This window comes from Parambassis ranga, chromosome 4 (genome assembly GCF_900634625.1).
Source record: "Parambassis ranga chromosome 4, fParRan2.1, whole genome shotgun sequence".
NCBI classification, from domain to species: Eukaryota; Metazoa; Chordata; class Actinopteri; family Ambassidae; genus Parambassis; species Parambassis ranga.
The window spans coordinates 9,124,121-9,387,116 of NC_041025.1; the positions used below are offsets into that span (position 1 = coordinate 9,124,121).

The 262,996-nt window shown below is 41.5% G+C and overlaps 4 protein-coding genes across 25 annotated transcripts; 3 read left to right on the plus strand and 1 right to left on the minus strand.

Moving 5' to 3' along the window:
* Positions 1–19,440: 19,440 nt before the first annotated feature.
* rgmd (RGM domain family, member D) lies at positions 19,441–31,095 on the plus strand. The gene is made up of 5 exons (XM_028404660.1): positions 19,441–19,530; positions 22,794–22,834; positions 24,525–24,673; positions 27,311–27,822; positions 29,517–31,095. Exons 2-5 carry the CDS (start codon positions 22,797–22,799, stop codon positions 30,213–30,215), a joined length of 1,398 nt encoding a protein of 465 aa, XP_028260461.1. The 5' UTR covers positions 19,441–19,530; positions 22,794–22,796; the 3' UTR covers positions 30,216–31,095.
* Positions 31,096–40,328: 9,233 nt separating this feature from the next.
* On the minus strand, positions 40,329–201,308 carry celf5a (cugbp, Elav-like family member 5a). 21 transcript variants are annotated; one of them, XM_028403046.1, is made up of 13 exons: positions 200,951–201,308; positions 187,090–187,172; positions 108,547–108,601; positions 75,281–75,292; positions 69,579–69,590; positions 68,459–68,584; positions 65,965–66,044; positions 58,156–58,299; positions 51,717–51,865; positions 44,348–44,553; positions 44,050–44,136; positions 42,819–42,902; positions 40,329–40,456 (listed from the first exon to the last, which is right to left on the minus strand). In XM_028403046.1, the coding sequence occupies exons 1-13, from the start codon at positions 201,306–201,308 to the stop codon at positions 40,329–40,331; spliced, it is 1,524 nt and encodes a 507-aa protein (XP_028258847.1). The 21 variants fall into 21 exon arrangements, with proteins under 21 accessions (XP_028258847.1, XP_028258843.1, XP_028258846.1 ...); XM_028403042.1 differs by having other exon boundaries at positions 58,153–58,299; XM_028403045.1 differs by having other exon boundaries at positions 68,459–68,587.
* A 16,412-nt stretch (positions 201,309–217,720) lies between these two features.
* On the plus strand, positions 217,721–224,556 carry creb3l3a (cAMP responsive element binding protein 3-like 3a). Of its 2 annotated transcripts, none has more exons than XM_028404548.1 (10): positions 217,721–217,991; positions 218,404–218,520; positions 218,706–218,952; positions 219,533–219,666; positions 220,517–220,627; positions 220,730–220,836; positions 221,703–221,771; positions 221,975–222,059; positions 223,123–223,216; positions 223,835–224,556. In XM_028404548.1, the coding sequence occupies exons 1-10, from the start codon at positions 217,971–217,973 to the stop codon at positions 224,149–224,151; spliced, it is 1,302 nt and encodes a 433-aa protein (XP_028260349.1). In that variant the 5' UTR covers positions 217,721–217,970; the 3' UTR covers positions 224,152–224,556. The 2 variants fall into 2 exon arrangements, with proteins under 2 accessions (XP_028260349.1, XP_028260351.1); XM_028404550.1 differs by having other exon boundaries at positions 217,725–217,991; positions 218,709–218,952.
* Positions 224,557–231,241: 6,685 nt separating this feature from the next.
* rxfp3.2b (relaxin family peptide receptor 3.2b) lies at positions 231,242–233,644 on the plus strand. The gene has a single exon (XM_028404551.1). The coding sequence runs from the start codon at positions 231,432–231,434 to the stop codon at positions 232,632–232,634; it is 1,203 nt and encodes a 400-aa protein (XP_028260352.1). The 5' UTR covers positions 231,242–231,431; the 3' UTR covers positions 232,635–233,644.
* Positions 233,645–262,996: the final 29,352 nt, after the last annotated feature.

Genomic DNA, 262,996 nt, shown 5'->3' on the forward strand with positions numbered 1-262,996 from the left:
CTGTCTGTAGTTTGGGATGGTGTGGAGGTAGGGGTGAATTGTAGGTCAGCCATGGAAATGCTTGCTTTATTGTCTGTCTCACAGAATGAAGGATAGAGGGAAGACTGCAGGGACGATAGGAGGTAAGGGCGGATGAGAGAGGAGGAAGGCTGGCAGCTGGGCAAAAGGGGGAAAAGGGAACCAGAAACTAGGACAGAGTGAGGAATTTCACATGTAAGCAAGGTTAAGCTGGGTTGTTTCTACATACTGATATTCAAATTAGGATTTATTGTCATTTCATATACTGTATATAAAGTGACATTTTAAAATAATAATAATAATATATTAGTATTACTATACATTAAAAATTTCATGTAATTTATCTTAATAGCTGACCCTGGAAATCTTTAGTTAGTAAACTAGCTAACAAACTTGTAGGTAACCTGTTTCGCTACAGCTCAGTTTCCCTATTTGTGAAGGAACAAGCCTGCAGTAAATGTAGATCCTAAAAGGGTCCTTCACTAGACTTAAAATACCATAAAAAGATCTTATTGATTTTGAAGATACGGTATCATAGTGATGTCAGAAAAAGCTGTGTGAATCAAACATTTGGTAAATTTAAGATTAATTTGACTGGTAGCTGGTCTTTATTGTTTCACATACGTTGCTATAATATTGTGAATTCTCTCTGCCATGACAGTCATATAGTAAAATAACTGGCCTTGTATAAGAGGTTGACACCACTCCACACACACGTCAGTCACCCTCAACTGTGATTTTCATCTTTTCCATATGGCAGAGTGAAAGACAGATTCCCGACAGCGGAATAGCTGTAAGGCACATGGCCGTCTTTAAAGCAGAGCCAAAACTCTTGACACGGTATTTGTATCAAACCGCAGATCAAAAGCAACTCTTCCAGTATGTATGTGCTCTACACTATAAGTAAAGGTCTCATGGAATTTATGCTGAGTGCACTTGACAGTTCTGAAATGCCCCACAGAATGGCACTGATATGGACGCACAATGGAGCGAATGGGAGCAGATTTGTAGAAATTTCTGGGTTATCAAATAAGATGATTTCTACCAGATTTTAGGTGTCAAAGTTCTCTGTGGAAAGTGATTGATGAGCGCTCAGTAATTGTCCATTGTGAGGAGATGTCAGAAGGAGACAGCGTGTCACCTCGCAGTGAGAGTAAAGGAGCCGGCAAATGGAAGTGATTACGTCTAATATTCTCCATCTGGGAGTGATTGCCTCAGAAGACGAGTTTCAAAGAGGAGCACGGCGGGGAGAAAAGAAAGAGGCAACAGTAATTTGCACAGGATTTACAAATCTTCTGAATCAAATTTGGGAATCTTTGTGCACATCTTGTTCTATTCCCTCAAGACAATCACTCATGAAATGCACACACACACACATAAACAGCTCCAGGCAAATAACACTATTCTATTTCTGTTGCTCAAACAGTCCCACAGAATGAAGCTGTAATATTCACTGCAGCAAGCTGGATTTTCAGGCTCACACATCAATACTCAATATATCTCGCTGTCTGTCTGTGAGCAATCACAAACCACCCAAGAAATAGTTGCCAGTGTGTCAGAGTTGAGCTGGAGCCAGGTCAGAAGTGATCAAAGACTGCTGAAGAGAGAGAGAGAGAGGTTTATCTGGTCCCAATTACATTCAATCATGGGAAATTGGCAAAGTGCAAAGCGAGAGAGATCTTCATGATGAGAGCAGGAGACCAGATGAGCCGAGGTGGTCTGCTGATGTTTCTGACTTCACGGAAAAAATGGGAATATTAAGTAGTAAAAGAAAAAACCCAATGTTTTTCTTTTTCTTTTACTTTTTTCTTTTCTATTATCTGCTATTATTTTAGCAGATATACAAACAAATAAAATGTTCCAGCCATCTTGTTGTTAAAAACAAAACTATTAGTCCTGTTGTGGTTTATGTGAATGTGTGCTTAGTAAATCTTCCAATTTAAACTGGGACCAAAGTTGGAGTTCCACAGACTGCAGTTTGCTGAATGGCCACTTGAGTTCAGTTCCCATAGAAAACCCCATTTTTAAAAAGCTTAGCTGTGCACCAGAAATAGGACCCGCCGCTTGGTCACCGTTGGATTATTCAGGAGTTAGGCAGACTCAGGCAGGGGTCCCGATGGCAACAGCTGGAGCTCCACATTGACATTCAAAACCTGTGAGTGGCGTAACAAATAGTTAAATCCTAACCAAACAGTGACTGAAAATCTAATTCCATCTCCTGGATTGGGATGAATCACAGTGGCACATGATGTGCATATTTGATGGAGAAGTATAAATCAAGCTAAAAGGGGAAATTAAAATCCTGATAACTCCTTCAATCCCTCCACCAAAGGGGCCATAATAAGTGAGATCAGGACTTTAAAGCTATTAGGGATCCAAGATTTAAATTGTTGATAATATGTGAGACAATGTAATGGTAAGTTAAGGAAACTTTAAAAGATGATCCAGCTCAAACAAAAGCTTTTCTTTGTATACAAAGGAGGTGAACAGACTTCATTTCCCCACCTAATGAATGCTGATAAAGAGAGAGGAGATAACCAAGCAGGCATAACAAAAGGGATTTCTCTTTTACTGAGGCTTTCTCTCTGATTCGTCAAGTGGCTCAGTCTCTTCTGTGATTGGTTGGAAGATCTCAACAAAGAATGCCAACAAAAAAGTGACCCTCCACTGAGCACCTCCCCTCCCTTCAGTCCCTCCACCAACACCCCCCTCACCTCATCCACCCCCCTTCCTTCCACCTCTCCCCTCTCTCTCTCTCTCTCTCTCTCTCTCATTCTCTCCCAGTTGCCTCACGGCTTGCTATGACCCATCTTGCACCTCCCGAAGCCCACAACAGACGCTTGGTGTGTGAAGAAGGTCAGGAGTTCAGGCTTGGCTGAGGCTCCATTCCTCCCTCTGCACAGAGGAGGCCTGCCCTGCGGGTTTATAATTATCTGCCGTTGGCATTCAGCACAGGTTCAAGCACAGTGCAAGTGCTGGCACCAGCGTGGGGGGATGCGCTTGGCTACACACTTGGTGATTAGTTGTCCCTAATTGTCAGTTCCTTGTTCCTTTTTACCTTTCTCTCTCCCCGTCTCTCTTCCTCTCAACAGTTACAACATCTTTACATAAAACTCAGTGCTCCGTGTTTTGTCCCCAAAATGCACTGGGCTGTGCTGGCATTCTGCTTCAGTGTTCTTCGGATTAGTCTTGCAACATTTTATAATTTCCCTCAAAAACAAACAAACAAACAGCTAAGGTGTTCTCTGTGGTGTCAGGACATGGAGTTCCTGCTCACACATTCATACATACATTAACTGTGATTTGAGTGTTTGGCAATGGCGTGCGGAGAATAAGCAGCGCTGGCCTGTCAATGCACTGCTGACTGACAGACACAGGTAAATTCAAAGAGCCCAAATGCCTTCGTTCCCGCTTCAGTGTGGATGAATAATGGATGTTGTTTTTTTGTGACATTGCTTTTCATGATGAATGCATAAGTGACTAATTCAAGGTTATCCACAGAGCTGATGACACATTGGAGACTAACGTTCTGTAAGCCTCGCTGATGGCACACCGTTAAATCCTTTCAAGACAAAAGCGCAGGTATCTGAGCGTGCACAGGCTCCACAGATGGTCTGTGTAGGCCACAGTCACTAGCATGAGAAACCCAGGTGTTGTATCCTTTTGTTTATGTCTTTTTATTCTTTCTGCACTCACCTTGAACTTGTAGTATTTCACTAAGCAGGAAGTTGAGTTTTGCTAACTTTAACGTCCTCCTGCACTTTGAATTTGTTTTCAACACAAATCCTTCTCTTTTCAGTGCTGTATACATACTTCATCTTTTAATTCAATACAGATTTTCTCTCCAGTTTTTGTGGAGTCAGTTCCACTCAAAGGTGAATGTATGCTTTCCATCAGGCATTTATATTGGCACTGACAGACAGTGTGATAAATGACACTGGATAAATCCATTCTTCAATGCCTTCAGAGATGTCTCCGCGCCATTAGTCACTCACACTAGAGATCTCTGCAAGAGTCCATCATTGCTGCTCTGAGAAACACATCTGCAGACCTTGAGACAGACCCTGAAATGGGCTGACAACTGAACCAATACTGTTGGGGGCTGTTGTGGGGGGGTGGGGGGAGGAACAGCAGTCAGACAGATGTGCGGCCTGGATGGCTGCCAGGCAGCGCCCCGTCATCCTACAGCAGACCCTTCATCTCAATGTGACTGAGGGAGAAAGAGAGAGGAAGAAGGAGGGAGAGATGTGGAAAACAGCAGGGAGCAGGAGGAGGAAAGGGGGGGGGGCATGGATGGATTTTGTATAAAGGCTATTCCTCCATCTGAGAACATCCTCCACAAAGTTCTTGGCATCATTACGCCGTGACTGCACACCTACAGTTCAGTCTGCAGTGCCAGCTGATGTTAAGAAGAAAAAACAAATTGAAGTTGAAATAATTTATTGTGCAAACACCTCGCCGAATGCAGCACCTTGAATGCCCTATTATTCTTTGACATTTTAGTGGAAAGTAGAACTGGTCCTTTGAGCCTTCTATAAAAATCTATATTTAACACATGCACAGATGGTTGGAATAAAAATCCACATTTGCCCCTCTTCCCTTCTGTTTTTTTTAGTGCAAGGAAGAAGTTGAGATTTTTGCCAATTTCCAAGAGCTGTGTGAGATGAGACATGGACTTCTGACAGGTGTTTGTTTGACTATCAAACAGAGCCACGGAGGCCTGCAGATGGCAGGCAGATTGCATTCCAGACAGGGGCTTCAGTCTGGGCCTGAGCAGAGGGGGAGAGCCCATCTCTGCTCTTCAATGGTTCTCCTGGGGGATGGATTCACAAACCTCTCGTCTGCATGACTGTCTTGATCATGGCCTTCACCGCTTCATGAGGCGTCTGTAGTCTGCCTACTCTGAAGCAACACAAGCTCTGTTTTTCATGACAGAGATGAGCTCAATGTGGTGTTTGCTTTATGTGTGCTGTGATTTTTGAACAAGTTTGAACAGGAGAATCTTATTTGAATGAGATAAAAGACACACAATATTAATGATAATGTGCTTGATAGTGTTGCGCTTCTGGCTTACCTCAGCCGGTTTGTGATGTGACTGGAGACAGTGTTTAATGACAGCCACATACAGGTTAGGATTCAATGTACACAGTTTACAGTATTTAAGAGCCAGCAAAGGGCAATGGTAAAATTCATTACTGTTTACACACTGACTTCCGGATTCAACTTTGACCTTCTGTATCCACCATACTCATATAGCCAATTAGACTGAACTTTACACTTATTCATTGAGAAACAGCAGGCACAATATGCAAAAAAAGCCTTTGACATCTCTACACAAATATGAGAAGAGTAGTGAGTAGGCTGCTCAGGATCTGTGGCAACCCTGTCATGAACTGGAAAATTATCAATGGAGACTTTTTATATAATATATTATAATATTTATATAATTTAGCAATTAAATATTCAGTCAAAGATTAAATGGAACCATCCATCCTGGTGCTGTTGAAACAAACACCAACTAGTGGACAGATTCAAACAGACACTGGACTTATTTTTTTAACATTTCACCTCTCACTGAAAAGCTTTCTTAAATTCAGTTCATAGTTTTCATTTGAAGCCAGCTGTAGGTGGTCCCCCCCAAAACTCACATGACTGTAGTGTAAGAGTGTGTTATGCACTATGACATTGCCACAAAGAATTTGGAGATCCAAAACAGGAAATTGCTGGCAAAGACGGCCTCTAGCGCTTTTGAAAACAGCAGTGACAGCGCTAGAAAATGCAGGACGGCCTTGGTATGGGCTCCATTCCTGTGTCCAGCTGTGTGCTTCAAGGACAGCAACACATATCACTCAAACAAACAGTGATGGCCATCCAAGACAGAACATTATTTATTTTACTTGTTAAAAATATACATGAGCAATACTAATCAATAGTTTCAGGGTCAGATATTCGGGTGTATGTTAAAGATCTTGTTTTTAGTCAATTAGTGAATTTCCCATCTGGTTCGTTGGCTGGCTGGTGGCCTTGTTAGCTGGCTAACTGACAGACTTGCTGGAGAAATTAAATGAGAGTGGGAGGAAGGTATGAATAGCTGGCAAGGTGAACTTTGGTGAGTCAACACACGCCGGTCACTGCCAGAAAAGGTCCATGTGGTGTGGTGCTAATGGAGAGGCAAGGAAACCTGTTGGTGTGCTCTGCTTATTGCCAATACATTTATTTCACAAATCCTGAGTGGGCTCTTATTAGGTTGTCATGTGCCTGCACAGTTTCAAGTCTTGTCAGTGGGAAGTGTCAGGCAGGGAGCACAATAGTGTGAAAAAATACTAAAGAAGGACAAGAGGCCTGGACTGGGAGCCGTTCCTGTAGACTGGCCCCACAGAACACAGCCAATGTCAACAAAAGCCAGGCCACAGCTCACAGCGCCTGCCCACTCATACATCACCTGTTTGGGTCTCATTACATAACCTCTGCAGAGAACAACTGGTCACTGTGGTTCTGTTACTTCTTCAGGTTTTTATTCTACAGTTGGAGCAGGGCAGCTGTAGCTGTGTTCACTTCTGTGCAAGTACAGGTCAAGGACAGATTCCCCAAAAGGAAAAGGAGGGTTCCAACTGTTAATATTATTTTTGAAGAATGGAGAGATTTTTAAAGGAATTCATGACCATCTGCACTTTGAAGAAAAAAGTCCACACAACATGTACCAGATGTGCTTTTAGGCTCCACGGCCAATTCTCCATCAGCAGCCGGCGCTCTCCTTCCCCCAAGGGTAGTAGGCCGGCAGCATGCATAATGCCTGAGCTGTTTCATGCAACAGGTAGCCTGGGTTTCCACATTCACCCCCACAGGTTTGTAGGGAATAAAGTAATTCTGCAGATTTCTCACTGTGAACAAACCCACAGAGGAGAAGAGAGTCTGTTCACCCCACTGTTCCATTGTGACCACCTCCTTGCTGCTCTTTACAGTAACAATGACCTGCAGATGAATACACCGCCTCCCGGCCCAGCCCCCACCATCTCCTGACCCCAACCAGCGGTGAGGGGTGAAGACACAAGGTTATTTTCTTAACCCTGATTGCAAGACAAATAGAACTCCCAGGGAAAGGATCCGGGGGCCAAATTTGTCATTTAATTCTAAAAAGATTGCCAAGGAGGGTACGCTGTCTGGAATGTTTGACTCCCATCTCTCCAAAAGTTGGGGAGGAGGGGGGTCAGACGCTAGTCAAGCAGAACCAACGATTTTTACTGGGAGGCTTCTCTCTTTAAGTCAGACAACTTCAATCAAAGTTCCTGAGAATTGTTCCTCCCATAAACATGGAACGTTTTCATTGTACTTTCACTCTGACAGAAACCACATGACACGGGTAATTGTTAAATGCCAATAAAATAGCCCACATGCTAATACTGGCCTGACATTATGACAACAGAATGTGACCACATGCTGTAAACTGACTGAAACAAGGGACTCCTGCCTCTCATCTGTAACACTGAGACTCTATCCAGTGATAGAAATCAAACCTCAAGTGTTCTGGTTTATGCTGTGTCCTGGTAGCGGTTGAACTTCACCCAGTCTGAAGCTGCTTAAGTCTTAAGTAAAAAAGAATTCAAGGTGAGGAAAGCCCCTCAAACAAACACAAACTCCGAACAAAGGAGGGATGGAAGAATCTGTGCTGAAAGAATGTGGCTCCTCTTTCAACTGCTGGTATGCTCGCGGCACCTCCTGTCAGGAGAAGAAAAATCCCAGGAAGAAACAAACTGAAGAAATGCAAAACAATGCCAACCTCCTGCTGCCTGCTGATTGATTGATTAGGACTTGTCACAGTGTTCTTTTCAAACTGCTGAACACACTGAAAGTGTGAACTTAAACCTCTGGGTTCATTCATATGATGACCTTTTACACTTTCATTTATGAAATTATTTTTAATTGTGGAAGTTTATCATTAAAAACGTGGCCTTCACAAAGAAATATGTGATTCACTGGAAAAACTTCATAAAACTTCATATAATCCCTCATATCCACTTTTAATGTCCATGATAATGATGTCAGCCTTGGTGTTTACTGTTCACTTGCCTACAAAAGAATCAGAGTTGTATTAAGTTACAAACATTTTCTACTACTGCTGCATTTCTACTTCAGTTCACCCCATGAAAGCATGTATTTATATACAGAAATTAGTGCGTATACACAGTATTTTCTACTGTCACAATAAATGTCACAAAGTAGTCACTGAAAAACACAGTTACCTAAACAGTGCAAGGCAGCGTGATGGTTAGGTGGTGACTTCAGTCTATTAAAAGGCTGAATGAATAATGTTTGACTAACACTAAAACAAAGATGGATCAAATTTGGAGTCACAGAAGTTATCGACAAAGGAGCAAAAGGGGAAGAAATCAGTGTCTATAGTCACAACACAACAATGTATTTATACAGTATCTTTCTTACAAGCTATCATAGTTGAGGAATATTTGACCAGAGCAGAGTAACAAAAATAGACAGTCTTAAGTTGATGTTGTTGTTGTTGTTGTTGAACTTCTAACACAGTAGCTGCTGGAGAAGTTTTTATTGTTGCCAAATCAACCACAACTTAAATGTCAAGGTAATGGTAATAGTAATTTCTGGCTATACGATTAGGGCGAAAGACAGGGTTACATAGTTCTTGATCGACATAAGAATACAGAAAGCAACATCCTGTTGTCAGTGATAGAAATGTCTGTCTTAAATAGTGTGCTTGTTAAAGACAGACAGGCAGCTTGCATTAAAAATAACTGCAGCAGGTTAGCATTACTGCTGTTTGCCATGCTCCATGTTTAGATCCCTGGAAGTTGTGCGCTAAAATAATAACTATTCCACAAATGATTACAAAATAAAACTTCTCTCAGCTTTGTTTGAACACAAGCAAATCTGAACACTATTTTCAAATTCCTTCATGAAGAAAAGAAAATCCCATCTGTGTCCCACACAAAGCCACTTGTTGGCTTGTTTGTACTCCTCTTGTTTTGTTTTCCCCTCCTCAAACTGCAAGTCTTTAGTCAGAGCTTTGCTTTGACAGGTGAAGATCAACTGGAGTCATCGCTATTGGCAACCATGTGGGACTGGGAGGGAGAGGTGGCCACGGGGTCAGCAGCAGCAGAGTTATCCTATACCTATGCAACAACACACCCGGCTGGGGCAGAGTTCACCACATGCCTTTATCCAAACTGCAAATTTCAGATTTTACTCCAAAGGCAACAACAAGAGAAATGTTCATATTCATCAGTAACCACGTGGATTCCCCTCTGCTGTCAACCCAGAAATGATAAATGGCGTCAATACATGAACCTGTGTTTACCAACCGTCCTGCATCCTGCATCCTGTTTTCTGATGAATGGTCAGAGAGAAGCCGTTCTTATTATTGACTTCCGCTGCAGACACTTAAAACGGTAAAACAGCGGTTGGAGCGATTAAGCAGCAATCACATTTGTAATTATGATAATGTCAATTGAGCTTGTCAAGGATGAATAATTTCAGGGGAGACAGTAAAATATACCTAACAAGGCTTTTCTCAGTGGTAAACACAGAGCTTTTAAAACTGTAATTAGCCCTTTAATGTCTAACACATGGCTTACAAGCCATCCATGGGCCCTACTTCCCTGCTCTCAACCACTTTCCCCTTCTCTCTGTAGGACACACTTTTCACATAGCGGGAAATCTAACCACACGAATAGGAAGCTCTCTCCGTGGGGTGAGACATAGGCAGTATTTTGGCAATTGTGGGACAAATTGTTATTTTCCTGTGCTTTAAATAGACACACAGAAAATGCAAAGTAACTTTTTACTGGGTTGTACCTTTAACTGCATGCAATAAATGTAATGGGACATATTTTTCAGACTGTTTTGGACTTTTTTTTTGTCTATCAGCAAGTCAAAACACATGTTGAAATTCTTCACTGTACTTCCTCTGGTAGGAAACTGACAAATGCACCACCACCAATGCACCCAAGTGCAGTCTCTCCCACAACTGCCCCTTATGGATCCTCTCTGTACACCCACCCAAAGTGTTCAAGAATTCCCCCTTTGAGAGACAGACGCAGATAATTGGTCACAGATTTTTGTTGGCAGGTCACAAAGGGACCTCCTATTCACCCCTGCACAGCTGTCTATTTTCCATTCTCCCATCTCTGTTCCCTGCTAGTTCCGTCCCCTCCAACAATTTCCCCCACCATGACCACCACCATCAGGCAAAAGCTGAATCGCTGCTCATCTCCAGAACACAGGCCCTTTCACCGCCACAAAAAAGCCATCGGCACACATGCCTCCCATGACCCTGACCTGGAGAGTGCCTCTCTGGTCTGCTCACGCCTCAAGGGTTCAGTAACATCTCAGGGACCTTTAAATCTGTTCTCTTTGATAGAGAAAAAAAACTCCCATTAATTAGGGATCGACATGTTTAATTGATGCACATGATGCATGAATGATTTTTTTAATGCCTGGAGGAGAATGGTATATCAAAAGTTTTTTTTTTTTTTAAAATATGATTTCCAAACCTAAGATGGCTGATCCATGTAGCAACAGCATGCAAAAATATTCACTTTAACAATTTTATACTTTTTCCTGATGTGTTGTAAAACTACAAATATGTGAATAAAATCACATCTCATGTGTACAGCCATGCTTTGGGAAGCCACAGAAAATATAAATGTGTTCATGCAGGAAACAGGGAAAAGCAGAGCAACACGTTGCACCCTCAGCTTCCTGTACTTTCTCCCTATTCTCCTCGGCATAATGGATTGCATGTGCGGAGCTGCTGTTGTCCTGAATACTAAGAAGACTAAAACAGATACAGGACAGGGAAAAAAGAGGCACAAATAAGAAATTACACGGTGGTGAAAGAAGAGAAAAGGAGAAAAGAAGAAGAGAGAGCGCTTAGTTCGGGGGGGGAGGAGGGAGAATAGGGTGATTACAATTCCAGTCACAACTAGCACAGCAGTTTGTGCAGCGATCCTAGATTTCTTGAGCAACCTCACAAAGCTGTTCCCAAGAGGCTCATGGGAAGGCAGAGGTCAACAACCCCTTTCCTGACTCACCACATGTTAAAGGAATTCAGCAGTGCATTGTGGGATATGACACCGGTAACCCCCGCAACTGAGTTTCCAAATTACTAACACATACACTCTCAAATCTGGCTGCCAATTCAGTGTTAGTGGAAAAATGACAAATGTTGATGCAAAATGGGAATGTGTAATGTCACACTAGTTAGAACATGTAGACACAACAAGGAAAACATATACATAACTGTTTTTATAAATATAATTATCTGAACAAAATAAGGCATCTAGTCATGACTCATTATTTTAATCTCATAGATAACCTGCAACAATCTCACTAATGACAAAACAGTATTAATATTTAACTAAATTCTTTATCTCAGAGCTATTGTTGCTATTTGTTTACCATATCTAGAGAGTAAGGACTATTGCAGAAGACAACAAAGATAAGACAGACAAATAAGATTGTTTTTCTGGAGGAGCAAATGTTTGTAATTCAGTTTAACATTAATTAATCACATTCTTTTCTCTTCTCTTCTCTTCTCTTCTCTTCTCTTCTCTTCTCTTCTCTTCTCTTCTCTTCTCTTCTCTTCTTATAGTTGTTTTATAAACATAAAACTTATGGGAAATTAAAATAGGGCGATAAAGAATGCCAACTGAGCTGTGTATTTTCTTACAGTCTGACACAGAATATTGCTATTAGTCACTGTTAGATGTGTTCTTGGGAAAGTCTCTGTTCACGTTCTGTAGTTTGAAGTTGAACTGAATACAATCTAGTGAGTAATTAGAAATAATGTGTGAAAATAAACATGTTCTGAGTGCTGATGGAAGGATTATGAGTTTATAATCCATGTCCTGATAATTGTGGTAACAAATGTGCTAGAAAAAAAGTGCCTTTCTAAACATCGTGTAAAGCCAGAATATGTGCGTCCATATATGCTTTTATAGAGCAGTTTCTTGCGTTACTGTGGGGTCTGAAGCTGTGTTAGAGAGGGAGCAAATGACGGAGCTGATGGACATCTGTCAGCCAGCCAACTGAAGAACAAACAAACCTGCAAAACTCTGGCATAAAGATGTGAAGAAAGAGGAGCATAAACAGCACTCTGATCACTTTGTAATGCATTTATTTTGCATTAGTGGACAAGAAAAAAAGGGAATGGTTTATGAGACAGACATAACACGTGGATCCAGCCTGTCTGCCATTGCCTCACCATCTCTGACATCCACAGGCTGAGTCCCTGTGAGCCCAGAGGGACTATTTGGAGCCACAACAGGCCTGAGGGAAGGCCCGGCCACAGGTGTCCAGCAGCTGCTATATACACAAACACACATAGCCTTCACTAATGCACATTCCCTGAACATAATCTGTTACACACATACACACACATGTCATCAAACTGTATTAGTGCATGCCAACATAATTGACATGGAGGTACATGTGAGAGCATGGCAGCAGCATGCACACATGCAAGACTTACAATATTAAATAAGGAAACATGTTTTTTTAATATAAATAAACAGTCAAACACAGATACTCAGCCAAATGATGCATACTGTACACACACTCTTACCGAAGGCAATTATTTTAAATATTCTGCCCACATCTGGTCTGCACACACCTCATGCAAAGTCTGCATGTCACTGAAACCTAGAAAAGATAAAAACTAAGAAGAAAAAAAAAACGACTTCCTCGTGGCACAATGCTATAAACATGCAAACATATGCAAACATGGCGCACGAGCGGGATCAACTACTGTCCTTGCACAATCACACACACACACTTGATGGTGAAAGGAAAATGGAAAAGAAAGCACACCTCTGTCATTAAAGTGTACGACACTGTATGCTCATGTGCAGCCATTCTCACACCCACACAGATTCCTGTGAGGAAACTCCAATGCTGCTGTCCATCTCACAGCTGTAATGCTAGACACACAAACGGAGGAGGGAAAACCCGCAACTTTACGGTTTCACTGCTGGACTCGACTCGATTGATGGCGAAATGACAAGCCCTCATGTGCAGGATTTTATGTTTAAACCAGAAACAGATCATTTCTACGCTCATTTCATTATATAGACATATTTCTATTTAGTAAGTACAACACATACAGTGTTTTTCAAATGTAATTATGAAGGAATATAGTGGTTTATTGTGACATTCCTTTTTCCATCAACCATAAGCAGAATTCACTCTCTTAAGTAATCAAAGAACAGCAACCTTGAGTAAATATGGTGAAAGCTCTCTAACTTTCCAAGCAGGCCTACCCTGTAAGCAAGATGAACAACGACGGCAATTTATCCTGGATTCCAGAGCAATGAGGCAACAAATTAAAACAGGCATTAGTGGTGAATCTGAGCTCTCTCAGGGAGTAACAAGACACATGACTGACAGAAACGTTATGCAAACCCTCCCACAATTGTCCCTTTCATTGGTCCCAGGACGCAGACTTGTTGCTTTCCAAACCTGTGACTCAACGCAAGGGAGAGAACGATGACAAGGTGGGTGGGATTCATTAAAAAAAGAATCCTTACTTACAGTAACTCCATAACAAAACAACTAAAAATTCACATGGCGCCACTTCCAACCACCTCTGCATGTTTGCCTATTAGCGTCCAAGAATGTCATGTGTCACGCCACTAAACAGAATCAGCACTAAAACCTGATGATCCTGGTTTGCTTGCAACTAGGCCTTTGTGACTGACATCCTGCGCCAAAAAAAAGATGGTCATACTTGCTTTACCTCTATCAGCAGACTGTCTGCTCGCATGCATTGGCATGCAGGGAACTATGTCTTCAGGATGTTCTGATGATGTAGAACAGGGCAAAACAACAGAGCAGGACCCTGGGGGGGCTGCCAGCTGGGTTCATGCGATTCTCCTCACAGGTGAGGCCCTGGGACTATGTTGTTTGTGGAGGTTGTAGAGATAGAGTGTAGTTGTACCTGCATCCTATACACGCAACACTTTATTGTCCCAGTCCGTTCATGCCACAATTCACAGCTGCCGTACAGACAAGACACTGCCCTTAATTTCCTGTGAGAGAGGCCTGTATGAGGTAGAGTACGGCAGGAAGATGAAGCAGGGCGAGAGAATGGTCTGAGGTGGTTGCATAACCTTGAGAGTGAATCAGTGATAATCAGAAAAACTTTTTTCTGTTTATCTCTTCCTTTGTTTTGGATATTCTGACCGAGTTAGGATGATGGATTTAGGGTGTGTGGATGTTGCCAGTGATTTTGACTCTACAAGCAGAGAGCAAATAAATGTGCTGCACAATCTGATTGGGAGATTCAGTAATGCTGATGCATGAAAGTGAGGTGGGTGGTTATTTGTCAATACTGCAGGCCTTGTCTTGCCCTGTTCAGATGTTATATTGTATATCTTTCATCGCGACTGCGCTGGAGGCCAAGTGAGCAGCGAGCATTTGTGGGAGCCTGTTGGAAATGAGTGTTGTGCTCCTTTAAGGTTTGTATTTGTCTTTCAGGAGACATGGATGGGGGAGGGAGTGAAGGATTGATGAGAAAGAGGTGGCGGTGGTGGTGGTGGGTGGAATAGGGGGGGGGGTTGCTGCTCTAAAATCTGACAAATTGCTGAAAATTGCCTTCACACAGTCATTCCTGTTTGGACACACTTGGCACATCTGGTTGTGATCTGGCAACAAAAGTGCCGTGGCGAAGTGCTCAGCTCTCAGAGTGGTGCCACATATTATTCCCACTCTTCTCCGCCTCCTCCTGTCTTCTGGTTTGCCCTGCAAACACAGTGATGATCACCACCCCCTCACCTCTCTCACTCTCCCTCTCTCTCTCTTTCTCTCTCTGTGGGGCAGTATAGGAGCTGTAAGGGTTGTGTAGTGATGCTTGGCTGTTGTCCCGTCAGAGCATTCCTGAGCACCTCTCTGACTTTAAGGGTATCAGTGGGTTGTAATTGAGGCGTCTGTGAAGATGAATGCAGCGCTGTGATGCTGCAAGCGGCGCACATTTTTTTCAAAGGGAAAAGCTGCTCACAATCTGGCAAATTTAAACACAGCCAATAAAAAAAATTAAAAGAGATAAATTATCTGAGTTTGGCACAATGTAGCACACATGCCTTGACACACACAAACACACACAATGATTAGTAGTTCAAAAACATGACAATCTGTGGAGATCTTTTTTTTTTGCGGGTGCATCATAAATCCTCTTATTGTTTCATTGTAGTCTTTACTAATCTCTGCTGGGAGTGTTTTCCATGTTAGCATTACTTGTTATGTCTCCATGGAAAAAAAAATAAGAACTACTCCACTGATGAAGTGATGCCAAGCATAACCAAAGAGCAATATCTGACTTGTAGTTGTCTTTTTTTCGTTAAAATAAATCAAACGTAAGCTAGAACTGATTGAAAGTTCTCACTCCTTTGTAACATTTGTGTCAAACAAACATGCAGTGTATTGTGAAGTAGAGGAGAGGTCATGGGTAAATACTTGCAGCATTGTCAGTCCTGCAGCTGTGTAGTTGGGAGAGGAAAACTGAGTGCACAGCTGCAGACTGAGGCCTCTACTTCTCAAATTGCTTCTTCCTCAGTTTCCTGCCCTTTTTTTTACAGACCAGGCCCTTATTAGACCCACCCCCACCTTAATAATCCATGATGTCACCTCAGCATCACTTTTTTGCTTTTCTTGATTTTTTTTTCATTCCCACTGCTGGTTCCCCCCGATTGTTTGTTAAACATTAACAGGTGTCAGAGAAGCAGGAGCAGGATGAGGAGACATGAATCTGAGGTTCTTCTCTCCATCTATATCTGTCCAAATAGTGCTATCACCACATCTGCTTCAGTTTTTACTTCCCCTGGTTTGTTTGTCCATCTGTATTTGTGTTCCTTCCCCCTCCTCCTCCTCCTCCTCCTCACCCCATTTCAGTGGAGGGAGGCTGAGGAATGATCAGTCAGGCTTTGATGCCGCTGGCCCCTGCCCTGGCTTTCCACAGCACATGAGCCCAGGCAATTACAAAAGCGCTCCTAGCTGCCTGCTATTACTCTGTAATGCTCCTGTCTGGAGCAAGAGGAAGAAGAAGAGGAGGACAAGGAGAAGTGAGATGAAGAGTGAGAAAAGGGATGATAAGGATGGAGTAAAGGAGAAAACCGAAGTGGGGGGGAAAAGGAAATGCATCACAACCTGTGTAATATTTTATTGCAGTACATCTTTCACTCAAACATATAAAGACTGAAGTGTGCTGTAGATGTCTGGATGCTGCAGCACACATGTGGCAGAAAGGAAGTATTTGTGTATGAGGAGGGGTGGGGTTGCAGGTGGGGGTGAGCAGGAAAGATGATGGCCCCTTTATCCCCAGTAATCATTAGACAAGACTGCAGAGGAAGTCAGAAATCAGCACACCATATGATCCATACTTCCTGTCTTCCCAGAACGTAGGATTTGTGCTTTTTAAAACTAGTCACGATATGTGTAGCCCACAGCTGGTTAAAGCCTGTCTGTCTGTGCACCATCTATTAGAAATAAATCATGTGGATCATTTGTTTGGAGGGGGACAATAACTGTATGCTGCACCCTGAGTGGTGTCTGCCAAGAACAATACACAGAGCGCTAGAAAAACAGCTAAAAAAGCGAACTTTGTATTCTATTTATATGGTACGAAAGGTAAAGAGAAAACAAGGTGTTTTACTTTTGTATATTTAGTATAGTGTCGTATATTTTACCACATTCTTTGTGGCAGATTCATGGCTTAATTCAAACATGCTTTTTATAAATGAAGTCTCTATAGGGGCCCACTGGAGGGGGTGGGATTCACTTCTCTGTACAGATCTTGAGTTTTGGACCTGCAGAAAGTAGTCCTCAAGAACATCAACAACATCAACCACATCATACTGTTAAAATCATGACCACTGTGCCCCCCTCTTCATCTCAGGGATGAGGCAGTAATCTGAGGGTGCAATCAGATTATATTCACATTCCTGGATAGGACAATGTTGTCCATCAGACAGTGATGACTTGATTTTTCAATCTTTTGAAACACAATTCTCTTTCTATAATAGGCCACAAACTTATCAATCAGACCTCATATCTGGAAACACCAAGAATGCCTAAAGAGGAGAAAAAACAATTGCTTCTTCATTCCACTTTCCATCACTGAACAACATTTCAATGCAACCAATTTGTAAAATAACATTCAATATATTCAATTTGACCATGATGCAAGATTTCTGCTCTTCATCCCAGCTTGACATTTGGCAGCCTGACACATCTGATTTGTTTAAATTCCTGCTGAAAGAGTTTGTCCTTTCACCCCGGTTCATCACTCTCATTGAGCTTTTACTCAAGCCAGGTTGGCACCATGTTGTGTAACAAGTAAGGCAAACAGTTACCACAATGAAACACAACACTTACAACATAAATCTGTCACATATGGCAAATCAAATTCAGTTGTGTTCCCTAAATGATGGCTTGTGTAGAAGCCAACGTGCCTGATCAAAGGCTTTATCCCATTACATTTTCCAAATCAGTTTCAAAAGAGGACACAGATTTGAAACAATGGAATAGCTGTTGTAAGTCCAGCCACCCCGCCCTGCTGGCACTATCACACTCCACCTCACACCTGCTGCATGCCGTGAGAGGAGGGAACAACTGGAGGCACGGACAATGTGTGCGTTTGGAAGAGAGAGAGGCACAACTGGGCACGCAAGCTCTTGTATGAATGTGTGTGTTTACGTGAGCATGGACATATAAGAATGCATCAGGGCTTGTGGGACAAGGCATGGCCTCAGCTCGATTTAACCCTCTGCTGAATGCCACTGCGACGCCAGTCAGACTTTGTGTGGCCGCATACCTCCACCGAAGAAGATATGGAAAAAATCTGTGGAGCAGTAAGTCTTGGAGATTACATGGCTCCTCTTGGTTCTGGCCTCAATAATGCCTCAAATCCAACATCACCATGTCATTGCAATTTGAGGCTTTTGTCTGTAGAAAAAAAAAGTGAATCTCCATTCCATCTCACGTCATTGGTCACTGACACTCAGCATGTATGTGTGGGTCTGAGAAAGAGCTGGTGTGTGTAGAAGAGGGGATTACATGTAGAAATAGCAATGGATCAACTAAAACACAACATTGGCTTGATTTTTTAATTGCTACAGTGAATAGCCGGTGCAGCTGTCTGTGTGAACAGCTGCTTGCCTAAAAAGATCGGGCTGAGGAGACTCTGAGAGGGAGGAAAAGAACAACGCGGCAAAGAATCATATGCAGACTCTGAGGCATTTTGCAATTTCACAACTCTGAAAAATGCATGCAGGATTAAGAATCTTTTTTTTATTATTGGAAATTCACATCTGTTTCAAGGCATATTTCCCAGGGATCTTGCAAAGATGCATTTTCTATGCTGTCTGTGCTGAGCAGACACAGCATGGTGTATTAGTACATAAAGTAAACTAAAGCAGACAGTGTTTTTTTTCTTCTTTCAGCTTTGTTAATGTGGAATTTGTGAGTTTACAAGTTGCGATTTACAACTGTGGCAGGACCAGGGGGTCTGAAAGATTTGATGGGGCAGTCTGTATGGATTTCCTGCGCAATATTTGTCAGACTTGAATTAAGTACTGTTGTTTTGCTCACTCCCTCTGTCTGCCTGAGCCTGAGGCCTATAGTGGCTGACTACTCCACATCTATAAATCACCAGGAACGCACGCTTGTATCCCGGAGCAAGCACGCTGAGTCAGTCTGGCAAGGTTAATCACATTCACATCTCCTCGGCCTGTTTGCAGCAGCCAACTGATAACCAAACACACATTACAGGGCATGATCCCTCTTGTTTGTGAATTCTGCTCATATCATGTTTGAAGAATGACGCCACATGAAAGAGCTGGATGTAGGTGAAGCTGCGTTTTGGTGAAGTGAGGAACAAAAATAAAGATTCAGTGTGAAAGAGCGGAGATAGATGTTGTGGGGTGGGGCTGGGATAGCAGTGGATGAGGACTGACAATAAGGGACAGAAGTCTTATTCATGCTGCACACATGCTCAGCTTACACTGGGGCCAATGGTCGGCTGCACTCATATCCTTCGGTCTGCTGTGTTTGATGGACTTTGGAGAATATGGGAAGCTTTCCAAGTCTGACACATGGCTTGAAGCCTATGAATATCTCTGAATATAGCTAGTATAAGTGTAATATCACTCTGGGTGTGTGTGTGTGCAAGTGTCCGGCATGTGATTGTGCTTTAATCTTTTTTTGTTCCGTTCAGTCCTTTTACTTTTTTTTTCTCTCTCTTCTCAGAAGTGCCCTACCCAGATATGTAGGAATTAGGCTGCATCGCTCACTACCATCCCGGCCTAATCAAAGTGCCAATTCTTGAAACAGACAGCTGTTGTCATGTGCCTTGATTCCAGTGGCTATCTGTCCCTGAAGCTGCCCGGGTTCTTAGTCGACCAGCTGAGGTTGTAGGGGAAACGAGGGTTAAACTCCAGTCAGAGCAGTGCTCCAGTTCACAACACAGCATATAGCCACACACATTCATCCAAGGTAAGCGTTTTTTTTGTCTTCTTCTCCCTCAGATTAATCAATGAAACTGCTAATCAAGATATCAACAACATGTATAGTTTGTTAAAATGAACTACTGTAGTACAACTGATGACTGAGTGGGAGTGTCAGTGTCTAACACTCATAAACACAGCAGGTGATTTTGGGTTGTGTCTCACATATGCATGAACTTATATAACCATATATGGGTTGGCTCATCCACAGAGTCAATGTAAGAAACATCTGCTGAAAAGAACAAAAAAACAGACATATCCATTTCTCAGCACTTCACACTAACATTTCCCCAACAGAACTGCGATCAGAGCATGAAGCAATGAGTAAATCAAGCTTTTTCTGTTTCTCTGCCTTTCACTGAAACAGAGGAAACAGTCTCTGAATGCTGCCTTCGCTAAAAGGTTTTATTTAGTTTCTCCTCAGCTATTGTCTATCCATCTATTCCTGGTTCAGGGCAGTTGTCTGGGAGGGTCGGGGCAGGAACAATACCAACTGTTGCAGACTAAAAGCTTTAACATGAATGCAGTTTGAGCTTCAGATGGAAGAGGCCTGAAAGCATGAGGCATTTTAAAAATAAGATTTGAAAAGGAGTTAAGACAAATCCGTCTGTGGCCTGTTTTCCATTCCTATATGATGTGAAAATCAAATATTACAGCCCTGTTCCAGTGCACGTGTCACAGTATTTGATTTTCACATCGTATATTGATGGAAAATGGAATCAATAGTCAAAGCCATCTTTAACTTTGACCACTGTGTCTGGACTCACCTGCTGCCTGACAAATGAGCAGAAGACACACATTGCTGTCAAGTATATTTCTGACAGCTCCAACAACGCAACAAAGACCCTAATGTAACATGAAAGAGATGAAAGTGGGAGAAGAGGTGTCCTCCAACACCTGCTTCCATTGGTGGGCCTCTGTGGAATGACTAGGGTGTCTATAACTGTCTGTTTTATAACCCCAAAATGATTTCCTGTAGTCACAAACTAGCAAATTACTGTCTTCTTCTTTTTTTAGGTTTCCCTGACCTATAATGTACAAAAAGAGAATGTAATGATTTACACATTATAATCATTTTAAATATGTTTATGCATATGTGTAAACATGATATCAATATATTACCATCAGTGCAGATATAACAATGCCAAAACACTGAAATGAGCTTCGTGGAGAACTGAAAAAAATATATATATTGAAGAATTGTAGATAAAACGGGATTTATCCCAGAACACACGCATACACAAACATAAGCCTGACTTGGGTCAGAGGTCAAATGGCCCTGAACTCTCTCTCTTTAGGCTGAGGACATCAGAGGGTCCCTCTGTGTGCTGCTCTCCATTTATTTTACCCATCATCCCTCAACAGGCCAGGATGACCCTGTGACCCCGGAGCTTGGGTTACCTGTCAGTTGACTGTCTATTCATGAGCAGGGAGCTTGATGCTGTGTCAACATTTGTTCTGTGAGAAAAGAGAGAGGGCGAAGACGAGATTCGGCTCAAAGACCAATGCGATGAATAAGAGACAATACTTTTTATATATCAGTGAATACAAATCTATCCTTCATTTGCTTTCACACACTAAGTTGAAACTTCAGGGTAGTGAAGGGACCTAACACACTCACCACACAGATGACATGTATGTGTGATAATTCCTGTTTACATAGAGACAAAGATCCAAAGGAACACTGCAAGCAGATGCCTACTGAGGGATGCCTAAAAAAACACTCCAAAGCCCCCTCCATGTGTGCTGTCAGCTATCAATCACAGTGCCGTAAGTGGGATCCTTGAGTGAAGATGCTATCAGCTCTGCCCCATATACACTCACACCACAGTTTCCCTTATCTCCGCAGAGATAAGAGATCCCCTCTCACAGCAAGAGGCCTGAACCAGACACACTCGCTTTCTGCATCTCTCTGTCACAGCTGTGCTATAGGCCACTTCATTTCAGACAGGGGCCCTCAGAAAAAAAAACGCACACACACATCAATTTGCCGTGGTTCCTGTTTAAAATTCAATAAGTGTGTCTCATATATTGCAGCCGCGTGGTGCTAGCAGAGGCTACAGAGGGCGCATGCTACTACTGATTCCAATCTCTGATGTTATCGGCCACTAGAAGAAACATGATACACGTCTCAGTTCACTGGCATGAAATTAAACAAAAATCAGAAGCATGACACGTTATCAATTTCCTGCAACCGCACTTTTTTATTATTTTGTAAACATTCCATTTCCGGAAAACTAAATTGTTTAAGGTTTACAGTCTCTGTTACAACCAAAGGGAACAGATGGTTCAGGGTGGTGCAGTCACAGGTTTAAAAAGGTGCAGTATGTGCCTGTATATCAGATTTGAATCCAAATGTTTCCAGTGTTTCGCAGCCTGCATGTTTACCAGGTTGAGCTACAGACACATCTTTTTTTTGTTTGGTTTAAGGACAGCGAGCTGTGGAGATGGTCCTGAGCTGGCTCTGTTTTTTGGGCTTCCACCAGACCACAGCACGTTGGGCCTAATAACAAAAACAAGCATCCTGGTGTGGAGCTGGTCCCACAGTGTGAGGACCTTAATGAGGAACATGTGGAGCTGCCCAGACACACTGTCAGAGGAAACCCAATCCCTCACTCCCTCTCTTTCTCTCCCTTCCTCCTCCCTTCCCCCTCTTCTTCTCCTATTCTTTCCTTCACTTTACTCTCTACGTTCTCCGTCAGTAACGTGCCGTGTATTAACCTGCTTCTCTCTGTTTAAACTTTTTAAATGTTGGCTCCTTCTTTCTCAAACTACCCCATTTTTTTCTATTGTAGCAGGACAAGTGACCCACTGTGAGCAGGAGAAATACTCTGGGCTTGTTTTTTTTTTTTTTTTTTTTTTTTTACCTGATATACGTCCTTGTCGTCCCCCCGCTCACTCTCTGCGACTTGTTTTAGTTGCTACATAAGTGCTGGGTCATGCAATGCAATACGCTCATAAGGAAAGAAAGAGGCCTTTCTCCACCCATCAAGCCTGACATGCGGTCTCCCAGTTTCTTTCATGTGCTGAATTCATCCTTACCATCCACCTGGATCAATTAACTGTCTGCTTCAGTGGTCATCAGCCCCACAGTGTGGAACCTAAGATCATGTCTTAGACAGGGGCTTATTGAGTATAAATAAGGCTTTGATTTTGATGTAACACATTCAGCTTGCTTTTACTAAACCTGGACATGTTGTGAATCTTCAGCTTTTATAAAATAAACTGTGTGTTTCTTTTTTTCTCATCCAGGAAATGTCCTCTCTCGCCTCTGAAGACACATGTTCTAACAGGTGAGATGGTTTTTACAGTCCGCACCATCGCAGCAGATCTCTCACCCACACTGCTGAAGCTGTCAGAGAGAATGTGAAGTGTAACCTGTTTGGTGTGTGTGTGTGCGCGTGTGTGTAAGGTAGGGATTTAAAATGTGACCATAAAGAACAGCCATAAAGTAGATCAACCAACCAAGCCTCCAAAATTAGCTGCACAAACAGAGTCAGGTAGATCCCTCTGGGGGGATAAACTTGGCACAGAGGATCCAGTGTGACAGAGGCCCTTCTGGCAGCTCAGAACAATCCAAACGTTCCACTTGGCTTCAACTGTCTTCTTCCTCCTCCCCCTTCCAACTCTACTCTATATATATATAAATATATATCTCAGCCCCACACCAACATGGGCTTGTGAAGACCTTTCACGGGACTGACAGGCCACCTGAATCACACAATTGTATGGCTGGAGGAGACCTGCATGTGTATAGAAAAACCAGTGATCCAATAACTGTCTGGGTTCACTTCTCCCTCATAAAGTCAGGAGGGAGGCGCAGAGGGAGACCCACACCTACAACCCCAAACCTTCCAGCTGCACCAAAACAAAAGCTTTCCATTTACTGGACAGAAATTACACAAACTTTTGGATTGTTGATTTTCTTAATACCGATGTTTTATTCAGTAATTGGATGGTGCATTAACATTCTTTATTTGCATGGCACAAAAACCACAGAGTGTGTTTTTGTGTGTGTGTGTTACAGGCAGAAAAAGGCTGAAATCTGGTGAGTGTGTGTGTGTGCCTTGCAGATGGTCCAGACTTACACAGCAGCTGTGCAAATGAAAGACAGAGTGTCGTTGAAGGAGCAAGAGAGAGAGAGAGAGAGATGGAAAGTTGGCTACAAAGGGGAAAAAAAGAGTAACATACAAGTTGTTAGCTGAAAATGTAATGGAAAAATTAATACTGCACTGTGATTTGCTGAGAGAAAATAATTGAGTTTTTTAAAGGTAAAAAACACACACACCCACACACACACAATGCCCATGTTTTTGGCATAAAGACAAAAACTTAATCTGCATTTTTTTTCAAATTAATGAATGACAGTTTTCAACTTCAAAATGAGACTGTCAGGTCCTGTATTTACTAGATAAACTATCTCTTAGTTTGCACTCACAGCTGCCTGTCGAACCCCATTATTTAAACTCTAGCCTGCACTGAGAAAACAACAGGTGATAAAATCCTGCCTGATGCTGAAAACACACAAACATTTGTTCTCCGAGGGGGGAGAAGGGGGAGGAAGAGGGGGACATTTGTCCCTCTGTAGTGCAAAGACATTGTTAAAAATAAACAATAAAAATAAATAAATTGAATAAATCTGCACTTCTGAATATTACAGTTGAACCTGTACCTTCTGTATATGAGTAAGTTGTGAAACTGCTATAACCACAAACATCTAATTATAATCAGGGCAATTATAACTTCACACCGCCCCACTGTTGGTGAAGGCACCTTTTTCCACTGTCCTCATCCCCAGTAATTGCCACTACATGTAAATATCAAGTGGTTAGTGAATAATTAGTCTTTCATTGGCCAGCCATCACCTCCGGGCCCCGTCTACACTGTTAGACCCCTCCCTCGTAGAGCCGCCCTGAAGACAGGGGCCCCTTTTGAATGACAGCGCTTGGGGAGGAAGACGAATTTTTGTCTGATTTCCCGCAGCCGCAGCGTCGATGAGAAGCAGTCGAGGAACTCCATTCTAACTGAATGGATTGGTATGGGGAGAAGCGGACCTCAAATCACGGCTAAGCGGCAGCTTTGGGACTGTGTAACGTTGACGATGGTTTTACTTTCGCTGCTCTTTCGACCAGGTAAGTGGAGCTTTTTCAATCCGTGCTCCCCCACTCCTGTCCCGCATGCAAAGCTGTGTCCCACCGCACTCCGCGGAATGGTGCTGGAGATAAAATTATAAACTTTCCCCTTTGTGCTGTGTGGCTAAAAACATACAATTAACTCATTTTAAGTATCTCTTCCATGTAATTTTGTTGAGTTTGAGTTGTTTTTGGTGTGAAACTTTGGAGAAAAGTCGCTGTTGTTTCAAACTATCCCGTCCGCTGCGGGGACAAAGTAATGTCCTTCTGCTGCCTCCAGCCTGCGCTGCTAGCCGAGCAACACGAGTTAACTCACTTTATGGACCCGTTTCTGCTCAGACTTATCGCTGTTCACACACCACACAGCGACGGCCGACACGGTACCACTAAGCGATAAAAGGTTTATTCCGTTTAGACTTCATACACGTGTTAGTGCAGCTAAATTTAAACCCATTTGTTGTGACGTTAGGTGTTAGCTTCCAGTTAGCATAGCTGAGTAGCAACTGGCGTCCAGCGCCCACAGTCAGTCCCAGCAGAAAACCACGGAGCTTTGTTTTTAACCCGAAAACACCGCAAAACAAACACCAAGCGGATACTTTCACTGTCCACCACATAGCTCCAACTTGTTCAACAGTGCTGCGTGTTTTTGTTGTCAGCGAGGCTAAGAGGACCGCGATATTTGCACCTTTTCATGCCTCATTTATTAACTTTGTTAGCTACCAAGCATGGGGGTCCAACTTTTTGGCCTCTGAGCGTGTTGTTCTCTCCTCTGCGGTACACTCAGGCGTGTTAAGTTTATTTAATCTCACGAAAAAGACATTTACTCTGTATACTTTTTTTTACTATTTTTTTTTACCAGTAGTTTTGTTTACGTTTTTTTATTTGATTTGATGAAAACTATTTTAACCAAGTTCAGATATGGCGTGTTTACTTACATGTTTTATCATTACATGCCCAAGAAGTTATCAGGATTTATTACCTAAGTGATTAAATAACTTCAAAAGAGACCAATCATTGCACAGTAAAATCACCTAATTGTTGTTGTCCAGTATCTTTTCTAAACATTCCTCTAAACCTGTAAACTCCACGTTCCTTTTTATTGTTTTGGTGCTTTGTTGTAATAAGCTAGTGGCTATTATTTAAGAGTGTGTAAGAATATATTTGTGTCTGTCTGGCTTTCCTACTCTTTGTGTGCTGGTTTCTTCCACTGACTGGCTTTGACTGGGGACAGCGAGGCACTCATACAAGTTGTGAATTTAACTGTTGTTTGGCTGCAGACTTGTCCTTCTATCTCTATATCTAACACAGAAAACTAATGAGAAAGCCTGTGTGGTCTTATGTTTTTCCATCTTCTCTCTCGTCGTGTGTCCCACATGGTTCTCAAACTTGTTGGTAGCTTACTAAGTACTATAACATAAAGAGCCTTTGGGGAGATGCAAGGCTGTTGACGGCTGTGCGGGCAGTTATTGTCAAAAACTGTCAATCACAGCAGATTTGTGTGACTTCACTGTGAGACGAGGGAGGCCTATTGGAATTCAGAAAAGGAGGATGCATGCATGCGCCCAGCCTGACCCTTCACACTCCATCTCGGATTTATCAGGGCTTTGTGTTGAAGTGCAGTGACTGTGAGATGCATTAATCATCAGTGCTGTGCCATCAGTGCATCAGACTTGTGTGAAAAGGAAAGAAAGGGTCCAAATGTATTCATATGCACTGGTGTGAAATCTCCATGCTTATCTTGTCTTCTTTCTTCAGGCTGTTAGGAGATTAGATGGAGTTTTGGAATAAACAGGAGATTATTCTGTTGCAATAGGAGAGTAGTCGTTTGCATCTGATCCCAGGCTTGCAGTAAAAAAAGTACGTATGTGTTGTAGTTTCCTGCTCAACCTGATCTGAGTTAATATCCCCATCAGCAACAAGGTGCACCCCACCCAAAATCAACACTAAGAAGGAGTTGTAGTTCTTTGTTTTCTTTGATAATTAATAATCTACTTGTGAGTCATAAGTTAACCGGAAGCCCAGAATTTAGGCTGGACCACCAAAATATCACATGCTGGGCTCCGCTGCCCCCTTCGCCCTCCAGCTTCCAGTTTGGGCCCTGAGTTGCTGAATAAGCTCGACTCTTGTGAGATTCCTCTTGCCATCTTCTTGAAGTTAGCTGTCCCCGTGCACCAATCCCTGCCACGCCATATAGTGTAGCTTAATGGACTTCTATTACTTCAGCAACAGCCAAACCACATTCAACACCCTCAGGCAAAACTAACACAGGTTGGTTTCCTCCTACAGTCAAAGCTACACAGTATTTCTGTGAGGGCTAGTTGGGGGAAATAAGTTTTGACTGACTCTGGAGCACAGTGTGGGATCAGGGCCTCGTGAGCTCCTGCATTTGGGTTTTAATAGCTCTCCTGATTGAGCTAAACTTGATAGTGGAAAAGTTCTGACTCTCCTGCCTCATGCACTGAGCTGAGGTAATGTGTCTTTAAGTCTCAGGAGGACTATTTTTAAAGAGATGGGATGTGATTGATTTAAAAAAAAAAAAAAAAAAAAAAAAAACACAGAGAAATCCCCATTTAGCACATGACCTCCGTAATACTGTAGTGCAAATATTTATTATCTTCCATTTGTTTTGTTTTTCAGCTCACTGTCAGCAGTGTCGAATCCAGCGCTGCAATGCTGAGTATGTGGCTTCTACCTCACCCTCTAGTGGTCTGCAGGAGGACGTGGCTATGGATGTGGACTACTGCATTGCCCTACGGGCTTACGCGTTGTGTACCCGGCGGCAGGCACGCAGCTGCAGAGGTGACCTGGTCTACCACTCAGCCGTCTTTCGCATTAAGGAGTTATTCTCTCAGCATAACTGCTCTAGTGATGGTCCCACCTCCTCGGCTAAAGTCCCCAGCACGTCTCGGCCGGCTGTGTCAGAGCTCTGCGACTATGAGAAGCGGGTCTTCGTGTCGGGCTTGGCCAGCCAGCAAAAGAAGTATGCCCACTGTGGATTATTCGGAGACCCGCACCTACGGACTTTCCGCGACGAGTTTCAGACCTGCAAAGTGGAGGGGGCGTGGCCTCTGATAGATAACCGCTTCCTGTCAGTGCAGGTGACCAATGTGCCTGTTGTCCTGGGCTCCAGTGCCACGGCAACCAGCAAGGTAAGAATAAGTTTAATCTTTGTGTCTTGTGACCTCTAAAAAAAGTTTATTTGCTTATGGTAGGAAGTTGAGTTGCTATGGAATTTTGCATAGGTGAACCACTAGGAAAAAGCCTTTTCTGACCTCAGACTGGTTGAGATTGTATAATGAAATCTCTGCACGCAATAAAATAGTGCACAACATATTCTGACTGAAAACATTCCTCTACAGCCACCTTTGTTTATCAGAAAGCATTAGTCATTAGTAAGCTTGAAACAAATGCTTTACACCAGTAGAGCTGTATTTTTTGACTGCTAGCTTGTGAGCTGAAGTATTGCCATAAAGTATCAAACATGTGAAGTTAATCGTCATTCCACGGTGCCTCTCGAGTCTCCAGCATTCCTCATGTCTTGGAGCTCTGTCAGATCTACGAGGGAAAGGGAGAGAGAGAGAGAGAGAGGAGGGAGTCCTTCAGTGGTGTTGAATCACAGACATGCTTGAGCGCTCTACCTTTAACACATGGGTGGTCATATGGTAGTGATTAACGCTCACTCAAACATTTTCCTCCACCACCACGATCTGGAATGTTTTTTCACCCCTCTGGTCAAATAATTAACTGGACGCTTTTTGTGTAAATATGGAATAATTTGGAAAAATAAAGGAATAATTGGCCAGCAGCAAGGACTTTTTTCAGATTCTTCTAATTAAATGGGGTGGTTTTCCTGGACTCCCTTATTTAAAATACTTGAAACTTCATGATAACTTTTCTTTCTTTTATACTGTATGCACCAATGAGTCCATTTTAAGTGACTTCACTTTGCTTTTTTAGACAACTGCTGAGCCACTAACTAAATTATACACACATTCCTAAATGCACGTTTAATTTTGAACCTAGCAAAGTATAATGCTGCAGTGACAATTTCCTTCCTGTAGTGCCTGCCTGATGTAAACCTGTAGTATGGGTGTATCTGTGCCATCACCCACATGTCCCATGATGCTTTTGGAGTTGTTTTCAACTGCCAAACTTAAGACAGGAAATCATCCATCAAATACGGTACTCCCTATGTGTAAATGTAACCACAGCCACTGCTTTGTCAAGATACTTAAAGGAAAGAGAGGTTAGGCCCAATTTTTTCAGGACTCAGCTGGAATACAAATCAGTCGCTCTCTGAGTAAACACAAGCAGTGCCAGTAGAGAGGAGGTGGAGATATTTGCAGTTACGAAACAGTGCTGTTTGATCCAGCATTCAGTGGCAATTAGTGGAGTTATTGTCATTATGTCTAGCATCACTTGTTTGTTTTTAGGTATGAAAGGGTAGGTGGGGATCAAACAACCATTTTCACTGTTTGATCGCATTAACCTGCTTGGTTATGAACAGTTTAGGGTGAATATCGCCAGTGCTGTGTGGTCTTCCTTGTTCTTTCTTATACAAGATTCAGTTTGTAATGCTGTTATGAATTAATTGATGTAAAATTACATCAGAGAGAAAATCAGTCACTCTTTATGGGGAAAAAGGCAGTGTGAACGCCCCACAATACCTTTAAAATATTTGGTTTCCTGCTGCCACCTTGTGGCTTTTTGTGGTACTGAACTCTTAATCAGGAAGCCCGTCATTATGTTTTATGGAATGAAGTGACTATAATGGTTATTTAGCGGTTGTTTGTGGTGTTGGCATTTTATGTCATAATTAATTTTAATTTCCCCCCTTTTTCAGATCACAGTGATCTTTAAGTCCTACCATGGTTGTACAGATCAGAAGGTTTACCAGGCCACCACTGAGGATCTGCCCCTGGCCTTTCAGGATGGGACTCGCACGGGTGGTGAAAGCGGCAGCCTGACCATCGCAGAGCGCGGTGGCTCCGGAGTGGGTCGGCAGGTGAAGATACAGGCCCGTTACATTGGCACCTCCATTATCATCCGCCGCGTGGGCAGTTATCTGACCTTCGCCATCCGCATGCCGGAAGACACCCTGGACTTTTCAGAGGACAATGGCGGTCTGCAGCTGTGCCTGCACGGCTGCCCACGCAACGAGCTCATCAAAGAGCACATGCTGGGCCGTCAGAGCCAGCAGCCCCACCTGCAGGGCACCAACACAGAGCTGGGGCCACTGCGGCCTCCTCACCAGACCTACACAGTGGAGCGAGCAACAGCCAAGTGTAGGGAGACTTTGCAAGTCGAGGATGTGTACTTTCAGTCCTGTGTGTTTGACTTGCTGACCACAGGTGACCCTGAGTTCTCTATGGCAGCCTATGGCGCTCTGGAGGATTTAAAGGCACTTCCACCCAGTAAACTAAAGCAAAATCCCCCAAGGACGACTCCTGTTTATAGCCGAGGGGTGTCGCAGACGCTGGCTGCAGCAGCAGCCAACAGCTCACTGCTCTCACTCCTACTCCTCATTGTGCTGCTTTTGTAAACAAAAAAATAAATATAAATGATTAAGAAACACGGACACAAACAGAACAAGGAAGCATTGCCAGCTTGAGGAAAGAGTGACTGGAGCGCAGACATATATTTGTACTTTTTTTTTTTAATTTGTGAATGTTTTTCTGTTGTGTCATTTGAAGGATTTCACATTTTCTCTGACATTGTTTTTCTGTGGATTCATACATGCATCACCTGAAAAGAAAAAAACCATAAATCACATGTTTACAACAGTCATTCAAAAAACTCATCTGTGTATGCTGACATGCAGGCAGCTAATCGCGATGCGTTTTATTGTAAATATTTTAAGTTTGCTCCACAGCCTCTAAACACTCCGTCACACATGGAGTTTAATGTCACTCAATACAACTTGTAAGCTGTTTTTTTTTATCTTTCTGTGGAGCCCCGTGGCTTCTAGATCCTGTACACTCCAATCAAATCAATAGCACTTAACGGTTTCATCAACACATTTTGTGTATTTAAATGTTATTTCTTTGATCTCTCTGCCTCTCATCTGTTAGGAATTGGCATGCTAAATACACAGGATCCAACAACTGTATGTAAAAACTACCTATCCATAATGCATGATGATTTCATTTTCTGTGAAACACTCCCTCTTCAAGCTGCTCAGCTTCCAGTTTTTAAAGGTTAAAAAACCCAACAAATCTTTATATAATAATATATTAAAAGAGTGTATATATGTGTTTTTATATTGTGTACATTTGCCTGTGTATAGATGTTTTAACTGTAATATGTTTTACATTTGGTTGTGTTTAGTAGGTTATTTTAAGTCATTGTAAGAAAAGTTAACTAATATGTGTTGTGCTGTATCTGGTGTTTTCTGTATTAAAGTGTTGGACACTCCAAACTAAGATCATTTGTTTTGTCACTTCTGTCACAAGTAGTTTCTGAAGCATTAATATGGAGACATATTTAATGTTTCTAGGCAGCACACAGGATGCAAAGAAGAGTGCCTGCAGTGCCGGTTGAAGCCTGGTGGTGTCCTCAGTCCACAAGGCCTGATGGCTCCTGGTGTAAAGACAGTTTTGACAAGCTGCCTGTGTAGCTGTAGGGATCCACAGTATGCTCTCAGTCCCCTGTGTAAATGTTACCTCTGAGTGCTGAGCTGGCTGCTGGCTTTGCTTTTGTCTGCCAGGGCGCTGCATGGCTCCAAATAGGATTTAGTCTGTGGTTAACACCAGGTTAGAGTCAACAACAACAGCACACGATGCTGATATTTGCTCTGCGTCTGAACAATGAGTGCTGCCATCAGTTTTTATTATTGCCATTAAAAATGCAATTAAGAAATCAGGAGACGTGGATGTAATTTATATCTCGGATTGAGTTAAAGGTAACCTGATCCTGATATTATTCTGAGTGACGGCATGTTTAATCACACATGCAATCATACCTCATCTCTCCACGTCCCATTTCTTTTAATAAGGACAATGCAAGAGTGAGCTGTGTGTGACGGGGTAGACGGCCGATGGAAAACGTGTCATCGTTTTTTACTCGTCCACATGTGAAGCACATTCCAGATGGCCTACATCAGGGTTTTCTCTGGTGAATTCTTAATATTAGGAGGAAGGGTGGTGCAAGGTGGAGTGAAAAAAATGATTACATAAAAACTGTCTTGGTGTGGAGACATATAACAACATAACCTAAGAATCTACAGTTCAATACCTCAAATGTAGATCTGACAGTTCAACTAACAAAAAGAACATAGTGTATCATCACAATATAAAAGTACAATGAGGGTAACTGATCGAAGATTGACTTTAACCATTTACTACCTTAACAATGTTAAACTAGTCATTAATTAATTTAATTGACTAAATAAGCCAAACCTCAGGAGTATCTGTGAATGCCTTTTAAATCATGAACACAGTTTCCTGCTTTCTCTAAGCCCCACCATTTAGCCACTTATTGTGAGCTCAGTCTTTATAATTGTTCTCCCTCTGACTTTTTTGAACCCAGTCTCTTTCACCTCACAAGGTAACCCATTCACAGCCCCAATCACCTTCCATCCACTACAGATGGCCTGAACTGGGAGGAATTTGGAAGCAGCTAATTAATTATTATCTTAATGATCTGCTCATGGTCTAAGCTCCATAAAATCTAAGCTTACGTGAATGTTTTCTTACTCTTCCTATTGCCCTCTCCAACTTTTTTTTTCAGTTCTTTATTTTTTTCATGTCTTTGTCTCATTTATTTTGTGATGCTTTGGTAGAGCCTGACCCCTCTGAACCATTGAAGAGCAGAAAAATGCTGCGCATACAGCAATGCACTGACAAGCACTTATTTGTTAATTTATATAGGAGTTTAAATCTTTGCTTCTCATAGAGTCCTTTTATTTTTATATTCATACATATTGGAACAATGATAAGTTTTTGGGCACATCTGGACAGATGTGATATGAGTGAAGCCCAGACTAGGCAGACTTTTTTTATACACACTTACTTATCATTGTTTATATGAACCTGACTGTGAGTAAAGCCTATAAATGCCTCTTTACCTCACAGTCTTCACATCCGTGCCCTCTGATTTCAGCTTAGTTGTGAAGTGATGGCTCCTTTGTGTGTCTTTCCATCGATTTGATCATTTTAAACAAAGCTTTTAGTCTGGTCGTGATTGCCGTCATCTGTTGAGATGCAGCCACCTGACAGCAGCACTGTCAGGCACTACCTTACATAATAACCCCAAGTGAGTGCACACTGTTGAAAGGCGCTGAGCTTCCTGACAACTTGTGAACATTTAAATTTGGGGTTTTCCATTTTTTTGTTGATTGACAGTGAAAGTGCACAGTTTTGGAACCAGAAGAAAAACTTTTGTCCACGCAGGAAGCAGCTGCTGCTGCGTGTGTGCAGGAAAACTTCTCAGGCCTGTAAAGATTGCTTGTCCACCCTCTTTGAGCCATTCTGCCTTGACTTTCCCCTGTAAACAAGGACAATTACCAAGCTAATGAGTTGAGAAAAAAACTGCTTGAATGATTGATACTCTCAATGGGGAAATTAATTTGATATTAATAGAGCACTTGGCAAGATAAATAGATAGTGGTGTGTGAGTCCTCTCCTTGATTGATAATGGATAGATTGATGGCTGTCTTAATACAAGATGGTCCTGAGACATGAATAAGGTGGCCTTGATGAGGAGAGATTTTTGTATCAAGTGTTCACGGGCAATACATTTACTTTGATATTTGATATTAAAGGTCTTTGATGCAATTTACCTGGCTTGGTTTAGTTTACTTAGAGTAGAGGACAAATAGATGAAAACATCTCACATCAGGTGCACGGTTTAGACTCGAGCTTGATTTATTGATGCCAAATGATGCATAAGATGTTGGTCAGCCATCACTGTAAACTCATACGGCTGCTCCCCTGAGATTGTGTTTCGCTCCTTAAAATGATCACCTCGCATCATCCCTGCAGCTCCATGATGACTCGCATAGCCCTAACCTTCTGTAGCTGAAGAGCGTTTTGCTTAATGATGCACTCACAGTCTGATTGCTGCACCGAGCAGAAGACGTCCAACATACACATACATTGCACCCTGTTACATGGGTCACCGCTGCAGAACAAAGAGCGAGACGTTACTCATTTCTCAGTGAGTTTATGTGTGTGTGTGTGTGTGTGTGTGTGTAGCGATCACACAGCTATCTCACACAGCCGGCTCTCATACCTGACCAACTCAGCCAGTTTATCAGCCAGCTCAGAACTCAGAGGTAACATTTAAACAGGGGACTGTGGATCCCTACAGCTACACAGGCAGCTTGTCAAAACTGTCTTTACACCAGGAGCCATCAGGCCTTGTGGACTGAGGACACCACCAGGACTCAACCGGCACTGCAGGCACTGCTGCTGTAAAACACTAGTTTGGAGAATCTTCTTTGCATCTTGTGTGCTTGTCTAAAAACATTAAACATGTCTCCATATTAATGCTTCAGAAATAGCTCATTGCCCTACATGTGACAGAAGACATAGAGCCAGCCCGCTCATACCTGACCAACTCAATCTTTCTGTGTCTCCTCAATAATCAGAGTGACAGCGAGCAACCAGACACATCTCACCCACTGGCTGACTGCAGAATGGGTATTGACCTACATATCAAATCATACACTCCTGGCTTATGTGATAGAGATGGGGGAGGAGCATGATTGGCAGTCCTACTTCAGTAAACATGTTGCATCCCTTGGGTTTGTGCCTCTTCACATATGGGTATCATCTAAGATGGTGCGAATCCCAGGATTCAGCAGCGCTTCCTCTTGCTACTGTAACAGTAGAGAACAGCTGAGAACACCTGGTTGTCTGAGTGTGTATTTTTATTAACGAGCCTATGTCACCAAACTTTTAACAAATGGCCCCCCAGCACCCTGACGCCCTGAAAAACCCAGCTCGGAAATTAAGCATCTGCATCATAAATCTTGGAAAGTTACAATAATTTGCAATTCACTCCCTCATCAAAGGCAATATTACCCTAATTTATTATCTCCCAGCACGAGGGGTGCGCAAAGGCCGTGGAGATAAGAGTTTATCAAGAGGGGGATTGATTTTCATTAACTGATTGTAATAAAGATGAACTGCCTGCCGTGCACACTGACCAAGAGCCACACTTTATTGTAATTGGGACAATTTATTTCATGAGCCAGTGGCTCTACTTTTTTTTTTTTGCCCCTCCCATTTTTTTCATATCTGTCGCTGCACTTCAAAATCTGAACGTGTCTTCAGCTGCCTCTTTTGTTGCTGCTGATATATGAAGATGATGATTACAAGATGCATGCGGAGAAGCGATTCAGCTGTCAGCAAATGTTGCGTCAGATTGAGCTCCTGGCATCACAGTGGCATAGCAGTTTTGTAATTTTGACTGATATTCAGTGTCTTCCTTATACCGATGCATTGCTTCCTGTTTGTGTGTTCCTTCTCCTCCTCCTCCTGCTCCTCGTCTTCCTCACACAGCCCTGTCATGGCTGACAAATGTCTGATGTTAATATGCGCTTTTATTTTTGTGTTCTGTTCCATTATATGACACGTCTCGGCTCTTCCCTGTGGGCAGAGCAGCATCAGGTGACCTCCTACCCAGTAAAGCTTTCAGTCTCCATGCTGACAGATAATCAAAATCATCCTATATCCTGCACCACTGAGTTTCCATATGAGTATTAAACGACTGCGTTTTAACCACTAAAGCTTTTCATGATGAATTCCACAGTCGACTCCGGCTTGCTGCTGCAGAAAATTGGCTCATGTCTTATGTCCCCAACACAAAATATGAAAAATAAAATCCTAAAAGGGATGTGAAGCAGTAATCCTGTTACCCTTTTAAAGGCCTATTACACAATCATCACAGCTCCATCACTAAAGGTGTCAGCACAGCTGACTCTGGAAAGAGGCTGCAACATCTGCATCTTCCTCCTTCCAGATGCGGGGAAGAGGAGACACTACGCTGGTGGTTTCAGCGCTGCTGCAAAATTCGATACAACCCGCGTGAGAAAGAAAACATCCAGTTTGAATTTTTATTGTAAAATTGGAAAAAAAAGGAGAGAAAGAGAGAAAAGCCCCGATAAGCATTTCTTTTTGATACATATCTTTATCTTACCATAACCATAAAATAAAGAAAAATAAAAGTGGCTAAAAATAAATAAATAAATACGTAAATAAATAAATAAATAAATAAATAAAACATCAAGTTACATACTTGACCCAATAATAAATTATAAAATTATTAAATCATCGGTCATTAATATGAAGTAATCCAAGCAGCAAGTATTAAGAAATTTGAACAGGGGAAAAAAATGTTTGGTTTCTCAGGCTAATACAGAACACATAGTCTTTTTTTTTCCAAAGTTTTTTTTGCTGTTGTTGTTGTTTTTATAAAAAGATACTGCTTTCCCTGTCAGTTAATCCATGCTGTACTGACGCTGCCACAAAAACAGGTGGCGCTCTCCTTAAAAAGGAAAAAAAAAAAAAAAACAAAGAAAGAAGAAAACAAAATGAAATACTACCTGTAAACAGCATTTTTCTCCTCCAGGTTTAAAGAATAGTACTGAGATTCCTCTTTTTGCGCCCTGTATGTCAGTAAAGTCTACTCCACAGACTCCATACTGCTGTTTCTATGTTTTTGTATGTTTTGTGCTGAGAAACCAGAAAGTTAACATCTTTATAAAGCGAAACCCTCCACCCCCCCACCCTCCAACCCCCACCCCCCTTTTTTTTTCAATCCCTAACCTATATATACGTACCCAAAGAAAGGTCCTGTGCTGATTTTTCCATAATATACAGTTTCATATTTATAATAAGCTACTATCCTTAGCATTCAACCCATAGTTAAAGAATCATATTATTAATACAAGTAGTACCATAATCTTCAACCCGCCCGGCCCCCACATAGAGCATGCTCAGAGATTGAAAGGGCACCATGGTAGCATGACGAAAAAAGGAAAAAAATACATGATAAAAATGGATGCAAGAGTGAAACCTATGTAAAAAAAGATCAACTTTAGCTCAACCACATGCTGCCTATAACACTACAGGGATCATTACGGTCACGTCCTTTCTTTTTTCATCTGAATCTTATCTTATAGATATGTACCTATAGGTCTAAGCGCCAGGTATAGCTATGACTGGAAACTCAGTTAGGTTGTAAAATGTCTCCATCCACAAACCTTCACTGCTTTCATTTTGTTCTGTCAAATTTCATTTTTCTTTTCTTGGGAGAATGAAATCTTTGCAAACTCATTACATTTCAGCCACAGCTGGCATTTTTAATTTGCATTACCCAAGCTGTTGTGAAGGCCAAATTTAATTTGAATTTTAATAATTAAAAAAAAAACCCATGAAGAAAATCCCATAAGCAAAGATTTTTTGACTGGGTTTATAAGGCCCAGTATGGCCTGGGGAAAGGAGGGCATATATCACAGCCTCCTAAAGCTGCTTGGCCCTGACAGCAAGAGCGAGAGAGAGAGAGAGAGAGAGAGAAAGAGAACTAACAGAACCCCGCCACAGGAAAGAAGCTGTCTTTTGGTGAATATATACGAAATCTAACCTTTTTACTGGAAAACTATACTGTATATCATTTACAGCCTGAACTGATCTACCTTATACAATGTTATACTCTATCACAAAATCAAATCACATATTCCTGCTCAACGTTTCTCTTAAAATGAATGTATCTGTAAGACTTAAAGACTTTTTTTAAGGTAAATCTGGCACATATTTAAAGTCTGATGAGGAACTGGAGTGGATATGCTTGCATAATTTTGGCAATTCATGATGAGAAAAGGCATTTTGAAACATTTCTTCTTATAGCAATGACACTAATAAAAAAGGACGGCTGAGCCAAAGCAACGTTAAATGAAGGTATACAGACATCAGGATCTGGAGAGTCGTTGTGGAGGAAACATTTGCTGACTACAGAGGCTTATAGTTGTGATTCCATTGTGATTGGATGACTGAAGCACTGACGTTTAGAGCGATGATCAGAGCACTGAGGTCTCACAGAGTCCTGAGGGGCAAGATGCTTCAGAGAGTCAATGACTGACACAAGATGAATAAACAAAATAATCACAATTACTAATAATAAATTAAAAAAAAGGATGAAACAGAGATTTCATCTCGGCTGTACTGTCTCTGGATGAGTTCAGTTAATTATACGTCGTGACCACACTGTATAGGAGCCATGTGTGACCGGCGCTAATGGTAAGCTGTCGTCTTGTTGCAGCAGCAGCTGCAGCAGCTACACTTACAGGCCTGCTGCTGTCTAATTGATGGATCATTTTGCTCTTAATTTGACCTCCTAAGGCTGGTAATGCCAGGGTGCTTCTCTCTGTGTACAAGCTCTCACTGTGCTATTATACCCTAAAAAAATACACAGCTGCTTCTTCACTGGAAAACTTGTACAATCGACTCTATACACTATGTACAGATTCCGCTGCAGCTAAACCCTGAAGTTTCATTGCCATAATGATGTAGATTCAGTGACTTCACAGTGTCCCACAGGACGGCGCTGTCGTTCTCAGACCTGAGTGATTGTGGATGATAGTTGAGAGGGGAAACGGACCCCAGTCCAACCGCCGAGAGAAAAATGAACTCTGTCACTCAGTCAATCCATTCAAAATGCCAATGTGTAATTGATTGTGCATCTCTTGCCCCGCGGTGTTGCTCCCCCATCTGATCAATATTATCATTATCCTAATTATGCTGTGGGTTAGCTTTGGGGCCCCCATGAACCGATGGTCCCTATTAAGAGAGAGATATACTGGCACTTGGAGGTGAGGGAAAAATAGAGAGGGAGGGAGGGGAGAGGAGGAGAAGGAGGGAGGGGTAGTCAGTCTGCTCTCGCCTGCTGAGAGCAGCTGGAGGAGCTTGGCAGTGGGAGAGGGCACGACCCGGCAGGGACCACTGTGACACACCGATGGAAATTTTTACAACTGCTGTCAGGCTCATTTGTGTATTTTTATTAAGCAGTTACAGATGCTGTGCTGTTTTACTGCTGCGCATCCAGCTCAGCCGGGTGGCACTTTTACCACAGTGCTTTATGGTCAGATTATCTGTACTATCAAGGCTTTAATGATGACATGGAATGATTCGCAATGACGATCAATTATGGAACTGCAACGCGCCGAGGACAGCAGCAGCGCTGGGCTGACACACACTGCAGCTGTTTGAGGAGGTGTTACTGTGTCACTTTTGGCACTGCTTGTTTTTTTTTCCGCAGACAGATCGCTCGCCCGAGATGAAAAGCTCTGATGCAGATGGAGGAATGAGTGGCAAAAGAACATATCTGAACATGCCCGGAACAATGTCTAGCCCATATATTCTACGCCACTAAAATAGTATAGCTTTTTTTTTTTTAATACATTTTTCTGTTTTGTTTTAATATTCTCAAACCCAGTATCTATAAATGTAAAAGGAAAAAGAAATCAAAAACCCTTTGCTCTTTTTTTTTCAACCTGAAGCTAGTATTTCTTCTTAAGTTTAACTTGTAATATTATTAGTAGTAGTTTGTAGTATTAGTATCATTAATACTATATATTACTGTTCAGAACAATAAAAATGTTTGGTCCTTTGGTCCCTTAGGGGTGAAAGATTTGCAGTTCTACTGTTGCTAATGGAAACCTCAGTGACCTCCAAGAGTCATATAGTTCTGCGCTTGCTGAGAGAGACGGTGAGAGAATAAGAGAAAGAGGGAAAGAGAAAGAAAGTCTGTCAGTGGACGTGTAGAATAGCTTCTTTTTTCCACTGTGGTTGTTTTTTTTTTTTTTTTTTGATCTTCAAGTTTTAACCCTCATTTGTCCAGTACAGTAAAAGCCACAAGCGCCTCTTTCCTTATATATATATGTGTGTATATAATATGTATATAGAAATCTATTTGTTGTTGCTGCTTTTTTGTTTGTTAGTTTGTTGCTTAATTAACAATTCAAGTCTCAACAAGAAAAAAAGTTCTGTTGTTCAGTCTCATCACATCTTTTTTCAGTTTTTTTTCTTCTTCTCGTCTTTCTTGCACTGTGCCATCTGTCACTGTTACGTCCCCGGTGAAGCGCCATCATCATCATCATCATCATCATCCTCCTCCTCTTCTTTCGCATCTTCTGTTTTTTTCTTCATAAGTAAATGCTGATATGTCTTCAAAAATTCCTTACGTGTTGATTTTTTTTAAACATGTTTTGCTTTCAAAGGAAAAAAAAGTTGAACTCCTCCCGAGACATCCTCACGTGTCCTCTAAAACCTGAAAAATAGAAGAAAAGGGCAATTTCAAATCTCACTGCTCATTAAACTGTCAATCTAAAGATCCATTTGTTGAAACTTCGGATAGTTCAATATGGCTCTATTATATCAGTGTAATGGTCTGGAGAGAGCTAACCCACACTGGCACACCAATCAATCTTTGTCAATCACAGTGATGACAAATTTTCCCTTAATTAATATGCCTGCTGTGCTGCATATGAAATCGAGCTCTTACAGTTTCCACATCTCTGCAGCAACTTTAGACAACCTTTAAGGTTATAAGCCTCACATCACTCAACATACAGCACGCCAAATACTTCAAGACATCATGAGGATCTGAGTGAGCTCACCTGTGCTGCTGCAATGAATACTGAAGGTAGGCTGTGTCAGTAAGGGCGGCTGGCATCCTTCGGTCTCTTTAGCTGGACTTTCAACCTCTTCATCCCGATCTGAAAGCCATTCATGGCTTGAATAGCTGCCTGTGCACTAGCAGGGTTGTCGAAGCTCACAAAACCTGTGACAGACAGAGAGAGAGAGAGAGAGAGAGAGAGAGAGAGAGGAACAAGCTCATTAGTTCTAATTTAAAAATTAAGTGGATACCTTAAATGAGGAATTTAAGCAAATATGCGGGGATGGTATTTACAGCAAATTATACAAGTGGCACTTAGACAGTGGTAAAGGTGTTACACACATAAACAAACATCTATTGACCATTATGTCCCGTCTACCTCTACATGGTGTTGTTCAGGCAGGAAGCATCCTCTCAGTGACAATACAGGCTACAAACTAAAGAGATGAACTGTTTTTTTCAGATAATATGTCCATATTGTTACCCAATCTGTAAGACCTGGATGAAACTGCTATGTTTAACAAAATAACAGACCCAGTGGGGCTGATGCTGACATCACTCTCCTTGTGTTGTCTCCTGGATGACTGTTTCTGTCTAGAAGAGATGTTATAACAAACCTCTCTATGGAGCCTAACAGAGGCATCTAAGAAGTCAGACATGTCCAGGATTTAGCAGGATGGGAGCAGCTGCTGATTTTGGATGGTGCAGTAAAAATAATGAAACAAGTTCTAATGTCAGGGGCTTGAATATTACTGCAGAGGCCAAATTTAATGATTGATTGATCACTGGTTTTGACTTTCCTCTGCCACCCCTGGAAAATCAAAGAATGAGTCACTGCACCATGCGGTTTGGTCAGAACAGGAGTAAACACAGTTCATTACCGGGAGACAAGCCACGCACCACACTCAGTGCACATCACCAAGATGCACCCCCTCCTCAAACCTATGCTGAACATCCTGTTTCTACCATGTGTAAAAATAAAGCCCTGAGAATCCAGTGACCAGAAACTGCAGCGGAGTGTGTCTCCGCTTGATGTGCTCCCCTGTGTCTGTGGTGTCATTAGGAACAGTTGATGACCCATGAAAAACAGCAGGAGCCTCTCCACGTCCACAGCCACCTGGGAGAGAGAGAGAGAGAGCGGGAGACAGCGAGATAGGCTGCCTGCCCTGCTTGGCTCGGGTTTGGCCCATTAGGGTGAAAGCTGGGCAGCGAGGAGGAGAACTGAATGGAAGGTCTGAAGAAAGTACAGAAGCAGGGAAAAGAGGTGACCTCCTAACCCACCATCAGGATAGCACATTTGGGGCTGGGAGCTGAGAGGAGATGGAGAGGAGATGGGAGCTGAGAGGAGATAGAGAGGAGATGGAGAGGAGATGCAGGCTTAGAGCTCTAAGCCCTCCCTTCAATCCTGTCAGATTACACGCGCTTCCTCTCTTTCTCTGTTTGCCTGTCTCCTGCACCTCATCAATCTAAGTTTATCCCCTCTTTCTCCTTCCCAGATTAATTACACCAGTGCATTCCCTCCTTCCCCAGGCCTAGCATTATGTTGTAAATGCATAGTGTGTAAGTCAATACTGCAAATAGCTCTTCTTTCATGAATTTATATGTTATTAAGTCCCCCCAGGGAGACAGGGCCGGTGATCAATTTTGCCCAGGGTTCTGTGTTCCCCCGAAGTGAAAACAAATGCTGATCCATAATTGTCCTTTGCCTTCCCCCATCCCCGGGATGGTGGAAGTTTTTTTTTTTTTTTTTTTTATAAGCCCCGGGGCTGCTCGGTGTGTGTAGGCTGACGGAGCTAAATGGAACAGGAGGCACGGAGGTGTGTGAATCAGCCTCAGCAGTGAGTGTATTGACAGATATTGGGGTTACAGAGCAGTGATGAGGATGCTGATACAGCACCTCGGGGTTTTCAGGTCACACAGCTGCCAAACAGAAACAAGGACATGGGGTCTGATCGACTGCATCATGGCTAGTTTGGCTACGATGTACTCAGCACAATTTTTTTTCTACATCCCTGATGCCAAAACACCACAGTCATCAAGATTCAAATTCAGGTCAATCTGTCAGGGGTAGGATCATTTCATCCACTGTGTCTTTGTTCTGTCAAATGTCATCTAAGTCAATAGCAAATGAGAAAATAAAGACTTTAATTCACCGTATATACAGTAAGAGGTTTGAAAAAATACACATTTGAATATTTATTCAAAGTAAAAACTACCCTCAAAAATGTTTTGTACAAGACTCTATACTTCTGCATTTATTTTATTCATTTTAAATGTATTATTTAAATATGGAGCTTCACATCCTCCTCATTACAGTTTGGAAATGAAAGCGGAGGATTGCGCATCTAGACTTACTTATTGTATCTTTTAGTGGCAAAGACAAACAATATGATCCTAATCTAAAATACACAAGTCAACAAAAAGCTGCACAAACATCCCTGTGTGTTAGCAGCTGTGAATAACTCACCAAAGCACTTGCTCTGGTTGGTTGCTCGGTCCATGAAGACCTTAGAGGAGATGACGGTACCGAAGGGCAAAAACATCTGCATGAGTTCATTGTCTCCAAACTCCTGTGGCAGGTGGTAGATGAAGAGGTTACAGCCTTCTGGACCTGAATACAGAGAGAGAGAGAAACAGCTGTGAATTTTTATCTAGGCAGCCCCATGTTGACTCATATGATAAGATGCGTGTAATGTCTTGTCTGGGACATATGTGACACAGAAGGTTGCCTTGTTTTCCTGATACATTTTAATGATCACAATACATTTAGAGTCAGTACAAATATCTGATCAACGAAATCAACTAAATATTTATTTACTTTCTGAAGTGTCTGAAAACAACACTTATAGTTTGTATCGACATACATTTAAACTGGCTACTTGAATCAGGAGTAGTCTACATTGTGTTATTGCCATACTAATTTACATATTAAATAATATTGTAAGAGAAATATGTCACATTTAAAGTGGGTCATATTCACTTTGAATCTATTATAATATATTAGAATGTACATTTAAATCCATGTATTTTGTGTGCTATAGTGAAATCCATTGAAAACATAACCCTGACAGCACTGCTCATTTTGTCCCCTCAGTAGTGTCTTCACTTCCTGTCTAACATACATATTTTTTTCTTCAACTGAAATCAACTCCAGTGCTTACTGAATGAAACTTGTTATTTAGTAAAAAAAAAGCAGAAGGTGTGAGTGGAAAAACATCACACTGTGAGGTACTTTGAACATCTTCAAACAAGCTGCCCCAGTTTTCCTGCAGTCAAACTTTCCACTTTTTCATTAATTTTGTCCATCTAGGTTGCAGTAGCACTATTCTCACAGCTCTGGATTTTATTACATAAGCTTTAATTATTCCCTATGAAAAAAATGCATGGGTCTGTGTTGATCATGTATAACCTATTTTCAAGACGTACAGTATATTACATTTGTATTAACACTGCTCTATCGTCCTCATGCTTTATATATCTATTACCTGAATTACATTGGGTGATTCAGTTTTCTCTGTTGTTCCACTCTATTTATCCATTACACACACACACACACACACACACACACACACATATATATATATATATATATATATATATATATATATATATATATGTGTGTGTGTGTGTGAAGTGAAGACACACACACATCTCTAAAACCAATACAGGTCCCTCCTGCTCATCTCCCCTTTTATATCCATTACAGGAGGATGGGATGTGTGTGGTGTGTAAAAGTAATAATGTTCTCTCACCCTCACCTTCTCTCTGCTGCTGCTGCTGGATGACCTGGGGTGGTTGGGGCAGTGTTTGGCCAATGGGAGTCAGCGTGGTGGCTGGGTAGATCGCTGCAGATGGTGGGAAGAGAAGAAGGAGAGACAAAGAGAGGCGGGCAAAAACCCAGAGAGAATGGTGTCAAGGATGCTTAAGGTCGATCACACAAGCCTAACGTGTGTAATCAAAGGCTCTCTGATGCTGTGTTCGAAGGTGCTGTCCTACACTGTCTGAATACACACAGTCCATTCCTTGCAGCTCATACTAGATTTTACCGCGTCCCACCTGTGTATTGCTGTACACCGGTGAAGGCTTGTTGGAGGGTGTCAGCAGCGGTGGGGCTCTGGGTGGAGTAGGGTGACAAACCGTTGGTGTACACAGTCTCCACGGCAGGGTGACCGTTGGGCTGATGAGGGATGCCAGTGAATCCGTTGACGATGGGCGTGACGATGCTGGGCACGGCGGAGGTGGTGATGTTGGCTGGTGGAGAACTGAGGCCTGTTTGAAAAAAACAAAAAACAAAAAGGGGTTCACTGTTAGTGGACCGCAGGACTCCATCCGTAAACTGTAAACTGGTTAATGATGTATTAAGACATACACATGCTTATGTACAAGAACAACATTCACACACATACACATTAAACACACGCCTGTGACCACAAGTCACACTGCATCTTCTCTCTAATGCAAGGACACGGGTGCGACGTGAGTCTGTCACGTTTCCGCCGTTAGTCGTGACACATTCTGCAGGATAGCTGGGAAGTCAACCTGTGAAAAATGAGCCTGTCTGTAGTGTTTGTGCGATACCCTGCTGGCTCCGACTGCTCAAGATGATGAAACCACTATGCAACTTCTGAGGAAAAAGGGGTAAAAAAAGGAAAAAAAAGATGTGGACTAGATAGAAGCAGATTACAGAGGGAGATTTGCTTGAATGAGCAGGTAGCACATACACATAGATGCTTCTTATTTTTATACATAATAAAAACAAGACAAAAGAAGAATAACAGTTGGCAGTTTGACAAATGGATGGGTCATAACATAGATTGTACATGCCTGAAAGGCAGCTGCAGAAAGGTTCATGAGTGGAATTGAAATTGGATGCTCCCTGTTCTGTTTCATTCAATGCATTTTAAAAGGACCCTCCTTTAGAAAACGCTTCCAATTATGCAGGGGACGTCAAAAGTACCCATTCTGAGCAGAATCTCACTTTGTGATGGTCTCTCTAAAAGGGCTCCTCCGTGGTGAAGCATCCAAGCTCGCTGAAGTACAGCTCCCCTGAGGACCACCTCTCAATCTGGAAACCCTCACTCTGATTGGATGGAAATCCCAGGTTGTCACGGAAACTCTTCAACATGCCATATCCCCACAATCTGGTACCTCAATAAGGAACACCAGATAGGGTAAACAATCACATCCTGTACACACTGAGATTTATGCTAATGCGGTGGTAAATATGCGGCACTTCACATTCTGAAACCACCCAGCCACCTTGTTTTTTTCTCATTCTATAGTCATGATTTCTCTTCTGTCCCCGTCCTTCCTTCTCTCCCTGTCTCAGCACTTAAGCCACAAGGAGGGCAGGCAACTGCAGTGACCAGGGGGATTGCCCTTGTCCGGCAGGAGCTGTTGTGTCTTTTGCGCTGGTTTGCCCCTTTTTTATGAAGCCTCCCCACAACTGCTTGTTTCCGGCGGAGCCGTGATGAATTAGACTGCAGCTTCAGCCCATTCTCCCACCAGGACCCTGGAGACTGCCGCTCCTATTCTGAGGGCTAGAGACAGCTAGTCTGCTCGGGCCACACGCACTCTACTGTACCACCAGATAATGCACCCACTCCATCATCAGGCAAATTCATTTTCCAAGGCTTAGCGGTGCTGTGGGAGAGCACATCTACTGTATGTATGTGCTGAAGATGTAGTGATAGCGGGAGTAGTAGCAGCAGTAGTAGTGGTAGTAGTAGGTGGTGGCGTATGGACTTCTTACAAGCAATTACATAGGTTCCAGGGTCAGCAGCTGAATGTGACATCTGTAGCGAAGGTGAACATATGACAAGAAAAACAGATTTCGGTCGCAGATCCCTGTCAGGTTATTATGTAGAAAATATCACAGTAGGGATGCGACATAAGAAAAACAAGAAATTGCAATAAAGGCCACATTGAAGCTGGGTTACTCATGTGTTGAGACATGCAGTGTGGCTGTGACATAGGGAACAGACAATAAGACTGTGCCCACTAAAAAAATGATTACATGGGAAAGCCATTTATGTAGCCCAGTCATCATCTTTAGCCTGACTGTCACAGCGGCACTATATCCAACACGAGCAGACCCTACAAATGTTCTCAGCTGAAATGGGGAAGTATTTCCTACAATCCGGAACCGGAAAATAACAAGACGTTTTTATTTTATACTTCAGTGGACATACTCTTCTTGCATTGTGGAAAATTGTATTCATAGCCTGTTTACGATTCACACACAAGAGTGCCGATATACATGTGGCTGTCGGGCTGTGTGGCGTGCATTGGCCTGTAATGATGACATGTTGTTCCTCACTCTGGCATGGCTGCATACAAAGCTATAGGGCAGTAGATTACATATTCCATACAGCTATGCTCTTAACTATCAATTCTCTGCTCTTTATTGCTGCACTGCTAAACAGCATGTTTGTGTGCATACCACATACATATATTTATGTTATAGAAACAACATAACATTCATATTCCTGCAGGCTTCTTCTTGGATGGTAAAAACTGTTGATTTGCTCCTTGCAATGATTGCCTTGCCTGCAAAAAGTCTTAACATATGATTGAAGTATTTTTTTATGCTAATTATACATTCAGATCAACCAAGGAATGCTATACCTATGCTGGAGAGTGCTGCCATTACAGGCACAGGGACTGTCTTTTGCTTGAGCAAGTAATAATCACTCAAAACAGATGCTTTCATCTAACTTTAAAATGTGATGCATTTAGGGTCGAACTGAAAACGTCTGATTTTAAAGTGTAAATTATGACTCTAGATATATGGGAAGGGCAGCTTTTCAAAGGCTAGTTGGCATATCAAGGAAAAATATAAAACACATAGCTTTAGATGTCATAAATGCTACTAAGGCCGATCCACTTTAATGTAAAGTGAATTTAATTCAAAGTCATGGAATTTCATTGAATTAAATATTTTTTTAATTCAGATGAAATAAAACAAAATACACATTTTAATGGACTACAGCACAAAACAATGCATGAAACAATCTCAATCTGAATGGCAGCTATGGTGCACTTATTAATCTGTTACATTTTCCCCACTTTGATCATTTGTGATCTTGTTAATTGCTGTGGAGTGTAAGTGTATGCTGATGACACAACTCTGTATAACCATATATGGCAACAATGCAACACAAAACAAAAGGTAAACAAATTATGCTCCAACAGTCTCATCGTATCTATTTCACTTAAAAACTTGCCTATGGGGATCCATGTCTAAGAACTCCCCTGCACATGAAAGGGTACATCTATGACATTCAGGAAGGCCAACATGTTGAGACAGCAATAAAACTGCAAAGATCCAAACATCTAATCAATATCTCCACCATGACAGGTAAGAACTGGGAGCTTTGAGGAGAGTGGCCACTAAACTGGACAAAATGAGTCAAGCCACAGGCTGTAGCACACCACTACTGTGTCTTTGAGTGTGCTTGACCTTGACAACATCTAGACAAAAAAGGCCTGAAAACAACAAGATCCTCTTACTTTGTCCTAGACACTGCAACACTCAGTGAGTTTGTTCCTCACTCTCTCCTTTGAGCTTCAACAACACCTTCAACAAAAGCCTCAATCCAAACTTTTCTTTTCAAACTGAAGTGCGCCTGACACGTCCAGTCCCTGCAGTCTTTTTCACTGCCTGTCACGTGAATGTATATGTAACATGTACTCTTAGTCGCCTCCTTTTCATATAGTGAATTGCATTTCTTAGAAGACATGATCCATCAACTATTAGGACTTAATACAGCAGCTTTCTTCTCTGCCTCTGAGGCTAATATGCATGCAAAGCAGTGACCATAGCAATGTGGCTGACTTTCAGATCCCTGAACAGACCGGTTGGGCAGCTTGTGAAGCTCCACTGCTTGTGAAAACCTCGGTTTTGCTCACACAGATCAGTTCTGTTCCAGGAAAAAGTGTCCGTGCTGTCTGAAAGCACATACAGGCAACAGGATAAGTGATGCCTTTCACCGTCACCAAGCTCCACTCTCAGGATTTGCCATGATTCTGATGCAATAGGCGTGGTTTAACCTGAAAGAGGTGACATGAGTATCTGGGGAACAGTGGCAACTTTTCTGCAACTGGACATGTTTCCAACATGAGACCGGAGCTATTGAATCTTAAAGAGTCTTAAAGCCGTGAGACTGAAAGTTGGAGGTCACAGACTGGAGGTGTTCATCTCTCCAGCTGTTTCATCTGGCTCGAAACCGACTACAGCACTGCGCTCCAAATGGCTCGGATGTAATGCATCACTAGCTGTGAATCATTAAGTGCAGGTTAGCTGGTATTTCATTGTAAATAAACATACAATTGTATGCATCCTTAGCATTTGTATTAGAATCAGTCTTTAATAATAAAGTGTGTCATGTAACTGCGAAGCAGTGCAGGACAGGTGGTATAAAGAGAGATCACGATGTCAAACAGCTCATTAGTTTCCTGGTGTTTGTCACCATGGAAGTGTTCTGCATCAGTGCTGTAACCATGTTTGAATCCAGCGGGGATGTTGTGGCACATCTAACCTGTGCCGTCTCTGGCTGTGGAGCATCTGCAGTATATTTTGTGTAATACGTACTTGTGCATGTACAGACTCAGCGCGGAGTGGCACCGTGCAACACAACATTAGAGTGACTTTGATTACACACATCTCACATCCTAACAAAGCATCCTTGACACTGCGTGCTCCTCACCACATATACCCAGCAGGATTCACAGCTCTCTTCCATTCCTTCCTGCCTTTATCATTTTTCCACTCCCCTCTCTTCCTGTTACTCCAGCTTTCTCTCTCTCTCTCTCTCTCTCTCTCTCCCTTGTTTTTTGTTTAACTTTTATTTCTTCTGCAGCACTCAGGGAGCGGCACTTGGTGAATATTATTTTCAAAAAGCATCATCATGCATCATTGTAAGGATACATGCGCTAATCAGCTGAACCATCTGGCAAACGGCTTATGCACCATCAAGCTTAAATGCTTTGCATCTGTTGATCAAATGGATGTCTCATTGTTTTCAGAGTAACACCCTTAACCTCTGAGCCTCTTTGGACTACAGCCTGCTGTCAAACATGATTTTTTTTTAATGTTGCAAAGGGTATGCTGCATCATTTAAATAAAAGAATAATGTCACACATTTACCTTGAGATCAGAACGATTTCTTTTCATCTATTACACCATTATTGGAGCTTTATGTTAATGCAGAGCACTAATCCAGACAGGCACTTGTGTGGCTACAGTTTAGGAAGGAAAAGGGACATTAACCTTTCTACCGTTTATACCTTTGTACACAGCTGCCAAATGTCAAAATTTATAGATTTGTTTTGAGCACTAATTTGGTTTATGAGACAACTTAATGCATAAATTAGGCCTCTGTCGAGGCTGAAAAGCTCCCTGCTTCCCAGACCCTAAAAACAGATTTTGATATTACAATGAATTATTCCACTGACTCGTGGCAGACATCCTGCAGTCTCTCAGTAGTGTCAGAGCCTCTTGGCCTACTTATACAGACAGCCATGCCAGTAATGTTATGTATTCCTTCAATGAACTCTAAATAAGTCATAGCCACAAGTGTAAAAAAGAAGAGAGAGAGAGAGAACTGCATACTGCATGTACCAACGCAGCAAGCTAGACCTCCACTCATGCAGCTACTGGCAGCTACACTCAAATTAATGAATGAAGGAAAGGGGAAATAAAACATTTAATATTTATGGCAGTCCTTGAAACTTCATGAAAACCATTCTTTCTCACAAGGATTAATAATGTATTACATTCAATAATAAAAGGTAATCAGTCAGTGGGGACGTTTACAGAGGCATGTCAGATTCACAGATATAAAATACTCTCTTTGTATTACACTCATAAACATAGTTATTTTAACAGATATCTAAGAAAAGGAAAAATGACCAAGTACCTTCCTTCAGATACACAGAAAGATACAAACATCACACACAATAAAACTGGACCACAGGACAGAGCCCCTCTCGCACAAACACACTACCTCACCCACATACTATACATATACGCAGGCTGAATTGCTTGCAATACTGTTGCACTATCTTTCATCAGCATTATTGTGTTGCAAAATACAGGTATGCATGCTGAACACAAGGATCTGAACCGCAGCACTGTCAGTGCAATGCCTGTCAAAATAAGAGCTTCTCAGCAAGACTGAGCACCACTTTTAATCACTGTCTCAGATTTATTACGCCTGCCGAAAAGTGCACACTTTGCACTGAAAACATCACTGTGAATATTTGACAAATAGATCTTGTCCCTAGATATATGGCCCGATGTTGAAAATGACATTGTGTGTGTGTGCACATACAGGATGTGTGTACGCACATTAACCACTTTGTGTACACATGCATCCCTTTGACCTTAGGCAGAGACGACGTAGATTTGAAGGGTTAATAGAGGTCCTTGAGTAGGTATTTCCACGCCTGCTCGGCCACGGGTCCTGTGCACTCTAATTCCACTGACTCAACTGTGTTAAGCACGACCAAACAGGATTTATACAATAAACTCTGGGCACAACACAACAGAATACCAGGTTAGGAGAATATTTTCCCCACAGAAACTACGCTTCAGCAGGAATTTGATAAAGTGCTGCAAGTTTGTAGAAACTGGATTCCTATGATGGCTATAAAGAAAATCTAAAAGCAGGCTGTGTTCTTGAACAGACGCTGGTTGTGTTTCTCTCTCACAATGATTGGTTTAAAGTTACCAAAGACATCACCTTAAAAAAAACTCAATACTGCACTGTTGACAAAGTAGGTGAGCAGAGCACAACAAAGAGCTGGATACTGTATTATTTATTTTGGTTTATGCTTTTGTTGAGGGGAGAATCTTAAGGTTTCCTCTGTCTCAAGAAAAAATGAAGCACTGCTGAATAAGCAAATGCTATGCAGTGGGTAGGTATTTTCAAAGTCCTTCCCTTTCCTCTGTAATGTATCTGCATAGGAGGTGTTTGTTATGGAAAACAAAAACCAACTGCATGCAGATCATGCACAAGCGCTTCAAAGCACAAGGTCACAATACTTCGGGGAAATTAGCGTCTTATCTGTAAACTTACTTATTGATATTCCTTATTCTTCTGCTACTACAGTAACCCCAAGTTTTTTCAGCACTCGCAAACAACATAAACATGCAAATCCTGCTGAATGTAGTTTTTCATCTAACTCTCCTTCTCTCCAGAGGAATAATTTTGGATTACCAGTAAGCAGGCACTCTTTCTTTTGGCTGTGATGCAGTTCTGCATTCTTATTCTCACTTTGCCCGCATTCACACACACACATATATATATATACACAGACACTATTAAAACACAAGCTGACCTCACTGTCATGGGACAAATAAATAAACACGCACAAAAGGAAAGGGAATGAAACTGAGTGCTCACCCAGGGTTTGATGAAACTCACCCGACACCGGGGTCATGGGGGTGGGTGGGAGGCTGTTGATGTTGAGCGCCCCCATCTGGTGGATCTGTGTGGTGGGGAAAGCCACGCTAGGCGTGAGGTATCCTCCGTGGCTTGCTGCCATGATGGCTGCCTGCTGCTGCATGAGCTAAAGAAGAGGGACACGGAGAGGTGGGTGGAGGAAAGGATGGTCAGATGGGGTGCGAGCAGGAAAAAGGGGTTGTGAGAAAGAGGTGAGGGGGAGGACAGATGGTAATGAAAAATATAGTAAGTTGTGAAAGAGTCAGACAAAGACGGGAGAAGGGGAGCAAGAGAGAAACATAGCAAGGGTAGAACAGAGGGAGGGATGTATGTTGAGGTTGATGGATGGATAGTGCATGGGAAGTACAGAGAAAGTAGAGCGGAATAAAGGAAAGAGAAGAAAAAAGAAGCCTGTCAACCTATGTTTAGTGAATCTGTCTATCCTCCCAGCAGGAGGCCTGTCACCAGCTGCAGAAACGATTTAATAGCTGTCTGTTGGGCTCATACAAATCAAGGCATTGACATGTGCACATTATCTCTGTGCTCAGGGAACAGGCAAAGTTTGCAGAGTTGTAGTGCTTTTTTCTTACAATTGTCAAACTTCACAATACTCTGTTTGGCCGCATAGAAATGCTGCAGACTTCTCCCACTCTTGCCTGTTTTTTACATGTCTCATTTTTTGTGATGTATTTGTGATGATTGCTGCTTGTAGCCTGATTCATCCAAAGTTTAAAATTACTTTGTTTTATAATTCAGACGGAAACCAGTAGGCCTCTCTTTGGGCTACTTTTTTTTTGCAAACAGAATAAATTTAGAGTTGGAACATCATTAAATGACCATTGAAAAGTTGGTTTAGAGACTTTTTTTTCCAAACAACATGTTCTTTTGCGGCCTGTCATTGAATCGGGACCCTGAGTCATTAAAACAACATTTTGAAAGTAGGTGTAGCAACTCAGATTCCAGACCATGTTGGTAATACAGTATGTTAGTCAGTAAATGGCAGTCGATTTTCACCCGCTGGACAATCCCACAAAGAGATAAAATCAATAGGCTTTCATTCACTCTGCATTTCTACTTAGCATGAAGTGAGAAGTGAGAGCAGAAACTATTTTCCATCAAATGCAGCCCACAGTGTTTATTCATATGCATAGGACATGCTCACATGCACCGCTGCCCTGCACTGCACTCGCACACAAAGACACACAAAGACACACACATACAACATGCATGAAGAGTGATAGAGACTATTTGAGCTTCTGCACTCAGCTTAAACTTTCCTTGTGCAAACCACATGCTGAATGCCTAATTCAGAAGAAAATCCATCATTGTACAATGGCTTTTGCTGCTCGTGAACTAGCAGGTTTATCTAGGGAATCAATAATCTTTTGCGGGGCTAGACCTGGAATGCAAACACAGCTGGACCAACCTCTTGCCGTCCATCTCTGCATCTGTTTAATACTGCATAGCTTGTATGTGTCAGGGGAGCTGCTGATGGCTGTGGCCTGAAACTGACTCGTATAAGCAGAAATCAAACTCCGGTGCCACTGGCACTAATGCTAATGATGACATTGTGAGACAGTGGAGCTATAGAATGCCACTCTGCTTGTATTTGCATGGGACCCTGCAACGGAAAAGCCAATTATTTTCCCTCAGTGCCCCTGTCAGGTAACCTGAACGCTGCTGTCCTGCTGTAGAATACCCAGGGCTGGCATCTCATCCATTAGCCACATGGCTTGCCACTGCTTATCTATTAACGCCTTTTGTGATTTGCATAATTTTATCAATGTGACAAATGGGGATCATCCATTCCTTTCCAAATAAGATGAATTGAGCATTTAAGGGGGATAGAGCTGAAAGAGACAGAAACAGAACAAAAATGGTGGCACGTAAACAAACAAAAAGGTCCTGAGGTTCTGGGGCTCCTTTTGCCTTGGAAATGCTGTGACTGCCCCCTCTATTAGGAAGTGAATGGGGTTGGACTTCAGCATGAAGGGTCTGACTGGGCTGGTATTACAGAATAAATACACTGTCATTGTTTCTTTGTCTTGTCTCAAGCTGCCTTCAGAGAGAACAGGGGGACTTCTGGGTTGATTCTAATAAGCTTGCAGGCTGTTTGTTGTGGGCTTTGTGACCTTATACAAACTGCAGGCCTGCTGGAGTAATAATGGAGCAGGAGTAAATACTAGCGTGTCCAGAATACCATCCTCTCCTCCTGACGCATGTCTCAGATAATGCGATCGTTAATGCCATCCGTCAGATTGTCATGGATAACAACTCTGGCATTCATTGATGCTTCGTTCCGAATTAAAATGTAGCAAATTGGAAACTAAAGCATGTAATTATGTTGGAATGCAGTGGTTAATACAAACAGGCTTTGATAAAATAAATAAATAAATAAAGAGCAGACAGCAGAGTTGTTATGTTGACAGAGATATCCAGAGTCATTCCATTTTACTTTTCATATGTATATGCTTTTTTTTTCCTTTTCAAAATTTCCAAGGCATTATATTCAAAAGCCATTCCCGCTCCTTTATTTATGCACTACCCAGCAGATAGCAAATGTCTCTGACACAGAATGAGCACAACTGAGTCTTCATCATCACAGACGCAACCTTTTCTTCCTTTTTTTTTCTTCCCTCTTCCAAGAGGGAAGAAAAGGCAGACAGAAACAAGGGGGACAAAAGAGAAGAGCATGAGATGAAAGGGAGCAAAGAAAGTTGCCCGGGCTCCAGCAGCATTCATTTAGTGTCAGACATCTGCTTTTTTATTGCAACCTGATGGCATTACTCTCCCCTGGTGCCAGCAGGCAATCACCTTTTTATCACATGGCAATTATCTCTGTAGCGCTGCTCTGTGACTCGCTGACTCTCAGCACTGTCACATGTGACCCCTTATAGCCCAAGCAGCCAGCGATGGAGGAAAGTGGAGGGAGAAGGGAGAGAGAGAGAGAGAGAGAGAGAGGGCGAAAAAGGCTGAGAAAATTAGAGAGAGACAGTGGGTCAATGAGGTGAACTAAAAGACTGAAGACTGAAGCTCAAGGGGCTCATTTGTTACCACTATGCTAGCAAACTGTGTTTCCACAGATAGATTATAATAGGTGTGTGTTTAGACATGTGCGGCGGCCATCAAAAGCTGGTCCTCACAAGTATAATAGAACAAAATCAGGTCACACATGTGCTGGTGTGTGTGTGTGTGTGTCTGTGGGCAGTCTACAGTACAGCCAAATGATGCAGTAATCTGTTACCATCATATCTCATGTGTGCTGTGCTGCAGTTTGAATATGGGTCCCTCCAACAGGGGGAGATGTTTCCTAATGTGAGTTTATAGCCATCATCCTCCGTCTCACCCACCCACGCACTGTCACTATTAGCACCAAGTTAAACCATTTTCTCCCCCTCTCATTTATCTATCTTACACTCGGCCTAATGCATCTTGTAGGTGAGGTGGGAGGGGGCACGCTGCGGCTCGAGGTCCCTTTAAATCTGAAAAACTTCCCCTCTTGTCCTCTGAATGTGGTCCTCCAAGCTAAAGACATCAAGGGAAGCTAAAATGGCTGGCTTCACAAAGAGACACCACTTTAGAAGATGAGGAAAGAAAAGTGACTTGAATTGAATCTTACTGTGTACAAATTTGATGTTTGTGTCTTGAAGGAAAAGGTAATAAAAGCTGGTTTTATTACTTGCATTCAGCGATTCCTGGGAGAACTATTATCACTCACCACTAACACTGGACTGAAACATGGGATCTCACTCTGTTGCTTTCTGTTGGCTTGTGTTTTATGAAATCACCTTTTTGCAAATAGGATGTCTCCTGTCAGAGCACACCAGTGTCTGTGTCTATCGTGAAAATGGCACATTTCTCATTTTTGGCATATGTTGTCAGTGTTGTACCCCCTCCAATTTGTGTTCAGAGCCCCCCTCCTTCTCCTGGTTTGACTAAAATCCAATTTACTGGCTGTCAGCTCAGCTCTATAATCCTATCCACTGCTGTAGTGGAGAGGTAGCTCTTTGAATTTACCATTTACTGTATTCGCTGGTTATAGCTATATATACCATCTTTCCCCACGTCTGTATCTTATACTGTGCCACCTCCTCTTCTCTTGGCCTGTGTATATGGAGAGTAGGCGAACATGCAGTGTGTCTTTGGAGATAAAGTCCTTTTTCTGTCACTGCAGGTTTTTCGTCTTGGGGGAATATGTGTAGTTTATCTTGCAGCAAAGAAACATTCATCGTATCACTTCAGCACATTCCCGGTGGCTGCAGAAGAATCAGGGCTGCACACCGCGCCTCCACAGCCAACCCCCATGACTCTAATGTAATCATAAGATATAATATATGCCTTTATTCCACATTATTACCTACCTAGCAGACCAAGCCGGTATTTAGATTCATTAAATAAGATATTAAAACAAAGGGCATGCTGATAATCCATCGCTGCCTCTTGTGCACTCATTATCAAAAGTTAGAGTGAGTTTATCTCCAAGGTTGCCTTACCTCAAAGTTTCTCCAACTTTTTTTCTTGGCCAATTCATTAAATGCAAGTACATGGCATCAACAGTCTCTGTGATTCATAATACTAACACAAGGAGAATTTCACCTTCACTAACATCATTCATGCTGCATAATCTTTCTGTTGAGAAACCACATACGTGCATTTTCTCCTTTAAATTTAATGGTAATTGATTCTCTCTAATGCTAAAGTATCTGCCGTGCCCTTGTTACTTTCACTCGGGACTCAATTTCCTACCGTCATCCCTGCTCTTATGTGTGTATAAGCAAGAAAAGGAAGAAGAGAAAGAGAGAGAGAGAGGAAGAGCATTTTGCTGTGAGGTGTGCGTGAGTGTGTAGGCTCTTGTGTGCGTCTGTATGAGCCGACACGGGTCTCTGCCACAGTAAATAAGAGTCATGGCCAACCTGAGCAGGGCACAATGGTCTCCCCGCAGACCACCACTGCCTTCACCACCCCTTAAACATTTGCATTTCTCCACATTTCCTGGGAAAGGGCTGCATTTCATGAATGGTAATGAAGGTGGGAGTTTTACTGGAGAGAGCACAAGAGATGGCCTCGCAATTACTCTGGGATGGTCAATTTGCACATTTCACAGTGGGTCCCATGGCTGTGATATGAAAATGAGGGAAATGGATAAGCCCCCAAGACCTGGCTAACGTCAACAATTAATCCTGGCATTTAGAAACAGGATATATATATATATATATATATATATATATATATATATATAAGTTTTATAGAACAGGAAGAGATGAATTTGTATTTCTCTTTCTCTGTAAATAAACTCTGTTTATGTGTATTTATGCAGTGTGTTGTGACAGAAGTGAAGGTTTTTATCTCCCAACTGGATGGAAAGCTTTTCTTAAAATTTTCTTTTCTTAAATTTGCAGTTTCCTTCAGGTATATGTGTGGGCTTGCTGTATGTTAGCATATGTATGCGTGAGAGAGCTTTTCCTCAGCAGGGAAGAAGTAAGTTTGTGTGCAGATAAGTTGCCTGTGGAATATTCTGAGTCAACTGTGGCCCCTGAAGCATCTCATAGGTCCAGAGGGAGGGGCAGTGGGAGGGAGAGGGGAAGGGTAGAGAAGCAGTGTGATAGAGGGAGGGGGGAGGCTGCATAGGCTGTCTGAACTCATCAAAGAGCCAATGGTCTGCTGTGTGTGTGTGTATGGTGCCATGCCCTGGAGGGGTTGGGTGGATGGTGGTAGTGGGGGCAGAGGAGAGCTGATGAAGGGTTTGGAGGGTACAAGCCAACTAAAAGAGCGCGTGCCTAAGTGCCGAGCGGAGCACAGGCCTATAGGTGTAATGGAATGGCAGCAGCGTTTAAGAGGAGAAAACTGAAAGTGGTGCTGATGGCAGGGATGATAGTTTGTCAAGCTATTTCCATGAACTAAAACAAGGAAAAAAGAGGCTCGCTCAGAACTTTTTCAGCAAAAAGCTGAATCCAGAGATATCTTAGCAAATTTTAAAAACAAAAGTGACATTTTTATCCATCTTTTGAGCGCCAAGTGGAAATATTTGATTTACTGATACAGTCACATCCCAGACAGAAAAATTTAGCCTCTTATCTAAACTATTTCAGACAATTTATAAACCATTTATTTGCTTCTCTGGCAAGAGTGAAGCAGCTCTGAACTGTCGTCAAGAACAATGTATAATAACTTCAAATGTCATATAATGGTCATAGATGGTAACTTTGTTTATCTGCTATTTGGTGCTGGCTAAGCTGAGTCATGTTTGAGCCACAGTGGCTGAAAACAATGCTGTGCTATGATTGGCAAAACATGACGGTAAAGCCTCTGCAATAAAAAAAAAACTGTACTTACTTTGAGTACCTAATTACATTCACAAATGCAATGCGAGTTTAATGTGTGTTCATTTACATTTGCATTGCTTATCCAACTCACCGCATGTGCGTAAGAGCTGTAGGTGCTGAAGGGAAGGGCGATGGCTGGGTTAAAGATGCCAAACTGCCCAACCATCTGCTGCATACGTCTGATGGTGCGCTCCTTATCTGTGTCGGCAAACTTGACCACCAGGCTGGAGGACGCACCCTGAGGGGGCAGAGAGAGAGAGAGAGAGAGATATATTATGTATTCAACAAACAAACACAGTTAATGTAGGTATTCCCCCAAAAGCTTTGAAACAGTTTGTATGTATGAGCAGTTTGATTAGCTACATATTTAGAGATTTAAAAAAAAAACGCCCACAGCGAATGCATTAAGAATGTTATTTCACTCAGCTATGGTCATTAACAACAACAACTGCTGTAACATCAATACTTTGTGAGCTCCTCTAATTGCATGTCAGAGATTTTACAGAATCCTTCTATAAACATCACTACACATCTGTATTACTGCAGATAAACGTCCCTGCTTGCTTTGTGTCCGGCCCACATTGACATGAAACCAACACAGACATGCAAGGAATAAGTTCTACTTATTGAGTAAACAGCTCTGTAGGCGGATATATGCCGAGACAAAGCCTTCAATCAGTGGAACATATATACAAAGTCACTGAGGGCAAAGCTGCCTCAGTGTGTATAGCGTACATAGTTTATATTCTTCCCCCATCTTTTCCCCTCTGGTACAGTACATATATATATGTAACCTCAGCACTACGTACTTCCCACAGCTGAGGTTAAAAGTTCTACAATGCACAGAGATTTGAAATAAGTGGCTCAATGGGCAGCGCTTCCTATTGACCTTGATGAAAGTGTTCTTCAAAGAAAATGTTTCCTTTTAGAGCAATTTCTCTCATTCCGTCCTTATTTTCTGTCAGCCTCCTCTTTCTCTGTGTGGATACGGCTCTCCATCCCTTTATTAGTACGATTACCTTTTTTTTTTTTTTTTTGCAAACCAGTAATGAAACCAGCAGGTGTGTTCGCCACACACCCTTCATTAAGAATCTTCAAATGATTTAGCGCTACAGTTGACCTTTTGTGTGCTCCGCCTCTCCTCCCCTCTGAGCCCCCAAACTGGCCAATCGATCCACATAAAAGGCCGAAATATTACTCTGATCTGACAGTGCAGAAAGGTTGTGTGTCAGTCATGATAAGAGGCCCCCACTGAAAGGAGTAATAAGAGGCCCCCACTGAAATTGATGCAAGATTGTCAATAACAGCGGTGGCTGGTGAAGACCCTGGATTGAAGGTTGGGGGCAATATAGTTGTTAAAGGGCTATTTCTGGGTTTATATGTGGGTAAGAGATGATTGGAGTGATGGATGTAAATAGCAGTCATAACTATAATTTATTACATAATAATTGAATTTTTTATTTAATTTTCTCTCCATTTCTTCTCACTGAGGTTTCTTGCTAATAAAGATATCTAAGGCAGCAAAAGATGTTCAAAGACAGGCACTGGACCTTTCGACTGTAGCATATGGATTTTGTGCTCTTCCTTTCCCTTTCTCCCCACCTTTCTCAATATTCCCTCTAGCCCTCTCCTCCAGGCCTGCACGCTGGTTGAATCGCAGGCATAAAAGACGGTATAGTACAGGTGGATGGCTAGTTGGTTATTTGGCTGTCTGACTAAATAACTGATAGTCTAGTTAGGTGAGTGACTAAATGACTGGCAGTCCAGCTGACCAACTGGCCGACAAACTAATTGTCTTGACTGTCAAGCTGAATGACATCTTCAGTAAATTCAGTAAATATGTTGCTTTTTATTTATGTGCCATATTAAAATATTACTTTCTCTGTTCATTGATGCCACTTGCTACACACGGTATTGTGTAATGGAGGATACGGCCTGCGGTGACCATCTGGAAACAGAGTTGCTGAGAGACAGCAGCTCGCAGCCTCTTTCAGATCATAGCATCATTAAAATCTGAAATTGCTCTCTGACGCTAACAAATACTGCCATGAATGAATAAAACCACCACATAAAAAGTGTTGACACTGTTAAAGGTTTGTCTTGTGTGTCTGTGCAGCACAGGTCTGTGCAGACCAAGGTACAGAAATGCACTAGTACATGTTCAATATTTTACCTCCCTTTTACAGAAAGAGTTATTAAACCTCTTTGCTAATGAGAGCTGCATGCTCCTGCTCTCCTTCTCTCATTTTTGGAAAGGCTGAGATTTATAATCTGGGAAGATTAAATTTGCAGCCAGCCTCTCTTTCCAGCTAAAAACAGACTGGAGAGTGCCTGCTTGAGTAATAGAAACAAGGTTTATTGTGAATTGACCTGTCTGCTTATATAAGAGCCTTGTGTCGGTCTCTTTCACCCTCTTGCATGTATGTTACACTCTCTGCAATGCTTTTCTCAAGGAGGCCTATACACTGAGCTCGCCCTCCCACTGGTTCTCCTCAGGACACCTAAATCTTATGGCTTGTCGGCTAAGCATCCATTGCCACATTTGTTTATCTCAGAGGTTTTCCCATTTAGGCCTGTCAGGATATCAGCAAGCAGGATCTCCATTGCTATAAAGAGAGAAGGATGAAGTGTGAAGTGAAAGTCTCATTAAATTTTTAAGCTGCCAAGTGTGAGCAGAATCCCCCTGCCGGGCGGCTCCCAGCTGCCTAGAGAGCCCACTGAAGGAAGGGGAGTTAAACAGGGAGGATAAAAAGGCACTACAGAGATTCAGAACCAAAAGGAAAGTCTGCCTCTTTATGGTTCCTTCTCATTGCCAAGGCGGGTTGTGTTGGTGTCTGTCCAAGCTGCACAGCCTCATGTGAATAAAGGAGATAAAGCTTCACACCTTGCTGTATATATTTCAAAACTTTAAACATACAGTATGTCTGCCTGGATTACGGCAGAAGTTATAAGGAGGACTGGTTCTTTGTCCCACAGGATTTACAGCAATATGAACAAGTGTGGACATATATATATATACTTATAGGAATTGTCTTTTTTGTTTGTTTATTTGATATCGTTGACATTAACAACATTTGATCCTTTTTGATGGAGAGAAATGTGGCACATATTAACACAACAACCAAGGGAATGTTGTATTTCAGAGAAATGTCAATAATTAATTCAACAAAATTATCAATATATGTAATTTTGGTGGAAAAAAGTAACTAAGTTAGTATTAATGGAAATAACTTTTGAAGGAGTTTTGCATAATTGTCCATCAGTCTCTGCTTGCTAAAATGTTTAACCACTCTTCATGCAAAATTCCTACAGTTGCATATTTTTTTCATTTGAACCTCATTGGCCATTCCACAACCTCACATTTCCTCCTTCAGAGCAGATTCTTGGATTTGTTCATGTCATTATGAAAACGTTGTTATATAAAACTGGTACATTTGCTTGACTAACAGCTTAGGTAACAGATAAGAGACATGGTTAGGTTTATGCTAACAAACACATGGACGTATTGCCCGACATCATCATCATCTTAACTCACTGTTAACTTTTGTTTTTGCTGTGGTTTTGTTTTTTAATCACGGCTTAATTTGGCACAAAAAACTACTGGTTAGTTAAGCTCAAGGACTAAAAAACAGGGTAAGAGGTTTGGTAAACATCATCTTAAAACGCACAAGTTTAAAACATTAAACACATTTTACAAGAAAAACTGCTCCCTTTGCACAGTTGCCATTTTCGGCTACCATCAGAACAACTCCCTGAGAAAAACCTGAGAAATAAACACACATCTTCCATTTTTAAGGACTGAAATATTGACCTCATGTTATGTTTTCCTTATGGGGATGGGCTGGTCATCCTGTTGAAAGGTCCTCTTTGGACCTTGTTTCATTATCAACGTGGTTCAAACAGGCGGCCATGAGGGAACTCAAAACAATAACATTTCCATAACCCTTACAACACTGATGAAAGAATGCAGGTATGTTCACTGGAAAAATGGACTGATTTTCTAAGATAATCCTTTACGTTCCTATGAATGGGTTTTCTTTAACCAAAGACAGATATGTTGATTGACAAAAACAAGTTGAATAAGTTTATAATGATAAAGCTCGTCCACAACATATGGCATCTAACTGCATTCACTGGGCTTGCCATAGATTACAAAAGCAATTTTATATTCAAGAAGTTACAACTTAATATTAAAAATTCATTTGAGCAAAGTGCTTCCCTGAAGAACATGAGAGTATTGCATGTCCTGCCCATCTGGACACCATTTTGTTTTGTTGTGCTGAGACAGAGAAACAAATCTCCCTCCGTCACGTTTGAAATTGCAAAATGATGAGTTCTATACTGTGTCGAGCCTCACACTGCGCTTATATGCTAGAGTGCACAGCATTTCATTTGTGTCATTTGTGAAATGTTGTTCCATGGTTATTGGTCTAATACGGCACTGTCACCCGTTCGCACCACCCCAGTTAGCCACACAGGCATAACCACAGTATACATGCACTTCAACTTGGCTACTAAAATAATAGATGAGTGTAATCTGTTACGTTATTAGAATGTAAATCGACTGGGTAGTAATATCACTTAGAAAAATGACAGACCTAAGGTAAAAATACAAATTCAGGCTGTTGTTTAATGAGAAGCAACACAAACATCTATCATCATTGTGAAAGACTGACATTAAAACTGACCATGGATGCACCATATGATTGTTACTGTTTGCATTAAAACTACATACCATGTATCCAAGCCTGGCCTTATGTGTGTGTGAAGTAACAGAGAAGATTCAGCAGCTGGTGAATTACATTTTTTAACCTTCTGTTTTCTTCTCTTCCCTCATCCAGCTCTCTCTTCTAAGCAAGCTTTACATCATTTGATTTCCTTTGTTATGTGCTTATCCCTCCATCATCCTGCTCTATCTCAGTCCCTGTGTCAGCTGAAAGTGCCTCAAACCTGGCTGATGTGGACACAGAATGAAAAAAAGCTCTACACAGCTCTACGGACTTGACCCACCCACCTCCTCCACTCCCCCCTCCTCTCGTCTCTGTGTAATTCTGTCCCGGGACTTACATCCTACATGGCCCTGCTGAATCCCAGCAATTTGCTCTACAGCTCTAGTGTTTAAATGTTTAATTGAGCCACTCATAGCCTGAACTGTGTGTCTGTGTGTGTGTGTGTGTCCATTTGATAGCCAGGGGATGATGTTGGAGGAATTTATGTCTGAAATATATGCATACATGAAGTGTATCTACACATGCACAGTCCTCACAGAGCCACACACTTGATGCAGATTTTCTCTTTCCTTTCCAATTCACACATAGACTTCGTACAAAATGCCCAGTCACCCTCTACATGAATAACACAAATGTATTCAGCTGAAGTCCTCCGAGCTGGAAAATAAGATCAGTCAGGGAGCCTTTGACCCCAGTCTGTGGCTGTACGAGCATGTGACAGTGAAATGTGTGTGTGTCTGCTCATGCGTGTTATCAATGAAGGGCTTCTGTTTGTAGATGTTTATGAATGCACAGACATCATATGTGTGTGTGTGTGTACTCATATACTCATATACTCAAGTGTAAGAAGCCTAGTGTTATGCTTTGGGGGATTGGCTGTGGATCTATCAAACAGCTGTGGTTAGCTGCAGTGTTCAGTGTGCTTCAACACTTCAGCCGCCACTGCTATTGCTAGGCCTTATTGTCCTTTTAACTCTGCCAATCAGCTGTACATTAGTGTGGCAGAACACTATTTTGTTAGGCTCAGACAATAATATAATGAGGCAGTTGCTTGGCAGTCAATAAAATCTGTTGCGGATGAACTTACTTTGAATGTTACCATACCAAGAAAAGACTATCAGCTGTTATCACTGATTCACATATGGCCTTCAGGTGCCATGTTCTACCTACTCATAGATTCAGTAGGTGCATTCTTATCCAGATTCATAAGCAGCCGTCTGTTTCTGTTTGGAGGGAGGTCTATTTGTAGTCACTGAGCTGTCACATATGAATGCCATTCACTGTTTTGTTTTCGCTCACCTTCAACAGTTTACATCTTTAGTTTATGCAATAAAACTTCTTGGTGAGGTTTCAGAAAAGATCATCATTCATATCCTGGGTGCCACAGAGTCAACCTTGCATGCTGATGTTTCAAAACCATTTGGTATGACTAATGAAAAGATCATGGTTAGCAGTAAAATCCTCCTTTTCAAAGAAAACTTCTTCATTTTCTGGTTTACCAGAGTCATAGGACCCAGTGGAGTGCCAGCATGCACTTACTCACACACAACAGCCTTCTTTAAACTTTCAATTAGTCACCCATCTGAATTTCTGTCCAGTGAGTAGGTAGGAGAGAACATTTCTGGGCTTAATTATAGCACTTATAGCAGCTGATAATGGCCATTTTATGGGCTTCTAACGTTTGAGTTTGCTGATGTAACCCAGCAGCTATCAATAGTGTTTATTCATTTGTTTTACTTTGTTGATTTTAATCCATTTTAATCCATGGGAAAATAAAGCTTGATTTTTATTTATCCATTCAGTCATCTTTGTTGTACAACTTCAATTTGCAGCTGGGAGCTAACAGCAATCAAAATGAACACACAGGATGTAGGGTCCATGGCTTTTTCCAGGATCTTTGCTACACTGATGAACACTTTGCTGCGAATAGCACTGTCCTGCTGAGGCATAATAGTTCACCGGTGGTCTGCTAATCTCAGCGAGGCAGGCACACTGTGCCCTCTCCTCCAGCAGCCACAGGATATGAGATGCTGATCAGATTTCTATAATCAATTTACCAGAGCAGGAGGTATAAATCCTGTCCATTGACTCATTCTCCCTGTGCCCCTCTCTCTCTCTCTCTCTCCAACTCTTCCTCCCCTCCCTTCGGCACCCTGCTTATAGTTAGATGAATAATTCAGCAGCCAATGTGGTGAAAGGTGGAGTAAACAAGTCTATTGCCTAATATCCCGAGAGGCTGCCAAAGAGAGACGAGCGAGGGCAGAGAGCTAGCAGAGATAGGGGGATGGAGCAACACAGAAGGAGGGTATCTATGGAGAATGGACATCCAGAGTCTTTCCTCATGACCTGCAGTCATTTGCACTTAGATTGACTCAGAGGTTGCACCAAAATGGCACAGCTGGCTTATAGTAGTTTTCTTTCCTTTTTCTCTCTTGAGCCACCCATTGGCAACCATTAATAATGAAATCATACGGTGAAACACAACACCTGTGAGATAGGGTGGGCAAAAGTTCAGCGTCCCTGTCTCTCTGAGACGAGAGTTCCCAAAACAAAAAAAGGAGGATGAAAGCAGAGAGTACTTCAGGTTATTGTATAATAAAAGACATAACTGTGTGTCCATGCGCTGAATGTCATGGACAATAACTCTATTCAGGTTTAGAGTGGGGAATAAGTAGCATTTATTTAGACACAATCAGGTATACGGGGACTATGTCTGAACATGAGGCACATACAAATGTGCATTTTTTGTGCACAGAGTAAATCTAATGCAGAGAGAATTCTGAGGACACAGTTTGCTTACATAACGAGCAAATGTAATCTGCACAGTGGAGTTATATTCACTGATTATGCAAGCAGAACTACTGATTGATGACTCAACCAAAATTCAATTATCACTCTAAACAGTTTTATCTCGAAATTAGATTAGGATTTTTTTTTAGAGCACCGTCTTAATTAAAGAGACAGAGAGCTATTTTTGGCTGTACTCTTTTTAAACCTGGTATATTTATGAGGGAAATTGATTAAAACCTGGAAGCTGGGGTAAGTTCAAAACTGAGGTTACAGCTCTACATAAAGACAGGTTGACTGTGCGTGTTGTGCATACTGTGAATGTTGTGTGTCTGTGTACGTCTGTGCAATCTTTATTTGTAGGAGAGAAAGAGAGCTGTACTCACTGGCATGGTCTGGCTGCCATGGAGGGCACTGATTGCAGACTGAGCCTCAGTGTGTGTGGAGAACTTAACGAAGGCGCAACCTGGAAGAGAGGACAGATGCACACCACACACAGACATGCACACACACACATGCATTGTGAATTACACACACAGTAAAAGTATTCAATTTAAAAGCGTATGGTATATTAATAAAGAATGCTGGATTATATTTGACACCACACAAATCACTGTGCAGTGAGGGGCTCTTGCTGCACAGCAGGCTGCCCCACTCCAGGCATTAGGCAGGCAGACAAGCAGGCAGAAGCTGCAGGCTAAAGATTGCACTGATGAGGCAGAAAAGCATGCTATTTAGCACCACATGCCTGTCTGTGCATATTAAATACTAGCTAAACTGGCTAAACTCAATACCATTTGAGAAACTATTGAGTGCAGCAGATTGTTTGCTTCCATCGATATCTGTGAAAATGGAAGAAATCTGCCCAAAAAACAGAAACCAACAAAAGTCACAGATCTGTTTCCACATTGTTTACTGTAAAAATGCAGGAAGCCAGGGAGGCAGCTTCATCCCAAAGGCTCTGTTTGCTTGGTCCAATTGGGACATAACAGTTTAAGAAAGCACTTCACCACTGAGTTCAGGATGTGTCGCTTTACTAATGCTTTATTTAAGATTACCTTTACACTTACAAAGTAACTTTGTTTGACAATGTTGGGCCAGATATTGGCATATAAGTGATGTATAGCACAGGAATTCTAATCTAACAACTTTGATTATATGGGAATGTATTCTAAGGATACAGAGATTTTCCTCTATACCACTTTTTCACTATAGTGTCCTATGCCTTAAAATTCCACTCTCACATGGTAATATCGATTACATAAGAAATGTTTGTTTTGTTTATTTAGGTTAAAATAAGAATATACCGCAGTTTTTAGGTTTTCTTAGATGTATCAAGTCGAAGCATCCTTTACAAAACCAATTGGTATACTCATGTGTCAGGGGAAATTTTATCAGTGGGCATTGAAAATAAAAACACATAATGCAAAGCACTGAGCAATAAATCTGGGTCTGTTGCAGTGAGGCAGCAGGACTGTCCAGTGAGCCGCTGTGTCCTCTTATAATTATACCTTATTTCACCTAATTTCATTTCATTTCCACTTTCCTTTTTATTATTTAATCTCTCATACTTTATTCTTCTTATCATCTGTCCTGCTTGACCCAGCTGCCCTGCCATTCTTCCTCTGTTAATGGGCTTACCCCTGTGGACACCAGCCGATCAAGATGCCCATTCAGCTGTCAAACCACTGCCCCCTATTGAGATATGGATAGAAAAGAGCTAGAGCTCACGATGACCTGAACAAGGACTTTGCTACAGTAGTACAAACTATATACCACTATAATTAGGCTTTTAACCCATAACATATTCTGTGATGTCCTGCAGTCATTTGAAATAAAACCAAAAAGATTTGTCAATATGTAACTGAAAGTATGCAACACAGAGAGTGAGCATGACATATTGAAGATTATAGTGATTAAAGTGTTGCACATAATTTTGTGTGGTGGTGTGGAAAACTTCAGATCTGCTTTTTGACAGTGACCGATAAGAATATTTTTTGGATAATATCACCTAATGTAATGTGAAAAAATGGGATAGTAATGTTTGGTGTGCAATGTTTCTGAATGTTTCAGTCTGACACTTGACTCAGATAGAGCACAAATAATTCTGAGCCACAAACAGGAAAAGCAACCTCCCTTGGCTGTCTGCATCCTCACAGTGGGGACACTTGAATTGTTTTGACATCCATCTTTCCCTTCTCTTCCTTTCAAACCACTGCAGAGTCGGAACACTTTGGCTTCAAACCCCCTTAGATATAATTCCACAACAATTTCCATAAGCACTGGCCGGGGAATAGGCTTTAGAGACATGAAATATCCACTAGTCCATTTGCTCTCCGCTGCACGTCAGAGGGAATTGATGTCTCCAAAAAAGTTTTGGCTATTTTAAAAAAAACCTGCAAGATGTCGACGCTGCAGTACTTGAGCTACAGTAAAGACCAGCAGCACATGCAGAGGGAATAAATACTTCAGATTAACATTGGAAAATAATAAAGACAGCGACAGGATGGCAGTCAGCGTTTTAAGCTGTAAATTAATGTTGTATGGTTTGCTTGGTTTTTAATCTGGTCTTTGGGACTTTATTATAGATCCGACCCCCAGAACAGTGCAGACAAGAGATAAGACTTAAATTTAAAGGTTAGATCCACAAAAATAAACTCAGCTCTTATAGTTCCTCACAGTTTGTGTCAGACTTCAATCAAGCTGTATTTGATCCAGTAGAAACTTGTTTTTTCACTGCTGCAAACAGTTTAGCGCAACTCTCAAGTGTTTCCAACTACATGCCACTTGACCTATATCTGATGCATATGTCAGGCATATTTTAGATAACCCTGCTGTCTGTGACCTAAATCACACTGTCAGCTGCAGCGTAGCTCCTACCTTTGCTGTTTCCATCGGGACCTCTTAGGACTGTGCACTCCTCGATGACTCCGTAGGGTTCAAAGAGGCGGTAGACGTCCTCCTCAGTCTGTTGTTTGTTCAGCATCCCAACAAACAACTTCCTGTCTTCTGGAACAAAAACAAAACAAAAGGTTATGTTATAACTTTGACCTCAATTATGAAACCAATTTGAGAACATGCGGTAGTGTCGCTGCTAGAGGAACATCACAAAAAAACAACAAAGGCAGATATATGTTCACAGAGCCTTGGTAGACTAGAGTAAGTGTCTACTTTATTTAGTGCAGTTTTGGTGCGAGTCACGTTGTATTATCTCTTTTCCAGAACCAATCATATTAAATCTCCAGTGTAAGCGGGTTCAGTCCCATATGGGCACATATACTGTAGCTGCTGGGGGTAAGTAAGTGGTCAGGGGCTGGAAAGAAGAAAGAGGAGAAACTAATGAAGAGGTTTCTCCCGTGCACACACACACACACACACACACACACACACACACACACTGGCACAGAGACCCAAGACAATGAGCAAGTCTTTGGTCCTATAAAAGCATGAGGGGCTCCAGGCAGCTCCAGCCTCCTACACACCACACTGTACTGGCTGCAAACTCAACTCCTCTCCTCCCCCTTTATTCATCTGTCTCTTCCCTCTCTCTTCTCTTTTTTCTCCCGCTGATTCTACATCCCCCCCCCCCTCCTCATTCTTTTTCAACTGCCCTCCTCCCTCCCTTCCTCTCTTTATCTCTCTCTTACTCTACTAATTGCTGCTGATCCAGTGTTTTTTGTGTAGCCAGAGAAATATTTCAGCACGCTCTTCAGTGAACAATGGCGTGTCTCTCCAGTGAGCAACGAAAGGCTGGGAGACATGCAATGAATAACGCTGACTTTTCAATAGCCTGTATGCTATTGAGTCCTGTTAAATGCTGTGGGATCTGATCTTTACCTTGACCTGACACACTGTGTTTACTGATGTACTCTAGCCTTGTATGATTAATGCTACAGGGAGGTGTGTCTCTGCTGGCAGCATAAGCACTAAAACCTTCCCTTTATACAGATGTTTTTCCAATTCTGACCTGTGAAGTCACAGTTTGGAGGGGGGGCAGGACGAGTGGCCGGTGCTGCCGTGAAGGCATCGAGAGCAGCCTGCCAGAGGTATTGCCTGGTGTCAGGGTGACCTGTGATGACTACAGAGTGTGTCGTGTTGTTGACGTTTTTCTGAACCAGACACAAGCCGATACCCACATTCCTGCAACGGGCACAGCAGAGAGTGCATGCGGATGTGGCACCCAGCTAGGGTTTCAGCACTCAGCGCCACCAATGATGCACCTTTAAAATAATCACCCATGTCAGAGCGTTGTCTAGGGAGGGGTGTCCCTGGTGCTGGCTCCTTATTGCAAGTGGCAGGATCAGAGGCTATGTATCAAAATGGAAGTGATGCAATGTGACATCTGTCAGGGTGGATTGGAGAGCATTTATCTGCAAAAAAAGGAAAGCCCTGAACTGGAAAATGAAAGGCCAAGATGGCCCTTCCTTTTGCTGGAGGGAGAATATAAATTCTGAGGTTGGATCAGGGAGATGAGTCAAGGGTGGGGGGTGGGGCTGGGCGGCACGAATTCCCCACATCTCACATCTACTGCTACAAAGAAGCACAAAGAATCATGCATGTGCCTGTTTGTGTTGCTACAGTATGCTGCATACTTTGGCTGTAACTTCAGTCTTTAAGGGGGGTCTGACGACTTCTGGATTAATGCATGACCTTTATCAATTTCGTACGAGCTGCACTCAGACGATCACACAGTTAACAGCTTACATGTGGCATGTCTTAAAATATGGCACCACATTCATCCTTCAAGCTTAAATATGGCTAACTGGCACCTCCAGCTGAATGGAATAATATTTATAGGACTTCAAGTATAAAGGGATCACTGGCCACTATATATCACATACCATGTGTAATAATGGTTTGCAGCCTTACACACACTGTGAAGCTTTACTGAGATTTTCAGTTTTTTTAATTAAATGTACTTTTTTCTGTTTTCTGTTTCTTACTGTATTTTTGTATATTTAACACTAGACACCAGATTCTGCATGGTATGGTCCATACATTTAATCACAACACAAACACTGGAATCATGTTCAATCGACTCTCTTGTTTGCATGAGGTATAACGAAGCACGTGCTCTGGATTTGATTTTTACTGTATTTAGTAGGGGTCCTTCATCTGTAGCTGACGGTGAGATGGAGCCCATGTTCTGGGATGTCAATGTGTTCAAAACAAGCTAACAATGCATGAAAACGGATCGTCTAGGAGATCTGTTCCACCGCCTTGTATTCTGCTCTGGCTGCTCTCAACTAAAATGCTCCATTGGGAATTCAGGTCTTGTGCTCATCGCCAATAGAAACATTATCTCATTTATCTACAACACGGCAGCACAGGCAGTGTGCAAACAGACACAAACAGAGTGCAAAACACCTACAGTCATTTACACATATCTGACAGGGAGAAGAGAAAAAAAGGTGTGAGTGAGGGACAAAAGGATTGTGGGTGTGTGGGGGTTGGTTGGGGGGAATCACTTGCAGCATACTCTTGCATGGCCTGATACAGAGGATTAGAGATGACAGCTCTCCCACCATGACCGCACACATAGTATACACGTGAGTGCATGCCCCACTGTTAACTATCTTGTAACTAAAGTGTATTGACTTTTTTTCTCTGTGACATCACCTTGAGTGCTGCTGGCTGCTATTGTTACAAACACAAACCTCACAGCACCCCAGGCTTTGTTATTTTATCTGTTTTACGCTACGCTGCTACTAATTGCTAAGCTGCTGCTTGCTGCAACTGTAGTTACTGCTAATCACTGGCTTAGTGCCCACCGCTGCATTATAAGCTGCACCACACCACAAATAATCCCACTTCTTTGCTTGCTGTTCCATTGCACTGCAAGGTTGCATACATATTAGTCTAAATTGAAGTTTGCTCTACCTTTTTTACACATACTAAATTCCGGAAATGTTATGAAAATTCATAATTCTAAACTCTCGTCAGTCCTGTGGCTCTAATTCAGGTGAACTGATCAGCAAACATAACAATGGCTCTCATAGTCTTTATGCTATGCTGAGGACAAGGCAACTTTAGCATCACACAGCCTATCCAGATCATCATGCAGGTGTTGGGACTATTTTCTATGATGAAATGTTTGAACACAAACATTTCAACATCTATGTGCCATAGAAATCAAAGAAAGTCTGGCTAAGAGACACACAAAAACAAAAACAAAAAAACAAAAGACCTCACTGACCCCTAAGACACTACTCTTCTGCAACAGATTGCACCTTGAAGCCACAGTTATGACATATTTCTCCCTGGAAAATGTTTTTATTGAACTGTCACCCACGCACAACCATGAAACATCCTGCAATGCAGGAAGGTTAAAACATGATTAGCAGCAGCTACTTTCTTTTCCTCTGCTTTAGAAAACTGTATTCCTTCAGTAGTAAAAGATAAATACAAAGTAAGACGTGCATTAGACTGGAGTCAATGTGAATATTCTGAGCTCTGCATTACAGCATTTAGGATGAATTATCCTCATTTACACTATTTACGGGTCCAATAACCACCAGCAACCTCACAGTGAAAACTGCTCTGCATGCTGGCATGAAGATGCATTTACAGCTCATGGTGGCAGAATGCTGTATGCAGCTTCATTGTGACACACAACTGGCTGTCCTGAAAATCATCCCCCAATCATGTTTAATTTACTCTGAGTTACTAAACAGATCCTTGTTTGGAATAAATTCATTGGAAATTAAACTCCAGAGTAATAGACTGGCCGTGTGCTGCCTGGTTATACATAGTGAAGATTTCTGGCTCCAGTTGAAGCCTTTCTAATCAATATCAGCTTTACAGTATAAGTGTGTTGGCCCTGTGTGAACTCTTAGACACACTGCACTAAACCAAATTATATCAGTAATATTTCATTCATCTCAATTCTCTATGCAGTGGTTTGACCATCACAGCATGTGCATGACAACCAATACACTAATGCCTTCTCTGTGCTCCAAATCTCACATCCTTTTGTTTGAATATTTTTACAGTTGATCCAGGACAGCTGACTTATTACAGTAAGTTTCATGATTACACTGCTGTGGATTTCGACAGTGAGCCGAGACTCCATGAATAGTAATGGAGCAGAGGGGTTTTGGGAGCTATGAAAGAAAAAGAGAGTATTGGAGGAAGCTGAGAGAGAATAAGCGAGAGAGTGGAGGAGAGAGTGAATGTGTGGGAGAGTGAGACTGATGCGCCCATACTGTAAGTTGCTGTGCATACAGTCCTGCAGTCCTTGATAAGCCAGGATGGATGAAAGAGGTACACCACTGGAGTTGGTAAATCATTGTCAGTGGTGGGGAGGGTGAGGAAAAGGGAAGAAAACTGAGAACTGGGAGGGAAGGAAATGGGGGTGAAAGGGTGGAAGGAAAGTGAAGCGACTGCTTTAGGTGCTCTCTGGTTTTCAAATTTCCCTTCTCTGCCTGTCTGTTTCTCAATCGCTGCAACAGCAAGGGAGTGGGGATGGGGGAGTGAGAGAGATATTGTGACAGAGGGAGAGCGTGTGCTATAGAGAAAAAGTACTTGTCAGAAGCATGGGGGAGGTTGCTATGACAACTACTTATACAGCAGGCTGTCAGTCATGTTTCATTGGAGTTTGGAGAGGAGGAGATGAATGAAGGGAGGAGAGGAGTTGGGGAAGGAGGGGTTGGAAAAGGGTCATTTCTCCATCTGTCTGCCGAGCCGGAGTGTAAATTTGACTGTCAGGCTTGCAGATAAGGACAAATTATGAACAATATTAGCTGGCCGATAAAAGGGAACAATAATGAATGGATAAATATATTAAAACCAAATGAGATAGCATCCACGCAGAAACAGGGGCCCCGAGAAGCCATCCAGGTTTTCTCATTTAGAGGGGAAGATAAGAGCTAGAGAGAGGCTGTGAAGGGGAAGGATCCACCATATTAGAGCTACTGTAGCGTACTTCCTTGTCAAAAGAAAGAAAGAGAGAATCAAAATCACTTTGTAGCAGGAATACCAAACATTGTGGCTTCCTCTCCCTCCTTCATGAGCCTATTATACTTCTCCAATGAGCAGGATGCCACACAATAACAGTGTCAGCATGTGTTCAAGCATAAAAAACACAGAGAGAATGGAATGAAATTAATTAACCCTAAGAGATCACAGTGCTTAGCCAGTGGAATTTAATCCAATTTATTACATATAGGGATCTAACTAGGGTTGTGTTCGCATTAATGAGATGGTGTGTATGGATGAGTACGTGTGTGTGTGTACAGTTGTGTATAGGTGTGCTGAGGGCATCCTTCCTAACCTGTATAAAGCATAAAGATCCGCGTGAGGAGTGACAGAGACCATCAACAGAGGGAGTCTGAGGTTTGGCACAGCTTTAGGGTGAGAAAGCTCTGCCAAATTAACTCCTGAATAATGAGCCTTGTATGTGCTGCGTTATCACCAGAGATGGCCACATATTTTGTCGTCACACCGGAGCCGCTTCAGACAGAACCCAGTTATCACGCATACCACCGGCACACCTTCAACACAGAAAGAAATGTGGGCTGATTGAATGGTTTGTTTACCAATTTCTAAAGTAAATTAGCACTCCGGTGCTTGCACAATGTTTCTGCAGCTGTCTTTTGAAGTTTGCATGCTAACCCACAGAGTTGACAGCACAACTGTAAGGCCTACCATGCACCCAGCCTAATGAGGTAGCTTATTAGTGCTGTTTCCCTCACAACTTCAGAGATGTTGCTTGGAAACAGCTCTGAAAGGGAAACAATACTGTAGTTCTCAACATAAAGCCATCAAACCCTGTGCCCCCTGATGCGCAGTTCCAACACTTTGAAAGATATATAAATGAATAAAGCCTGAAATATAGACTTGACTGACATGTTAATTACACAAGAACCTTAAACACACCATGTGTCGTTATAATGCATGCTTACTCATAAACTCTATGGTATAGAGTCAGCCTATAATTCAGCTCAAACCTTTTAAAGTTCTTTGATCAAAGAATATGTGGAATATAGGTCAATCAAAAAGAAACAGCAAAATCTGAGCCTAAATTGTTATAAAGACAGGGCAAAAATAAGAACTTAACTTTGTTTGATCTAAGATAGAGATAAAAAAAAATAAAGATATGATATTATACATCACTGAGCAACAAAAAATATAATTGTACCAAATGATGTGAGGCACTGTGCCTGATTTTGGACACATAATTTGTACTTTGTTTGTACTGCATGATGAAATACCAAATCTGTGGAGACTAAAATGTAAATACGTGATATAAGATGACATTTTTTTCTCTTTTATTTGTGTACATATAAAACATGAATAAATAAAGCAAATGTTAACGCTATATTTCTCTACCTGTAGTGATGACTGATTCCATAGTGGAGTGGGACTTTATACTGCAGTGAAAAATGAGCCTGCAGTGAGTAGAAAAATGTGACAGGAGCAAAAAGAAATTGCTTGGGGTTCAGAGCGTTAACAGACGCAGCAGCAAAAGATCTGCTTCTCCAGCTCCAGCAGCACCTTACAGTGACACTGGCTTGATTTCATGTCATAGTTTCATCATTTTGGTGTCAAGGCTGCTCATTGGCAGCTCAGCTGCAACCCATAAAAGCCATCAGTAAAAATGCCATATAGCAGTGCGTGCAAGGCCTTGATGCTGGAGATACATGTGCAGCCCTCACTAAGCGCTACACACATACATGTGAGTGTACGTGTAAACGCCGACACATCGCAAACATGCTGGACGCTACTCACAAATTATCTAATAATGCATCTTAACACCTTCACACAATAGGCTGTTGAAGAGAAATTGAGCAATTTTAAAATGTAGCAATCAAACGGCACTATGGTGTACATGCAAACAAATGGTTTCAAGAGGCAAGACATATTCTACAAACATGCCTGCAGTGAGTGGGAGGTTGTGGTTAGAAACTGTTGCATCATAAGCCCTATAGCATGTTAGTCAGGTCAAAGAGCTTAAGATCAAACTGTAATGTTACTGAACAGCAGCCTCACAGGAAGACAACTTCTGCATTCCATCCACACACATGTGCTCCGTGCGCACCAACCGAGTCGATTCCATCTCAGAGGGGATTTGGAGACCAGTGATCATGAATTCATTCTGTGCCGCTGGCAGAAGAGATGATGGATATTACATATGACACCTAAAAGACTCACCCACACATATATACGTTGCTCTCCCACGTGTGTGTGCGCACACACACAAACATATAAACACGCAAAATGCACAAACAGCACAAGAAGCACCCCCCTGTATGTCACTCAATATTCTCCAAAGAGTTCCACAGATTTTATGCATCACAGTGATCTAATGGCTGCTCTGTTCAGTGCTGCTGGCTAGGGGATTTCAGCTGCATCGTGGACCCCAATGGAAGCTCTGAACATACAATTACAGGCCTCTGACTTGGTTCTCCCGTCTCTAAGTGCTCCATGTAGAACCTCTGAGGTGTGTAAGTATAACTGCTGGCGTTTGTGTGTGCGCCTGCTTTCTGTGCAGTTACAGTCAGCTCATCGCCCAGCTGACAGCTTACACTCCCACCTCAAGAGCAGAGCAGAGCAGCTGAAGAATACTGTAGAAGGAGAAATTGCTTAAAATATTTTATCTCCATCGTATACGTCTCAGCAAATTTACACTCAATGTGATAACAAATGTGAAATATTACTCACAGCTTTGTGTCGACTTCAGTGCATTACCACTGTGGTCATAAATCCAGAAACTGCTGTGCAACATGCCTACGTAGCTACTGTAAATAAACATTTACAATATGGCGGTGCTATTTATATTGTCTCCCTTCATAATGCCATCTGAAGGGCATTTTGGCATCCGTTATGTTATGGATTTTCTCTCCCACATTTTCCCCTATCCCATTTATTGCCATTCTTCTTTCCTGTCCAGATTGTGTTTCTATACAGTAGAATGGGCCTTTTACCTTTGGCAGTATTTAACACAGCACTAGCCTGTTTCTTAATTATTTTCTCATCGCTCCACTGACACTGATTCATGAGGGTAACGTTGGACACACCCCCTGGGCCAACCCCCTCAACCAACCCCCACCTCCCATCCCCTACATGCAGCTACTCTCTCTCTTTCCTTCCTCTTCCTTACAGTAAACTCAGTTTTTATCATTTTTTTGTCTTTCTGTCCCCACTTCCTTCTGCCTCAATCTTTTTACTCTTTCTTTCATATCACATTGTGATTATCTTGGATGGTTAATGAGTTACCTTCATAGTAATTCAGTAGCCTTCATGGATCTTCTAAAGTAAAAACCTCTTTTATATAAATTTTACAATAAAAGCTCTAAAACTGTGGGATGTCTGCATATTTTTTGGACCTGGACTTTTTTTTGTTTTGTTTTAAACCAACCAAAACAAAGTGCTAATAAAACAGCAGTTCCTCAGATGGCCACAAGTGAATCAATCATCACACCCTCAACACTGGGGTTCCACTACATTTCCTTTGTTTTGACTAACTGAGTTCAAGGTGGACCCTGGTCTGTTAACTCTAATGCTTCTTAATGATCGGAGAGAGCAAAATGTAAATGCAAAGGTTTTGGCATTAAAAAAAAGAAAAGAAAAAAGAACAGAAAAAAACCCAATGGTGACAGAGATGATGTGAAAATGGTGCAGGAGTGTGTGGGCGAAAGAATTGAACAGAAGGAGGCTTAGGAGATAGGGAGCAAGGGGGCATACCCGCACCCAGCTCAAGAGAGTGAGGATGTACCAGAATATGAGCTATCTCTGTGAAGCTTTGTCTGCAAGAGGAACTGAGCTGGCAGATGACTCTGCTGCACATGGACAAAAGAGGCTTACAGGCCACCCTGCATGTCAGCTTTCCCGCAGCCAGAATTGCGAGGGCTGCAGGAGGAGAATATAGGGTGCACTCCAGCACTCACTTAGACTAGACCTACAGCGACCTTGGTGAAAGTGAATTCAGATTTGCTCCATGCATATATGACACCAGCCAGCAGCTTAAGTTTGCATAAACTCCAGTTCAGAGCAGAGCAATTCTTTACTCTAAAGAAAAAAAAACTGCAGTGTTAACAGTTACGAGAGGGGGGAGATGATGTATGAGGTAAAGTTGCAAATACATAAATAAACACATAAGCCCTAAAGCATGTCACTGCTGTGCTTTTATATTCTACCATTTCCATATTATTAGCTAGAGCTGATTCTTGATAGGAGGCAAGATGCTAAACTTAGAGCGTTCTCTTCTGTCGTGTGCTTTTTGTATGCACAGCCTCTGTAGTGCTGATGTGACTGCAGGGGGAGAGCCTAACCCTGTCAGTCACACTGACAGCCAAGCTGTCTTATCTGCTCTCTGCTGGTGATGGTGCACTTTAATTAGGGTAGAAGGTCAATCAGCACCTTTTTAGAGGATGTGATTGTAATAAAAGCATTTCATAATCCGTACTGTTTTGGGTGCCTAAGGCAAGCACATGTATGAGGCTCCCTTCTCCATTTTTTTATCCCTCTTATCCCCCTTGAATAATCACATCATCTTATATCTCATATTTTCAGAGCAATGCACTACTGTAGTAATGAAGTGCTGCAAGGATTCCACACACAGCATATTTTATAGAGTAAATGAGAGAAAAAAATGCGCATGGTGACTAATCTACCACTATCAATAGAAGGAAGGACGGGACAAACTGTGAGCTTTATGTGATATAAAAATCTGACCTGACCTGCTTGCTACTGAAAAAAAAAGTAGTAGCGCTAGCATTGCCTTTTCTTATCCACAGGAGACAAAAATGTTACAGGTTTGCCAGGAAAGATGTGTTGCCATCATCATTACAGCTAAAGCTACTGGGTGAAGCAACATCACATGTGGGAGCAGGCTGTTCTTTTGCAGCACACTTGTAAAAATATATCACTCTAGAGGAAAACAAGGTGCTAGCCTTCACATATTTACTTGCTTTCCTTCTCCATTTCTATTTTGTCTCCCTTTCACTGCATGAATAAATGTGCTTCAGGTTTGTTGTGCAAACTGTTACAAGAAATTCACTTTCTCAGTGCCATCACTGTCAAAATCTTCATCTTGGACATGAAGTATTATTCTGAACTGGTGGATAGAGCAGGTGTTGCATATCCACATTCCTGAATAGTAGCCCTTTGGGGGCTTAAGTTTTTTCCTAGTAGAATAGCTTCTTGAGATTTGTTTTAGCTTATAACAACATAAGTGTAGCAGGCACCTGTAACCATGTTACCTTTTTCCCTTTCTCCGTGTATCTCACTGATTTGCCTTTCTCACAGGCCAAAACCTCTGCATGTATTGACTGTTTAAGCATCACTACTAGTTTATTGTTTTGTCAATGGTCTTCTGTGGGTTGATGGTGACCTTCCAAGACAGGGGTCATCTTCCAGGTTTTCTCTGCCACATTTGAATTTAGCTTCCTACTTCTTCTCTCCTCCTGTGCTGCTACCATGTCCTCATGGACCTTGTTGGGTGATAAGCCTTTGAGACTGAGGTAGCAGATGACTGCACATGGGCCAATTTTCTCAGACACTGCTGACTTGCAATTTTACAATTACCCAAAATGAAAATACCACAAAAAAGTTATTAACAACTTCAAACTTTAGTGAGCATGTAATGGAGCTGGATAACTCAACTCCAGGCCGTGATCGTATCAATCAATGCTGAAGTGATTTGGAGAAACAGGTGCACAGACAGCTAGGAATAGACACGTGTTTGGAAAAAAAAAAACATACCCCACAGTGTTTGATATAACAACACACAAACAGCAGCTCTGCTTTGTCTCTCTTCAGCCCCACTCTGTTTGACAGCCCATTTGTTTTCCTTTACTTCACATCTAATGAAATAAACATCTATATATTGAGCAAATCATCAAGAAGGAGGGTGGAATCCTTCAGTGAGTGTCAGTTACATTTTTGATTTGCTGTTTTGCTTCATGCATCAGATTTAATGGATTTGCTTATTGTCATCACAGCAAATCATCTAATGTCCTGACAAGCCTAAGAATGTATTGCAAAGCCCACACTCTGTCTTGATGGAACCACTGAACTATATGGCTACCTTTAACATAAATCCCAATCACAATCAGTATTTTAAAATATCACAGATATGACGTGGTGTAGAAACTAGACTTGTCAATTAACATCCACAGATTCATTGGGCCAGTGCTACACCAAGGAAGGCCACCAGGGGAACCACCTGAACAGCAGCACCTCGAGACTCCGATTGAAGAGACAGGCGATAACTTCAATAATAAATGTTTGAGTTCAGCCAATTTATGTCATTTCTAATTATTACACTAATATTTAATCACATGGAGGGAAAAAACAGCAAACATATCATGGATAAATACATAAATAAGTTAAGAAGTATCATATATCGGCCATCGCCTGTGGAGTCAACATCAGCAAAGAAAAACCCATATCTGTCGGCGTCTAATTAGAATACTTTCACCAGCTTAAACTAAAGTATCAGGCAGATGGCCTTTTCCTCTAGCCCTCTATCTCTTCTTAGCTCTGTCTCTCTCTCGCTCACTGACAAACCTTACAGTAAGCATTTTAATTCCCCCTGACCTTTACTGATCTCACCCAGGCAGTTTTGCCCGTTGCTTTGGGCCAAAACAAAATGAAATTTGAATTTCAGCTCAGAATAATTTAAGATGATCCTTTCTATGCAACAATTTTGTAGTTTGGGCGCTGCCAACAGACTAAATGGACTTTCTATAAGACTTTCCCTCTCTATTCCTCTCCTGCCTATAGGGACTGTGGGATCCCATACAGTGTAATGTGAATGTGTGAGAAAAGACAGGGAGCAGTGAGTGAACATAACGTCCTCAATATTCACATTTATGCATGTCTGAGCACATGGGACACACACACAAACACAGATGTGCTCCAGCTCCAGTACACCGAGCACCAGAGGGCTTTGTGTGCAACGCTGAGAAATGCCATGTCAGCACGCACCACATGGAAGTTTAGAGGGAACGGAAAAGCTAAATAGTATTAAAAAAAAAAAGGCAACGTGTGATGAAAAATGCATGGAGGGACGAGGGGGGACAGTGGCTGTGTGTACACAGCTGTCTACTAGGAAGCTCCTGTGGATCTGTACACTCTTTATCCAGTCGCTGCTTCCCTGGCTGACCACACATCTCTAAACAGACGACAGATGCAGAGGCAAAGAAAATGACTCATATAAACACTCATACATGCAAAACACATGTATGAACAGGCTACCATGAGGAAAAGTAAAGGAGCTCTAAATAAATAATAAATAAATAAAACCTACATGAAGTAAAAATAAACAAACGATAGGTTAGAACACGATCAGCTGCTTCACATCTAATGCATTCATAAGGAAGTTTAAAGCAAAAAAACTATGAGGGTGTTGCTTCAAAGTGAGGCCACATGTAATATATGTTCAAAATATTTCTGGAGCACGTTTTTAGTTGAGTTGATTGCAAAAGCTGTAGGCTGTCAATCCCCAGCCTGGTGCTAGTTATAATCAAAGAAGCACTATTCTGCTCCATTCTCCCAGACAACCTTCACAAGGCTCCCTAATCACACTGTAGAGGTGATGTAAGGATAGAGAAACACAAGCAATTAGACACCTGCAGAACAGCTCAATTAATTTTAAGAAGCCAAACCACCTCATGCTATAGTGTTTTTTTTTTTTTTTGGTTTACTTTTTATTTTTACAGTGCACATGTCAGGTCGATCTGTCAGGAGTTTCTTTTTCTTGCTATGAAAACAGCATGTTGTCCTTTTCACTCACCATCCGTCTGACATTGTTAATCTGCAGGAGATGACCATGTTGACAGAACACATTATGGAGCTTTGGGGAGTGGGAGAAGGTTAGGCATCCACACAGAAACTGAATTTAAATTGGTAAGAGCAAAGGCACACAGATTTAACCCTGTCCTTGTAAATTCATTCATTGTATGCATGCAGGTAGCTTCGGTCAATGCATGATGTGTCACTTTGTATGTACATGATGTTGGCATGAAGAAGTGTGCTTGTCAGAGACAACGTAGAAGATGATTTTAATCTTCCCACAGCTCCATCTGCAGTTTATCAAACACGACCACCTTTTTTTTAAAGGTTAGGTCTTTAGTGAAATGACTGTAAGGTGTCATAGATGAGAGATGTCTGCATTTCAGATATCATTTGCCTCTGTCAGCACGGCCCTGCTGTGTTGAAGGATTATCTGAAATTAGTTCAGTTGATTCATCATTTTAAAGGGCAGTTGCTTTGACACTGATTAGTTATTGTACACAATTGTCAATTAAGTGTCCCTGGAGAGTTGGTCCCATGAGGACTGAAGCAGACATCAAATGTACACACAGAAGAAAAGAAAGGGAAGACAGCCTAGCAGTAATAAAGACAGGAGTGCAAGTAAAAACCAAACCATGACCTAAATTCTATACTGAACACGGTGTTGGGCAAAGTGAAATACTGAAATATACATTTAAAAAAAAGCCACAGTGTAGACTAAATAAAGGCGTTAAGTGTTTTCCTGTTTGCCTGTGGAGGTGGATGTTGTGGTTTTTTGATGTTGTGAATTAGAGGAATCAATGTGTGAGCCTTTGTACAAAGAGGCCAAGTAGAGGCTATCACATTGACCTCTCCACAGGTTTCTATCCCCATAGTTACGGTTGCTACGATACTGGGTTCAGCTCACCGTGATAAAAATGGCCAGACAGAGAAACCCTGGTCAAAACCTCATCAGAGACAAACAGTGGAGAGAAATGTACAGTATTGCACTTGTTTAAAGGTCAGCAGTGACTCATAATTTGGATTCCGCATCAGTGGAGTCTGTCTCTGTGACTAAAGGTGACTTTCTTTCATTTATTTACAATAGGTTTAAAAATAAATAAAAAGCATTTTTTAGTTCATTCTGCACTGAACAAGCACTTTTCTGTTTCCCATACCTGTGTGTGACAATGCACCACTTTTATTTAAGGGATATATTGTAAACCTGAAACACATTGCTGGAAAATGCAGTTAATCTGGGACAAACATAACATAAATACACTGAAATGTCTTAGGGAAGCAGGGACAGAGCTTCTTTATACTGTTGTTTGAAGAAAAAAAATTATATTGAACATCGTCTAGAATAATATGTGTTGAAGTGAACATATGAATTCTTTGTATTTTTCCTCAATACATACAGGCCAGAATAAATGAATTCCAAATGACCCTGAAGTCTCACCTTGGACAGGCAACCACAGGAAAGCACAAAGCCTCATAAACATGTGTCAATTGTCATAAATATTAAACAACTTTTGTCTATTTTAGGCCGACATATCTATATACACAATTCAGACACGTAGTCCTACTAGAGTAACCAGGGAGTTTTCCTGTGTTTTGTGCTTTAATCATGTAAAATATCTTCTGTGAAAATGAGCTATCCACACATTCTCCTGTGTATAAATGTGATATTTTATTAATGATAGAAAAAAAATAGAACAACGTGCCTGTCAGTCAGCAGTGAGCAGACATCCGAGACTGGGGCTTCACTCTGAATACTATATAATATGTAGACTGAATATTATATAATAACCATATAACAATTTTCAAAATGAATGACACTGTACAAGAAGTAAAACTTCTGAGTCTTTTTGATTCATTTCTAATGAAACAGTGTTTCCCCACTCACTTCAATTAGAGCCATTAAAAGGAAGTGGATCTGAAGGTTAGCTACACAGACGTCAAAGCTTGTGTGACATTAATGGAGCACTGAATATATTGTGTTACCGTGTCTACCTCTTCTATTCCAAACTGCGTTGCTCTGATACATCACCCCCTTTATCCAAATGTAAAATATCTCAACGAAACTCGACCCATTGTCCTCCCTGTAAAAGCAGGCTGGACCCTGTGTGCGCAGAGGGAGGGCAGACAGCAGAGAGAGAAAAAAGAGAAAGGGCTTTCATAAATGTAAACCAATGTGGCCTAAAACCACAGGGGTGAACATAACCTTTTTGCATCCGAGGACAGCGCTATTAGAGAAGCCAAAGTCAGAGCAATCATTTATCTGTCCTCACAGAAACTGCTCCTCCCATTAGTTTCAGTGCTGCCTTCTGAGAGGGGAGGTAAGAAAAACATATAAATGCCAGAAAATGAAATAATAGAGTGTTTCTACAATTTTCAATTCAATTTCCTCTCAGTGACCTGCAAGACAAATCAATGCAGATGGGAGTAAAACATTCAGAACTGCGGGATGGCAATAGCTTCCCTTTTTATTCTTGAAAAAACAAAAATCAAAACAAAGATCATCTTTGTCTGAAGGATCACTCAGGGAAAAATAAATCACTAAGGACTAATTCTGTGTGCTGAATCAGACACTTATGCACTCTCCTCCAAGTCCATGTCTTTTAAAATGGCATTAGTACATCACAGCTTTGTGAGAAGGTCAAGAGACATACAAATATTTCTCTGGATGAACAAAGACACTAATTACACTCAAATATTTCGGCAGACATACGCTAAAGCAGTGGACAAATGTCAATAATAAACAGTTTTATCGTCCTGCTTTATGTGCAAAAAGAGCAAAAAGTGAGAGATCTCTGCTTTGCCCTCTGCCTAAGGCAAAACCCATCCATCACTGGTGTTTCCAACGCAACAACGCGGCCTGTAGGATCACAGTGCGTACACCTTTTCCAGGTCTAAATTAAACCCTTGATCAGAGGTGTTACCTGGGATTAAATCAGGTGCCTTCATTGAACACAGGAGGCTCAGACAAGAAATCCAGCCCAGAATTAAAGCCGCAACTTCACTCTATAGGCATCAAAGACATCGGGATAATAGGGAAAAGAGAGGGAGGGAGAGAATAAGTACCGTCTCCATGGCAGCCAATGATGGAGGCCTCGCCCTCTGAGACCGATAGAGCATCACATCTGCTGTCATGAACCAGAGAGCAAGCCTTCAGCAACACTACATCTTAACTCATGAAAAAAATAAAATGACAGGTTTTAAAGTGAGTCAGGAAACCATAGTGAATGAGGAAGTATTCAGGTCTACACTACAGTAAAAGTACTAACACCACAACGTCTCACGCACAACTTCTGAAACACCATTTGAGCTCTTTTGCTTCTTACCTGAGAGTTGATGTGCTGCATTAAGACAAGAATAGAACAAACTGAACAACTGGTTCACTGTCAATGACGTGATTGCGCATCCATGCACAACACACATCAGCCAAGTTCACTAAGTCATTTTGTGATTATTTTTGTGAAATATGACTATTTTATCATGAATATGTCTGGGCCAATACAAAAAAATAAAAGGTTACTTTGGCCCCTGCGTTGTGGTGTTTATGGATGTTAGATGAATCATTAGGTTCAGCCCTACATGCTACAATTTATAGTAAAATGGGGCTGTGTCCATGTCTTCAACCAACATTTCTCTTCAAAACTGAGAGAGGAACCTTTGCTTGTGTCAGACAGAAAATGAAGGAATGTGACTGACTGGCCTAGAAAGAAAAAAAAGGCAAAATGACTGTTGAAGCGTGAAAGTCTGAAAATTTCCTTTTCCTTTTCCTCTTGGAGCAAAAGAAAGCTTTCAAGGTCCAGAGATTGTGAAATGTTATTTTTCATCTCCTTTTTTCTGAGGCACAAGGAAACCTGAAAAGCCATGGTTACAGCAGTTTAGTAACCATCCTATTTTAAAATGGAGGTATTTTCGGATGTTGTGTGCCATTCACACCTCTGCAGTGTGCTGTATGAGTCCCACCATGTCTGGATAAAACTGTGGAAAGCATTTTTTTGTACAGTTTTCCATCACGGTTTCTCTTCTTTACCAGCTATAGCTTATACCCTGGAACCATGCAGAGTGGCTATCTGGCTCTGCTTGACGTCTGATCTGTTCTCGTGTGAATACGGCTCCAGTCTGCCAGTCCATATTCTTTTATTTTTACATCCATAACTGCAGCTGTTCGGCTGATATTCTAAATGTCATTCCTCCATGCAAGATAATTTTATCTCTTGCATGTATTTGTATATCTTTCCGCAACTCTGTAGCTGAGGATGTTATGCTGCTCTGGTCCGTAATTTCTAAGCTCTGAGACATCAGTGCGTGTGCTGCTAGATTCCTTGTCTGCTGTGATAAATAAGTGTTGAGCAGGAACAACAACAGCAGATTGTCATGCAGAACAGAACCTTTAATGCAGTTGCAATACAGAATGAAATAGCTGTGAAGGGGCATGATGTTATAATTCACTCACTTAATTTGTTCCAGAACAGTTTTCTTTCATCATATTAGAGCTGTTAGAAGGATCGAGGACTGCACTGAGATGTTATGTCTTCCTATATAAAAACTCATCTTCTCATCAGAGAGGCCTCCCAAGACTATTGTCTTCACTCATCAGTGGATGAACAATAAACATCTGGTGCTCCACATATCCTTGATAGCCATCTTAAAAAAAAACGCCACTGGGATTACTACTGTCAGCAAGCGAGTGAAGTGTACATTATGGTAACGAAACCATCAGAAAAAATATTATATTTCTTGATTTTTACTTAACCCTCTTCCCCACCTCACCCATCTTCAGCTCCTAGAGACAATTTAGACTTGTCCTTGGCTCAAAGGCAGCACTGCTTGAAATGCCTTTAGATTTGGTGCACAGACACACATCAAAGAGACCAGGAGCTTATTTTCAAGTATTTTGTACCCTGAGGCTAGGAGCTACTTCTGAAGCTGCTGTATTCACTGTAAATAGTTTGGTGTTCTGTTCCACATACACAGATTCCAGCAAAGCACCATCTAACAGAGAGCTGTGGGCATGGGTCTCCATGCTTTCCTATCAGAGGTAAGATGGAAAAATCACTGTGCATAATAGTTCTGCTGATTGCTTTCCTAAGGTGTTGACAACAGCTACACTCAATCCAAGTCTGCCAGGGCAAAGGCATCCAGAGTCTGCTCTGCTTCTCGCCTTTAAAAGATCAAACTACTAGGTGTGCATTTGAGGGTGCTTCTCTGTGATGCACTACAAGTTTTCTGCTTTTACACTGTTGTCTTAGGAGGACGCAAACAACACATACTAATAGGGATAGTAAATAACACGTAGGATGCTGCTCTATATATATAAATAGAAAACAACTTAAAGGTCTTTGAGATAGAGTTGTATGAAGTACTTTGGCGCTCCCTGTATTTGGACAAGAAGTGCTAACAGATAGATAGATAGATGGTATCATCAGTTTGATGTACACTTTATTTTGAACATTATCATCCCTTCTCCTGACAACCTTTTCTAAATAGGAAGTGATACACTTGTGTGGTAACATTGTAGTTCAGGTCTGGTGTCACCAAAGTCTGAAGGCTTCAAAGAAAGCAATACAATGACTTTGGTTCCCTGTTGAATAGGTTGTCTGTAGTGATAATATTGTAAATAAATGTTTACATGGCTTAGTCTAATTGGGAACAGTGATTAAATAGCAGCAAGTGTCTTGTGTGCAACTAAAGCCTGCTCAAACGTGACTTCACGTCTTGTCCTGATTTTGTAGACTCATGCGTGTCTCCCTTGTTAAAATGCAGAGAGAATCGTAGTAAATGTTGGGATTCAGCTCAGCAGCTGAATGGAGTACAGTCACTAAAAAGAACAAAAAAATAGAACCAAGAACTGAATGTCAAAAACTCCTTCTTTCCTATCCCTTTCAATAGCATCAATCAGCATTAAAGATAATGATATCTTCACTCGGTAGTAGAAATGTGGCTTTAAAAGGGTTGTTTCAGTCTACTGTGCTTTGTCTAAGATCCTCCATCCCACAGTGATGCCCCTCTTCCCTGTAATGACTGCTGTCAGCCAACAATTTCAGTGCCTCGGAGTGAGCAGCGTCATTCATGAGCAGACGTCTTGCTGTGATTAGCCTCATGCCTTAAACCATATATGAACATTTATTTTAAATGTCCTTTAGAACCTATAAAGCATCCATATTGACTGGGAGCTGCCAAGCTGCAGGGTGCTGCTAATCAGTTTCCTCTATGGTCCATTTAGCCTGTGTGTCATTAAAGATAATACAAATAAAATAACGGTTAACATGGAGGCACAAAAAAAAAGAAAAGAAAAATCTCCCTCCTTCAGAAACTGTCAATAATTTGCACTAGCAGATTTCTTTAGTTTCCCACGCTCGCAGCGCATTTGTGCTGAACAAATTCCAGTTAATTACAAGGCAAATGGTACAAAATGTGCTCTGTGACCATTACAATCCTGTTTGCTATGCTCAGCAAGGATGCATCACTCATCACTCCCACACAAGCGCGTTGCACAAACAAATGAAAACGCACAGATAAACCCCAGTTAACACACACACACACACACACATATATATATATATATATATATATATATATATATACACTCATCTGTCTGATTAGACACATATACGTCACTTTAATCCCTCAGCTTCACGCAGATGCAAAATTTCAACACTTTGCTCTACCCTCTCTTGACTTTGACCAATATTGTGAGATAGTGGTATTCCAGCAATGGAACTTTAATGAAAGGTTTTGCAACGAGGCATAGACGCTTGGTTGATCTAATGAGATCCCTAACTGTTCCTGCCATCTGCCAGACCCAAGTCATGACATTAACTATGCAGCCATGCTAAGCTTCAAACCTTTTTTAGATGAAGCAGCCCTCATCTGCTCGCCGTACTCGTCTGCTGATGCACAAACAAATGTATATACTTCACACACAGTACAGAGTACTTTCAATAACATACAGCAGCTTTTGTATGCTCACAGAGAGAAATGCCTCTATGTAATGTTTTTTTTTGTGTTAGCAGTATTGATGCATCTGGCGTATAAGGCCTCGCTTTGAGTCATACTCATCTGCTGTTTTCGAGGGTGCCATTGTTCGCCCGGCTGGGGAGAGGTCACTGCAAGGGAGGAGAATAAATGTGAAGTGATTGACTAGTCTCTGTTGGAGAAATGAGTTCTCCATTCATTCCCGGGCTTCCAGAGGTGAAACGTCCTTCAGAAAAGTAAACACAATCTGACGGGGCACTACAACAGACTCAAAGACGCAGCATGGCACAGTCAGTAAGGACGGCACTTTGCTCCACACTCCTCTCCCCTCCCCTGTGTCCAGAATCCAATCTGTACAATGACCCACAATACATCCGATCTCATTGAGGGATCTGGACACTTTAGGGTTTAGGTTTTTCTCACTACTACAATGTTCATCCATTTCCATCTGAAATAAAAAAAATGAAACACGTGAATCTAGAGGGAAAGGGAGATTATTCCTTGAAGGGTATTAGTGCAGTGTTCTACCATCCCTGTTCCAAGCAGATTCCAACTCCCTCTTGGAAAGCAAATTGAAAACTAGAGCACCCATCAGAGACTAGATTAGGCTGTTCTCCCGACATGCTTAAACTGCAGAAATCTCACATGCAGATCACATCTGCAACTAATTGATGGATTTGCCAGAAGATCTTAGAGTGGTTAGGCTCAACAGTGAGCTCATGTTTATTTTGAGAATGCAGATGCTTTAACCCTTCCCTGGCAGAGAGCACCGCGGGCCAGTGAATCTTGGAGCTAGCAGCATGTCGTCATCATGTGTGACACAACTGTCCAGAGGCCAACCCTAACATTCACCCACAAAACTCTGCCTAATTAGAGAGAAAGATGTGCCTGGCTTTCTGTTATACATTGGTTTTGCATGAATAATTCAAAGCACATAAAGCTCATTGTTGTTCTTCGGGCCCTCATCTTACTATTCATGGTACAGTAGAAGCTCCAGCAGTGTCATAAGGCAGCTCACCATCCAGTCATGCAAATGTGGTTAGGAGCTCAGCGCAGCATTGTCACATACAGTATACTTATCTTAGCAATTTAACTTATAGCTATGTCCGCAGTCAGTCATGTAGACAGACATGCTTTACTCACAGAGAAACACACAAGACTTTTAGACAACAAAAACCCTAATTATGTTCTCAAATATGATGCATTCAAGACAGAGATTAAACTTCCTTTTGTAAGTGTAGGTATTTCAAATGTAAAAGGACACATGAGCATTGTATGTGTTTGGAGATGTGCTGTGTGTTGTGGTTGAGCCGAGCAATGATCTATCCTTTCCCATTATCCCACTGCATACGTGTGGTTCATTTACATTCATGGTTATCCAGATAATGAAGCTTTCAATCCGGGGGATCCTGTGGTGAGAACAATGAACCCAATTACCTCCTGCCGCCTGTGAGATGGGATGGCAGACTCTGAGACAGATGGGAGAGGCTGCACTCGGCCGGCAATCCAATCACATTCATCTCGCCTGCTTCCCGTTTCCCCTGTTCATGTGTTCTGCAGCAACTTATCAACAGGCAGGAGCCAGAGAACCTGGGATCATTACATCACACACAACAACACCGCATGTATACACACATGTGCACAAACAAATTCCCGGAGGTCCACACAAGGCCAACCCCCCACACCCCCACCACTGACACACATTTCAGTGTTCTCTCTTCCCCTTCAAACAACTTGCGATGATCTGAAGAGCTGGCATGCTTCTCCAGCTAGAGGTGGTAAGGAAAGGGTTTTGTGGGCGAGGTAATATCTACCTCAATCTTGATCTCCTTATCAGTGAGCCCGGGCCTGACTAAGAACATTCCCGATGAATTATGCAAGACACTCAAGTTTCCTTTTATTTCTGTTATATGCTCTGAGTGAAATCACTCAGTGAGATGCTCAGTGGAAGTTACAGGCTGCATTATCAGCGCCTGTTTGCAGTATGATGGAGGAAAATGTGTGGAAGCAGTGTTGATCAACAAAGTTAAACAAGCATGAGCGTCTTTTTTGATCTGAATGAGTGATGCAACCCTATGAAAGAACATGCATTTACTGCTTATTTATATGTATATGACTACACATGTGTCATCTAGTACATGAGGGATTAACATGAAGACTCCCACAGCAAAATGATAAAACTAATGATACAATAAGAAAACAAACAACGCAACATAAACAGTGCGAGTTCAAAGTCTCTCATGACTTTGACACAGTTTCTGCTCCTCTGCAACTATTAGCTGTGCGGCATCAAGGGATACTTTTTTATACATCTGGAAGTTTTGTAAGTAAGAAAAAGTATAATGTAGTTGCTCTAAGAGAGGACTTGACATTCAACAGTAGCCGATAATACTGAGTGTGCCTGGACTTAAATGGTGCTTGAGGGAATGTATTCCGCTACTAGATAATTAGCTGGTGATTGCGTGAAAGCTGATACTAATTCTGCATAATACTCCAATATTTACTGCATGTTGCATGCGGAATATACCCCTATCTCATATTTTCCTTTCCTTATGGCCCTTAATTTTGACACTGTGATCAATAGTAATTGACTTTGTGATCAATGTGTCTCTTGAAGTTTTCCATCAGTACTGCCACCCGTTATGTCCACACTATTGTAGGGCAGTATATGGTCTGCTAGTGGGGATCTGCATGTTAATGTTTATAGCTGCTCCCCTGAGTGGCAAATAGGTTTTTTTTATGTTAATGAATGTCAGGAGAGGAACTCTCCTTGGTCATTCCTGGGGACACACAGGTGTGTATGTATGTACACACGCTCAGCTGCCCAGCCATGCATGCAAGTTCCCTCACACACCCACACACACACACACAGAGAGAGAAAGAGAGAGAATGCACACCCACTGAACCCTTGGATGCATTATTGATAAGCTACTAATTACGCTTGTTGCAATTTCAGCTGACCTTTCCCGGGAACATCCCGGATCATTATAAGCTGAATTCTCTCTTGCAATTGCAAAGGTAATCTACAGTCCAGCTTCCTCATTCTGTTTCTAGCCCCAAACACCCCCTCTCCCCCACTCACTTGCTGTGATTCAGTGCTGGATAAAGACCACAAAACAGGAGAAAATGTTAAGAAATTATGTGGGGTTTTAAAGGTAGGCAGAAAATGCAGAGAAAGAAGAAAGATAGCAGAATAATGGGAACAGTTTAGTACAGAGCTGAGTAGACATTAAGTTTAATATCAGGTTTGCACTTTTATATGACGCAAAATGCAATGACTGAAATAAATATTTATAGTACTTAATTAAATTTTACAATTTGATGCTTAGTATATGATAAGGTTTAAATACCTCAATTTTAATTATACTAGTTTTCTCTGATGATACCTTTGTGTATAAGATATGCAAACATATCAGTATAAAAGTCATCTCTTCAAGTTGACTTCCTGATCAGCTGGTTTAAGCCAAACAGATACATTCTGGAGGATGTCTGGAGTAAAGATGGATTTCCTATGTATATTTTCTTTTTAATGCAAGAGCTGAAGAAGAAAACCCCAGTTTACTTTGCTGCCATGGCATGTCATAGTCAATTTGATGGTTGGCTCATTTGTGTAAATTTATTCTCATGATGATATAAAATGATAATGTAAATAGAGAAAAACATGGCTTTAGTAACACCGTAACAAAGCAGAAACTAAAGCACAGAGAGGGTCTGTCAGAAATGTCAAAGTCTGGCTCAGATGATAAAGCACGAGAAACAAAGAGCTGCAGTAAAGTGTTACTGACTATTTTCTGCTATTGTTGCTGATGAATAAATGCATACACTGCGCATCCTTGATAAATCATCTGAATACATATGATAATCCCCCTCCTACCTAAAAGATGCATAAATGCAGCAGGATATCACCCACAGAAAGTGTAGCCGTTACATAAAGCTTGAAACACCACATGTGGTGGCAAAAATGAAGAATAAAATTTAGCCAAGGTCAAACATCTCTCGCAGTTTTCCATCTATCAAGTATGGGCCTAGCGTGGACAACAGGCAAATCTCAAATATGTGCTTGTCTGTAAAACGTACTTGATGTAGACGGTGTCCACCAATCGTGGACTTTTAACTGGAGTTCTGCTCTCATTGCAGTACTTAGAGATCAAAGAGGGGCGTTTCAGCCGGTGCAAACTGTCTCTCGAATGTGGGCATATACAGTAAAATTTCAACATCCAGTGAGTGAACGTCATTCTTTTGATTCTCTGAAATCTCTCTGTGGGAGACATATTCTCTTATTACCAATCATGACTTATCTGTCCCAGATCACATGCATAGCATAATTGGATTCTGTTATGAGATAGGATATCACTTCAAGAAAAAAAAATAACACACATTTCCTCAAACCATTATGCGTTAATAAAGTTAGAGCAAAAAGCTTCAGTGTCACCCCAGAAGGTGTAAAAATGAAATTGTATGAAGGTCATGGTCAGAGTTTCAATCTCTTTTTTAACTTGATAGCTTTCATACTTCAAAATACAAGCAATATTTCTTTTCATGAGATTCTCCAGTCTATGTGTCTAAAGAGCTATTTAGCTCAGTTTTTTTTCTGGTGATGGGAGCAAAATGGGAACCAAAATAAATAGGTGGAATGGGAAAAGGGCTGGGAACAGCAGTTTGCTGGCAGCGCTGTGAACCAGGTGAGTCGGTGCAGGCAGGGACGACACCAGCCAAAGGATTAATGGTCTCAGGGGAAACCAAGGTAAGCCTGCTGCTCCTGCTTGACATCTTTGTACTTGTAAGAGCACAGAAATTAGCCAGGCAATGCTGTGAGTAATGGCCATGGTGCTTCCATCAGTCCCATTTAACAGCGCATGCAAAGCCAACAAAAGGAAAATGCAGAGAGAGAGAGAAAGTAAATGTGCTCTCTTGGGCATGTGTGCAGAGTTGGATGGAGCAGTTTATCACAGAAGGCCTAGTGCTGTTAATGCTACAGAAACATTACACTTATGCCCTGTCTGCTGAGCCACACACATTACATTTAGCCACATAGATCAGTGTTTGTACCTTAATGTCTTGTTGACCCTTGAATTCAGGCTTTACCTGTTCACAAATCTAGCTTATGTGACACACAAAATGCATTGAAAAAGTTGGTACAGTATAAAGCTTTTTGACATAAGTCATGATGCCACTTTTGAGCAAAGAATGATGTTTGAGCATTGAGATGCTTCTGGGCCTGGACAATGATGTACAATCATCTGCTGCATGACTCACAACACAAAGACAAAAAAAATACTCAGAAACTTCTAAAACTACTCCTGCAGCACAAAACACTTATCCACTGTCCATTTAACAACAAGTCAAGCTGACCTCAGTCAGTGCTGTTTGTAGAGGTTAGCCTGGGGCCAAATGTACAGGATAGACAAGAATACATTAATATAGGGATGCTGTGTAAGTGCAGGTTTTATTATTTTTTTTCTTGCATGACAAACTGTTCTTTTAATGTTTTCACATACTAAAGCAGCTAGTGGTTTGGTTGAGATGCCTGTTCCAGCATTTTCTTGCATTAACTGCACATGTACTGAAAAGAACCCACAACAGACATTGAATCGTGAAGAGATGCTGTGTGTAGAGGTGCATGATTATGTGCCCTTGAAACCATAAAAGAGAAAGAAATGTGTAAAGAGAAATTGACAGTGATACAATAAGAAAGTCAGTATATGCATAGTGTTTGTGGTCCAGTATGATGTAATATCTGTATAAATCTGTATAATTTGTGTCTCATTTTTTAAATAAAAGATTCAAATATTTAACTTAAAGCAGAGCTCATTGACATGTATCTGTTTCACCTCTAATAAACGTCACCATCCCAACACCATCATAAGTTACAATAGAAAGCTACAATAAAATTCCAGGTACAACACATCATGAGGAGTGTTGACAGCAGTCCAGACTTACAAGTTGCCTCGGCCCCTCCAGATGTTCCCATATTGTAGCACACAGATGCTGCCACGTTCTCTCCATTCTACTCAGCAGAGACTTGCATCTCAGCACACACCAAATGTCAGTGACTCATAAAGTCTGATGGCATCACAACATGCTTGAAATTGCACACACACCAGGAAAACATCACACTTTTGTGTTATTATTAAGATACAACATATACATCCTTACATGACTCACTCAATGCTTCTGTCACAATATCTATTTCTACCAAACTCTGCTCCTTCACAAAGGATCTATTCAGCAAACAATATTCTATCTGCAAAGACACTCAAACATGCTAGATATGAAACAATTTCAATTTTGGCACAAAGGTCACAATGCTGTGAAAATACATTGTATCCCATCATACTGTATGTACTGAAGAGAGTGGCATGTTGTACATCCAAAAGCTTGCAAGTATATCTTTGCATTTTATTCAAAACCTGCTCCTAAAAGGCAAAACCTGTCACTGCAACAGCTGTATAATAAAAAAAATCTGCTTTCCAAGTCTAACTTTTGCATTTTGATAATCACTGCTGTACAATTATGAATGTCTGACTTGACTTGAGGCACCTGTTGATATTGTACAATTGGCACATAGTCTTTCTTAATCATTGTGCAAGACATGGAGGTCCTGAATACATGATCCCTCTTGGCAGGGGTCGGGTGGAGGAATGAAGGGATGAGGGCTGATAGAGGTCTCCCAGCTGTCTAAGACTTAGGTTTGTCCCAGCACACTGGTTCCCACTAATGACCAGAGGTCCTGAATTCTTCCAGCTCTCTTGGGACAACAGCTGCTGCCATCCCCAGCTTCTCCACAGGCTTTGAAGGGAACATGGCAATAGTTGAGCTGGCTACACTCCTGCCAAGCAGAGCAGCAACTCAGGGATGGGGACAGACAGGCTTGTTGTGCCAGCAGGGTGGCTAAGCCTGCTGAAACCCTATCCAGCCAATTACTCCCTCCGAATGCCAAGCTATACCTCTCTAATGGAGAAACAGGGGACCACACACTGTTAGGTCCTCTCACAGGTTTACAGGTTTTACAGGTAGAGGCAATAACACCAGGTCAGGCTTTTTTTATCTCTGTACATTCTTACAGTTATGACTAAATGGGGAAAAAACTCAGTTTGATTCTCTCCAAACCAATTTGTTTAAAATGACAAATTCCTTTTAGAGCTCTTGTTTCTGTCTTCTATCCACTCACACATAGCCCCTGGTTAAGCTTACCCTTTAGACTATTTGCACGGAGAAAGAAACTGTTTTATGGAAAAGTAGTGAAAATGGCCAGGCTAGAGGGGGACGGGGGTGCCTATGGTTACACTAACTAATCATTCTGTCCACGTTCCCACTGTTCAGATAAGCAGCACAGTGCCTCCAGTGAGCCTTCTCTCCATCGACGGCATACATATACTTTAACACAGCTAATTTGTGCAAGTCTTGCACAGCATTTAGAGATACACTTCAGATTTCACTAGAGAACCAGCGGGCCGTATGGTAGGACGGAGGTCAGAATAAATAGCGCTGCTACAACCCAGGAGAAATACATTTTAAATATGGATTGTTTTGGTAGCTATTGTTCTTCGTCAAAGCTGGGGAAGTAGCAATCAACAATATTGTTTTTGCAAATGTTTTTAGCAGCTCTGTGTAAATACAGTAAAAGGGGAATCGTTTGGCAGCACCTCAGAAGCCAACAAAAGTTACATCTAATAAAGTTCTTTCATTTAATGTTAGAGAAGTATGTTCCTGTGGCAGCAGTAAGCTAGCAAATTGCATCAGAGAGAAATATATATAGAATAGCAGGGTTGAGAAAATTCATTTTATTACACGTGACAGCTTCTAGACTGTTCCTTTTTCCTCTGTGTTTACAAAACAATTTGTGAGAGTCCACTGAACCAGCTTTCCTCTAACAATGTGTTATCAGACAGAGAAAAACAAGAGAGAATCAATAGGACCTGTGGTCATGTATAATTTGCAGGGCCAGCACCTGGCTGCCAACCAATAAAGATTTTTTTCCCCTGCACGTTGCATTCAGGGATATTGGACAATTTTGTTGGGGGGGAGGTGACTATTTTCACCAAATCCTGGCTGCAGGTCAGCCGAAATGATTGAATCTCGGTAAGCTCTGTGGGTGCACACAGCACTGTCCCCATGTAAACAGGAGGCATGAGTGTGTTCTTTGCACGTCTTTGCGTGTTATGTTTATATCTATGCACACATTTGGCTGGGACACGCTGACAAATCGCACCTTGCAGAAGCCATAGCCAAACCACATTGGCTATAAAATAAATCTTTTTAATTGCACGGTGAGTACTGTGCGATTCTCAGCATTTTCTACCGTGCAAAATTCTCTTCTAGCCCTCTACTCATGCCCAGTGTGATCGTGTTTCTGTGTGTGTGTGTGTGTCAGGTTGCTTGGCAGGCTGCAAGACTGCCTTGGCTAGTCGGAGAACTCTTCTCCCTGAACCAGCTGGGCCCTCCTGCTTCCTTCCAAAGCAGTCAGTGCAGTCCACATGGTCTCACCCCACTCTGAAAGGTGCCATTCAGCCTCACACAGCTAGACACACACACTAACACTATAAGCTAACACCACCACTCATACAGTGTAACCCTGGACACGGACATATTCCAAGGAATACCTTCTGCTGTAACCTGTTTAGCATCCATTCATAATTATTCTAATATGTGTATGAAAACATGCAGCCATTAAAAATTCAATATTTCTTTGCTCCTCTGCACTGTTGCTTGTTTTGATATTTTTAACTCTGTTTAGATCATACATCCCTGACTCAAGCACTACATTTTTTTTTTATAAATTTTACAAAAATCAGTTCAGACCAAAACTAAAAACTATAGTATCCCCTTTAAATAAAAGTCAAGATCATTAACACTGTAGAACTTGGTGCCGTTAGCTGCACAACTCAAACATATCTAAAACTTGTCATATTGTTACTTTGCATAGTTGTTGGTTGAACTTTTAAACTGAACTGTGTTTGCTTGCTCTCAGAGGTTCATTCTATCAGTCCCTCTAGATGAGGTCACCGAGGTGGAGAGAGATAAAGAGATGTTTTGTAAGAGAAAAATGCCGAATAGGAGGAGAAGAAGAAGAGCAAGATGTTGGGAGGTCCAGGTCACATGGTGGGCTCCAGGACCTTGTGGTGGAGGTACAGCGCACTTCCCCTGAGCTACATTTGCCCTTTAGCTGCAGTGAAGCAGCCAGGCAGGCTGAGTGGACAGAGGCAGGTGGGGGTGGGGGTGGTAGTATGAAGCACGGAGGGAATGACAGAAAAAGCGAGACGAGTGAGCTGGAGAGAGAAATGTTGCATTGAATTCTAATGTCAGATCAGAGCCGAGCTGAACACGGAGGAGATCTCTCCTGCCAGCAGCGTACGAGTACGCATCTGTATCAAGGGTAAAATATTGTGATCTTTGATTATTCCCTCTTTCACCTTTCATTAATGTCATCCAGATAGAAGGCGAGGCAGCTTGACATGCACACAGAAAGGATTTCACAGACACACGGGTGAGATAGCACAGGGTTTTGACAGAAGCCTTTGTTTCCCTCTACTGTTGCTGTACATTACTCCTCTGCAGTCGTAGGTCACATTCATTTCATACTGAGAAGCAGCTCTCTGTGGGCTGTTTTCATGTTCTGTTTTTGGGCTCATGTGATAAGCATGGAAATAAGAAATTAGCCTGAGTTATGTGCAATAAAGCCAGAAAGCGAGTTACTTACAGAATGACTCACTCATACACACTCACTGTACAATTTATAAGAAGATGATAAAAATGAATCCTATACATTCTAATATGTAATATTCATCTATATCTATACACAATTATGTACTTTTATACACCTTGCTTTTAAACAAATCATTAATTTAAACAAGCTAAACTTGTACATCTCTAATGATGATGATGTTGAAATCATAATTTGTACAGAGAGAAGACATGATAATATAGCTTTATATTCAATGCTGGCATTGTGGCTTGGTTTAAATAGTCAGGGTGACTTTGTTTACTTTAATGAAATCAAATGCTACAAATAAAATTCAGCTCCACTGTCGTGGGATCCCATTTCTCCAGATAAATAATTCAGATTGTACATGCTGGCAGGCCAAGAATAGATTCCCAAAATAACAGGAGGCAGGAGGGATGGAGGAAGGTGGGTAGCAGGAAAGTGTACGGCAACTATCCGCAGGGGCTGACAGCCAGCCAGCCGGGGACTCACAGCCTCCCTCAGCATCTCAACCTCCAGCCCCTCCTTGACCTGGGAGTAAGAGCATCTCTTGATAGCCCTGCTGTACTAGGCATATCATTCCTACTACTACTTTTAGTGTCCTGTCTTATGATCAGATGTAACATGTTCCTCCTGTCACTAGTTGCTTCACCTACTGCCAGATTGGTTGTTAAACTGAGCTGCCATAGATTAAGAGACATTTTCAGATTAGGTGCAAAAGAACACCTCCTTTCAAAAGTCAAGTAAGATGCAGTGATTCAAGGTTTCTTACTTTAACATTCAGGAATCAATCCCTGCTTCCAACCCAGCATATTAGGTTGATGTGTGCCAGCAGTCCAGGCAGGCAGCTGTCCAGGGCTGTACCTTTCCCTAAAGCACATTGTGCCTGCACTGCTCCCTGATTCCCTGATAACATTAATGCCAGGCAGATGTCCCCGAACTAGTGCAGACATTTTCTTAATATTAAAGTTGTAGAGTGGCCTCTTTTCTAAGCCCCAGCCGAATTTCTTGAAAATCTCCAATGGCTTTTAAGAGCAGCACAATATTGACCCACAATATCTTTCACATCAACAACAGCCAAGCCATTCCCTTCCCTAATGGTAGGAAAATCAATAGGTAACGAATGGGCTTATTTATATTTCAAGCAATGATGTGTCATGTTTTGGTTTTTGTGACAAGTTTATTGCTGTAGGGGATACACAGGATGAAGATGTGCAATGTAATAATGAAAAAAGCATGTATCTGTGGATCTGTATCAGCTGTTGTCATTCTACAGCAAATAACATCTGTTCCAGATGGAGATCTCATCCTTATCACAACACAGGTTCACCTCCGTCATTAGTCTAAGTCCAACTCAGTACCTAATCTAGAATGAAAAGACAGTTCAGCCCTCAGATCTCCCCCAATAACTCCCCCCACTATCAAAGCGCCCTTTGAAGTTCATGCTCTATAAAATTGGCTCAGGTCAGAGTTCCTGCAGTCAAAGGTACAGCAGTCATATTAAAGCTTCTTCGTCTTTCTACTTATTCCCCAGTGCAACCTTGGCTGCCTTTGTATTCTTTGGCAGGGACCTCCTTCATGTTTATTGCAAAGAGGCAATCAGAATGGCCTGTTTTAGGACCGGGCCACAAGCTCCTAAGAACTGAAGTGTCTTGGGCAATGCTTAAGAACTTCTTTGTATGGAGTCCCATTTGCCAGTCATCCTTGACAATGCCAGTTTGCCTGATAGACTCATCAATGAGACAGAGCCAGGGGATAAGTCAACAGAGCGGGGAGGAGGAATACAGGAAAGGAAAACAAAACAAAGTGCACATTAGGGGATAGTATAAGACCCTTGTACAAATATCAGTGTAAGATCTAAGAGATCGAGTGAGAGAAGAGGAATATAGTACATAAGGAGAAAAAAGGGTAAAAAAACAACCTCATTTTATGAGTTACAGTGAACCATGGCAAGGCCGGGGCAGTCAGAGCATGACCACATCAACACTTGGAATATACACACACATGGAAACATGCACACACACCAATACTTGTATGAATAATGTTAAAACACCTTCTTCCTTCATGCACCAAAGCAAAGGTTACCCCAATCATCTTTTCAGCTGCTGCAGTTTTACAGCCTCAGAATGACTGCTTCTCTCTCCATTACCTCTGCACTCGTTTGACTGGCAGATGTGTGGAGGGAGGGTGGATAGAGAGTGGGCGGGTGGGTAATCATGGGACTGTGTGTGTCACAGTACGTGCATGCTCACAGCACTATTTGTCGTTTCAGCAGGTGAGATGGGAAAGGCAGGTGAGACGTGGCTGGGCCTAATTTAAAAGCCTCTTTACGGTGCCCACTGAACCAACGTTGGCATTCCCTAATGGTGCATCACAAGCACGTCTTCCCGTGCTAGTCCTCCTTATCTCTTATGTCGTGTGTCCTTGTCTGTTGTCATTGCTTTAATAGCTGCCAGAGCTTAAGTCACAGACAATATAGGCACAGCAAAACAGTGACTAATTTCATGCAGATTGAATGTAACACTGGATGTTTTTAAACTGAAGTAGGGCTAATCTCTGTTTAATCCACTGCTTCCATATCTGTGCCTGAATCATTTGGTTGGAGCAGGTGTCCTTTCCAGTCCAGTGGTAGCATGGCGCAGTGATTTAAGTGAAGTGACTGACAGTGAGGGAGACAGGGGGTGATATGAGAGGCTAATGGAGTTAATATACTGAGATGGAGAGATAGAGGAAAGGAGTGATTGGGGGGACAGACAAAGAGATCAAGCCAAACTACAGGTACTGTAATGAATACAGATCTAATTTTAGAGCCGATTGTTTTGTCAGTATAACTTCTTCTCTAACTTTCTGCTGCTTGCCTGTGGTATATACTTGCAGGGCCTAGATGTCCTATGAAATATATCACTGTCATCATACATGCGCCTAATGTGTAAATATTCAAATATATGAGTTGACATTTTCATTTATCTGAGAGTGGCATGTTGGTTTATTCAGTTTTCTCACACAAAAGTGCTCCTCCAACGTTTTATAGAGTGAAATAGAAGTTGATGTACAATTAGAGTGACAGGATTGCATATATTTTGACTGCAAAGGCATTTTCTTTCTGTCCATATCCTGAGGTAGAGAATGCTCTTGTTTCCTGTCTCTTTCTTTGTCATCATTTTTTTTCCCCTCACCATTTCTTCCTCTTGCGCTCCATGTCACTCATAATCTTTTTATGTCCCCAGTCATGAGAGATGCAAGGTCACTGTCATACAATAACAACTACTTAATAAAGAGACACATTTATTTTCATACTAAACTCACAGTATAAATGTGTAAATACCGTCACAGTGTAAATATGAAAATAATGAAAACACAAACTAGCTATTTTTTCTTAACAATTAATTGCGGTGCAGGCTGTGCTCACTGTTCAAATAGGGCAGTGCTTGTTGCTCATGTACAAAAACAGTTTTTTCTACACATTGAAGCTCCTAATAGTCTTTGGCCTCTCTCAGTGAACAAACAGGGCATTTTCTTTCCACATGGGGTATAAGGAGCAAAGGTCTCACAAAATTGGGGCAGAGAATTCAGAGCAGGGAAGAGGCCAGACAGTGAAGAGAGGAGGGCAAAATATAAAAACTAGTGTTGGCCTAAAAATGATCAAACCCACTGAAAAATACCAAACTAACTCCTCTACTTTACATACAATAAGTGCTGCTGTTAACATTGTATGACAACTTCACTCAATAAACTTCATGATTTAAATGAGTCTAACTCCAAAGTGAACTACAGAGCTTGTTTCGCTGATGTATTGGTGTTAGATTTTTCTGTGTGTGTGGTGTGTGTGTTTGCATGCATCTCCAGTCTGCTTTAATCTCCTCCCATCTGCTAGTGGACCTCCTCTCCCTGTGCTGAGGCCTGCCGTGCCCCGCCCGATCTGCTGAGCCTGACCTCACTGTGTGTATAAATGTGTGTGCAGGTGTCTGTGTATTCATGTGTGTGTGTGTTTGTTCCTGTGTGTGGGGGTTGCTTGATGAGCCTGGTTCCTTATGAAGTGGTGTCATTAAAGCAGAGAGAAGAAGCAAACGGGTGATTGCAGTGATTTGGCAAAGGTTGCAAAGACTCTGTCCTCCAATCAGAGTCCTTGCCTGGCCTCCTCCAGCTCCACCGCAATCACAGAGCACTGAGTCCAGGGAGAGCACACGTACAAATCCACACACTAGTTTATCAGCCAAGCCTCAGGTATGGGCATTGCTATTATCTGCTTTGGGCTTACACCTGAAGATTTCACATCAGGAGGTCACAGTCAACCTATAATAATTTTGTTTAATAAAATAATCTGCACCAAAACAAGTGCATAATTTACAGCAAGTTAAACCAAGACATGAAATACATAAATATATAAGAGCTGCAAAACAGCCTGCTTCTCTCCTGATGCACTGTCTGCTTTGAATAAAGGGAAATGAAATGGACAATAAAACAGAAAACGGAAAAAGGAAAATCCTAAAAAAGTCAGTTGTATTATCCATCTTTATTCCATTGTTCTGTGCAACTAAGTATGTTTGCACTGCAGGTCTTGTTAATCTAGCTTCTGTTGTAAATACAAGGTACAGTGCAGTGTGTAATAAGCATGTGAGATAATTTCCTGACAGGCATGTGTCTGTGAAATGAAAAGGTAAGAGTCTTTTACCTACAAGTACCCTACAAGAATCACTTTCAAGCACAACTATACCTAAAAAAGATTCACAATCCTGATGTATTTACAGACTAATATCATCTAATGATAAGCAGTGGATATGTTCTAACTTGTATCAATGAACGAATGACATATTTCTGTTGTCGTCACATAAAAATGTTACACTATGTGTAGCTCAAATATGTGTGGAATATATATATATATATATGTGGAAAACCAAACCGCTGTACATTGTCCGCATGCTTCAAAGGGTACCAATAGAGACGCAGGGGAGGAAGAGGGGGACAAAGCAGGAGAATGAATTATAAAGTGTAGAGAATCGAGCACTAAATTGATCTGCAGTCTGTCTGTCTCCAAAGAGGTGGAGTCGCTGTAATGAGAATGGCATACCACATGCATACGAGCGCCGTCTCTTCCCCATCTCCATCCCTCTCTCAAAGAAGACAAGTTTGTTTCTCAAGGTGATTGTTGCTGTGATAAGGGAGAGGGTGTTATTAAGGGTGACAGCGAAGGGGCTGAGAGGCAGTGGCTGACTGGATAACCTTGTCCCCATCCCCGCCTCGCTTCCTTCTGCATGAGCATCTCCACCACTGGCCAGCCCCTGCCTGCTTGCTCGTCTGAACACAATCTGCTGGCTGGAATTACCTCCCGGCCCCAGGAAAACTAAACATGATTTCTGACCTTTCCTTTCTGTGTTCAACAGTAACCTTTGCTGATCCGCCTACGCTACGAGACCACTGCAACGAGCGAGGGATGGAGCAGAAAGGATGTGTTTAAATGAAAAAAATGAAAAATAAATGAAAAGGGATGAATGTGTATTTAGCTGAATTTATGTATGTGTGCATATTTATCAGTGAGTGTGGAGGCGATACGCAATAACGGAAACACTTGTACAATCAGTAAATGCTTCCTATGTGAAGCTATCAGTGTTCAATTTTTGTTGCTCGCTCTTTTTAATCAGTGCTGTTATATTGAAAACTGTGTTCTTGTTATTTTGTCTACCTCTGCTTCCATCTGTGTATGTGCTGACTGAGTGCACCACAGAAGTTGCAGAAATAGTGTATTTGCATGGAGAGGGAAAAAAAGTAAGAGACACTGTGTTTGCAGAAATACTGCATCTTTCAACTTGCTAAATTCATTACATCATCACTCTGTGCTCTCTTGTTGTTCTTTGCCACATCAGCAACTTTTTGCATTGGTGTTATCATTAGTAGTTTGTTAGATAAGGCTAATTGATCTCTACCTACCCAGTGTATTAGTGAATTGTTGTGATCTGCTTCTTCCACTGACTCTGCATAACTCCTCCAGCCTCAGCACAATCTGACCCTCAGGAGCAAAGCACATCCCTATAGGAATGATTTCATCATCTCTTTCTCCCTCTCTCGCTCTCTCTCTTTGTTTGTCTGTTGCTCCCCTACTTTCTCACCCCATGTCTGTTATTCATAAACCTCCACCCCCCTCCCACCTCTCTACAACGAACCCTGTTCGTGCTGATGTGAGGGTAAATGTAAGAGCTTACAGGCAGAGTGACCTGAACATCCCAGGATGGCTTGCTGGAGTTAGCAGACTGAACTCCTGGTGAGCAAAGGCCTGTGTATCAGTATTGTTTGTTTAAAAGCACCAGAGGGGATTTGGACAAGGAGTGTGAGCTCTGAATGTGTGACCCAGAGCTGGCCTTACTATTGGATTAGCTCACCCTGATCCCCACAACCTCTGAACATGCTCCCTACTATTTCAAGATCTCTCCATTTATGCCCAGCCAAGCACATTGTGACCAGTAATCTATAGTTTTCTTCTCTCCAAAGAGAGAAGATGTACTGTTCAGCTTTTTTTTTGCTTTTCCGCTACCTCCCCTCCCCCTCTCTGGTTTATCCACACTTTTCTCTGTTTATTTTTGCACTTGTTCTCACTCTCTCCCACTTTTAGTGTCTCAGAACAAATTCCCTTCTTTCACCTCTCTACTTGTGCCATCAGTCTTTCCTCTACTCATTCCTCTCTCGCTCTAACTACCCCTCTCTCTTTCATTCCTTCCCGCCTTTCTAAAGGGGATCAGTAGAGCTTAGAGGCCTTCCTGCTTGGTTCATTACTGTGCTGCTCTGACACAGGGAGCTTGTCTCTATAGAAAAAAAATGGGGAACACTACTGATGTTTAATACATGGACCACTCTGTTGTCTTTTACGCCAGATAAATTCATCATCAAAAACTGAACACAGAACAGCAACAGTGCATGTAAGCCTGCTCTCTCAATCTAGATTTTCAATCTTCCCTTTTTTTCTAGTCCTCGCTCTCCATTTAACTTATTGGCTCTCGTTCTCTCTCTCTCTCTTTGTTCCGTCACATCTCAGTGATTTCGAGCAAACCTTTTTCATTGTCCTTCAGTTGGAGTAAACATACAAACACAACGCTGCTGCTAGGCCCACAACACAAAAAGAAAACCTGACCCGTGCCGTTCAGCATATGTGTACACCATGTGCATGTAACCTATACCATCCATGTCCCTGTGTGTGCACACTTGTTCCTATTATCATGTACATCCAACTACCCACTGCGTGTGTGTTCGGCTGAGAGCAAAAGAGAGAAGTGTGTGTGTGTCAGAGCCGTATGGGTATGTATGCGTTTGCCTGTTTGTCCTCTCCGCGTGGGCGTGTGTGTGGGCGGCAGGCCTGCCTCGAAAATGGCAGAGCCTGTTTCTAATCCAGGCCTCCTCAGTGGGCTGCAGCTCTAGCTGTGCCAGGCAGGCGTGCTGCAACACCAACAGAGCCCCAGCTGACAGCTATAGCCTGCTCCTCTCTCTGCTTTCTGGACAATCTCTCAGCTAAAAACTTTAACAATGGGTTAAGCTGAGGAAATGAGAGGAGCCACGAAGGAATGCACACGAAAGCACAAGAAAAACCATTTAGCCTGTGAGCGGGATGAGGCTTTGAAGAAAAAAAAGAGAAGAAAATCAAATGAAATGACAATCTACAAATAAAAAGAGAGCAGAAAGGGACAGATAGTAATGGTGGAATACTAAGAGGGGTGCTGCAGGTAAAAGGTTTAGGATGAAATCAAAGTGGTTAAAGCTGATTCATCCTGTGTGAGGACGCCAAGCTCTCTAAGGAGGCACTGAGCAGCCCTTCAAAAATGAAATATCAGCAGCAGTCAGTGCCAGTCATTGTGCCATCTGTGATGGAAAATCAATCTATTTCATATCAGAGACCTGTGAGGAGAAAATGAGAGAGACAGGTCCCTGCTGCCTCTTCGCTGTGCCTCTTTAAACGTCTCCCCAACAGAAACATCCCAGAATGGTCTGCGTCATCAGTGACGGAGACATTCACAGCGCTGGTGGCTCAATGTGTAACGGCTGCTGTTCTGCTAGATTAGGTAGGTGATTGGCCATTAATATTCATTTCACAGTGTGTCTTTGTTAGGCGGCAGCGGGGGCTGACAGACTGTTTGGATGGATTTACTATTTCCTTTTCCTTTCTATAGGCAAGGTAGTTTTCTCATGTGGATTCTGTGAGGATACCTATCAGCTGAATGTACTGTGATTATTATCAGTTTGCTCATAATGTCAAACAAAGTGAATGCTGGGAATGTCTGCTCAGCTTTGATCTGATGTCCAAGAATCATCAAATATTTAGTAGAGTTAGAGTAATGTTCCAGTTTCATGACTGAGGCAGTGTCAGTTTTTACTGCAACAACTATAGGGACAGTAGACACCTCCTGTCTGTGCCTGTCTGGTCTTAATAACATTAGAGAGTTCCTCCTGGAGGAGTGGAGGTCCAGCAAGCATAAGACCATAGTAACAGGTCTTTCCCTTATGGACGACAACCTGGTGCAGGTGATCTGAACTGTCCTTCCCATAATGAGATTAAGGGACTAATTAGAATGACTGTGTGTTGTACTGTGGCAGTGTGCACTGAGGAATATGTGCCCCCTATCGGACCAGCAGTGTGGCCCCTGAGAGTGCAGGCCAGCCTGAGTCTGTCTCTTGTGTCCCTCCCTCTACCGCACTGAGAGGCTAATTAATAGTTTCTTTTTTTCTTTCTTTTTTCCCTACTGGCTCCTCCAGCTCCTGCCATGCAGAGTTTTAGTCCTGAAGTTATTGATCTGGATTCTGGTGGAGCCAAGCAAATAAGGATCAAAATAACACAAATTTAATCTAGCCAGTTTTGGCAGTTAAATATAGCAATAATTACAGAGCAAATAAGAATTACAGCAAATAATATGCTAAAGCTTGTAAAAGTAGGCCATGGAGGAGCATCAGCAGCATAGTCTATCAGTTAACAGCAGCAAAAGCAGCTAAAGACAGAACGAGATATGAAACCTAAATTATCTTTGCCAAGATTATTAAAGGAAGAATTCAGGCCAGCAGATTAGAAGCAGAACGAGAACAGGAGATTTAAAAATGACAATCACATCCATTCCCCTTCGCACATTCCCTACCTCACTTCTTCCTCCTAACCCGTTAAAGTCATGCTTGTGTTTGATTGCCCCTGTGGCGGCACTCTGACCTGTTCATTTAAGATGATGTGCAACTCTCTGGCCTCTTCCAACACTCATTTGTTCCTCAGTAGGGTCCCAACGGCTGGCCAATAAGAGGACCCCATACTGACCAAAGTGCCCTGGGAGCTCTAAAAGCAGCCACTCACAACCAAGTAAAGAGACAGCTGAGTGTCATTGTTAATGTGGACACACAGCACCACAATGGTAAAATCAATGGAGCTATAGGTGACATCAATCTTGACAGCACAAGACCCTTTTGCTTGTCTCACCACTCCTCTAAAGCTGTGAGTGAATGGTTCAGAGAAAGGAGGAGGATGGAGAAAGAAAGAAAAAAAAGAAAGCATGGGGATCCACAGTGATCTTTATTGGCCTTTCTACCATTCATCTCAAGGGGTTATGCTGTCCTTTGAAGATTGTGTGCATCTTGACAGGCAGCCAAGCGACCAGCCATCCTAATTCACCCAAAACAGGCAGAGGTTTTTAGGTAAAGCCTCAGAAGTGCTGCACGGCAGCTGTATGCGTTTGGCATCATTTTTGCATATTCTCTGCTCCTGTTTTCCACTTCCAAATCTCTCTCTCTCTCTCTCTCTCTCTCTCTCTCTCCCTTCTTGCACTGGGATGAGAAAAGACTGAAAACAGAATCCCTTCTTTAAATAACAAAAAGGCACTTGCTTTGTTAGGGGGTGACACACAAGAGTCACACCAAAAAAAATAAATAAAAAACAGCTAGGTTCATTGTCTCTGCCATTGACTTGAAGGATGCTTCCTCATCCCATTAACATATATGCAGATAGACAGTGAGTAAATGAAAGCCTCCCAAAACAGGAGAGATCAAAGACAACAGTATTAAGGCCAAGTAATGAGGATCTTGGCATGAAACCTGTAAATTTATTGATTGTTTGGCAAGCTGTACATGCAGCTCTTGCTCTATTTTTCCTGCCTTTATACCATTTTCTGCTCTGCAAATGCACAGATCAGGCAGTGTGGGCTTCAGCTGGGCCTTTGCAGATGGTTCCAGTATTGAGCCTAATCACGAGAGGAGAGATGAGCAGCAGGAAAGCCCATCATAGCTCTACATCCTTTCAATGACACATTCTTGAATCAATTACTGACAGTACAAAAAGCACAGAATGAGACTAATGCATGAACCCAGAGATTACAGTATATAGTGTGCAGTGGAATCGCAGTGATGTCACTTAATGTGTCCAATGAACATTCAGATGCAATGACATAAGAATTTGTGATGAAATGGAAAAAAAAGAGTGTTGGCTGAAGAAATATTGCATTGAGAGCAGTGGAACAGATGAGATCATAGAGGAAGAATGAAAAGAATTAGCCTAGATAAGGCAGATGAAAAGAGGGACATGAATAAATGATGAAGAAAAGAAGACAACTACCTCCACGACTCTCGCTGTCAGCCGGTTTCACCTGGATGGGGCGAGTCATCTGGAGGAGAGAGAAAAGAAAAAGCAGCAGAGGGGTTAGCACTGGTGACTCGGGCTGTCGTCGCTACAAAAAGAGGCCACAAACCAGAGGTGTCAGCGGCCTCTCTCCCATACTAATAGCTGTTCAGCGATACTGATCAAAGTGCCACGGCTGGAGAGGAACCCAAAACACCATCATGCATCTAAGTTGACTTGACACTATATTGTTTCTGGTGCCTGTATTTCAATGCAAACAAAACAACCTACCACACATAAAATGGGATGTGTGTGTACATGTGTCTATTCGCATTTAGGGTCTTTCATGGCAGCTGCATAAAGAGGGTGAGGGGCTACATATGAGTGTCTAAGTGAGAGAGGCCAAGGCAGTCCTAATAAAAGTGAATCCAGCCACAGGAGGAGAGAGATCAATGCAGGCCTATTGATCCGGGCCCTTGGGCTGTGGAGAGTGTCTGGCTGGGAAGGATTCTCTGGTTAGGAGGCTCACTCTAATCCACTGGACCCTGATAAGAATGGCATTGCCTGGATTAGATGCCTCTGTCATCACAGTCTTTGTGTCACGCTCTCCTCCTTCCCCAATTTTACCTCCTTTTTTCATTATTGTTGTTCAGGCTGAACAATTTTTTATTCATTTATTTTTTTTTCTTTACCAGACTTGGACTTGATTTGAGGAAAAGGAAAAAAAAGGAAAAGTTTGAGAGATGTAGCTGTGATTTAGGATCTGTTTGTAGCTGCTGAAGGGCTTTTTAATTGATTAATACTCCTACTCACATAGTGTTAAAACACTCATCTACACACATGTAGTATAATAGTATTACCTGTGTGTGGGTAGATGTGTGTAGGTAGTCTATGTGGCAGAGTACAGGTCTCATGCCAGTGCTTTCTACATCTAGACTCGCCCCTAAAATGTGGGCCAAAAATGGCCTAAATCTGTAACCATCTTACCACACTAACCCATTTACAGTAAACCATTTGCTATTATTTTGCATTACAGTCAAAACGCATATATTTTTATAGCTACATATATTTTAAAACCATCATCCTGCCTTCTTTTTTTTTCTTTTTTTTCTGTTGAATTCTACATCAGGGCTGAAAAAGGTCAGATTTAAAAACAGGGCAGTCCAATAAAAGCATGACATGTTCAAGGAGAAACACTATAATGGGATTTTAAAATGTCTTAATAACATGCTGATATATGGGGGAGAGCTCAGGCCGGATTCATTAAGTGCTAAACGTATCCATTTTCACCTTGAGGAACTGAGTAACCTTCCTTAGCTGAAATTATTCCATAAATTTACCCATCGTAAATAATAACTAGCACCAGCTAAGTCTTTGTAGGAAAACAGGCAGAATGCTATCCTTGTGAAGCTTGAGTTTTCAGCTCCTTGTTTCCTGGGTGGCTCCCCATCCCTCTCCCTCCCCATCCACAAGTGCTTTCTTTTCCTTGTTCAACACGAGCAAAGTAACCCTACAGTATGCTAATGCAAAGCCACAGGGCGCACTGCTCCACAGCATGTACAGAATCAACCGTAATACTATCGCACACGTGTTCAAAGCAACCTCTGAGTCAGAAACACCTCCAAATGAGGGGGAAAAAAACGTCCGCGAGACAAATTCACAGACAACTTTACAACCTTCTGCTTATTCTCAATAGCACAGGAAATCTTTGAGTTTGCCTTTGACATGTCAAATGGACAAAAGACGCTTCAATCCTGCCAGTAGATTTTTTTTTTCTTTTTGTTCAAATGCATGACGGAGGAGGCCAAATCTGCGGCTGTGGCTCCTCTACCATGCTATGATCTCAGCCATCTCTACAGGGTGCCTGTGTGTGTGTGTGTGTGGGAGGCAGCTCTCTCTAAAGCTAGTTACTGTTCAGCCTCCAACATGCCAGCTTAATGGTCTATTTATTTGCCCGAGAGCAATGCATTATGGTCCCGAACAATCAGTGCTGATGGCTCTTCGTTTGTTAAATTTCCCTTGAACACATAAGAAAAATACAAATCACGTAATTCCAACAGAAATTAAGCACACACTGTACACTTGTACTGTAGTCATGTCAAGCATGCAAAGTATGTTTAAGTTCAATTTATTAAGCAGCGTTGTCATGGAAACCATTCATTGACTCAGACACTGTACAGCATCTTTTCAGTCTGTTCTTTATGTGCTTGTTGCTTCTCGACACACCAACAAAGAGTGAGGAGTTACTGTTGGTGTCTCTAGATATAACCTTTTAATGAAGTTTTAATTGAATGTTTTTTTATGTATCTGTTAATAAGTAAAGCGATGGATGGGGTGAAAGAGATGAATGAGAGATACAGAAAGGAGGTAATAGAGATACACAACATAAAAGCAAAAAAGAGAAAGAGAGAAAAGGATGTCTGCAACTCTTAGGTAAGATTGCCTCTCTGCTGAGTGGTGTTTTTAATAGAAATAGAATTTGAACAAATATTGAGAGAGAATTTTTAATTTAGCTCCCTGTTGTACTGTTTTCTTGCTATATTCTTCTTCTTCTTCTCTTATTCAACAAAAGTTTAAAGAATATAGTGTTCAGTTGAGTATAAATTCTCTATCTATCTATCTATCTATCTATCTATCTATCTATCTATCTATCTATCTATCTATCTATCTATCTATCTATCTATCTATCAATTGCAATGTAGGATCAGTGATCATAGCACCTACTGTGCTGTTGACACTCCCTTTAAGCATGATATTTTGTCTTCCTGTTATTAAAGATCTAAGAATATGAGAAAGATATATATATAAAAATTAATCAAAATAAGAAATGTGAGGTCTTTGAAGGCTGACAGTTTAAACGCTTTTTAAATTTTATATCTTTTTTTGGCATTAGGTCCTTTAGAATAGAGCTTACAATTAACTGAATGTGTGGCTTCAAGACCTTCAACACTTTACCTTTCTCTTTTATTAGAAAATACAGTTTTTGTTTTCCCATTGTGAGCCTTGGTCTTTCTCTGTTTCGCAATCTCCTTCTGCTGCTCTACAGGCTTTGACAAATCTATAGTTCCATAAGTTTTTATTGAGTCGCCTTATTTGCCTAGTTAAGTGCAGTCAGTTGAATTAAAGCTCTTAGCACTTGTATGCTGCTGGTAATATGAAGGGTCAGATAGGAACCCTAGGGCCTGCTGTACATAATGCAGTGTGCAATAGTAGGCATGGAATGTACACACAAAGCCAGCTGGGTTGTCTCTGTTCATCAATCTTCAAGACCGATGTGCAGCTATTCTTTTAGATGGCTGGTCTTAGATCATTTACACACAGGGTTCAGTTTTCGATTATTCCTCTGCATGTCGCATCAATATTCACAGGTCAATTAACCATTTCTGAATGGATGGCTTGATTCTAGTTTGTAAACCAGGCCAGCTACAACTACTTCATAAGTCAAGCATCAACCTACAAGGCCAAGAGTTGAAGCCAAAGCAGAAGTGCCAATAACTGCAGTTTCACAAATGGCTCCAAATATGAGTCAGTCCCTGTGGCCCTCTATGATAGCCAGCCCGGTAAAGAAGAAATCATGTTTTGGTCTCTACGGATAGAGCAAAGGCAGCCAGCCATTAGTCTGCTCCACCAACACTCCACCACCTTTGCCCATATTTGGATTAACGGGCAGTTTTGATGGCAGCAGCTGGAGGCACCATACTGGGCCTCACAAACACTTCTCCGGCAAAACGTGGGTGACATCACTGAGGGTTCATCTATCTGTGTTTACCATCTGCAGTTATACCATTAAGTGCTACCAGAAATCAAAAACATTCATAGTAATGGTTATGTACAAAAAGGTGAATTGTTTTTTGTAAACATTTTTCCAGTCTTTTAATGTATCTATTGCTACATGTTCTTTAATGTGTTTCTGCAAGTATCTAAATAAACATTAATGTTAGAGCAAAATGGTCCTTTGTATGGGTGAGTATTGGAGGGATAAGTTTCAACCAGGATACCATATAAATAAGAACCTCTGTCTTCTCTGTCTTCATCATGCTTCAGCTTCCTTGTAAAGTCTGGCCTAGCACCGGAGCCATTAAAGCTGTTACTATTATTCTGTACTAAGCTAGAGAGACCACCAAAGACTCTGGGCTCCAGCTACAAAAGACATTCCAGAGTCTGATTTCAAATTACACATAGAAGTCAAGGAAGTGGAGTCAGGACTTGGTCGGCTAGTTGTGTGGAGGATTTAGAGTCTACTGTTGGCACTAACTGTGACAGTAATGAGTTCATGACTAGTAGAGTTAAGCAGGATTGAGTGGTACAGAGTCCCAGACTACATGCTGAAACCCCAGAGAGGGCCAGCAGCTAGACAATAATACTGCTTTCAAAGCCCTGGTGCGATTCCAAGTCCCAAACTTTGCTAGTCTTTAACTTTCATATTATCCCAGAATGAGAGCCTCCACCTTAGAGAAATGCTGTAAATAGGAATAAAAGTGCAGCAAATCCTGCTGTTTTTTTAGTGGCCTCAGTTGAAGTCCTTTAAAACAGTTATGCAACAGTGCTTACTTACACTGCAGCAATAAAATAACTCTAATAGCCATACAATATGTGTGATGTCTTCTGGCTTTCATTCAGATTTAATATAAAGTAATGTTTGCCCTGGGATCATTAATACACATTAGTGGGCCATCAAGCTCATATTGCTGCACTGCTCAGTAACAGGAGCATAAACAGCCCCCCTCTGACTGGTCCGTCTCAGCTGATATAATTAATATTTCCAATTATTGATCTGAGGGAGTGCTGAGTGGTGACTGTCCGGGGGCCCCGGCTTCAGCTAATAAATCTGTACTATGTACAGTAGGAAGGAAGTGGAGTGGAGTTGAGACAGTGAGACAGTGAGAGAGAGAGAGGGAGAGGGGAGAACTGTGGTGTAATGATCTACAGTTAAGAAGTCCTTTGTTGCAATCACAATAAGTATTCATTGACAATAAAATGATACATGCAGATCACATTTAAAATGCTCACTCAAGCCTGGTAATGGACTATTTCAAAACTACTTTGTTAGGTTGTGGTTTTTACAACATGATACAAGAAAAACATGTTGTTTCTGTCGGTAAGGACAGGCTGCAACTAATATGTCAATACTTCCCTTGTAGACTGGAGCTGATTCCACTCTTTACATGGCATATAACTAGCTAGGGGAAGATAAAGGAAACTAGCCAAAACCATGTGCCCAACTCGTCTTTACATGGTATTTATGTTGTTATCTTTGAAGAGTGCAACTATAAATTGCTTGTAATACATAGGTGAAATATATTTATTTCTAAACTACTCAGAAATCTCTTAAGATGGTGAAAATCAAATCAATTGACCTATCCTTTTATAAATAATAAATTGTAAACTTTTCCTTAACATCTTGAATTTGTGCATAGTTGCTTTTATTCACCGAGCACATGTGTAGTGTAGTGTGCACATACAGTAGATTTCTGAGTAACTACTGTGTTTCTGTACGCACTCACGCTTCATTTTCTCTGCTGGTGTGTAAATATATTGCACCTGCGTGTGAACATGTTCATATATGTGCTTGAATGCATGTGGGAGAATGTGTGTGCAGGTGATTTATAATTTACCCATATGTGAAAATGTGCTGGCGGCGGCAGTGTGGTGGTCCTGATAAGAAGCATCAGTCAGTGCTGGGGAGATGGCAGCCACTATAAGCTTTGGGATTCCTATCAGAACCAACAGGATTTAGAGCTTGAGGCACTGACATGGACTGACAGACGCCTGCAGACCTCAGCTTGACGGTATCGCATTTGAAAGTATAAAAAGTTCTACTCAGTATATCCAAATCATATTACATTATATTTCCATTAACATATAGGCATGTATGGTCCTGTTTACTTGCTTTTGCTTTGCAGTTATTTTGCAAGTCTTAGTGTTTTTTTAAGCTGAATTGCTCATTTTGGAACAAAACTGTTGACATCCATCTGTTAAATTGAATGTTTCTTGTAATATACCAATTAGCAATGAAGCCACAGCTAACTCACAAACATGTGCGATATGTAGTACTATTACTACTAGCACCACTACAACATATCTGATTAGGTCCATTAGACCTTCTGTTGTCTGATGCCATCCAAGTTCCTGTTTATCTCTTCCCCCAAAACACTAACTGCCTCCCAGCCCGAAGTCCATCTACACAATGCTTTCCAATAGGCGTTCCAACCCTCTCTATTATCATTGCTTTACTAGCTGAAGTGTTTGGCCAGCTGTCTGGCTGCTACAGCCCTCATTACACAGACAGCAGAACTCAGCTCTCATCAAGATTTCATGAAGGTGAATGTCACACATCAAAACCACCTCATTTGCAGCACCCCATGACTCAGCAGACAGACATGAGTGTGTTGGTTCTCATCAAACTCTTTATTACTTGCTGCAAAATACCACATAAAAATCTCACCATCCACCTCTGAGTTCACTTATCATTATATCCTAACCCTTCGCTCAGACACTGCCACTCGCTCTCTCACACCATGCTTGTCCGTCTAGTTGATTATGTCTTCCTGTCTTGTGGAGTATAAGCTCTCTACCAGAGTCCTACAAGACTTGTGCAGTGGACTAGGGTATGTGGGTGATAGAAACAGTGTGCAATCATGAGGGGGAGTAGATAGGGGGATTGAGCTAATGCCCAAATCCTGTCCTACTGAGCCTGTAGCGGGGCGTCCAAAAGATAAAGTGAAACAGAAGGAGAGAAAAGTGACAGAGAGAAGGAAAGAGAGGGGGAGGAAAAGGATCTTAGAGAAGTGACTGAAAAGAGAAAACTAATGAAAAGATGGTTTAGAAGATGAAGAGATTGAGAGAGGAGAGTGGGAGGTGATTTATTAATAATAGAAAGGAGAAAACAAAAAGAAACATTTTCCGCATCTTCCACCCCTCCTTCTCCTCCACTTTCTGACTTATGAGCCACACTTTGGTTATCAAGGGAAGGGCATCACTCCCAGACATCTTTGGCATGGCTGCTTTTCAAGCCCAGAGAGCTATTGACATGGCGTGTTACTGTAATGCGTGAAGCAGTGGGAGACTCATTGTAAATCTGTGTCAACAAATGCTGGAGCAGCAGCAAGCTCAATCTCTCTCGCTCTCTCTCTCTCTGCTTCTGCCTTGCTCTGCCTCTCTCTTGCATTTACCGACCTATCTAATGAATCTTATCTGCACAGCACACTGGAGGCTTAAGCTTTTGGTGGGCTCACATCTCTCCCACACACACTCTCTCTCTCTCTTTGTCTCTCACTCTATGTCTCTTTCTTATTCTGCTCAGTGTTTTATGTGGTTATACGCTCTTCAGTTCATTTTGAGGAACTGTCCTTAGAAAGATAAGATCATGACGACAGACCCAACCCAGTGGCTTCAGTAGGGCAACATTGTGCCAATCGCAGCACGTGCCACAGCGAGGGTCTGAAACGGGGAGGAAGTAACGAAATGGCAGAGGATATGTTCCATGACAGAATTACAGATCAGGAGTTGTGTGAGGCTTTAATGCTTAAAGGTGCCCTTATGCACCAACGCCATGTTTCCTATCTGGTTACTGCTTTGATATTTGCTTTGAAGATTATGTCCTGCCTGACTGTCAGTGAGTTATAACATCACATACAGCATGTGTGCATATAAGCACACTCCTGCACATGCACTTGAGGCGATATGAGATGAACTTGAGTTGAAATATTCCTAAATATAGCTTCTCAAGTTTGTCCTATTTATTGGTTTTTTAAACTTTCCATCCACAAGGGTTCTCAACCTTTTGGAGTCACAGCCCACAGAGAATAATTTGTGTGATGCCTGCAACTCCTGCCCTTAATCTAGTGACCACTGATAAATTGACTGAATGCTCACATTTTTTGCTAGCTGTTACTGTGTGTGTGTGTGTGTGTGTGCTTGCACTGTTAAATAGTGAAATGAACACTTCTACATTAGTGGCTGACTGTGTGTAGGTGGGGAGCTGTCCATAGTGCTGAAACTGGGAGGAAGAGATCAACTGATAGACAGATGGTACACGTCTCTGTAATTACTTCCTACTGTCTTTTTCATTCATTCAAAAAAAAGTCTTTTGTTGCTAGAAATCAGCAGGCCTTTTACTTTACTTCCTGTAGATGTAACTTACAAGAATGGTGTATGGCTTGTTAGCTAGTTCTTCTCATGCTAATCTGTGTTGAAGTGCATTTTATTAAAATATATTTGCATTTAATTAGTTACTGTTAGCCAAAAAGAGGAAGTGACATTGTGGTCAGCACTCAATGATGCAGCTAAGCTACATAAAAAGTGGAGGGAGGGGTGTGTGATACATGAAAGTGGGTGGTTATGTGGGCAAAATAGTGACCATGTGGCTTCACCCTTCAACATTGACTATACACACATATATCTTTGCCTCACTTTTGTTCCATGGATGGAGTTGCATTGTCCATCTTTATTTACAGTCAATAAGCCAGCTCACAACAACAGTCTAAAACTCATAGAATACTAACGTGTGAAATTTACACAACACTTCATCTGAGAGCATTTTAACAGCTCCTCTTGATGTCATGACAGCATTAAGAAGTTATAAATCATTCTTACTAAACCCTAAATGTGCCTACAGCAACAATATGGCATCTATTTATTAAATAAATGTCTCAACAGTAGCAGCACTTTTTCTAGTTTTTGAGTTGTTTACTGGGCATGCCTTATTAATAAAATTACTTGCTGGATGTAACAAAACAGACTTTGTTTCCCCAGTTTTGATTAAATATGCAGACATGATGCAAGCCCAGTGATTAGATGATTCATTTATGAGTGATTCACTGTTGTACTTTCAGGTACATTAAAGGGGAATTGACAACTCGCCAGATGGAACTGAAGTGGCTGATATTGGACAAAGCAACATAGTGAAAACTAAGTCAGAAGACAACAATAATGTTTATTGTAGTACATTTTCTACATATAATTCAGCCACACATGCCCCACTCTGATACACTGATACATACACACACACACCTAGCTGTCTGTTTCCTTTACCCTCTGTGTTGAGCCCAGAATGCTCCTGCTGCTGTCACAGCAGCTCCAGGATTGTGACAGATTACGGCCTGCTGCCCTGACCAATAGGAGCCAAGTAATGTTGCCTGCCCACTGACTCATAATTCTTGGCATACCTATGCCGAGTTGACGTTTCTTTAATGGTCCCCAGACCTCCAGTAGAAATCCTTGTCCTGAGCACTATGATTGCCTATTAGAAATTCACCAGCACTTGCATTTTCTCTGTCCACTCGCTATGCCACCCATCATAGGAGGAGAGAGAAGCAGCAGACTGGCCTCTCCGCCAGAGGAGGATAGAGATAGATGGAAGGAGGGAGTGAGATAGGGACACAGCCAAACATGTTGGCTTTAGTTAGGATAAAGGTGTGAGGGGAGCCAGATGTAGAGAAGGACCAAACACTGCTGTGCACCAATACTTTCCTCAACAAACATTGTTTTTTGGGCAGCAGTAGTGCAGTAGGCAGCAGTGGGCAAGACACTTTACCTGCATAGCCTCCAGTGTACTCACTGGTGTATGGCGCTCTTTGCTGGGCTGCCTTGAGCAATTTCCCCATTGTGGGACTAATAAAGGTTTCAATTATTATTATTATTATTATTATTTTACGCAAATGATATTCTCTCTTTCCTCTTACTGTTTTTATTCTTTCGGTTTCCACACCCTCCCACCCGCCTGCCATCTCATTAGCTGGCCCACGTCTGCCACAGATACAGATCAGTGTGACATATTGGTCATTGATGATAGGATGATCTGCCATTTGTCATCCTATAGGAATATTATCAAGTTGGTAAAATCTAATCTGGACTCGGCACAGTTGCATGGTACATGTGTATATTTGTGTGTGTGTGTCCATCAAAGGGCAGATTGGTTGAAGGAGCCAGAACTCGCAGGATCGACACAGGACCAGCCTGCTCTGTCCATCTGCTCCGAGCTTCATTCCCGGCATATCAATAGCCCATGTCTCTCTGTCTTCCTCTCTCTCTCTCTCTCTCTCTTACTCTTTCTCTCTCTCTCTCTCTCACACACACACACACACACAGCATTCTGTCACCTGCAACTTCTCCTGGTTCCATCACTCTCCCACCACTCCAGGCCTTGGCTGTAAAGCCTGCTTATGTTTCATCCTGACACTTAGAGAAAATCCCTGCTTGTCTATAAGCTCATTCAGCAGCACACAATAGAGACGGGCCTGTCTTCTAGCCTCTCTCGTCTGCTCCTCCTCTCTGAGTCTGACGCTGCAACACAGTGAAATTGTTTGCTAAATAAATAGAAGAACCCCTCTCACTGTATCTGGTTCAACCTTGAACTGCACAGAACCCGAGGACCAGACAAGCAGCACACTGTCCTGACCTCCTGCCATTTCTCCAAATCTGCAGCAAACACACTCTGACGAAGTGAGAACAAGAAGCACTGGAGCAGAAAACACATTGGAAGTGTCTTTGCCAACTCCCACTTCTCACTGCCTCTCAGGGCCCTGTGTGGCTGATTTCATTGGTAAGGTTTAGAGCGGGTGAGAGAATGTAGTTTGGGGCGGTTTTTCTGTGTGCTTGTCTAAATTTGGTCAACATGTTGTGCAAATAAAAAGAAGTTTTGTCACGTATTAGATGTTGTTGTTTCAGAAAGAGGAAAATATGGAGAAATTTGAGGACATGGAGGTGCTGCAGGGTACACTGAGAGCATTGGTTTGGGACAGGACAGAAGGAATTTATGTTTTTAAGTGAATGTGTTGTTTAGAGGCCACGGGTCACACACACAAACACACAATAGTTTTTTTTTTTTTTTAATTTATTTTCTAATGATGGTTTAAGCGCATAATTATCTCACCTGCCTATTCCACATGCCCATTTATTCATTAGAAATAATGTTCTCTATCACTTACGCATTATAAGAACTGTAGTCTCAAAACTTAGAGCTATGTAGTCGACAAAAATGGAGCACACATACATAAACATTCATCTGTTTTTTGTGTTTGTCGCACTTTAATTAGACATAACTTTTAATGTCCCTGTATTAGACATTTTTTTTGTTGTGTGTATCAAGACTTCTATGCTACTTAGCCCAACATTTGCTGAATATAACAATAGTGTGGGGTTCAAACTGAGGGCACATCCCCTGCTGCTGATGTTGCGTCTGTTCCAGACACCCTCCTGTCTGTTTCAGATTATTCTTGGTCCTCTTTTAGATGAAACAATGTATGTACCGGTTTGTCTCAGAAAGGGTTCACAAGACCTTCCTAATATCAAACAAATATGACAACTAATAGTAGTATGTTACTATTCATTAAACTTACCTTCTGTCGATTGTTGATTTGTTGGGGTTTTGGTTTCTCTGTTACATTAAGATGTTGCGTCCCCATGTGCTTTTAGCTCCTGCATTATTTTACCTTAATAATATTAAGTGTGTTATATGCCATTATTTTGAAATCTCTTAACATGCATATTTAGGACATCTGTGAGGTTTTTTATGTGTGAAATGCAAGGAGATTGTAGAAATGGTGAGGGTTTTGAAAACTCCTGTATTCTGAGCCTGGTTTAACCTCATAATGTATCCTCCACCATTTTTACAGCAGCATTCCTGACAGACCGTGACCTCACTTGCTCCTCATACCTCTCACCATGCAGGGATATTTGTATGCATGCATGTATTCATGAGCAGGTATTAAATTTAAAGATGTTTTTTACAGTCACGAGTCACTGATATACAGCTAATGCAGGGTCAGAAGAGAGAGAGGCAGGGAAGGAGAAGGAGAGAGACATTTAGTGCACTCTGTATGAACTCTGGCTAAATCACACTCAGAAGCCTCCTACACTCCTGCCACTCCTTGTCTTGGCTTTTATTATTTATTAATTTATTCTTTTCAATGACGTTCATCCAAGCACATTCGCCTAACAATTAGGACTTAAAGATTTAGCATTGTGCAATATAGGAACTTAAATCCTAGTGAAATTACATTTGGGATTTGAGATGGATTCTCTCTTCTTTTCCATACTCCCTGCAGCCATAGGGTGGATATTGTGTCTGTCGTTTCAGGAGGTCAGGATTGTTTTTCTCGTTTCTTTGGCTCTGAGGGCAGTCCTGGGAGCTCTAATGGCTAGTTCACACTCTGCTTTGCATTATTTCCTATAACTGCAAACACCAAGGGACTTACAGATGTAACCTACATACACTCATGCATGGGCAGAAAAATGCATACAAAAGCACACACACGCACGCTTCACTAACAGGACATGGGGGGGCTCTTAGCTGAAGGGGAGTGGGGTCACACAGGGGACGCTTTACTTGCTCTCAGACTCTACCACCCACAGACCTGAGCCAACGGGGTGTACATGTACAGTACTTATTCCAAAGTAAAGAGGACAGAGAGAAAGAGGGAAATAAGAGAGAAAAGTGCAGAGAAAATGGAAAGCCCAAAGAAAGTGATTTTGCCTCATAGTTCATCTTCATCTGGGTGCCCCGTCCCAACCCCCAGTTCATGAAATAAGTCCTGCTGAAAATCAATGGCAGTCCGAGCCGTGTAAAGGTCAGCCATTCAGCAGCGCTGGCCTTGGTGGACCAGTCAAGCCCAGGCTTGTACTGTGAAGCTCAGCTAAGTAGAATTAATGGGGGGATCGATTATTCTGCACACAACTTAAATTGAACTAAGCAGAGAATCATTTTAAGGCAGGAACTGTACCATGACATAGAATGAGATGCATTTGCCACATAGCCAACCCCAGAGCTCATTTAGCAAGCACAAAGTAAAGGTGGGAATAAAAAAGATATTTTTAAATAAAAGGATCTAACACACTCTCTCTGTCTCCGCTCTATCACTCTCCTTCTGCTCCCTCCTTTCTGAGTTCACCCTCTCTACAGTAACCTCCCAATAATACCTTGGAACCACCTGGGACCCAACTCATAGATTTGATACATAGAAGCACTTTTCCTCCTTTCTCTTTCCTCCCCCCTCAATCCCGTTTCCCTTTTTTTTCCTTGTTTTTTCGTATCACCTCCGGCACCTCATTCTTCTTGTATTTTCCGCTTGTTTAAAACAAAATCAATATGGAACCGGAGGAGACAAATCAACGTATGGTGGCACTGCGGGGGGAGGCCCAGCAGGCTCCCACCTCTCTGGTCACATGTTCCTCACTCGCTTTCACGTTCCACACTATGGGGGGGAGGGGATAAGTGAAAGAAGGACGGGCAGATGAGTGGAAGTAAAGATGTAAGGTTTGACTTATGAACGGATGAAATGATAAGAGACCAAAGGGCTGGAGAGGGATGAAAGGGGCTGGTGAAGGATGAAACAATGCTCCAATGGGAGGGCATATGGAAGGTGAAGTGAATGGAGAGAGGGATGAGAAAGAAAGAGGAGAGGAGTGGGTGGCAGGAGGAGGAGAAGGTGGTGGTGGTGTTGATGGGGGTGCATATCATGGAAAATTCTGCTCCAGTGACTGGAGTGCAGAACGGGAGCCCTCATCTATAATGTATATCATGGATCCGTGAGAGATTTTCATACATATAAAATGGAGCAGCACCAGGAAGTGTCTCGCTCCCACAGCACAGCCGAGAATCGCCTGTGGGGGCAATTTCAATATTCTGTTCTGTTTGTACTTTCATACTGTTAATTCACATATACCCCTATGTTCCTTAGCATTGCTTCATACTGTGTGAGTCAAAAAGGATTAAAAGACTCCATGACTATATGTAAACACATTTTATTGGAGATTATTCAAATAACTCCACTCCTGCGTATTTAACCTCTCTCTACACTTAAAGAGAACGCGCTCTGTTCTCACACCCCGAAACTCAGTTTATAAAGTTTATCAAACAAAGAAAAATAGATGATGCAGTACTTATATATCCATCATGAGCCCATGTCCCTCCCTATGATCTTGCATTTCTTTCTAAATAGTTTAGACAGCAAACATGGGCATCATGTGGGAATCTGGAAAAATGAAATAAATAAACATGACAAGTGGCCACTTAGCCACAGCCTCCCTCATTGAAACCTGATGAGGGCCGTGTCTCAGCTAACTTCAACAAACGCTAAGTGACATGCTTAAGTGGGTTCAGGTTGCGCATCCGGGGTAATTCAGTAAAAATACAAATGAGGCTGGCTTGAACAACAGATCACTATGCACTCATTGAAAATAGACAGATACAGAGTGAGAGCTGGAAAAGAGAGTAAGACTTTCATTTCTTTGCTCTGTCCTTCAGAAGATTCTCTCAGCCTCACATTGCCTGCCGGGTACACACACACACGGCCATAAACAGCATTATATAGACCCGGTGATTTCCCTCATTGGGAATCGATAACAAATAACCTCACTTTTCACTGGCCATTATGGTCGGTGTCGACCATACCCAGTCGTCTTTATCTGCACACCGATGTCACGGCTGACCTTGAGCTCTCTGCTCTTCTCCTTCTCTCTCTCTCTCTCCACTCCCCAGGTAGATTTCAAGCAGACGATTCAGTCCTGGTTTTTGGAAAGGTTCAAATTGAGCCCTATGGGAGTGAGGAGCAGGGAGCAGCCATCTCCCATGACAGATCAATGGTAGGTCTCACCACAGGGCAGGGGGCCAGCGCCTCGCACAACCTGCTAATAGAATCCCAATGTCATTGCTGACACTACAACGCCAGGGCTGTTAGAGGTTAGCCTGAGGTAGGACAGTAGGACAGCCATGGTTTAAAATGCCTTCAAGGTCTCCATGTTTCCGATTCTGCTGCCATGTGAGGATGTGTTTGTGTGTGTGTGTCTGTGTGCACACATGGAGAGATAAAGTTAGCAAAGTTTTTGTTGAAGTCAGGGAGTACTCACACACGTATGAATTCATATAGAGTCTATAGCACAAAAGGCTAAGCTATGCAACTTTCTCAAACTTTCATTTCACTCTTTAGTCCTTTGCAGTTTCTGCCTTTCTCTCTTAAAGTAGATTCAAACTCTTGCCTTCTCCCCTTTTGCATTTTTAAATTCTCTCTTTCTCCCTCTCAGTTCAAAGATACAGTAGAAATTTTAGGCCTTATTAACATCCCAGACATCCAACTGCAGCGTAGAGCAGTGAAACCCATGATTCATAGCACACATCATTCCATGTGTTCCACTTTAAGACAGACTGCAGCAGCCGTTAAGCCACTATAAACACCTACACCTACACACACGCGCACACACACATGCAGACACACACACACAGATGTATGAGTGAGCGATGAGAGCAGGGGAAATCTTGGTCACCAGAGGAAACATGTCTCAGAGAGTCTTAAGAGCTCCTGATGAAGATGAAGAGAGGACTTAGACCTTTGCATATTTTACTCCCACTTTTACTCTCTCTGCATGTCACACAGACTGGGCACATATAGCAGAGCGGATTTTAGAGCCTTTTCTGCAGCTTGTCTTTTACTGGATTTTCTCTTCAACACCCACACTAAAACTTTTGCAGCTTGAGACACACATTTCAGAAACTTTGTGCTGGGGCTGAAGCTCAATATCACATCCTGTAGACATCTATTAGTCAGGCATATTATAACATGTACAAACTGTAGCAAGAGTTAACACACGGTACACTTTTCCTACCAACTGTAATTACTCATTGACCCATCTAGGCTCAGCCTCTTCCTCCTGTCAGTGGGAGTCATGACATTTGCCAGTTACATGGCATGTCAGCCCCCGGGGGCAGCTTGGAGATCCGCAGCAAACAGCTACTGTACGTTAATTAATTACCATGAAATTAGAGTACCATCTTTTCAAGTGGCTGCTTCCATTAAACTCTGCCCTCCATTTTTCCATGATTTCAATGAAAGCCATATGCCACTACAGTATCATTGTACAGCAGAAATTAATCTGCGGGAAAAAAAGGCAGATGGACAGTAAAGATATCTCACATGCACTGAGCAGAAAAATGGAAAAAAAACATGGTGCCACCAAATACTGGATATTTAAACACTTTAGACTGGGTATGAGAAAAAAGAATAAGTTTAAAAACAGAACCAAATGTATAAAATGATTTAACATGAACAAAAAGCTTCTGTTCTACTAACTCATATTTACATTCATTTCATAGCCACAGGTTTGGTGAAGGTCACAGTTAGCAAGATAAGCTAGCTGCAGGCTAGTTTGCGCCATATGTCATCTTTCATCTGATATCATGGATGCTGCTGTCAGGTCATAAAACCTTTTCAGAAATATTCAATGTGTTCCAGGTAAGGGGAAATGAAGTTGTTTGATTTACATTTAACATGACCAATAATAAAAGCCTCGCTTGCCATTATCAAACAGATGGGACTTGGAAATGGTCTGTATTTATATAACACAATTACTGAATGCACAGCCACAACCCTCTCAGTTTATATATAGGGGGTCATGTCACAAGTGTTGTCATGCAAATTTGAAAAAACAAGGTGTGGTTAGTCAATAAAAAGGGAGAAAAAAAACACCAATACACACAGGCTAAAACTGACTGTGATATTATGATTGTATTAAACCTGCCTCACATTACATACCATATATACACAACCAAACTTAAAAAAACAAACAGCACAAATTAAACAAAAAAAAAGCCACATTAGGTCAATCTAATTATAAATAATAAAGCCCAATAATACCATCCTGCAGAGCACACAATATAAACATGACCTTCACACTGTGAGCAGTCCCATATAGACATAAATATCCATCTGAGTAGGTGAATCCGGATGGGTATGGATGGTTGGCTAATTTCAGGCATGCAGTCAGTGATGCAAACAAATTCAAAACGAAGCTAAGACACACACGCACGCACACGCACGCAGACAGTTACAAACCAACACATTGACACTTGTTTCCCATCCAGGCATGCAGAGAGGATTTGCACATGTGCCTCTGCCTGCATTAATTCTGTTAATGATCACAGAGGGTCAGCCTGCCTGTGATCCCTGTCCTACCATTAAACAAATAAAAACAACACTGATTACCAGGATGTTCACTGGATGCATCAATCTTAAGTAATTAGAGTGTGGTGTTTTGACTTTCTTTCCCCTTTCTTTTCCTCCTTTGTTTCCCTTTTGCTTGCTTATACCAAAGTCAGGCAGCAGCGGCAGGCTCCTTTTAATGAACTAATAAGGGTGTGTGCTTGGTTAGCCAAGAATGAGACAGGAAAGAGACAAATAAGTGGGGAGAGACGCTGCTTTACCAGCTAAATAATGCCGTGACAAGCACTGGCTTTGTTGCCTTCCTGCAGGAGGGTTCATAACTCTTTTTTTTTACTCTAGAAGAAAATATGTAGGGTATATATGTCTTATATGCATACCTATGTGCATATGAGTGAGCTACTGCTAGGAAAAGGACACAGCTGTCACATTAAGATCATGTGGGCCTGTAGCATTAATCTGTCTTGTAAAACCTTGAGACCTAGAGTACTAGGGTACTTAGGGCTAGTGTGTGTGTGTGTTTGTGTGTGTGTGAGTGAGAGAGTGAATGGTTGCATGTGTAGGGAAGCAGGGAGATGAAGATGCTAGTGGGGCATATGGCTTAGGATACAAATCCAGATGCTCACGCGAGCTGATGTCGTGTGAGTGGAATGTGGGTCGAAAGGATGGCTTAAGCACGAAGAGCGAAACGTGGGAAAATATAGAAATGGTCACAAACTGTGACTTAAATAACAGAAATAATGAAAAACCTAAATATTAATCATACAAATGAAGAGGAGGTGAGGGAGTGTGGCAGATGATGCTGCATCCAACATAAGTTTGTGCTTGATGGTGAGCTGAGTTGTTGCTTACTGTACTGTGCTATGCTGAGTTGTGTTATTCCCACGCTGTGATGTGCAAAGTTTGCTGTGCTGTTTGTGTGCTATGCTAACCTGACTGTGTTGTTTCTGTGCTATGCTGTGGCATGCTGTGATACGCTGGCTATGTTGTTTCTTTGCTGTGATGTCCTGGGTGGTGACAGCCTCAGCCACTGACAGGTCCTTTAAATTCACCACTGCCAATTAGAGTCACTCCAGACCTGGTGGTGGGTGCATGAAGGAGGAGGAGGAGAAGGAGGAAGAGGAGCAGAAGGACGGGAAGTGGAGGAAAAAAAAAAAAAAACTGCTGTGACGATGGTTGCAGGCCTGACAGGCCTGATGTGGAGATGGAAATGCGGTAATTTGGAGTAATTCGGCAACTCGCTGGCGCTTGCCTTGCCTGCCCGTCTGTCTGTCCGCTGAAATAAATGGGGTCAGCAGCGTGTGATCGGCAACTTTCATTTATATGTAAATGACCCCATCGTTGCTGCAGCAGCTGCTGTGGAAGCTGCTGCTAAGTCTGTACACACAGTCAAATCTTGGACTGGAGAGAGAAAACTCGCCGGGCCGGCAGGCTGCTGTCTCTGCTCCTGCCTTCTTTTAGCTCCACGAAACCTCTTTTCTCTCTCTGTCTCTTTATTTGTCTATTTTCTTGCCTTTCTGCACACCCTGCAGTCACTATAATCTGCACAGACTGTATATACATAAGGACACTTTCTGTTTCTGTCTCCATAAATTCAACCCACTTCATTACACGATGCACACATTTAGTGAAAGAATCTGACTGGCTACAAAATTCATCATGCACTGTGTTGACAGTATGCTTAATAGGTTGTAATAACAAAATATGAGAATGCATTTTCCATTGTCTACTGTGAGTTGTAGTGGGCCAATGTGACAGTAATTACATTTGTAAAATGTATTAATTTATGATAATGAGTACTAATCAGTAAATTAATTAGTAGTACTAATAACTAAATAACTAGTAATAAGAACAAATATGTTCTATTTTTAAAGGACTGGATGTTTTGTTTCTATTTTAGGAACTTAATTATATTATAAATATACATTTCCTTTATATTGGCTCACAGAGAAATCCTCATCTGCCACTTACACTCTGTAAAATACTGCAGTAGTGAAGACTAGTGTAGCAAAGAGCAACACCGAAAACAGTGGAGCAGATCAGATAGTGTATTGTTGGGCCTGGAGGTGTGTTCGCTTCATTACCTAGCTAGCCATTGTGCTGATGCAGAACTGGGGTCCTGTAAATTCCTGCCTGCTTGTGACACCATAGATAATTACACTTCCATAAATAATGGAGTGTGCCTTGCCCACTTCCTATAGAGCTCTCCTAATGAGATTAATATACAGGCAGCAGCTGAAAACACTTGGCAGGTAAATCTTAAGTCTTTTTTTTTGTTGTTGTTGCTGTGAGAAAAAAAAATCTATCCTAAAAAATTACCTACATTATAAATGGTGAGTGGCAGTGTTTTATCAACTCCTGAGGCAATCTCCTTCACAGCAAATTGGATTATGTGATAATACTACAAAAAGGACGAGCCATCCTCACCTGTTCTTCATATTAAATGTTTGACAAGCAGTTCATTTCAAGTAAATCAAGCTACCAGTGAGGTCACAGTTTAACAGGTAAAGCATAGAGTTTATGGTGTCTGCTGTGAATCTGAAGCTCAGTCATGTTTCTGTCCTTACAGATTATTCTCCTACATTCCATTGTGTGTGGTGGATTTTCACCTATTCTTACAGATAATTGGCCAAATGTTGACAGTGCAGCATCAGGCTGGGTTTTTTATTTGGTGCTCTTAGAATGATGTTTGAAACCTTTCAGCTTTCATCAGTGAGCATCTGCAGGTTTTGGTGTCAGTCCCTCAAAACAAAAGTATAAGGCATATTTTCCAAAAGAATACAGAAAGAAATCTATTTCTAAATAGAGACATACACTCACAGTGTTTTGAAAAGGGGGGGGGGTAATTTTCACGTTTTCACATAATAATGACAGCTAGAGCTGGTACTCATGCTCTTTTTTGACTGCATGTAAAAGCAGAAGCTACATTTCTTTTAACTGTATCCCACCAACCACATAAAGATCCCCAAGTGGCAATTTTTGACGCTTCCCCACGCCTCGAAAATTACTTATTCGCTCTCTGACTGCCAGTCCTCAATGTGTTAAAGTGAGCTTTTATGTACAGTATATAACTGCACTGCTTTTTTTATATTTTGCAGTGCTTGTGAGGCATGTTTATTTGTCATAACTAATTCATGAAAAAGACGCCTTTGATGATGCACTGATTTCATTATCAAAATCTTTAAGTTATCTTTCATCTAGAGTGCTTCTTTTATTTATGTCTAGTCTTGAAAGCTAAAATATGTGTGAGAAGATCTAATTTGGTTCTCTGGACTCAACTGTTTTGGATTAAACTTAAGTAAATAATTCATGTGTTCAAATAGTTCCATCTGCTATATACATATGGAGTATGGCAAAGATACAGAGGAGAGTCTTACATCTCTGTTGTGAAAATGAAATACCTTTTAATAAATGAGCTTCTTCTACTTCCTGTGCCTTTCAAGTTAGAGATGTTAACATGCTCCAAAGTCTGAACCAAGATCTATTCAAAGTCTGAGGATAATCCCATAGAAGATATTTCAAAGACAACTTTCAAAAACTTTATCTGTCAGTGCCAGATCTGTGCTAGAACGCCTGTGTGCATGCGTGTGTGTACACGTTTGCATGTGTGCGTGTGAAGTCATTGATAAGGACTGGAAAAGTTTTTGCGGTTACTATTGAGAGGATGGTACCATTTTTCTCACAGCAGTGGGGCAAAACATAAAATACTATTCTGCAGCTGGTGGAAATATTTGCAAAAATGCCTGAAAAAGTGTTATGGACTCTCTCTCTCACACACACACACAAACACTGTATTACCATCCTCATAGTTTCCTCACTGTTATATTCACTCTGCTCTCCAATCCCTTCCCAACTGCCAAGGCAATAAAATCGCATCACAGTGGAACAGTGGCTAATAAATTTGATTTGTTTGGACACACACACACACACACACATACACAGACATGTCTATACAAGCTCACTTAAAATGTACAATGTTTGTGGATTTTTTAAAAAAATACACACCGTCATGGTCCATTGCACAATTATCACGAGCTAGACCCATTAAACATGCACAAGCATTGGTGAACCTTCAAACTACTGCCTGGGTTGTCAAGTGTTACAGCAATTGTTCTTAATCAGGACAACAGTCTGTGCAACTTTGCTTGAAGGGCATCCAAGAATTTCAAAAGAAAAGAACAGCTTCATTACATTAAAGTTTAATTTCTAAGAACCGGTTCCAATAAACTGACACAATAAACTGGCCGGTCTTATTCTAAGTGTTGCTCTCCTATCCAATGCAGTTATTTAATTTGAAGCTGGGGAGCTGAAGCAGGATGGGGACAATAAAGGAGTGTATCTTACACAACTGCAAAATTTTTACTATATTCCTAACATACAGAAATAATATGTCATAATGTCCACACATAACGTCTGCATGATTGGCAGCTTTTATAGATTCCAATATGTTCATTACACACATAAAGAACAGAATAAGTCAAAGATTACCATAATGACATTTAAGAGGTCTGGTCGCAATAATTAAAAGTCAAATACAGGAGGTGGTGGATGGTGGTATTTACCCAGCTCTAGTCTTTTACCCAGACACTGGGGTGCATGTCCCATGTTGGACTTGGTTAGGTTTAAGAAAAGATCCAGAATCACCCTTTTTTTCTTGGCTACCATTAGATTTTTGCATGGATTATATTCAAATGCCCGCAGGATGCTGTAAGTTTCTATTGAGCTGAATACAATACACACTGTACTCCGTACACAGAACATAATGACACCATAGAGTGGAACTATACACACAATAAACCACTTCAAAAAGGACATAGACTGAGGAATGATGTGAGAGAAAGGGGGTTCTCTTTAAGCCCTCACACACAGCTCCCCAGCATCCCATCACTGGCTTAGGTTATATTGAGGGAGAAAATAGTTCCACTGATTGTCTGAATACTCAACCGCAATGTCTGGCTGTGGAGGGGAAATAAAGAGAGGGCCTAATTAAAATTTCAGAGGTACCAGCTGGGTGTCTGATGCCCCCCTTCCCCTCCCAGTGTCCTCATGTCTGGATTGAGACACACTCACCTTGATTTCTTCATTTATTAACCTTGACAGAAGCAAATCTGCATCTCTGCTCGCACTGTCACAAAGCGTGGATAATGGGTCAAGTATGCAAACATACAGTAAATGTGACGCCTTACACAAGCGCATACTAATGTACATACACATTCCTGCTTATACACACAAACATGCACTTGCAGGCACCCCAACACACATGTACAGTAGGCATATTAATGCACCTGCACACATACACACCCTGTAGGCCTAGACAAGGCCGTTTTTTTTTAATGAACGGTTTAATGGGCAAAGAAAGAACAAAGCCGTCTGGGAGGACTGTTTGTAGTGAAGTGATCAAATACACTCAGAAATGATATCCTTAGAATGAGCAGTTATGATGATAAGCATGGGAGAATATGAAATCAGGTTCATTTTCACCAAATTGAAGCATCATTTTGCCACCAGTGCGGCTTCCAGTGACAAGCAGATCAATTGGAAAACTAATTTTTCAACAGTTGATGTAAGATTTTAGTGTCACTTCGCATTTTGATTGTGTTTTGTGCTTGATTAGCTATTTAACAGCTTCCCTGTCTACACAGTGCTGAACTGATTAGGGGGGGGAGCAAACACAAGTAGAAAGCAGCACAGTATGTGTATATATGTTCACGCATGCATCAGTGTCTATGGTGTTCCCCCAAGAGTCCCTAAATTGAGGGCCGCATCTCCATTTGGCTTGCCGGATGGCGACCTTGCGGCCCTGTCTCTGTGTGCTTTGTGACTGCGTAATGAAGACTTCAGGGCCAGGCAAACAAATTGTAATAAATTGCCGTGCAGTGACTGAAGAGTAGGTGTTTCACCAAACACCCGTAACCAAACACAGGAAAACACATAGTGTCCACACATAAAAGATATCCATTAGTGCACACACACTCACAGGTACACACACTCATTGAATATTAGACAGTGCATTAATTCTCATCAGCTCAGGAGCGAGAGCGGTTGTGACGGCGTGTCCTGCAAATGGCTCCTGTTCCAGAGCTGCTTCTCTCTCACCAAACAAGCTCCTTTAATAAAAACATCACAGTCGATATCTGATATCCCAAGTGAAGCCTTTAAGAAAAAAAACAACACCTCCAACTCAAAGGCAAACCTTTACACAATCTCACGCGAAAAGAAAAAGTAGACAGAGATTCATTGTAGAGGAAGGACAGCCAACAATGAAGTGTGAGCGCTAAGTTAGTTTAGGATTGTACCTGCATGTTTGTTTTATTCTGCACAGTTTGAGAGCATGTGTGTGTTTGAAATAGTAGTTGTCACCACAGCAATGTCTGACCTTTAAAGGTGTTCCGAAGTTAGGTGAAGTTGTCTTTTTTCTTCACTTAAAGTGGAGTGACATTTAATAGTCCCCACAGGTCAGAGAGGGTAACAAACACCAAATAAAGGCTGTCAGGTGCCTAAAAAAAGTCTCACTCCATGTGGCTGAGTGAATGACTTTGTGTGTGTGTGTGTCTGTGTGTGCATGTGTGCGTAGTCAGCCAATTAAATAATATTTTCAAACCACACATTAACTTTTCCTCACTCCATCTTGATGTATAGTATCTATTTTTTTTTTTTCTAACATATCTTACTACAACCCACCTTCTCCTGGCTCCATGGCAATTAAGTGTTAGCAATGGAGAGGTGGAGAGATGGAGGGGATAGAAAAGAGGAGTGATGGCCCGAGGTGTGCCATGCACTCCAACAGACAGACCCTGTTGCCATTGGCCAGTGTAACAGATCCCTGTCTCTGGAGTTTTAAATGATTCAAACATTTGCCCTTCGCTGTTCCTGTGGTGGGCAAAGATGTTCCTTGTCTCCTCTCCTGCTCCCAACTCTGCCCCTGCTCCCTCCTTCTCTCTACTTATTGTGACTGTCGTTTCCATCAGTGAATGTTGTCACATTTGTAACTCTGGGGAATTTGGAGCACCAGAGCACCATGGCTTGGTAAATTCTTATTTTGTTTATAATATATTTTGTTATTAAAGGTCCAGTTGTGTGGCTTAAAGGCTTTAATGCTAAGTACAGCAATTTCTTACAAGGAAAATTATTGATTATGGCTTTTCAAGGACAGTATATATATATATATATATACTGTCCTTGAAAAGCCATATATATATATACATATATATATATATATATATACATACACACACACACACACACACTATTTTTACTGGTCCATACAAAATGAACCCAGAGCGATAGTTTTGTTGGAAGTGTGAACATATACATTTGCATTCATAAACACTTTAGTGTGGACAACGGCCTATTAAATTCTTAATGTAATATAAATTGCATATAATTTGAATACTGACAAGAGGCTACAAGAGATCCTAGCAAATAAAGAAAGCCTAATAAACCTGAAACAATAATACCCCACATGTTAAACCCACAGCCTGGAACAAAGATCTGGATATAACCAGCAAACTTTCTTCAGTTTGTTCACTTAATAGGCTCAATGGTGTACTACACAAAGGCAAAGAGTGTGCTGCTTTCAGTTGACAGAGGACCAGAGAGGAATGTTCATTCTCCAGAAACAGCCAGCAGAGGTGAGGATATAAGGGGAAAACAGGGGTGCAGGGGGCACTCAGCAAATGTAACTGAAAGACGAGAGCAGATGAGCTTGCAGTAAATACATTAATTACACAGACCAAGGTCAAGCATAGCTGAACTGAGCCCGAGCTGAGTTGAGCTGAGCTGGGCCAAGTTGCCTCTCACTAAGCTGAGTTAGGCCTCAGAGCAGGGCTAGTGGAAGATGCAAGGTCTCTGCAGAGCAGGCTCTGCAATCCCCAGGCCTCATTAGAGATGCAGGGAGGTTCTGACTCTCATCACCTGTGAGCTTTTTATATCTGGCATAATCTCTTAGTAGATATTTCATAAAATCCAATAATGAGCAAGTTATTACTCCATACAACAGAGAGTGGGAGCACAGAGGGGAATGGGGGGAAAAGAAGAGAAGGTGAACGGAGGAAGGGAAGGAAAGAGGAAAGGTGAACAAATATAAATAGAGCTGAAATACAGAGTGAGGTGGAAATCCACTCAACCCAGATCAAAAAGCAGCAAAGATAGGGAGGTACCCGCATTCAGTTTAGTTAATATCAGCAGTGTTTATGGCATTATGACCGCAGTAAAAACAAATAACTTGACAGCCCCCTGCCTACTGCCTGTTCAGGCCTCAGAGGGAGTGGAGGGGAAAACAGGAGCACAGAAGGGGAGCAGTGCAGCCTAATAAATACATAAATAAGTGCATAAATAAACAGAGCATCAGACTGACATGGCAGAGACAGCACCTGAAGCACTGGAAGACAAGTCATCCTTCTCCTCTCTTTCTCTTCTCTCTGCTGTCTGCATTGATTGATGTGGAGGAGGAGGATCAAAGGCTGCTGAACGGTAGTACTCAAGAAGATGGAGAGATAGATAGGGTGGGAGGGAGGGAGGGGAATGGGGGTGAAGGAGGGATGGGGGATGGAAGGGTAAAGTGGGAACAGATAGATAAGTTCAGGGCCCTGCTGTCTGTCAGCCAGCTCCACGAAATGACCCTCTAACTACAGGGCTAAGTCAGACATTAAGGCCTCCAGAGTCATAGAGGATTCACTCATTCCGATACCACCCTCTCCTTCTCTGTTCACCCCACCCCCAACCACCCTCCACCCTCGTTTCTCACTCTCTCCTTTATCTTTTCTCCTCTATGTCCCATCCTGAAGAGGAGGAGCAGGGCCAAGCACCATTAATCTCCTATCTAATAACACTGGTAATGTTACACATTATTGGAAAGAGATGGGCAAAATGAACCAATAAGTTATCTGATATGGGTCTCCCTTCTCCACGCACGCTCCAATCCCAAGGACATTTAGGCAAAAGAAGAGGCACAGATGTAGTGACAGAAGAAGACAGAGAGGGGGGGAGAGAAAAGAAGAGAGAGAAGGGGAATTAGTGATGGAAAAAGGGTGGGCAATGTGAAATATTTCCTGCTATCGACCTCTTGGCCAGGGACATGCATAGATTTCTGTATGTGGAAGATAAGTGTCTTTGATAAAGTAGGTTAGCATTGATTAATCCATGAAATCTTGGGGCTGTGGACTTGAAGTTAATGAGTAAGGTTTTCTATTTTCTCTGCAATCTCTCACGACACGCGTTCTCAGCACAGCCTGTGGACCCCACGTCTGCAGCACGCCGGCCCCCTTCATTTTAGATGTCTGTTATTTTGGGATGAAGATAACCAATCAATGAAGTTGACATTTGTTACTGTGAAGGATTCACAATGCAATCATGGGATAAGAGTTGTAAGGGCCAGCTAGGTGTATGTAGAAGGGGGTGGAAAGGTCATGGCTAATCTTAAGGGAACAGGAGTTATTTATCCATACACACCAGAATAAAAAGAAGATGAGAGACACAATCTATATATACAGCCTCTGGGGGGTTATTGAGGCATCCCTCTCTCTCACACACACACACATAGGGGGTGTAAGAGAGAAAGAAAGAGAGAGAGCCCTATCTGCTGCAAAGTAATTTCCCTCCTATTTCAATTGGTAATAAACACTGTGCATCAAGTGACCTATCTCACAGCGCATAACTGAGTTTTGTAGCAGGATTCAACAGCTCACAAGGATGAACAAATCTAAATATCCTATTAAACAGTCACCTCTGTGATTTTAGCCCCATGTGAAACATCCATCTGCGTCACTTGAGCTGCATGTTTTTCTGCCACATTTAAACCTGTATAACGGTCTTTTTGCATGCAGCCGTAGTGAAGTAAAGCAAAGCAAACAGCACGTCGGCTGTACACATCAGTCACATTTAGAACAACCTTGAAACAAATAGCACTATGGACGCATCCTCAGGCACAGAGCTCTGGAAGAGAGAAATCATGGGAGACAGACAGGCGGGCATTGCAGGCAGGCAAACAGGCAGCTTTCTCTTTCTTTTTCTCTCCATCTCTCTTACTGACTGTACATCAACACCTCTGTTGCCCACACTCTTTCACATTCTAGTCTCTCCCTCCTCTCACTCACATTAATCCATCTCTCTCTCTCTCTCTCTCTCTCTCTCTCTCTCTCTCTCTCTCTCTGTGTTGTAAATCATCCCTCTCTTCCTCAACCTCAGCAGCAGCTGTGCGGAGGAGGTAGAGTGGATGTCAAAATATTTGGCAGCCATCTCTAGTGCCGGTGTAGCATTTTAACCTCTGTGGTTATTACACATATACAGGTTTGTCTGACATCCCCCCAGGCATTAGCCTTGAAATCTCTCTCTCTCTCTCTCTCTCTTTTCTCCCACTCTCTCCCTCTCTCCATTCATCACATCATTATCCTTACAGCAAGGATACACAAACAACAAGCTCACCCCCACCCTCATTGCTCAGCGCTCTGTGAATGGCTGAAGCTTTACTCCAAATACGGCATGCCCCTAATCCACCAGAGTAAAAACTGGAGTAAGGCAGAGGGCTCACCTTTTCAGCTCAATGCAACCACTAAAGTCAGGCTGGACCAGCACTACACATGCATCTCAACTTGTGCACAGTTGCCTACCACAAATGCACATAAATAAACATGCCTCACTCACACACACATATTTCAGTAGCTAATTATCCAATTTCTTCCTTCAGTATAAGCTTGGTGTGTGAGTGTAAATCATGAGTGTTGCAAGAACCTTCTGCCTCAAGCTCTCCACCCTCCACCATGCAAACACACACACACACACACACATAGAATGCATCTCCACCTCTGAGGTCTCCGTTTCAGTGCTTTGTTCGGGGGGGGGAGGTTATTCCAGGAAGAGAAGACAGCCCCACAGGGCTCCTGACAGCCCGTGTAAATCAGATGTCATAGACAGATCTAATGGTACTGCATGGACCTGATATATCGTCCTGTGCTGTGCTGACAGATGCATGTACTGTGTGTTCACACATACAAAAAAAAACTACACATGTAGATACACATGTGCTTTGTTACACAGGCACCACCAGCAGTCATACGCTAATGCAGTACATAACATGCAGTTTAAGAGTCACTGACAGATACCTAGCTCAGCAGTACAATAGATCTATGTCTTTTGAATGTGTAATTTTATATATAGTATATAAATAGTACAGATATATAGATATAAGTGACATACTCCTCTTTATTTTTCTCCCTCAAAAACACACCGCCTATGAACTGAGGTAATGAATTTGTATTTATGCTGCAGTTTCGCTCAGTTCAAGCATCCTCTTGAGATAAGTAGCACTAACATGAAAAAAAGGAAGGTCAGGGCAATCAAGATTAGTATTTGATTCAATAATATTCCAGAACAATATAGACTGATTTGCATTGGGAAAAAAAAAGGTGCAAAACTTCACAGCATGTTTTCGTCTTTTGGAAAATGCAATCTCTAGCAGGTCACTGAAATAACTCTTGTTCAAACAGATGTTTCCCACATGTATGCAGACAAAAGCATCTGTAGAAAAACTCATAAGAAGAGGAATAAAAACATTTACTGTATGTCCCGTGTTTTGTGTTTACTTTTGATGCTGTGGATCAAGGAAAACACAGGAGGACTCCTGCCACTGTGGCGGTTAAGATACACAAACAAACAAATCTCCTCCTTTCTGCCCCATTAAAACCTGTTCTCCTCTCCTGTGCCCTATTATCGCAGATCCTCCTCTGGTCTTCTGTGTACCATCAAAGATGTTTCCCTGCAGTGCATAATAGACTAACTAACCATAAAAAAAACACTTGTTAGCAGGCTTCTTAGTTTACTGTGACAGTACAATACACACAAAGCAACACAATGTGACAGCAGAGCAACAAAGGATTCGGTGCTGTGGAGGACGGCCTGGATGCTGTAATATTTTTGGCATTTTGTGCTAAAATGTATATGTACAGCCACTGTGTTTGGAATGAGGAAACAAGGTTATGCAGTTAAAACTATAATATAGTTGATATGATATCAAAGCTATAATGCAGGAATTTAATTCCAGATGTGTTTACACAATTAGACCTACAGTAGAGGCAGCAGGTGTAGCATACCAACCAAGTTTTAAACCTGGTGTCTGCAGGGATGTTTCAATGGTGTTACACCAGTACATTTACAGACCCAAAGATAGCAATAACTGTAGTGACAGTGATGGAATTGAGACATCCAGAATTATACTGAGGCTTCTGGCAGAAAAAAAGAGTATAAGAAAGTTTCTAGAGCTTTAAATAAACAAGAAACTGGACAATCGGAATTTTGCAGGTTAAAAAAGGAAGAAACTGATAACGAGGACAAAAGCCGCATGATACTACTGTTGACATTAATGCTGTTCAAAGATAATACATCTGTTTTTTGGCTAGTAGCACTGGGATTGCTTCCTGTCCTGAAGGAAAAGCAATGCCAGTGCTATTAGCCAGTGAGCGTCATTCATTGTTTGATGAAAAGTACCATAATAACGTTTGATTATCACAAGTGCATCAAAAGTGAACTAACTGCATTTCCGTAGGTCCTAGCTCACTTAGTCACAGTCATACCAAGTGGAAACCTACTGATCTAAGAAAAGAAGCCTGTGTCAGGCATGTGTCAAAAACTGCAGTTCCCCCCATGGCTCAGAGACCTCCATAGACCTTCATGTTAAAACGTCCAACTTTACAGCAGGAATTAACATGTTTACGGGACACATAAGGATATGCATAAGAACAGTGAAGCGCTAAGTATATTGACTCATTTTAAATGTAATCAACCATATTTAGATTTCACAGTGTGAATAACAGCCCCTCTAATCTTTGTTTAATCTGCATTCATTTATAAAATATACAGATGAGGAATACATGAATACAATGAGTGCCATTAAAGGCAACACTGGTAACGGGTTAGTGAGACGGCGTGCAAACTGTGCCACCTTTGCAGTTTTAAAGCTTATGGGTTCAGAAGTGCATGGCTGTAGCTGTCCGAGTTAAATTTATAATTTTCCCCATCTGCCTGATGCATACTTATGCGCATCATGCTTCAGTCTGACAACTGATTTGACAGAGGAACCAAGCACAGAACATGATGTCCTGTAGGCTTACCACCCCAGACATAAATATTTATAGAGAAGCCAAGAGGCCAAGGAGAGTCGTTATAACCTTGTGTAGACCTAAGTACAGCATCCTTGAGCCAGAAATCTTATTCCTTATCACCATCATCCTTACTATACTTACTACTGCAGGTGCCATTTGGAAAATATATAATATAGGGGAGGAGTGAAAGAGAAGGAAACATCTTGTCAAAAGTGTAAAGAGAACAGCAGAAGCTTAGGGTACCATAGAGAGGGGAGCAAGCCACACTAAGAAACATAGAGTGAGTGTGGGGGTGTGAGATGAAATGGTTGGGGTGAGGGGGGTGAGGGGGGTGAGTGTGGATGATAATGAAGTATGAGTATATGGAGTTGGTTGGAGAGACAGAGCTGGATGCAGAAAGCAGCTTACTCACACTGCTGGTGAATCATTGTGCCCTGCCTGATAAGCTCTGACTCACTGAGAGAAGGGGAAAACAGAGGAGAAAAAGCACAGTGTAGGTGGAAAATGAGCTGAATGTGTGTGCACACATGCATGTGTGTGTCCATGTGTTCACCACATGTAATTTGGGCTACATACATCCTCTCTGTGAGTGAGTGCATGGCTTTCCGATGTGCAGGGCTTCATGGTGTGTATGCATGTGTGTTTTCTGCAGTGGTGACAGTGAAGGTCAGTAGCGTGGGTGTGTCTCAGGCCTCCCAGCTGTGGCCCGGGGCTAAGGAGCCATCACTGTCACATCCCTGTCTCGCTGCTGTGTGCTGCTGGCCCTGCAGCACAGCAGCACTGACTCTCACACACACACACACACACACACACACACACACACACACATATATATATATATACAAACACACTCACAGACACAATACATACAACTTACCTCAGAATACATAAGCACATGGAGACTCACACATGAATAGTGTGATGTCAGATGAGCAATAGTGCGCATGCTCCATCTATACTTTCAATTTAGTTACAGCATCGAGCAACAAACACACATCAGTGAAACAGTGCTTTTACATTCTTGAGATGGAGAGCATAAAGCATGTCCCTTCTCTAATATGTGAACTTGATGACCTTGTCCATACTCATTCAATCACCAGTGGAGAGAGCACAATTAATCCACAGCCTGCTCTGTACTCTGCTGGATCGTCTCAGCCTCGCTCTCTGCTGCATTCAGCAAATATGTACAAAGAATCTTGTCTGGAAGTTTTGTGCTTCTACAAGCACAAAGTCAAGCAGAGTGAGGGTTTAGAGGTGAACACAACCCGCTCAACATGAAACCCCAAGCTTCAATTCTGCCTCTGTACTGGTGTCACCACAGGTTCTTTTATTTTTTCCATCTTCTCACAACTGCACAACTAACACGACAAACACATCACTAAAAAGAAAACCTTAAATCCGCCTGGACTTGTTATTTGATAATATAAATGAAACGACAGAGTAAACTTAGCAGATTAGTCAAAGTACTCAGAGTGATGCAGCTTGTTAAGGTGACCGCCTCCTTTATTAGCACTTTCAGAGAAATACAGCAGAGGGCTGGGCCTCTTCTACTCCCCTTCAAAAAAGAAATATATGTGACCTCTGGCCATATTGTAGCCCTGAAATGGGCTGATGCTATAGTGCGCACACACCTCAGCGTCCCTTTTTCCCAGCCATGCTCACTCTGGCCTCTTTATGGCCCAATGCATGGCACATAAAAAGGAGAGCACATTGCACAATTACTGCCTAATTAACTGGCCGATATTTTATGTGGTCGGTGGGGCCGCAGACAGACTGCAGATCATTTGCCAGGATTGTAGAGGATGTGTGTCTTACTGGACTGTTCTCTAGCTGATTTATTGACCTCCACAGCTAATTTGTGTGTGTGGGTTTGACTACATGTGACCTTGCTTGAATAAAAAAAGGGCACATATTGTATGTCATTAGAAGAAAGAGGTTATTTGTTTGATTTGTCTGAGTCATAGTTTATTCCCCACACTGCTCCCCCCGACCAGCATCCTCCTCCCCTCTCCCTCCTTCCATCCCCACCTCCCTCAGCCCTCAACAGCAGCAGGTTTGCATTGGGATTTGAGGTGTAATTAAATTCAATAAATAGGCGAAGGTGAAGAAATAAATCAAGCGGAAACTGATGAACAACAGGAGATTAAATGCCACTGAGCCGTGCAAACAAATATTTCAATAGAATTTTCAACAGAGGGCACTCAGGGCCCCCTGCAAACCTCCAAAACTTTCCAAACTGAAAGTCAGCTCTCTTAGAGCTGCCACCGCTGTAACTACATTTGATGCCATTGTCCTCGTTGACATCATAGTATGGCACACAGTATGGAAATAAATAACCAGTTGAAGGACATAGATTGTAGGAAATGACAGGCTATGTCCCTTGCCCTCTGTCTCTCACACACCTCATCATTCTACTGCATCATCGCTTATTCAGAGGCCGGCCAACTCTTTATTAATGACTACTGAAGTAGCAATTAATGCTGCATAATACATGAACTACAGCTGTGCAAATCTGAATAAAGTCTGATTAGGTGCTAAAGAGGATATGGGAAATACTGCTGGTGCATATTAATGCAACCACTTCAGAGAGGGGGGTCAGTAGGGGGCTGCTCTTTGTGCCAGACCTGCCAGACCGGCCTGATGAAGGCAACAAATCAGTGACGCAGCCAGTCCTAAAAGTCACGTATAGTTACTAGCTAAAAGCACAGTGACTCTGTGCCACAGTACCCGTGCTGCCATTCAATTTAAAGCATAGTCAAAGAGGCTTGGTTCTCACACTGATTTGCTTGCTTTACTCCATACCGCACCAAACTGCCCTCCTGGGCATAACAAGCCTAAGTGCTTAAAGTCCCCTGAATGAAATGAGGTCTTTTTTTAACAGGCACCGTTCAAGGCCACACCTGGTGCACTGAAAGCACCCAGGTCCACTGTTCTCTGAATTAATGAAGGGTCCCAGCAGCAGGGAGGTCAACTCTCATTCACCAACCTCAAACACAGGTACAAGGAACCTCACAAACATACCTGCGTCCATGTGGAGGACAGTGTGCATTTGTGCACTTGGCTTTTCATTCCCTGGATTGAGACATGCTCCAACCCTAAATTAAAATGACAAGGACAAAAGTGCTTCCACTCGGGCCTTTTGAAATGATCACTGATGTCCATTCTGCTCTCCAATCTACTCTCTCTCTCTTCACTTCTGCTTTTTCACCACTCAATAAATCTTTAATTCCTAAAAATACAGTCTCTAGTCTTCCCGCAATATCTCTCTCACTTTCTCCCTCTCCCACCCATTCCTTCTGTTTTGTCTTCGCCTCTTGTCCTCTTTTGAACAGCTGGGCTGCCTTTATTATGTTGCACTCCCTCTCTGACTGTCTGGCCTTTCACTCTAATCCTCCAATGGCCTTTCACATGCACAATATTCCCCCCTGAGTCCTCATTCCTTTGACAGGCTTTCACATACACTATTAGATTAGGCTTAGCTGTGTTTATTTATTAATTTATTTAGTCAAGCCTATTTAACTTTTTTTTTTGCCAAAACTTAATTCCCCAACAACCTCCACCCAAGAAAAAAATGCAATTTTCAGCTTGTTTCTTTTTTCCTGCAACAAGATTCTGTTACATATTAATTTGGCACTTGCATGCCCTACTGCAATCATTCTTTGGTGCTAGCTTTTGGCAGTGATCATGGCACTGCTAACAGAGTGTTTTAGAACAGGCTGTCTAATGGAGGCTTGCAGCATTTTGTGGTTTGCAATCATTCGACAGTAAAAGAAATATGCAGTAGCAAATGGGATGAGCAGCCACCCATTTAGCCAGCCACAAGCACCTCAGTCTAATTGTGGTAATGAAGTCCAAGCTGACCCTATAATGCAGGGGTCATGCGTGCTGCCATTCTGAAGCTTTTATAGACCTGACCTGAGTTACGACCCTCTCTCTGATAGGCTACCACAGGAAAGGATGGAAGAAGGGTGGGTGGGGGAACAAGAAAAAAATAAAACAGAACAGGAGAGCACAAGAGACCAATTGACTACTTAAAAAAAAAAAAGCATGGCAATGACAGACAGGCAGGAAGGGGTTTCCAGTAAATCATTTTAATGAAATGAGTCATTTACCTAAAGGACAGTGTAGCTCCAAGGGACTGTTATTCAAGAACTCCTTCCTGGCCTGGCCCTACCCTTCAGCCTTCCCCTTTTGGTCCATTAGCCCTGGAGCCAGCCTTCCATCTCTCTCTCTCTCCATCTCTCTAACCTCTCCAGTGAGCAGGTCCAATCAGGAATCAATAGCTTTGTCACAGGGAACCCACACTGCTTTGACACCAGTGGACACGACAAAAAAGTCTATTACATGGCAGTTATCTCCATTACTGCTGAGCAACTCAGGTCTCAGAATGGAGGACGGCAGGCTGAGGAAAGCAGCGAGGACGGTGGTGGTGACAGATTGTGAAACTCTAATTCAGAGCAACATGTCTGATTAACCCGCATTCCTCCTTTGGGATCTAGTGTGTGCAAAAATAACACACAAGCTCAAATACCCAAATACATTCACATTCACAGAGATATGTCAACAGAAAATTTACTGTCACTATTTTAAGTTCTCACAATACATACACCTTTATCTTCAGACATATTTGTGACAGAGAAACAAGAGAAAAAAACAGTCATGTTTAATACTCACACACACACTATTTTGGAACTACTTATTTCTGAAGTATTTTTTTTTTCCTAAGTATTTTTAAAGACAAAGAATGAGTCCTTTACCTCCAGTTACAGGAAATCAAAGCAGCTATCTTGTTTGTAACTCTAACCATTATAGTCATTTGTCTGTGCCACAGTCATATGAACCTTTTCTGATCCATCACACAAAAGCTGTACATACTGTACATAGGCTACGTTCTGTTTGGTTTGTCTAAACCTACTTCCCATGCCATTTGGCACAATTACACAAAGATTTGTGTACGGTGAACCTTTTTATTTCAAAAGGTGACTGCTTTATTGACTCCATGACCACAAGAGGTTACTTGCTGTTTTAGGCAAAACAATGCCGACACTTTCCTGATGAGGACAGTTTCAATGTACCGAGAGCATTAGAGAGGGAGACCTATAGGACAGGAACCATAAACCAATGTGACACTGTTCATTGGGCTTCACCTTGGCCCAGTAACCTTGATCAGTCAGGGTATCAGTCAATGTTTAATTGCTGAAATGTGTGGGATGTGGGTGAGGTGGATTTGTCTATTCCCTCCTTACTATGAGGGTTACTTTGGTGTTGTGCTCTGCTCCCCTCCCACCACCCGCCTGTTTTATTTTTTTCTATTATTTTTTGCCTGATTAGCTGAACAAATGCATGCTGAATGTTCCTCGCAGTCACCTCACATGCATGGACCTTCAATGTCTATTGCATTGCCTGTGTGTTAAGTAGCCAGTGTGCTAACACATGGGCACTAATGTACTGTTTTTGTGCATAGCATCCTACAATGAACAATGTGTGCGCAGAAAAATTATCAGCTGTAAAAGTGCTCATATATCACAGAGAGGTCTGAATCAGCAAACAGTGGCATTAATCAGTGGCTTTAGCACAGATACTGTACAATTAATGCAATCTATTTATCTTCATTTAATGTGTGGGATGAGCATACTATACACACTTTATAATGTATGATAGGCTGAGTATGAAATAAAAGAATCCAGTAATATTTTTATCCAGCGCTTTGTGGACGCAGAGTGCATGCATAAGGTATGCAAATGACCATTTAGACCCTCCCACCATCGAAGAATCACGACATAACATTTATCTTACTGAAATACAGCCTTTGATGCACAGAGCTTCAGTGGTAATGAAAGCAATAGGTCTCTGTGAGTGGAGATTGCTTTTCCAGAGCTTCATTTTACAGCCTTGTGTTGAATACACTCCTCTGGCAACTCCTCTTGAATGTTTCATCACAGACCAGATCCCAGGGGCTGGTACAACCCCCTCATCCCACATACACAAGCACTATGAGGAACCTTCACATCAACTGGATGCCATTTCTTCTGCTGGGGGAGCGATTTGATTGCATATTCTATGTGGGAGGATACAAACATGGTAGAGTGTCAAGAAGGGCTGCCAAAGTAGCTATAGCTGGTGTGACGAAATATCTTTTGGAGGTGTCAAATTATCCCCATTATCTACGGAGGACAGCTTTACATACATGTAACATGTAAAAACATGACAATATAAAAGTGCAACAAGAGCAATGGGCAAGCTTTCTGACAGGCTTGAAATGGTGGGTTTTCCTATTAGACTCAGGACTTACTCACATGCGCGTGTGATGTTGCAGAAACACAACAGCTCTATTCCTGTTAAATAATCAGTCGCACAGTCTTAATACAATCATGCCATCTATAAATAGTAGCCACGGCTCAGAAGACGCCAGATGGCCTGTTGAGGGATTGTGATTGACACACCTCAGTAGAAAAACAGAGTGTTTTTCTTCGACTCAGTAGTTCAACAGAACTATACAGTACATCTGTCTTCTAGAACAGATAGACAAGACAAGAATGAAACGCAACCAGTGGAGCCTGGTCTTTGAAGAATGTCAGGACTGCGTCTGGATTGAAACCACCTACATGGGGAAAGCCTGTGAGTGTGTGCATGTGCGTGTGTGTGTTTATCTACATGCAGAGGGGCTTGTGAATTAGTGTCTGTGTACGAACAGTATTTATGCTTGCTTTGCATAAATTCCTGCGTAAAAGCAGGAGACTGGGCGTTTCAGGTGGAGGGATAGCAAAGCATGTGTACACTGCTGCCTCTGAACTAGTCTTCAAAGGCAGCTGCTTTCATTGTGCTGAACACTGGGCCAATGACTGTAACCCAGAGGTGTGTGAACAGCTGTCCTTTTCCAACAATAAACAGACATACACAGACATGTAATGTGTGCAGACAAAGACCAAAACATGTACAGAGGATTCAATTATTCATATAGGATTAGTATATCCTGAATGCACATCCACCAGATCATTACTGAAGTCATATGCTATGCAATGCCATATGTGCTGAGGAAGTCAGCTTACAGTATAAATATAATTCCTCTATGAAATTCTGTTAGACATCAAACATCAACAGTTCGAGTAGTAGAGCACATGAACATAATGACTGGCCAATCATCAGCCTATTGCTGTCCAGTTCCATCCACAGCCAAACAAGTGTTCTTTAGACTTCTGTACAATTCAGGGTGACATTTTTAGAATAGTTTTGTGGATGTCGAGCCAGGTATGTTTCTGCCACTTGCAGGCGCAACATCATCATTATCCTGAGAGGTTGGAAAGATACAGAAGTCTCTTACGGTCTCTGACATAAAAAACTAACCCTGGAAAGTGACAGATAAAGCTACAGTATTTGTATTTGTATTAGTATTTCTACAATAAAGATTGGCAAGCACAGCTATGGCTGTTCCAGCGCAGCTATTATAAACAGACTGTGGCTACCTGGTCAACATAAATTATGTCTTTGCTGCTAGAAGCCTAGCTTAGGCTAACATACTGTAGCTAATGTTCAACTGAAGTCAGCTGTGTTATTTGTAGAGCTGGTGGTGATTCACTTTTTTTCCATTGCATTATTGCTGCCAGTCAGTTTGACAGCCCGGATGTAAAATGCTGTAAAACCTTCTGTCAGCTTTTCTTTGAAAGTAATGATGAATTTTTCCAAATGTTGTAAATATTTCTCAAGGGAGTGAAGTTAGAAGCAGTGTGGGCACTGTTCAGCTTGATCAGTAGCAGTAGCTAGAAAAGGGGCAACTGAACCGAAAGCGCCGACTCTGCACTGAGATCTCCAAATTGATTAAATACAAAATGAATAAATAAATGTGTATCCATATGCCCTCCCTTTGTTATCTGTGTATACATTATACGGGAATGTGTCCGGGTAATATTAAACGAGAAGGAAAAGAATATAGAAAAGGGGGTCTGATGCTTCAAACATAAGCACACAATAAGGGCTAAAGCATTCAGCTTTTAATTAACATTAGCCATATCAGCGTAGAGTAATTTGAAATTGTCTTTAGGACTTCAGAGAGAAAGAGTGAGAGACAGAGACTTTAAACCATTAAGCTCAGCCGATAAACCAGTCATACCGATGGAGTCTCTATCTCTTGCTATAATAATTTCATCTCTTTCGCTTTGTGTTTTGCTTCTTTTTTAGAAACACATGGTACTTTCCTTCCTCCTTTCCTCCCCCTAATACGTTTGATCCAGCCTCCCCTTCTCTCCACAGTTCTCTTCCTTCAAGCTTCATCTTTTTTCCCCACATTCTTTCTTCCCATGTTCTTTATTTCTTCTTGCTCTCAGCTTTTCCTTTGCTTTTATCTCCACTTCATACAGAATAACTGTGCGGCTTGGTGAGTATAATGAGGCTGTTCCTCTACAACTTCAAGCCTTCCCTTCACCCGTTCGCCAGGGTTCTAAAACAAACCCGGAACAAATATTTTGACATTCAGACACAAGGGAAGACGTGTGCAATGATTCCAAGCATTCTGATTCATCTTCTACGAAAACAAAATAAAAAAAATAAAAATAATGGGAAGAAAAACCATTTAAAAATACTGTAACGTAAATTTAAAAAAGAAGCCTTTTTGACTGTAGTGATCATTTTCATCCTTATATTAGCTGTTCAATGTAGAATTAGTGAGCCTTATATTGGAGCTTATTTAGAGTGAGAGTAATTAAAGCCAAGGACAGGCTCTATATGTTATGCTGTAAACGATTTAGCAGGCCAGTGGTGTACCACATTGTCATGGATCACAGTAAATTGGCCTGGGCAGCTTATTGTGCAGATTCACACTGTGGCACGTTTATAACAGTAATTGCAACGAATGAAACGCCCATGGTACTGCATAGCATGCCACTCTACAATAAACTTGATTATTATGGTAATTATATAAGTATAAAACATTTAACATGAGTGCCTAGATTTATCATCACAATCGCTGTAAGTGCATTTACAGAGCTGGGAATTGGGACTCTGACTATTCAAAGGCCAAACCATTGAGTTGATGGTAGTTTAGCAAAATTAGAAATCCATCTAGTGAAAAGGCAACTTTCTTACCAGTATGATCATAATCATTTTTCTTGTTCTACTATTGATTTAGCTGAGAATGCTCTGGTCTTTCTGCTCATCAGCAGACAGCGAGGGAGAGGAGTGGTTAAAGCAGGATGAAAAGATAGCGGGGTGGTGGGATAAGGGGGCAGAGAAGGTGGGTCAGTGATGAGTCTTGAGCCGCCCTGAGCAGTAATGAGGAAGCAGTAAAAATGAGACGGCATTGTGTTGTACTTTAAGGTAGTTCATCTTTAAAATGAATAGTCCCCAAAGGGCCAGGTGGTTAATGCCATTTATTAATAGACAGACAGGGCCAGCAGTTTGGGCTGTGGCCCTCTGAGAGCCCTTAGTTAGGATGGAGAGGGAGAGAGAGAGTGACGACGATAAAAAGACAGAGTTTGGAGTGGTGGGCTGCAACTGAGCAAATGAAGGACAGAAAGGATGCAGCAGAATCATGCCGAGCCTGCCTGTGAATGCAAAGATGAGCAATAAGGAATATTATGACAATCCCATCTGAGAGTAAGGAAAAAAAATTGGACTTAAAAGGCATGAAATTGAAGATATAATGATCTCTGTAATGCTAATCACCAGAAAGACTCTTCCTCTCAAGCCCTTAGGCCAAGGTCAGGGGTCAGGGCTTATTTAGGAAGACCTCTGTGACTTGATCATTTTAGTGATCAATGGGTGATGAAGGGTAATGATATGAAAAACTAATGATCACAGTCATTTTGAAGCATCAGTTCACGAGGTCAGAATGGAAATGCAAGCAATGCAGTCTTCATGTTGCATTTGTGAATCCATGCGTGAAAACATGTGCATTTTCTTGTGCATGTATATGAGGCCGGTGTATCTGCCCATCAGCCATGAAACAAGGAGCGTACTGCAGCCCAAGTCTGGTCCTGAGCCCACAGTGACCTGGCCTACTAATGAACCAACAGGCATTACCTCCCTGTTAGCCTGCTCAGTGCCCCACCATTTGTCATAAACTGGGGGGAGCTGTCACAGGAGGGCTGAGGACTGTGGAGACGCACCACACAATGGCAGCAGCAGCAGCAGTATAGCATCACTGAACACTGAGGTTTTTTGGGGTTTTTTTTCACCACAAGCCAGAGCATCTTTAGCTCCCTCCCAGAACGCCACGCAGCGACAGCTCTTGCCAGATAGCTTTCATTACATGGGAAGTATCAGTCTTGATAAAAGATCCAAACAAAGAATGAGAGGTGGATTTACTGTGCTACTCCACACGGGCTCTGATAATATTGTTGGTGTCTGGAGTAAAATATCACCGCTGCCATTTGCACACATCTAAATCTCAGAGTGTAGACGCTGTCGATGTGTAGCTAGCTATGGGCCATATTACTATTGATTGGTGGAATGATAAAACAATTTCTTACCTGATGTTGGAGATGCACCAGAGGGGATGGCGTGGGGGAGAGAGGGAGAGAGAATTTGATTAGTGGTGGCCTTGTATCGTATACAGTACATGCTCAATATGGAAGTACTAAGGGAGCTGACTACACTCCATTATTACACTATGGCAATCAAAGACTGTCAACTCCACCCTGAAAATCAATTAAATACTTCCTCTGAGGTTTTACCACATTAAGTGATTAAAAAAACATAAAGAGTGCAATATGATATGTTTACTGTAAGATCCTAAGTCATTGTACTGACTGTGATTGAGGAGCAACAGCACAAAACACCAACAATTTATAGAAGCAGTTTTATATGCGAGCTTATTTACATGTAAAATGTTATGCTACGGGTATGCTGAAGAATTTCAGGCCCACACTAGGTGCACAGGCATCCTTGCAAGTAAAGTTTCATCATCAGAGGATCCTCTGCATGAACGTTTCTGTAGAGGTTAATTTCAAATTCTCAAAGGCACAAGCACTGAACAACCTAAAAAAATGGCTCTGTGAGGAGGTCTGTTGCTGCCTGTCTTTCTATGAAATGTTCTGTTGCTGCCTGTCTTTCTATGAAATGTTCAGGGAAACGTGCAGAGAAAATTGCCCAGGCTGTGAGGGAAGAAGAAAGCGTGTATTGGAGCGGAATGTATGTTTCTGTAGACACTAATCTACTGCACATGTGCGGAACTCCGCCTCCTACAGCATTTTGCATCTCTGCCTTACAAGAATATGTTGATGCAAGATCACTTATGTGATGGTGTTTATGTGCTGTTAGTTTCCAAAATGACCAAAATTTTATCATCAGGGGACCCACTCAACACACAACCTAACCACTAGCTACAATACGTAGAGAAGATTGAAGCAAGGCGTCTGGACTTGTAGAGTTTTCTAGAAGACGTTTCGCTGCTCATCCAAGCAGCTTCATCAGTTCTAACTGTTTGGTGGGGAAACATGGTTTATATGTGGTTACAGACCTATGTGGGTGGGTCTGGGTAAAACTTAAAAAACTTACAAACAATAGCACTAAATGTTTCCATACTTACCTGTGATGTTCTGGCTGGCTGGGCCAGGTGTGTCTAACGACTGGCTAACGACTATGAAACTGCCGGAGGGGGACTGGTTGACAGCCCTTTGTTCTTACTGTGAGTATGTGCAAACTTCCTGGGAATGGATGGAATCACTGCATTGTATGTGGTAGAAAGATGATGTCTGAGGCCACCGCCTCTGTTAAGGGAAGGTTTTTCCAGCTTAACATAGATGGCTTCCTTGACTCCTCTTTCATACCACCTTTCCTCCCTGTCTAAAATGTGAACATTGTTGTCCTCAAAGGAGTGTCCTTTGTCTTTGAGGTGGAGGTGAACAGCTGAGTCTTGTCCTGAAGAGGTTAGAACTGATGAAGCTGCTTGGATGAGCAGCGAAACGTCTTCTACAAAACTCTACAAGTCCAGACGCCTTGCTTCAATCTTCTCTACGTATGATGACCTGGATGACTGAGAATCTTCATCAACACACTAGCTACAATGCAAAAACTGTGTATGCACATGTATAATTTGTCTTCAAATATATATATACATACATATATATATATATATATATATATATATAAAGGCAACAAGTGTGTGTGAGGTAAACTACACAGACAGAAGAAAGCACTGTTGTACATTTATGTGGACACATTTTTACTGTGCATATATAGAACAACTCCTCCAAAGGGACTATAAGAACAACTATGTGTCAGTGGGAGTGTAATCACAACCTTAGTAGTGCAACAGTGCCATTTTTGCTGATTTATGTTTTTAATAACATGTGACAGTATGTTTCATTCTGCGACCTAATCTTTTTGTATTCCAATTTTCATTTTTTCAAGCACTGCACTTCTATTTTTTCTCACTATATCATTTAAAATTCTAAAATAAAGGACTGCCCACTCACATTTACAGAACATATATATTGTACATTCAAGTCCCAGTGATAAAGACAGAGACATTTTAAGCCATAAAGCCAGGTGAATAGGAATCCTCATCCCGCTAAGCCACACTCCAGTGCCCCTTACAGCCCCCTGACACTCACTAAGGCTCTGAGTCAAAGTCTTGTTCTCATATCCACAGGGGCCTCCCACCACAAATGTGCTTTAAACACATAAATATTCATTGGCTTTGCACATAAACCCTACACATACGCCAGCAAAAGCAGCCATCTGCATTAACGGGACTCAAGCTGTGAGCTCGGCTCCATCCACCAGCCTTCTTCATACGTATATGCATCAGTGGGAGCCAGGGCAAAGCCAAATCCCAGCATCCAATTCCAAAGCAACCTACACTTGGCAGGTGAGATGGTGAAAAGTACAGCTAAACTATTGATGGTACAGTAGCCCCATATAGCTGTTCCACATGATCTTAGTTTAGAGTGTTTAGTGGGCGAGTGTTACTTTTGTGTTAGTTTTTGAAATGCCTCCACACAAAGCTGTAGTTTCAAGAATATATTGTTAAGATTGTGTACTTTGCTCTTTGGGGCTATAGAACACTTTATACATAACTTGTGTTCTCCACCTGCTCCACCTCACACTATATAAACAAAGAAGGCTCTGCAACTGTTCTGATAATGTAGCCAAGACCAAAACAAGTGGATCCAGTGTAATAGTCAGCATTTTTTAACACCTTGAAAAACATGTAAGAAAAAGATGTTTCACCAGTGGGAAAATCTACTTCCCAACCAACAAAGCCATGAGAATGACAAAATTATGCATTTTTTTTCAACTAACATCCAACCAGAGAGAAACCTAACCTCTGATCTGACTAAACTCTTAAGTAAGGATCATCCTTTTTTTTTTTAAACCGTGTCACTCGGATAGCTCTCAGCTGACAGATTCCCTTTACAGATAAAGCCTGGGGATCTCCAGCCAGATACTCTGTCACTAGAAAGCTGTTTTTCCCACAGATTACATCAGACCTAGCTTTAAACAGCCAGGGAAACACACACACACACACAAGATAATCACAGCTACGCCTATGAATGTATAAATCGCCATGCAGCAAAGGGGTTAAATTTCCCTGAGCCTGAGCTTCCCATTCGGCAGCTCTGTGTGTAATTATTTAAAGGCCTTGTATTACAGTCTACAACTGCAGTGAGGCAAGAGAGAGGAGGGAAAGATAGAAGAAAGGAAGGATGGATAGATAGGGGGAGGGATCGGGCTCCTGCTGGGGGAGAGCAAAGCCTTTCAAGTTGGCCCTATGCAGATAGAGGGTGGGGCGAGTTATACTATATGTGTGTTACAACCATGTTGCCATGCTGCGTGGATGCAATAGTCTACAGCCAGCAGCTGGCTCTTGGGATCAGCCACAGGGATGAAGTAAGTCCCTGTGTAATCAGAAATGAACCAGCAGCACCACTGCACATGCATGTGCACAGACACTTATATACATTGGCGAGAGTCGGGCTGCTAATTCTGATGCAACAACCTGGAGCAAGAATGCTCCAATGATGATAAACAAACAACATTTTGGATGGGGAGGGACGGATGGAGGGCTGGATCGAGAGACGGAGGGAGAGAGTGCGGCAGTGCTGGGCAAATAAGACTCAGGGGCTTTTTTTCTAACATGAGATAGTTTCGGTTCTTTTAAATGTATGTTTGAAGTTGGGGTTGAGCTGAACACAGGCTGTTTGAAAAAGACTGATGCAAGAGTGGAGCAGGAGATGAGAGAGAGGCCAGAGAGAGAGAGAGAGAGGGGGGGGGGGGGCTGATGGGAAGAGAGAAAGGGATCCATGAGAAAAACATGCACAGACACACAGACAGAAAGACCATGAAGTTATACTGCAAGACACGGAAACAGAGAGAGAAAGAAACACTGAATAAAAACAAAAAGGAGGCCTCCAGTGGTACAAAGTAGATGTTACAGCAGAGACTCAATTATTTATATTTAATTAGATAAAAACGAATAAAAAAGGAGGCACCAAATATAAATGTCTGGACTGTTTCTCTAAAGGACTAGCACAATTATTCAGATTTTTTTTTTTCCTTCGAAAAAAAAAACAGTAAAGGAAAAAACACAATAACATAAAATATGATGTGGTAAATGCTCTGATTCTGTTCCTGTTAGGGAGAACTCTCAGAAGGTCAAAGATGACAAAGTGCCTTTTTTCCTGTCTACCATCTAAAGGCTTTCTGCCGTCGTTTCACACACACACGTGTAGACACAGACTACACACTCACACACATTTCTGTGACACTTTAATCAGAGCGTGGCATGCTCTCAGTCCAGACAAAGCCCAATCAGGGCGGTGATAATTTGGCCTCTACTTCAATCAGCAGCAACGTAATTGCATCAGTCACAATCTCCATTTCATCTTTCATCTCTGTGTCAGGGTGGCGGACAGGAGACAGAAGGACACTCTGAGGCTCAGACCTATCATTAAAACAGACAACTAGCAAATCCAGGGAAACAGACAAGGAGAACAATACAACAAATTCTTGTCATTTCAATGAGGCGCACTCAAATCTTCCCAACCATGAAAGCTGATGGAGATTTTCTTTCTTTCTTATATATCTTTTGTCTCTTTTCTATGTAGCTAAAATGGCTAAAAGTAAGTCTCACTTATAACATTTAGAAACTACAATAAGTGGCTGATATGCGAACAAAATGGTGAGCAAATTAAAATAAACAAAAAAACTGTTATTGTGCTTATTACAAGAAACATTTAAATGAAGCCAAAACAATTATACAGTTTAAATTTATACAGTTAGATTTCAAACTAATTTCAAACTAAAATCAGACTGCTGTGAGAAGGAATCCCTGCTGTGATCTACCAAATCAAAGCCTTTGATTTCAAAATCAAAGAATGATCATGACAATAAAATAAATTACATTTGATAATCTAGTAGCAGTCACTGCAATAAAGGAAGAATGTTAATGAAAATGTGTTAAGATAAGGAAAAAAGCAAGACTAGTGATTAAAAATGAAGAATGAAGAGTGAAAGAGAAAGACAAGAAAGAGTGATGGGTGGAGGATTTATCCTAACTTCTGTTATCTTTTGGAAAAATTAACTCATATATATGTTTAGGATGTACCGTAATGCATATGTCGTTTCAGTGAAATTAACCTGTGAATGATTGATGGGACTTTTCATAGAGGACAAATGCATTGGGAAAGAGAAGAGAAGATCAAGCTGTACAAAGATTCATGCCTGCATCTACACCTATCATCAACATCCATTCATATTGAATTAGCCTGAAATAGAAATGACTGATATCAGTGAATGTCCCCACTTGGAAATAAGACCACTGAGTCATGTGTAAGGAGGCTGCATTCAAGCTTAGCTTAGTTTATTAGACCTGATTTTTCCAGCAGTGTGTCATAGGGGGATCAGTGATGCTCAAAGCAGAGCTAAAAATGCGGCACATCGTTACTGAAAAAATGAATAGATTAATGTACGACCAATGACTGCCCTGCACTGTGAGCACACACACCTTCTCAAATGCACACATGCACATACATTTGTTCTCTCTATATGTAGCCAAATGCATGAAGAGCTTCTTGTCTCTCACTCCAAATGAATGAATGGATCCATGCTGGGAAGTGCAGATAAAAGAAGACAGAAGGATCAATTTAGATGATCTATGAAAGTTATTAGTAATGACATTTATGAATATTTTATGGAAGGTAGAGAATGTCATCATAAATTTTTATATAAGGAAATGAGGCAGGAATATAAAACAAACAGCATTAAACATTGAGCGTGGCCCCATGTCAAAAGGATTGCATCCAGAATAATGGGCGAGCTAACAGGACAGAGGAAGGCAGAATGAAAAGAGAGATGACAACCATTTGACCTGGATTTTTCTGCTCCTTTGTAGGGAGGAAAAGGTCAAGTCTGTGTGCCTAATGGCCACAAGCGAGGAGACCAGGGAGCTGCAGGTTGTGGGTATATTCATGGGTTCCTCGAATGTTAAGGGCCATCATCATTTATTCATTTATTGATCTGATCTATCTCCATCAGTTGTGTTGTTCCTCTTAATGTACTGTGTTCAAAAATGTTCAATATGCCTCATCTGGGCATTACTACGCATTTGCAGCAATTTTACATGTCAGGCAGCAGAGAGAGAGGGGAGCCAGACAGGACACTGTGTCTCAGATAGCCAGGATACACTCAACCACATGGAGACAAGGGACACCTGATCCGCCACTTCAGACTACACCACACTGACTCTGCGTACTACTGTCTTGTCTGTGTGCTCTTGAATTGCAGTTGTATGCAACATGCTGTATTGGCTGTGTACTATTGGTGCCTGGGGCTTTCCACATTAGACCTCTTCCTATCTTGTGTTCTTCAATCCATACTTACATAACAGGGTGCAGGCCAGGGTGTATCCTACTGTGTATCCCTGTCGTGTCAGGTGAGCTCTATAAAAAGCAAAAAGTTGAACCGTGGCACAGGCAGCGGGGGCAAAACTAGGAATAAAAAGATCATTTTTGTTGGGATGGCACTCGAGCAAAGACAGTGAAATGCACTATAAATACAGGTAAAGGAGCTGACATTTTTACTCCAGAACATAGTCACAGTGCAGCAGTACGTACTGATGTCCTTGCCTCAGTAAGTGTATATCACTTTAAAGAGGCTATATTTTGCCATTTAGTGCTGACGTGAGCAGATTTCATAGGGACAGCGTCGGCATGGAACATCTGGATAGCATTTAGGCTGTTTATAAAGACAGGAAGTCCTCTCTGACCTGTTTTTCACACTTCATTTAGTGCCATGGATTGATGTCAAATCTGTGCGTGTGTGTGTCTGCACTTGTGTTTCTGCATTTGCAGATGAAGCTCATGTACACACACATCACCATATGGAGGAGAAGGCTGCCATGATATAATTCACACATGCCCACACGTACACATCCCACTCTGCAAGTTCAACAAAAGATCTACATTTTAACTACACTTGACATCCCACAACTTTGCATCTCTGGGCATCCTAATTATTGTCCACATGCAGGCGGCTCTGAAGGACTGTGCAGCTTTACAGTGCTTTTCCTTCTGCCAGTGACAGTTGGTTTGTCAGAGGCCAGGCAGAAGAATAGCATGTGGCCAGGGGGGAGGGGATTAGCATTCACATGGCACCTGTTGCCAGCCAGTGTGCCCATGCAGGCTACAGATAATTACAGTGATTTTGTAGAGGAGAGGAGTGCAGGGGTAATTGTAGTTTTGGCAGAGAGGAGAGAAAGGAGGACAGCACTTTCACTATCTCTTACCACAGAGCTGCTGACGAACACGCCCGCTTGTGCGCACATTTATACACACAGCCTGATATAATACTGACTAAAGCTGAGGGTGACACATACACACACACACACACAGACATACAAACACGTACACACATTTAAAAACCACAATTAAGCTCTGGTTACTATAGCAACGCCTTGCTGGACCAGATAATGGTGTTAGGTGCAAATATTTAGAATGGTAATCAGAGGACATAATGGCACTGATGTCTGCAGGACTGCTGCAAGACAACCTGCTAGGACTCTCCTCCATAGATCTGCTTTAATAATTAAAGGGAAAAAAAACCTCTTGCCATAAAACACTTGCCTCTGCTCACTCACTTAGCAGGCCTGTTGTGCCATCACTTCAGCCATTACAAATTATGTTATTTAGTAAATGTCTGCTGCGGCACCCGAGGGATGGCAACGGGGGTGGAAGTGGGGGTGGATGAAGGGAACATATAATATTACATAAAGCGTTAGCACGGTGTAAAGCTTCAATGATTGGTGTTAAGGTTTTCATTACACAAAATGAGTAATTGCTTGTCATTTGGAGCTGGCATATCCCACAATCATCCTCACTTCTGTGCCATCAATCAAGCGTTTAAGTGCTGATGACTAGGCTCACATTTAAAGCAGGGCAGCCGAGCCACAATGCACTGGGGAAACTCATTGTTTGCTTCGTTACTCCTCGGAGCTCAGCTACTGAGTGTGTGTATGTGTCCCTGTGTTTGTATGTGTTCCTTTTGTGTGGTTAAGTGTGCTTATGTGTTTGGAGGAGAAACAAGATCGTGATGGGGTCTTGCTTTTCTAAGCAGCACTTCATCACTCAGTCTATAATATGTCAGGCAGCGCTGTGAAGTAGCTCACACAGAATACCTACAGGCAAAGACAATATACTCTACTGTAAACTCAAAGTGCATATATACACTCAGTAGCCACTTTATTGGATAGGTTACACCTTTCCAGCACTAGTTTAGACCCCTATAGCCTCAAGCACTGCCTTCAGTCTTTGTGGCATAGACTCAACAAAGTGCTGGAAGCGTTCCTCTGAGATTGTGTTCAATTATAACACAGATTTTGTGGACAGTATTTGTATCATATCCTGTTCCACCAAATCCCAGAGGTGCTCTGTTGGATTAATGGAGGCCAAATTAGTACAATAAACACATTTTCATAACTAGATATTATATAAGCTTTGTTGCATTGTGTGCTCTCTTGTTTAAAGTAGCCAGAACATGGTGGCGATAAATGTCATTGAAATTATGTTAAGTTGTACTAAGGAATCAAATAATCGATTGTATCTGTTCAGTATAAGGCTTTTTTTACCCTGAAATCCACATTCACTGTCACTGACTTCACTATTCTTCCACATTATGCTGAATAATTTGAACTTTGATGTACTTTATGTGCAATAAAGCAAAATTCTCACACAAGCAGCAACATTCACAGATAAGAATTCATTCAAATTGTGTGTTTGGAATGAGGCTGGACTTGCTCCATGTGTACCCACACAGTTCAAGGATCTGGAGGTTGTGGTGAGTTATTATTGCTTAAAACTCTGCTTATAAGGACATGGCAGAAATGGCCAATCTCACTCCCTCTCTCACACACTATTCCCCGATCTGTAGGAGAGCGGCAGAGGGCAGAATGGGACAGGAGATGAGAAGACGGAAGGTTTTTTTTTTTTTGGGGGGTGGCCGGCACCATGTCAGTCAACCAAATGATTTGCTCAGTAAAGTAAAACTCAAGTGGAACAACAGCTAAGTCTCCACTCGAGCCTGAGCCATCATCTCTTACTCCCCACACCTCTCTTCTCCCTCCCTCATCCCAACCCCCCTATCTGCTCCCGATTCCTACCAAATCTCAAGCTTGGTTTGACAGCAATAAAGTGTGTTGCACGGGTAGGGAGCGCAAGTAATATACCTTTTTTTCATAAAGATCACTCTGGACTGAGATATAGCCTAAAGGCAAGGGGGGAAAAAAGTAGTGTGCAAAATGATTTCAAGAAATGAGCCAACTAAAGACAAAGATAGATGGACAACAAGGGACACACACAATCAAATCCTTTATGTCACTATTAGACTCGAGAATAAGACCATATATTTTGGGTCTATTTAAACTGCAGCTACTTATTTTGCAGTAACCAGCTGTCAGCATCTCTGCTTTGTTGTGCAGTGTACAAGCTGCTCCTCTTTGTTTATCCACTATGCTCTAGCATCATGTAGGGAGATGTCCAAAAAGTTATGCTCCTGCTGCAAGAATGGTGGACAGATGGGCAGACGGACAGGCAGCATGAAACTGAGCTAGAGCCCAGGGCCAGAGAGAAGTAAAGAGGTATTCATAGCCAGTACATGGCCAGCACCGAGGCAGAGGGAGATCAATAGTTTAATGGAATTAGCCTGGCTTAGAAACACGACTGCCAATCATATTTACTGAAGGTTGTTTATGTTTGCTGTAGAGCCTGACTCAATATTTAAAAGCTATGCACAGAAGTAGAGACCACAACAGGAAGTGTAAAATCTTCACTAGTGCTTATCACAGCAGCAACTGTCTGCAGACATTTAGCTCTAAAGAAATCAAGAAAGACATAAAGCCACGTTCAGACATGTACAAGGCTGATTCTCTCTGATATTTGCAGCCGTTATGCAATTTAATGTCTTACTGGTCCAAAGAAGAGCTCAGTTCAATAGGGTATGTTTACTGTGTTGTGTGTGTGTGTGACAAAACTCAATTATCTGTGTGTTCTTCCTGAATTCCTGATTTTCTTGAACTTATCTGGCACAGTCTTACATTTCCATTCTGTTTGGGTTAAAGATGTTTTTGACTTTCCTGCAGTGGTGTGAACAAAAACAGGTGAACATCCTGCACTGCTGCTCCTAATCCTGTGCTTGTGAAACCAGCCTGCAACCAGGGAGCAAATCCGCCTTGCCCCTGACCGAAGGCAGCAGAGAGGTGACACACCAAGACTGTACACAGATATAAATACATCCCTCCACACACAGCAAACACACACACACACATATACACAAAAAAGCCAAGCTCACCACAGGGATGGCGGGTGCGGCAAGCGATTAAGGGCATGGAACAGATGCCCACCTGCTCCCCCGAACCTGGCCATGCCTCGGCTATGCCAGGGTGCCCAGGGTTGCCCCTGGGTGCCTTAATACACTGTTTCCATCTGTTGCCTGGAAAGTGAAGGGCAGAGATGTCCAAGTGTATGGGCATTACTCCCTCCCTCTCCCTCTGTCCCTCCCTCTGTAAGCCTGCCATCTCTGTTGCGTCCAGCTACCAATCGCGCTGCGAGAGGAAAATTTTACATTATTGGAATAACACAATGTCTGACTCTTCCTTTCAAGCCATCACACCAGCTAAGCAGAGTATCCAGCTTTCAGCTGACAGACCAGTTCTGTACATTTAGCATAATGATGGCAGGGAAGGAGGAGATGAAGAAAGCTGCCCAGCATGTCTTCTTTGATTTAGCTCAGTCTTATCCATTTATCAAAGAAAGGCTTGCATTTGTACACAGAACAAAACAGCAGCATGACAAAAAAGGGTCTGCCTGTGTGTAAAGTGCAGTGTGTTTACAGATAGAATAAAACAATCATACATATAGTCTTCTGAACTGCCTGTCTGTCAAATAATAAGGATTCAGGATTTTTTTTTCCCCTTTTACCGCAGTTGTAAATGATTATTATCAGAGCAAAGCCTGCCTTTATTCTAATTACCTTGTAAATAAACTTGCTTGTCATTACTTTTCAAACCAATTACAGGCTGCCTAATGGAAGCGCTTAATTAGCAGACACTCTACCAGAAAAAAAGAAAGAGACAGGGGGGAAGAAAAGGAAAGAATACAAAAAAGGAAAAATGCTGGTGGGGGAGGGAATGCATTCACTGTGTAATTATACAGTCATCAGATGTTTTTTTCCCCGTCTCCTCTGCTGTTTTGCAACGGTGCCACAATAGAGGTTGGACCTCTCTCTCCCCTCTCTGTCTGTTAAGCGGGCAGCTGACAATGGAGCACTCGGCAGGCGGTGACCCAGACCCCCTAATAGTGCTGTGGCAGCCGTGGCCCTCACAGCTGGAGAACAGGAAACAGCAGAATGCAGCATGATGGCCAGCCCTCCCTCGCCCCCACTGCCACCGCCGCACTATGTCCAAACTACAACCCCCTACATATCTGCAATACACCCTCCTCCACACCCCATCATCAGCCCTATTCACACTGATGCAAAGACATCTTCTTCCTGCATAATAATGTCATCACTGTCAGCTTTGTTTGATTTTGGTGCAACATCAGTCTGACTGGATTATTAATTAACAAATTGGGAGTGGGAATTTACTTCATAGATCTTCCTCTTCAAGATCCTTACACAAGCCATACAAAATAAAAAAGATTTGTTCTCTGATGCTGATATTGCTGTGTTTGGGATAATGGCAGGCCTTTCTATTGACTGTCAAGGCTAGTCACCATTATAATTAGAGTCCATTTTCCTTGACAGAGAGCACTGGGAAAGGGGAATGCCCCTCTGTCATTAGAAGAAAATGTTCCAGCCCTGGTAACTGCCTCCTAGAAGGGTCGTGACTAAATGAGTGGGGGAACAACTGTCCAGTATTTATTCCTTACCTCCAGACTCTTCTAATGAATAAAGCAGAAAGTAAGGGTATATAATGGCAGAGAAAATGGAATATGGCACCAAGGTCTACACTGTTGGTGGGCTAGGAAACGGAAGACACAAAATCATGTGCACGCCTGTTAACTGTGACATGCATTCCCCTATTACAGACTCAAAGATGCTCAGAGTAAGTGTGAAACGCATTATGGAAGAAAGAGGAAAACAGCTGTAACTATCTCCAGGCTGACAGGAGTGCTGGCCTATTCCACGGGGGGGTGGGATGGGGGGGGTGCTGTTATCAGCCATAGTCCATCAGACTGGGGTGGGCAGGGGAGGGGGAGATGGAGGAGAGAGGGGGAGTGATTACAGCCATGTTAAGACCTGAGAGAGAGATCTGTACCCACAGAGATTAGACACTCGTCATTCACAGTAAGGTAGAGGGTGGAAGGATAGAGGGATGAGGCGTGGAGGAATGGCAATGGAGGTGGCAACAGTGTTATACTGGTGTTTGGGGTTTAATATAAGAATTCTGCCAGCATAATTGCGTTTCGGCCCTTATCCTCTGCTGCATCAGGCCTCGTTTGGCGACAGTTTCGGGTGCCTTATCTGCTGCCATTCTCTCCCTATCCGGACCCAATCAAATTTGCTCTGGCTAGCTAGGGACAGGCAGAGGAGGAAGGAATACAGCAATGATAAGGGTTGGAAGTGGGGGGGGGCGCGTGTATTTTTTTATGTGAGAGAAGTTTTTTTTTTTTTTTTTTTTTTTTTTAATTTGAAATGAACAGTTTGCTTGGCATGCTTATCTTGCTTTCATTAGTGGGCTGTCATACTGTGAAGGCAGCCACAGAGTAAGGCAGGAGTGCAGGCAGGCAGGAGAGAACGGAACAGGCAGACAGGCTGTTAGAGGAGCACGAAGTCACGCAGGTAAGAAAGAAAGACCGACAGGAGAGGAAGGGGAGGAGAGAGGAAGACAGCCAGCTGTGGGAGAAGGTGCAGGCAGAAATGGAGACAGAGTGCAGGCAGCTTTATGTCAGACACATTCATCATTTCTGAACAAGAACTTCTTAACAGCAAAGTGACTCACAATGACGCACTAAACTAATTAAATAGAACATGGGCTATTTCCAATACTTATTTACACATGAAATGATTGCCAAGATCTGGGAATATGGCAAAATCTCTGCAAGAGTCCAAGAAAAACCATAAAGCTGTTATTATACTCCCTTACATGTGTGGATGCGCTGCATGTTTGTCTCATTCTCCATTCATAGGTGAATCTACATGAGTTGAGTTATTTCTGTGACTTTTTGCATGGTTGCATGGTGAGGGTTTGACTCTATTACACAGCATGAAACATGCCAGAATTACAAAATGCATCAGACTGACAGGAAATTACTTGCTGTGCCGGTCATGCATGTTTAGGTGCTATAATGAGACTAGCAGTGCAAACACAACCAGTTGGTAACAATGCTGACATCCATACAGGGCCTTGTGTAGACCCTCTGAGGAAAATTAGCTCACGCTGACCATCACAGGCAGTGATCACAGGCTCAGGAAAGCTACTCATGCATACTCATTGCCAGAGTAAACCAGTTAAACCAGAGAATTAAACTGTGAAGGGTAATAATGGGACTGCTCACCATTTTTTTCTTCTTGATACATTTGGCTAATCAAAGAGTTTGTCCGTATGATTGTCTGACACTCTTATCATCATAATTTTGATGATTCACCTTTTATCCAACAGAGATGAAGAAGCTTTGCCATCGTTTGTGCCAACACTTGTAGATGTAATGGTAATGTTACAGTGATAGGACCCAGGGTATCTGACACTGGAAGTCATACACATTTACTGTAGCAGTTTGGATCTCAGCAGGTTGAAATAAAAGATCAGCTGCATTAAACCGCCAGGGCGCCCATTGTCCATTAGCAGCCCTAATATGATGTATCAGCCACCTACTTGGGGCCTCGAGCAGCACATAACCGTGCACCCACGCAACACATGTGCACACACATACACACATGCATTACAACTGTGCCATTGTGTAGGAGGTCTGTGAGAAGCCTGCACAGTTTCCACTTTAAAATGTATTCTTCCTTGGACCATAAAAAATCATCTCCTCCAAGCTGAAAATATTCCATGCCATCTTCGCAGCATTAGTCATGCTCCCGTATGAAAGAATGGGATGCGGAAACCTCGTAGGGTGGCAATGTAAATGCTGCGTGTACTGCATGACTGTGTACATCCGTGTAGGAAATGTTCTCTCTTACAATATACACAATCCTGTTCTCATTGTTTGGTAATTATTCTTTCAAGAGAAAGAAAAAAATATGAAAATTAAATAAACACACACTGATAAATTCTCAAGTTAGGGAGCAGCCCTCAGGGCACAGAGATGGATTTGAATTTTTAAGGTTAATTTGCAGGGAAAAAAACCTCAAAACAATTACACTGGCCTTGAAAAACCGTGTGCTCTCAGATGTGCAGGCAACGTGATTTTAATTGCTGATTGCAAATGAAACAGTGTCTGTGCATACCTAAATTACAAATTAAGTAGATTTTAGTCTTCTTGTGAATTAATCTAACATGACAGGATCGTAATGTACAGGTAAATTCTGTCTACAGCTTTTACAGAGGACAACTCGTGTTAAAATAACATCAGCGTTAATTAAAAATGTAACACGCTGTAGACTTACTCATGACATGTGGAAGACTTTGCAGCATGTTGAACTGCTGTTGTAAAAATCTTTAATTTCATAGTGTTCTGAGTGAAATAGTGTTTAAGTTGGTGCGAGAGCTGTTCTACAAATAAGAGGGGGAAAATGTGCATGGCATGTTATCTTCAGTATGTCAGGGGGCAAATGCAGCACAGATTACAGAATGAATTAAAATGAGCTAAAATGAGCATGAAGTACATTTTTGTTCCTTGCCTGCAGTTTGTCTATATTTGGGCATGAGAACATTTAATAATGCAATCACGTTATGCAGTTGCACTTCAAAGTATTTACTGAATCATCGCCTGGGGTTAGGATTTAAATTCTGAATAAATGTGTTTATGGATGAGGCAGGTAGCGGCGGATTTAATCTGACAGATTGGAACAGAAGAGCAGAATGTATGCTCAAACCAGGTGAAGGTTAGCATAGGCACAAGGCATCAATCTCTGAGACAGAACACAGCAGACAGATGGAAAGCAAAGTGAGGCCCAGGATGGAGAGAGTAACTAAAGAGAGACTGATAGAGGGGGGAAAAGTGAAAGCGAAGTGAGAGTGAAGGCGAATGTAAAAGGAGATGAGGGCTGGCTAGATCAATAGAGAAGTGTTGCCATAGCAACAGGTCATTGAAAGCCATCATTGTCATATTTTTTTCCTCATTTTTTTCCAGCACCATCTTCACAAAAAAATAATACAAAAAATAAATGAGATGTGTCATTACAAAAACTAAAATGGATTCTGTAATGCAGATACAATGAATGCTCAAGTCTTGCCGCCTGAAGTCACATCACAGACCTTTATTTGAGTATGTTTGATTGTAGGAAAAGAAGCCAATTTCTGCTAACAATGTGTCAAGGCTTAAAGAAAGATTGCTGTTGGTAAATGAAAAGAAGGGCGGATTAGGGTGAACAATGTCCAATCAGACTAAAGAGGCTTCGGCTGTAGGTTAAAGGGAAATATCTGTGTGGGGTAATCACACCTCAGACGGCTACACCATGTGTAAGCACTCCTCCACCGCATGCTAACTGTGTCAACATAAAAAAAGTAATTGCATATTATGAAAGATAAAAAGCTTTTAAGACATTCCGATGTTTGGTTGTGTTGTTTGTTGTGGGTAGGAAACTTGCCACCTCTATAGTTATTAGCTGCTAGAATTCATTCTAAGAGTAGGTCTCGTACAGCTGATGCTCTAATCGCCCAGGATCTATGCGATCCATTTTTCAGCTGGAGAGAAGCTGCCGTCTTCCACGGGCCCAGATGGTGTCATTACTGTGGTAAGGCTGAGTGATTATACACTGCTCACACGGGGAGAAACAATGGTTGAGAATTCTATAGGCATCTTTCCTGACACACACACACACACAGACACCTTCTTTCTCTTTCACACTCATCTCCTCACTTTTCTCTTCTGCTTAATCATCTTATTTTCTTATCTTTTTGTTGTTGTTGTTGTTTCTTGCATCCCAGCCCTGTCTCTTTCTCCTGGATACTTATTACCAAATTTGAAAGGTTATTTGGGTACCAGCTTCCACACATGAACCTGCCCACACACATGCACACTCAGAGCCCAATCTCAACTCAGTGGCAGGTTGAGATAGGGACAGCTGACTGGAAGTCGACAGGGTGGCATGGTCACAGCGCATCAGCCGGTGCTTTTGTTGCCAGGCAATCTTGTCAATCCTTGCTGGCAAGGAGAGAACTGTGAGCGGAGTAATTTCTAAGACAAAGGTCAACAAGTTGAGAGAGTGATGGAGAGAGCCGTGACACACCTGTCACACCTCTGACAGACCAAGAGTCAAGATGGAGGGGGTGAGAGGACAGAGAAGGTGAGAGAGGAAAGATCGACGGAGAGGGCAGGATGGCAGCAGAGGCAGTGAAGGAAAACATGACTGAGGCTAGAAATCCCCCCACCCAAATATATATATATGTACTGTATATCAAATGAAATAAAGGATAAAGGGAAGCAAAGGGAGTCAGTGGTTTGAAACACAAAGGAATGGAGTGAAGAGTGCTGCAGTCTGTGATCTGCTGGGAATTGAGTTGAGCAGGGAAGGGAGAGGAGACAAAGGGGGGTCAGATTTTGTTATTTTTCCTCTTCATGGTCTATTTGGTTTACAAGACCATGTAGCTTAAATACCCTCCATCTTCCTTTTAGCAGCAGCAGTGCAACTGTATGTAAGAGTATACAGTTTCACCACACATACAGTACAAACTGTACATACAAACAACTTTAGAAGTGGACTGCCTCAGAGGATTAAGACGTCTCTAAATTACTGATAAAACAATCCACGTGAAGTTACGACATGAACACACACACCACAAATGATGTCACTTTCCTTCAGAGCCACATTACCCACCATCCTTTTAGGGTGTCTTTCTTTTATTTTACAGACTAGCACTGCGGACATGTCTACACTTTCTCTAGCCAGCCCAATTCCCACCTTTTACACTCCCCTCTACGTCAACATTTCTTTCAATGTTTCTATTCCAGTTTTTTCTATCTTGTTTGTCTCATTTTTCAACATTCCCTCTCCTCTCTGTTGGTGACAGAAAGCCTTTCCTGTCTCCATCAGATGCAGCCTTATCTGCTTGTGTAACTCAGTTAGCTTGTGTATTTCAGATGCTCCTGGTATCCCTCATTTCTTCTCTTTGTTGTTCTTTGTCTCATATATCCCTGTCTCAATTGTTCCCATCCGCTGCACACCGGAACACCAGTGCTTCTTTTGCACACTTTCTCATTTCAGTGTCATTTTGTATTACAATTCTCTCTTTCTTTCCTTTTTCCGCCACATCTCTTAGCATCCCCATCCCTCGCCATCCGCCCCCTCCCACTTGCTGTCTGCACTCATTTTCATTCTCTCATGTTCGTATCGCCACTCTTGCTCTCTTCCTTGTCACACTTATTCCTTTCCCTTTTCTTTCTTGTCTTTTTCACACCCCCCCCCCCCAAAACCCACTCCCACATGCGCTCTCCTCACTCACACCTCTTTCAGCATGTTGAGATGGGAACCACACAGTGCCAGTGGGGAGAGGGTGGGGGAGAGTAGTGCCATTTCTACATAGTATTCACACTTCCTCCAGTGAAGATGTGAGACAGCACAGAAATGTTTGCAGGCAGAAAATATGTGGCAATGTTTGACACATGTATAGAAGAACAATTGAAGGTTATTTAGTGCCAAGTTCACTCTGATGCAACACCAGAATATTCATAAGTGCTTAAATAAAATTGAGTTTAAGCTACTGACAAAGTTTTATTTGCACAAACACACTCTAAATACTCCATAGGATTCAATATTACTGAGAAGACAGCACCTCCGTCTCTACATCCCAACATGGCAAAGTGCCTAGACTTCTCATAAGGATGTGAGGGGTGAGGAACAGCACTGGGGGAGAGAGGAGAGCAGGAGAGCGAGAGAGAGAGGGGCAGAGAATTTGTAATGCTCTCCCCCAGCATACAGCGAGCCGCATGGAGGAGCCAGATAAGACACCCTGGCCCCTGCTCTGACTGCTGGAGTAAAGCCTCTCCACCAACGCGAGCAATGACTGCAAGGCTTTGGCCGACGCTTCGCTCCATCCATCTATAGCCCAGTGATGCCTCTATTACAATGGCTGCCCCACAGCTACGTGGGCCCGCGCCAGCTGCACAGGATTATAATTAGAGGAACCATGAAGTGCCCTGGACACTGGCAATTGATCTGACTGACAGTCCAATATTTCCACCAGGGAAATAAACCTTGGTTTGCCACTGAGGCAAAAGTGGGAATGGGGGTTGGGAGTGGGAGCATTATGGGTGCAGGGTGAATGCGGGTAGAAAGTTAAATTGTAGAGAAATGGAAGGGGCATTTGAGAATATTTTTCCCTGCTGCACCCTTTTCAACTCTTACTTTAAGTTTCTAACAGAAAGGGAAGGTTGATTGAGTGCATATGAGCTGGTCTGTGCACAACAATACAAGCATATGTTGTTGTGCTCTTGTGTATGTGTTCGTGATTGAGTCCTACTCCCACTTTAAATTCAAGTAGCACCTTCTCTCTAAACAGCAAAGTTGTGTTTGTTGTAACAAGTTATTCGTTCTCTTAATAATGTCTGGCCTTGACAGGGGTCCTCTAGCAGATATGTGAACAGACACAGGCACAAATCAGATACGGGGAACGACGCTTAACAATGTCAAAGCCATCTGCTTTTCTATCTCTCAAAGAGCAGCATGTTATGTGGTGACAGTTTTGTACGGTAAGACTGAGTGCTGTTTTAAGTAAATCCAGGTCAGGCTGACAAATACATTGGTTTGTGTCGACATTTGGGGGTTGTTCTAATGTTTCCTTCTGTTGTTTCCTCTGAGGCTCTGGGGAGGCTTTCAGCTTGACAGCATCACTACAGTTCCCAAAAGTCTGCGGCTAGGTCACATGCCCATAGAGAGACAGAGAGACAGAGACAGACAGCTGGAAAGGGAAATCAGACGGCGAGTAAGAGAGAGAGAGAAACAACTCAGAACAAAAATGGAGGATGATAATAACTTACAATATCTTTGAAGGCTGTGAAATGTTACAGGGAGACAGAGTGGTCTTGCTTTATAGTTACAGAGCATTACATAGCTCATAAAAGTGTAACTACTCTGAGTCTAGCAGATCCACACACAGAGACAAGTGGGAGTTTCTGCCTCATAATTAAATAGTTCACGCAGACATCCACACATTATATACGTTTTCCCATGTTAAGGCAGATGGTACTGTAGGAGGTACTCTGCATTAAAAATGGAAGCCTCTTTCATGAGTGCACAACATATCAAACAGAATTTTTGTGTCAGCCTGACTTTTTTGTGGATAACATCATTACCTGGAGGAGCAGAAAGTTAGTGTGGCATTGTGTTTTTTTTCTTTACTTCTATTTATTGCTTTACTTAGTTGTTCTTAACACCCATGATTTTGTTGGTTGCTTGCTTGCTTGATTAAGTTATTTGCTCTTCACGCATCCACTGCCACAACAACGTGGCATAGGCACAAGGCATCGGCATGTTCAGAAAACCCTTCACATCCAATATATACAGTAAACATTATATATCAGATACATCTACAGACAGTTTCTCAGAACAAACCAAACCTGTACTCTTGCAGTTTAAGTCGTTTCCCAGATTAGGCATCACTAAGGTTGTACGTAAAAAAAAGGAAATGCAGTGCTACTAAGAAAACTAATAAAGAGGGAGAACTGTTATAACTCATAATTTTGTATGAAACAAATGATCACTTATTTATAGCACATGTTGGAATTTAGTATATCTGGATGACAGTTTTCTCGCAGTTACTAAATTTAAATACACTCATTTATTGCATGTGTGCTTCTGAAACTAAAAACTGGAATCTGATGTAGATAATAATAAAATGTGCATATAAAGTGTTTTTGTTGTCTCCCACATATAAGACTGCAGCAAAATAGATTTATTCTACTAACTCTCTGTAGGAGAGACTGATAAGCTAGATATGTTAGTAAGAAATATTTAGATTTTTTTCAGTTACTTTTCTATCCTAATTGGCCCTTTAATCAACCTAATTCTTCTTACCATATCACTCACTATTCACCCATCATTTCTTTTTTTATTTTGTTCTCTTTGTTTCACACCTTCTACAGTATCCAGACTATTCAAAGCATGCACTCAGGGAGAGGTTCATGTGTCACCTGCCATGGTGACAGTAATGCACTATTTCTTTTCATCTTCAAGCAATGCCTGCATTATCAGTATATAAGATGTATGGCAAGACAAAATTAATAGTCTCTCTCCTGTGCGAAATGAAAGAGGCCTCAGCAAAACAAACAATCTGCTCTTTCTTCTCAAGGCAACTGAGCAGGTATATCAAAGGGGAGTAAAAAATGACCACTATGTGTGCCGTTTGTCTCTGCTGGGTCACGAGAAGGATGGTTTTCTACAGCAAGAGCGCAGCGAGTGAATCCGCTCACAGCCTCAGCTTTACTTTACAGGATCTGCTGTTGAGTCGTGACTGTGTTGCATGGAGCTATGAATGAGCGCTGACACTATATAAGATGATAAAGCTTAGAGCGATGCTTAGCAAGTATCAAAACGCTCAAGCAAAGCAGTATGTGATGCTGACAATGCAGAATATTAATAAGATAAGTAATAAAATCAATTGAATCCTAAGATTTTGTATTACTGTGCATTGAATCATCATACAGTATATCACCAGTGTCAGCATTATGCAGAAGCCAGATCCATTCAGAGTCAGTCCTTAGTGGTATTAGAAGAATCTGAACTTACTAAAGGTAATGACCACAAAGCTTGTGCATGTAGCGACTGGCTGTGGAGGAGTCAGGGTCAATTTGTCAGGAATTGGGCAAGAATGTAAAGGACAGAGCTGTCTCTGTGCATTAATACAAAATGCGCTAGTGCAGAAGGTTTTACGCGTGAATGAGTGGGCGTAAACTGATTTCATTTCCCATGTAATGTAGTGGTTTGAGTTAAAAAAAGGTTGAGGAGGCAAATGAGAAGAGAAAAAGCTCCACTCAAATTAAGGCTACTGTCTAATTATAAAGCATAAGCTTAATTGGAATCCAAAATCAGTTATTTCATAACCATAAATCATTGAATGCATTTTATCAAGTTTTTTCTATCTGCTCTATTTATTCAGATCTAGATTTTAATGAGTCTCTCTTAAATATTATGCACAAAGAGCGAGCCACTCTAAGGGAGAATAGGTTAGGAAAAGTGCATTAATAAATTAGCCTTCCTGTCTGTGTTCGTTCTTGTCAGGATCTACTTCATTCCTGGTGAACCTATGCAATCATTCCTGCTCGGAACACAATCTAAACAAGGTGCAGCAGATTAAATCCCTTTTTATTTATTAGACACAGACGTTTTAATAATATCTGTTTATTGGAAAGCCAACGCTGTATTCAGCTGTTTATAATGCTCTCACAGACTGATAATGTATGGAGGGGCTATTGGCTGTTGGAGAGATATATTACAGCAGGAGATACCTCCCAAGCATGTTATTAAAAACACTAAACCATTAGCTGCTGGAGCTGGGGCTCACTCCTTCTTCACTCTCCTGATCTCACTGCTCTCTTCTCCCGAGAGCCTAAAATTAGACAGAACATCCCGTATACACACACGCGTGCAGAACAACACACTAGCCTTCATCCATAGCCACACACACACACAACTATTTATAGCACATTACCATAACAGTGACCTATTTGTTTGGTTCTAAACTGTCTGGGCTACACGTTTCATACACCATACACTACACACACTACACAGTCAGGATTAAATTAGACATCGCATTGCGTGCAGCATATCAGTTAGAGGAATTTAGAACCACTTGTTTTTAAAAACTGTTACATGCTGGTACCTTAGCTCACATCTGCAACCCTTTGTTAGCCTCCCATTGATACAGGTAGTGGATGACTGTACTTTATTTAAGCAGGACTAATATAAAGGATTCCTGTCTGGTCTTATACAGAGTGTTTGTAGGCTACGTTTTGGCTCCAGGGAACCCTGCGGCGCTCTAGCACCAACGGTCCCGAGAGAAGTGCCACCACCGCTGAGAGAGAAGAAAAATGGCTTTGAGACAGAGAGATGGAAACATGTAGAGACGAGGTACGAAGACACACAGGGTGAGAAAAAAAGTGAGAAGTTTGAACAAGAAGGAGACAAAGAGAATAAACAGGAATATGTACTCAGGCAGGTCCCTAAACATATAGACAAATACAATAGAATGTGAACAGTAATTTACAGCTGTCAGTAGGGCAATATAATGCATCCTTTATTATAACACACATTAATTAAGCTAAGAAAACAAGCAAAACACAATGTGGACCAAAAATGTTTAATCCATCAACAGCTCAGGGAGTGTTGAGTTCAGGTAATTCAAAGGAGTTCGGCAGCATGACAAAAGACATAAATCAAAGGTATGCATTCTAGTTTATACAGAGGCTGAGCTAAAATTACAGGTCAGAAAAGCAATTACTCTTTTCTGAGGCTGTCAAATCAAATAAAAAATGTGTTTTAGACGAAAGATGGAAAGCTGTCTGTGAGATGGGTGTCATAACACGCTGCGGTTTTGCCCTGAGGTAGCAAGAATTGTTTTGCCTTGCAAAAACTATTTTCTATAATGTGCATTTTTTCACAGCAAATGCTCTGCGGCTGGCGTCACACCCATTTCCTTCAGGTCACATGTAGTGAGATGTAGACCACTCCCGTGCAACTACTCTCTCTCTCTCTCTCTCTCTCTCTCTCTCTCTGCTACTACAACAACAACTACTACTGCTAGATTGAATAGACAAACAGTTCATAACATTTGGTAACACTGGACACATTCATAATTCAAACCAAAGAGAAGCAGACGAGTTCACACCTTGAAGAAAGGGTACATTTGCTACTAGCCATTTCAGCACCATGGACAGCACCGCAGGCAGCAGAGCTCCGTCGTTTTGTGCTCTAATGAATCTTCCAGTGTAGTGCTACCCTGAAGGTGCGTGGGAGTCATTGTTTGTGCCATACTTTAAGCTATTAAAAACCCTCCCTTATCAGCTGTGACACAACCACAGCATGGAACATTGCATCAGATGTCACACATATTTGATTAGCAGTTAAAACCTATAGCTAAACGACAACATAATTGCGACTGCACAATCGACTGCACACCCTGTGATTACCCTGCTGGAAAACAACACATAAGCAAACAAACAAACAAGCAAACAAATTAAAATTGGAGGCTACAAAAGCATATAGCCCTGATTTTGGAAGCCAACACTCCAGTTAAAACCTCCATCTGTTGAAATGCATTCCCGAGGTGCTCCTAGAAACTGTGAACGCCCACACGCAGAAAACTCTGCCAGGAGAACAAAGACAAACATTTCAGAACCCCCGTGCACCTCTCGCACCACAGCACACGGAGGAGAGAAAAAAGAAGAACACCCCCCCACCCCCTACCCTTGCTAAATATATGGGCTTGACGTGGGAGCGTGTGGGCTGGTGAAAGCTCAAGATGCAATGCTTTACTTCAACACAGCTCTGCAATATTAAGACAGCCACATCTCTCATCATTTTTCCTTTCTCTGAGCAGCACACACATTCCCACAACACGTAGCCTAGTTTAGCAGGATGCATTTATCTCATAATATTTTGAGAGGAACGAAGACAAACATGCTGCCATGAATGATATCTTTAATTTTCTAATAGCTTTGTTAAAACAGAGTACAAAGAGATTTACGTACATTAGTCTAAGTCTGTACTTAGATCTTTTGGTGCTCTCTGTTCCCCTGCTGTTAGTGCTCCTCTCCATAAACATTCACAAACAACTCCAAAAAAAGATTTCTTATATATAATAATAACAGCAGCCCCCAGTCCATTCATATTTATAGTCAACATCAAAGGGAAGAGGCAATGCATTAGAGCCCATTTTGGCTCAAGGGGAGAAGCTATTTCCACAGTTACTCAATGGAGTTAAACTGCTGCCGTCCTATAACCCATGGCACTCCTAAATATCCCCCACACTGTGTTCACCAGTCAAACAAAGACAATTCATTTGTGGCAATGATGTTAATTTGACTCAGTCTGGCTCTCAATCAGAAGGCCAAAGGACCTTAAGTGGTGGCTGACCAGGCTCAGAGACACAAACCCTACAAAGTCCCAGAGATACAAGCTGCATGTAGTTAGCTTTGCCTTTGTGATACACTCACATATTGTGATTGCCATTCAGGTTTAACCTCTAAAATGTACAATTAAATAAATCAAATAAATGTCGAACGTGGCAAATGTGGTAAATATAGTACAACATCTCTTTGTTCTTACTTGTTGTTCAACAGTAATACGCTGTAAAATCTTTAGACGCAGTGCCATGAGGGAGACGTCCCAAATTCATTCTGCAGAGTGACAACACATATACAGTCAACCAGAAGCATATAGGACTATCTTCAGCGACAAGAATATATGGCACCCACTAGCTGATCTCAACATGGAGGAGTCTGAGATGATAGGATAGGACAGGAAGCCATCTACTGAAGAGCTGCTCTCCAAATGCTGCTGCTGAATACTCACATACACAATATATTATATACGGTACCACATTGTGAGACTGGGTACTAGCCTTGGTATAAAAGTAAACAGTGAACACAATAGATTTGTTGCTGTAGTTTTTTTAGCATTTATACCAGACAGATATGATACGGATATGATTAAACTAAGCAGACCTCTCTCTGAAATTATAGTAAAAATATTATTTTAAAAAAAATATTAGTACTACAGCGACTAATTGCAACTCAGAAACTGCACTAATAACCATAAATGTGAGATATGTGTGCAGCTTTAAACTCATTCTTAGTCATGTTTCTTTGAATATCATCAAAATACTTTTCGTCTCCCATATGCATCAGAGCAGGACGTCACAACAACATGCTCACAAACGAAAAACCTCCTATTAACCTCTGTCCATCCATCACCGAGGACAGAATACCGGGCACCTAAACAGCACAGGGACATCCATTTTGTTCATTGTGTTTGCAATTCACATGCTGACATTAAGAGATCCCATCCACTCCTCTGTCAGAAGAAATCCATTAGTCAAACCAAACACTGACACTTAGAATGTCAAACACACAGGTAGCACATAATTTGTTTCACAACAGTGTGATAGCTCTAAATGGTGGCTGGTGAATAATGTCTGTCTACTGTAGGAAAATGCACAGTTTGACGTGACCAGAGGAAAGTTGGTGTTTGAAGATGTTTAAATGTGCGCTTTGTTCTAAATCTTGGGAACAGTTTACTCCTTCGGTGATGACTATTGTGCATATATAATTCACTGTAGCCACAATATTTAATGTTATTCTAAATGTAATCATTGTTTTAAACACATTAAGGACTTTATATCTTTGACTACTAAACTGTTTTGACAACATGTGGAACCCATGAAGACTATAAATATATTTCTATTTAGATGTTTGAATGGATGTTTTTTTTTGTCTGACTCAGTCTTTAAAAACATTCTCTCTGCTCCTGTCTACTGTGCAATAAGAGAGGAGGCAGCACACAGAGCTTTTCTCCCTAATGGGAGTTAATCTGGACACTGTCACATCAAACACAGGGACATCTTAGGTGTTATATGTAAATAGCATAAATAGAACTTTAGCCTGGCGCTGTCCCTGTGGACCAACTCTCTTGCCTTTTCATTTGGTCAGAGGCAGCTGATAGGCCATCTTCAAAGCCCTCTGTGTGTCTGTGTATCGACCACGATCCTCTGCAACCCTGGAGGCTTCCTATTAGAAAGGATTTGTCTTACAATCTCTGTGCTGCCACTCTGAAAAAAATGAATATATAAAAACAGGGAGGAAAAAAACATGTTTGCTTGAAAATTGTATTCCCTAATTTCAAACCAACCCTTAAAGGTCTGCTAGCATCCACCTCAACCATGTCTGACATAGAAAGATACGACTGCATCTGACTGGCAGAGCCATCAAACACATACCCTACCATCATAGCTTCATTCACTCTCACCCAGGCAATATGTCATTGTTCTTGTTTATTGCAATGGGGAATAGCTCTTTCTGCCTATTTGGTTTACAGCAAAAAAAATAAGTCTGGATTTACAGCTCAGTGATCCTGTGTTGAGATAGAGTAGAGCTGAGTTGAACCAACAATTTTTAATGTTTGCAATTTCTTTCTTTTTCCTTTTTTTTGCCTTTAGTTGAACTCCATGCTGATCCATAGATAACCTGCCGTCTCTGCTGCTGATATTACTGTATGTCCTATTTCTGTAAGCTGCCAGGCCACTATCAAGCCCCCTCAATAGAGAGGATGGGGGGTGGGGAGGTGGTTGGCTGCAAAAGATAGCAGTGTTGACAAAGGAAGAAAGCGTGTGTGTGTGTGTGTGTGTGTGTGTGTTTGGGGGGGGGCTGAAAGAAATGGCTGTTATTTTCTCCTTTTTGCTACAAACGGAACACACTTAGGCGATGCAACTTTAGCTGGCCAGCCTATACCCACAGGGCTCTCACTATGTACGGACACTACAATAAATCTGGTATTATCAGATCCCGGTCATTCAGCAGACACAGCCTAAGTGCTTTTAGATGTGTCAGAGGACATGACAGACTTTTACTGCTCCACTGATGACTTCCTATTCATCCTGTGGAAAGTTACTTAATAGTTCCCTCCAGAGCTTTAAATGTTCACAATCATGCTTTTGTTTATATACAGCATTTTTCACAGAAACAGACTGTGTATCCTTGAGGCTTAACAAACATGCTGCCAGCTTTTTGTAATTTCTGAAACAATAATGTCATCTACTCCTACTTTAACAAATGACACATCATCTACCCCTGCTTCTTGTGCCCTCAGGGGTGTACAGACTGTTCGATAACTCTTTGCTTACTCCACCACTAGTGCTCAAAATCCAAAGAAAATACCATGAATCTTGCAGGACAACGGATTTCTAAGAGAGTGATACTGGGTAGGAGGAAGTATTCTTGGCCGAATAGATAGAGGCGCAGAAGAGGTGGGCTGGACAACATTCTCTGCCCTTTCCAAATCTTGAACGTGGGGGGCACTGGAGAGTAGCCTTTCATGAAAATATTAATAACACTACAGTAAAAGTACACCCATGAGGCGAGTGGGCACAAGCTGAACCCATCAAATTAATCTCAGATAGATTTGCAAGTCATCATCTTAATTTAAAATGTTTTAGAGACAGCATAAATGATCAAAAGAATAAAAGAAACCAGCCTGACGAAGATGTACGATAGAAAGAGATGTGGGGTAGAACAAAAGAAAAAGAAAGTGAGGAAAAAAAAGGCGAGAGAGATTGCATAGCAGATGTATTCTGATGGACAAAGAAGAGGCCTTGTAAGGCCGGATAGGCAGACAGACCCATAGAAGCCGGCGGATGGGATAATAGGCAGGACAGCAGCTAGTCAAACTCTTTTTGCTGCTGCAGTGTCACAGATTGATAGATTCATAAATAATGAATCAAGAAAAAACAGGTAAAATAAACTCTGTAAATAAATGTGCTGTCTCGTTCAACCTGTCTCGTGGCAACCCATTCTGCCATGGTAATCATTTGCCTGAGCCCCATTACTATAGTTATGTGATGCTGATGAGAGACAGCTTTACCTTAACTCACAGACACACACATACACACACACACAGAAACATGCGCATAATGTTTGTCTGAGCTCATTTTATCCATGCATTCATCTTTAATAGCTGATGAAGACACTAAAATGTCATAACAGAAAAAAACTGTATTACTTGTCTTGCAAAATGAAGCTGAAATAAATTAACATACCAAAGATACTTTAACGTTGTACTTCATATTCAAACTGAGCTTCATCACCTGCAACAGCTGTGCACAATCAAACAATCATACTGAAGAGGTTATTATTTCTCTGTAGGTAATAAGTGAGCCTGGCTCTGCTTTATTAAAGCTAACTAGATCAAAGTCTTTATTGCACTGTGGCCTTGTCCACATATACACAGGCATTTTAAAACATAGCTTTCTCTCCCTTTAATCCACATGTGAATTCCATGTAAAGTCACAAAAAAGTGTGCGTGTGTGCAATTATCCCCTTATGTGGTTTGTGCAGTGGCAGATGAAGCCAAATACTGCTACAATTGCACTGTTCCATGTTAACACACATTATGTTAGGGAACAAATGTGTCAGGATCTGCTACAGAGGTAACTGCTGCATAATCACACACACACACACACAGACCTGAGACTAAATCAACAAAACAATGAAAACATAGGCAGGCTCCATGTATAGAACACAGATTATCAGCTTTGACTAACACCTTTGACTTCTTGAATATTTTTTTCCAATTTGTACCAGTTTTTTTGTGAAGGATTTCGGCCATTTTAACAACATCCTTTGCTCTCCATGTGCAACTGTTCCATCAAAACATCCTGCACCCTGGGCCTGGTGTCACCCAAGAATACAAACAAGCCAAGGTGCTGTTCTCTTCTTTGTCAGAATGACACAGCACTGTGTGGGGCAGGTCTGGCTATGAAAGACTGGGGCTATATCACCACAGGTTTGCCTGGCATGCTCTACATAGCACTTGTCTTTCTGCATTTTTATGTAGAAGTGTGCACACATTTTGAAGACCAAAGGAATTTTTACAGGGCACATTACCTCTCCTACAGCTAATCAAAAGAATTAGAAACAATAGATTTACAATGATTTATCATTATAAATTTCACTTTGTATATAGCATAGAAACATAGAAAATACCTATGCAATGACAGCACATTATTACAGGCCATTGTGAGCACTTCAACAGTTACTGGTGAGTAAATGCACTTGGTGACAAATTCAGTAATGACAGCAGAGGCACACGAATTTTACAGAGAATTGCTCTCAGAGGCATTATGGGCGCTGTCAATATCATATATTAATATATTGACAAAACAGAGCAAACAGCGGACCATCACATGGATTATCCATGGGGATGTGCAGGGATCAAAACTGCATGATTGCTTTGGCTCTTAAGTCTTTTGTCATTTTGATTCTCCTGCCTGCTTTTCTTGTTTTGTTTTTTTTTCTTTCTTCCAACTAATCCATATATTATAATGTGAATATCTAAGAGGTGATCTTATTCAGCTAGTGGGCAACACACTGTCAATCTAATGACTGCCTCTTACCTTCGGACTTCTACATGGGATTTGACAAAAGAAGGACCACAGCTGTGCCACTTTTTTCCTGATTGATACAGTGCAGATTAAAAATAGGAGTCCTGATCAGACAGTTAGGCCCTCTGTCAATACACCATCTCATGCCCTCCATCTTATATTTTAATCTTCAATTCAACTCGGTGATTCAAATATCCATTTCATATTCCATTTCACTTTCCTCGACTTCTTTTAACCCATCCTCTCTCGCTCCCTCTCTCTCTATCTGTCTAATCCTCACATCTTCATCATTTTCTCCCTCTTTTCCATTTTCTCTTTTCTACTTCCAACCTGACTTCACAGGTCCACCTCCTGTCTGTGAACTTGCAGAAAGCACATTAAAGGATGCACACTGGCTAAACCTGCAGAGCAGCGTGACTCTAAATTGCATCCTGTGAAAATGTGTCTCATGCATGTGTGCCACAGCTGTGCAGGGAACCACAAGGCCTGACAAGAGTGAAAGACCATGCAGGCTCCATGTACCGCACACTCGCTTCTTCTCACACACTTTCACCCGCACACAAAGCTCCTCACTGTGCCAACAATCTCTGCAAACAACAACACAACCCAGCAATGTGTGTGTCCCTACAAGCCCTTCATGGGTATCTGATACAGCTTTGATTTTTGGAGGGGGTTTTGGTGGGAGAGAGAGGGAATTTACTGTTTCACCTAATGTAAGCTTGCTGCCTGGAAGACATCAAGTATACTGTTTTACTCTGAATTATTAAAAGCTGCCTCTTATTGCAGCTGGGACTGAAATAGTTTAGAAGCCAGAGACTATAGCTTTTGGCAGAAAACTATATAATTTATATTCCAGGGCTATTCTGCAGCCAGCTTATTGTTATTTTCTATTAAAAAAAGGATCCATGATGGACAAAACAGAACTACTTAAAAGTGTCAGGTGGAGTTTGATGGAAAAACAAATAAAACTGCTCCGTAAACGCTTGCAGAATCCTAACAGAAAGAAATGTTGAATGTGCCGACGTGCTTGATCTTGCCGGTGCTAGCTCAGCTAAATCCAGTGTCCGGGTATTCTGCGGGGCAGACGACAGAAGCCTTCACCAGCAGCGATCACCCTGACACTGGCTCCCTGAGCATGCTCTAGTGACAGCCCTCCTCTGCAATGCAAATACCCACTTCCACATGAGCAGGCCCATCACTAGCACTCCCCATACACTTGTATTCCGTGTCATTATCCCCGGGGACCCTTGCACACGCTGTTCCTCCTCTCCTCCACCCTATGCCTCATGCCGCTGCTGCCCTTATCTGGGATGGGAAGGGGGCTGGGGCTTAAAACAAATCGTTCGCAGCCATGATGGAGGGCTGCCACGGGCCGTTTCCACTCATACCTCCTGTCAGTCACACTCCTCTCTTTGCCCTCCAGCCATGTGTACTGTATTTCATTAGTCCTGATTTTTGCTGACAAATGCTGGCTGTCGTGCTGTGCAGCCCCCTTACCCTCTCTGTGGACACCACACCAAAGCTCGGTTAGATCTGCCTTACAAATGAGCTCTCTCTGGTTCCATCACATGCATGTTTGCTATTTCAAAGATACACACACTGGGTGGATAGCACACAAACATGCACACACACTCGCATAGACAAGGCAAGTAGATGCTTTAACTCTGAAGGTATGACTTCAAGCTGTCAACATGACCCTTTGCCTCCTCTCCTCTTTTCTCAATATTTCAACTATTCTGTCACTTCAAGTCCCTCTAATCTCTCACACACTCCTTACACATCCCCCTCTCTCTCCCAAAGGCACAAAGTCCAGCCAGTGAGATGTCAGCTCAGATTAGCCACATCGAGTGATGTGTTTTAAGTGTGCCCTTCATTATTGAGTATAGCAACATGTTTTCAGCCGCACTCCTCTTTGCCTCCTAAACTGTCGTCTTGTCTGTTTGGATATCCAGTTTTTTATAAGCAAATCTTTTCCTCCCTCTCTTTCAACATACACACAAGGGCATACACACAGACATGCACTACACACACCCCTCTATTCAAGGCCATAGTTTATCATCCACGTGCACATTCCCTTCGCTTACTTCCACTTTTTTCCTTTGTGTCTACAGGCAGTGCCACACCTGTACAGGCTTGTACAGGGACCCACAGATGGATTGTCACTCAGTATTTGGGCCTCATTCACCTCTCTGTACAGCCATGACCGCCAGCCTGGAATAAAACCAGACTCATCTGGTTCAGCCCCACTGGTACAGGTGATACTTCACAGTGTCAAACTGACATTAGATCATCTACACTACAAAACGCATCAAACCATTTGGTCTGGTACACAAGCAGTGAGTCAAGAGCAAATCTACCTACACACATGCACCGTTTCCCCAGTTACACACAAAGCCCAGCTCTATAACCCAGATCACAGCTCTGTCACATGATTGCATCTCACAGACAGGCGGGCGAGCAGTCTCCAGCCACAACCAGAAATAGGTTAAACATGCTAAAAATATCAAAAACATTAATAATTCAGCTTTTTTGCTAACCTGTACCTAAGAAAAAATAACACACTTCTCAGTGTGAAGTGGCTTAATGGGCAGGGCGTGCAGTGGATTATTTTGGTTTTTCAGGCAACGTCTCCCCTGAAGAGCCAGTTAGTGAGATGTAGCATAAGTACTGACTAAGAGGGGTGACAGCAGTGTAATGTCAGCATCACTATAATGTCACAGAGGGGGTCAAAATACGGCCATCTGTAACTCAAAGCAAGTTCATGAACTTCTGAAAGTTTAGCAGTGCTGACAGCATGCACGGTAAAATGTTTGACACTATAACGCATTCATTTAGTGTAATAAAAGATATATATATTAAGCTTCAGTTTCACACAAATAATTGTTCAACAAAACAAATATGTGGCAATCTGTTGGCAATTTTACAACAGCAATCTTTTAAGCAGGTTAAGGGAGGACATTGCATATGGCGTCTTGTGTATACTGTATGAAATGAAATGAAATTTCATGATGAAACACATTTTCAGGGTTTCGGTGGGTGTTGTTTATTCTCTAAAGGCAGGTGCAGATCCTGTTATTTTTTTCAACATACCCTTGGAAGCCAAACCCCTGAGGAGAAGAAGGCTTCTCTAAATGTGTGGCTAATCTACCACACAGAAAACCGAGACAAACAAAGGAGAGGTGTGTGTGTGTGTTTGCGTGCGCGCATGTGCGTGCGTGTGTTAAAGGGGTACCAGAGAAGCAACAATGAAAAGGAGGAAGGAGAGCAAGAGAGAGACAGAAGGTGGGAAAAAAGCAATGCTGTGACAGAGAACCCTGTGTGTGTGTGTGAGTGTGTGTGTGTGTGTGTGTTTCCAGCACTCCTGTTTTATACGTGTTTATGTGTGTGCATATACAGTGCATGTAGGAAGAATGCAGGGTTTCAGTTCCATTGGGAGTACTATAGTACACCAATATGCCATTTCAGTACATGCAAGAAAAACCCCTCTTGTGCACATCATGTAAATGTTTGCTCACACGTCAACCTGCATATTTCTTAGCATACTGTTTGCTCCATTCATCACAGTGAGCAGACTTGGATATTATTTCAGTGAAAGACCAGGTCATTAAACATTAGTGTACTTGTTATTATCACCTCAGTGCATGTTTTTTTTCTAACTTTAATCTTGCAAAAATTCCAAACACATATCACTGTATAATTCACAAATTAAAGACCTTGACCATGCCTTTTTCAGCTTACAATCCACTGTGATCTTTTTCCTGAAAACGTGCTCACACATTCCTGCTACCCAAAGGCTAAATTCTAACGAGTCCCCGCTTCCTGACTACAAGGCCTCCCATCCTGCCAGTACCGATTGGCTTCATGCTGACCACTCCGCTGTACTCCCACCCCCACCCATGTTCACTCAACACATGCATATACAGTACACACACACAATCATACAGCTGACTACATTTGTACACCGCCAACCTTCACAGGGTGTAGCATTGAATTATTCAGCCTTTGCAGCAGTCATACCAGTATACAAGCCAGCATGGCTGTAGGTAATAAACAGGTGGATCGCATGCATGTTGAATATGTAATGTTTATGTATGTAGGAGACCTTAATAAATGAAGGTCGAGTGGTTCATGGCATGATGTTGAATGTTTCCATGGCAATGCCAGCCTCACTTGCTACTGACCAAAACGCAACCAGGCTCTGCTCTTCACTTTCCATACATCATGTTGTGGCTCAGCAGGCCTACACACGCATCAATGCAAAGTCACACATGCACACACGTATTGTAGAAATGTACAGGGTTCCATGTGCATCACACAGGAGACTAACAGTTCAGGTATGTGTGCAGCAAAGGGCACGGGAGGAGCAGGAGGGGATGGAGAGGCAGAAATGAAGACAGAAGGAGAAGGAGGCAATTGAGAGGGAGGGTATCTACTTAGAGTGTTGACATTGCAGGAGCCCACATGTGTGTGCTGGAGCATAATCTTCTCTCTGCTCTCATTGGGTCTTTAATACGGGTGCTATTTCCATAAACCTGCCTCCTGAATCACTGCCAGCCGCTTACACTCCCCCCAGGTCGGGCTGCACTAATACTAAGAGTAAATGCAGGCAGCAAACACATTTCCACCGGTGCCTCTCCAAGACAATCACTGTTGTACACAATGCTAGCATTAAAAAAAGGGGAGGGTGGCATGTTTTCCTGTGCTACAGCAAATAGACTTGCTGCAGTGACTGAGATTATTTCTTGGATCTGGTGGATTTGAGGAGTGGCAGCAAGGGGAGAGGAGTTTGTAGAGAGAGGGAGGGGGTGGGGTGGGTGGATGGAGTGAAGGATGCAGGATTTTGTCATGATGCTAAGCCGGGTGGAGTAAATCTCCTGTGGACTTGTGTAGAGAGCTGTGACACTCACAGGCACACTCACCAACTGCTGTTGGAGGAGCTACTGTGGACCTTAACTATCGTAAAGCGATCCACAGGAAGAGATTTTACTGTCCAGGCCATGGGGGGATCTTTACATTTTATTTGGTTTAAGAAAAAATATATGATATAATATATATGATATTTGAGTTTTGAAGTTAACACACAGACAGTCACATACACAAAAGTGTGGTTATGTAATAATGGTGCATCTCCATCAGCAGCAAACAAGCACCAAACAGCACACGAATAATATATTCAAGACTCTCTGTCGTGGGCGGCCTGTGATCACGGCAAGCTGCCATGTGCACATGTTTTTCGTCCCACCTTTATACATTGCTATCTGTATCTACACAGAGCTGGCTGCAATGCAAAGCCAGCTTACCACTCATACACAAACACTAATAGAGCCAAGCAGCACACACCTGGTACACTGTCAGGGCTTCTCCTATTCTGTGGCCAAACTTATGTCAGGTACTCTCGTCCCCAAGGTTTCCATCACACTTCACCACAGGAATCTATATTCCAGTCCAGTACACTTCCATTAGGCCATACTGTTCCTTTCAGCAGCTAATGTGTAACAGGGGGACATGGATAATAACGTCCAAGAACACTGCGCTTCTTCTTATAATGATGGCTTGTGTGCGTTTGTGTGTGTAGTAACAATGCATCCATGTAGAAGCAGACATGGAAAGATATGACAAGAATTCAGTTGTCAAATACAATGTATAATAAGTATAATAATAGCCAAACACCAAGCTAATTAAAAGTAGCAGAGAGCACACCAGAGTGGAACTACACTGGCTAACTGTGTGTTTTTCTGCAGTGCCCATCATGAATCCATCGTCAGTCTGCTTCAGTTTTTTATCTTGTACCAAGCTGCTTGCACCTTTGCTGCCCTGCAACTCTGAAACATCATTATCACCAGTAACCACAACTGATGCCAAACCTGCTGGGACTGAAATCTTAGGGGTTATTCATTTAAACCCATTTTCTCTGGCCCCTCTCAACAGGAAAAGCAATGCACCACTCAGTGAACCACAGCTTTGCCGAAAGACTTACAGCAGACATAGAGTTTGAACCCAGGCCCTCCAGTCCATCTCATGAAATTCAAGTGTGTGTGTGCACACTGGGGTCCATGTCTATACTGCTCTAAGTGGGAGTGCTTGTTTGTGGGCGCTGCATGATGTTGAAAGTTTGCTAGGTGATATTGTTTCATACAAGGTAACAAGTAAAGTCCAGAAAGATTGTGCTGCTTTGGCAAGAATTTATATCCAGACATTTAAAATAAATGGTCAAAGCCTGTCTGCAAGAGAGGAGTGTAACAAAATGCAGACGTTAATAACTCATAACCCATCTCTGGAGGGTTCCTAGTTTACATTAATTACACGATGGCCCCTGGCAAACTGCATATCAAGCAGGATTTTGCAAACAAACAACTGGCATATATACTTACCATCAAGCAGTGAAGCAACAGGGGTCATATCGCCAAAGATTTAAGAGCAGAGAGGCTCATGAGAGGAGGACAGGAGGAGCTACGGGAGGCAGTCAAACAGTCACACAGTGCAGTGTGTATTTTCTGTATAGTGCTGAATGTCATGCTTTCTAAAAGAAGTATCTCTTCTGAAATGTGCCTCCACTGGCATTTAAAAAAGGTCTATATGATGTTAAGGGACATGCTACAAAAGTTGTGTGTAGCTGCATTATTACAGCACACACTGCCTGTGGTTTCTTGGGCCACTGGTGTTTGTGTGTGTGAGTAAAGTTGAAGGGAAGGGAACAGTAGAGCAGCCTCAGCCTGACACCCATCAACGTCTGCCTGTTACATTTCTATGACACGCTCTGTCTCAGGAAGAGCAGCGGCAGTGGAGCACTGGGAGTCAGGGAAGACAGGAGGATGTGGGGTGGACAGGACTGGGTGGGGTAAAGGGGAAGTCAGCAGGAGGGCTAAAGTAGGACTGAAAGGTACAAGAAAAGGATTGTATTTCTCGCGAGTGATACATGGCAGTCGCTGCCTGTGTGTGCACGCACAAAGGGAGGAACTGTCAGAGCTGGTGTGAAACATGCAACATGCATGGCTGTGTTTCCGAACAATGACTGTACAACCATAAAATGTTATTAACATAATTTAAAGTTGTGGCCACTCAGAAAATTGTTACATTTTTCAGATCACAGACAGTTTGGGATTGAGATACATCTCTGATGACCCAGTCACAAGTGAAAAGTGAACCTGAAGCACAAATTCAATTGATGCACTCTATATGAGCAGATTTTCCACATTATTGTTGCTCTACTATTTAACATTTATTGCATAATGATGAGAGGAACACAGCTTTAGTGAGATAAAGACTCTGTAAAGAGCCTGTAACTGGTCAGGTTAACAAGATTCTGCTATAAATGTCATCTGGGTTTAGAAAAAAACGAATCGGAAGCACAGATTGTTGCTTCCATCTGTTTGTATGAGTCTCTCCTGTGAATTTATTACATTCTTGCAGCTTCCATATTTAACATATTTATGTTATCCTGGAGATGGTGACAGGTCTGATCAGGAAAACACTAAATATGTCACTAAGGTATAACTAAATCATGTGTTACACTGTGGCCTTTTTTTAGGTCATTTATTTATTCTTTTAATTAAATTTCCACATCACAGTCTCACAGCAGGATATCTGCAGTACAGTGCCATATATTGTGCATATCGATGCTTCCCATACGATGTGTTTATTGGCACATAACAGCAGGGAAGTGAGACCCATTTGAAAGTGTTGACTTGAGACGCATGTGGAGAAACATTCTATGTGCCAGGTGTGAAGTGACATACTTGGAACTTTCTGCTTTTTATCATATCACCCAAAACCCATATCAACGCTAAGTGTGACCACGAGTCAGGAAGAGAAAGCGTCATCAGACTTGTTAGCATCCGTGACCTCATGCCCCTCATTTAGAAATGCAGCTACATCAACTATTTAGTCCCAACGATAGGTCGACTCTCATGTCTGTCCTGCCTGGCTGCCAAGGGCAAGATGGGGTCGGTGACTATGAGATATGAGAAGACACTTACTGAAAAACCTCAGATGAAATCAAGTCAATTCTTCATTTTGCTGAACACAGTTATAAACACACCTTCTGGCATTACGTGGAAAAAGTCCTTTCTCTCTCCCTCTCTGTCTTCCATCGTATTATTCAAATGCAGAGCAAAAAAAGAGGGAGAATAATGCCCTCTAGCCTCACGCTTGGCTAATTTGCAGGATAAACGAAACAACTTGTTTTTTTTTTTTCAAGGAAGCCACAAGAAAAAATGTTCAAAGTTGGAGGTTGTATTTGCATGCTTAATCTCAAACATGTGCCTTTTAGCAGGGGTTCTCATCTTTTAGAGGGAGTATTATGGTTGATTGGATATTTACTAATGTTTCTCTCTGGTGCAAGCCTGATCTGACCCGCCCCCGAGGCCTTTCATTTCTTTTTTTCTTTCAGTCTCAAACACACAGCTTTTCACACACACAATTCTAAAAACACATTTGTCAATAGAAATGCAGGTGAATGCTACCTCAACAAAAGACAAATTAAATTAAAATCTACACTCTGATATTTTTCTCTTCACCTTTACAGAATTGCAGAGCTTTCTATTTTGATGTCATTCTGTGCTGTTGCTTCAAAAGTACGAGGCAGAGTGGGTCTGATCAATGCCGGCTGTATCCCCTTGAGAACAGACACATGGAAAAGTTGAAACCGGGCCTTCAAAAGGCTGAGCTATTGATTGAATTGCTTTCCAACGTGTTTTTCATCTCTGGCACTATACAAGTAGAATGCCGGCTGGTGTGCAGCCGGGTGCAGATGGCATGGCTGACCACCATAGAGAGAACACTGAGCGAGTGAGAAGAGGAGGGAGGAGGAGAGGCAGACACTCACCCCTGGCAGTGTCTTCTGTTCATGGAGGGCGTTCTGGGCCTTGATGGCTGACTCTCGGGCGCAGTAGGTGAGGAACGCACAACCTGTAACAGAGGTACACACACATAAATTACAATTAGGTACATTTTAAGATCTGAATTAAACCTAAACACTACTAAAGTACAAAAATAATGTACACTTTACAAAATGTCACAGCGATTTAAGGGTATACCAAGTACTAGGGCCTAAATTGCTGAATAAATGGGCACTAAACACAATTAAGGAACCTAATTTCATGAGTCTCATGAGTTACTGAGAACACAAAATCCCCTGCAAACATTTCTTGAAATAAACTGAGCGAGTTAATAAAACAGAAAACCATGCAAAACACCCAGCTGCATGTGGACAGTTTTCCATGGTGGTAAAGAAAAGATGAGAGAAAACCATAACCAAAGTCATTCAGAGATGAGCAGAAGATTGTTTGGATGAATCACCAGGCCTGTCCTGCCCCCCATCCACAGTGCTATGTCCTGCTCTAAGCTCCTAGCAGCCTGACCAGTGTCTTCACCCTGACTGGTTGTGACAGCAGCGGAGACAAAAGAAACAGGACTTCAGGAGAGTATTGAGGGGGTAAGAAAATGAAAGGAGAAGGGATGGGATCAGTTTAGAGATGGAGGAAGGAGGGGGAGTACTAACAGAAAAGAAAGGGGGGACAGGACGTGGTGTTAAAACTCTCAAGGGTGAATGTCTAACTGCAAGACTTGAAGGATGCTGCCATTGCCACATATTCACATATAGACTTGTACGAGGAGAGGAGAGAAGAAGAGAGGAGAGGAGAGGAGCCAGATGGAGTGTAGAGGCAATCATTTTCTACACTGACTATCTGAATAAATAGATTTTCTTGTGTTCTATTAATGAGGTTCATATGGGTTAGCATGCATCATATTTCTGCCACTGTGAAGATGGTTTATTAGCAGCCACTGCATTTTGGATCTCATTTCTACAGTTAAATGTATTCAGTGGGTAGTGGTGTATCAACTGTCTTCAGTGATGGGAAGGATAAAAAGTGTTCAGCTACAGAATACAGATTACATGTCCTAAATGTAATAATCTAGTCCTTCACATTACTCAATCTGAGTAACATATTCTGTATACTTGGATTACTTACACATTGAATTGCATTTTAGGTGATTGAATGCAGCAATCAGCCTCTGCTTTTACTACAAAGGACGGTATAAAAAAATTCAATAAAGATTGTTACAGCTGACTGCATTCACATCGATGTTATTCTATTTAGAGAAACAGAAACAGAACATAGTGATGTCAAAATAATATATATATATATATATATATATACACATATACTGTATATAAAGGTCATTTCACACACACACAATGTTTGAATACGTACATAAAACAGACGTTCTTCATTTTACCATGTATAAAACTACCTGACTGCAAGCCACATGTTCGAACTTCAATGCTTAGTTTTGGACGGAGTTAGCTAGCAGCTAATAGCTAATAGCTAACTAGTTCATTCATTCAAGTGACGGTGTACCGGCATCATGACTGAGGAGCATTATAAGACGACGCCTTCACTCTTTACTCTTCATTCTTTCCTCCTCATCCTCATCCTCACGCTCTGACCCCATCAGTGCGGCTGCACTGTCCTCTGTCGCCCGCAGCTTTCTGACCAGTTTGTTGACATAGCCAAAAAACTTTAGCTTTGATCAAAGATGTATTGACGGTAAGAGCTCTCACTCCAACGACTATCCACCAACCACACAATGAGACAAGTGACTAGGAGAAAGTTGGACATCTGCTGTACACAAGATCTTTGTTGCAATGGAGACAGTGATTTTTATGTGAGTTGTTCCATCCAGCAGAGTGAATAAACACGTGAAAGTACACTGATTTCAACAATGTAACTGTATTCTGATTACCATCTCTTTTGTATTCTAATTACCTAAAGTCGGTACATGTAATCCGTTACTCCCCATCACTGACTGTCTTAACATGGGTGATATTCCAGTCCATTTTCTTGTTTCACATGAGATTTACCATTCATGCACCACTCTTATTGCACCTTAGCACAAGCATATACACTATTTCGTTGTTTCATTGACCTTTGCGTGACAGCTATGTTTCCACTGTAACCCCCTGCGGGAGTGAATCAAAAGTAAGGTTAAGATGCCATGTGAGCCATTGATTCATTGATTGTCTTGGAACCTGTTTCATTTTGTTGCTCACCATTCATATAAATCACATTCAGTTCTTATCTCGTGAATCTCCTCCTTTTGTGTGGGACAGCTTGTCTCTATGCTGCCATGCATTTCAGTAAGTGAAAGACAGACAAGGATGGAGTCAGTCCAGGGTCGTGACCTCTGAGGTCGCTGACTGTAGCAGCGGTGTCATGGTGCAGCCCTCCCCATAGTATTTCTCATCACCAGCACCCCTAACCTAATGATTTCCAATAGCCCATGTGTAAATCACTCAATCACTCACACTGCTGTCTAACTCCCTGTGTCCCTCTGAGTCAACTGTTAAAAAAAAAAATACCAGGACTGTGGATTATGGTTGTTCCGGGTTTGTTTGTTTCTTAAATGGGTGAGGGTAATAGGAGGGAACAGCTCTATTTTGGTGGTTGTTTTTCTATCCTTTTTACTCTCTCTGGGCTTGTTGTTGTTGTTGGTTTACTTGACAAATGCTGGCCCTATCTCTGAATAAGAAACAAGTATTTTGCATTACAATCACAAACGCGATTTATTTGTTAATGTGTAATGCATAGGGCATTGTGAATAAATTAATAACAACGACAACACTGGCAAACAAAAGAGAAACATGAACTCCATTTAAATGTGATTCTGTGCTCTTTAATGTATGGCTTAATAAGAATTTGCAGGCCACAGGCGAAAAAGCTTTAACAACTCCGTAATTGGAATCCAAACACGTACAAATTGCCAGTGCAGCACTGCATACCAAGTGCGAAAAGTGTGAGTGGGGGTGGGGGGTGGGGGAGAGGGTATGATGAAATTGTTTGAAACACAACAAAAAGCCACTGTAATCAAAGTCTGCTGACACAGCAATGGGGGAAGCCTTCCCACCATGAAGAGATGATCCTCTGCATCATCTGACAGAAACCTAAAACAGCTTTATCTCACACATTGATTTCAGCTCCAAAGAAGAAGAAACTCCTCCACTCTCCATTCGCCATCCTCCTTCTCATCACCAACCCCACGTGTTTCCAGCTCTTAATGATATATTTTAAAGCATGGGATGTGTGTACTGGGAAATAAGGCCGAGTCTCTCCATCTCAGCTGCTTTGAATTGGCATGTAATTAAAGACTCTTACATCGGAGAGAGAGAGTGAGCGAGCGAGTTAGGAGGGGGGAACACAAGAAGTAAGTAAGCAGTGTGTTCCTGTTCAGAAGCCTGTGTTTGTCCGCACATGATCTACCTCTTGTCCTCTTTCTTTATGTGCCAGCTCAAAATGTACCCGTCGCTTTGCATCTCTGCAGAGTTTATAGACCTGAGTGAATAATAATATTATAACAATAACCACATTTCATTCAGCTGAATAAACAATGTACAGTCTAGGTTTATCCTCCACGAGCTATATGAGCAATTCCTTTGGGAGCTCCTGTCATCTGTATGTCTTAGAATTAATGTACAAATTGCAACAAAATTATATTAAACTTTGAAATAAAAAGTTTTAAGATTAGGCTGTCTTGCTTTGCTTTACTTTTCGGACCAGAACTAAGTCCTGGATTATAATCCCGTGTGGATGGGGACGTCGCAGGCATGTATTTGTTCTTTTTGTACTTTAGTCCACTTAAGAGTTCAACAGGGAAAGGACTATATGTAGCATAGAAACTTATTTGTCTCAAACAAATGCAGCTACTTAAAATCCCAAGTTTCTCTTCAAAATAAGTGTCTTTTTTGGTTTTCTTTTCACAGCTGTTGTAGCTGTAGGGAGACAGCAATTGTGTGGCTCACTTAAACACACACAACTTCTGATGTTGTATGAAGTGAAGAGTGATCTCCATGTGTTATATGCCGCTCAAACTGAGTAGCAAATATATATTTCCTTTCCTTTTTTTGATGATCCAACATGGTGGATGTTAACTAACAGCCTCTGCAGTTAATCCTAATGTTAACAAGGTGGGAAACCAAATAAACCACCACAAGATCTTGATCCGCTGCCGGAGCGCAGCATGAAAGTCCTACTCTGGCACTGGGCATAAATTGTGTACTGCAGAATCGTCAAATATGAATGCAGTTCCTGTGGGACTGGTCTGGCTTAAACCACAACCTCTCTCTTTTCACTCAACGTTTCATACCCTCTTTGCTCCTTTTTCTCCATCTCCTTGCCCCAGAGGAGCCAAGCTGCCCCAGTGAAATGAAAAAGTGTGAACTCGCTCTCACTGTGGCATTTCCTTGGCCAGAAAGTGTGAAGGTAGCAGAAAGCGAGCCAGTCCTGGCATCGGCCTCGCCTGCTCCCTCACACATCATTTGCACTCTTTGGAAAATGCTATCACTCTGGGCAGATTACTTGCTTACTTCATTTACTGCCGTGTGGGGCTCCGGGGGAACAGAGAGCCTTTCAGAGGGGTCAGAAGTGATACAACGTGATCATGACCTGAATCATTGCCAGCCAGGGAGGCAGAGGTGCAGACTGATCATCAGTCTGGTCTTAGAGATCGTTTTACTCATATAGTCATCATCCGATCCTCGGTGTGTTTACAGAGTCAAATGACCATGCTAATGCTCCGACTGATGGGCGACAAAGATGTTTAATAAAAAGCCGCTGGAGTTGGCAGGGAAAATGCCCTCAGTCATTGTTCCGACAACAATATTTTCTTTGCCCCGGCCTATAATGGGCTTGTAATGATGGTGTAATATAAGCAGTAGCCTAGCGTAACCTGTAAACCTTAATTAAGCAAGACAGTCACCTTAAACAGAGCCAGCAATGGTGCTCAGTCAACATCTCCTGATCCTGAATCTGGCTCTTCCATCACTCCTTCATCAATCACTCCACCCCTACTGCATCCAGCCCCAAATCCTCCTCCATTTCTTCTTTCACTACCCCTCCCATCATCCCTTCACCTTGAGCAATAAGCTGGGGGAGGATGAACACCACAGAGCACTGAGGAGCATCGGTGTCTATCATGAGGGCAAGAAATAGTCCCTGCACCCTCCCTGCTATCCTCTCTGACCCCTGAGTAGGAGACCTCAGCCATTGATTTGTTGCTCCTCGCTCACATAGACTACACTAGCCTTCAAGAAGCAGTCAAACAGATCCATAGGCAGCAGGTCCCAAAGGGCTGCCTGTGTGTGTGAACCTGGGTGTGTATTACAGGATGTATGTAGGTACAGTATGTATGTGTTATAGTGTGACATGTGTGGCCTAATGAGCATGACAAACACAATAAAGTCTTTCTAAAAGGCTGCTTCGGGATCAATGCAGACGTAAAGAAGCCATCATAACAATGAGGCAAGATAGACTCTGACACCTTCACGCTCACAATCTATATAATGCATTGCTCTGAGGTTAAATAATTCTTTCAGGCTATGTGAGTGGTGCTTTTTATATAATCCTGCATTTCTGTCAAAAGCCATGCACTTGTGACCGCATACTGTAGGTGCACCAGCATCAAGAAGGCTTAAAACTGTTCTGACTAGTTCCTCAGATAATGCTGTCTGGCAGCAGATGCAGTTTCAGTAGGTGACATGATTGATTGCCCATCCAGGAGTTGGCCAGAGCTCTTCGAATATATGTCAGGATAACACTTATGATACAGCACTTTGGCATCTTCCACTCGCTCTGTAGCCTTTAAAGTAAGCCTTGACTTTTGTAGACTATCTGGCTGCTTCATCCCTCTTTCGCTATTAAAGCCTCAGTCCAATCTATAAATACATCTACTGCCCTGCATCCCTGATGAGCGAGCTAATTGACACTCTTAATGGATGGAGTTTCACAGAGCTGTAAATAATGTGTAGGTTCACACTTACTGCCTCCTGCTGTGTTACTTCTGGGAGGGCAATAAGAGTTTACCCGCCAAGTCCAGTCTCACCAGCCGGTCGTCCCTCCTTACCTCCCCATGCCAAGTCTGCTCCGTTCCAGGGGATTTACAGAAATCAATAAAGGATTCTCAGAGTCCCCACCCCCCACCCCCACCATCCCACCCAACCCAGTCAAAGTCAGAAAACTGCATCCCTTCCTCCCTGTGTACTGTAACTGTAAGGGAAATAATACATTCACTTGGCTCACACCTTTCTCCTCTCTTGCTGTGCATTGTATACAATGCAGTGGAGTATTCCTAATGATGTCAGCCTTATTTTGAAAGGCGTTTAAACCTTTAAGACAGATCGATTGATCATAGCAAAGCCAAAATCACAGATGACTGGCAGCTGCGAACTGACTGTGGACCGAGAGACGGATCAGGTTCTCAATCACTTTGATTTTACAAATTGAAAGTTACCTTTAAAGACAGCACTTCAAACGCCCAGAGGTTGCTTGGATGGACTGATTGAAAGAGGGATGAGGAAAAAAAGATGTGTCAAAAGAAGACAAAAGAAAACACTATAAGGCTGAACCACACACACATTATTATTTTTTATCAGCACAGACACAGCCTTAAGAAGGAACAGTAATTACACCGGTGCTTTGATAAACAAACTTCCAATGAGTCGTCTGCTTTTTATAGGCGTTCTTTCCATTTAACGCTTTCTCCAAACGTAGCATAACATCCGGTGTTCCAAGCGCTATTTTCAGTTCTACCCTGCACGCCAAAAAAAATACGACTTTGTGTCCTTGCCCTAGCTTTACTCTTTATTTATTTATCTCATGTCACCACTGGAGCTGGAGACGACTAATAATTAACACTAATGGTGTGACTAACAAGCAGGCACCAGGGTGTTAATTGCATTGACGTATATTTCCTAGTATCCCCGTTCAGCACGGAAAATTCCAGAAATACTGTCCTGCTAACAACCAGCTAAGATAGATAGGTAGATAGATACATGAGCACACAGAAGAGATATGAGAACTCACCAGCTATTAATTAATATGAGCCTTTTTAATTAAGCCAGATCTACCGTTAAGCGGTGAACCACACATCGGGTGCCATGTTGGAACTCACATTAAGTCCTTATACGCTACTCATTCAAACAAATTAGCATTTGATCATCAAAAAAGAAGCACAAATTCCCTCTTTCATCCCTCTATTCTGCAATATCTGGCATACAATTTGCTTGTATCACACTAAAAATAATGTGGACGTGATGCATCTCCAGTACAAAGCCTCTGACCAGTTTGTGTCACTGGCAATAAAGCACAGAGACTGTTGGCTACGGCGTCAGTCCTTCTGTGAGAGATGATAGATGGAAGGAGTGAGTGGAGAGATGGCTGCGCGTCGGAAGGGACGCATCTCGGTGTGAGGAGATGGGGAGGCGGTGACAGGCTCTGGTAAAGGGGAGGGGAGGTTTATGGCCCTGCAGTCGCCCACAGATGCTCCCTCTGTCTCCCCCTCATTTTCCCCCTTCTTTTGAACACAGTATGAGAGCAGTCTTTTGGGGGAGGCTGGCAGGCAATCAGTGATGTCATGCCAGCAGTGCAGCGATGGCAGCTTAACCTATTTTCGGAAATACCACAGAATTTCTATTTATAACCGTGCTGAGCAGCATGGATCTTCACACATCCCTCATGGACCTGAGCACAGACACTTTCCAATCTGAAATGTGTCTCCCTCATATTTTGGTGTATTTACTTGCAATTTTTAGGATTCCATTTCTGTTGGCAGAGTATTAATCATGGTAGAGTAGCTTTAGCTTGTTTTTTTTTTAGATATCATCATCAATAACGATGCTTAAATTTACTTTGCGATAAAAATAACCATAAAATCACCCCTAAGCCCTTTCATAGATGTTATAGTATTACTACCAGCAGCAGTAATAGTATTGGAATATTACTCATGTTACTGAGGGGATTTTCTCATGTCAACAGCTTCCAGGTGATTATTTTATCTGCCCAAACGTCGCCTCTGCTCCTCCTCCGCCACCCTCCATCCATCCTGCCCCCAAACGGCACTCTGCCTGTCAGAGGCGTCCTCCATGTCCCAAACTGAACCATCACTCTACCCTCTGAGCGCCTTAGGATAAAAGCTCCCATTTGTTTCTGCATCTTTGACAAACACTTCATCTTTCCTCCCTCCACTTATCCATCTGTCCATACATCCATTGTTCTGTGCCATGTGTCTGTCTGTCATTTGCCTTGTGGGCCCCGCTGCATACATGTGCCATCCTCCCTGCCCAATCCCTCTCTGTCACAGTGGGCCGCATGACAGAGAGGGATTGGGTGACAGTGCTAAGTCATATCCACAAAGCTCCGTGTTCGCATGCACTGTCGGGCAGATACATGTACGACATTTATGCATTGTTCATCCACACCAACATCAAGGGCTCAACCATTTGGCAATCAGAGAGATGTGACAGCTTGACTAATCTGTGATTGTTTTTGCGGCCAAAACATGGGGGTTAGCGAGTCCTCCAAGGGCACAGTACTATAAGGCAAGACAAATAACTTATTATTTTCCAGGCTTGTACAAGGCTTTATCGCATGAGTTCTCCTGAACCATTCCAAAATGGAGAGGGATTATCACAAAACATTGCATTAAAATCTCCTCTCTCCCCTCTCCCTTGTTATTTCATTTTCCTTCTAAAATGAATCTGTGCCCAGCCAGGCTCAAACACAACATTAAAGAGCTCATGCTATTCTAACAGAAACCACCAACCCCCCCTTTCCCGCCTCGCTCCCTTCCCTTTTTTTCTCTCTGTGTCTTTATAACCCGCCTCATAAGAGTACACTTTGCTCTGTAGGCAATGGCACTCTCTGCTAAGCTACCCATACAAAATAGATAGGCTTCTATCCCTCTATTTAGACTAAGGAAATAGCTGTGACCTTTGTACAGGAACAAGAGGGTGGTATGCTCCTCTCAGATCTACCCTGTGAAAAGAAATGTGACCTTCAACAAACCTATTTTTTGCTAGCATAGTCATCTTGAAGTCATGTTGTATCAATTATATCTATGGATTCATTTACTATTACTATAAAATTATCAATGCAGGTTGCTGTCCAATACATATTTAAGGCATTGAAGACAAAATTTTGGAAACATCTTTAAATACCCACTCAATGCTTTTCTAGCAGAGGTACCAGAAAAACAAATGTGCAGAAGCTCCACAGCATCAATAATTTTACCATAAAAAGCTGAGAAATGCTGATATTTATCTTTGCAAAATCCATTTTGTCAAAAATTCTACATATGCACTTGTACCCAAACCACTGCGGTCCTCCTGTGACGAAGTTTGATTGTCTGAATCTAACCAAGCAGCAACTGTAAGACTAAAACAAAATTCATAAAGCAGCTAAAAAATAAAAACAAACCCCTTTACATAAAGTGGGAAAGTCAAGGATAATGTAAAATTTTAAACCTTATTTTGAAAATTCTTGCATCTATTACACATGTTAATGTGACGCAGGGTTGGTTGTTATCGCACCTAAAAAAAACATCACGCTGTCCACAAAGCCCACAAAGTAAAACAAACCACCAAAGAGCTTTAGTTAATGAAGTGCTTTATAAATGAGTCTCAGCTGCTCCATGTTTTCCTTTAGCTCCTTACAGCACATATCTGTCTGCGCTCCAGGCGCCCATTAAGAGCAAACATATTCCACAAAGGTCATGGAAGAACATCACTTCCAACATACTGAAAGTATAATATACTGTAAGCTATAATGAATGTTACATTGGTGCAGGAAATCAATCCATCTGAAAGGCTCTCCCAGGCAGGGATTAAGGGAGAACGAAGTGCAGACAGAATAAAAGTCAGGTGAGTCAGGCGTGCGGACACTGACCTCCAGCAGAACACGGCCTTGTTGGCATCTAAGATCACCAGTCTCCTTGGGAAGCCAAAAGAAAAGAGCGGAAGAGGGAGGGGATGTTGAACTCCTCATCCTGAAGTCAAAGCCCATAGCGCCTGTCAGTATCAGTTGAGCTGCTGCATCTTTTATGAGGAAAGCCCTGTCGCTTATTACAATATTTACAGACGTTTAAAGATTGCGAAGCGAGTGTTGTTACTGCATTAGCTTGGCTCGGTGGCCTTCGCTCACTAGCCTTGACAGATGATTTTGTCCTATATTTGTTAGATATATAGATCCATGGCACCACTGTAAAACCAATGCACAAAATGCACAATGAGAATTGTTTTTTCCCCCTTTGAAACTTACTGAGAACAAGAACCTTTAAAGGATGTGTTTAATTTCACAAGCAGCAACACAATCCTGGCAACAGTAAGCCACGCTGATCTCTGCTAAACTTGTAATAATATCACAGCGTGTTGTGTATGTTCCGTCCATGTCACATCCAGTGCTCTGTTTATGGTCTGTAAGTGAATTTATCCCATCTGTTTCCTCGGGGGAGATGCTGTCCTACAGCAGTGCCGTGATCTCTGACACTTTCCATAAGGCACACGCAAAATGGAAACGTGTAGATGCACTCACACTTCCTTGATATACAGGAGGAGAGAGAGGGGTTCAACAAACCAGAGTTTAATCAATGCTGCTGCCTTTAAGCTACAACTTTATAGAAGAAAAGCACTGGCTCATAATGCTATATCATTTGAGCTTGATGCCTATGTATTCCTTCCCTATAGCAGGAGGAAAACCTCCTCCTATCCATCAGTGTGGCTCAGAGGGAGGAAAAAAAATAAAAACTTCAATAAATATTTCATTAGATTATTCTGTGATTTAATGTGTGCTTCTGCTTGGCTGGGGTCTACGGCAATATCTCCATTTATAAATGCATTAACACAATGATACCGGAGACAAGCTTAATATTGATACTGAGGCTGCCACGGCCAGCAGATTGGAGCGGCAAAATGATTGTTTGTCTGTCTGTCGGCTGTGCTGAATCACACAGTCTCTCTGATTTGAAGACAGATACATAATCTGTGAGAAAACTGCTGCCTCTCCTTTAAGCATCGAGCGTTTCAAAGCAGAACTGTTCATCTGGAGAAATGAACAAAACAAACAAGCACCCAACACATACATGAAAAAAGAGCATTGATTGTGCATATATATGCATGTGCATAAATGTCTGAGTGTGCGTTCTGTGTGTGCAGAAGCTAATTAGAGCCAAAGGGAGAAGTTTTCACAGTCTGTGATAAATTCAACATCAGGAAATCCTCTACCTATTAATACCAATTGGGCGACAATAATTGGCAGGCCATCGACGGCGTGGGCAGAATTAATCATTTGAAGAGGCAGACTAGACTGAATTTTTAATTGGCAGAGGCAGCCACTGTTTAGGGAGGCAACCAGCTGATCACCCAAGAGACTGCTGCTTCAGACAATGCACATTTGCTAATCCTCTTGAGTCAAGTTATTATGGCCATGCATTATTATCACGCTTTACAAACTAATTCCATGTTTTCCCTCATGGATTACTAAGGGGGAAAAAATAGTTGCATAAGAAACAAAAATAGAGGGAAATAATAATAAACACACAAAGCACAGTGTGGATAAAAAGAAAATCAAAATGACAGAATAAGTGCAATGACTAGAAATGCACTACACTTAGTATGATGAATATAGAGTGTGTGTGTGTGTGTGTGTGTGTGTGTGTGTGTGTGTGTGTGTCTGTCCATCAATGTCTTGGTGAATGTGTCGCAGTCTCAGTGTTTCCATCAGGATGCTTCCACCATAATCCTTTTATTTTCTGCCTAATAACACGATTAACTATAAAATAACCTCATCTGAGATCATTGACATATTATGGTTTGATTATTGTTTAATTGTTCAGCCAGGCTTCATTACAGTCTAAGTCATTTAATTGGACTGAACTGTGCTTATCTAAAATTAATTACTTGTTTGCAAGTTAATGAATGAGAGTAAATACATGTTTACTCACACAGGTGCATTCAAACCACGCACGGGTTATTTGTTATTCTTAAATAAATTGCAACAAAACTTGTGAGTATTGTATGTTATTTTTCATACTTTACAGTTTTTAAAAATGGATTTCTCTTTTGCATTTCAAAGCATCACGAAGCAGATCACACACTTTCTGAAAGCAAGCATAGATTTTAAGAATTTTTTTTTGTCGCCCAGTTTTCTTCCTTTAACAGCAGGGAAAAAATGACAAACGGATCATGTGTCGTCAGCTGTAATAAACAATCTTAAATGGTCTAAATCAAATTAATTAAAATTATTATCAATAAAACAACCACTACTAATGATGAATACATTCCCTGCCTAGTTGCAACTTCCTCCGTGTTTCACTTGGGGTATGTACACATGTGTGTTATGTATCTTTTACAGGACACCGTGATGTGGTGGCAATCACTCAAGAGCCAACTGCTGCAACCATTATGCAACACAAGGCAATTTTAGTAAAAAAAGGACTAAAGGACTGCCAAAGTTAAAAAAAATAAATAATTAAAGTCTTCCTTCCGTCATGCTGACATCATCAGCTACAGGAGCATCATATGTGTGGAAACTTAAATTAAAACTGGGCCTCAACCTTCCTAATACATGTCTTTTGATAGTGAGTTTGTACAAAGGCGTGTTTGCAAATGTCATTTACACTACTGTTTTTCAATGTTGTTTGTCTTTTGTAAATGTCAATGCAATAACAGACTTATCTCCTCAAAAGGAAGGGGGGGGGGGGGGGGGGTTCTTCTTCTACTGTGAGACAAAGAGCTAGGGAAAGACAGATGTCATCAAATATTAAATTATAAACGCCAAGAAGTCACGTTAACACAGCAGTGCTCCAGTTGTTGAGATTATATGAACACTTGTGATTGGTTGCAGCTACTAACACTGAATTTTATAGTCTTGATGACGTTTTTAGACTCGTGTGCACACCAAAAAACTAAAGTTGGAAGAAAGTGACGATCGTGATGATGATGATGACGTATCTGGTGCGTAGATCGACGGTGAGGGGGGGCGGCACGTATTGTGAAAATGGTTTTCTCTCCCAGCCAGCCAGCGAGCTCCAAACCATATATATCTCTGCTAACCAACTTCATTATGGAAGATGGAAGTTGTCACTGCATGTATATAGTGAGCTGAGTGGATTTACACCCTCCTGCTTCCATTTCAGCAGAAGCCGCGCAGCGTCGCTGCTGCCCCCCCCCCCCCCCCCCTCCTCCACCCCCACCCACTCTCCGTGGCGACGTTCGTCATGCTGTGTGACAGCTCTTGCGCCCCTTTGGAGACACCGTATAGTATGGAACAGATTTGGCTGTGCCGGGCTTTGCGCCCAGCCCTGCTCCATTCGCACATTGGGAGATGTTAAAGAAAGCATATGGATGAATAAATGATGCCGCCCCCTCCGCACAAAGATGGGACTGGCAGAGGGATGGCTCTTTAAAAATGCATCCTTTCAGAGCGCCTCTGCCCCACTTAAGGAGCGTGTGGAGAAAATACTCTTCACTTGCAATAAAATAAAGAATCATGTGTGGGACTGGGATCTCATATCATATCTGTATGATTCTAGTTTTTGCAGGAGATTTATAAATATGAAATCATTGCTAAGGAAATACTCATAAAATCACAGTGATGTCAGAATTGAACCAAAACTTACTCTTTTTACGCAAAACAATCAGAACTGGGACAAAACGTCAAACCTCATGAATGATAAATGAAAACACGTAAACAACCGTAAACGTGGTGATGCTGTTAAGACTGGACTGAACATTTCAGGATAACAGAGGCACATACACGCATTTCTACACAAATCAGCTCAAAATGCACACAGGTAATAATAAAGCAATTATTAAGCTCCATGTGGGCCTTGCGGCCATTTGAGGGGCGACACGTTACCTTTGTGCATGCCGGTGTATCGGTCCTTGAGAACTGTCAGTTCGTGGATTTTCCCAAACTGTTCAAACAGGGGTTTCAGGTCTTTTTCTTCCAAGTTCCGCGGTATCTGCCCGATAAACAGCTTAATGGCATCTTGGTCTTTCATGTTGCCGCTCTCCGGATGAATTGAAATGGGTTCTGACCCGTTCATGGGTTTCGGAAATGTGATCTGAGGGTACTGGTGCTGATGTGGGATAAATAGTAGTGGTTGTTGGGTCGGTGGTGCCCCCGGTCCGGTGAAAACCAGGCTGGAGTGAGCTGGCTGGGGCTGCTGTGGATGGTGCTGCCTTCTTGTTTCAGTCTGAGTGAATCTGGCCATTCTGAGCTGGGAGCAGAGTGGATAATAATGACAACACACACACACACTGTGAGAGAGCAAGCACTCAGCTGGAAACCAGGCTGACTTTCTATCCGACACACAACACACACACGCATACACGGCGAGGGGGGGTGATATTGCCGGAATATGCGCACGGATGCGATATGAGACGCTCTGGAGCGACACCCAGTGGAATGTATGCAGCACTGCAACCTAAAGGCCAACTATGGGTCCAACAAAATTAAAAAAAAAATTATTAAGCACGCCTTTGTTCCTCTTTAAGTAACAGAAGAATTCATCGAAAGTAGTTTGTCACTTTTTTTAAAAAAACAACAAACACATACTGGGAAATGTTTTTCCTACAGCTTTTTGACGTCACAGTAAAGCACAGGTGTTAGTCATTACATTAATGATGTCCCGGTAAGAATCTAGTTTATTATTTACACCTGCACAGTCCTACTGAGGGGCAGAATCTACACAGATAATGTGTTAGGTTTAAATAATAAGTAATAATCCTGTGTGTGTTTCCATGTGTCAAAGTCATTTATATCTGATCTGGCAAAATGAAAAAAATAACATAAAATGAAAAAATGTAATGAAAATAAAGTAAATCAAGGCTTCAGATTCCTTATAATACAGGTCAACCTATTTCAAGTTACTTTTATTTATGTTTATGTAGCCTATATATTTTTTTTATTCATTATTTTATTTTAGTTTCTGGTATTTTATTTATTCTATGACAATACATCTTACATTGTTGCTGCTATCTTCCAGTCTTTATTACATGTGTTACCTTATATATATATATATATATATTTATTTATGTTCTTATTTTAGACAAATTGCTTTTTTGATCACACTAAGGTGAGAGAGATACAGTATTTTGGTTCATCTATATGTTGTACACATGGAGTGAATTAACAATAAAAGTCTTCAGTTCTGTATTTTGTTTGTTTTACAATTAAAAACAGGGATTAGAGGAAAAAAAATTAACAGTAAAACAGAAAGAATGCAGAAAAAAGAGTTTAGTGTAGGCATTGTAAAAAAAAAAAAGTTTTAAGGTTAGTTTAAAATGGTCAGTCAGGGCCTGTTCCTCCTGGTTATTCCAGTTTTATTCCAGTTTTGTGCTGCATGTAACTAAAAAGCTGTTTCACCATGTTTAGTTTACACAACCTGCAGGCCAGTCTCCAATGTCCTCAGGGCCTGAGCAGGTTCATATGGCACAAACATGTCTTCTACTGTATGTATTTGGGCGCTGACCTGTTAAGAGATTTGTACAAAAGTAGCAATGTTTTGAAGTGATTTTTTTCTGAGGGACAGGGAGTAATGTGGTCTTAGTTTCTGGTTTTAATCAGGACCTGAGCAGCAGCATTCGGAGCACACTGCTGTTGTCGAGCTTGTCCTGTGAGCCCAGTGAGCAGACCATTACAATAATCTAATCTGCTGGAAATGAATGCATGGACGAGTCTCTCTAGGTCTTGTGTAAACATCATTCCTCTGGCAGTATCATTTTAGGTGGTGGAAAGCTGATGAAGTTCTGGATGCAAGGATTTGATGCAGCTGTGAAAGCCAAGATTTCTTACTCTTATTCTTCAGAGAGACAGATTCAAGGTGAGAGCTGACACTCTGACACTTATTTTTTAACTGAGTCCTTGTAGGCTACAGTTACAATAAAAAGATGTTCATGTTTTGCTTTCTTGCAAAACTAATACAGAAATATTAGCGTTACATTTCAGTGAGATAAATCCAGTTCTTTTGTGGATGGTCTGGCTCACTCTCTTCTTTTTTATACCACTGTGCCTTCATTAACACATCTTACCTCAACTGTGCCTCTCCTGTTATGACAAGCCAAAAAGTCGACTGTGGAAAAAAAGTCTATCAGTCATCAGACATTGTCATGGGACCAACAAACATTAACCACAATTAAGCGACTTACTGTACTGTAAGTACTTTTCAAATAGCACACAGGATAATCCCCCAAGAGAGAGGTTATTTGCATCATTTGCCTTCTCTTTGCAGACACTGTCAATACCACTCAGATTCAAATCCTTTATGAAAATAAAACACACACCCAAAAGAAGTGTGTGTTACGCACAACAGCGGAGACTGAGTCACAACTTAAGCACACACACGCACATCACTCTTTAAATAAAACACATCTGCAGGACAGACTTCTAATTACAGCCCATTTAAGAGTGGATTAAATGAAGTGATATACTGTCTGTGACAGCAGGCTCAAGGCTGCAAGGTGAATCAATACTGCTGGCTGCTGCTGCTGCTTGTGCTTGTGCAGGAGCGGCACCACAGGGGTGCCCTCCCAGAACTTTGACTTCCAAAATACCTGCCTCACAGTGGGAGCGAAATGCCTTCAGCTGCTTCTGTTGTTCTGAATTCAGCGGTAAACACCAGAAGAGCATGGGAGGCATCACTTCCAAAGGACCTGGCGTGTGGTAGAAACAGATTGGACAACAAAGTTCAGGGTTTGAGGAGTCGAGAGGAGATGGCAGAGGATCATTTCTGCTTTATTGAACTCTGCTCAAAATATTTCTCTTTGCAAAGTTCAATAAGTGCAGAGAGAAAGACACGAGCAGGCAGGGGTACACATTGACATTACCAGTCAATACAGCAGTGGGTGGTAGCTATACAGACATGAGGCCTTTTTTTATTTTAAACTTGTTCTTTTAAAATGTGAATGTAATTCTTTGAAGCAGGAGGTCCCAGAATGCCATGTAAGTTACAGTTGCTGAAAGTGCTATTTGTTTTCGATTTGCGCGCCCAAGTCAAAGTGCTGTTTTATGCTCTATTCATCGTGTTATAAATGTATTGATTAGCAGAGGCAGGGTACTCACTGAAGGTGGCTGCCCATCTGAATGGGACCTGGCAGGGACAGGAGTCAAAGTGGACGTTTTAGGCGAACGGCTCAGCATGTTAGCACACTTACATCTGTAGAGAGGAAACAAACAGAGGGACGCAGTGCAGCTCATACTGAACAAGAGCGGAGAGCTGTCACAGCCCCGGCTCACAGGCCTCTGAGGGAGGTTGAGTGGCTATTTTTAGGGATGTGGTCATGCAGGGGGAGGGGGTATTGAGAACTTCCACTTCATGGTTTTTTATTGACCAATGCCATTAGTGTTTCGCCAAGCTGAAGGCAGAGACAAGAAATCAATAAAGGTCACACTATTAGTGCGAACTAAAAAGTTACATACAATTTAACTTGCCGACGTTTATTCTGCTGCTTGTTAACCAGCCTGGACCCTGAGAGGGAGGCAGCCCGGCTCGATCTGTTCAGCTTGGGAAGTCTGTGAGGCCCAGAGGGAGACAGAGACAGTTGAGGGAGTCATTCTGCATTCTGTGTGCACTTGTAGACATACAGTCAAGAAAGACAGATATGCTGCCCCACACACACACACACACACACACACACACACACCTCCTACTTATCCAAATCCAACATCACTGACAGAATGTGCAAACACAGCAATGCAAAAAAAGCATGCAGTGCATGTGAACACATAATTTAAAAAATATATTTAGTTCTGAATTTGGTGAGTGAATTGACTTGACATAACAAAATGTGCAACACTTTGCTCCTCTCTGCTTGGGCTGGCAGGCTGGAGCTCTGAAAGTGTAGCTGTGGGGTAATAAGCGGTAAGAGTTAGAGGTGTCCCCTGGTGCCTAATTCACCATCTCACCATCCATCCGGTTATGCATTGCAAAGCATGCTTGTTCAACTGTAAGGTGTTGTTGAAGAAAATTAGAGTGCGATGTGATGACGGCATCTCAGACTGGAGAAGGTTTTATGGACCACTGACTTAACAAGCTGATGAGATGTGATAAGAGTAGTCTGAACTGTGTGCTGCACTTCTTTCTATAACGCTCTGCAGGCTTTAGGCCTGGACTGAAAGTACCAGAGAACTCTTTGATATTGATCAGAGCTTTTCCACTTAGACACTTCAGCTTGTCTCTCCTCAGCAATTAGAGCAGCAGGATTTGTCAAATTTATAGACAATAAAATAGGGTTTAAGAGCTGAAAACAGGCATTGTGCAGTTTAACACGAAGTTTGCAATCACACCTGCAGAGGCACAATCATCATCTGTGCTTCAACCTTGCTCTGAGCACAAGCGAATGGTCGGTGGAATCTGATGGGATGTTTGACTGCAGCAGGTTAGAGACACAGCTTGGAGCAGATTTGCAAGTATAACGTCTTCAAATCCATCAGTAAAGGAAGTCAGGCAAGGAAACAAGAAAATGTGGTCCCAACTCTGTCTCTGCTCCTATTCAAAGAGGACGACAGTATGATTGAAACAACCCTAACATACACAGCATCATTCTCCTGTGATCGTATAAATATACCGTGACTCGTCACCACGGCAGCCAAGAAAAAGGCAGAGAAGATTCTGGCCGATGGGAGTTTGCCTCAAAAAATGTGTTGCAAAAGGGTTAATGATCTAACACTCCAAGAAAGCACTTTTAACTGAGTGAAAACAGTGATGTTATATGTTAAAGGTAGGGTAGGAGAATTTGAAAAAGGGCAGGTGTGCCTCGTAGGATTGGCTGATGTTTTTAGCGTTTTATAGCTTCCACAGATGATTCATATTCTTCGTTTTATTGCAAAACTGCCAAACTAATTGGTTGCAATCAGATTGCAAATAGAAGTTACACTAATTTAACAAAAAGTGCATCAGAATGAAATCTCCTACCCTACCTTTAAGATAGGTATAAACAACTTTAAAAAATCACTCAAAAGAAACATGTTTTATCACGTTACTCCCTCCTGTGGACTTTATTAAGCCCTCATGACAAAAATTTTAAGTGTGTTTTTGATGTCATGCCTTTGGCGTTTATATGTGAGAATGTATTCAAATAAAAGCAATGTTGCCAATACTACTGCTAATAATATAAACCAAAATAATCATGATAATAATTTTACATTTAAGGTAAGGTCAGATTTGAACAGATGCAGTTTGAGGTTTCCTCCCACTGTACTCTTCGTGGTGTGAAGCGGACATTTTTCCTCCTCCACCTGGTCTCCAGCTGTGTGTTACATGGCCACGGGGAAACGGCATACACTGGAAATAAATTTGGCGTATTGGCGATTTCTTTTATCATTACCCTGAAAAAGGACACCGTCACCCGCTGTGGCTGCAGTTTTGTTGTAAAAGAGAGAGAAATAGTCACCCTGCAGAGCAATCCTGCCCACTAATGTGAGTCACTGCTGTGATCTGAGTGTAGCCTCTAACAGCTACCTCAATTTCAAAATTGCCTGGACTGCTGCTGTTTTAGTGTTAATATAATTATTGCAAGAAAATCACTGTATAGTGTTCAAGCTGCTTCTAAACCCTTGGCCATTTATGGACAAAAACAGCTGCCTTTATGATAAAAAGTATGGCTGTATGTCACTATATTACAGACATAAGGACTGGCCTTTAGAGTATGTGTCATCATATTAATACTGCTGCACATCAGCATGTGAGCAGGCTTTGTACTTGCATTTTGTAACCACCAGGTGGAAGCCATGCTCCATTGGGGTTTCCTGTTTGGTCACATAAGGACACCCATATCTAAATAATGACTAACCTAAGATTAATTATTGCCAGATCCCCTACAGCTGCGCCATAAATATCACAATTGTTGTTAATAATCCACATCTACAGAAAGCCTACTCATACAGAAACTGCCAGCCTATAAGCGAGGCTTAGTAGTTAGCTCTGGTTGTTTGGCATCATCAAAGTTGGCTGGTTATCTCTGTGCTTTGGCACTGGTGTGTGTGCAGAGGAGGGTTTTTTTACTCAACTTCCATATTACATTACTAAAAGCAGCTGCTTTAGGAAACATGTCAGAGTACATGTGTAGGATGGATCAGAACAGCGGCGGTGCAGAAGTGCATTTGGCTTTTGATGAGTTTGATGAAACTTCAGGACAAATAAACAGCTGCTGGGCCTTAAGGAGACACTGTGAACAAAGAGGCAGATGTTTCTGGAAATGCATCAGACATAAAACACAACGTAATTCACTACTCGAGACATATTTCAGAGTGAAATTGAACACACCAAAAAAAGGATCATCCTGCCAAGAGTGTAACATTGTAAATGAATATGGAAATATCTTAAATTATGAAATGAATCCACATGTGCAGGCAAAGACCCTAATATGAATATGAATGGGTTTTTTGCCCTCTTTCTGACATGAGATAAGGTTATACATCTTTTTAAGTTTATTATTGGTGTGTCAGAACAATGTTCACTGAGCTTGTGCCATCACTGAGTCAGCAGCCTACTGGTAGATCATTTTCAAATACATAGGCTGACCTCTTTGCGCTTGGACATTGCATTGTTACTACAGATATTATTGCTATGGTGGCATAATTATGATTTTCAGAAAGATGATAAGTTTTTATTTATTACATAAAACTATGTTTCAGACATTTTGTCTGCATGGATGTGTTAGGTTTGCTTTGCTTGTATTCCCTTGTTGCTACTACACTATAGATGCTACATCACATTGCACAAGGCAATATAAACCATTCTTTTCTTATGCTAATGATACCAAGAAGGCCCAGTAATTAATGCCCATGACCTACAGACATCAGACTCAAACACTTGCATATGGGTGAGGTTGCTGTGAGGGAGTTTTAGATTAACCACTGTGCACAGCGTGAAGGTAGAAGAGTGGCTTTAACAACCTGAAGGAGCTCCTGAAGACTGTGAAACAACCTCGCCCTATTAAACCACAAAAAGTGAGTTTTCAGTGCCTTTATTATGGCTGCCAACGAAGCGTGAACACAAGTGAGAAGAAGTGTGCCCAAACAGTTGATTCAAACAAAACAATCCAATGAAGTGAACAAGGGAAAGATGTATCTCTGAGGCAGAGAGGGACGCAAATGAAAGACGAGCGATTGAAGCATGCACGCTTTCTAAAGCAAAGAAATACTCGATAATACAACCAGGAGACAGAGCCGCGTCCTGCACCGCAGTCGTGTGTGTGTGATGCCAATATTTACAACCATTTTAATTCTGATGAGCCGACTCTTTAATGAAAATCTTTCCACATGTCATTTTAATTCCAGCTAATCCAGTTTTCACTTGACGTGCAATCAGACAGTCTGAGCACAAAGGCCAGTGAGTCACAGTAACAGAGCAGAAAGGCAGGTTCTGTTGTTGAGTTGTTCAGGCTTGCATGTTTCTCAGAAGGCAATTTGCTTGAGCACATTACAAACAGTGAAATATAAGCTGTGCTACCTTTCCAAATTTAAAATATATCACATCAATTCACTTTGAAAAGCTACTTCTGCACTGCTTGTGGCAATAAAAAGTGATTGAAGTTTTGTACTATTGACTGCTTTTACTTTTAACAGCTCAGTACTCAAATCTTTTCAAGCATGAACAAGATTGATGCTGTTAGGAGCATAGTAGGAGCATCACGTTGCCTTCTATCCTCCCTGTTTATCCCGCTCTGGGTCAGGAGGCACTGCAGCCTGTCTTGAGACACATCGTGTTACAAAGACTCATCACCTCATGTACTATGTTCCAAGCCCAGGGTTACGCAATGCAATGTAATTTGTGTGGATCCCTTGCGTGCCCGAATTATATGGCGGAGCAGTTCTCCACCTGCTTTGCAGCGTGAAGAGAAGATTGATGTAGTCACCTGAGCGAACCAGCTCCTCCACTGCAGAGCTTCAGAGATTAGAAAAGGAATGATGTGTTGTTAAACCAGAGCCTGCACTGCCTCCAGCTGGTATATTCCACACTACATGGTCTCAGCAATCTCATTCACCCTGGGCCTACTGGCAGTGCTGGAAATATGTAGACAACATTCCTTTGCGAGCAGCAGCCTCATTTGGCATCAAAGGAGATGTTTTCTGAACGTTATAGACATGGACAAATAATACCTAGGTGATAGCTAGGTACCTAGTCTCAGTCTCTGGAGCGAACAGGTGTCTCAATCTGGAGAGAGGGAACAAGATCTATATGATACCTAACACATTTGCCTGCTCACTGCTCCACAGAAACGTGCCCCTGATCACATGTCATCCGAAAATTCTGTAATACCTGTGTGGCTTATATTTGATGACATAAGCCCGATTTGCAGAGGAGTAGTTTTACCTGGTAAATTGTAATAAAGAAGTCTAAATCCCATGTAAATCTGCCATGTCTCTGATTTGTTATTCTAAAAATTGCACTGCAAATTATCACCACATTTCATCACACCACAGAGATAATATAATCCCCAGGTGGCATCCCTTAATTTAGTTAAGAAAGACAGATAATGCATGCAATAATACATCAAAACAACAATCAATGGATGAAACAGGGTGATACATACAGGACGGCGTGTGGTAAGGAGCATTTTGCTGGCTGTCAAGGGGCTTAACAGTTATACTAAGGCTCTATTAAAGGATAATGTCAGTAAATTCAGCTTAGACTTTGCTTATCCTGTGCCAATCTCCGCACAAATCACAGACACAGGAGGGTAATTTTTAATCATGAGATGTTCTCTGGTAAAACTAATCCTGTGTCAGAATCTGAGAGGTAAAGACAGACATGAGACATTAATAGTTTCCTTCCTCAGAGCACGTTCAAGAGTAGCAACAGACCATATCCCATTTAGAATTTCATACAGCACTGACAACAGTACATTCAGCTACAGCTCTTATCAAAGAGAAATACTGCCTGGTTGTCCTATGAACAGTCAGTCCTGCAGTGTCAAAATGGTTTTTATTCAGAAGTGACTCCTTAAACCCTCCTTACAGGTGAGAGATGTATTAATGCTTCAGAACCACATTAGAAGTCTCAGCAAAAAGTGTGGTGATAAATGTTTTGACGCCACGTGGTGTTTCTAATCGGACACTTGCAGTTGGACGGCATTCTCGCCACGTTGAAGCGGGACATTGAGGAACAACATCATCCACTATCACACATTGGCCACACAGGGCTAACAAAAACAATCCTATTCACGCTCACAGCATGGGTAATTCTGTGTTTTAAATTCACCTGACCTGCATCTCTGATGTGTGTGTGTGAGGAAGCCGGAGCACCCAGAGGAGAAGCAGACAAAGGCAGAACATGCCCCGAGGTACAGCAACGGTGCTGAAAGTTTTTCCTTTCTTCTTTATACTGAAGGAATAATAAAATGAGAATAAATCCTCCTGTTATAGTTACATTAACTGGAGCCTGACTGTGGCTGTGTGCATGAAATGGAATTTAATAAATAAGTCACCAAAAAAAACAAAGCACTCTGTGAAATAATTTGAAAGTGTAGGAGGTTATTTTAAGATGACGAGTTCCCCTCTGATTACTGTGCTGGAGCTGTTAGTGCTCAAGAATGTGATGTGATTTTGCCAGAGGCTGATCCATCCCAGCGGTGAACTGAAACTGATTTGCTGTAAGCTGGAATGTGATTCCATTGCTTTGTATGGCTGGCACACGGACACACTCACTTCCTTATTTTGTAAGTAGCTCAGTCCTATACTACTATGAGGGGCTGCATATGTTTTAAATCCATAAGTCCTGTTCTCGTTCACAGCTGGCTGATTACAAGTGGACAGCTGCACGTGTGAGTCAGATATGTGCACACCCTCGCTCGATATGCAAATCAAAAGCTCCATCATTTCTGTTTGCAAAGACAGGCTTGGGGCTTTTACAGATTTTTTAGACACAATGGGCAAGGCCAGCTCACACATCATGAGCTTTATAGGTGTACCAAGCAAATAAGTATACAGTGCATTCCATGTTGCCACAAGCTGCCAAAATCACTTACAGTTGCATATGGCACCTCTCCGACATGCATCTTTATACAGCCACAGATGGCAGGATAAATAACCAAACACTGATACCAAAAGGAGCATCTGTGGCGTTACAACGTGACGCTCAGGGAGCCTCACCCAGTGACAATGTGTTGTATCCCACTGTTTGGTTTGGAGTTTGGTCTGTTAAATTTTATTGTCGTTTTGCACAAAGGACTTCTTTCTCTGTCTTCTTCATTTTCATGTTTTACTCCAGAGGTGAACAAAACAGCTCTATTTGTCAAACACCTTATTATTTTAATAAAAAAAAAACACAAAAAACAATGTAACACCTGCTGCTCCCAACACACTTAGACAGTGCTTTTAGGGATGAAAATGACTAACAATGGCTAACAAAATAACCACAATTTATCATATGAGATTTATTTAGTGAATAATAAAAAAATCAAAGCTCAAGTAGATCATGTCACTCAACTACAACCGTTCTTTTGCAACTAACTGTTTAAAAAATGTGGGTCATCCTTTCAAAAGTTTAAAGCCCCCAGTGTGTCGTACTCTTATTTGATTAATAAGCTAGCTTTAATTTACTTTAATTTACGTTAATTCAAACCTGCCACAGTTGCCTGTATTAAACAAATAACTGTCTCCAGGTAATTAACTGGTACAGAATTTGTTTTGTGGAGCTGTTTTGTTTCTGTTGTATAAGTTAAAGGTTCTTTTTATTTCACAGAGCCTCTTACAACATTGGCTTTTTAGACCCTCTCCTTAAAAAAAAAAAAAAAAAAACATGACATCCCGGAGCCCGGATCAGAGTTATTCATACAGCCTTGATGTCGACCTCAAGTCACATGAGAGAGTCAATGCAAATGAGCCTATTGTCACATCGCTGTTCTGATATGCTAATGGCTCTTGGAGTCAGACCTTGAATGGTGCTTTGTATGCTTGGTAGATGCAGCCTTTTTGTTTTAGTCTCTTGCTCAACAGAAATGTCTTCTCCTCATTTATTTAACTACGTTACCAGAAATTACCCCCAAATATATAAGTTATTGATATGATATGAATGATGGCAAAGAGGAAATAATGCAGGAGCACACTGCCTGAGTCACTGTGTGACTGATCATACAGCAATCAAATTCAAGTGTCTCAAGTTTATTTGAGAAGGCCGCTGGATTAATTACAATATTCATGTATGCACAAGATGTTATTATTAATACTTCCGCCAAATGTCACATCTGTCAACCAAGCTACTGTAGAATAACTGGATTATTTTTTTTTCTTCACGTAAACACTGTCTTCAGAGGAAATTAGCGCTTTCTGGGATATTTATCTCAAATTATGCTCGTCACCAGAGAGGTCCTGCAGCTCTTGTCAGACTGGCATTTATACTGTAATGATTGGCATTTGGTCTTCAGCATCTGTAAATCTCAGTGCATTGTTGTTTTCTGAGACTCATTTACATAATTTTCCTCCTACTTTCAATCAGGAATATGTTGTCATCTGACCCTGATTTCAGATTTCCGGAATACAAAACACGAGACTGAAGCATTCGAATGGGTGGATTTACAGTGCTCTGTCAAATGTTATGTCACCTCATCAACAACAGGTACCATCCAGCTCATTTATTATGCAGGTTTAGCTTGTGTTTACCCTGCAGGTCTCATTACAGCACATGCAACTAGCAACCAGCCCTAAAAAAACCCTACAGGAATTAGAATTACACAGTCTGACACACAGGATAGTATATTAATAATGTATATATATATATGTGTGTGTGTGTGTCTGTAGTAACAGTAAGTCAAATACCTGCCTCGTCCCTCCAGACACCTTCAAATTAGTATTTCACTGTACTGTCAGGCTGCTGACCTTATAGTTTGAAGACAATGTCTCCTGAGGCACAGGTGAAGACGCGTGCACGCGGATACAGTGTGCTCGCAGCATTTATGAATCCCATCTCAACAACCACTTCACACCTGCAAAAGACAGACTTGTGTTACTTTACTGTGAAATTTTGAGAGAATAAAAATCAGGAATCTGGCTTCATGTGCCAAAGGTTAAATCGAATTTTGTTGTTTTTGCTGTTTGTTTGGTTTGCCTTTCAGCATATGCCCGCCCTAAGAAAAAAAAACCAATGCTGCGTTGAGATAGAGAATGCAGATCCAAGCTCAACCAAGAAAAATAATTTACCTGAAAAACCTTTTGTTTAAAAGATTGTATGGATTTGTATGGTTCTTGTGTTTATATACACTGCTCAAAAAGTAAAAGGAAAACTACAATAATACCTCCTAGATCTCAATGAATGAAATATTCTGGTTAGGGTTAAAAAAAATCTTAATTTATCACATAGTGGAATACGTTGAGAACAAAATAACATAAAAATGATCAATGTAACTCAAAATCATTAACCCATGGAGGTCTGGATTTGGAACCATACTCAAAATGAAAGTGGAAATCACATTACAGGCTGATCCAACTTGAGTGGATGTTCTTCAAGACAAGTCAGAATGAGGCTTAGCAGTGTGTGTGGCCCCCACATGCCTGTATGACCTCCCTACAACACCTGGGCATGGTCCTGATGAGGCGGTGGATGTTGTCCTGAGGGATCTCCTCCCAGACCTGGATTAAAGCATCAATCAGCTCCAGGAAGTCTGTGGTGCAACATGGCGTTGGTGGATGGAACGAGACATGATGTCCCAGATGTGCTCCATTGGATTCAGGTCTGGGGAACAGGCAGGTCAGGCCATAGCATCAATGCCTTCATCATGCAGGAACTGCTGACACACTTCAGCCACATGAGTCCTACCATTGTCATGCATCAGAAGGAACCCAGGGCCCACTGCCTAAGCATACGGTCTCATAATGGGTCTGGGGATCTCGTCCCTGTGGAGGGCTGTGCGTCCCTCCAAAGAAATGCCTCCCCACACCATTACTGACCCACCGCCAAACCGGTCATGCTGGAGGATGTTGCAGGCAGCAGAACATTCTCCATGGCATCTCCAGACTCTGTCACGTCTGTCACCTGTGCTCAGTGTGAACCTGCTCTGATCCGTGAAGAGCACAGTGTGCCAATGGTGAATCTGCCAATCTTGGTGATCTCTGTCAAATGCCAATTGCCCTGCAAGGTGTTAGGCCCTCATACCACCCTTATGGAGTCTGTTTCTGATAGTTTGAGCAGAAACATGCATATTAGTGGCCTGCTGGAGGTCATGTTGCAGGTCTCTGGCAGTGCTCCTACTGCTCCTACGGCCCCCTCCACGTCTCCTGGTGTACTGGCCTGTCTCCTGGTATCTCCGGAGCACCTGCAGAACCTCTCCTTTATAGGGGCTGTCTTGATAACTGCCTCTAATTTCCACCTGTTGTCTGTTCCATTTGCACAACAGCAGCTGAAACTGATTCACAATCAGTGTTGCTTCCTAACTGGACAGGCTGATGTCACAGAATTGTGATTGACTACTATACTTAAGTGTTCCCTTTATTTTTTGAGCAGTGTATACTATGTTGAAAAGAGCAAATATAACACATGTAACGACTTCAGTTACAAGAGAAAGCATTCTCAACCATCTTAGCAACTGGTTCTTGAGCTAACTGCTACATTATAGCTAACAGGTGAAATATTTAACACAATACTAAAAGAGATCAACACATTGTGAAAACATCATATTGGTAATATATATATATGTGTCTGAGAACCAGACATTTTAATGATGTTATTCACCTCCACACATGCACACATTCCTCTAAAACAAGTTTATATTCTTTTTCCAGCACAATCCTGTGATGTGCAGCAAGGTTCTGCTGCATATACATCCCAGTTTTAGTCTTACTTTGCCCTCTTCAGTGTGTTATATATATTTTAAAAGATCTGTATTTTACTGCATTTTTAAGATTACATTTTGCAAAATAAGTCTCTTTCAGATTGGTTGATGCAGAAATAACCTGGCACCTGAGACTTGACCTTGTGGTGTATCGCTGTGCTCACCGTGTTTGTGTTGATCTTTTCTCTTCGCCCAGCATTTTATAAAGTTGAAGCCTTTAGAATGCGCCTGCAGAGTAATTAGTGTTTGCCCTTTGGAACCGTCCTCCATCAGATAACATAGCTATGGTGATTACGTAATACTTCTTTTATGAAAACCCAACAGAATAGTCCTGTGCACTCCAACTGTGTGCCGTGTCAACCGACAGCCAGCTTATGATGCCAATCCAATCTCAGCATACTGATGTGGGGGCCTGTAAAAGCCTTCCTCACACTTACATTCACTGTTGCTGCTGCTGCTGCTGCTACATAACAACCTCCTCCACCTACTCCTACTCAGGCTCTTCTGACAGCTGAGGTTGCTTTGCTAAATTAGTTATGAGACTGTTTGCTCTGCTCCCAGCATGCTATTGATCATACGTTTACTATTCCATACTGCTGCAGCACAGAGTCTTTGTTCCTAACAGCAGGTCTATGCTGCCAATACAAATACAGCTTGTCACAGTGACAATCTGTGCCCACTAGAGAGGTCGCTGATTGCCAACAACACTCCAGCACCTATTTTTGATTTCAACATAGTGGCAAAATAGAGCTGGTTGTAGGTTAAGTTATAGTTACCTCATTCTTTCTAAGCATGAGTGGGCTAAGCTTTGCATCTGAAGGCATGCTGGCAGTGGAAAACAGTGGAGATAAAGGATTGTCTTCATTTACAGCTGTACACATCAGGCACAGATTCCAAATGTTTTCATAATGTTGGTGTGCATGCTCCACTCATTATTGATCACTTTTTAATGCCCTAAACAATCTGTGTTGTAATAAAAAAATATTATTTTTGTGTTATATAAAGCCTAGGGTTGACTCTGCAGAGAGTGCTTATGCTGTCGGTGAGTCGTGGTTTATTTTGCTGTCCACAGCAAGTTTTCTTTTGTTCTTTTTTTCCCTTTCTAAAGATCTAAGAAAAGCTGAAGTGTCTTCTCAAAGTCAGCACTGTAGAAACATTATGACTGCAACACATTTTCCCCACCTCCACCATCTCTACCAAACCTGTTATCATATACAAGTGCAATACATGACATCAGTAACTGATAAAAATAATTGTTACAGAGGGTGACATCATTCTGCCTTCACTGTGCCCTAAAAGCATGCAGCTAGCTTAGCCGTTCACACAAAGACACAAACACAGTGAGCAAAAACATACAGACATTTCAGTTAATCGGATGTTTAAGGAAACATAATCAATGTTTAAAAAACTCAGTGGTGCTTATTATCTTTCAACAGCTCCCTTTTTTTTGTACTTCTTCAGTCTTATGCAAGATGATTTTGTTTAATCATGTACTTGATGTACACTCACTTTTTTGTTTTATTTTGGTGGGAAAAAAGAATAATTGCTCCTTTAAATCACATAGATAATAAACAAACTGTGCAAATTGTTCCCTTGTAATTATGTTTTCATCCACTGCTTTGAAGCACAATCATGTTTTTCTTAGCTTTCCTCACATCCCTGGGCTATATTACATCCTGCCTGTTTCATTTAATTCATTCAAGCAATCAACTCCTCCTCTTTAAAAAAGGTGTCAAGAAAAATAAAAGCATTTACAAACACTGGTTCTCTAAGGCTTTACTCCTTTTTTTAGATACTTGATGATAAGAGAGTTAGTTTCCCCCCACTTTGACCTCAGAATGATGCTTTTGTGTTACTGCTGTGAGGTTAAAGTCATTAAAAAAAAGAAAATGATGAAGCCTCGCAGCATTTTCCAGGGTGTTTTGGGTGAGTGCAGCTCTGAAAATGAATGTACCTGAGGCTAGTGAAGAAGATGGTGTTTGTTTGCCATCAGATGAAGATTAGATTGAAGACACCTTGCAGAGGTGTATTTGATGAAATGACAACTTTATTTGTAACACTGATCTTTCTGAACAACTAAACCTGGAAAAACGTCCCTTAGCTGTTGCAGGCTGGAGAAATAAGGAGCCTATTTAGAGAAGTCTTTGTAGATACAGCTATCAATGTGCTGCATTTAGCCACAAGTGAGTTGATTTAATGATACTACTGTGAATAATTTGGTTGTGGTGCTAAATGAAATGCTTATATGTCCAGCAGAGACAGAGACAGTGCCTATTGCTTCCACTGTTACAATTTCTTGTACACAGTTGTACAACAGTTTGACATTATAGTCTTTTATAATGAGGATTAAACATGCTGTACTGCTACATGTACACAGTCAGTCCAATTAAAGCTTGTGCCAGGTGTCATATTTTGGACGTCTACTAGCAGCCGCTTGGGAGTGGTGGACATTAGTTACTTCTTAAAGTTACATGTAACATGAGACAATTAAAAACTCTGACTATACAGGGTGTGAACATTGTGGTCAGAATTCTCTTCTTTTTCCTCTTTCTTTAGGAAATCCAATGAGACAAGCTGAATGTGCCTTTAAACATCAGACACACACGTACACACACACACTTATATAATAATTAATCTATACTGTCGCAGATCATTAGAAATCCTTTTGTTCTGTAATGTTTTAAAAGCAGTGTTGACTGTCTCAAAAAAGAAAAACTCCCTGCACTGTCTGATCGTTGTGTTATGACTATATGCCAAAGGTCAGAGCTATCCTTATGTCAATACACTATCAAAAAAATAAGAGAAAAGAAAACAACAGACTTTGCCCTTTCTGATGGTTCGCATCTTCCTGGAGACTTCATGTCTTCACTCTCCTTACAGACAGAGTGAGTGAAGTGAGTCAGTTGTGTCTCGGCTGCCAATCAGATCACTGTTATATCTTCTCATAGCCAATGAGGCCTAAGCAAACTATTGCGGCTGGGTGTGTTGAGTTGGAGTTTAAACTTTGGACCCAAGAAGAAGAGCTGGGAGATACAGCTAGGACTTGAGACAAAGCTGTTCCACAACAAAGTAAAGGGAATATTTTGTCTGGATCAACCAGGAAAACTATGGAGCACTACAGAGTCCAGGTAAATGCTTAAATGTTTGTCTTTGCATCGCAGTAACCCAAATATAGGTTACTGTAGCCGAGGAAAGTAAGAGCAAAGTTTAAGCTTGAGAGGAAAATGAAAGCTTTGAATCTAAATCTGTACATGAATGATTGCTATAGAATCATAGTCAAATGAGATATTTGATTTATTATCAGTCAGTGTCCAAAGAACTGTCATACAGACTAGATATCTACACGGGTCAGGAGAACATATCGTACTGTACAGTGTGTTCAGGGAGGGATTGTGGTGAATTGTTGGCAGTAGAACAGCAGCCTCCTGCTGTGGCAGCATATCAGACCTTTATAGTCTTTTTTGTTTTGCTTCTAAAAACATGACAAAGACAAAGACAAAAGCCTCTGTGTGGCCATTAAATGTCATGATCTCATTTCAGGACTGTGATGGCATTGAGCTGCTAGACTGGCTCTTTGATCAAAATGACGGAATTCTCCGCCATGAGGAAACGGGACACCATAGCAACCATCCAACCTGGCCAATCCAGGACCCAAATGTGCGTGAGACTAATGTCACTCATATGTGAGAGCAAAGCTGTTATGCTTTTTTAGTTGTCGTATAAATTCTTCTTGATGGACGCTGTAGGCCTTTTGTTAGATTTTTTAAAAGACTGTCCCATCTCTCACCATGTTGTCATCTCACACAGACACACTAATGACAGCACTTAGGGTTTTCACCCAGCAGATGCTGCGGCCGGCTGAACATGCAGACAATGACTTTCTCAACGTCCTCCTGAGTGGAAGTGAATCTGTGCCAGCCTCACCGCTCTGGTCTCCATCGCACAGCGACAGTGGGATAAGTGAAGACCCTCCCTCTGACCAGATGGACAGTCCTCAGCGCCCTGAGAGCCCCCCTGGGGACAACCAGTGCTTTGGTACAAGACCACAAACCAAGTCGTACCTGGAAGCCAGCGTCCCCATTGATCTTAGTGAGTCAAGAAAAACATTCACAGTGGCATCAGTTTTTGTTATTTTTTTTATTAAGATTTTAGTTTGGACTTTAAATAGTAAGATAAAACATGTACAAACAGATGTCTTCAAACTTCATAGTTTGTCTGATCATATATGTTCAGCTTATTATAACAGGGAAGCAAAAACCAAGAAAATATTAATAATATTCTTCTTATTAGCTTGAAAAACATTATTCAGAATTTGCCCAAGAATATTCTGCTGTTTAAATCCACAATAAAATTGTCATTTGAGAATGGATAATTGGTGGAAAACTAATTGGAAAATCAATATGAATCCTTGTATCAGAGGACAAAGTAGGACCCAACATTTTGTGATCAATAGTATTTAAATGATCAAAGATGCTGACTTTATACCTAATAAAAAGGAAAGAACACATTATGAGTAATTAGTATTTGCACACCTTTCGGCCTCAAAATGTCATTTCTCAATATTTTGGTTGGTTTTTACTACATAGTCCGAGCTGACACCAGTAAGTCCTAATGATCTTTGTTTGCATGTTCTATGTGTGTGTGTATTACTGTGTGTGTGTGGGTGCAGATGGCTGGGAGCTGGGCTTCCCAACGGGCAAGACAAGGATTACACAATATCCCTCTGACGTGCATAAACCGCAGCTGTCCTCTGGCTTCCCGCTAACTGTCAAAGATCTGCTACTCTCTGGCACGCCGGAGCTGGTAAGTGTGTCCCAGCCTTGTCAGAGTGAGTAAGGATGGTGGAGAGGAGAAAGCAGCAGTGTCTTTGTATATGTATATGAACATTTTCTGCCAGCTTGACTCATGCAGAAAACCTTTTCATCCCTCACACCTTTTACGTCAGTGTATGTGTGCGCGCGCACTTTGGTGAAAACAAGCGGGATGACTACACTCCCTGAAATCGTGGATTCACAGAGGGACAGAGGAATTGCAAATGAAGTTCCTATTTTTAAAACTTTCATCTATGGAAAGTTTTGCTGAGCATGCAGCAGCAGCAGACACAAGATTTAAGTTTGGTTGCGGCGTATATTTGTCTTCATCTTTTACATTAAACCGCACCTTTCTTCATGAGCTGTGACATCTGACCTCATTAAATGTGCAGTAATGTAAGATCACAACACTGCAGAGAGAGTAAACCGCTCCAGCATATTAAACGCTCATCATCATTTCATTCGGAAAGAGAATATTTCTATCGTCAGGTCGAGGTCACAACAAGTAGAATAATATGTTGGTGCTTCTGGAAATTGAGGGCGTGCGGAGGAGTGGATTTGAGCACACTCCAAGCATTGATCCCATCTTCTCAGGCTGGTTTAATACGATGAAGGAGAACATGGCAGAATGCAACTTAGGTTCTCATCGTAATTGCTTTGAGGTAGCCATGAAATGAGAGTGATGAAGGTGGCCTGATGGGCTGCACTCATTTAACTACTTCCTGCGAGGCTGTAGGGAGAGAGAGGGAGAGGGAGTCGAAGAGAGGAAGAGGGCAGAGACTAAATTTAATCAAACAGCAGTGTTGATGTTTTAAATATTAGTATTCATATCTCACCACCAGCCCCCACAACCTTCCCAAAAGTCCATTCAAGAGTTGATTCTCAATGAAGATGAGAAGAAGCTTTTAGCAAAGGAGGGGGTCACTCTGCCCAGCCAGCTGCCTCTCACAAAGGTATGTTGCTATCAATGCCTAAACAATGAAAAACTGTTATCGGCTCCTGGAGCTTATCCCAAAGAGGATCAGAATGAAAATGTTCCTCCATCTGTCCGTCAGTATGAAGAAAGGATTCTGAAGAAGATACGCAGAAAGATTCGCAATAAGCAGTCTGCTCAGGAGAGCAGGAAGAAGAAGAAAGAGTATATTGACGGGCTGGAGAGCAGGTAAGCTTCTGAATTATACAGGAAAGCAGAGAAGTGATGATGGGCGTGCCTGTTTCAGCATGCTAACGATTAGGTTCAGCTGCTGCTGAGGCAAAAAAAACAGCAATTTCTTCATTATATTTTCCTGTTATAGCCTCACGGCAGCCGCCAGTCAGTCCATTTCAGTGGACCATGAATGTCACCTTGTGTCACTGTGGTTTGATTCTGGCATTTGTCATATGTCATTCCCTGCTCCCTCCGTGTTCACTGTCTGTCAGTGAAGTTGTGAGGTAATTGAGGCTCTTTGCTGAGCCCCAAAGGCACAAAATATTTCTGAGAGCAGCATGCAGAGACGTGATACTCACATTCAGACTCTGTGTTATCCTTTTTTGTTATTTGCGGGCAGGGACGTTAAAAAACACACATACATGTCTGCCTCTGCAGAGATCAGAAATTACTCAGGAAGGAAGTCCAGGCCAGTGTCTTCTGCTTGAAAGAATATTAACAAGTGAAATTGTCCTGACACTAAGAGAAAAAAACAAAATCAGTGTCAACACAGCCTGTAAGACCGTGTGAACACGTCCACTGTGCAGGTTTGGACAGACTCCCAGTGGTACAACACCTAAGTATTTGCAATGCTCCCAGCATACTTGTAGACAGAAAAAAGCTTAAAAAAGAGCCACTCTTAAAAAAGGAATGACAGAACTGTTCCCAGTAAAGAAAAGAAGTCAAGAGGTTAAAAGACACAAAGATTCGGACAAAAGGGAAATTGACACTTGACTTATTTTTTTTATTTTTATGTTGATACAATAAACCTTTTAATAATTGTCGTTTTTCCACATTCGCCCTACCGCTCCACTCTTTCCCTTGTATATTATTCCCTTAAGGATGGCTGCCTGTAATGCACACAACCAAGAGCTGCAGAGAAAAGTGTCCCAGCTGGAGAAATGCAACATGTGAGTGTTTTCAAAATGAGACTTCTCTTTTTATTTCTAACCATTCCTTCCTCTGTTATCCTCTTGGTGATGTTTGTTATGAGATTTATTTGCCTTTGGCGTTTTGCCTGCTTTTCTGGTCCCTCCAGCCCTGTGTTAATCCAATTATTTTTGTCTTTTTCTATTCCTCATCTTTCCCTTCCCACCCATATTCATCTCCACAGGTCACTAATGGAACAGCTGCGCAGGCTGCAAGCCCTGGTCATGAATACATCTAACAAGCCAGCCCAGACCGGGACATGTGTACTGGTATGGCTGTCCTCTGTGTGTGTGTGTGTGTGCCAGTCAGATTAACAGAGCAGGTGGACACAGCATATGACGCACATTGACAACATCACCTTCATACAGTCAACAGTTACTATGGCTGGATCAGCCATTAAGAATGACCAATGTAGAAATGTACACAATAAACAAAATGACTGAAAGGACAAATTAACAACAACACTCAAAGATCTGTACTGAACCAGGACAGTCAGCCATAGTGAAATTATTAGAACAAGTGAATATGAAATCTTTGGTAGCAACATGAATGCCAAATATGGGTCACTCCAAAAAAACAACACAATTGACCATCTGGAGAGACTGGCAGAACAGATAATCAGGCCAAATTTTGTCGTTTGTGATTTGACATTGTGGCTGTTTATAGTGCTTGTGCAGCACATCCTTATGAAAAAACTCCAATAATACATCAGTCAGATGCAACACCAAGCTACTGTAGGACTACAGCCACAATAGTCTGAGTTAGGAGGTTCAAGTCTCCCTAACCACCAGTTGTTTAAGTTTCATTTTTCATCACAGCTGAATTTTGCATGTAATTGGTAAGGTTAGATATTAAAGAACAAGGTAAGGGGTTTGGTAAAGAGCTCCTTAAAACACATGAACTCACAACTTTAAATACCTTTTACATGCAAAACCCTTACTTTTGATGGCGATCAACCTCATGTTATGTTTCCCTGTTAAGGGCCAGCTGTACTTGTGGCTAAACAATGAAAACATGTTGTTTCAGGATTCAAAGATAATCTATTCTACTTCTCTGAATGGATGCCATTGATTTCCTTTGATCACCACAGTGGAATAAACTGCCAAACCTGAGGCAAAATGAAGAGGAACTTTTAATCTATAAATATGAATAAATCTCAGTTCCCAGTCACTGAATGTTTTTTTCACAGGATAGCAAGAAAATGATTACTGTTTCTTCTGGACCTGGAAGCATATTCACACATATTCCATTCAAGCCGCTACTTATTCAGAGTTTCAAGAATGTTGAAAAAAAATCTAACTCCTGTTCCCTGTATTTAATTTTTTTTCTTAGGTTCTTCTGCTGTCCTTCTCCCTAATCCTGTTCCCCAGCCTCAAGCCCTTCTCTGACACCAAGGTCAGCCAAGGAGACTTCAGTCCAGTCAGAAGTAAGTAACCTTCACCAGCAAATAGCTTTGTACGGCTGCCTGCCAGCTAATCCAGCACCTCTCTGTCACAGCTGCAGAGCTTGTTAGAGCTGCAGTCTCACCCACTGCTGCAAAGGTTCTCACCCGCAGAGCCTCACAGCCTGCTCCGCCTGTCGGAGGATTTGCTGTCATCTTGCGTTAAAGATTAGAGGACCAGCACCATGCATTATCATTACGCTTATTAAGCTATTGCTCTGTCAACAGCTTCTGATGAATTACTGAATTATCAAATTTATTGGAATAACCCCACTAAATGTCATTTTTTAATTATTAAGCGAGATTAGGATTTGCACAGCAGCAAGGTGTAATTTGTTACCATAAGTGGTCTGACGGGCTTGAAAAAAGCAATCAATGATTTACTCTGACTGCCGACGGCCATGCTACAAGTTTTCAGAAGGTTTAATGTGTGAATTTGACGATGTACTCTCTAATGTGTGAATGAATGCACACACACACACAACCGCAGTGCCAGTTATAAAAAAAAACACCATAATAAGCAGAGCTGCATTCCTACAGAGGCTTGGACTTATTTATTTATTTATTTATTTTCCACCTCCTCTGTGTCTAATTCTCCCACAGTCCAGTCACGGTCCCTGCAGAACCTCCAGGCATCCCGTGTGCTGCATGTCATTGACTCTGCGTTCTCTGCTGAGGATGAAGCACAGCCTCTGCACCGGCATTTCCCAGGAGACAGGGGATTGGAAGATATTACTGCACTGATGGGGAAGCTGGGAGTAAAGCAGGAACAGTCGAGTTTGGAGTCTGTGTCTCTAAATAGCAGTCAGGAAGACAGAATCAGTCATTTCCATGTAGACCCAATTACTGGTCACATAGCTACTGTGACCTTGAATCCTCATCGCCCTGCTGGACTACAACCACATGCTGATGACATGTAGGAAAAATAAAGAAATTAGCCCTATGTAATCATCTTAGCATTAGAGCTGGGAATTATTGAGGACTGTTGTTTGCACACACACACACACACACACACATAGGGAAAATTATGTTTTAATCAAATTCTTTTTTTGCCTTTATGTTGTCTGCATGTTTTTTTGTTCCACTACAATCACCATGACCTGTGTGCTTTGGCCTCCGTGTGTGATAAAATTGTAAATTAGTGTTTGAGTCTGGGTAAATATTGCTGTGATGATGTGTACACTTCTGATCTATATGGATAATTTTTCAGAAAGTTAAAAGATTATAAAAGCATCTGAAGAACTGATTCTAACACTGTTAAGATTCATTTGTGGATGAAAAAGCTTCAAATAAAAGATGTCACAAGAAAAGCAGAGGTTATGAAATGCTGTTGATTCATTTTTTTTCTATATGAAATTTTCAAGCTTTAATAATTAAAAAGCAGCTCGGGGCACGCAGTGCAGCATCTCTCTTTTTACAGCTTCACTGCCTGAAAAGTGTTTACACATGTCTCAAAGGGTGAGCAGGCTGCAGCAGCTTTGACAGAGACGTGCTTTACAAAGACAGAAGACAGAAAACTGGGCCAAAGGTGGGACAGGTGACCTCTTATCTCATGAGTCAGAGTTTTTTTTTTTTTTTTTTTACTCAGCTGATATATTTATTTGTTGAAGGCAGGCTGTTGCTTGTGTCCACAGCACAGACTCACTGCCTGGATTGTCATTGCCAAACACACAATGATGGGATGAAAGTGTTCTTAACCCAGCCGCCTCTCAGGCCGGGATTTCATCTAACATCGGTCTGACTTGTCCGGGTTGACATTTTCTGAAAGATTGAAGATTCAATTGTGGGATTAAAAGATCCACTCTAGAAATCATCTGGTCATATAGTTTTTTTCTGACAGAAGAGAAAAATAAATAAATAAATCACACTAAAGATAGGACAGCGTCTCTGACACGTGGATTTATCATATTAAAAAACATGTTTTTTGGCTCTCTGCAGACCAGATGCAACGTGAAGGGAACATTAATTTCGTAACAACAACCCAAAACTTCAACAAAACACGTGCTTTTTGCATGAGAGATTGAAAGAGTTTAGTGTTATTTTTTGCTTCTCCAGATGACAGCTATCTTTCTGAATGTGGCCTTTGAGAGCTGCTGTAAACACATGGTCAAACGGCACATTGTATCTTGTTCTTGGCAAGCCTTAATAAGGAAACTCCAGGGAAGTCACAGCTGTTATGGTTCTACAGAGAGGACGGAAGCAGATGATGAAAATTCATCCCATAACAAGTTTTCTCATGTTTCTTCTATTGAGTCACTTCATGCCTGACTTTGCTCAGGGCTGGTCTAAAGTTTTACATATACTTATTAGTAGGCACTTATTTCTTACTTATTTCAAGAAAACAATGCCTTATAGTAAAACCCAAGGCACCTCGTACCTGCCTGTGGACACACAACAAACCATGTGTCAACACAACCAGCAGGCTCATCTCTCTTTCTCTGATCTCCAACCTGGCTTAGTTCCTTTTTTATTTGACTCTGTCATGCTCCGTCTTTAATCAGGGTGAAAGTCTCTTGACCGTCAGTGTTTCTAATCAGCACCTTAACCCATCACTTTGATTAAACAGATCCCTATGGAGCCGAGGGGGCTTTATACACCGGCTCCCACTGATTTTGGTTAGTCATGAGGGAATGTAAGGAACACTGAGTGTCTCCCAATCATCTTCTTCTTCTCTTTCTCTCTTTTTTAATCTACAAATGGACTTTTTCTTTCAAGGAGCGAGGACGACCCAGATAAACTCACTGTTCTGTTTGTTTTTTTTTGCAAGATTCCTCAGCACCGCCAAACTTTCTTATTAACAAAATTGTTTTTCCAATTTCACAGAGAGAATTAAAACAACTAAGCACATTCTCAAGCCTGAGAGCTCACATTGTGTAATCAATATTTCACACCAGCGAGGTGTGAGGGTGATTCAGGTGCTACCGCTCTGATGTTTGTTTCCATACAATCCACTTTTCTGCTGCAGCTCCGTGTGCTAAATGCCACACGGTGCTGAGTGCTCAGTCTAACATAAAGCATTGTATAGACTCTATGACTCAAGATGAGATACCATTGTCTAATGCAGCTGATCCGTGCTCTGAGCTGAGCTCACTTTTGTCATCACAGTACTGTAGAGCTCACACTACCTGCTTCCCATTTTAAATGCAGCCTCTTAATGTCACTCATTTCCATCTTTACTGTACACTGTAAGCTGCCCAAATATCATCTGCATGCCACCTCTGTGACCCTCATCCCAACAGCACAGGAAATTATCTGTGTTATCCGACACCGGCCCGGTGAGGATCGACTGATAATGCTGGTCCCTTGGCAGAAACTAAAAGGTTAAACATAATTAATCTCTGAATTCATAGAACACATAATATTTATACACAGGCTCAATGTGATTGACTCATTTGTGAATTAATTCACACCCAAGTTAAAAGGATGTGAAGGCTTCACACGTGTGCAGCTCCACAGAAATTAGGAAATGAGTCACACGCTGGATGCCAATAATAGTAACGTGTTATATTATTGGTTTTCATCAATGGAGAAAGATTATTTAATTAAAGTATGAATGAAATAATGGGATTAAATGAGGAATATTATGTGGAATATACTGTTATTTACAATTATGGACTCCTATCATCGATTACAATTCTATGCATTATAGCACACATCCGCTCCCTGCAGATTAGCTGCATATAGTGGCTGCCGTGTAGAGATTAATTATCCCTTACCTCACAGCGTGTGTCAGACTACCCTTGATAAATAATTTGTTCTTTCTCATTTGATGTGCTACTTAAAATGACACTGATGCAACTTTGTAAGCGGCGTGAACAGCTGAATTCAGTGACGATACGGACACACAGACCAAACAAATAATCATCAACTCACCACAGTCTCAACACAGATTGTGCCAGGAATATTATTAGTAACACTGGAGGCACATTTCTCCACAAACAATCCATGCAGCTGCTCTTTCTTTCTTTCTTTATGGATTGTAACATGACAAAAATACAACAGTTAGTTGTCATAGAAGCTTAAACTGGCCTAAATGGAAATAAATTATGATTCTATGATGACGTCTTGAAGTCACTGCAATTACTCCTGCCTCTGATCACTATGTCAGAACTGCGAGCTGGATGAGTACTGTAAAATGTGAGGGCAGACACCTCGCTGTGAGTAGGAAGCCTTTTAAATCAGCTTTGATCCAGTCACCTTATTAAGACTCTTGGCAAATTGGAAGTAATGTATAATTGGTGCACTCCATGACTTTAAGAGATAGTCTATCATAAACAATGTTAATAGCTCCTCCCCTGTTCATAGAGTCATGTATTTTTGAATGGTTTGGTGTAATAACAGGATGAGATTCTGATTTTATCCTGCCAGGCTGATTTGCATCAAAATATCAAAACTATATGAAGCCCAGCTATGGCTTTCCTTCTAAAGTTTTCACAGGATTTGGGTTAATGGCATGCAAATCCATTTGAAAATTCTTTTGTGTTTTACTTTTACGCAGCTTAGAGACAAACCTTTGAATTCTAAAACTGATTTATTTATTTGTATAATTGTTTCCTATTTTGACATGAGCTATCTAGACAAACACCCACATACAGGCTTTTTATTTTCAAATGAGTCATTACAGGCCACACATCAGTTCAGTCAACTTTCAGCATGATAAAACAACGACTGGATAGAGGAGGGGTGAGCTAACACACACACACACACATGTGCAGTGCAAACAACTGAAGGTTTCATTAACCGGGCACCGTGTCACCACAGAGCTGGTGGCTGCACTAAACCTAAGGACTATAAATAAACGTGTTTATGCATCATTTACCTCAGACACATTTTTATATAATCTCTACAGAGAAAGTAAGAGTTCAAAGACAGCAATTCTGATTAAAACTGAGCCTTTATACTGTTACTTTGAAGAGATTTAGTCATTTTGAAGAACACAAATAAAAGGAAAGTTACCCCTGTGTGTGAACAAAGGACAAAAACACACTTTGTATAAAATCGGGGAGTGTAAAACAGCATGCATTTAAATTGTCCTTAAAGCAACGAATGTGAGGCGTCAGCTCGTGGATGAATGTTTGACAGAGGAATTGCATCCACAGAACACAGCCTGTGCCAAATATTAGCCTAACAGATGACAATCTGAAATTGTTCCTTTTCTGCTCTGGAATACTAATCATTCCCAAGGTGATCCCAACTCTTAGCCAGTGGCCAGAGCTCTGTGAACTGGTAACCACACACTTAAAACACCAGATTTTGTACGCCATCAGTATTCAGTATGGGCCTACTGGGACATCATAGTAAACTCTTCATTTATTCAAGGAGACGGACAGAACTCTCAGCACACTCACATCAAAACATATCCATCGAATCATTCTGTGGTTTGTTTTAATGGGTCTGTCAGGTGGGATGAATGAACAGAGATATTCCCTTGGGTCAGTTACACAGAGGTCACTGAAGGCTTATCAGTCATTAAACACAAAAAGGGGCATTCAGGTGCAGCCTTTATTTCCTTTGCTGATATTATGTTATGTCTATCCGAAACAGCACGTGGAGTGACTTCTTTGTCATTGCATCACTCTTACTGCTTCACTGGTGTCCTGAAAGTACCGGTCAGATAGCTCAATGTGTGTGTATGTGTGTGTGCCCTGCCTGTTCCTAGCATGTCTGTTCTTTTGTGAAGTGGTTACAGCCTTTTGTTATTGTTTTTTCACAAAATGTATCAGTGGTTTTGAAGGGTTTTATATTTTTGTCTTTACTTCTTGTGTTTGCTTTGGGTCCTCTGTCTTTTGAACCCTGAGGCATACAGAAGTTAAACAGTTGCTGGTGGATACAGTCAGCAGACTTAAGGCAGATGTCCTTGTGTGTGACTGTGTTTTTGATTATTTTCAGCCATTTTTGGGTTGAAAGAGGTTTTCAAAGTGAGGCAGGCCTCCCAAAAAAGGGTTCCAGACCATTTCAGGGGAGGCTCAGTGAACAGAAGAAAAGGAATATCACAGTATCATTCAAAAGGAGAACAGTACACCAGATATACTGTATGTGTGCTGTTTGCTTAAATAGAGGGATACTGTAGCACTTTTCTAGTGGCATAATAGGAACACAAACCTTCATCAGACAACATACCTAATACCAGGATATTTAAAGGGCTGAATGTCCGTAGAGTCAAACGAGGCAATCGTCATCCAGCAAGCAGGGCTAAGCAAGTAATGTTTCCCAAACTTCATCTGAAGAGTGGCCCCAGGCTTGGACTTAGCGTAACAGAAGCATAATGTAAGGGTAGCAAGAGCCGCTGTGTGTTTTGAAAATAAAACACCATTAGCGAACTATCCCTCTTTTAATATCTGGAAAGAACACAGCCACATGAGGAGAGATTCATTTTGGAAGTAGAGAAACAGCATTTCATATGATCAGATGCTTTTCATAAGGACCACAGAAAGGAAAAGGCAGGGAGAGAAGCAGCAACTGTCTTCAGAGTGGAAGGTTAAAAGTTGCCCTGTAACCCAGCCTGATACATGTAGAGAGGACATCAACCATCAGGTAAACAGGCAGACTCACTACATGATTTTGTGAATCTTGCAGGAGCTTGTAACCTACACACGGATACGCTACGCTTTTAGACATGTGTCTGGTTGATGTCTCGCTGAAGACCAATTCAGGACCAGTGCAGCATGCACACACGATGTCTCTTTCCTTTTGGTTCATTCTAATGGGCCCAGAGAGTCCGTTTGTCTCATTGTGCAAAGCCTCCTGAACGTCTTCTACAGCCTGACGTGGCTTGAGGAGTGGTGAGGTGAGGCTGCATGACCTTTTTTTTTACATCTAAGCACTCAGTTAATGTTTTTACCAATATGCAAAACAGGTTGCTTTGCATCAGCCCGAGCAATTACTGTTAGTTTTTTTCACATTTCTGTCTTCTGCGGTAAAGTGAGGTGTCCCTCACAGCTGCATAATAACTGCAAATGGATCAACAGAGGTTTGGTGAAATGTCAGGTGCTTAGTAAGTACAGACTTATTCTTCATCACACATTTGAACACTTAGAACATTAAACCAGGCATTCTGTCAGTGCCCGCGCATTCAGAGGTTTAAGAATTGTTAAGATGACAAGAAGTGGGTCGCAATGGATTAAAAGTCTGCAGATTTATATGTTTTTTTCATCCTGTCTTTTTAATTTGTTCAAAAACGTACAGGATGGGATTACTTACAGAGAAGGAAAGTGATTTTAAAGAACTCTGGGTAATGGGGAAGTACTCCACATGTTGTAAGCATGTTTCCCTTTTATTGATCGCAGCTGGAAGCTGGTTCATTTTTTTTGATGACAGTTTTTTTGGTGCAGCACATGTTTTGACAGAGGAAGCATATTATTATAATTTAAATGGATACAAAAACCACATAAGCCTCATAGAAATGATGCAAAGTAAACCCATTCTGTGCACATTTTCTTCCAGGACCTGTGATCTACTTTAAAATATTTACTTCTAGGGATTTATGCTGAGGTTACTGAGAGCATCATATTTTATAGTCTCTCTGAATTGTATTTAATAATGAAAATGACATTCATCTTTTCTCAGTCAGCCTCATGCTACAAAAGCCTTATGTTTGATGTCCTTGACACTTGTCCTTCACCTCCACAACTGACAACAACGAGAGGAGTGAGGACGTCACGCAGCACTGTGTACACTCATACATCAGCACAGGTTTCCTCTCTGCACTTTGCATTTTACGCGCACTATTTGTCTCCGAAAGCTCCCTTTTTTTAAAAAAAAGCCGGCACAGCTGCAAACATGATTATCAAAAGAGGTGTCCGTGTCGTGTCAAAATGCATTACGCTTCACCCCTGACGGACATTCTGGGAGACTTTGATGTGGCTGCAGCTATCAGAGCGTGCATTCGCTCTGGTCCAATCATCCGCCTGGTGAGGTGAGGAGCGTCGACCGCGCGACTGAGCTCTGCGCGTTCACGTGGAGCCTATAAACGGACGTGGCGCGCAGAGAGCTGTGAGTAGTCGTGGAGAAATGAGAAGAGGATAATCGCGGGAGAGGATGGCATCCATACCGCTGTGGGAGATAACCTGACACACACACACACACTCTCAACAGGAATTCTAAAAATGCCATCACCACAAACTTTTCTCTCTCTGTTGTAACACACAGCAGCTCTCTAACTTTGCCATTTCAGGTGATATGTGAGAAAGAGACTCCGGTCATGCAGCTGAATGAGACTGGAGTTCAGACACTGGCTCCAGAGCCATGTGAACAGCAGATTCCACAGGAGGACAACACTGGAAACTGCAGCGGAGGTTCCACGGGCAACCTGTCACTGCACTGCTGGCTGCAGCTCCTCACCAAGGAATCTATCATGGAATTTCAAGGAGACAGCTCCAGTGTAGTGGTGCGTGTGATGATAGCGTGTGTGTACTCCATAGTCTGTGCACTGGGGCTGGTAGGAAACTCTCTGGCTTTGTATCTGCTGCACTCCCGTTACAGGCAGAAGCAATCATCTATCAACTGCTTTGTGATGGGACTGGCTATCACAGATCTGCAGTTTGTTCTCACTTTACCCTTCTGGGCGGTGGACACAGCCCTGGACTTCCGCTGGCCATTTGGCCGTGTGATGTGTAAAATTATCAGCTCTGTTACCACCATGAACATGTATGCCAGCGTATTCTTCCTCACAGCTATGAGTGTGGCACGTTATTACTCTATCTCCTCTGCACTGAAGATGCACAGTCGGCAGGCAGCAGCCGCCAGGGCCAAGTGGACCAGCCTGGGCATCTGGGCTGTCTCCCTGCTGGCCACTTTGCCTCATGCCATCTACTCCACCAGCGCCCAGGTGTCGGACGAGGAGCTTTGCCTGGTGCGCTTTCCAGACTCAGGCACCTGGGATCCGCAGCTTCTTTTGGGTCTGTACCAGCTGCAAAAAGTCTTGGTGGGCTTCCTCATCCCTCTGATCATAATCACTGTGTGCTACATACTGCTGCTGCGTTTCATCCTTAGCCGACGCATCGCGGGCGCAGCAGACCCAGAAGTGAAGCAATGCCGCCAAAATCGGCGCTCCAAAGTCACCAAATCCATCGCCATCGTGGTTCTGTCCTTCTTTCTGTGCTGGCTTCCCAATCAGGCTCTGACACTGTGGGGGGTGCTCATAAAGTTTGACCTTGTGCCCTTCAGCAAAGCTTTCTACAACGCCCAGGCCTACGCCTTTCCCCTGTCCGTGTGTTTGGCACACACCAACAGCTGCCTCAACCCCGTGCTCTACTGCCTGATTCGCCGTGAGTTTCGGGCAGGCCTCAAGGAGCTCCTCCTCCACGCCACGCCCTCCTTTAGGAGCTTGACTCATCTGCTGCGTCGTAAGGCCAAAGTGGCCGAGGCTCCGCCTGTTCTAGTGCTGGTCCAAATGGATGTCTGACAGGAATGACTGGCTTACAAAGGAACTGTGGGGCACTCCCTGATTCTAGTACATTCATCTCAAGCCTGCCAACAAAGAAATACTTCATGTGGCTTTTGAAAACAATATAATAATAATAATGGACAACACAGTGGGATATGTCCCACTTTCACTGCGTTCTTCAAGATTCACTCTGTCGTACATCTCTGATTGTTACAGTAGCTTTCTGTTTCTTTCTCTCTCACTGGCAGCTCTGCTCTCTGCTATTGTGTCATAAACATGTACAGATGTTTATCACAAGTGAGATTTAAATAGCCGCAGCTCTCAGACGTGTTATGATTGAGGAGGAGGTGCTGACCAGTTGCTGTATTTGTGTTTGTTTTTTTGGTGCAACTATGTATATTTCAGGAGTGAAAAAATAAAATAAAATTTAAAGTAAAGGTAGCTCAGCTCTGTACACAAGTGAATTTGAAAGACCACAAAAAAAGCAGAAAAATGAAAAGTTTATTGGTATGTATTTATATATATTTGTGAAAATCCTAACAAAGTGCTGAAGAAGGATCTGTGCGGGTACAAAAGAGAAGAATACAGGCTGTTTTTTGCATTGTGTTAAGGAGATGGTAAAAGACGGCACATCACAAATACTTGGAAAATAAAAAAACGTGTAGTGGCTGAGATAAATGCCGTCTTTGTGGAAACCTTTGAGGAGATTCACATGAGACTTGCACCCCTGTGGAACAAATGCTGAGATGTGAGCTGCAGAGCGCATGCAGCACACCGTGTGCACACAAGTGGAAAAAATCTATGCTTGCTGTCTTTCTCCTTGTGTCTCTCAATGATCAGGTGCATTTTACTGATAGCTGCATCTGACAATGAATAATTTAGAGTTTTGAATCATTCTCTCAATGGACGGTTCATTGACGCCTTCTCTGTTAAATTACCATGTTATTTATGCAGCAGCACATCACTGAGTAACACTGCTGTAAAAATTGTGACCTGTGAAGATGTTGTCATTCTCCTGTATCCATGACTGTGACCCTAATTGTAATATTTTATACAAGACAGACATTGATTTGATGTTTTAATGGAAACTCACACTGACTGACACACTGTAAAAAAAATACAATGAAGTAAAGATTAAATGAAACTTGAACTTGAAACTTGAACTATTTGGAATATTCGGGCCAGGCCGTGTTTGAATTCAGAGCACATGCACGACGAGATAAATTAGGCAGCAGGAGCGCTGAGTGTCTGAAGAATAAAGTGGCACTGATGTTGTTGTAAAATAATCCTACAGTGTTATGAGGGCATCAGACAGACTCGCTTCCCTGCTTCTTTATTAATGAGATTTAATGTTCTCATTCTGTGCGTGCACCGCACCTCTTCAAAGACAACCTCAGCACCGAGTCAAGCTCCAAACAAAGGTGCTGACAAAAAGTGCTGTTAACTAGAATTGCTGTCAGATAGACGGGGGTAGCTTTTCTTCATCCGATCTAACAAGTTGGGAGATGAGATTAGAATTTGATTTTTTTGCTCTTCAGCAAAGCCCCTGTCACACAGAGCATAGCCAACCAGCCTCCAAATTTTGATAAATACTAAATAAAATATTACGTGGTGTTATTTTTATCGTTTGAAATGTTTTGGTGCATCATCATAAGTGTATATAATTATTAATTATGCAGGATTTTTAGCTATGAAACAAAAGCTTGATTAATGGCATACATACAAGAGAACTACCTTTTAACAACCAACAGAAGCCCTGAAGTCACGGTTCGTGAGCGAGTTAATTGCTATTTGTGTGTAAGTATGATAAGGACATTCTGCGTTCTTTATTATAAGCTGGTCAACATCTTCAAATATACATGGTCCCAGGAGTTAAACCTGTATTAAGACCATTAAATTCCCTTTTTTGTTTTGTTTTTTACTTCTAAATAAGATGCAAATTTATTGTCCCACAGCAAACCCAGGGTCTGCAATATCCCAGCCAACATTTATTGTTTGATTCACAGCTTGGGGCACAATATAATTATTTGCCGGGGGTTGTCTGCTGCACATTGCACTTGAAAGCAACACAGTTGCACAAAGAGGGGGAAGAAGGGGAGGGTCAACTGAGTCCCTGGCTCAGTTTTGCCCCAGGGGCCCCCTAGTGGGTTAACCTGGCCATGCTGGGAACAGAATTATTTTCAGCAAATAACAGGAGTCAGCACCTTGTGCAACCTTTAGCCAGTCAGAGAAGAACATCCAAAAAAAAAACATAACTGTACTTACTAGGAATTTTGATGATGTATATCAAAGGCTTTTCTCTAATAGTGTTTCACCCCGTTTGTTCAAAAGAGCACATCCAGGTGAAGACCTGTTCATCCATCCTAACATGAGCGGATTTTTAATCTGTATGCGTCACAGCACTTGTGCTTCTGCCAGGTTTGTCTTTTTATATTGGTTTCATTGTTTGTAGAAGAAAAAAGAAAAAAAACCTGCATGACAGAGATTTGTGCCACCAGCATGTGCATCACGCAGGGTAATCCACAGGAAATGGTTAAGGGTTAGTCTCACTGTCTGTAACAAGAGACAGTCCTCCCGGCCAACAGGCAAATGACCCGTAATGAAAAGTAAGCATGCAAAATCCCATAAAATGATAATGAACAAGTGCCGTGGAGACACAAACTGTTTAGCATTTATGTGTTATTCTTAGTGGATCTCCTTTCCCCAGACAAAAGGCAGACATGAGTACGTTTGGGCTGTTTTCTTATTACATCTGACCTATATTTCTCTAGACCTCATTATTTTTGTTTTGTGTGGGTAGCCACGTATACAGAAATCATTTTCGCACAGTACTCTGCCCTCAGCAGTTCAGTTTGACACGATACACCTTCCCTGGATTTATATTTCTTTAATAACCCTTGCCTTCATATACTGCATACAGGTTGGATAGACTGAAAAGCTGCCATGTGTCAGCAGTAACCTAGAAATTTCTCTGTTAAGTGCAAGTAAGTGCTGAAATCAACTTTCTGAGAGAAAAAGGGAGCAACTTTAAACCTTTCTAACAATGAAAGGTGCCTGTAGGGGTGGACATGGTGGACTGGCTGACAAAGTCAAGGCAGTAGAAAGGCTCTCTTATTTTGATTACAGTGCTACCGAGTTTTTATGTCACACTAGGTTTTGGCTTGAAAAGAAATGCATGATTTTCTTTCACTCTTTCTGAACGCGCTCACAACGCGAGTTAACAGCATAAAAGGGTTGTTGAGATTTCCAATTAAAGTGTTAACTTCCATTTGTTTTTCTCTTTCCCTCTCACCACTGCTAAGAGTTTCAGCAGTAAGTAAACAAACTTATCAATAATCACTGTACCATTCATGTCAGGCTGTTTGATCAATACTCAACCATGGTCCCCTGGCACAGGAAGTGGTAGTAGAAGGTTGCACGACACCCTTGGCGTTGACCTTTATTTGAGGCCTAATGATAGCCTGACAACACTTGCATCTCTAGAATATTTAATTGTCCCCTCATTAGCGACACACAACCAGACTCAGCAGAGGCATCGTTGACTTTTTCAACGATGGATGGGATGTTTTAGAGGAAGGTGTAGCATGTGAATGGCACACAATCTCCATCAAAAGGTTCGTGTGGTGAAAGAGACCCCGTGCAGTTATAGATCGATTATACATGTAAGGAAACAAACTGAGCTGTTCTCAAAATAGCAAATAGGCATAACATGTTTACTATGCTACCACTTTTACATGAAAAAAGAACATATACATTTTAAAATAGGAGTAAAACTGCTAATCCAGCAGACAAACCAGTCCTTTATTAATGTTTGTTGATGTGTCACATTATGAGTTTATCACAGAAAGGCTATGTTAACTGTGCATAAGCAGCCCTGGTAAATACAAGGTCAAGTATACGTTACACAAGGCTGAGAAGCAAAGAGTCACTGCATATAAAAATGGATGAATGAATAGATGGATTGTGATGAAAGGAAGGCGGTTGACATCAGGTGTCATGTTTACGCCACTGATGCTGACACCCATGACTTCTACAGAGTCATCTGACCTGAAAAATAAATGCAAATTGTACCTTCTCCCATTGCGGCTGCACAACAAAATTCACACAGTATTTTTGTGGTTGTTGCTCCTTTTTAGGCAGGGCACTCGTCGCCATGGCAACTGAGAAAGGAGGAGAAGCTTATGGGTGAACTTTAGATTGTGGAACATGTGGTGAAAGGGTGTAAAATATACAATAGAGAGAATGAAAATATTCTGAGACTGTTCAGTTTGAGGCATCACAACAAATTTAAGTTAAACTTCCTAAAAACAAAACTTTTGTAATCTGCAGCAAGTTTCTCTATCACTCACAACAGAGACTTCTGTGCACTTATTGTATGACACCATCGGGTATGCACAGTTGATTAAATTTTCAGTTGCAGTAGTCCTTTATGCCTCTGTGTCTCTGTAATCAACTTCCCTTATCTAATACTTTAAAATTATAGCCTTGTTGCACATTAATCCTCTGTTTACAGGCATTTATCTCTAAAGGCGCTCTTAAATGAGAATTGTATCCCTAATAATAAAAAAACATCACTTTCTTTTCACAGTCCCGCCAGGCCTTAATTTACTTAGGTCATAACTAATCAATCATTTAAAGCTGTAACTTTATCTTTGTGGGAGCTGTTTTCATTTTACAAATACCGTATATACTTTTCCCACATTTGGGATTTTAAGCTCATCTCGCTTCAGTAAACTAATCTACGAGTGGCCCATTTTTTTCTGGTCATATTCATTGCTCCGTCACACTCATATCATCAAAAGTCCATCACTGAATTCAATTTACTCATCTAAAGCAGCAGAATATGCTTATCTGCCTTACTGTTATGAGGTCTCATGAGCGCTTAGTAACAACACAGAGTTATAATAAGAGCCAGGCTCGGCCAGTGTGTGTGTTTCCTGGCTGTTATCTAAGCAACAAATTACATGCGTGGCGTTTGGTAAGTCACTGTGCTGCTGCCTACACAGAGTGCAGCTTATTCTGTTTCACTGCTGTGAGTACATGGCAGAGACTCCAGACACATTAATAATATGTTCATTGGTTTATCATACTGACACCTCTCAGTAAAATATCCTCTTCACTTGTCTCTTTGCTTGGAGTCACTCATATGTTTCCACAGCTTTGCACCCTGCATGATGCCCAAATACTGCAGGCACCACAGAGAGATAAGATCCAAGAACCCGGATTCCTTCTATTGTCCCTCAGGGGAAATAAGTCGATGTCAAAAAACCCCCACTTTGAACCTGAAATCTGTGCAGATTTACAAGTGAGCATGAGTTATGCTGTTGTTCAATGTGCATCCTGAAAATAGATAAAAAATGTCTGCTGGTAGGTTCGAGGTTACGCTCACCGGGAAGTCTATGTGTAAACCAAAAACATGTGAATCCAGCATAAGCTGGTGATACTTTTTTTTATATTATCAGTGGAGTAGCTTGTGTATTCATGTATTCAGTTTGGGGAAAAAGACAATGCTGTCTTGTCCTGTCTTTCTATGGAAATGATGGTGCACAGGCTCAATTAGGGGGAAACAGACAAACTAAACTAATGCTGCATCTAATTTTAGATACTTCTGTTAGTGCATTTGCATGTAGTGCAGCGTGCACACCCTAAATTTGTGTAGTGTATGCTGTGTCATTCCAGTATTTTTAAAAAACTTTTGGGACAGTCTGGTTGTCAAAATAATTTTGTCAAGATGTAGGCATTCTTCAAAGGTGAATGGAGAGGCACAGGAAACCTGTGAAATTGTTCACATTTTAGCACTCCTGGTTCCTTCGTCCTCAGTCAATGGGCTTTTTTAATGGGTTTTTAAATTAAATGCAAAAAAAGCAACACATGCTCACAAAAATGCCATGTGGCCAACACTGGTTACAGTAAGGCATTAAAATGGGGTAAGGGCTTAGGTAAAGATCACCTTAAAAATACATATTCATAACAATAAACAGATTGTACAAGGAAAAACTGCTTGGTTGCACTGTTGCAATGGGGTTAGCAATGGGGCTGGATTAAGCTGTTTTACAACAGTAATATACTGTATAATAAGGTTTTGTACTGAAGTTTGTAATGCTTTATGGGATATTCAACATGAAGCAGCACACAGCCAACAACAGTATTCTAATGTTACAAATTACAGTGAACTACACTTTTTTGACCAGTCACTAAACAGTGACTCTCTGTCGGTCGTGGACAATCCCACCAGCCAATCCACAGCTCAGCTCACTGCAGAGACAGGGGAGCATCTCACATGGACTCATTAAGCTCTGCTGTCACAGAGAAAAGGTTAGGAAATCATTCCTACTGTTCACCAACAGCCAAGTGTGTCAGATAATCAGATAACTGAATATATACAGACCTGTAACTGCTTTAAACGTTTACAGTTCTATAATGTCTTTACCTTTTTATTTATTTATTTTTCATTCTGTTGTTGTTGATGCAGCTGTTATATGACGACAGACAAACCATACACCACACAAGACGTCATGTTTTACATGGCCTTGGAGAGCACAATGTGTAACATCACTGGGCCCCGGAGCAAAGACGTTTGAGAAACCCTGATATACGTCATCATTTTGTTGAGGATTATCGTGTAAATATCACACTGTTGTTCCCCGTGAAGAGCATTTTGCAGTAAGTCAATATCAATGGAATCCATGAGATGCGTCAGCCTGCTAAAATATCAATATCATCCCTGGTCAACTCTGTAGACATAGATACGTGTTTTAATTACTTTGCATGTTGACAAAATTTTGCCAAAAACTTCACTTAAATTACAAAGACATCAACACATCTGAAGATAATAATAACAGCTACGGGTAGGTTTTGTCAGTGACCCACACTCCTTGTCACAAACACTCTCTGGTTACCTACAGCAGCTCCGGTGATGGACTCTACCACATTGGCTGCTGCAGTTTGTGACCTTTCCACGCTGATGATGATCTCACCCGGCCTTGAGAAACAATAGATTAACTGAAATACCAGACTGTGATTCAGGCTTTATCTATTCTCTCTTGCCATGTAATAAAGCCAAGGTCAACACACAAAAAAGCTTTAGAACACAAGAAGCCAAAATGGGACAGATCCTGTCACCCATGTCTGGGGCCATTATTATCACACATGCCAGGCTAAGCTGGGGGGAGATGCGGGGGAGCACAGATCAATCTCTTTAGCCTGGAGGTATGGTTGTCAGGTATGAAATACACATTTTTGACATTGTGTCATTTTGATTGTATCGCAGAATAACCCTTAATTATTGTTGGCTGTGATTTTTTTAAAGATATTTTTAGCCGTCCCTTTTTCAGTCTAGATATTAATAGATAAACAATCAGATGGAATCTGTGGGTTTAGCATGGTTATCAGAGGTTAAATGAATGACAGACCTTAATGAGCATTCCCATTGTGTCTGAACAACCAATGTAATGCATAAATATCTCACATAATCTTTTTATTAATGTGGAGCTTAGCGCAGACCTATATTTCTCACTTCTGCAACAAGCTTCCTGGATCACTCACTCCTCCCTCTTCACATATTCGCTCTCTCGCTCTTTCATTGGCTTCACCTCCATTTTTTCCCCACTTCTTGGATGATGTCACTTCGGGGTCTAAACACCAAAACACATTTGTCTTTAATTGAATAAATGTGCACCTTCTCCAAACTCGGTCTCTCCTGATTGAAATGCATTTAGTAGTCACATCATCATGTTCACATATTCCATATATTTTGTACAATAACTGCAAGGCATTTCTGTACCAATCTGGCTTTGTTACATCATCATCATCATTATAATCATCATCATACACCATGAGTCACTGGTCTCTCACTGGTATTATAATGCTGTACACCACAACTGAACATCCCACAGCTCTCTGATCTATATCAAGACACCTAAACCAGGCTCAGCTGGACATAACAGGGCTTACATTCTTTACAGACAAAGTACAGTTACAAAATAAGAAGGTTGATTAGCTCATACTGCATGCTTCAAAATGTCACATTCTGTCTCTGCTTTGATGATTTGTGTTTTACACCTCCTGTCATACAAGATGTAGAACTGTTCACACCCACATAGCTTTGTGTAAGTGCTGCAGAATTCCTTGTCTAACACTGAGATGCTGAATATTTGAAGGTTATTTTCAGTTCTTATTTGTCTTCAACATATTTCAGAGGTGTTGACCTATTTACAGACTTAGTGTCAATCTGTTTTGTGCATTCAACAATTTTAAAAGCTCAGAATCATCTCATTCGTTATTCCTTTAACAACATATAAATCATATCTTCATCCTCTATTTAAAACTGAGGATTGGTGCAGTCATTCAATGGAGGTAATACTAAGCTGCCTAACTTTAAACCTTAAGACAGTTTTTCCGCCATTCAAATGCAGTATGAAATTGTGTGAGTCCTTGAATTTCTTCATGGGGCTGCTGAAATAAAGATTCACAAGTCGGCTTCCTCCCGAGACTGAAAGCAATGCAATGTAGGTCAGGCATTTTCTAGCTGTGAATCACAGTCAGCTATCCTCATGGGACTCAGCGCTATCTATCATTCCATCTATCTGATCTATCCACCAATCTATCAAGAAAAGAGGTAAAAACAAATGTGTTTATAGACAATACCTTCACCATTCCCCACTGGGGAACAACATGGTCATTTAAAGAAGAAAAAGAATGATAGTCAAAACAAGACACAGATGCTGACAAACCTGCTGAAAGTCACTTTACAGGGATAAAAAATATATATATATATTTCCAGTGGGCACACAAGTCAACTCAGTTTGCCCTTGTTGTGTGTTTGTTTGTAATCTCTTAAGAGAGACTTCACCAAATGCTGAGACGGCGTCTGGAGAGCACTCTGTTTTATCTTCAGTCACTGAGAGAAACCAGATCAACCAGCTATGCTGTGCTGTGCAATGTGCCGGTCTGCATTAACAGGGGAGATCCTTGCTAGAGAGATGAAACAGGGTCACCTCAAAAGGGAAAATGATTTTGATGTGGACTGAGATTAGGATGGGTTGATTTTGTTTTGCAGAAATCCTGCCAGTTACTGTAGGATGTTCATATTACTGAGCTGGTTGTGTTTGCAGCACTTCACTACACCATTGAAACTAGACTGAACATTGGTTAGATTGCTAACGAGTTATCCTTTAAAGCACAAAGACTCACACAAAGTGTGTTTTTGAGTCAAAATTACAGTATGTAAGGTGATTAAGGCAGATTTTACATAGCAATGTGTGGATTCAGTGTCATTGGGCCTGTTCTGTCAGTTACTATGTGAGCGCGTCTACATGCAGGGGTTTGTATAGTTTTATATTCCTGCACTGATTCTAACATCGGATACTGATTGTTATTGTATGTTATTGATATTGAGCTCACTGTTCTCTGTACTCTCACCTCAGAGATGGACGAGGACATGTTTTTGCTGGGTATAATAGCTAACCAAGAAGCAGCCATAGTCACCTTATTTATGAAAAGCTGCAGGCACACGGTACATTCCAAGTAAGAAAATCAACTTGTCCTTGTCCTACTGCAGTGTAGAAAACTCCTCATGTTCACAACATAAAATGAGATGGAATTTGCTTGTGGCATGTTAAGGGAAAGGTCAGTTATTGTTGAATGTCGGTTGTATTTCAAGCAATGAAGCTGCTCAAGGACCATTCATTGTCAGATGGTGATAAACCCCACTTCTGGTTACGATAAGTAACCAGTTATTGTCCAATCAACAAAGACTAATTTCTTTTGATTACCTTTATTATATGTTGACCCATTTTCCACTCTCTTGACTCAACATTCAAGTAATATTTGTTATGTAGGTACAGCCTTTGACATAAAAACAGCCTGACCTGTCGAGGCTCCACTGGATCTCTAAAGGTGTACTGTGAATTGAGATCCAGGGAAGTTGAAGGCCAAGTCGACACCCTGAACTCGTTGTGTTCCTAAAGCCATTCCTGAGCCAGACTTTGGGTGCTTTCAGCAATGGACAGGTATCTGCATGGATACCCTGATGGACCTGTAGCTATGCACCGCCTACAAAACATACTGCAATGCACAGTTTGTTCTGAAACCTTTTGAGTAGCCATTTGAGTTGAGTGCCTTTCGGATGGTATCACACAGCCAGTGACGCTTGGCTGACCCTAACCCTGTCACCTATTCATCGCTCAGCCTTGGTTGGGCCATTTTCGATAGGGACTGACCACTGCAGGTAATCTGCCCAGTCATCTTGTCATCATCTTGTTCCAGTCGATCAAATATATATATCCCACTAACAAGTACCTTGGCATAGATAGATAATTAATGCCAATGTAATCATAGCATTATAACATTCAGAGTATGTTGTCAACATCAGAATATTAATGCATATCCATAAAAAGAACAGCAGAAAAAACTGTGTGACTTATTTATGTATGCTGATTAATACAAACAAAAGACATTAAGAATAATTAATAAGCAACTGTTTTGCATTGTAAGACAGCTCTTCTGGTAAAGCATAACAACTGCTTGATTGCAGTCTGTCTTCAGTTAAACAAAAAGGCGTTGAATATCATGACCAGCATGACAGAAAAGAATCCCTCACACTCCTTTTCCCTTTTGTCTGACCTAGACTTTATGAAAATGTGGAAATTACTTTCCCATGCTAATGAGATTTCTGAAGATTAAAGCAGCATCCAGAATTATATGAGGGAAAGACAAGGAGCACAGCAGGCAGGCGGCAGGGAGGGAGGCCTGCATGACTGATCAGGGAAATCATTAAGATTTCGACACAATAAAGCATCAAACAATCACAAAGCGATTTTGTTCCATGTTTGTAAAGTTAAAAATGACAAGATTCAATTATCTTGCCTTGTGTGTTGGGCTGTGTTCAACATCCGAAATGTCAGTGCCAGCTGGCATCGCCGGATATAATATTGCAGCAGATTATCTGAATTCAGCCTTCAGCAGGGAGAAAAATAACGTATATTTAGGATTTGTTTACTGCTTTTATTTGTTTTCCTGTTCATTTTATTTATCTCAGGTAGATAGGCAGCTAGCTTTAGCTCATGCTCGTGGGCATTTGTCATTGTTTGCATCAGCTTGCATGTCAGCGCAGCTGCACGTTCTCTCTTACCCCCTTGCTTCTGTTTTTGTAAGACAATAAAAAACACTGTACACTGGTGGTCGCTGGTGTAAAGTTGGATATTGGATATTGGATACTTAAAGTGAATAATGATCTGCTCAGCTGGAGGTTTAATTGTTTTTAACGTCTTTTGACGTCATAATCTAACACTACACTACACTAATATTAATGTATGAAGCAAATCCTGAAAAAATACCAAGGGACCTCATTACCTTTTGTAAAGGTTAGTACTGTTGGTCTGGTAAAATTCCACACAGAATATTTACATAGGCGGGCATAAAAAAAATACACACATTCCTGTTAACCATCTGACTTTTGAATAAATATTTAAACAGCTTCATGGTTTTTAATTAGACCTTTAATTCAGTGATTGACAGACGACTCAGCAGTGGAGCCGTATAGAACAATATATATACGTGGCCCCATAACCTCATGCTGTTGTCAGCAAAGGCAGGTGATGGTTTCTCAGAATATTCCAGATTTTCCATTTTTTGTGCTTCATGCACCTTACTGCACAACAACCCATTGTCATTTCTACTGTTGTGATTGACTCGACTGCACAAGCAGTGCTGTTTTCTGCCCCCCTCCAGTTGCGTGTATGTCTCTGTGATGACATTCCACAGAAACCTGTCTTTTGCACACAAAGTGAATGGAAAGAGGCGATTAGATTCAAATTCACCCAGGACAGGTAGACACAGAAACATGTCCAGCTTCATCCAGCGTCCAAGTTCAGTAAGTATTATTCTGTAGGGAGAGACTGCAGCTATGTAGACAACTGGAAAAAAGACAAAGTTGAATTTCTTGACTATGTTTAGTGCGCAGCTGAGCTGAAAACATACACACACCATGGCAGCACATGGAATAACACACCAGGTAAAGGGGAATAACAATCATGACAGCTTTTAAAACATAATACAAGAAAAGTGATTTTAACAAAATACAGAAAGGAAAATTTCAAACTTGGTGATAACAATGAAAAGAAATTGCAAAACGCTCAGCTAAAACATTATGAGGTTTTCTATTAGTATAATGACAGAATTTTACATCAATTGGAAGTGTGGTACTAATTATATAACTAAAAATGTCATTGATGGTATATTATATTAAGTTATAGCCTACCAAATCACGGAAGAGGGCATGAGGATGGGTTAATTAAATTTAATAGAAAGATTCTTGTTCTTGTTTTAATATCAATATCTAAAGTGACTTCAATCCAAGGTCATACTGTAACATACCATCATTGTTCCCATTATTATAACCAAAGTGTTTAAGGACCCAAACGCAGACAAAATCAAAGTGGAACAAAGGAGAGCTTTATTCCAGCAAAACAACAAAATACAGATGAGGAGAGCAGGTGAAGAAAAGGTGAGCTCCTAAAAAACCGACAAAAACAAGTCCAAAAGGCAAACTAGAGTTCATAAAGTACAAAGTAAATACCAGGGAAAAATAACTCAAAACTAACCAGGAGATGAAGGGTAACCAGAGGAGCATGGAGGAACAACAGTACAGCACACAGGGACGACAAACAATGATCCGACGAAGACAAAGGAAAACACAAGGCTTAAATAAGGAGGGTGAGACACAGATGAACACAATCAGGGAGGAGCTGATAATCAGGGCGGAGGAACAGAAGGAGAGAGGGAAGGACTGAGGAGGAGCAGAGAAACAGGAAGAGGAAAAGAGAAGAAAGAAGATGACCGGAGGAGAAGAAATAAACTGATAACTAAATAACAAAAATAAACAATATGATAACCAGATAAGGCTCAAAACCCCTAGCTCATGACACAAAGTGCTTTATTATTACTATTATTATGTGAGCAAACCACAGAAAGATCTAGAAGTGTGAACCCCAATGTGTAGAAGCAGAGGTTTTTTTATGTTGAAAAACTTCTGATGTACAAACATGAATTATGGTTTGACAACCATTGAATTCACTGTAGCAAAAGTACTCTACCTACTCTCCTCTAGCAACAACCAGAAGTGAATAAACGAGATAAGGTAGGTTCCTGGTTAGCTTTCATGTGGTTCGAAGTTACTTTTGTCTGAAAATGTTGCTTGTCTATATAAGCGCGACAAGATTTCAGCAGGAAATCCAGCAGTTTGTGTAATTTGTTGACAGCGTGTTTTGATTAGAAATTCATCAACTTGTATTCAAACATCACTCTTAAATAATACATGTTAACAGATGAAGATCACATTCTAATGTCATCTGAGAAAAAGTTTTTAGACTGCTCAGGAAAGTTTATTCCATCAGATGCATTTATTCAAATCAGTGTGACTGGAAGCAGTGAAAGGATCATCGGCAGCTCATAATTCTTTCCAAAGGCACATAGAGTGCAGTTAAAGGGAATTTAGTATTTACCACAAATATCTTTTTCATTCATGTATGGATAACATTAACCTACTCAGTGATAGAATGTGAACTTCAAGCGCACTGATGAGCCTAAAAGGCAGAGAGAAAGCATGTTTACACATCAAGCTGGTGATGTAATGATATGTTCTGCACGTGCAGACATCTTGCTGATAACCTCTTTAAGAGCTCTGGGGATTATAAATATATGCAATGATGCCTGTGTCTATCCTAAAAAAAACAACAGACAGAGGAGGAAATCATCCTGCCAGGCCTCAAACTATGGCCAATCAATAAATCATTCAAGCAATCAGCATCCTATGAGGAACTACCAGCAGCTATGTTATTTTGCAGGAAGTGATCTGATTTGTTTTTGAAAGTAGATTTTGACAGGCATGATAAACAGATGGTTTATCTATGAACTGCTTTTTACATAACACCAACCATCTGGTGTGCCAGGTTAGGAAAAAGAAGGGTATGATGCTCAAAATATCTGTGTTTAATGGATATGAATGATCAGGCCCGCTGTGGAGTGGACTGATTGAAAGCTTTTAAAGGGTTATTAGACTAAATCAGATGTTGGTTTAAAATAATATTTACCAAAACACATTAGTGGACCTGATGTTGTCCTCTAAATTGCTAGAAATTGTAGTGGCTGACCATCAACACAGCCATGTAATAACAATTAAATAAGTACATAGAACATAAAACTTGTGAAGACTCCATATGGACAAAACGTTTTCTTTAATGGTACCAGAGTCTAGACTCACCACTCTCACCCCTGTCAAAAACTTATCTGTGACGGCCAATTTCTTTCACTCCTAATGCATCGCATCCTGCGACCCATTGGAAACTGCTTTTAACCTTTTCCCATGTGAGTGCTGACCCTGCGACAAACTCACTCTGCCGCAATCCAGAGCAAGGATGTTAATTAAAGCCTGTTTAAACTGGCAACGTCACTTTTGCTTCCATGTTTGACCGATACCCTCTCAGTGGGGACACTTAATCAATGGCTGTCATGGTGTCCAGGGATCAAAGACATTACCATTAATCAACAGTAGTGCTGTACATTTTCAACAAGTCCACTCCTGGCAGGCATACCGCATGACAACTTCAACTGAAGGGCTTGCTTTGAATAATAGTTTCATTAAAGAAAGGAATGACGCGGTTGATGGCCAGCAAGATACTCAGTTAACCCGGTGTTAGAATGTTCCATTATCTGAGGAGAAGCACTGGCATAGAAGAAACACACCAAGCTGGCTGACTGCTGATTTCATTTTCCTGAGTGCCTGGCATAAGAAAATTGAAATTTCTATGCAATTGCAGCCTAGAATTGGATGTTATTTACTATTCATAGAAATCTACAGTCCTTGGTCTCTTATACAATTGCTATTTAGCCTGTCAAGGATGGTACTTGCACAGATGCCGGCTGCCTGGTCACATGAAAATCAGACCCTCTGGCTATGATAATGTTTGAGACCCGGTATCCCCTGCACACTTATCCTCTCTTTCTTCAATATAGGAGGAGTTTTAGGGTATTTACCTTATTTTTTCACTCCTTTGCAACAACAGATGACAGCAGGGAGATCGAAGACGAGGGGGAGGGGGACAGTTGGCAGAGGGTTAGTGATGCTGAACTTAACATGTTGTGACTCCGCTGAAGTTTTACTGCCATTTATAGATTTTAAAGGGGGCGGTTCTGTTTCCACTGTAGCATAGCTTGATATTCACCGAAATGATTTTATGGCAGAGCCAGAAAAAAGAGAATCCTGTCTGATGCCAATGTGTGTATGCAAACCAACAAATGAACAAAAGATATGAAGGTGCATATGGAGATAGACTGAGTGTGCTTTTGTGTGTGTGTGAGGTAGATGAGTGAGTAACACAGCTAAGTCAGTATGTGTGTGTAAGCGGCCTGTGGTTAGTTGTGCTTATGTTCATAACACAGGTTATTTCATTTATGGAGCAGTATATCTGTGGACATTAGATAGCCGTTTCCTTTTCCATCAGCATGTAAAATGAAAAATACACATGTATTATGCTGATGGAGGCTTCAACAACAATGCAACAGTGGTATTGTGCATCCAAACACTTGTGTTGCTTTAAGAGAGGAAGTGTAATGTAATTGTCCTTCAATGGGAACATACTTCATACTAACCTTCATTGGTTCTAGTGTAGCTAGAAAACTTTGTAGACCTCATGTTAGTGGTTCACTCAGCTAAGAGTGTGGCTGGTGTGCTGCCATCACTGCTCTCTCCAATCACCCCTCTCTGCAAGGCTTAATTTTCCTTGCCACACTTATGTGTTGGCATTTCTTCAACTTGTAATATCATGGATCCTCAAACTGACAGAGAAACCGCTGACTCATTCCTATAAACATTTTTGGATGGATTTTAAGTCTGTAAATGGACTGTCAGTTTACCAAAGTTGAAAATGAACAGTGACTGTCAGTGACAGTGAATGTCATCAGCAGAACATGAAGCAGAGCATAAACATGAACAGTATGACAACATGACTGAAATATCCATGTTCTATGTATGTTGCAGAAGTGTTAGCATGCTAGGCTACATTTTGTACCAACCAGTCAATGTAACATCTGATCTCCCTACAGTCCAGCAAGAGAGGAAGAAGTATTATTACTCACGCTGGGGTTTAGTACAGAAATGACACAATATTCAGTCTGAGCTCATGTTGATCTAGAAACCAGGAGCTTGAAGTACATGTCAACAGAAGCTGAAGCTGTCCAGCCCTTCTGTCCATCTTCCACTCTGACATCTGCTTCCTGAAGATTAAATTGGACTGATTCCAACTCAACGCAAAACATTGTTTTGTGCTAACAGAATTGCAGTTGTGTGCAGTAAGGTAGTGGTGGTGGCCCTGTGTGTGAGTAAAAACACATCTATCCTTCATCATAGCACATTTAACATGTCATGTTTTTATTCAAGCTTTACTCTCCATTTGCCCAGTGGTAATGCTTCTGATGACTATTTGCATGCTGTGTGAGAACTGCAACATGGAGGTAAATAAATACAAGCCATCCAAATGTGTAAAGTAAAACCAGTGGAGTGAAATCATCACCACAGGAGAGCATCTTTCAGAGAATGTCTCAATCATGATGCACGAAAGCCAAGTTCAATGGATTTGGTCTGAATGGGTCTTTTGTAGATGAGCCTACGCTGCAAAGATTTCGGCTTCAAAAGAGAGCAAACACCAACCAAATATGAAGCCTATAAAATACATTTACATAATGATGATGATGGTTATTGGAGTCAGAAGATATATTAAGGCAGGCGGTGCAGGGAAATATTTCTGTAGCATAAAATATGTTTACATCCTCTTCAGAGTCATTTAACTCTAATCTCAAAATAACATCTTGTGTTGTTTTGGAATTTCCTCAGCTTGCCATGGTCTATCCAGACTATTGTCAGTGAATATGCTGGGATGTCAGCTGCTTGCTCAAATTGATCTCTGCACAAGCACAAAAGCTGACTCTTGAAAAACCCTCTCAATTTTTTTGGTGGGAGGGGGGCTTTACATTTTTTTTTTCAAATAGTCTGTCAATGATCTGCTTTTAAACTCCACTGAAGGGGAATTGCACTGCACCAACAAAATGGGCCCAACTTTGTAAAGAGCTGTGTTTAAAACAGTGCTAAAATGAGAAACATTTCTCGCTAGAGGGAACATGGATGAGAGGACACAGCTATCTCTTTAGCAATTCAAAGACACGGTTGGCACGTTCTACATGGGGATGGAGAAAAATGATGTGTGTGATCTATACCTGATTTGCAAACAAATTGCAACTAGGGTTCACTTGCAAATACAGCCCCTTGACAGCCACTTTGTGTAAGAAATACACAATCTCTGTGGCTTGAATATGAATACATCAGACCTTACAGCATTCCTTGTATTTGCCTGTTTAAATGATGTGGTGGTTTTTCCTTGCTTTTCTTTGGTTTGATCACGTTCGGTTAAGACACAGACTGACAAATACAATGATGTTTCAGCAGCTAACTGCATGACTAAATGTCAAATCAGCATCATATAGCTCATCAAAACAGCATGTTAGCACAACCTCACACATAACTGAGAGTATTACGTTTGTTGATTATTGATTGGTACCGGGTGGATGACACCATTTAAACCCAATTCCAGACTTTCCTTGAATATGCTGGCTATGTGCCTGAGTTTAGACTTATTGTCTGTGTAACAGTGGATCCTGAAAATCTTCCTTCTATCCACCTTCCTTGTCCTACTTTTCATTGATGATGACTGTTTACTAGAATGCTATTTTTGTCTAGTAAACAGAATGCTATAGTCAATTGTTCTGCAGCACAGTAAACAGAAAGCTTCCACGGCACAATATAAGACATAAATACATCAATGCACAAAAAAGGGGGGGGCCGAGCTATAGTAACCCCACCCCACCATCCCCACCCCCATCTCACTGGATGTTCTGCTCCTGTCAGTGCAAAGCAACAGGAGAAAAAAAGCTTTTTACATGCCGCAACCGTACACTGCTGTGATGTCATAAGCAGCATCCACTGCAGCAGGCAGAGGCAGCAGGAAGTCACAGTGGTCTGTGTTCTCACCATACAATGTCTACATTTTTTAAAATTAAATGTTGTGTACCGCACTGCTTTACTACTGCACTGGTCCTACATCTCCTTCACTCTGTCAGTTTCTCTACCCGATGCATTTTGAGAAGTTGTTGGAGAGATGCTTCCATGGTGTTTTGAAAGACATGTTTTTTCTCCACCTTTGTTCTTCGTAAGCTTGCAGTCAGGTTCTCTTGCAGTTCACCAGCAGGATTCTTTTTTGCTGTTGCACCACTGGTGTGTGAATGTGTGTGTGAATGTGTCTGTGAAAGAGTAAATGTAAAAGTAAAAAAGTAAAAGTAGTGTGAAGTGCTTTGAGTGCCTGAGTAGGTAGGAGAGCACTATATAAGTACAAACTATTTACCATTTATCGTGTTGCAGATGTTGGTTGTTTGCTGAGGTTTAAAATAAAGCAGTGTTACCTTGCTGTACTGCTTCTTTACTGTGTACCTCATACACAGAATTACACTGCATGCCTTTGCCTATGGAATGTCTGGATAATAGTTTGGATGTTTCATCGTTTACATTGAAACCAGCCTCTACTGTTTGTAAGCCCATGTCCTCCACACACCCACCCTCAATACACCCACACTTCCCTGCTCTTCTTCCTCCTTAAGGCAGCTGTCCTTCTCTTTTAATCGCCTGGACAGCTTCCTCCATGTGTTGTCACTTTTCTCTATATGCATACAGTGTGTTTGTATGCAGAGCCTGTCAGCTTATTCGAAAACATTTGTGACTGAATGATGTAATATGTGAGAAACCATTCATTAGTTTCTCCAGCCGTTTGGTATGCAACTAAAAGTCAATATCCCCGTAGTGATGCGTGCATAATAAATCACACAATAAATAATACATCTCCACAGAATAAAAATAAATGGGAACAAAAGTTAAAGACACTCAACAACTATGAAAGTAAAGCTATTACTCTAACTTCATCCACCGCTCAGCTCTTCCTCTCCCTTCAGGCCAGACGTCAGCTACAATTACACAATTATTCTGTCATCATCCTGATATTGCTGGTGAAAGTATGGCTAGCCAAGGACACTCTTACACCTTGTAAATGGTGTGCTGCAAAGTGATTTCATGCACTATGCAATTCTGAGAACAACAGAGAAAAGCAGTGAGAGGTAAGGCCCCCTGCCCTGAGTCAATAACAATACTGAGACCAATTCTAGCAGTTCATTTAACAACAAACGACAACAACTGAGGCAGAAAAATGAAGGCAGAGAGGAAGAACTGCACCCAAAGACCAGTCAATCCCCAAAAACACCCACATTACCAAATTTACAGCAGAAACAAACATATTCTGATCAAAGTCGTTTTTGGCCCATTGTAGCGACCCTTCTGTGATGGTGTGTTGGTCCATAACCACCTGTGTTCTGCCCAGGCAGGAAAAGGATTTAGACAGATCATTTCCTCTACTTACGAAAGATTCTGATGTTGTAGGAACATGTTTAAAAAAATCTCTGGTTATGTTGCCCTAAACTGAAAAAGAGCTGCCAAAGAGCTGTGGTTGGGAGCTGTGTGACTTCTCTGTAGTCTTTATAATAATAATAATAATAATAATGCATTGGTCTTATATTGCGCTTTTCTGCTCTGTTGGGCAGGCACTCAAAGCGCTTACATTGAGATGCATTATTCTTTCACACCACATTCACACAGTGGCAGTGGTAAGCTACCAGTGGTAGCCACAGCTCCCCAGGGGGAGACTGACGGAGACGTGGCTGCCAAGGTGCGCCTACGGCCTCTCCGACCACCGCCGATTCATTCATACGCATTCATACACCAGTGAGTGCACTGGAGGCAATGCGGGTAAAGTGCCTTGCCCAAGGACACACAACAATGACTAGGGAGGAGCTGGGGTCGAACCGCCGACAACCCTGCTCTACCACTGAGCCACTGCTGTGTCTGTCATCAAAAACATCACATTAATAATGTTGTCATAAGAGAAAACAATAATTTATTCCTTATTTCTATTGGCAGCCTGAAAATGATCAATAATTGTATTCTGTCATACTTTTTTTATACCGCAGAGCACATTGTTTCACGTGTTGATAGCTGTCAGGCTGGTTAATCAATTTATTCTCACAGCAGCAAGCAGGTGAAAATAACTGTTACCTGCTTCGTGATGATTCTATCTTCTTCTCTCCATATCTATTTCCTGTAAATCAACTATTCAAATAATTTCTTATCATGTGTCATAAACACCTTCATGTGTCATAAACACCTTCTTATCTAATGTTTAACGTGTTGTTTTGACATGATAATATAATGCTCTCCAGGAATACCAGTAAATGTTTCATTAACCTACCGGGACACCAGGGGTTAACCAATCATGAAAAATCCTCATTTCATCATTCATCAACAACCAAGCAACTCACTAATGATTTGTGCCTGATAACAGCTTCTGCATAATATAACAGTGAGAATTGCAAATGTCAACCCAAACAATATATTTGATTGGTAATATAAGGTAATATTTAGTTTAATATTTAAACTCTAGTTAATGTTGGTATTCCTCCATGGGTTGGACCTTACTTTGTAGTTGAGTTATTATTTTTAATTTAATTGTATTTACTTCCATTTGCTGTTTAGGTTGATTTGGATCTTCTGGGTTTGTTTGAGATGTCTCGCCCGGTAACATCTCACCTCATGAGGTCTTCTTGGCAGCTTTGATGAGACATCTCATCCCAGGCACTCAGCTATTATGACAGCGGGCACATATATGTATGTAAAATAGGTAGATGCATTATATTGAATTTTTCCCATAATACCAATATTGTTCAACTATTTTTGGCTGATTCCTGTACTGACATGCCCATATATGTTTTTGCACCTTAATGCAATGAACACTAAGCCTGAATGTGAATTATAATGAAGCTGGGAAATTAAACTTGTGATAGATTCTAAACTAATGATGAGGGAATGGCAAAGCAGCTCTGCTAACACACAGCATATATGCCAGCAGTTTTTCACTCTACACTGGTAACATACTGACATGTCTGACTGACATTTCTGATGCTTACATGCACATTTTGATTCATGTCCATATTCAGGTTGAAGCACCTACTGGAATGTTCCTGTTTATGGCATGTTGTTCCCATGTCATACATTGAAAATTTTCTTTCTTCTTGTATAGCTGCTTTATGTTTTATCCATTCTGCATTGCTACTGACTCTTACTCACAGGCTCAAAAATGAGTAGAACATGAGGAAAAGCTATGTAGAGCCAAGAAACTAGAGCAAGTGTCAGCATGCCATTTATGCCAAAAAAAACGTTTTTGGTGAACACCTGCAACCTGATTGATGGGGGGGGGAGTAGTGATGGTAGGTAATAGGTGCTGGAGAGAAGATTGCCACTTGTTATAGGCTCATTCAACAAAACTAAACTGTGTGGACCTGCTGTAACATGGTGTCAAAAAATGGTGCAATGGTAGAAGCGGGCAAAAATAATCAGAAAAAGGTGTCTAAGTACATGCATGTAATATAGTCACTGAAGATATAGTGATTTAGCCAGTGTCAACTCATCTGCCAACATCTCTATTTTAATATTGGATTTTAGTCATATTATGCATCTCTAGTGTAACTCATTCACTTGCCCTTGAAACTGGATGTTGTTGTAATAAAGTTGTAGGACCGATATTAAGGGATCTTAAATGTTGGAGTGTTGTATATGGCAATGCTTGGCAGCGCAACGTATCAGTTGCTTTGAAATGCCAATGCATTGTTGTACTTCTTGCAGAGGCCACAAGGCACAGGAGCACGGATTACATACAACAGAGACGTAACATACAGGAAACTGTCCTCCCATTTCAATTAACTGGCACAGACATCGAAAGATGCTGCAGCACAAACCGCGGCAGAGAGCGGATACAAGCATGAACAACTTTCAAAAAAATCAAGCTAGTGAAATGTGACGGTGTGGCAGGTTTGCCGTCAACTGCAACACTTCATAGCATGACATCGGAGCCTCTTTCACTGTCAACAAAAGCTGGCTTAAAGTCAGCGTGTCAGCAGCTTTCCATTAAAAGTTAACAGCTGTTCCAACAAACCACCTTTCGGCAACAAAAGCAGGGCTTCAGAATGCTGTTTGGATATTTGAAAGTCTGTGTGACTATACCTGATAGCACAATACAAACAGAAACCCACATCCATCTTTATTTAAACTCACTGTAGAGTATACATGCAACATACTGAGGTGCTGTACACCTTCCAGCCTCAAAGTCAACAAACTTTCCTCCCACAAGATCTTAATGGCCTGATCAAAGCTAACGTTGCATGCTAATAGTGTTGCCAAGCAACAAAAAAAATGTAGCTATTGGCATGTGTCAAGGTACTTGTTGACAAACTGACACTTTGTTAAAGGGAAAAAGGCTAACATTATACAAAGCCTTTTTTTAATGGCATGATGGAACTGGGTCATTAGTCACTTTAAAATTCTGGGCTCATTTTCAAATGTTATTGTTTTGTTTATGGTCATTAACATTCAGTCACCTAATACGCTCAATAGAAAAAAAACAGATGAGACATAAATATAGGTATCACCAAAAGCAATCTGCCGCCATCATCTTCAATCAGCAATCCTGCGTGGCATCACAGCATTTCACCTCCCTATCTGTATCTGTCCATCCATCCCTTTATCTCTCTGTCTCTCTCTGTTCTACTCTCTGATTTATCCTCCACATTTATCCCTGTTTGTTTTTTTCCTTTTTTTCTGTTCCTGTGGGAGGGCAGCATTAAGCAGAGGAGCCACTGTGTCCTCCATGCATGTGCTGAGTAAAAGCTGTCATGCATTGACAGTGAGAGCAGAAACTGCAGATTGCACATGCCTCTGACCGGGCTGAAAACCAGGGCTCTAAATTGGTTATTTCAATGTTTTCATAGTCTAAATGTAGATCCAGTTTTGCTCCAAAATGCACAGTCTGATAGGCAATCATGCAGATTGTCAGCCGTAAATGCAGCCCACCTAAACGCTCTGGTGAAATGTTCCTGCTTTGTACCCAAAGGAAATGTGCAAAACCAAACAGTCACTTCATATTTGCTGTAAAGTGAAAACACTATGATTTTGTTATGGTATTAGATTTGGTAAACATTCAGTTAAATATTTTGTGTATTTCATTTCTACAGACTTTATATTATTATGAAGAATTCCTTTAACAAAGTAAATCCGAATAACTGAGGTTTAAGGGTCACAGTTCAATAGCAGACGGGTCCCTTTTGCAACCTTGTCACTAATAATCTGAGGAATTAACTCAAAACATGATCACTTTATCAACTTTACTGAATAATGAATCATGCTCAAAGAAGCAGGCATTCACAGGACTCGTCTTGAGGGAATGTCCTCAAATTAGGTCCAAACATTCACTTGAGTTCATGGACAAACTGACTAGAATTTGAAGGTCAGAGGTCACGGAGGTCTGAACAAATCAATATGCTGATCATGATAGGAACCATACCTTCCCGATGTACATTGCCATGTGCTTCCTCTATTATCCTTTCAGGATTTTCTGCTGTCAGCAGTACCACGAGTAAAAAACAAAACAGGAGCGGCAGACTTTGACAGCCATACACCCTGCTGTGCTGATGTGGACAGCTGGTGTAAAGGTATGGCATGTTTTATTATCCACTAAATGTGACACTTTTGTGAGGTTCTGCCTGGATTCCTCTCTTAAAGGTTGAAACACTCAGGCAAACAGACAGTATGTCTGCTAACTTGAACTGTACAAATTTGAACTGAGCAAAGTTTAAAGCTGCATAGAAATCTGGATGTGGTTTTACTAGAAAGCCAGAAAAAAGCAGGACAGATGGATTCCTCTGCTGCTCCCTCCATTTGAGATTAAAAAAGCAGCAGTAGAAGGGCATGACATATTACTACAGCTGGCTGGGAGAAACTTCCACAGAGAAGCTTCTTGTTGTGAGTGATGGCTGAACAGTGCAGGTGCCTACTAGTCGAAATACATTACTTGACTATTGCATTAGTAAACCTGAACATCTGCTTACATTCACATCATATTATCCCTTGTGCATCATTAGGGGCTTTTTTTATCCATTTGGGCAATTTTTGTCCTCTTTACCAGGCCACCATTTTGTCTGTGTTGGTGCATGTGGAACCATTTTTTTGTAACAAAGACTCTCTTAACAGATTTAAGAATTGTTAATTTAATTTAATTTATTTAAATTAAAAATTTGTTTTTTTAAATAATTTGTATTTTTTTATAGCAGGTTTTAATAAGTGGACAATTTTGTCCTTAATGACACAACAGGGTAGTACATTTGAAATCTGTTGCTACCAAAAAAAAAATATCCCAGCCATCCAACATTTGTTTTATGGAAAATAGCTCATTTTAAGGGTTTTCTTCATAAAAACAAAGGTAACATCAAGTAATCAAACTGGCATTTAAAGGGTTGATATCATAGCTTTTGCCAAATGTGTTATTAAAGTGTAATTAATTTTAATTATTGGGCTACTGATGGAAGTCCTTTTTATACTTATTTATTACTTATTATTTACATAGCCAACTGAAAACATTAAATTTAGGCTGAAAGTTCAAAGTCAAGTTAATTTCTTCCTTATTTATGAATATATAATAGGCACACTGGCACTGTAGTGAGGGGAAATTTATGTTGAGATCCCTTGGATGGTGGTGCTTGCTCAGTACATCATTTGTAGATTACATGCTCCAGGGAGCAGCATCTAAATGACACAGGGATTACCAAAACTGTCCTTCAACCAGCTTACGAGCAAAAAAAAAAAAGTGTTTGCACACTGCTGTGATGGCCGAACTCAAAATATCCTGGTCCAGGCACTGACCTGTCCTTCCGTCTGGTTCTACCCTATGTTTGCTGGAGGAGGAAACACGCCTGAATCATAAATGTCACCCTATAAATGGAATTATATTATACCAGGCCAGTGCTAAGTCAAAACAATGATAAATATACCTCACACTAATAGATGGTTTTTATTATCACATACAAAAAGTAGGCCTATTGGGACCCATGCCTGAACTGAGCTCACTGTGTGAAGTCTGACAGGTGCCTTGTCTGAAGAGAGGAGTGTATTTTTCACCTATCACAACTGCAATAATGCATATTTTATTTTTGTTTTTTACCATTTTTATGACATGTCAGACAATATATATATATATATATATATATATATATATATATATATATATATATATATATATAAAATGAATGAGATTTTCTAAAACACACACACATTACACATTGTAGAAGCACAGCAGCATTGTTGTTCAAACTAGTATCCTCTTGTGGTTTTGCACATAATGCTTGTCCTCTCCATACAGAAAGGACAGCATTGGATCTTTGTCCTAGCAGCTAAAGCATCTTAAGCATTATTAGGCTGCATAGATTACTGTGCAAAGATTCAAGCTTTGACATCAGTGAGCTGGTGTCTTACGTCCTACCAAATGTCAGGGTTTGGTGCTTTTTAGCTGCAGGCAATTATTCCCTAACCTTGACCAAGAAGTTACACAGCAAAAGCAAAAGCAACAACAAAGACTGCTACAGCGGCTACGGTGTCTTTGTGGAGCATTTGACAAATTACCAACTTTTAGTCATTTAGTGCAACATTATATTCATGGGCTTACCTTGTGTATTAATGGTACCTAGAGAATGAATCCCATTAAGTTTTCATGAAGCCGATGACAAGGGTCACCGTGGAGTGGATTTTAGTGTGAGGCTGGCTTTAAAAGCAACTCTGTCCCCACAGTCCCTCGTTAGTCCTTGTTAGTCCCTTGCCCACTTTATAGAAAATTGTTAAAAAAAAAAACACACACACAGCTGCTATTGAGGTTTCTAGTGGCCTGCTTAGACAGCTCCACTCAAACTCTTATGCTGTGTTCATATTTAGTTTAAGTTAAAGAGGCTACTTCAGTGCCGCAGTACCCTCAGCTGAAGCCAGCGCACTAACTGCTCTCTAGAAAAACTGTCACGGAGGGTTTGTCAGTTTTTATTTATTTGTTTATGGAGCGAACGTGGGAAGGAGGAAACAGGAAATTGAAGAGTTTCAACTGACCAGGAGTTGAACCAGGGTCAAGACTGACAAGAATATATGTGGCGTGCACTCAGCCCTTGAAAATGTTTACCGTACAGCCTCACAGACATATTTTCATGAACTCTGTTACTGTTTTTTCCTTCTTGACAGTAACATCTAACATGCCGGCTGAGTGTAGGAGTTTTCTGAAGATAGCTGTGTGCATACATGTTGAGACACAGAAAACAAATAATCAGAACCACAAACAGTATTTTAAAATTAAAAATATGACCATGTTAATTGAAATTGCTGCTAAATATAAATTATTTTTTGTCTCTCTCTCAATAAGAAGGTACAGGACGCAGGATACATTTTATCCAGTACTTGTTGACAGAGCGACAGATGAGCTTGCGGTGTGAAATGAAGACTGGACATTGAATCATACAGGTGTTTACTTCAGGGATTATGTCCCCTGCATGCTGCACATCAACAGGTCAGTGCTATAAGTGGTGAGCTGTTTTTAGCTCACTGTTTGAAACTGCTGTCACAGTAGCAGCAGAGCTCTCAAGCTGTGTACTATATATTGGTCCTGTGTCAGCACACTGACACTTCGCACACGCATTATGTCCATTTCACAAAGTGCCAACCTGGAGTTGGTGAAGTGTTCTATCTAACATCTTTTCATAAAGTTCATAAACAAAACATACCGCTCATTCGCTGCTGCAAGGCACGGATGATGCTGCCAACTTACAGCATTCTCCAGGGACCAGAACCCGGAGGGCACAGGTTCTTTAGCTGACTATTTTTTTTATTTTATTTTAGATGCTTTATTAATCCCAGAGGATTAATATTTTTTTATTTTATTTTATTTTTATTTTTATTTTAGATGCTTTATTAATCCCAGAGGGACACTGCCAAGCAGTGTCATACAGGTTACTGGACAACCCTGCTATACCACTGCGCCACTGCTGTCCCTTTTTAAAAAGGTGGTTGCACACAGCAGTGATAGCCAGAGTCTAAAATATTCTACTCACATCATTTCTTTGTCCTTTTTTCCTGGTTTAAGGTCAAATAGAGTTTTATCATATTCTGGCTATATAGCCAAAAACTACTTTTAATGTAGGGACATTTTTAAATATTAGTGACCGTTTCCAACTTCGTGGCTCAAGATGATTGACTTGACTTAGAAAGTGTGCAGACTGTTAAAAGGTTTTTCTGACCTTCACTTTGCAAAGTTTATTTAATATGCAGGGATGTGTCAACAGTTTTTTAAAGCCACTAATCTTAACTTGGTTTTGTGACATTGCACCGTTCATCTTTTTTTAAGAATTCATATAAAAGAACGACTGTTATGACCTTCTTCTGTTACCTGTGCACATATGTGGAAGACTTGCACTGACACAAATGGTGTTGTGTGGACCTTCGAGTGTTCAAGGACGCTCACACAATGTACACAAGCAATGTTTGTTGTTGTTGAGTTGAATGACTCAAGAATCAATGTCTTGGATTAAAGCGGTGTTTTCAGGATATCGGCTCCTATCCTGCCGCATTTAGGGTTGAAGCTGCAAGCGTTTGGAGATCTGACAGTATGTTGTTTCTTATGGTAAATAGCTTAGCTTAGTTTTATAGTGAATAGCTCTTTGTGCCTTAGGTCACAAGCTGAAATATGTTCTCATATGTCATAAGGTATGACCTCTGTATTGAGCAAATTTTTAGTGTTGAGTGTATTTCTGGAACTGTTGGGGATGAATTCCCCTGGTTTCTTCTGATCACCTCCCGAGTTGGTTTATGAGGAAGGAGCGGATAAATTCTGGTCTCAAGATTACAATTTATTGAACAATGAGGCAGATTCTGAGTCACAGAGCTCTGTGTTGTTGCAAACAAAGAACCAAACAAGAACAACACAAAGAACAGAACAACCAACACAACAAACAACCACACAGCAACGAACAACGCAACAACCACTGGACATGGAATTCACACATTGATATACCACAGGGGCGTTCCTGCCTTCCAGCCCACAGGGGCATCTACTGCCCCCCCTGCAGACCCTGGGTCATACAGCGAATAGACCATTAGTGTTTATTCCCTAATAAGGTAAAGCTCCAATTCCTTAAATCTCATAGGTTGTGATTCCGATCTGGGGGTGACCGTAACATGGGCACTCAGGAGAAAAACACATCCCTTTAGACTCTGGCTTTTATCTGGTCAAAGGTGCTGCTGTCCTTAGTCTGAATTTATTACCATCTCATACCAACCGGAGCTCTCTCCAGAGAGCAGAAAAACAACTGATCTCATCTGCCACAGCCTGAACTGCAGAAAACAAAGTTATATGACACACTATGAAATTACTTCTTAAAACATTCAGTATCCTCAAATTACTTTGATTTTCTATAAAACTTCCTTTCACATAAACACTTACAAAAATCACATTATTAAGTAATATACACTTGAATACTTCATGTTAGGGACACACTTCTATCTGAACACACACTGCATGTTAACACTGTGCAGAATAAATTCTTTCACCCTTCAGAACCCATTATTCATGTGTAATGTGATCTCTAATGAAATAAAATACTGTTTCCTTTGAGGACTGAATATAAATATATAATCAACAATGCATTTTGTTGAAAGGATGTGTTGTGAGGAGGAAATGAGAGGATCAAAGCAGGACGAGTGAGTGGCGGTGGGAGGAAGCGACTCTGGATAAATCTCAGAATTTGAAGACTTTCAGGTCTGCGTGCATTTTTTAAGGATCAGACTGACGTAAATATGTGGACACGGTGTGCCAGACTTCTGTCTCTTTCTGTCACACAAAGTAGCAAAAGAACATGGACTGGTCTTAAAGAAAGAAAAAAAACAGCTTTGAATTTTAACAAGACATCTTGCCAGAGATGGCTGTTGTGGGAGAAATCACACCCTTCTAAAAAGTCTGGTGTCATTTCAATCCATAGTCAATTACTCATGCTGAGCTGCCTGCCATTTCTTCCTGTCAATCATTCAGTGTGAGTGTTTTCAGATATGACAGCAACAGCAAGCCATGGCATGAGGCTGGGCAAGCAGATCAGGTGCGTTAAATGAGAACATTTTACACAGTTTACTTCCTGTCTGCACAGGTAATTAACACTGTCAAATTTGCTCCGTTTACCATTTGTGTGTGCGCGCCTTTGTGTCATGTTAGGTCTAATTGTTTTCTAATTTTGTTTCTTGTGTATACCTCCCCCTTCCCCAGCCTCCCCTCTCAGAATACAAATCATGGAATAATTTCACACCATTTAAAGACTGTTTGTGAGACTGCCATGTCCAATATATCACACAAGGGCCAATTTATATAATGTGCATGTTCAGATATCCCTTGTATTAAAAAATATATTTAAATTCAAATGAAACACCACACAGGCACCATAAAATGTTAATTTGCTCATTTGTTAAGAAAGAACCTGACATTGTACTAAAAGTTGTGTCATTTTATGTGCATCATTACATTCTTCTGTGTATTCCATGAAAAACAGGTTGTAGCTTTCATCACATTTTGCTAGTTAAGTTGATGTCTTTACAAATTTATGTTATTGATCTATTGTGTAATGAACAATTATATGTAAAACTACCATGTCTGATAAGGCAATATTCAAATCTCTATTTTATTCTTTGTTTGTTTTTTGCCAAAGAATGGAAAATCTTCAAACAGCTCTGACATTGTCTCTCCCTCACTTTATTTATTTTTGGCTGTGCATGTGCACATGAAATCAGCTGGGAAACGCCTTGATTAACAAATCAGCAAAATAATAATGTAGGTGGATTAGTGTAACTGTAGAGTGCATGGTGCAATAATCAAGTCTAATCCAACATAACATTTCCTATCACACCGAGTCAACAAATAAAGCAGAGATGGTACAAAACGTTCTGACACGTGCGTGTAATTAAGTTGACAACAGAGGAATATGATCTCTCATATAAACGTAAAGAAGGCAAACCACAGGTCACTTTCTACAGTGCATAAATATTTTCACTGATATTTAAAATGTTTACATTGGAATTGTGTGAAGGATTACAGACACCGTCGCACCTCAGTTTTTTAAATTTATTTTCTAATCCTAATAATAAAGTATGTTTTACTTGAGTACAGATTTGGAAACTGTAGCCACCCCTGAATATAAATACACTGACCTAAATATATTATTCTTGATATTCAGCCCGTTTTGTAGTAAACTTTACTTTTTGATTTTTGTTTAGTATAACCTCCTAAGGCCCAAGCTGTTTTATTACATGTATTTTTTAATTTTCTTTGCTATTTGGG

What these genes read in the sequence shown, in the direction of transcription:
- rgmd (XM_028404660.1), top strand. Translation starts at nt 22,797, where the DNA reads ATGTCCTCTCTCGCCTCTGAAGACACATGTTCTAACAG. An exon ending in GAAGACACATGTTCTAACAG is followed by an intron (nt 22,835 to 24,524) that starts GTGAGATGGTTT and finishes GATTTCCCGCAG; the next exon opens with CCGCAGCGTCGATGAGAAGC. An exon ending in GTGCCACGGCAACCAGCAAG is followed by an intron (nt 27,823 to 29,516) that starts GTAAGAATAAGT and finishes CCCCTTTTTCAG; the next exon opens with ATCACAGTGATCTTTAAGTC.
- celf5a (XM_028403035.1), bottom strand. Translation starts at nt 201,308, where the DNA reads ATGGCCAGATTCACTCAGACTGAAACAAGAAGGCAGCACCATCCACAG. An exon ending in CGGTGTACAGCAATACACAG is followed by an intron (nt 44,137 to 44,347) that starts GTGGGACGCGGT and finishes CACCATCTGCAG; the next exon opens with CGATCTACCCAGCCACCACG. An exon ending in GCAGCAGCAGCAGAGAGAAG is followed by an intron (nt 42,903 to 44,049) that starts GTGAGGGTGAGA and finishes CTCTGTATTCAG; the next exon opens with GTCCAGAAGGCTGTAACCTC.
- creb3l3a (XM_028404548.1), top strand. Translation starts at nt 217,971, where the DNA reads ATGGAGCACTACAGAGTCCAG. An exon ending in CAGCGTCCCCATTGATCTTA is followed by an intron (nt 218,953 to 219,532) that starts GTGAGTCAAGAA and finishes GTGTGGGTGCAG; the next exon opens with ATGGCTGGGAGCTGGGCTTC. An exon ending in CAGCTGGAGAAATGCAACAT is followed by an intron (nt 221,772 to 221,974) that starts GTGAGTGTTTTC and finishes TCATCTCCACAG; the next exon opens with GTCACTAATGGAACAGCTGC.
- rxfp3.2b (XM_028404551.1), top strand. Translation starts at nt 231,432, where the DNA reads ATGCAGCTGAATGAGACTGGAGTTCAGACACTGGCTCCAGAGCCATGT.